The 288,358-nt window shown below is 38.0% G+C and overlaps 1 protein-coding gene and 1 pseudogene across 2 annotated transcripts; one reads left to right on the top strand and one right to left on the bottom strand.

The window, feature by feature from the left end:
* LOC100355601 (AP-1 complex subunit mu-2-like) overlaps window positions 1-85,300 on the top strand; it is a 127,544-nt pseudogene extending 42,244 nt beyond the window's left edge.
* Window positions 85,301-138,967: 53,667 nt separating this feature from the next.
* On the bottom strand, window positions 138,968-274,936 carry GRXCR1 (glutaredoxin and cysteine rich domain containing 1). Of its 2 annotated transcripts, none has more exons than XM_089327167.1 (4): window positions 210,691-210,850; window positions 202,570-202,812; window positions 157,466-157,531; window positions 138,968-139,325 (listed from the first exon to the last, which is right to left on the bottom strand). In XM_089327167.1, exons 1-4 carry the CDS (start codon window positions 210,736-210,738, stop codon window positions 139,146-139,148), a joined length of 537 nt encoding a protein of 178 aa, XP_089183293.1. In that variant the 5' UTR covers window positions 210,739-210,850; the 3' UTR covers window positions 138,968-139,145. The 2 variants fall into 2 exon arrangements, with proteins under 2 accessions (XP_089183293.1, XP_008246592.1); XM_008248370.5 differs by lacking the exon at window positions 210,691-210,850 and adding an exon at window positions 274,508-274,936 and having other exon boundaries at window positions 139,023-139,325.
* Between the last annotated feature and the right edge of the window lie 13,422 nt (window positions 274,937-288,358).

Here is a 288,358-nt window from a genome sequence, read left to right as displayed (position 1 = left end):
TATTTCTTTCCATTTAATTCAGGTGCAATCTAAGATCCTAACAAGGAAAAAGTGTGTGATCCATTTACTCTCTGCTTTGAGATGCTTTTGCTCCAAAGGTAACTTCAATGTTAATTATGGAGAAACGTTCTTAACTCTCATCCCTACTCACCAAAGACTTCTTTAGATACCTTGATACTTGTCATTTCAATATGATCTGCACTGTTCCTTTGTAGTATTTCCTAGAATAAGTTATTTTGTGTCAGTATTTAAGATATGTTATTCTGCCTCATGAGATTATAGCATCTGTGACACCAGGAACAATATACTGTGATTTTCATATTTCTAATGCCAAAAAAAATTTGGTATAATGAATGATAATGAAGGTTAAGACAATACTAGAAATAGATTTGTATGATAAATGGATTAAATGGATAAGAGATAGATGAACAAGAGGGATGAGAGAGGAAATACATATATATATACATAAACATAAAATTACAAAATTTTAGAATTACCATTCATTTCATATCAATTAATGCTCCTGTAAAAGCAAGTTTGAGACAAGGACTTACTTGCCTATAGTTCATTTGAGAGAAAATACAAATGAGACGTAAATCAAGGGACACAGGAGAGCAAGGTCAATGAAATGCCCATTAATGAATGAGCTGATTGCTTTGGGAAGCCTGTACTCAATCCCAGAGGGACACTCTGAGAAGTCTGTCTCTGACTCAGAACCATCTCATCACAACATGGAAACTGGAACATTCATCTACCAACTTCAATCTACTTCCCATTGGTTGAGGTTGGGAGTGGTGTGACAGTGAATTTTAGGTGTCAGCTTAATCATTTTAAGGAAGACTTAGATATCTGGTAAATACTTCTCTTATATCTGGTAAATTCTTCATTCTGGGTACATCTTATAGTGTGACTCCATAAAAGATTGACATGTGAAAGGGTGGACTAGGTGAGGAATATCTGTTTTTGGTCTGAGCTGGTATCATCTGATCAACTGGAGAGCTGGACAGAACAAAACAAACAAACAAACAAAAAAAAAAAACAGAGGAAAGATGAGTTTTCTCTTTGTCTCTTTGATCTGGGACACCTTTCTCCTTTTCTTGAATGTAAGAACTTCAGATTCTCAAGCCTTTGGACTCTAGTACTTGCACAAGTCTGCATTGATGTATCCCTCTCCTCCTCCTACCACTCCAAACCTGTTCTTAAACCTTAGCCTTCGACTGGGAGTGAAATCCTAAGCTTCCCTGGTTCTGAGACGTCCCAACTCAGACCGTTCTACTTTAACAGCTTCTCTGGTTCTCCTGCTCGAAGATGGTCAACTATGCCCCTCCTCAGCTTCTATAATCATGTGAGCCAATTCTAAGAATCTCTGATCATCCAAGTGTAACTCTCTATACATGTGAATATTATTGGTTTTGTCTCTCTGCAGAACCCTGATACAGAAAAAATGTTGATTTCCACCCTATCCCTTGTTGCTTGGAAACAAAATGCATGTGGTGGGGAATGTTATCTTATTGAAAGTCAGGTGATACTTCCCATTGGGTCTGGATTTATGAATGAACTCAAGTAGTCTGAGAATAAGATATTCGGCCACTAACATCTGCTATAGTGATAGGGTGAGAAATACAGTGTTGGAAAATTCTTATATTTGTAGAATATGATGAAGGTAGTACTATTAGTTCTCATTGAAGAAGTAGAGTAATATGACTGAATGCCAAGATTGGCTCTTGTGGCTCTCTTAATCAAAGAATTTTAGGCATCTGTTTTCTTTGTAAACCAAGTCTACAAGCTTGTGTCAAAAAAGAATTCAAGAAAGAATTCTTTGCAATTGACCGTGAACATTGGCTAATTTCATTAATAACTACTTACCTGAAAGACTTGCATGGGAATTCCAGTTTGAGCTGCAATGCTACTCAACCAAATGCTGAGAAATATCTAAGAAAGTCTAGAGAACTTGAAGAGTTCAACAATCTAGGATTTATTTGTACAAATAGTTCACTATCCTTCTGGGGTAGAACTCAGCCAGAAGAAAAGTTTCCAGGTATATGATCATATTATATATGTTATACAGTCAAATATATGTTCATAATATTGTCTGTTATCACAGTACCATAGATGCTATCCTGAGTCTTAGGAAAAAGATTTTATAATAAAGGAGGGAGTGAGATGAACCTGTAAAGTGGATGTTGACTGCATACTGACAGAAAAGGGAAGAAAGGCTACTTTAGATCCTTTGGATCCCATTGCTTCAGATAGTGACCACTTTGGCTGGGACAAAAGTCAGCATGTGTCAGTTTGTAGTAGCATCATAGCTGGATTAGCACATGTAACACATAGTTTATATTTAGAATATTGCAATAGCTCTTGTGACATTTTTTAAAAGATTTATCTATGTATTTATTCTGTTAGGTGTCAGATATGGGAGATAAATAAGACTAGTGATTGCAAAACATTTTGTGCAGCAGAAATCTTGCTTCTAGTAAAAGCTTTTGTGTTTGTCTAATATATATATAAATATTTTATATATATATATATATATATATATATATATAAACAGAACTGCTATAGTTAACCTGGGTGTAAGAGAAGAGGGAAGGCAGAGTGGGCAGAATCTCACGGCCCCATCCCTATATCTGTCCTTCCCAGCAACTATTAAAACACCTGGAGGAACCCTTGTGGCTCTTTGAGCATAGTTTAAAAATCACTGACCTAGATTATAATGACATATTATGCTCTTACCGTGTTTCAGAGCTCACAGGATGATTTAAAGCGTACTATCTGTGTCTCTCCTGCTTCAGCACTCAGATTCTATTTAAGCATATCAGTTGAAAGCACTTGATAACGATGCCTTCCATCAAGATTATTTTATTTATGTGAAAGGCAGAGTGACAGACCATGGGAAAGACTAGAGGTAGAGATTTTACATCCACTGGTTCATTCCATAAATTGCAGTAGAAGCTGGGTCTGGTCCAGGCCAAAGCCAGGAGCCAGGAACTCCATTCTGGTCTCCCACATGGGTGTCAGGGGCCCAAGTACTGGGGCTATCTTCCACTACCTTCCCAGGCACATTAGCAGGGAGCTGAATTGGAGGCAGAGCCTGGCACTGGGAACATTAGAAATTGGCTTAAACTGCTCCTCTTCCAATCCAGCTCTCTGCTCTGGCCTGGGAAAGCAGTGGAAGATGGCCTAAGTGCTTGGGCCCCTGCACCCACGTGGGAGACCCGGAAGAAGCTCCTGGCTCAGATTGGCACAGCTCCGGCCATTGTGGCCATTTGGGGAGTGAACCAATGGAAGGAAGACCTTTCTCTCTGTCTCTCCCTCTGTCTGTAACTCTACCTCTCAAATAAATAAATAAAATCTTCAAAAAAAGGTGAAGAAAATAAAAATGCTCTCTAAATTATACTGTACTGAAAAAAATTCAAAATTAAATTATGTTTTGTTTTCCTCATTATACCTAATGGAATTAGATTTAAGATTGTCCTTAACATCATTTCCAGGGACTGGAGTTATGGTGCAAGCTGGATTCACAACTCTCTGAAAATCAAGCAATACCTTCTGTTTCTCTTACCATATTCTAGTTCTCCTTTCTATTCAAAATATCTGCCCATGAATCAGCCTCTTCAGTTAAACCATGTGACTGTAAAGTCAGGTCATATCTCAAATCCATCAGCTTTCGCTTGCTGACTACCAGGAAGTCTGCATTTCCCCTTTGCTGCTTGCTTTCTAATTTCTAAACTCCCTGTCTATTCCTCATTCTAGCATGTTTCACAGCTTATGGAGGAGCAATGAGCGCATGTCAGAGTGTGCCTGAAAACGAATGCATGGCTTGTATGAGTGTGTAGGAATGCGTTTATGACTGTGCATGTGATTCTTACTAGACAGTGAAATTAGACAGTGAAATTTCCTTAACAAAATTATGTCTATCTTTGCATCCTTAACAGTACTTAAAGCTATGCCTTGGGCAAAGTGGACAATCAATAAATGCTTATTGAATTGAGGCTTTTTTTTTTTTTTCCTGAATTAAAGAGGAAAAGCCTCTAGGACTTTAGTATCAGGGGCAAAAATCGATTAGATATTTCCACTAAAAATAGAACTAAACATTAGTACATGTTGTTCTATTTATTATTTCATTAATCACCTTAAGTGATTAATAGGACCAGAATTGTGGCCCAATGTGTTAAGCCACTACCTGCAACTCCAGTATCCCACATGGGTGCCAATTCAAGTCTTGGCTGCTCCACTTCCTATTCAGCTCCCTGCTAATGTGCCTGGGAAAGCACAGGAAGATGGCACAAGTCATGGGGCCCCCACACCAGTGTAGGAGACATGGATGAAGCTCCTGGCTCCTGGCCTAACACTGGCCATTGTGGTCATTTGGGGGTGAACTAGCAGATGGAAGATCTCTCTCTCTCTCTCTCTCTCTCTATATATATATATATATATATATAACCCTCTCTCTCTTCCTCCCTGTAACTCCCTTTCAAATAAAAAAAAGGAAGATTTTTTTAAAAGATTTTATTTATTTGAAAGAGTCACAGAGAGGCAGAAATAGAGAGACACATTTTCCATCCACTGTTTCATTCCCCAAATAACTGCAATGGCTGGAGCTGGACCAATCCGAAGGCAGGAGCCAGGAGCTTCTTCCGAGTGGGTCTCCCACATGGGTACAGGGGCCCAAGCAGCTGGGCCATCATCTGCTGCTTTCCCAGGCACATCAGCAGGGAGGTGGATCAAAAGTGGAGCAGCCCAGACATGGGATGCACTAAAGCACTGGCCCCAGAATGATTTAAAAGATAGGAAAAAATATTACCTCCCTCATGATAAAATTTGTTATTTAGAAAAAAAACTAATAAATTTATTTTCCTTGGCAAGTATTTCCTAAGAAAAGATACAGCACAAATAAAGGATTCCATAAGTATAGAAATTTTTGAAATGCCAGTGAAACAAAGTTGAATGAATCTGTTTGCCAAGGGATCTCAATGTATTTTTAATGCCTTCTGAATATCAGAGACACTGTATAGATAGTTTCCTAAGCATGTTTTTCCACAGAAGCCTTTTCTGCCAGAGAATATTGGCACTGTGATAATGGTTAGTGAAGCTTTGGGGAGACAATCAGCATGACTATTAATCTATTTTAACATCAATATGAATCTATTGTAGAGACTACATCACTTCTGCAAGAGATAGAAAACTTAACTTCCAGCAAATTTAATAGTCTATCCATACTAAAATATCTCTGGAAAATTAAGAATTCAATAAAAATGAATTTACTAATGTAAGCCATGTTATAGTTCCATATTATATTATATTACATTATATCACATTGTAAAATATATATTATATTAGTTCACTAATATAATAGTGAACGATTTGTTGCCATATGCATCAAAATAATTAAATGCTTGATTAAAATAGTATATATGCACTTCTTCAGTTCAAAACACCAGCTAAACAATTTTCATAAATATGTGAGTCTAGGACATGAAATTTTGATTGTGTGAAAGTTAGCACTTAACATCTGAAGGAGTTCTTAAACAATCTTAAGTCATTTAATTTATAAGTACTTAATTTTTACCCATTAAAAACCCTTTCCTTTATACAGACACTAACTCTATTTATAAAAATATGTCTTGGTAAAGCTTGAATAATATTTTTATTTTTGTGAATTAGCTATATCAAAGTCAACCATATGATAAGAATGGATGACATTGAAAAGTAAAAATATAGCTAATAATTGCTAGTCCACCTACTGAATTATATGGAGATTTTTTGATTTGGTAATAATAGTTATTAAAACTTAATTTCCATTGTTTTAGGGTTAGCTGGTAGTCTTATTAATGTGTAATTACTCTAATCAACTTCTAATGTATAAAATACCCAAAGGAGAATTTATATTAATCTATAATTCCTTGAAAGTTTCTGTTTCTTAGCAGCACTAGAGTATTAACTATGATTATTATTTACTATTTCCCAATTTTTTAAAAAGATTTAATTATTTTTAAAGTCTGCATTACAGAGAGAGGATAAGACAGAGACCTTCCATCCACTGGTTCACTCCCCAGATGGTCACAATGGTCAGCTCTGCTCCAGGCTGAAGCCAGGAGCCAGGAACTTCATCCAGGCCTCCCATCTGGGTGGCAAGGGCCCAAACACCTGCGCCATCTCCTACTGCTTTTCCTATGCCATCAGCAGGGAGATGGATTGGAAGTGGAGCAGGCAAGACACAGACCGATACCAATATGAGATGCCAGCATTGCAGGTGGTGGCTTTACCCATTATGCCACCAGCCAGCCCCTCTCAATTTTCCAAAATTAATCTTTAAAAACATACATTGTTTTATTGTTTAGATATTATAAAATCAACAAAATAGTGATTTGAGACTAAAATCAGCCTATTCAACAAAAACTTAAGAAATGAACACTTTTTACCTAACTTCTTAGCCCACTAGCCATGATTATTTCAGTTGAAATCCTGTAGTCATGTTTACAAGTGGAGCATAAGATATGTAATAGAATATGAACCTGTTCTTTTCTTTTTAGCTGGGACATGGACAGGAGACTGAAAAGCAAACAGCAATTATCCAACCTCTACCAAATGTAACATATACCTTCACTAGATGAGGGAAGCCATGTTAATAGATTGGTCAAGACTGGAGAAAAGTTAAAAAGTTACTCTGGTGAGGGTGTAATGACACATCCCATTAAGGTATCCCTTGGCATGCCCATATTCTTGTGGGAATACTGGTTCAAATACCTGCTCCTCCATTTCTGATCCACATTCCTGCTAAGGTACCTGAGAAGGCAATGATGGCAGCCCAACTACTTGGGTCTCTGCTACCCCTGTGGGAAACCCAGACAGAGTTCTAGGTTCCTGGCTTCTGCCTAGCCCATCCTTGATTGTTGCAGGCATTCGTAGAGTAAACCAACAGATTAAAGATCTCTCTCTTGCTCGCTCTCGCTCTCTTTCTCTCTCTCCCTTCCTCCCCCACCCACCCAATTTCTCTGTCACTCTTTCAAGTAAAAAACAATTTTTAGAAAAAAACACTGTAGGATAGGGTGAATGGTGAGGTAAATAAATCAGCAGAAATAACTAACTGCATTTCAGTTTTGAGCCACTTAAGTTTTCTGATTTAAGAAAATAAAATCCCTCCATCTTTCTTAAGCTATTTCAAGTGAAAAATGAATTTATGCTATTTGCCATCTCAAAGTTTTAAATAGCACATTCATAGAATTAGCTTTAGCATAATTATCATTACAACATTCTTTTGCCAATATCTCCCAATCAAAAACCAGAATACATCAGCTGTCATTGAAGAAGTCGGTGTATTACACATTCCAGCAAGAGAGAATGCTCAGCCTGGGGAACTGTGGAGCATTGCTCTAGATGGTGTTAGAACACATTCATTATAGATTTTGGGTTTATGATAAAAGAGAGTCTATAAGTAGCAGGGTATTGCTCTGGGTTTGATCTATAAGGCATACTAATTGTCACATCTGCCTGAAAAACAAAGGATTCTTTTATTCATTTATTCTTCTACCACTGCCCTAATTAATTGGTTAAATATATTTTGGAAGAAACTGGTGTAATTATTACTATAATTATTAGCTATTTTTCTACTCACCTTTGAATGAATTTTTTGCAATCTCTTAAAAGAGTTCTTTCATCAATGGTGTTGAACCATGCTTTCTAAAATAAAATTGAATTTTTGAACTCAGACTTAATAGATGCAATTTGAAATGTAATAGGAAAATTTAAAGTGGAGGGAATAAGATTATATATTTCTGACCCCTTGCATATACTTTACCACATTCCTAGAACCAGTGAAATTAATGCAAGAAATTGCTATCATCTTTAACCTTCTACATTATCAATGAATAGCTGTCAGAAATTTGAGTGTGGTCAGAATCCTTTAAAGCAAAAACTGAAAGATAGTAATTTAATGGGATTCTATTATGTTGGTTGTTAGTTTTCTCTAACAACTGTTAGCACAGATACACCCACTGATCTACCAGTGATCTCAGACTTGCAGGAAAGAAATATCTCTGTGAGCACACTGCACATACAAGTATAAGTCTAAGGTAAATTTTATGACAATACAACAACTTGTGAGCTAGAAGAAATGATGCTCCCATGCTCTTTTTCATGAGCTCTCTTATGTGCCATCACACTTCTTCATGAACCAAAGAAAGTGCGCAGATGCCAACCATATTACGCACCTGCAAGGACAAAGTGCTGAGTCAGCCTCACCCCATGTTAACAAAGATGTACAGTAGGAAACATGAACAATGCTGAAACGAGAAGAACCAAGAGCCGAAGGTAGGAGGATATAAGGAAGAGGATATGAAAATCACTCAGGCCCCCAAAACTCAAGTCTCTCAATTCCCATGTCAGAATCTCAGAGAAGGAGACTCTAATTGTCCCAGCATAAAAGTTCAGGGGTTGCTTTAAAAATTATCAAAAGCTGTTTCCATGGCTATTTGAATGAAGAATCAATCCCCATTAAAAAAAATGAAGAAAAGGGAAAAACTAAAAGAATAACTAAAGAAAACATACTGGGTACCCTTAGAAGATTTCAATCAAGTTATTTCTCCAGGGTACGTTTTCAGGAGTACAGATGTTTGATATACCACGTCTTAGGGAGAACTGGCCACACTACCATTCCTTGTTCGAGCTGTCACTGGCCTGTGACTACAGCTCTGTGACCTGTAGTGAGTCCCACTCACCCAGGCATAACCTGCCCACACCTTTCATCTAACCACCCCTGTATATTCTTTATGTACTGCATTAATGGTTCTCTTTTGAGGATACAGGATGCTAAGGTGCTTTTCTGAACACTTGTAGATGGACCTGGAAGAGAAGGAAATTTAACACTCCACAAAACACATCTCTGTCTAGGGGAAGTTAGGCATCAGTGGAAACATTCTTGCCCTTTCACCCTCCCAAGAGATTTCCCTGAACCACATCCACATGACTTCTCTATAAACAATCCAACCACATCAAATAGATTCACGCACAGCTATCGGTTCAGTAGCACAGCCTCACATCGACTGTCTCTGCAAACCTACCTAACTTTCCTTGTCCCCCACGTCTGCTCCCTAGACGTCCTCTCCCTAATTAAGTGAAAACCGTAAGACTTTACCTAAGGCTTTGATTCATCTGGGGAAATCAGACTAAGCCAAAGAGAGAGGAGGTTCTTTAATTCATTGATCTGCTCATTGAACAAAACACACACACGGAGAACATGAGGAAGCTGATGCTTTCACATGCTTCATATAATGCTTCAAAGCGTTCATGGAGCCCATGCTAAATGTCAGCAACTGTACTTTTCAGTGGGGATACAGTGTGCATAATAAGCACTCGCTGGGTCCTCAAGAAGCTTACAGCCCCTTTGGAGAGACAGAAAGGCCAAGTCGATAAATAATAAGCATAAGTTGTGATAAGCAAGAAGACGGAAATAAGACAGCATTCTGAGGTAGAAAGTAGATTCGACTCAGATAGGATTGGATGCGAGGCGGCAGTGGGTGTGGTTTAGCAGACAGATTTCTTAGTTGGAACCAACAGAAGCTGATTCCAGCTGGTTACCAGAAACTAGTGCCAATAGATGGGATGCCTTACAAAATGATTGGAGGGGATGGAAGATCAGGCTGCGACACAAAGCCTACAGAACAAAAGCCAAAACCACACACAGAAGTGGCTTGAAAATTAGCTACTGTTGTTTCTGCTGATCCACCCTAGAGAAATTGCAACTATCCTCTACAGTCACTGTCAAGGTGACAGTCAAACACTGTGAAATTGCCACAGTTTCCACTGTTGTCACCGAAAGCCAGGCACCTCTGTTGCTTTCAGCGACAGCCAAAAAGAAACACCGCTTAGAACGTTGGGAAAACACATTCGGTTGGTGGGTCCTGCTCACCTATGTGCTGCTAATGCAAGGGATCACGAGATTTTTGAATCAAGTTTCTTAAGCTACTCAAGGGAAATCCATTATGAAAAGGATTCCCATAAATACGGGGTGGAAGCTTAAATGGAGAGGTATCCATTAGAGGACTGCACAAAGCCTTTGGGGAATAAAGGAATTACCATGTAAAAATCACAAGAAGGTTGTATTCCTATCTAGATAGGAACATAACAGGGTGAAGAAATGCTGTACCCAGAATACAAAAGACAAGGGCAAAAACTGAGTTTGGGTAAAATGATAAGGTTGAAAATGTTGACAAGGCTGAGTCATGCAGGACAGGATCTCACCATGTGCTGACTTTTAGTTATCTTCTGTCTAGACAGTCTAGATACTGTCTATGCTGTTTTTAGTAAGGAGAAAATTTGGAGTCTCTAAACCACAACTGTGAACTTGGAAACTCATTTTCTCTGCATTGTAAAGAGTTCAGGCACCCAATAAATATTCATGTGGAATGAATGGGTGACACAAAAAAAGAATTTCCATATAAAGGTTTTGGTCTTAAAATTATTTAATAAGAATTGAACATTTTCATTTGGATGCTAATATTCTGAAAATTGGAAGTATATGACTAATAATCATGTTCTCCAACTATTTATGATATTTTGAAGAATAGAACTAGAAAATATTTTATTGCTGTCTCTAAGTAAACCATAACCATGTGCATATTTTCTTTAAATCACAATATAAATCTCAAATAATTACTTATGTAATGGATAAATGTGTTACAGAGTTTCTGCATGCATTTATTTTTATATCACTAGGGATTAGGTTTTAAACATTTCTTTCAGAAGTTCAACCTTGAACAATATTTAAGGACAAATATTGTGTCACTTTAAAGCATTGAAAGTATTAATGTGTAGTGTGTAAAATATTTCTACAATGTGATATAAGCTATTTTACACAGCATATGTTAATATATCACATCATCTATTCACTATCTAAAATGATTCAGGATAGACATATATAAATCTTTTATATTGGGAGAGAAATATGTGCAGAAATAAATTCATTTTGAGCTATCTGACTACCTGTCACATGTTTTCTGAGTTGTGGACAGAGATTACTTATAATAACAATTAATAGATAGTATTAATGTAGCAATACTACACACCAGAATGGATATATGAGGTACTATATTTACTCCCCACATCATTAAATAGATTATTGTTTCCATCTTTACAGATAAGAAAATGGTGGTTTGCAGAGGCTTACTGACCTTCCAAATAGTGTCAGGCTGAGACCAAAAAGCAATGTCATGGCTATGTGGAACACATGAGGATACCAACCAGGTCCTTGATCAAATAATAAGATGATTTTTGTATCATTCCACAATATCACCAGTTTATGAACATTCCTCAATAAAAATCTCCACTAGTTTGGAAATAAAATAGAAAAATAACTTTAAATAAGTAATTTGTGATTGGTCACAGGAACAAGGACACTGAATCATCCAGATCTGAATCTAGAGCAAGTTGTTTTTCTCTTTTTCCATTTTCTTCACAAGTGATGGGGAAGGAACTACAGGGAGGAAAGGAGATAACTACCACTCAGTTATTTTCCTGGGCAAAAGACAAAAGACACCTCTAAGGTAGAGCTGCTTCCTAACCAGGAAACAAAGCACACCCCTAAGAAGCCCTTCCAGGCACAGGATACCACGCACTCTGACACATTTTCAGATGCCGTACATGGTGACTTGATATGCTTTTATGTGTCATTGATTCAAGTATACGAGGTTACCTCCAAAAGTTATTGGAAATATGGAATTACAAGACAAATTTGTTTTGGTGTAAAATTGCTTCAAATCTAGGAATAGTTTTTTTTCATAATATTAACTTTCCATGAACTTCTTGAAGACCCTGCATATGCAATAGCTTCTCCTTTCCAAAATAATGACAAAAGGCTCAACTCCAAAAGTATAAACCTCACTATGTATAGACCCTTCAAATGGAAGCAGGGACAGTATTCAGAGGAAAGACTGGTAATTAGGAAGCAATAGCATATCCATTGTGACATGAGACATCACATTTGCTCCTCATATCAGACAGTGTGGTTAAGATTTTATTCTAATATCTATATAGAAGAAGAAATATTCAGAAAAAGTGTACATGGAGATAGGGATATGTTAATGGGTGTTGCAAGCCTCATATGAAAGTATATCCAGGCATAACTGCTACCCTCAGGATCTGCCTTTCTCTGGAATATAACCTGCAACCAACTATGGGAAAATGTAGTTATGGGAGGCCCCAGAAAGTGTCTCTTGCATTCACAAATATGTTTTCTCTGCAGCTGTTAAAATAGTAATTTTTTTTTGTAACTCTTAGCTCCCTAAAACCACAAAGGTGTGGTGTTCCAGTGAGCAATACTTGCGGCAATCTTTTCATCAGTTAGTAACTTTTTGAAAATTTCTCAAAGCTTCACTGTGCAAATTGAGAAGAAAGCCTCTGGATTCATTTCTGAATTAAGATCTACCTTTCTTAATAGCTTCTAGCTCTAGTTCAATATCTAAATATACTGGTTTCCTCATACTAATGTTTGTGTTATATTTCTTAGAGTGATGGTAAAAGGCAAAATCCACACTTTTTTTTTCTGATGTTACCAGGATAGCTACTCCAACTTGGTCTTAAATTTTGTATGTCTGAAAATCTAATTTAGTTCACCCAAAGGACAGATTAATACCAACAAAATTAACAAATAGTACTTTCTAACTCAGATGCCAACATATTAAATTTTAAAAATATTTATTCTCTAGGGACATAAATATTAATGTATTTAGTGTACTGTGGCTGAAAATTTTTAGTCATTTTGATTTATGATTATGCATTCATCAATGTATTTTCTTAGTAATGAATTTTTAGGAAAGTTAGCTGTTCCTTCTTTATAGATAACAAAGGTAAATCACAAAGTAGTCTTCTTAAATCATTTAAGCCATGTACAGTGGGAAAATGCCAACTTGATTCTTACTCTACAAATGCAAATTTTTCAGATGTTTCCATTAAAATGATGGACTTGACTACAAAAAAAATGATTCTCTTCATTTGTGATCTTCCAGCAATTTTATCACAGAATCAATTTAAATGTTCAGGTACTTGAACTGCTCTCTTGTTGACCAGTATTCAAAATAATTTTTTTTAATTTTTTTTTATATTTAAAGGCATATTTACAGACAGACAGATAGACAAAGAGAGAAAGGTCTTTCATCCATTGACTCACTCCTCAAACAGCCACAACAGCTGAGCTGAGCCGATCCAAGGCCAGGATCCAGGAATATTTCTGGGTCTCTCATGTGAGTACAGGGGCCCAAGCACTTGGGCCATCTTCCACTGCTTTCCCGTACCGTAAGCAGAGAGCTGGATCAGAAGAAGAGCAGCCAGGACATGAACCAGCACCCATTTGGGATGCTGGCACCACAGGCAGAGGCTTAGCCTACCATGCCACAGTGCCAGCCCCAAATTATTATTATTTCTGTGAAATACAGGTCATACTTTGAATAAGAGAGAAAAAAATAAAAAATAAAAAAGGAGACAGTTCTGTTGTTTTTAGATTCCAATTTACCTTTTCCTACTTTCAATAAATAATTTTGTCTTTCATCTCAAAAAGAAATTACAACTGATACCATCTCATATATTTAATGCCAATATTTGTATCTTTAAAAATGTTAAATATCCTAAAAGTAAGTATGATATGATGGCTTATATTCACTTCATAATGTGGCTACTAGTCTCCATCAAAAGATTATTTAAAAGCAAGGGAAAGAATCATCCAAAACAGAAAATATCTCCCACAGCTGTTTTGGATCAGTTTTACATACAATTTTTACAGCTGTTGTTCTTTACTACCTTTTTTTCTCTTTACTACCTTTTCCATGGACATATTTTAAAGTACTTTTTATTCTCTAGTGTTGTGAATGGGGGACATGCATTTGGCAGATGTAGGGTAGCACAACATTTACAACCTGCACAATTACAATAGAGATTTGGCTATAACAGGGATTGAGATATAACTAATGGAAAAAATAAAACAAACATTAAAATATTTCTAAGATAAATGTAAATAATTTATATCCTCAGCTCACAATAAAAATTATTTGTATAAACAGTTCGTTCATCACTTAAATATTATAATCAATGGCAAATCTGAGTCTTTTTCCCATGTACACATCTGAAAATAGTTCAAAAAGAGCTGCAATTATTCCTTTCTCCATTTTATGAAATCTCTGCTATTACCCATTAAGTTGAATATCTTTAAGATGAGAAGCAGCGTATTGCCTACACAGAGAATTTTAACTGTGTCTTACAGGAAGATTGGTATGCCATTAACTGAACAAATTTTCTCATAAGTTACTTCTGAAATGTAAAGGATCAACTGTTTTGTGTAGGAAATTGGAGACTTCATATTGACAATTTAATTTAGTCTTCTTGAGTCCACATACTAGTGTGTCAGGATAGGATTTGGGCTTGTGGCATATAAAGAAAGTTGGAGCTTCCTGTGTTTTTTTTTTTTTTTTTCCATTTCTCTACAAAGGAATCATGTCTCAAATTAGGTCAGAAAATAACATTATATTAAGAAATTATCGACAAAGAATCACAAGTGTCATCTTTTTACTTGAGATGATAGTTTAGTTTAATAATAACTTTCCTTTTTAACTCTCTTCTGGCCCATATATTTGTGGATATTAATTGATTTGCATGTGTGTGGCTGTAACATCTATGTCTGTTTTATCCTGAAGCTCTGTGACCTTATTTTGCTCCTACTCCAGATGAAACATTTTTCAGCCATTTTTACTAATCTACCCAGGTCCAAGTGCTTAACTGCATGAAAAGTCCCAGAGAGGAGATAAAAAAAAAAACCAGAGGCTTCCTAATGCTTGCTACCTCAAATATTTAACCTGTTTAAATGCTACAAAGGCTGGGACAATGGTGGGTCAAGTATTATTCCCGAAGCTCTACAACTTGCATCTCTAGGTTTAGAGAGTTGGGTCTTTAATGGAGTCCATTAGTTCTACTATGCAATATTTTGCAACTAAATCTCAGAGATGTCACTTCAGGAAAAAATAGATCCTACAGTGTGGGCAGGGTTATTGTGGACATCTATTATAAGAAAATTATGTTAAAAATCTAGATATATATATATTTGTGGTTGTAGCATCAGACTTTTGAAACAAGCTACCTTTACATTTATTCTAACCATCACCTTTCTCATCATTATTCCCTGAAATGCATTGAATTCCAACTAGTGTTTTATCATGGGCATTCATTATATAAAGTGATCACAAATTTCAGAAGACTTCATTAAGAAGTTAGATTTTCCATATCTAGTTTCCAGTGGACTGATCATTAAGCACATTGCTATTGTTTAGCTCACTGTATAACTAGTATGAGGGTTTAAGTTTAAGCCTCCTTTGGGGAATCAACATAGTAGAAATTCTTTGGTCTTACTGTATGCATAAATGGCTAATTAGAGGAGTGGGACAGAGGAAATACAAGGTAAGTCAAGATAATCTCGTGGTGCCATGAAGTAAGGAAATACTAAAAAAAAAAAAAATGTAGAGGCCAGCACTGTGGCTTAGCAGGTAAAGCTGCCACCTGCAGTGCCAGCATCCCATATGGGTGCCAGTTCAAGTCCTGTCTGCTCCACTTCCAATCCAGCTCTCTGCTATGGCCTGGGGAAGCAGTAGAAGATGGCCCAAGTCCTTGGGCCCTTGCAACCATGTAGGAGGCCCAGAAGAAGCTCCTGGCTCCTGGCTCCTGGCTCCTGGCTTCGGATCAGCGTAGCTCCGGCTGTTGCAGCCAATTGGGAAGTGAACCAGCGGATGGAAGATTCTCTCTCTCTATTTCTCTCTCTCTGCCTCTCCTTCTCTCTCTGTGTAACTCTGACTTTCAAATAAATAAATATATTTTTTTAAAAAAAATAAAAAATTTATAGAGGCATACCCAAAGGACACAGGAATCAACTTGAATGAACTTCAGTGGCCAAATCTGGGACACTCAGAGGAGCAAAATAATAATGATAACAATATATTATAACTCATAGAATAAATTAAACATCCATGTGCTGTATAGACATAAATAATTGAATAAACAAATAAATGGAAACTCTTTCTTCTAACAAAATTCCAAATAATGAATTGAGAACGAATTTGTTGGAAATTAAAACTTCAACCTTTGCAATATCACACTATAACTGTATCAGGTAAGACTCAATAGATGTAAAAAATAATAAGCAAAATGTTGATGAGGCAGAATATTTACATAGTCTGTAGGTATATCCCTCAAAGTATATATTAAAAAGGACCAACACATAAAGAAGCCAAGGCAACACAGCAAGTAATTGAATGTGTGACTGTAGATTGATACCTAAGTCATATAAAGACATAAGTGAGACAGTTGACCAGATTTGAATAAGATATGCAGATTAGTTAATAATGTTGCATCAATGTTACTTTCCTGGTTTTATCATTGTACTGTGGTTATGTAAGATGAGAACATGTGGGAAATCTATTTGAAGAGTATAAAAGAATTCTCTGGGACCTTTTGCAAGACTAAAATTATTTCAAAAATAAAAAAATTTAAAAATGTTAAAAATCATTAAACGAATTTATGGACCGGCACCGCAGGTCACTAGGCTAATCCTCCGCCTGCAGCGCCGGGGTCTACTGCCAGTTGGGGTGCCGGATTCTGTTTGGGTTGCTCCTCTTCCAGTCCTGCTCTCTGCTCTGGCCTGGGAGTGCAGTGGAGGATGGCCCAAGTGCTTGGGTCCCTGCACCCGCATGGGAGACCAGGAGAAAGCAGCTGGCTCCTGGCTTCGGATCGGTGCAGCGTGCTGGCTGTAGCGGCCATTTGGGGGGTAAACCAAAGGAAGGAAGACCTTTCTCTCTCTCTCTCTCTCTCTCTCTCTCTCTCTATTGCTCTCACTGTCTAACTCTGCCTGCCAAAAAAAAAAAAAAAAAAAAAAAGAATTTATGACTCTCAAAACATTTGCATTTTTCTGAAATCTTTTCAGGAACAAATTTATGAAGGCAGCTCTTACTTGACATCAGCATACGCAAGAAACTTGAGCCACCATCATCTACCTTTGTATGTAGATGCCTTTTCCTGATAAAAGCAATCTCTAGTCCATACTATAGCTCAAAGGATCTTTTCATACCTATGTACAATCATGACACTTGCCTTCTATGACTAATTTCTCTCCAGGGTCATGAACCCTGAGTAAGAGGGTCTTCACAATGAGAGCTCTTATACTACAGTGTAGCTTTCTTTTCTTCTTTGGCTCATTAACTCTTCTAACCTTTTGAATTCTAGCTTAAGCCTTTCAATCCTTATTTACTTGGTCAAACGTCCCTCTCACAGATACCATAACACATGATTCTCTCTTTTTATCTTCTTTCAGTTGTAATTTTACATTTCCTATGGCTATTTTTGTGCTAGTATTGCTAGCTCAAAATGCTAATTTTTAGCATTCTTATTGAAGTATAAACTACAAGAGAACTCAATCAACATTATGTCTCCAACATTTAGAGCAAAATATAGCATTCAGTAAATATTTGGTGAATGAATGACAAACATAAGCCACATACAAAAGTATCTATACATGACTCTTCCAAATAATTGGAAGAAACTTTTCTAAAAGTAATAGATGAAATAAAAGTATATTCTTTGTTTTCACAAATAAACATGATTTTAAAATATTCATTTCTTTGACTTATCTTGCTACAAAACCTAAGTTTATATATGAAACACATTCTGGAATTTCATGAAGCAATATTTCTCCTGACATTATTAAGATAGAATATTGGAACATGTACTTAGTTTTTTTATTCTTTTCCAAGAGAATTTTAGTAGGTTACTTCAAGAATAGACATTCTTAAACAGAATAATATAAGAAGAAACAATATCAGAAAATGAAAACAGAAATGTTTCAGCAGAATAATCAACTTACTTGCTGTGATTAGGATCCCTTTTGCCTCAGGGCTTCTAGGCAGCAGAAGCAAAGGGAAAAGTCTTTACCGGAAAGAAGCAATTATACCATTTATTTAGACAGGTCTATATTTTCTTATTCTTGGCAACATTACATTTAGGTTTAATATCAAAGAATGGTAAAGTAGCAATGACCCCAGAGTGCTTATGATTCTTCCTCTAGCATGGTATCTCACAAAGCTAGATTTGAACCCTGTTTTTGTTAACTTATAAACTGCATATTTTTGCAATGGTTAAAAGAGAAGTGACTTTTAACTGAAGGTTTTGTAAGAATTTAATGTGATTATGCATGCACATATTTTGGTTATAGCGATCTGTGTATGTGTCTGTGTATTATCTTCTCTGTATTCATTTCCTATCATGAAACATGTTTCATTTCTACAAAATGTGCTGGTAGATACATGCTTTATGGTAGAGAAAGGGGGTTCTCAGAAGTGATTTTGGAAAACGACTCTTACAGATAAGATTGGCTGTTGTTTTCAACCTTCACATTCAGGATTTAAATTCTCCTGAAGAAGTAGGTCAAAGTGGGGAGCCGCATGTTTAGTTTATTATGCTGTGCTCAAGGCTTCCTTCTATTACTAGAAAAGATAGATGTTTATTGGGTTCCAACTCTCCTGCTACCAGGTATAGGAAAACTTAGAGAAATCTGTTTCTGAAGGCTGTGTTATCTTAGCTAGGGAACTCTTTGTTGGCCTCAAAGTCTTCAATAAAAAGTAGATAAAACTAATGGGTGGTATGTTCCTAAAGTTGTGTTTATGAAATGCATGAAGTTTGTATACTTTAAATAAAAGTTTTCTGGGAAAAAAAGAAAAAAAAAACAGATCAGACCATATCAATCCCACCTCCCAAAAAAGAAAGAAAAGCTAATGGGTATTAAGGAATAGGATGCATTACATGAATGCTATGGACTAAGTTATGTTCTCTATGAATTCATAGGTTGAAGCCCTGTCCCTCAAATTGACTGCATTTTGGAAATAAAAATTTATGGCATAAGGAAGATTAAATGAAGTTATTGGGGGGGGGGATCCTGATCCAATTGGATTAAAGTTCTTACAGGAAAAAACATATGAGAGCTCATATTCACTCTTGTCGCCATATGAGGACACAAAAAGACATTTGTCTACAAGCCAAAAAGCCCTTGCAAGGAGCGTTTAGCTTAGAGTTGGACTTCCTAGTCTCTTCAACTGTGAGATATGATTCCCATCCTTTAGATCGCAGAGCAAGTGGTATTTGGTTTTATGCCAGTCCTTATTGACTAGTATGATGAGGAAGGGAACTTGATTTCATTAGGTCAGTGGAAGCAAGTTCAGTAAAAAAATAAATAAATAAATAAATAAAAAATAAAATAAATGGTATGACATTTCCATGAGAAAATTAATTACTTGAACATGTGTTGTATAAAATATGTCAAATCATTTATTTGGATGTTGTAGATTGCATATTAGTTTTTAACCAGAGGAAATACATGGGAAATAAACATGAAATGCACACTCAAAAAAAAAAATAAATAAATAAATAAAAATGCATGAACGTTAAAATAACAATGAAGAAAACTGTCCTAATAAGATAAAGAACTCACTGTCCAAAATTCATGGTCCAGATTTAACCAGTTAACATGTTCATTATCAAAAAGTCTGACCTCTGCACTACTTACTGTGAATACTTTAAGCACTCTCTAGTTTCATTTCAGGGAATCTGCTTTTGCTATCACTAGATGAAAGTCAGAGAAAGTAAATTCCCCCTCATCTAATTAAAGGTACAGTTAATTTACCCTCCTTTTTACAACACAAATAACAAAGTTCTGATTAATCAGCTCTAGAGTAAAAGTAAACATTCCGCTTCACTTAATTAAAAATTAAATTTCTCTGGAGAGTTGATTACAGCAGCGAGACAGGATATGCCTCTGCTAAATATGTGTTGCTTGCAGGACAGTGTTAGAGAAAAACCTTGGGGACTTGTGCATTAGTATAAACAGGAATATTCTCAGACATTCAATTAGGTATCTCCATATTCTCACTCTCAAAATGGGAATGGGTGCAGGAAGAGAGGCCAGGAGAATGTTCAAGAATTTGGAAATTATTATGGCCTAAGATTACAGCTACAGTCATTCCCTAGGGAACAGACATTTGGACAATCCCCTTTAAAACAGCCAGGTGAGTTCTTTTCTACACATACAGCCACAATGTAAATGTAAGGGAGCTAACAGTCATGCTTTGATAACAGCCTACTTACCAAATATCACAAGACTAGCTTAATATAATACATCTAATTACACAAAACCATTACATCAGTACAGACATTGTATTGTCTATTCCTATGCTATGTGGAACTGTAAACTACTTATTTTTAAGAAGATACAATCTCAGCTAAGCGGAAGCTTAAGGTTTATTTTCTACAGCAGAAAAAAAAAATATAATTGATGCCAACATAGGCAGACAGCATAAAGGAGAAAACAATCTTTATAGGAAATATGTGGAGAGGCTGAAGCTGTATTCCACTGCAGAACTTCAATCCTCTTGGCTGAGGAGAGGCTGGAGCGTTAAGAGGGTCCTGGTGTCAGGTACCACCTTTGTACATCAGGCATGGAATACACATCTAACATGGTCTGATTATTCAAAGGAAAAGAAAAATCCAGATTTTGAGGTAGACTATTATAATGTTTACTTTAATAATGGTAAAACATACCTAGGTAGACAAAGCACCTTTGAGCACTTTATCCAGCCAGTGCTGGATAAAGCCTCCTACACTTGATCTTAGCCAAAAGGTCGAGAAGCGATGAGAAAGCCTCCTTTGCCTCCTGTCATTTATGATCTCTGCTTGAAGGACTAAGACTGAACAGTTTCTTCCTACTTTATACAGGCAGCCTGATGTGGTAAAAAATGGCAATAATCACAACACTCTGGAGACCTTGATTCCTGCACTGGCTTTTTCTTTGATGAGTAAACTGTCTACTAGATTCTAATGTACTACGTGAACCTTAGAGCCTCCATAACACTTGGTGGATTGGACAACATGAGTTAATTCGTACATATCGTCGATAACAACAATAGCATCTCAACAAGTCCGGGAAGAGAATTTAAAGGGCACATCATCCAGTTCCTTATCTAATCTACAAAGTGGGCTAGTTCAGTTATCCAGTGCATGGCGTTTTTATTATAGTGTAAGTCACATGGACTGAATGCATATGTCCCTCAAAATGCACATGTTGAAATCTTAATCATCAAAGTGGTATTACTTGAAGGTGTGGTCTTTGGAAGGTAATCAAGTCATAAGAACAGATTCCTTAGGATAGGGTTAGTGCCCACAGAGGAAGGGATACAAGAGAGCTTGCCTCCCCTCTCTGCTCTTTGCCGTGTGAGGCTACTAATAGGAGACATCCATCTGAAAACCAGAAGAGGACTCTTCCCAGACACCCAGCTATGCTGGCCCTGACTTGGACTTGTCCAACTGCAAGACAATGAGAAATGTTCTCTTCTTTGTTGTTTAACTCACTAATAGTGTGGTATTTTTGTTATAGAAGCTGCACTAACACAGCAGGTTTTGTGGTTATGAAACCTATACAGTCAGAGCTTTTATGTAGGTGGTTCTTGTGTTTGGTCTAATGCTCTGCACCCACTGTTTTAAAATTTTTAATCACACAGAATATGGCAGCTTTGCGTTTTCATACTGACTCCCATATATCATATAGCCACTCCTGAGAGTCATCTATGCTATGTTCTGTTAAATGCTGTTTATTCTATACCTGGCTTCATTCTTTGATTGAGTTTGTATTATTTTTTTGTCTTCTATCAATAGCTGTTTACTAATTCACACCAAAATATTTACTTCTCCAAATTCAATTGTGGACTTATAATATTAATGCCCTACTTAAACATGTGTCAGAATCAAATGAAATATGAAAAATTAAATGTCTACAAATTTCTTGGCAGATAGGAAATGTTAAAGAAGTGTTTTTCTGTCTTCCTTTCCTTTCTTTGAGATTAACAATCTTTTTATGAAATATCAGAAACCATCATTTCCTGAGCTAAATTGTTTGACAGTTAAAAAAAATATTGTGTGGCCGGTGCTGTGGCGTAGCAGGTAAAGCTGTGGCCTACAGTGCTGGCATCCCATATGGGTGCCGGTTCAAGGTCCAGCTGTTCCCCTTCTGGTCCAGCTCTCTGATATGGCCTGGGAAGGCAGTGGAAGATGGCCCTAGTCCTTGGGCATCTGCACCCACATGGGAGACCTGGAGAAAGCCCCTGGCTCCTGGCTTTGGATCGGCCCAGCTCTGGCATTGTGGCCATTTGGGGAGTGAACCAGAGGATGAAAATCCTCTCTCTGTGTCTCTGCCTCTGCTTCTGCCTCTGCCTTTGCCTCTCTGTAACTCTTTCAAATAAATAAATAAATCTTTTTAAAAAAGAAAACATGGCACCTAATTTTTCTATATTTGCCAACATGATGTAAGGTAGCTGAATTTATGAGGAAAAAAAGGAATAAGATATCTAATGACATCAGTTAAGAAGTTTATTTATAACTAGTTAAATAAAAGTTATATTTCTCAACATAATGAACTTCATTAAAATATGCACATAATTAAAATCACAATTTGCCATTTTATTTGAAGTTACTTTTGTTATGGAAAATTACTTAAAAAACAGAAATTCTTTCAACAAATATCAGTATATTCCTTGCCCTGATAAATGAACCTCAGATCTCTCATATCCACTAGAAAACACAGAAAGTTTGCGCTCTAATATTGTTGTGCTATTAGTTTGCTTCTGAAGAGTTGGAGAAATTACCAAGAAGGTAGTTAGATGTCTCAACAAAGTAGAATCCTATAGGCATTTTGGTAAAGGAATTTCTTTTTATAATCAAAGGTGTCATTAACATTTTGTTAGTCAACAACATTTCCTTTCATTTTCGAAGTATTCCTGAATTTGAAAACTTTCACAAATGAAGTTGAAAACTTACTAATGTACCACAAAACACTTATGGCAAGTATTGCTATTCCCCCCCCCCCAAGGAAAGTTTTTATTTAAGGAATACAGACTTCATGTAGAGACCTGGGAAACCTTTGAGTCATCTTTCTGTAATGATCATTTTCTTGTCACTCTAATCTCTTCTGGCTGCTCCACACCACTGAAGACATGACCACCGCCATAGCCTGCAAGGTGATGTCTATCACACCAGGCCATTCTCAACTTACTACAAACTTCTTGAAGAGGTCTTAATGTTAAGTTTACTAAAGTTATGATGATTCTGCATAGCAAATTCCATAATATGAGTATATCAGCAATATAAATATATTAATTTTTTTGATTCTCAAGCTGATAAGTCATCTGGGCATTTGGTCTACCTAAACTGATTTCACTGGTCGCAGCCATTACTCACAGTGAGGAGGTTGCCTGTCTTAACTTGGTTCAGTTGGTGGGTGACTGTATTTCACTCAGATTTCATCACCCTTCTGTAACCAGTAAGTATGCAAAGGTAGGCTTTTTCCATGGTGATAGAAAAAGTGCAATAGAGCAAATAGAAGAAAAAAGGACCTCTTGATTTCTTGGCTTAGAGCTGGCTGTCATCACATCCACCTCATTCCATTGGCCAAAAGGAATCAAATAGCTAAACTTTATTTTTTTTTTTTTGTTTTTTTTTTTTTTAAACTTTTATTTAATTCATATAAATTTCCAAAGTACGACTTATGGATTACAATGGCTTTCCCCCCATACCGTCCCTCCCACCCACAACCCTCCCCTTTCCCACTCCCTCTCCCCTTCCATTCACATCAAGATTCATTTTCGATTATCTTAATATACAGAAGATCAGCTTAGTATACATTAAGTATGGATTTCAACAGTTTGCTCCCACACAGAAACATAAAGTGAAAAATAATAGATGATTTTTTAAAATGATGATGAAATCAGAGCAGACCTATTGTCATGTTTAATCCCAGTGAGAGTCAAGTTGGGAATTGATAATTTCTTTCTTTTTTTTTTTTTTTTTTTTTTTTTTTTTTTTTTTTTTTTTTTACAGAGGATCCGTTTAGTATGCATTAAGTAAGGATTTCAACAGTTTGCACCCCCATAGAAACACAAAGTGAAATATATTGTTTGAGTACTCGTTATAGCATTAAATCTCAATGTACAGCACATTAAGGATAGAGATCCTACATGAGGAGTAAGTGCACAGTGACTCCTGTTGTTGACTTTAGCAATTGACACTCCTGTCTATGGCATCAGTAATCTCCCTATGCTCCAGTCATGAGTTTCCAAGGCTATGGAAGCCCTCTGAGTTCTCTGATTCTTATCTTGTTTAGACAAGCTCATAGTCAAAGTGGAGGTTCTCTCCTCCCTTCAGAGAAAGGTACCTCCTTCTTTGATGGCCTGTTCTTTCCACTGGGATCTCACTCGCAGAGATCTTTTGCCAGAGTGTCTTGGCTTTCCATGCCTGAAATACTCTCATGAGCTTTTCAGCCAGCTCCGAATGCCTTTAGGGCTGATTCTGAGGCCAGAGTGCTATTTAGGACATCTGCCATTCTATGAGTCTGCTGAGTATCTCACTTCCCATGTTGGATCACTCTCCCCTTTATTTACTCCATCGGTTAGCGTTAGCAGGTACTAGACTTGTCTATGTGCTCCCTTTGACTCCCAGTCCCTTCACCATGACCAACTGTGAACTGAAACTGATCACCTGGAACAGTGAGATGGCATTGGTACATGCCACCTCGATGGGATTGAATTGGAATCCCCTGGTATGCTTCCAACTCCACCACTTGGGGCAAGTCAGCCTGAGCATGTCCCAAATTATACATCTCTTCCCTCTCCCATTCCCACCACCATGTTCAACAGGGATCACATTTCAGTTAATTTTCAACACTTAAGAACTTTAAATCAGCAAGCAGAAAATAAAGCCCACAGCATGAAGCCATAGTAAAGACAATAGATGCAAAGAATGGTAAAGAATGAGGACCAACCTGCACCATGGCTCACTAGGCTAACCCTCCACCTGCAGCGCCGGCACACCGGGTTCTAGTCCCGGTCGGGGTACTGGGTTCTGTCCCTGTGGCTCCTCTTCCAGTCCAGCTCTCTGCTGTGGCCCGGGAAGGCAGTGGAGGATGGCCCAAGTGCTTGGGCCCTGCACCCATATGGGAGACCAGGCGGAAGCACCTAGCTCCTGGCTTCAGATCGGCACAGCGCACAGGCTGTGGCAGCCATTTGGGGGGTGAACCAACGGAAAAGGAAGACCTTTCTCTCTGTCTCTCTCTCTAACTCTGCCTGTCAAAAAAAAAAAAAAAAAAAAAGAATGAGGACCAGTAATGTAATCACCATAACATTTGTTTATATGTATGTATCCCTTGCCCTCCCAACCCTCATTACAGAAAAATACCAATTTTTTTCAAACAAAAATAGCATCACTGAAAGATATCAAGTCATAATATTTGTAATGCCTTAGTGATACAGTTTTATGTCCATTTTTTCACAAATAAAGTATAGGAGTTATGAAAATGACTTCAGAGCTCATTAGTCTATACTCACAAGCCATGGCAGCATGTGTGTCATTCTGCTACCTGAAAAACCAATCTTTTCATAAAGCTAGTTGTAATACAATGTGAACTTTTCTTAGAATATGAGCGAACATATTTTTGAATGTAAAGAGTATTCAAATTAATCTCATACTCTTAGAAATATCATTTCCTCTTGCTTTAAATGTTATTAAACAGTAATACGATATATCATTTTGACATCAGTTTCTTCAGGGACTCTATTTAAATTCTTGAACACTTAATTAAAATAATAAAATATATGAACACTTCCATGTTCCATATGATCATGAAGTTAAAATATATTTCTATTCCATTTTCCCTTGATATTATGCATTCTTCAAGCTATAAATTTCAGGACACAATTCTTCCTCAAATATTTCCTATTTTGATATGTGTTCTTAGAACTCTTATTGACCCATTTCTTTACTTACTTCCTTCCATTACATTTGGTCATGTTCTCTAAGTATAAAGGAAACTTTCTGCTAGAATTCAAGGGTAGAGAACATCCAGCTTATAGGCCTTAGAAGGTCTGCTAAATAATCAGGCCTGGTCCTTCCAAGGTTACTGCAAGCAGAATTCAAAACTCAATAAATCTGTAGCAGGAGCATTTTTAAGCTGATAATTTTGTGTGGCCCACAAATGAAGCTATAAATATCCAAATGGCTCTTAACAGAAAAAAGATTTCCCACTCTGAACCTGTAGCTTCTACCATAAATCAGAGGTATGAGCTTTTAAATTTGTTGCAAACTTTAACACAAGTGAAATGTGTTTGTATATGTATAAAACAATTAATAGCAGTAAAATGAACCTTAAGTTGTATCTTTATAACAACTTACAGCAAGTGTAGGATGTTAAAAATGATGTTTGCCTAAGTTCTGCAAAATAAGTACAGAGTAAATATTCTTTGGTTCAGCAATCAGTGTCCTCTTTTGTACAGTCATTATTGTTGAGTGGAGGGAAATGGAAAAGAGATTATGCTGAAGGAATATTGCCACCAGGATATTTTGGAAAAGATTAATTTAAAAATATATTTCTGCAAAAGATTGTTTTGTCATCTTCTTTATCATTCCTTCAAAGTAAAGCAACAGTAATTGTTTACCAGTAGTTGTTTCTACTGAAATTTTACACAAATAGTATTGAATATAAACAAATTATTTCACCTGAATAAACTAGAATAAATGACAAGATTGATTTTTTTGTTACTTATTCCAGAATGCTCTTATAGAACACAGTATTTCACTTCTAGTTTCAATGGTACATGAAATATATCAGTTTCCGGGTTAAGAGTCTATGATGTATATGGATACACATTTGGCATATATATGTACAGATTTATATAATTTTGAATTAGACAATATCTGAAAAATTTATGAGATGAGTCCAGCATAATTCCATTCCTGTGAGATTTCAGGGTGAAAAAAACAAGTCTAAGAGTGATATAATAGATTGAATTATGGATTGGAATTTAGAACACCCATGAGGAAACTATGAATGTATATAAGGTCCAAAGCTAATTTAATTTAATAAAATTCTTTTATTTTCCATCTTTTCCACTTGTTTTTTGTATGAAGTGGTCAATGAGGTAAGCACAGCAATGTGATAAAGTGAAAAAACAGGCATTCTTTCCCAGAGGTTTCAGCCCCATCACTCTACCTCTTCATGATATTTTGGGGAAGATTACACAAGATACATACCAATACCTTGGATAATACGCAACAAACAGTAAATGCTAAATAGCTATCTGTATTTTTAGAGATGAGTTCACTTAGCTTTAACGCTTCTGGTAATAAGAAATCGCTCAAGTCTTAATCTCTTAATCCAAGAATGTAATTTGACTTCATGAGCATTTAACCAGTGATATTGCATTTATGACAGAGTTGTTGAAAAAATGACTCATGATGCAATTGAATACAGAATATTATATCTTACATAGTGAGAAAAAGTTGAAAAAGTATCAATAGAATGAAATCAAATAAGAGTAGAAAAAACACTAGATAGACTTCTACCATGTCATATAAAGAAAATAAGGCATTTCAGAAGTTCCCACCATATGAAGCCAATAAGTTTCTTAGAAATGGTGCCATGAAACTGATTTTAAGGGGATGCCCCATTTGATTGCCTATAAATTGCCTTATTCAAAAAATAACTATAACAACAAATTGTTTCAAAACACACATGTTTACAAATTTAATAGACTTTTCATGTATACAAATTTAACATGCCTTATCCTTGTTGATTTAACTTGTATCTCTTTGATCACTGATGATTTTGAATATTTCTCATAGGTCCAAATATAGATGCATTCCCTTTATGGTAAAGTGTTTATTATAAAATGTTTACTATAAAATGTTTCCCTACTATAATAGACAAATATAATTTTTCCTATTATAAACCATATTGTGAAACCTTTTAATGACCAATTCATAAGGAAATTAACATAGGATTACATCCATTGAAGATCTCTAGGTTATGTGTGAATTGTTTCCACTCATTTTAAAGTTTCCTATCTATTCTGAAGGTCTCAAAAATCACACGTTATAGAACAATTAAAGAGCTTTCAAATCCATAATAGATTAGTGAACTTATGATATTTGGAAGTTTGTTTTTTTTAAAACTTTTATTTAATGAATATAAATTTCCAAAGTACAGCTTATAGATTACAATGGCTTCACCCCCCCATAACGTCCCTCCCACCCGCAACCCTCCCCTTTCCCTCTCCCTCCCCCCTTCCATTCACATCAAGATTCATTTTCAATTCTCTTTATATACAGAAGATCAGTTTAGCATATATTAAGTAAAGATTTCAACAGTTTGCACCCACATAGAAACACAAAGTGAAAAATACTGTTTGAGTACTAGTTATAGCATTAGATCTCAATGTACAGCACACTAAGGACAGAGATCCTACATGAGGAGTAAGTGCACAGTGACTCCTGTTGTTGACTTAACAAATTGACACTCTTGTTTATGGCATCAATAGGCTCTTGTCATGAGTCGCCAAGGCTATGGAAGCCTTTTGAGTTCACTGACTCTGATCATATTTAGACACGGTCATAGTCAAAGTGGAAGTTCTCTCCTCCCTTCAGAGAAAGGTACCTCCTTCTTTGATGACCCGTTCTTTCCATTGGGATCCCACTCGTGGAGATCTTTCATTTAGGTTTTTTTTTTTTTTTTTCCCCAGAGTGTCTTGGCTTTCCATGCCTGAAATACTCTCATGGGCTTTTCAGCCGGATCCACATGCCTTAAGGACTGATTCTGAGGCCAGAGTGCTGTTTAGGACATCTGCCATTCTATGGGTCTGCTGGAAGTTTGTTTTAATTCCCTCAAAATATCGATCAGTGAAGAATAAGTACCCCCTTTCAATGGTGGTGTATCTTATGTTCTAAAATCCTTCTCACTGGGATTCTACTACTGTACAGAGCAGACTGCAGACTTGAGTTGAAGAAGACATGGAACTTCAGTTTTCATTTTCCCTTGAATATAAAATAAAATTTCCACAGTTAAAGTATTTTGCTCCAGTCATGTACCTGAAAGCTCAGCTAAAAAAAAATAAATTTAACACCATCATGTTTTAATTTAGATATGATAAAAATAGAATGCAATATTTCAAAGTTATTAAAGATATTAGTATTGTTTGACACCTTCTTGAAATATATGGTTACTAATAGCCATCTGTGGGTAAGAAAAGAGGAAATTAGGGAAGAAAAATATAGCAAGAATTTGCTATCATGTATTAGATTTTCTGAATCTCTTATGGGGTTAGGTAAAATCTTCCGTGGCTTACACATATTTTAAGATTCTTTACTAGAAGGATAATAATAGGTAACACTTATTAAAGATTTATGTGTCAAGGACCTTTTCTAAATGTATGTGTATTTATTAGTTCAGTTATTCTTCACATAATCCTATCCTCACATTATTCAGAATTGAGTTACTAAGTGGAATCAAACAACTAGTTAGAATAGTTTTGAAAGATGCAGTATGATTCCAGAATCTTTGGTCTTAACTTCCTCATTGTTCCATTTCTAAGCTAATGTGACAAGACTAGTGTCTGCAAATACTAGCTGATAGAATAAAAAAGGGAGAGAATGATCCAACATGGGAAGCAAGATACACAGCAGACCCATAGAATGGCAGATGTCCTAAACAGCACTCTGGCCTCAGAATCAGCCCTTAAGGCACGCAGATCTGGCTGAAAAGCCCATGAGAGTATTTCAGGCATGGAAAGCCAAAACACTCTGGCAAAAAAAAAAGAAAAAAAAAACCTAAATGAAAGATCTCCGCGAGTGAGATCCCAATGGATAGAACGGGTCATCAAAGAAGGAGGTACCTTTCTCTGAAGGGAGGAGAGAACTTCCACTTTGACTATGACCGTGTCTAAATATGATCAGAGTCAGTGAACTCAAAAGGCTTCCATAGCCTTGGCGACTCATGACAAGAGCCTACTGATGCCATAAACAAGAGTGTCAATTTGTTAAGTCAACAACAGGAGTCACTGTGCACTTACTCCTCATGTAGGATCTCTGTCCTTAGTGTGCTGTACATTGAGATCTAATGCTATAACTAGTACTCAAACAGTATTTTTCACTTTGTGTTTCTATGTGGGTGCAAACTGTTGAAATCTTTACTTAATATATGCTAAACTGATCTTCTGTATATAAAGAGAATTGAAAATGAATCTTGATGTGAATGGAAGGGGGGAGGGAGAGGGAAAGGGGAGGGTTGCGGGGGGGAGGGACGTTATGGGGGGGTGAAGCCATTGTAATCCATAAGCTGTACTTTGGAAATTTATATTCATTAAATAAAAGTTAAAAAAAGAGCATGTCTAATAATACTTACTTTTTCTATACTTATTTAGAATATGAAATATTTAAAAGTAGAAATTTAAGAAATCTCTAACAAACTGAAACAATAATAGACTTTGTATTTAATGCTATTTCTACAATGATAAAACTCTTAAGACTGTGACATCTTGGCCGGCACCGCAACTCAATAGACTAATCCTCTGCCTGCACCGCTGGCACACTGGGTTCTAGTCCCGGTAGGGGCGCCGGATTCTGTCCCGGTTGCTCCTCTTCCAGTCCAGCTCTCTGCTGTGGCCCAGGAAGGCAGTGGAGGATGGCCCAAGTGCTTGGGCCCTGCACCCGCATGGGAGACAAGGAGAAGCACCTGTCTCCTGGCTTCGGATCAGCGCGGTGCGCCGGACACAGCAGCCATTGTGGGGTGAACCAACGGAAAAGGAAGACCTTTCTCTCTGTCTCTCTCTCTTTCTCACTGTCCACTCTGCCTGTCGGAAAAAAAAAAAAGACTGTGATTTTTTATAACCCTATCCATGTATAACCCTATCTATGTATAACCCTATCTCTTATCACTTTTCATATCACATTCAGTCTTCTTACAGTAATTTGATTTCTGTCTCTACATTTCTGTTGAAGTTGCTCTCTGAATAGTCATTAATCCTTTTATGCTTTATATTTATTGTTACAGCTGAGTGTTTTGTATTATTTGGAAAACTTCCACACCCCTCTTTTCATGTTTCTTTTCTTGGTTTTGATCCCTGTATTTTTTTTGTTATTCTTTCTGTGCTTTCTTGATTATGTACTCCTCTGCCTATTCCTTCAGCATAAGAATCCTCAATGATTGCACTCTTCTTTGTACTCTAAATGTTATCTTCAAATAAATGTGACAATGCTGAAGATTATAGCAGTGATACATATACTAATATGTTCAAAATCTGCAGGGAAAAATTTACCTCTGCCCTCAATTCAATTAAGCAACTGGTTGTCTGTTCTCAAGAAAACCCCCTGTATTACCTATCCCAGAAGCTGATGTGACAACCCAATAATTCAAGCATAGAATGTATTTGCTACCCACAGGATCTCCATGTCTCACACCTCTGCACCTAACCAATCAACACAACCTACATGTGTGGAATGCTCCCATGATGAGCTAACTGCTCTCATGGAGTACTGACCACCAGTAAGTTCCATTCTCCAAACTGCCTATAGAAAAAGATCATTCTAAAAACAAAAACTGGTCAAGACACTACTCTGTTGAAAAAGTTATTGACTTCCTGTTACCTAAAAGATGAGTTGCCCGAATTTTGCAGGCAAGGTCCTTTGTTACCTAGTGCTTGAATACTTCTCGTTTTACCAACTAAATGTTCCATCACCCAGGATGACAATTCACTTCTCATTATATGCTCAGCCATTACTATGTCTTCCCAAATTTTGTACATTCTGCTCTAGATGGCTTTCAAGTTTGTGTCTATATGGAAAGTGTATGCTAATATTGAAATAGATATTACCTCTTTCTCTGAATGCTATATACTTCTCTTTGGTACTTCTTTTGGGCAGCATGATGTTAACATACCATGCAGACAAACAATTATAGTTACTAGTGTACTGTTCTGTTACTTCAGCTTACTTCATAAGGCAGTGGTATTGTCACAATATATACCACAAAGTGACATTGAAAAAAAAATTTTATGAATCTGATTGATACATCATGATTTCTACAGACTTAGACTCCAATACAATAGTACTGGGGGACTTCAATACTCCACTCTCAGAAATAGACAGATCAACAGGACAGAAGATCAACAAGAAGACAGTAGATTTAAATGACACTATAGCCCAAATGGATTTAACAGATATCTACAGAACTTTCAATCCTACAGCTAAATATTTTACATTCTTCTCAGCAGTACATGGAACCTTCTCTAGGATTGACCACATACTAGGCCATAAAACAAGTCTCAGCACATTCAAAAGAATTAGAATCATACGACACAGCTTCTCTGACCATAGAAGAATTAAGTTGGAAATTAGCAACTCAGGAATCCCTAGAGCATACGCAAACACATGGAGATTGAACAACATGCTCCTGAATGAACAATGGGTCATAGAAGAAATTAAAGAGAAATCAAAAACTTTCTGGAAGTAAACGAAGATAACAACACAACATACCAAAACTTATGGGATTCAGCAAAAGCAGTGTTAAGAGGAAAGTTTATATCAATAGGTACCTACATCAAGAAATTGGAAAGGCACCAAATAAATGAGCTTTCAATTCATCTCAAGGATCTAGAAAAACTGCAGCAAACCAGACCCAAATCTAGTAGGAGAAGAGGAATAATTAAAATCAGAGAAGAAATCAATAGGATTGAATCTAAAAAAAATTACAAAAAATCAATAAAACAAGGAACTGGTTTTTCAAAAAAATAAACAAAATTGACACCCTATTGGCCCAACTAACTAAAAAAAGAAGAGAAAAGACCCAAATCAATAAAATCAGAGATGAAAAAGGAAACGTCACAACAGACACCGCAGAAATAAAAAGAATCATCAGAAATTACTACAAGGACTTGTATGCCAGCAAACAGGAAACCTATCAGAAATGGATAGATTCCTGGACACATGCAACCTACCTAAATTGAACCAGGAAGACATCGAAAACCTAAACAGACCCATAACTGAGACAGAAATTGAAACAGTAATAAAGGCCCTCCCAACAAAGAAAAGCCCAGGACCAGATGGATTCACTGCTGAATTCTACCAGACATTTAAAGAAGAACTAACTCCAATTCTCCTCAAACTATTCAGAACAATCGAAAAAGAAGGAATCCTCCCAAATTCTTTCTATGAAGCCAGCATCACCTTAATCCCTAAGCCAGAGAAAGATGCAGCATTGAAAGAGAATTACAGACCAATATCCCTGATGAACATAGATGCAAAAATCCTCAATAAAATTCTCGCCAATAGAATGCAACAACACATCAGAAAGATCATCCACCCAGACCAAGTGGGATATATCCCTGGTATGCAGGGATGGTTTAATGTGCGCAAAACAATCAATGTGATACACCACATTAACAGACTGCAGAAGAAAAACCATATGATTATCTCAATAGATGCCAAGAAAGCATTCGATAAAATCCAACACCCTTTCATGATGAAAACTCTAAGCAAATTGGGTTTGGAAGGAACATTCCTCAATACAATCAAAGCAATTTATGAAAAACACACGGCCAGCATCCTATTGAATGGGGAAAAGTTGGAAGCATTTCCACTGAGATCGGGCACCAGACAGGGATGCCCTCTCTCACCACTGCTATTAAATATGGTTATGGAAGTTCTAGCCAGAGCTAGTAGGCAAGAAAAAGAAATTAAAGGAATACAAATTGGGAAGGAAGAACCCAAACTATCCCTCTTTACAGACAATATGATTCTTTATTTAGGGGATCCAAAGAGCTCTACTAAGAGATTATTGGAACTCATAGAAGATTTTGGCAAAGTAGCAGGGTATAAAATCAATGCATAAAAATCAACAGCCTTTGTATACACAGGCAATGGCACGGCTGAGAAAGAACTGCTAAAATCAATCCTACTCACAATAGCTACAAAAACAATCAAAAACCTTGGAATAAACTTAACCAAGGACGTTAAAGATCTCTACGATGTGAATTACAAAATCTTAAAGAAAGAAATAGAAGAGAATACCAAAAAATGGAAAAATATTCCATGCTCATAGATTGGAGGAATCAACCTCATCAAAATGTCCATTTTCCCAAAAGCAATTTATAAATTCAATGCAATACCAATCAAGATACCAAAGACATTCTTCACAGATCTAGAAAAAATGATGTTGAAATTCATATGGAGACGCAAGAGACCTCGAATAGCTATAGCAATCTTGTACAACAAAAACAAAGCCGGAGGCATCACAATACCAGATTTCAGGACATGACATACTACAGGGCAGTTGTAATCAAAACAGCATGGTACTGGTACAGAAACAGATGGATAGACCAATGGAACAGAATGGAAACACCAGAAATCAACCCAAACATCTACACCCAACTTATATTTGATCAAGGATCTAAAACCAATTCCTGGAGCAATGACAGTCTATTCAATAAATGGTGCTGGGAAAACTGGATTTCCACATGCAGAAGTATGAAGCAAGACCCCTACCTTTCACCTTACTCAAAAATCCACTCAACATAGATTAAAGATCTAAATCTAGCACCCAACACCATCAAATTATTAGAGAACATTGAAGAAACACTACAAGATATCGGCACTGGCAAAGACTTCTTGGAAAAGACCTCAGAGGCACAGGCAGTCAAAGCCAAAATTAACTATTGGGAATGCATCAAATTGAGAAGTTTCTGTACTGCAAAAGAAACAGTCAGGAAAGTGAAGAGGCAACTGAAAGAATGGGAAAACATATTTGCAAACTATGCAACAGATAAAGGATTAATAACCAGAATCTACGAAGAGATCAAGAAACTCCACAACATCATAACAAACAACCCACTTAAGAGATGGGCCAAGGCCAGCGCCATGGCTCACTAGGCTAATCCTCGGCCTTGCGGCCCCAGCACACCGGTTCTAGTCCCGGTCAGGGTGCCGGATTCTGTTCCAGTTGCCCCTCTTCCAGTCCAGCTCTCTGCTGTGGCCAGGGAGTGCATTGGAGGATGGCCCAAGTACTTGGGCCCTGCACCCCATGGGAGACCAGGATAAGTACCTGGCTCCTGCCATCAATCAGTGCGGTGCACCAGCCACGGTGGCCATTGGAGAGTGAACCAACGGCGAAAGGAAGACCTTTATCTCTGTCTGTCTCTTTCACTGTCCACTCTGCCTGTCAAAAAAATAAATAAAAAAAAGAGAGATGGGCCAAGAACCTCAGTAGACATTTTTCAAAAGAGGAAATCCAAAGGGCCAACAGACACATGAAAAAATGTTCAAGATCACTAGCAATCAGGGAAATGCAAATCAAAACCACAATGAGGTTTCACCTCACCCCGGTTAGAATGGCTCACATACAGAAATCTACCAACAACAGATGCTGGCGTGGATGTGGGGAAAAAGGGACACTAACCCACTGTTGGTGGGAATGCAAATTGGTCAAGCCACTATGGAAGTCAGTCTGGAGATTCCTCAGAAACCTGAAGATAACCCTACCGTTCGACCCAGCCATCCCACTCCTTGGAATTTACCCAAAGGAAATGAAATTGGAAACAAGCTATCTGCACATTAATGTTTATTGCAGCTCAATTCACAATAGCTAAGACCTGGAACCAACCTAAATGCCCATCAATAGTAGACTGGATAAAGAAATTATTGGACATGTACTCTATAGAATACTATACAGCAGTCAAAAACAATGAAACCCGGTCATTTGCAACAAAATGGAGGAATTTGGAAAACATCATGCTGAGTGAATTAAGCCAGTCCCAAAGGGACAAATACCATATGTTCTCCCTGATGGGTGACAACTAACCAACCACAAAAAAGGAAACTTGTTGAAGTGAAATGAACACTATGAGAAACAATGACTTGATCAGCCCTTGTCCTGACTGTTGATGTACAGTTTAATACTTTATCCCTTTTAGTATTTTTTGTTGTTCTAGTTAATAATATTGGTTAAAATCTGTAATCAACACACATTTATTTTTAAGTGTTGAAATTTAACTGAAAAGTGATCCCTGTTAAATATAAGAGTGGGAATAAGAGAGGGAGGAGATGTACAATTTGGGACATGCTCAATCAGTCTTGCCCCGAATGGTGGAGTTAGAAATTTGCCAGGGGATTCCAATACAATCCCATGAAGATTGCATGTACCAATGCCATCTCACTAGTCCCAGTGATCAATTTCTGTTCACAATTGATCATAACGATAGGAATAAGAACCAAAGGGATCACAGAAACAAGAATAGTGTCTGCAAATATTAGCTGATAGAATCAAAAAGGGAGAGAATGATCCAACATGGGAAGTGAGATACACAGCAGACCCATAGAATGGCAGATGTCCTAAACAGCACTCTGGCCTCAGAATCAGCCCTTAAGGCATGCGGATCTGGCTGAAATGCCCATGAGAGTATTTCAGCCATGGAAAGCCAAGACACTCTGGGGGAAAAAAAAAAAAAAGAAAAACAAAACCCTAGATGAAAGTCCTCTGTGAGTGAGATCCCAGTAGAAAGAACGGACCATCAAAGAAGGAGGTACCTTTCTCTGAAGGGAGGAGAGAACTTCCACTTTGATTATGACCCTGTTGGAATTAGATCAAAGTCGGCAAACTCAAAAGGCTTCCATAGCCTTGGCAACTCATGACTAGAGCCTAAGGAGATTACTGACGCCATAAACAAGAGTGTCAAATTGTTAAGATTGTTAAGTCAACACAGGAGTCACTGTGTACTCACTCCTTATGTGGGATCTCTGTCTTTAATGTGTTGTCCAATGCGAAGTAATGCTATAACTAGTACTGAAACAGTATTTTACACTTTATGTTCTGTGTGGGTGCAAACTGATGAAATCTTTACTTAATATATACTAAATAGATCTCTGTGTATAAAGATAATTGAAAATGAATCTTGATGTGAATGGAATGGGAGAGGGAGCGGGAGATGTGAGGGGTGCAGGTGGGAGGGAAGTTGGGGGGAGCCATTGTAATCCATAAACTGTACTTTGGAAAATTATATTTACTAAATAAAAATTAAAAAAATAATTCTACAAATATGAAGCAAAAAAGAATGTTGCTTTTTGGTGATATAAACCAGTAGTAAAATCAGTAAAAATTATTATTGGAGTTAAGAAATAGAATTTATGAACGAAAGCACGGAGTTCATGCCAAGAATACTTAATTATTGAATTGGTTTCTCATGATAAAGTGTACATTTATTCTAATTGAAGAACTCTGTCATTCAGAGGCAAAACTTAATAGTCTTTTGATTTTTTGACATTCCATAGTTATTTTGGTACAGATTATGTAGACCTTGCATGCTGTACTTTCTTATACATGCAGCAAACACATGCTGAACAACTGGTATATTTTATTATACAATGTTTTAAGGTAATTATTAAAGATCTGTAGCTGTCAGGGTAACACTGAACTTCCTCTGTGTACCCAGAAGAGCATAGTGACATTCATCACCACATTGCAAGATGATGTTAGCTTGAATGTATTACGTTTAAAGTTTTAAATTTGCAATGTTTAATTTACCTTTGTTGACTTTAAAAATAGTTTGTACATAATCCTTTATCTTCAACTTGGACAACTAATTGCTTTTGAAAAATTGTACCACTCAATTTCATATTTCACTATGTGGTAAATGCTGATAAGTAACTCTCATTTATCAATGATATTCAGCCAGACATGAATTATGTTTTAAAACACAATACTCTGAGTAATAGCTGTCTTTGGTGTTGTTCAAGTTAGGTCTGGCAAGGAAACTGTATAAAGAATGAAACTAAAACTCAAAAATTAAGATTCAATGAGAATATGAAAATAATATATCTAAGTGTAATGTATGAAGTTGGGGTACATATGGAAATAAGATATTTATGATCTTTACTTAAAAGGTGAACTTCACTGTTTTAAAAACTTAAAGCAAGCTTAATTGTTTGTATTCCTGTTTTACTTCATTATAACATAACACTCTACTCTCCACATTTATTTTTTTAAATACAATCTTTCCCTTGAACAGATTTTTTAACCAGTATAAAACTGATTGATAAATAATGCTTATCCCCACCACCCCCCGAAAAAAAAGCAAAAATATTGTGAAGGTTTTCCAAGTGTTATCCAGTGGCAAATTAAAAGCATTGTTAAACCACACTCAGCCAGTCCACTTTGTTATTTTTAAAGCTTTGCTCATCTCAGAACTGATTCATAACAAAAGCCTTCTCTAACTTCCTAATACTAATTTCTTCAAGATGCATCTCATAATTGGTTGTTACTAGAATGGAGATATAAAAAGTGAACCTTTCCCCAACTTTTCTGCCTAAAATATTTGATGATTTTTCTTTTGTCAATAAAACAAAACTGAAATTCCTTTCATGGCACCCAGAGATCTTCAAGTATATCTCATCTACCTTTCCAGCCTTATCTCTGTCCCCACCTCAATCCCTAATAAACATACTGGGGCTCCTACACACTAAATTTTCTGAGCCTTTCTTCATTATTATATACTGTTTTAAAGATTATTTCTTTAAGCATCACCTAGAGAAAACTCACATTCATCCTTCAAAACCCCTCTCAAATAGTGGTTCCTTAGTGAAGCACTTGACAATATTTCCAGGCATATCATTAATACCTTTGTGTGCTGCCACACCATTTTTTTCAACTCTTAGTGTACTAATCTTCTCATGCTGTTATTAATTACTTGTCTGTTTTCTCTTATCCTTATAGTGTGAGCTCCACAAATACAGAGATCTGTACTTCTAGTGCCAAAGACAGGAGAGACTCAGGAAGGGCTCCTAGAATACACACATGAATAAATGAATACATGACTGGATACACATGCACATGTATAGATATATCTATGCAAAGAAACACATCTAAATGTATATATCATGCAGGCAAAGCATGATAACCAGAAGTATATTAACAAAAGGAAAATTTTCAAAAATGGACAGCCACAAGGTATATTACAATATTTCAAAGTAGTTACCAAATTCCTGCTATAGTTGACTCAACCAGAGAAAGAGAGGGAATAGTTACTGGATAAAAGAACAGAGTCATGTAGGTAGGTGCTTTGACAGCAGCCGGTGCTTTCAGTGGAGACACAGACAGCTGGAGATCACATGGGGAGGAATACTCTGCTTCTATTCCATTATTTCCCTCCAGTCTCTTATAGGCAACCATATTGGAAGACTTCAGCTGGGAGCCTAGCAATCTGATACCCTGTTAATGGAATCCAAAATATTCATACTCCAAAGAAAAGGATGGGACAAATGGAGATAGTCAACAGTGCACATACATAACGTCATGAGTTACACAAAATAATATCTAAGATGGAGCCCACATTACCCTTCCTCCACAGCCAGGTTCTAAATAAATTGACAAATAGCACTTATCCTTCAAAAAAAAAGTTGGAAAAGCTAACTATTCATTTTCTTTCTGGAAAAGGTAAGATTGAGGGATATAACTGCAAATCTGTTTTCTAAGTAAGTTTGCAAATAAATAAAAAAGATGTAGCCGTGTATTCTTCATGCAAATGTAAACCAAGATAGCTCTGGTGGGTAAGCATTATGTGCTATCCAAGGCTAATGGTTCCCTAGGGAAAAGACAGTTTTGAGCAAAAACTTATTTGAGCAAGAAATTATTCTTTCCACATATGCAAAATTAGTTATAGCAAAAGCTTTGATAATACACCTGTGAAAAACACAAACTCACTTGTAACAAGCATCAAGATTGGCTTTCCTCCTAATTCGAGACTCCCAAGTATCAAATGGTGATTAATAAAGTTCCTTAACTTCAGAACAGAGGATGTTTCAGAAGCCGAGTCCCATGTTTTCCAATTATGTTTTTGTTGCAATTACATTATACATGTAGTATTTTCTTAATGTTAAATATTTTTATTTATATAAGGTGAACAAATTTCATGTATTTCATGCTCTCAACCTCCTTGCTCCTTCATTTCTTATTCTTTCTTTTAATTTTTACAATAGCAGAATTTCAGCTTATTTTATAATCATAAGTTTAACCCTCCACCAAGTAAATAATTCACAAATGGTAAGAAGAAAAAAAAATGGGTCCTTAACAGTAGAGACAAGGGCTGTACACAATAATATCAAAATGTCAATTTTGCTCATATACGTTATATTATTATGGTCTATTAGTCACCACAGATCAGAGCAAACCTATGATATTTGTCTTTTGGGGACTGGCTTATTTCACTAAGTATAAGGGTTTCCAGTTGCTTACATTGTGTTGCAAAAGACAGGATTTCATTCATTTTTATGGCTGCGTAGTATTCTGTAGTGTATATTTACTACATGTTCTCTATCCAGTCATTGGTTGATGGACATTTGGGTTGATTTCATATCATAGCTATTGTAAATTAAGCTACAGTAAATAAACACAGGGTACAGATAACTCTTCCATTTACTGATTTCATTTTGTTTTGGTAAATTCCCAGAAGTGAGATGGCTGGATCATACAGTAGATACATTTTCACTTTCCGAGGAATCTCCATACTGTCTTCCACAATGGCCGTACTGGTTTACACAAACAGGGTACTAGGGTACCTCTTTCCCCACATCCTCACCAACAATTATTGTTTGGTGATTTCTGTATGATAGTCATTCTAACTGGGGTGAGGTGAAACCTCACTGTGGTTTTGGCTTGCATTTCCCCAATGGCTAGTGATCCTGAGTAATTTTTCTTGTATCTGTTGGCCATTTAGATTTCCTCTTTTGAAAAATGACTGCTCACATCCTTTGCCCATTTCTTAACTGAATTGTTTGTTTTGTTTTTACTCAGCTCTTGTGCTCCTTATAGATTTTGGATATTAATCATTTATTAGATGCATAGTTTACAGACATTTCTCCCATTCTGTTGGTTGCTTCTTCACTTCATTAATGATTTATTTTGTGTGGAGATGTTTCTAAGCATAATGCAATCCCACTTGTCTATTTTTTTCTTTAATTGGTTGTGCTTCTTTGTCTTATCCAAGAATCTTTGCCTAGGTCAATGTTTGGTAGTATTTCCTCTATGTTTTCCTTTAATATTTTGATGGCTTCAAGGCATATATTTAAATCTTTGATCTATAGTGAGTTGTTTTTGTATAGGCTATAAAGTAAGGATCTTTTATCCAACTTCTGCATATGGAAATCCAATTTTTCCAACACCATTTGTTGTTGAAGAGACTGTCCTTTTATTGATTTTAACTCTTTTTTCAAAGATTAGTTGGTTGTAAATGCATCGATTGACTTAAGGAGTTTCTGTTCTGTTCCACGTTCTATATTTCTATTTTTGTGTTTTTGTGCCAGTTCTAGGCTCTTTTGATTCTAACTGCCCTGTAGTATTTCTTGAAATCTGGTATTGTGATTCTTCAAGATTTTTTTTGTTGCTTAAGATTGTTTTAGCTATTCAGAGTTGCTTGTCATTCCACATAAATTGTAACATCTTATTTTTCTACATCTGAGAAGAATGTTGTTGGTATTTTGATTGGAATTGCATTGAATTGATAAATTGCTTTCAGTAGTATGGGCATTTTGATAATATTAATTCTTTCAATCAACACACATGGAAAATTTTTACATTATTTATGCCTTCTTCAATGTCTTTATTTAATGTTTTGTAATTATTATTGCAGATATCTTTTACCTCCTTGGTTAAATCTATTCCTAGGCATTTCAATTCTATGAAGCTATTGTGAAAGGGACTGATCTTAAAAGTTCTTTCTCAGCCATGGCATTGTCTCTGTATACAAAAGCTGCTATTGATTTTTATCTGTTGATGTTGCATCCTGAAACTTTACCAAACTCATTCTTATGAGTTCTAGTAGTCTCTCAGTGGTGTCTTCTGGTTCTACTACATATAGAAAGAATCATGTCATTTGCAAAGAGGGATAATTTGACTTCTTCCTTTCCAAATTGTATCTCTTTGATTTGTTATTCTTGCCTAACGTCTCTGGATAAACCTTCCAGAACTATACTGAATAGCAATGGTGAAAGTGGGCATCCTTGTATGGCTCCAGATCATAACAGAAATTCTTCCAAATTCTCCCATTCAATATGATGTTGATTGTGGCTGTGGGTTTGTCATATATTGCCTTGACTGTATTGAGGAATGTTCCTTATGTACCAAATTTTGCTAAGGCTTTTATCATGAAAGAATGTTGCATTTTATCAAATGATTTCTCTGCATCTACTGAGATAATCCTATAGTTTTTATTCTTTAGTTTATTAATGTTTTATATCACATTTATTGATTTGTGTATGTTGAACCATCCCTGTGTCCCTGGGACAAATCTCACTTGATCCGGGTGAATAATCTTTCTGATATGTTGTTGGATTTGATTAGCTAATATTTTTGTTGAGGATTTTTGCATCTATATTCATCAGGAATATTGTTCTATAGTTCTCTTTCTTTGTTGCATCTTTTTCTAGTTTTGGAATTAATATGACACTGGCATCATGGCAGGAGTTTGAGAGGATTCCCTCACAATTGTTTTGAATAGCTTGAGATGAATTATAATCCGTTATTCTTTAAAAGTCTGGTAGAATTCAGCATAAAGCCATCCAATCATGGGCTTTTCTTTGTTGGGAGGATCTTTATTATGGATTCAGTCACCAGCTTGGTTATTGATCTGTTTAAGTTTTCCATGTCTTCATGACTCAATTTTATTAGATTATATTTATCCAGGAATCTATTTCTTCTAGCTGTTTGTAATAATTCCTGATGATTCTTTTTTATTAATTAGTGTAATTATAATCTCACCTCCTCTCTTCCAGGGTGATACAGCCCCCACCCACGCAGGCACATGAACCACACAAAGAATCTGTGTGACCCTCAGTAAGCACAGAACCCTCTATAATGACCCACCCCAAGCTGTCAGTGTGCTCTGAGCCTCTGATACCAGACACAGTGATTTCCCAGTGACCACCTCATAATTGCAATGACATCTCAGGGGGAAAAAGATGACTCTTTATTCTTTATATTTCAAACTTATAAAAATCTGAATAACATCAATAAAATTGGACATAATTTCAAAAACAATTGATTCCCAATTCCCAGTTCCATATCCAAAGATTGTGCCAACCAAGGAGTCTGAGCTCAAAAGAACATAATTTGAACTGTATTCTCAATGGTCCTCACATTCATATTAACAGAACACATAATTGGGACTTTAAAAACCATGTTATGTTTAATCTGGAGTTAACGGTAGTGCCAAAAGCAAAACCAGATGCTAGTACATTAGTAAAATTTCCCTGGAAAAGGAATATACTGATAATCTCTAAGCACATCCATATATGCATTGTAAATCTTATACCTTTTCTAATATTCTGAACAGTCGGTGAAGTCAAATGGAAAGTAGAGCTTGGATTTTATGTTTCTGTGTGATATTGTGAATCCATCACTCCAGGTTTCTGATTAGCAGCAAAAAAAGAAGAGCCTGGTCTCCTTTTGCAAGGCCAGTGTGGCAGTCAGAAGGCTGCAGTCATTAGTAATGGATGGTCATCCTGAGCAGAGGGGTGACACAACAGCAGACAGCCTCTGCAAGACCGGCACCGAGACATCACATCTGGGCTCTGTGGCAGAGGAATGTGGGAGGCTTATTTCTGAGCACTCATGTGACAGCTATCTATGGGACTTACAAATAGCTGGAGGACATGTTGATATGCTGATTTCTGTCACTCAAGCACATAGAGACAATGCTTTGGTAATTTGGATATTTAGAGTTACTTGTGATGATGTGTGGCAATCATAAAGTGGTCAGGCCAGACAACATTTGGGTTACATAAGCCTCATTTGTTATGCAACACAAGCCATATGAACTTATTTTCTATTTTTATAATCCAGCACAGAGAGATGAAAACTCTGTTTTCACGATTTGTTTCTCCCTAAAGGGATCTTAGTTTTGGAAGAGGTTATAGAAACTGCCATTTAACAAAAAAATTTTCTTTTCCTAAAGAAGTTATTTGTACCCTAAATAAATTAGTTTAGCATGTGTATTGCCTATTCCTGTTTTATGAGCAATATCTCAGCTTGTGGATGTGCCAATCAATGCAGTGAAACATCAATTTAAAAAGAAAATAAAAGAAGAAATTGTTAGTCAATTCAGTGAGTAAATAAATTGATGTTTCTTCTTGAAATTTCCATAGAGAATAGTATAGTTGAATTATACCAGCCACAATATTGCTGATCTTACAAGCAAAGTCACAGGATATCTTGATTCCATGTATATTATTATTCTACTGGGACACAAAGTTCCTTATAACATAGTGTTGAATGTGGGGCATAGAGAGTAGGAATTGTAATGATAATTCTATTAATTGATAAGACATCCACAAAAAGTGTTTGTAATAGACAGGAAGCTTAAGTGAAATCATGGCACATGCTGTCACTGAGACCAAATCACCATGATGTCTCGGACCTCATTATCATGCATTTTGTTCTCTTGGTATTATTTCAGTCAAAGTAAGTTATTTTTCCAATATGCATTTAGAAAGTCAAGGTAGTTGTGAAATGCTGTGAATCAAGTTCAGACATATTCCATCTGTTATTTATTTTTCTAATTTTTACTTATATAAGGTGAAGAAATTTCATGTATTTCATATATACAGACTTAAGAGAATAATGATGCCCCATCTTACATTCCCTCCCACCCATGCTCTCCTAATACACTTGCTGGTGGGATTGTAAACTAGTACATCCATCTCTTATTTCAACTCCTGCTGAGTCATGGCCTGAGTCAAGCTGGTCATTGAGAATAGAATTAAAGCAGCCTGAAATTTAAGGCACCTTATTCTTTACCCCAGAGAATATGTTCAACATAGAATAGAACAAGAGATGCAGGTTTTTATTGGTATTAAGTACCTGAAAATATTCATTAATATCCATATTCACTGTTAGAAATAAAACAAGTGAGGAATAGCAGGGAAGGAAGGAAGGAAGGAAAGAAGGAAGGAAGGAAGGAAGGAAAGAAGGAAGGAAGGAAGGAAGGAAGGAAGGAAGGAAGGAAGGAAGGAAGGAGAGAATGATCAAGGAAGGAGGGAAAAAACAATAATAGAAAATAAAAGGAGCAAAATAGAGAAAGGGAGGAGACAGGGGAAGATAAGATGTTGGTTAGGAAATCAAGCCCAAGCCCTGGCTGTATCTCTTTTCTAAATGTTTCATTTACATTATCTGTACCAAGAGAGCCTGGGACCAGATGTTTCCTGGATCCATATCAATTCATATCACCCTAAAAGTCAGTTTGAAGGTGAGTTTGCAACAGTTCTACTCCCTGATTTACCTCTGCCTATGCAGTATTGCACTGCACAGTAATCATTACCATCTCAATAACAAATTCATCCCCCTCAGCTCCTCTTCACACCATCCCTTCTGTGATACTAGTTCCATTAGAAATACATGACCGTATAAACTCAGGTCTCTTCACAGATGCTCCAACTCCCTCTTTCCCCTACAAGAAACAGCCTAACCTTGAGAACCCATTCCTTGGAATTTTCTATGAAATTGGTCACTCTCCATATCTTTCATGGCACAGATTTGGGAGACATGGTCAGAATGTTTTGATTCCCAATTCCCAGTTCCATATCCAAACCACTACCTTAGCTTCCTTAGCAAAATCATGAATTCTGTTCTTTTTATTTTATATTTAATTGCCAAAAGAATTTGTTTAAATTGAAGGTTTATGATACAACAAATCAATATATATATACAGTAGGTATTGATAAAATAAGCCTATCTATCTCCTCAAATATTCATCAGGTCTGTCTGTTGGAAAAACTTCATCTCTTCTTTTCCAATTATTTTTAAATACATTATAAATTATTGTAGACTGTAGTCATCCTACAGGGCTATAGAACATCAGAAGTAATTCCTCCTAACTAACTGTATTCTGGTCCCCATCATCTAACCTCTGTCTACTCATCCTACCCTGCCTGTCTCTACTAAGCACTGTTTTTTCTTATTCTATGAATTGACTTTTTATCTTCTACAAATGAATCAGAACATGTGACATTTTAATTTTCCTGGACCTGACTTATGTCATTTCACATGAATCCTCTATTTCCATCCACATAGCTGCAAATGACAGGAATCATTCTTTTAATAACTGAATATTTTATTGTGTATATGTGCCATACTTTCTTTATCCATTTATCAGCCAACATATACATAGGTTGTGGATATTTAGCCAAAACGAAGAAAGTAGTAGAGTGAGGAGACAACTTGCAGAATGGGGAAAACTCCTGCCTTTTAGTTTTACATCATTGTCCTTCTCATAGCCAGTGTCTGCAATCCTTCAGCCACTCTTCCTGATTATCTCCACCAAATGCCATTAGTCCCTGCTCAGTGTGCTTAGGCTCAATCATCTCTGTAATTAGAAAATTTTTTTGAATGTCTATAGCCTCATTGGCCCTTGTTATTCATCATCTTTCCTCAATCAACATTTTTCAGCAAATTGAGTATTCTGATGCTACTTGTTTCTTTAAGCTAGAACAGTGTGATATCTGCCTCCATCATGTTGGCAGGAAGCTCCACTCATCTGCCAATGACTAGATGCAAAAAGACTGAGTAATACCTGTACTTGCCTTTCTGCAGTATTTGACATTATAAAATCTTGGACAGGCTCTACACTTAGCTTCTCATGACCTGCTAATCTGGCTTCTCTTCCATCTCATTACTTTATTTCAGTCTCTTTTCAGTTGACTGTAGATGTTTGGTGGTACTCAGAGAATATTTATTTATCACTTTTCCTTTCACCATATTCATTTTCTTTCTCTCTTTCAATAGGTAAATATCATTTATTAAATATTTTAATTTTATGACTGTGCCAAGCAGGTATGAGATGGCTACTATAGATTAATAATGAGGGATGAATATGAATAGGTACATAAGATATTTAATACCATGCCTGGCACATAAAACAAATTCATAAAATCATAGCCTTTGGTTCTAAGTGTTAAAAATTTTATATACTAAAAGTATATAAAATTGTTAAATGTGACTCCACTACAGTCTCTGTAGTAACCTTTAACAACAATATATAACTGTACATTGCACCTACATATCTGATTAATAACTGTAAGACATGTCCAAAAATAACATCTCATTTACTTTCCCATCCTACCTCTCTTTTCACTCTCATCAAAAAATCTGCTGTTCTTCTGTACATATTTACAATTTTCTGTTGAGGACAACTTTTTTCCAAAATCTGAGAAACAAGTCACTCTAAATTCATTCTGCTTCTAGATGACAGGCACTCTTCATCTCCCCACATTTCTTAGACTTAACCACTTGCTACCTACAGGGGATTCCATATAGTCAGCATCCAAGATCCACCTTACTCTCCATATGACCCTGTGCTTGTTCAGGTCCCTGTTGTCTCATCCTTGAATTTCCTTATTATTAGCCTTCCAGTCTTTCCCTTACTAGTCCAGAATCCGAACTGCCAAAAAGGCAGTATTTTGGCAAAGTAAGTATGTATTTTTTACTAAAGGTAATAAACCTTAATTCAATAATGTCTTATTTTAAAGTAATTATGGCAGCATACAAGGCTTTTTAAATTTCATGTCCCCTGCCTATCTTCACAGTATCTTTTGCCAATCTCACTTCTGAATTTATATCTAGTAATAGTAACTATTCAATACATTACCTACATATATTGCTGTCTCGTGTTCTTATGAACATCCTGTTCCTTCTGGTGGACAATGCCTTATTCTCATTCACTTGGAAACCATCCAACTTTTGTATCCTAAATCATTAGTCCTATAGTGTCCAATGTCTGTCATCTGAGAAAAATTCATATATGTTAGAGTCAAGTAACATGAAAGGATACAATAAAAATCTGATTTTTTACAGCCCTGTCTCTACTGTTGAGGAAAAGTGTTTTTTTTTTTCTTCTTACTATTTGTTGAACACATTACTTTATGTACGGTTAATCTTATGTACAACATGAACTGAAGGTAGATCACTGTAAAAATTAAGAGAGCGAATAAGAGAGGAATGAGACAGAAGGGTGGGAGTGTGGACAGGAGGGAGAATAGGGTAGGAGGTATCACTTTGTTCCTAAATCTGTATATATGAAATACATGATATTTGTTTACCATACAAAATTAAAAATAAAATAAAATTGAGCATGACAAAAAAACAAAGCAAAAAATAAAATCTGAGCTTGACATCTTTGTAGCTACATGATCTTAGTTAAGGCACTTAGTCTTACTGTCATTTTCCCAACCTGCAAATGGGGAGAGCAGGTACAAGATTAGCAGGTATGAATATCTGACCAAGAATAAGTTGTCAGTAAACTGTGGTTTTTCAGATACGCACATAATTACCTAATTCCTATTAGGTAGATTATTATCATCTTTTTTGTTATACCAACTATCTTTCCTAATAAATTATGAAATATTTGAAGAAAGAAACTGTACTATTTTGAATCCCTGTATAACAAGAATCTAATGGTTTGCCTAGCATTTATTAGCTACCTACCAAATATTTGTTGAAGCAACGTATAAGATAATGAATACCATTATCATAATAGAAATATTGGTGTGTCTACGACACGTTGTAATTAAACTCTCCACAGTGAAACATAAAGAAAAGATCCTAAAATGTGCAAGAGAGAAATGTCAGATTACTCTCAGAGGATCTCCAATCAGACTCACAGCTGACTTCTCATAAGAAACCCTACAAGCTAGGAGGGAATGGCGAGATAGAGCCCAGGTACTAAGAGAGAAAAACTGCCAGCCCAGAATATTATATCCTGCAAAGCTATCATTTGTGAATGAAGGTGAAATAAAGACTTTTCATAGCAAACAGAAACTGAAAGAATTTGTCACCACTCGTCCAGCCCTGCAAAAGATGCTTAAAGATGTGTTACACACAGAAACACAGAAACACGGTCATCAATATGAAAGAAAATAAAGGAAGGAAACCTCACAGCAAAAGATCACAGGGAATTCAAAGCATATATTAGAACTTACCTTTGGCAAATGGCAGGGCAAAGTTATCACTTTTCATTAGTCACATTGAACATTGATGGCCTGAACTGTCCAGTTAAAAGACACCGATTGGCTGACTGGCTTAAGGAACAAAACCCATCTATTTGCTGCTTGCAAGAAACACATCTTTCCAACAAAGATGCATACAGACTGAAAGTGAAAGGCTGGAAAAAGATATGCCATGCCAACAGAAATGAAAAAAGAGCAGGCGTAGCCATCTTAATATCGGACAAAATAAAGTTTACCACAAAAATGTTAAGAGAGACAAAGAGGGACACTATATAATGATTAAGGGATCAATTCAACAGGAAGATATAACAATTATCAATGTATATGCACCTAACTACAGGGCACCAGTTTATTTAAAAGATTTGTTAAGGGACTTAAAGGGAGACTTAGACCCCAATACAATAGTACTGGGGGACTTCAATACTCCACTCTCAGAAATAGACAGATCAACAGGACAGAAGATCAACAAGGATACAGTAGATTTAAATGACACTATAGCCCAAATGGATCTAACAGATATCTACAGAATTTTCAATCCTACAGTGAAAGATTTTATATTCTTCTCAGCAGTACATGGAACCTTCTCTAGGATTGACCACATACTAGGCCATAAAGCAAGTCTCAGCGCATTCAAAAGAATTAGAATCATACCATGCAGCTTCTCAGACCATAAAGGAATGAAGTTGGAAATTAGCAACTCAGGAATCCCTAGAGCATACGCAAACACATGGAGATTGAACAACATGCTCCTGAATGAACAATGGGTCATAGAAGAAATTGAAAGAGAATTCAAAAACTTTCTGGAAGTAAATGAAGATAACAACACAACATACCAAAACTTATGGGATTCAGCAAAAGCAGTGTTAAGAGGAAAGTTTATATCAATAGGTGCCTACATCAAGAAATTGGAAAGGCACCAAATAGATGAGCTTTCAATTCACCTCAAGGATCTAGAAAATCTACAGCAAACCAGACCCAAATCTAGTAGGAGAAGAGAAATAATTACAATCAGAAAAGAAATCAACAGGATTGAATCCAAAAAAAAAAAAATACAAAAAATCAGCCAAACAAGGAGCTGGTTTTTTGAAAAATAAACAAAATCGACACCCCATGGGCCCAACTAACTAAAAAAAGAAGAGAAAAGACCCAAATCATTAAAATCAGAGATGAAAAAGGAAATGTAACAATAGACACCATAGAAATAAAAAGAATCATCAGAAATTACTACAAGGGCTTGTATGCCAGAAAACAGGGAAACCTATCAGAAATGGATAGATTCCTGGACACATGCAACCTACCTAAATTGAACCAGGAAGACATCGAAAACCTAAACAGACCCATAACTGAGACAGAAATTGAAACAGTAATAAAGGCCCTCCCAACAAAGAAAAGCCCAGGACCAGATGGATTCACTGCTGAATTCTACCAGACATTTAAAGAAGAACTGACTCCAATTCTTCTCAAACTCTTCAGAACAATCGAAAAAGAAGGAATCCTCCCAAATTCTTTCTATGAAGCCAGCATCACCTTAATCCCTAAGCCAGAAAAAGATGCAGCATTGAAAGAGAATTACAGACCAATATCCCTGATGAACATAGATGCAAAAATCCTCAATAAAATTCTCGCCAATAGAATGCAACAACACATCAGAAAGATCATCTACCCAGACCAAGTGGGATTTATCCCTGGTATACAGGGATGGTTTAATGTGTGCAAAACAATCAATGTGATACACCACATTAACAGACTGCAGAAGAAAAACCATATGATTATCTCAATAGATGCCAAGAAAGCATTTGGTAAAATACAACACCCATTCATGATGAAAACTCTAAGCAAACTGGGTTTGGAAGGAACATTCCTCAATACAATCAAAGCAATCTATGAAAAACCCACAGCCAACATCCTATTGAATGGGGAAAAGTTGGAAGTATTTCCACTGAGATCTGGTACCAGACAGGGTTGCCCACTCTCACCGCTGCTATTAAATATAGTTCTGGAAGTTCTAGCCAGAGCTAGTAGGCAAGAAAAAGAAATTAAAGGGATACAAATTGGGAAGGAAGAACTCGAACTTTCCCTCTTTGCAGATGATATGATTCTTTATTTAGGGGACCCAAAGAACTCTACTAAGAGATTATTGGAAATCATAGAAGATTTTGGCAAAGTAGCAGGGTATAGAATCAATGCACAAAAATCAACAGCCTTTGTATACACAGGCAATGCCATGGCTGAGGAAGAACTTCTAAAATCAATCCCATTCACAATAGCTACAAAAACAATCAAATACCTAGGAATAAACTTAACCAAGGACGTTAAGGATCTCTATGATGAAAATTACAAAACCTTAAAGAAAGAAATAGAAGAGGATACCAAGAAATGGAAAAATTCTCCATGCTCATGGATTGGAGGAATCAACATCATCAAAATGTCCATTCTCCCAAAAGCAATTTATAAATTCAATGCAATACCAATCAAGATACCAAAGACCTTCTTCTCAGATCTGGAAAAAATGATGCTGAAATTCATATGGAGACACAGGAGACCTCGAATAGCTAAAGAAATCTTGTAGAACAAAAACAAAGCTGGAGGCATCACAATACCAGATTTCAGGACATACTACAGGGCAGTTGTAATCAAAACAGCATGGTACTGGTACAGAAACAGATGGATAGACCAATGGAACAGAATGGAAACACCAGAAATCAATCCAAACATGTACAGCCAGCTCATTTTTGATCAAGGATCCAAAACCAATCCCTGGAGTAAGGGCAGTCTATTCAATAGATGGTGCTGTGAAAATTGGATTTCCACGTGCAGAAGCATGAAGCAAGACCCCTACCTTTCACCTTACACAAAAATCCACTCAACATGGATTAAAGCCTTAAATCTACGACCTGACTCCATCAAATTATTAGAGAGCATTGGAAAAACCCTGCAAGATATAGGTACCGGCAATGACTTTTTTTTGTTCTAGTACCATTGGTTGAACTCTGTAATTAACACACAATTATTATTAGGTGTTTAAATTTTAACTGAAAAGTGATCCCTGTTAGGAATTTGGAAAACATTATGCTGAGTGAAATAAGCCAATCCCAATGGGAGAAATACCACTTGTTCTCCTTGACAGGTGACAACTAACTGAGCACCAAAAAGGAAACCTGTTAAAGTGAAATGAACACTATGAGAAATGGTGACTCGATCAGCCCTCACCCTGACTGTTAATGAGCAACTTAATATGTTATCCCTCTTAGTATTTTTTTTGTTTGTTCTACTTAATACTCTAATCAATACACAATTCTTCTTAAGTGCTGAAACTTAACTGAAAAGTGATCACTGTTAAATACAAGAGTGGGAATAAGAGAGGGAAGAGATGTGCAATTCGGGACATGCTCAAGCTGACTTACCTCAAATGGTACAGTTAGAAATATACCAGGGGATTCCAATTCAATCCCATCAAGGTGGCATGTACCAATGCCATCTCACTAGTCCCAGTGATCAATTTCTGTTCACAATTGATCATAACGATAGGAATAAGAACCAAAAGTATCACATAAACAAGAATAGTGTCTGCAAATACTAGCTGATAGAATCAAAAAGGGAGAGAATGATCCAACATGGGAAGTGAGATACACAGCAGACCCATAGAATGGCAGATGTCCTAAACAGCACTCTGGCCTCAGAATCAGCCCTTAAGGCATGCGGATCTGGCTGAAATGCCCATGAGACTATTTCAGGCATGGAAAGCCAAGACACTCTGGGGGAAAAAAACAAAAACTAAATGAAAGATCTCCGCGAGTGAGATCCCAGTGGAGAGAATGGGTCATCAAAGAAGGAGGTACCTTTCTCTGAAGGGAGGAGAGAACTTCCACTTTGACCATGGCCTTGTCTAAATATGATCAGAGTCAGTGAACTCAGGGGGCTTCCATAGTTTTGGCAGCTCATGACAAGAGCCTAGGGTGATTACTGATGCCATAAACAAGAGTGTCAATTTGTTAAGTCAAATACAGGAGTTACTGTGCACTTACTCCTCATGTAGGATCTCTGTCCTTAGTGTGCTGCACATTGAGATTTAATGCTATAACTAGTACTCAAACAGTATTTTTCACTTTATGTTTCTGTGTGGGAGCAAACTGTTAAAATCTTTACTTAATGTATGCTAAACTGATCTTCTGTATATAAAGAGAATCGAAAATGAATCTTGATGTGAATGGAAGGGGAGAGGGAGTGGGAAATTGGAGGGTTGGAGGTGGGAGGGACGTTATGGTGGGGAAGCTGTTGTAATCCATAAGCTGTACTTTGGAAATTTATATTCATTAAATAAAAGTTAAAAAAAAGAAACATTGGTGTGTGGCAAGTTATGAAAACTCAGCAGGCTCCTCACTACAGAGAATCCTTTATTTAAGGCCATTGGCTGATTCCCAGTTGCCATAACACATATTTCCAAGTTAACATTTTTGAGCATTACAAAATAACTGTGAAGGTCAGAGAGTAGGGTTTAATACAGACATATTTGTAAGGCTGTGACCAAATATACAAAGGTAAAGAAGTTTCCATTTTTGACCTCCTGATCGTCTCACCTCATAACACCTATCTCCCATTTCTATTTTCAGTGGTTTATGATTAGACTCTGAAGAAAAGATTTTCTCTTCCTTAGTGAACTGTGTACTGTTGTCTTCTGATAGTTGATTCTCCTGAGATTCTTTGATAACTTATGTTTGATATATCCCAGCTCCAGGTTCTAATTCATCATTATTCTTGGTAGTTGCTTGCACACATCTTCATGAAAGCAATATTTTTATATTATAGAGATACTGGCTATTACATTAGGTGAACAAGAAAAAAATAATAGTAACAAATATTTGGGGGTTTTTTGGTTTTCTTTTTGTTTTTAAATTTTATCTAGAGTATACAAACTTCATACATTTCATATATATAAATTTAGGAACATAGTGATTCTTCCCACCCTATAATCACTCCTGTCTGCACTCCCACCCTTCTTCCACCCTTCCCATTCCCATTCTTGTTTTTTACAAACAAGTTAGCAAGTTAAACAAGTTTTTACAAACTGGTTAACTTTATACTCATAATATTAACACTACACTGAGTAAAGAGTTCAACAAATAGTATGAATAAAAAGAGAAACAACACTGTTCCTCAACAGTCAAGGCAAGAGCTATTCAAAATCATTGCATCTCAGTGTATCAATTTCACTCCTACAGATTACATATTAGGTACTCTATTAGTTACCAAAGAAATTATGATATATATATATATATATCATATATATGGTATATGTATATAAAGAAAATATATGGTATATATAAATGGATCCAGTTTCCCCAGCACCATTTTATGTTGCAGGAATTGACTTTAGCTCCTCTGTCAAAGGTAAATTGGTTGTAAATGCATGCATTGCTTTCTGGAGTTTCTATTCTGTTCCAGTGGTCTACATGTCTATTTTTTTTTGTCCACACAAGGGTGTTTTGATTGTAACTTCCCTGTTGCGACTCTTGCTAGTCTCTGAGTGCCTCAACATCCTTTTCTGATTCCACTAACCATGCTCACAACTCCTCTTGTTCCTTTGCTTAATTTTTTAGAATAAGTTATTTGGAAAGAATTCTGTTCTCTTCTGAACTCTGCTACAGTGAGGTCATGCATGTGTATATATGTACATGTATAGTTTATATTCATTAAACATTTACATGTCTACTTTCATGGGTTAGGAAAGAAAGAGAAAAAATAGGTAGAGAGAGACAGAGAGAAAGAGAAATCAAACAATGTAAGCCAGTGATTTCTAACCAGAGACATCCCTGATAACAATGGCATGCTAAATTCAACATTTCAACAACAAAAAATTTGAAACTACTTTTACTTTAAACCTTACATGTTGTGCAAAACAATAAGTTTTGGTTTTGCTCTATTTGTTTCGTTTGGCTAAAAGGATGACAACATGGTATCACTAGTCAGCTTAGAGTAATCAGAAGTTTTTCTTGGTGATTTTATACACTGACTAATAAACATGTGACAATTATTTACACGTGATTAGTACAATGTGGTGAAGAACATCTGATCTTAGAGTCCAGGGGAAAAAAATCATGGAAAAGAAGTTCTTGGAGTTGGAAATATGGAAAGTTAATCTCATGACATCAGTAAAGAGTTCTCAACTCTGGGGACTCTCCCTAAAGACTCAGCCACATGGTCTCAAGGACACTTTGCAATACAGAAGAGTTACCCACACACAGATAGTCAGTCTTCAAAGGCCCCAAGAAATATACCACCACACCCTCCCATATTAAATAGACATCACTGTTTCAGTCCCATGTATTAGAGGCCTATATTATGGGAGACAAAAGGGGTAGGACTAAAAGAGCATTCCTACCAATCCTAAATTTGAGGTGCAGGTTTACAGACCAGCCCTGCTAACTGGCCCAACGCATCTAATTCTTTCTTATGTTCTCCCTAAGTGAACAATCTGCCATCCAGACCTGAATGCCATTAAATTCTCTATGAAGGTGCTACACTGTGCACTTTAGCTGTGAAATTAACTTCACCCTCCTAACAATTCTAAACTTCCATATTTAGCTTTTGATGAGTGACTTCTGCAGTTCAGTAGTGTTATAGATGGCATTTTACTCTCAGGTTCCTTGAGAACAATACTTGCTGTTGTTGATGTCAATAGAAGATACAGTTTCTCAAAACTACATTATTATCTTGATCACTTTTTTCCAGGGCTATTTTCCATGCAGTTCTTATTTTAGGTGTCTTGGGCACAGCCTGTGATTTCTAATTTGAGTATACTCCTCATATCAGGCAGAACTTTAATAACAGTCTCTCATTAGGTGGTTTTAATTTTATGTAACTAAGGCCTATTTATTGATTTAACTAGATAGATGTATTTATAGAAAAGATGTATGAGTATATTCAAAAAGTTTGTAGAAAAATAAAATTAAAATTTTTTGGGGGTGCACAGATTTTTGAAATCCATGCCAAAATATGTTCATATATAATTACAAAAGAAATCTCAATTTAGTACAGCATATTTTACTTATTTGCAATGCCTTTTCATGAGGGAAAAATTTCCTTCTTTTAATACATATATTACCAGTGCTACAAATATCTGAGAAAAATATTCACTCAACTTTAAAACCTACTAGCTCACTCAAAAACACTAATTTACAAGAAAACAGCAACTATAAAGCCTGGTCTTGGAGTAAGGAGACATAGGTCCTAGTGTTGGCCCATCTACCACCTGCCTTAGCAATTTTCACCATGCTTCATCATGAGAGCCCTTCTTTAACCATCCACTTTTACCCCCAATTCACCAACTGTACCCACAGCCTGCTGTACCCTTCATTGACTTTTCATATTTATAATTTTAACAATTTGCAATTAGCTGCTTGTTCCTATGCATCTACCTGTACTTCTGCCCCATGCCCTTACTTCAAATAGTAGGTACTCAGAAAATATGTGCTGAATGAATGAGTCAGATTATGTATGCATGTAATAGGTAAGAGTTGAGGTCCAAGCTGAACTGTTATTCAACATAATTGGTTTGCATTTATGAAGGCAATAGCAAAAATCACTGCATGCCAAACCCATAGACTGTTTAGTAAGAAAGGGTTTGGTTTCCTGATGGACATACTTGTCAAATGAAGTATAGACATTGTATGTCTCTAGTATACTTCAGTACCACAGAATCTTAATTCTTACTCACAGAGCTGAACTCAGCAGCCTCCTTCAGCAAACTCCCAGAACTCATTGTTAAAGCCAAAGACTCTTTATGGCTTTGAAAAGAGTACTAAATTTGGAATAATGGAGCCTGGATTTGAAATCCCTCTATCACTTGTAAGTTGAGTGATTGTGGGAAAAGAGCTGAATTAATACTTTAAATATGATACCTCATCTGTGAAAACCCAATGAATTCTGCCTATCTACCTCACACTATTTCTGTGAACCTTAAAGAAGATAACTCTACCAAAGCGCACAGCATGTATGAAATGCAATTGCATTTGAATATTTAGGCTCGCCTTTCAGAGAATTCATCTTGAGAAAATTTCAGCTTGCATTTTTTTCAAAGGTTTATATGACACATACAAAGATATGGTTATTGTATTTAATTTTAAAAAAGATTGAAATTATTAATTGGTAGCTTTGGGATCCACATGGAGGAAAGGCCTATACTTCCGGGAATGAAAAGTTCCTACCTGTACTTCTGGGGAAGAAAAGTCCTTGTCAAGGTCCCTGCAGGTGCTTAAAGGTCAACCAATGAGGATCAGACCCGCCTCAACCTTTAACCCCCATACCCTGAATCTATAAAAGGAGCTCTCCCAATCTCTGACACGTGACTTCCCCGGCCCCTGCTCTGTTGCTCTGTTGGGACCGGGGAACCTCGCCCGGGAGCGGAACCCCAATAAAAGCCTGTGAATTAATTGATTCGTCTGCCTGGGAAGATTTGTTATGCGCCAGAGAACTTGCATTAATAATAGGAATTATTTAAAATATTACAAAGATTTACAGTTACCTGAAGAGTTATAATAATTAATCAGTTAACATAATTTCATGTCAAGAAAGGATTACAACTTTGCCAAAAATTAAAATAGTATAGGAATTACATGATTTTAAAATAAGGCTGAAAAAGTGAAATTGCACCAACAGCTCTTAGTCAAAAATTGAATTCTGAGTATCAAAGTAATCCCAGTATAACAACAATCTAAGAATCCGGCGAATGAGCTAGAACCTACATCTTCAAGATACCAGAAATAACCATGACCATCATAACAATTGCAATACCAGCAGCAAACATTCATTCATTTATGGCCTACCATTCACCAGAACTGTATGTCCTTCTATTGTATCTCATTTAATCTCCTAAAGCTAGATTCTGCTAATAATCATATTTCATAAATGAAGGAACTAAGGCTCAGAGAGGTTGAGCAATTTGTCCAACTAACAATTATTGAATTCTGGAGCTGGATTAGGATATTAGGCAGTGATACTCCGCCAAAGTAGCACTAAAAGAGCACTCAAATGACTTAGCAATTAAATACAGCACTTCTGTATGGAAGCCTGTGTATCTTGCTTCAATTTGCCTGCACATCTGAGTAGTCATTTATTGGAACTACCTGGTTGCTGAACATTCAGGCATTAACTGCGAAGGTAACAAATGCCCAATCCAATAAAACTGCTGTTAGTTGGTGTTCCACTGCTGAGACACATATGGACAAACAGTATGTCCTGGGAAACTTTAACTCGTTTCAAACAGAACCAGGAATCAAACGAGCAGCCAGACCTGATTTACGAGGAAGGGCCTTTGCAGTCCCATCCAGCTCTACCCTCCCACCTTGCACGACACACACAGGCAGTCAGCCAGGTGCTTTTAGTTGATTTCCATATCCCCATTGGGATATTAACTTATTAGAAGAGCCACATAATTAAATGATTCGCAATTGTTTTCTCATTTCTTTTCAAGCAGTTATTTTAAAATCATAATGACCTAATTATGTGATTCGAAATTGCAGTCTCATTCTTTCTTTCATTAAAGTATTTCTACATAGTAATTAGATTTGCTGTCAATACTTTTATTCAGGAAACTTATTTTTTATTGACTCAAGTTTTATGGACCTCTTTGTTGTTAAGACAGTCCAAAAAATAAAATATGAATTAAGTAAACTTTTCACATTTAGTTAATAATTCTTTTTTTTTTTTTTTTTTTTTGACAGGCAGAGTGAACAGTGAGAGAGAGAGAGACAGAGAGAAAGGTCTTCCTTTTTGCCGTTGGTTCACCCTCTAATGGCTGCCGCTGCTGGCGCGCTGCGGCCGGTGCATCGCGCAGATCCGAAGTCAGGAGCCAGGTGCTTCTCCTGGTCTCCCATGGGGTGCAGGGCCCAAGCACTTGGGCCATCCTCCACTGCCTTCCCGGGCCACAGCAGAGAGCTGGCCTGGAAGAGGGGCAACCAGGACAGAATCCAGCACCCCAACCAGGACTAGAACCCGGTGTGCCAGCGCCGCAAGGCAGAGGATTAGCTTATTCAGCCACGGCACCGGCCTCTATTTTTGTATGTCAACCAGTCTAAGATGTCCAAGATAATGTGCTCACCTTATCATTTGAATACACATTTTTATTTGATGATAATTTAGAACTTTAAAGTATCTTAGAATTGTTGCTGTAAACATATAAACATGTAAAATAAACTTTATTTTTCTTTTTTATTTCATTATTAGCGAATTAAAGAGATGAAATGACCTTACCAAAGTCACATAGCTATGTAAAGATTACCAAAGCTAGAAGGTAAGCTTTATATTAATTAATCCAAGACCTATCTTCTGAAAATGTAAAACAGACTTCCAAATTGACATCATCAGAAAGCCTGACAGAAGGGCACAATCTTGGGCCACACACAGAAATATTGAATCAAAATCCATATAGCGAGAGATCCTTAGAAACTCACATCACATTGCAATTTGAGAAGCACTGTTCTAGAGCACGCAGCCAAGTTTCTTCTGTTTTTGCTGCTTCTAACATTTTTATGAAAGTTGTTAAAATATACAGAAAAGTTGAAAGAATTGTGCAATAAACAAAAATCCACCACCTGGATTTCATATTAACATTTTACTCTACTAACTTTTTCACATATCCTTTGCTAGATTCTTATTTTTGATGCATTCCAAAGTGCAGACTTAAGTAGTTTACCCCAAACATCTCAGCATAAATATTTTTAATTATACCTTTTTTCTCAAAATGTTATAATTTATTTTTTATGTAAATGCTCAAAATATTTTTTCTAACTTCTTTTTAAAGTACAACTCATTATCTATATTCACTCTACCATGCACTAAAATACCAAAAAGTCTTTCACCTATATAACTGTAATTTAGTACCCATTAATCAACCTTTCTCCATTCCCCCTCTTCTTTTTATTTTTTAGCTACTTCTTTGTAATTTATTATTTTTCTTTTTGATTTATTTATATAAAGGACAGATTTCATGTATTTAATACACAGTTTTAATAACATAAGGATGCTTCCCACATTCCCTCCCTCCTCATCCTTTCTTATTTTTCTTATAAATTTCACAAATACATATTTCAATTTACTTTATAATCACAAGCTTAACCTTCCACTAAATAAAAAATGCAACAAGTATTAAGTAAAAAGATCACTTTTCTTCCAGAGTACAGACTCATACACACTACATATTTTGTACTCTATGTACTAGTTGCCACAAATCACAGAAAACATATGATCTTTATCTTTTTGGGACTGGCTTATTTCACTAAGAATAACAGCCTCTTGTTAAGTACATTTTGTTGTAAAAGACAGAATTCAATTCCTTTTTTATGGCTGAGTAATAATCCAATGTGCGTATAAATCACAATTTCCTTATCCAGTCATCAGTTGATAGATATTTGGGTTGATTCCATATCTTAGTTAATATTAGTTAAGCTGCCGGCGCCGCGGCTCACTAGGCTAATCCTCCGCCTAGCGGCGCCGGCACACGGGGTTCTAGTCCTGGTCGGGGCGCCGGATTCTGTCCCGGTTGCCCCTCTTCCAGGCCAGCCCTCTGCTGTGGCCAGGGAGTGCAGTGGAGGATGGCCCAGGTGCTTGGGCCCTGCACCCCATGGGAGACCACGAAAAGCACCTGGCTCCTGGCTCCTGCCATCGGATCAGCGCGGTGCGCCGGCCGCAGCGCGCCGGCCGCGGCGGCCATTGGAGGGTGAACCAACGGCAAAGGAAGACCTTTCTCTCTGTCTCTCTCTCTCACTGTCCACTCTGCCTGTCAAAAAAAAAAAAAAAATATTAGTTAAGCTGCTATAAACATGAAATACAGATAACTGTTTCATATGTTGATTTAGTTGCATTTGAGTAAATTCCAAGGAGCAGAATGGCTGGGTCATATGCTAGATCTATTTTCACTTTTCTGAGGAATCTCCATACTGTTTTCCATAATGATTGTACTAGCTTACATTCCCACCAATGGTGTATTGGGGTACCATTTTCCCCATCTGCTTGCTAACACTGATTATTTTTTATTTTTAGATGATACCCATTCTAACTGGGTGAGGTGAAACCTCATTGTGGTGTTTTTTTTTTTTTTTTTTTTTTTGCATTTCCCTCATGGCTGGTGATCTTGAGAATCTTTTCATATGTCTACTAGATATTTGTATCTCAGCCTTTGAAAATGCCTGTTCAAATACTTAGCCTATGTCTTAATGGGATTGTTTGTTTTGTTGTCATTGGGTTTCTTGAGTTCCTTACATATTGTAAATATTAATTCTTTATCATATGTATAGTTTGTAAATATTTTCTCCTGTTCTGTCAGCTGCCTCTTCACTTTGTTGAGTGTTTCCTTGGCTGTGCAGAAGCTTCTAATTTATATTTTTATTGCCTGTGTTTCTGGGGTCTTCTCCAGAAGTCTTTCCCTAAGTCAAGGTCTTGCACACATTGACAGGTTTCTTAATTATCCACCTACAAAGTAATGTAGCCCTTATTAAGTGAATTAGTCTAAAACTTAAAAAGAAATATATTAAAACTGAGAAGTAAAAAACTTTTAACACTTATGTTGATTAATTTCAAATGCATCTTGGCTATTTGCCACTATTCTTTAGAAATAACTCATGACTATGTTTGTTAATTACAAATGAAAATTTTCATCCATATTTTCATGTGTTTAATATATATATATATATGTTACATATCTCAGATCTTTAATGTACTTAACATCTTTTCATCCTTACAACTCTAGAGAGAACAGTACATCTGTAAAACCAATCAAATCTCAATTTCTGCAATGCACTTCATTACCCATTAGAAGCATACCAGCGCCACCTGCTGAAACTGCCATGAAAAGCTTGCAAAGACTTTTTTTTTAATGTGGTAGAAATAATCTTTATTTCTGAATTTTCCCTAGAAGTAATATGGTCAGCATTTGAAAGACAGGTAAAGCTAGGATCTAAGATTCATTGAGTCTCAGCCATTCTTCTGATGAGTTTCTATGCCTTAACATCATTTACATCATCCTTATTATGTAGACGTGAAGTGAGAAGTGCATATAGTCTCTCCTTTCCCTTGATCTAAGAATGCTTCATCCCCTTTCTGTGATTGGGAGAGACTGCGTGGATACCAGTTCATCCATTACGCCAGGATCCTGAATTCCAGGGTATTTTTAATCAGGTGCACTGTATTCTAAGGGATTTTAATCTTTTGTGAGGAATGGCTTGAAAATTAAAACTCTTCCTATTGGTTTTCTCCATCTTGTACATATTTGTGGCACTCCTGGCTCAAGCAGAACTCCCTTCTCCTGCCACATGGAAGGCAGGAAAACACTATGTTTTTGCATCAGGCCCCACATTTACCTTTAATCTATTCATTCCTTTAGTGGCTCATGACCATTTTCCATCTATCCTCATTTTTATCAAATGAAGAATGATGTTCTAGTCTTCTATCTAGGTGTGTGATTATTATTATTATTACCACTATTAAAAACTACATAATTAAACCCTGGTTACTATTTTCTTTTTTATTAGATCATTTATCTTTATTGACACATAATAATTGTACATATTTATGGAGTACAATGTAACATTTCAAGAACATATAGATTTTGATGATAAATTAGGATATTTAGTATCCATCACTTCATATATTCAAGATTTCTTCGTAGTGAGACCTTCAAAAATCTTTCTTATAGCTTTTTTTTAATTTTAATTTTTATTTTTATTTTTGACAGGCAGAGTGGACAGTGAGAGAGAGAGATACAGAGAAAGGTCTTCCTTTGCTGTTGGTTCACCCTCCAATGGCCGCCGCTGCTGGCAAGCTGCGGCCTGCGCACCGCGCTGATCCAATGGCAGGAGCCAGGTACTTATCCTGGTCTCCCATGGGTTGCAGGGCCCAAAGACTTGGGCCATCCTCCACTGCACTTCCTTGGCCACAGCAGAGAGGTGTCCTGGAAGAGGGGCAACCGGGACAGAATCCGGCACCCCAACCGGGACTAGAACCCAGTGTGCCGGCGCTGCAAGGTGGAAGATTAGCCTAGTGAGCCGCGGAGCCGGCCTCTTATAGCTTTTTAGAAAAATGCAATATGTTTTTGTTAGCTATTTTTACCCTATTGTGCAATAGGATACCAGAAAGGTTATTTTTATAATAAGGAAAAAATATTTTTTATTCCATAAAAATAAACTTTTCTGAGATTTGATTCATATATCCAAGTTGTGCACTATTTGTTGTCTTCTATGGAGGAAGTTTCCTTATAATTTTATTATTTACCACCCATATTTTTCCTCAGTCCCTGATTTCTCTCCAATACTATGGCAATTACACCTAACATTTTTTGTCTTTGTGATGCCCTAACATAGTAACTAAATCTTAGCCCAACAGAAATAATGATAGCAAAAAATATTTCAAGATCAGCCTCAATATGTATAGTTTATATTACTATACTCTTTGCATGGATTTTTAATTTCCAGGACAATTATTCCAACTTATTATTTGAATATAGAAGTTCTCATCCCTAGTGAGTAGTATGGAAGGCTTCACTCCTGTGCTCAAAAACAAAACAAACAAACAAAAAAAATAACAGCAAAATCCACAGAACATGAAGGCCCATTAAAAGCAGGAAATTCTTCCCTCACTCTTCTTCCATGCCTTGTCTCTGTGTATTTGCACAAAGGTGGTGACCTTTTTATTCTGTCTTCAAGTCCAAGAAAGTTATTATCATTATACATAAGTATTTTTCCTATTTTGTGAAGGTAAATTTTCTTAAATGTCAATTTCATTTCTTTCTTCAGTTCTTATTAAGTCCAGAAAAATTACCATTCTCTTCATCATGATATTTTTTCAAAGCTGACCTCTAAAAGGAAACTATTAAGAAACCCCTGGAAATATTTTAAAGGCATCCTGAAGTATTTATCAAAATATACTCAGTTGAAAGTACCTTGAGGATCTTCAAATTTCTTCCAAAAAGTCTCACAATGTCCTCCAGTTAGCAAAGGTATTTTTTCTCACTTGTTTTTGTTGTTGTTGATGATGATGATGATTGATTATGGCATCTTCAAAGAGATCTTTTAAAGGAACGTAATTGCCTATGCCTAGTATATCAGCTCTGGAATATTCTGTGACATCTACTGAAAGGGAATTCTAAATGTCCTATATGTTAGAGGTGTATTAGAAAAATTCATGTATTTCACTTCTCTGCATCCTAAGCTTCCATGAAAAGAGAATGTTACTTCAAGATTTGTAAAATTTAGCGATATTATTTAAAAGGAAAATAAAGTTAATTCCTTGAAAAATATGTGCCTTCAAATCTTAAAGTGCCAGTTTGGTGTTTTAGTAAATGTCTAACCATAAAACTCTCAAAAGAAATGAAGGTAGCACAGAGATATTGATTTTAAGAGCTCCTCAGTTAAAAATTGGCATGAAATCACTTCCACTTTACTTTTCCTATTGGTTTTGGTTATAGCTTTTTTTTAAAAAAAAAAAGGTAAATATAATGGGTTTGATTTATTTCAAGAAAACTGACTTAGTTTGTTTTGCATTTTGAAGAAATGCAGACAGAGTTAAACAGGAAAGGAAAATTTTACTCAGGACTCTTGCACAAAAGGAGAGGATGGAACTCAACTCTGCTGAAACCAGAGGGCACAGGCCAACCAAGTATGGCAGGACGTTCGTGGGGTGGTTGGTCACTGTGAATATGCTATGCTTGCCAAGGAGTTAAACCTCTACCCTCCCACAGAGACTAAAAGAAATGATAATGATTTGGTTTTCTGCTTTGTTTTGTTTTCTTTTATTACTATAATTGGAAGCAATGGTTCCATCCTTTGGTTCACTCCCCAAATTCCAAAGAGAGCTGTGCCAGGCTAAATTCAGGATCCTGGAACTCAATCAAAGGCTCCCACATGGGTGGTGGGGACTCAAGTATATAAGCAAACACCTGCTGCCTCCCAGGATGCGCATCAACAGGCTGGAATGGGAAACGGGTCCAGGCCCTGCACCCAGGCACAGAGATTCAGGAAGCAGATGTCACAAGCTGCATCTTAACAGCAGCACAAAATATCCACCCTAAATGTACAGCTTTCAATTCTATTTTCCATGAACTTTTTGAAGTATCAACATATGTAAAGAGAATTGTCAGTTCAAGTCCTTTTCTAATTTTTTCATTTTTTGATACTGAGTTTATGAGCTCATTACTTATTTTGAATATTAATCTCTTATCATATTTGCAAATATTCTCCCCATTCTAAAGATTGTCTCTTCACATCATTGATTGTTTACTGTCCAGGAGCTTTTTAGTTTACTGTAGCCTCTATTATTTTTGCATTTGTAGTCCATCCTTTGGGTGCCATGTCTAAGAAGTCAAGAGCTTTTCTTCTCTGTTTTCTGAATACAGTATTAAGGGCCTTCAAAGAGTTAAAAATAGAACTCCACAATGATCCAGCAATTTTGGATAGATCAAACTATCAAAGATATATCCACATTTGCATGTTCATTATAGTTTATTGACAATAGCCAAGACAAGGAACCTACTAAATGTCCATCAACAGATGAATGAATAAGAAAGTGTGGCATATGTATACACTGGAATCTTATTTGGCCTTATAAAAGAAGGAAATCCCAGCATATGTGACAACATAGATGAACCCAGAGGACATTATGCTAAGTGATGTAAGCGAAGTACAAAAGGATAAATACTGCATGAGTCTACCTATATAAAGTAGGTAAAATAATCAAATTCTTTTTTAAAAAAGTTTATTTATTTATGTGAAAGGCAGAGTTAGAGAGAGAGAGATAGAGAGAGAGAGGAAGAGGGAGAGGGAAAGGGAGAGGGAGAGACAGATAAAGAATTTTCCATCTGCACGTTGACTTACCAAATGCCAGCAGTGGCCTGAACTGGGGCTGGCCAAAGCCAGGAATCAGGAGGTTCTTCCAGGTCTCCTACATGAGTGGCAGTGGCCTAAGGACTTGGGCCATTTTCTGTTGTTTTCCCAGGCTCATTAACAGGGAGCTGGATGAGAAGTGGAGAAGCCAGGATGTGAAATAGTACCCATATAAGATGGCAGCATCACAGGCAGTGGCTTTACCCATATGCCTAAATGCAAGCCTCAATAATCAAACTCGTAAGCAAAGTGTAGAATAATGTTGGTAAATGGATAGTGGTAGGAAAAATAGGAATTTACTGATCAATGGATATAATCCAATTATGCAATAAGAATAAATTCTGGAAATCTGCTTACAACATGGTACCCATAGTGAACAATGCTGTGCATTTAAAAATTTAGGGTGTAGATCTTACCACAAACAATTAAACAAAACAAAGGGAGCTGAGGAAATCTGTGAAGGCAATGATATGATTACTCTTTGGTGATAGTTTCTGTATATGAACAAATTCATCAATATTAAATTAATTAAATAGATGGTATTGTTACTTTTAAAATAACAATTATGCCCCAATAAAACTATTTAAAAAACTGGAAAAATTTTTAAAACAGTCTTGAGAAAAGGACAATAATCAGATAGGCCGAAGAATACTGCTCAACTTTCCCTATTTTCTGTTTGCATCACCAAGTAAGTGTCAAATGTGTTTTGACTTATTTTACACTCAAAATAAAATTAAAATTATTTTACACATAAAATAAAATTATGACCACAAAATCATTGCCTAAAATTCATGACACTTCCATGGCATACAATAAGGCATATTCATTTCTCTTGCTTTGCGCATTCAGTTGATCTGTGCCGGCCTTGCTAGAGTGACTCAACATTTTTCCACATTGTTTTCCTGAGATTAACAGTTAAGCCTAGGCATAGCCTTCTCAGAAGAATGGTCAAAACAGGGGACAAGCAGATAAATGTAAATTCTTTCTTGAAGAAATAGGCATTTCATTGCTTCTACCTAATGTTGAGCTGAGAAATTCACAAGGATAAGCCCCACCTTGGAGTGAGAAGGCATGACAAATTACATGCCAATGGGTGTGGATATAAAAGGGATGGAAAAATCTAAGATATTAATTCAATCACTACAGATTTCGTCATTAAATATTTACTGAAACTTGCTGCATCCAATAATCTTCCTTTTTGTCTCAGGGAATCTGCAGTCTAAAAGAAGTCTGAGTAAGTATAAAGGCTTCATAAGGAACAATTTACACTGAGTATTAAAGAACAGACACTATTTTTAAAATTTATTTATTTATTTGTAAGTCAGAGTTACACAGAGATAAGAGAAGGTGAGGCAGAGATAGAGAGGTCTTCCATCCAATGGTTCACTCCCCAGTTGGCCACAACAGCCAGAGCTGTGCCAATCCGAAGCCAGGAGCCAGGAGCTTCCTCCAGGTTTCCAAGTTGGGTGCAGGGGCCCAAGGACTTGGGCCATCTTCTACTGCTTTCCCAGGCCATAGCAGAGAGCTGAATTGGAAGTGGAGCAGCCGGGACTCAAACAAGCGGCCACATGGGATGCTGGCACTTCAGGCAACAGCTTTACCCGCTACGCCACGGTGCCAGCCCCAAGAACAGACACTATTTAATTGGGTGGAAACTAGTGGGGGGAAGCATTTCTAGTAGAAAGGGCATTGTAAACAGAAGTGTGTGATCGATAAAACACAAGAAATACTCAGAAAGGTTTGTTTTGAATGGAATAAGGAGTACATGGAAAGGAATAATTTAAAATGTCGTTGAGAGAAAATACAGACGCGATATCCTTTTCTAAGTCACCACGCTCACCCACTCCTTCAGTGTTGATGGCCTTCAGGATTTAGTCTTTCCTTCCTGTCCTCTCTGCTCTGCTGATGTGATTTCAACATCCAAACTTAAGGAAATGACTCATAACCATTCTCCTTACGTCTATCAGAAGTTTTCGTTCCAGCTAGTTTCTAAATATTTCTAATAATAAAGCCTAGAAATATAGAAATATAGCAGATACAATGTCTGTACAAAAGTTTCCCCAACTTTACCACCTTTATATTCCCCTTTGCAGTATGTATCTCAGTAATCAGCAACACCAGGTCCCCTGAGTTAAACACATAGCAGATTTCCTAAGGTCATCCCTTTCCCTAAATGGGCTACATCAAGACATTCATCAAGCCACATTAACCCTGCTCCATAAACATACCATAAATCTGCTCCCACCTTTCAATTTCCATGTTGTTCCCTTAGATAAGACCATCAACATTTCTTGCCTGAGGCACTAAAATTTTAAATCTGCCTCCCACCTGCAATCCTTTTATTGTCAGAATAACCCATCAACACTGATTCATTTGATCATATCATTACTCTCTTCAAAACACTTTAATTTTTTTTTTCTTTTTGTCACAAATATCTTACTTGTTTCTAGTTACTTGCTCATTCCAAAGTTACATCTTGGATGCTCACCATGTGTCAGGCCCTGTTACTGACAACAAGGGGACAAGAGTGAACAACACAGACAAGGTGCTGATCTCATGGAGCTGAAACTGTAATGAAACAAAAATAATAAACAACTAGAGAAAGTACATATACTGATATATTGAAGAGCATGACCAGCACTATAAAGAATGTAATAAAGGGTAATGGGCAATAGGATGAAGAGTAAACAGGTGTGAACTGTCTAGTTGACAGCCTATTGAGGAAAACAGTACTGCTGTCTATGATGACTTGGATTTATGCTCAGTAGTGAAGAGATGATCAAAACTAGAGTGCAATCCCACATTTGTGTAGAGGTAGAAATGACAGGTTTAAATTACCAATTTATCACCATTGAGAGATGAAGGACAAAGGAATCAAGAAAAGTTTCTTCCGTGAACAGAAAAATTGGATGGATGGTGGTGCCCTTAGCATAGCCGCAAAATATTCGGAAAGTAGCAGATTTCTAATTTTATCATGTTTTGCTTGAAATGCCAAAATAAACATGAAGTAACTTCTTTAAATGTAGAAAGTAAAATAGCTAATTGATAAATAACTCATATATAATTATGGAAACTTTTGAAACATGTTACTGTGCTTGCCTCTTGAATTTCCATACACAGGCCTTCTTGCTGGTGAGTCAGGTGGAAAACACTATTTTGTCATGACATCACTGAAAGTCCATTTATATTTTGACTAACAGAGCTTGAATCTTTAATTTAATCAGTAGTGTTTTTTTAAAGATTTATTTGAAGGTAGAGCCACAGAGAGGCAAAGGCAGTGAAAGAGAGAGAGACAGAGAGACAGAGAGACGGAGAGATGGAGAGAGAGAGAGAGAAAGAGAGAGAGAGAGAGAGAGAGGTCTTCCATTAGCTGGTTCACTCCCCAATTGGCCGCAATGGCCGGAGTTGCGCTGATCCGAAGCCAGGAGCCAGAAGCTTCTTCCAGATCTCCCAAGTGAGTGCAGGGATCCAAGGATGTGGACCATTCTCCACTGCTTTCCCAGGCCACAGCAGAGAGCTGGATTGGAAGCAGAGCAGCTGGGACTCCAACTGGCATCCACATGGGACAGCAGCACCTCAGGCGGTGGCGTTACCAGCTGCATCACAGCACTGGTCCCGAATCAGTAGTCTTTAAAGCCATTATGATAGTCCATTTATAATGAAGAATGATAAATGAGATTCTGCCTATTACTTCAATATTGAAATCAGATCATTTTTATGGATCCAAGCAATTACTTAGGAAATAGTTATTAAATACCTCATATGTCCCAGTTTCTATTGCTTTCTATAAAGTCTAGACTATAATTCTTGATAGGGAAAATATTAAATCTTCTTTTTCTATCCCAGAAACTGCATAAAATGCATTTCAGGCTGTACATTAAAGAATGTTCTTCATATGTGTATGGAAATGCAAAGAAAGAGCTAGAGCCTTGTCATTGCAGCACAGTAGGAGGGAAGAATGAAAAAGTCATTAGAAGAATGCCGACTTACGCTTTGTACCACATCCCATATGGCACGAGAGTGATTGATGGAATAAGAAAAAAAAGGTAAGTGAGTCTGTTCGTATCAGTTGCTTGGAGTGCTGAGTGAGAGACCTCAGAAAATCAAGCCAGTCCACAGATCAGAAGACTCCTGGTTCAGATCTGTCTCAACAGGGACTTCAAGATTGGAACCAAATGCCCAGAGCTGCAATGTCCAGCAGAGGTCCACTACATCAGTGGAGCTCAAACTATGACAGCTGTAACTCTCTTATTGACAGATTGGTTTTAAATTCGTTTTTCAAATCTTCGACTTTTATAATTTGTTTTTATAAAAGTTCATCTAGGGGGCTGGTACTGTGGTGTAGCAGGTAAAGCCGCCGCCTGCAGTCCAGCATCCCATATGGGCACTGGTTCTAGTCCCGGCTGCTTCAATTCCTGTCCAATTCTGCTATGGCCTGGGAAAGCAGTAGAAGATGGCCCAAGTCCTTGGGCCCATGCACCTGCATGGGAGACCTGGAGGACGCTCCTGGCCCCTGGCTTCAGATCAGCACAGCTCAGGCCATTGTGGCCAACTGGGGAGTGAACCAGTGGATGGAAGACCTCTCTCTCTCTCTCTCTCTCTCTCTGCCTCTCCTCTCTCTGTGTAACTCTTTCAAGTAAATAAATAAATCTTTTAAAAAAGGCTCATCTAACCAGGAATATTCTCGCATTCACAATACTCCTTCTTCACCTTGACAAGAAAGCTATAACCCTTTCTCTTCCAAATGAATATGTAGTTCAAAATATTCATTTAAAAATCACTTTTACAGAAGATCAGTTTAGTATGCATTAAGTAAAGATTTCAACAGTTTGCACCCCCATAGAAACACAAAGTGAAATACATTGTTTCAGTACTCATTATAGCATTAAATCTCAATGCACAGCACATTAAGGACAGAGATCCTACATGAGGAGTAAGTGCACAGTGACTCCTGTTGTTGACTTAACAAATTCACACTCTTGTTTATGGCATCAGTAATCTCCCTATGCTCCAGTCATGAGTTTCCAAGGCTATGGAAGCCCTCTGAGTTCTCCGACTCTTATCTTGTTTAGACAAGGTCATAGTCAAAGTGGAGCTTCTCTCCTCCCTTCAGAGAAAGGTACCTCCTTCTTTGATGACCTGTTCTTTCCACTGGGATCTCACTCACAGAGATCTTTTGCCAGAGTGTCTTGGCTTTCCATGCCTGAAATACTCTCATGGGCTTTTCAGCCAGATCCGAATGCCTTTAGGGCTGATTCTGAGGCCAGAGTGCTATTTAGGACATCTGCCATTCTATGAGTCTGCTGAGTATCTCACTTCCCATGTTGGATCACTCTCCCCTTTATTTATTCTATGGGTTAGTGTTAGCAGGTACTAGACTTGTTTATGTGCTCCCTTTGACTCTTAGTCCTTTCATTATGATCAATTGTGAACTGAAATTGATCACTTGGAATAGTGAGATGGCATTGGTACATGCCACATTGATGGGATTGAATTGGAATCCCCTGGTATGTTTCTAACTCTACCATTTGGGGCAAGTCAGCTTGAGCATGTCCCAAATTATACATCTCTTCCCTCTCTTATTCCCACTCTTATGTTTAACAGGGATCACATTTCAGTTAATTTTCAACACTTAAGAATAACTGTGTATTAATTACAGAATTAAACCAGTCATATTAAGTAGAACAGATAAAAAAACCACTAAGAGGGATAATGTGTTTCTATGGGGGTGCAAACTGTTGAAATCTTTACTTAATGCATACTAAACTGATCTTCTGTAAAAAAAAAAAAATTATCAATTCCCAACTTGACTCTCACTGGGATTAAACATGACAATAGGTCTGATCTGATTTCATCATCATTTAAAAAAAATCATCTATTATTTTTCACTTTATGTTTCTGTGTGGGAGCAAACTGTTGAAATCCTTACTTAATGTATACTAAGCTGATCTTCTGTATATTAAGATAATCGAAAATGAATCTTGATGTGAATGGAAGGGGAGAGGGAGTGGGAAAGGGGAGTGTTGTGGGTGGGAGGGATGGTATGGGGGGGAAGCCATTGTGATCCATAAGTCGTACTTTGGAAATTTATATTCATTAAATAAAAGTTAAAAAAATCACTTTTAAAATAATTTATTAAAATTCTATAAACATTCAAAATCTCTTTCCTTTTATATATATTTCAAAAAAAAAAAGAATGCATAGATTCCAGCATGCTGGCATAGCAGGTAAAGCTGCCAATTGCGACACTGACAACCCATATCAGAGTGCTGCTTTCAGTCACAGCTACTCCACTTCCCATCCAGCTTCCTGTGCTAATGTGCCTGGAAGGCAGCGTAAGATGGGCCAAGTACTAGGGTCCCTGACACCCATGTGGGAGACCAGGATGGAGCTCCTGGCTTCAGCCAGGCCCACATCTGGCAATTGTGGCTATTTGGAGAGTGACCCAGCAGATGGAAGCACTCTCTCGATCTCTCGCTCTCGGTCCCTCTCCCCCTCCTTCTCCCTCCTTTCCTCTCTCTTCATCATTCTGCCTTTAAAATAAATAAATAATCTTTGAAAAAAGAAGAAAATAAAAAGGACATATAATGTTAAGTTGTGGAGTTGGAATCTTGATTTCCAATACTGTTTGTGAGTGAGGCAGACTGGGCAATGGTAACTTTTGATGACAACTGTGTCTCTTCCATTCCAAACTATTGTGAAATCGGGTATAAAGAGTTTGAAGTAAATTTCCATATAAACAATGCAAAAAGAGCATTATGAATATATATATTGAATTCTAGAAATGAGCTGTTATCAGTAATTTGGTATATTGATTTTCAATACTCATGTCGTTTTTGTCATTAGATTAAAACAAAAAAAAGTTATCTTCAAACAGATGTTAGAGAAAACACTTGCTGTTTTTCAAAGGCAGCAAATAGACTACCATGGCTCTCTTTATACACTGAATAAAACACACAGGTAATAATTCATATAATGACTTTAAGACGTGATATTTTGAATTCATCATTATTAAAATCTGTCGTATCAAATAAGTTATGAAGCAGTCACTAATTTTATCTGTATTTATTTCATAAATATGTATCTGCTTCCCATTAAGGAAAAAATTAATGTAACTTATACATACATATGTATATTTAATAATGGCTGTCTTTATAGTTTAGAAACTTCTTGAAATGTAATAATAGCCTCCCTAAAGCCGGAATGATCTGACTCCAACATGTCATGGAGTAAGGCCTAAGTATCAATGCCTTTTGGCATAGGAAGAATTTAGCGGTTTGCTCCATCCTAAAATGACCCTATATTTGCAGAGAGACTCACCAGAAGATATGTACATGATCAGTAACCGAAAGTGCCAGAAAAAAAGCTGAGCCATGAAATTCTCAGCTACTGCTTCAATTTGGCTGTTGTTAATTTTCTGTAATCTCAAATAAATCAATGACTTGTAGCAAGTGTATGTAAATGTAATCTCTCTTCACCAATCTGTTATTCGATAAAATGTTATAAGATAGACAAAATAAAAGTAAAAAAACACATAACCACAACACAAAAATAAGATTAGGACCCCGTCCTTATTTAAACTTAATTACCCTTGTAAAGGCTCTGTTTCCAAATTGCAGTTACACTGGGAATTAAAACTTCAGAATAAGAATTTTGGGAGGAGGAACAATTTAGTTCATAACATATGGAATTTTAGCAGTAAGTAAAATAATCATAAAAGACAACAACTGCAAATACTTTATATCACTCACTATATCCCAGATATTTTGGAAGTTTAATATTTATCAATATATTCAGTCCTCACAAGAAGTCTTTGAGACGGCATGATAATCACCAGTATTGATAGAGATGACTTAAGCACAGACATATTAACTCGTCCAAGTTAACCTTGCTCCTAAGACAGGACATGTCTCCCGAGATCTGCTATTCAAACTCACACGAGGTCCATAGGCTATATTCAATAACCCTAGTAAAATCCTCACTCAATTTTAGCATGGATTACTTATCTCAAGCTGTTTCTCAGCTTTGTGAAGAGAAAGACAGTCAATACAAGTTACTGCTTTATACTGAGGCTCATTGGCTTTTATGTAAAAGCACTTTAATTCATCTGTTTGAATTGTAAAAAGCAAGTATGTCTGGAGGAAACTGTCAGCTGCAGGGTGCTTTGCATGACTGGCATTGATTTGCTAGTGTGCATATAGCACAGACATATTGCCCATTTGAACAACTTACTGTTATTCTCACAAGCGTGGTTTGCATCAGCATTCTGTGTGCAAGACCAAGTAACTGGAATAATAGAGAAACTAGACTTATTGGAGAACACCACTTTACTGAGCTGGCTTGGATCTTTGGTGCCTAAATAATGACTTGCTAATGAACTCATCTGAATAATACACTAAATATATTATGAACATTTTATTAAAGCATTTGAAATTTTTAAAAGTGGTCTACAAATGGAATAATATTGTATAAATGAAAATGAAAATGTTTTCCAAACCAGATGACAGCAGTTAATGAAAACTTTGCAAATTATTTTTCAGAACTTGGCCTATTCAGAAATTAAACAGATACAAAGTTGAAGCAGGATGGTAGCTTGACTAAGATGCTCTGGTAACCACCTCCCTACAATGACACTAATTTGAACAGCTGTGGATAAACCAAGTCCCCTTTACAAGAGTTACTGAAGGCAGATTTGGGGGTCAAAGTGCCTGGTTTTAGCACAATAAAAAGTTGTATTGAAGAAGGCAGAATGGAAAGCGTCGCGACATCATCGCTCCCCTAGTTCCACCTGGGTCAGCATGAAGAAGGACACCTTCCACTTGTAAGAGGGAGAGGAAATTGTCTAGTTCTTACACTTGAATCTCAGTGTAAGAACTCTGGCCCACTGTTAAAAAAAAAAAAAAAGAATTCAGAATTGAACAGAGCCCCCATAGTCCCTGTTCCCAGACCCATTCCTACAGACTGAGTGTTTGCAGGATCCATACCCAGGCAGCCTCCGACACCACTGTCCTACCTCTGGTAGAAAGCAGAGCAAATGCCTGTTGCTCAGTGGAGGGCAGAAGGAGCTTAAGACCTTGTCTTGCAATTGACAGCCAGGCCCACAGTCATGAGAACCAGCACCTGAAAAAGCCCAAAGACCTCTATACTCAGCCAATGCTCATGGACACACCTCTATGGACTTGCCCTAGAATCAAGGTAAGTCCTTCGTAGGGGTTCAGACTCACTTCAGCATGTATCACTGTCACCTTCAAGTGGGCCTGCCATGCATCGCTGATATCAGAGGGCCCGATGACTATGGAACTGGAGAGTGTTCCAGCTTAATGTCAGTCTGGGTAGCCAAAGGGCTTTCTCTATCACCCTCCACCAACTTTGGGTGGATAGAAAGACACCATAGGACTGTTTTTTGGGGCTAAATGCCAGATTGGTGGGCAGACCTTGATGACCCCCATGCATAGGCTTCTGGACTTATTCCTGTTTCAAGCAGAGACATAGCCCTAGTGGGATGGACTTGTTACAGCATGCATCACTGTTAATCCCACGTAAATCTGGCATGCAATTCAAGGTTATACAAGATCTGGTGACTGGGTGATACAGGTGTGACCCAAAAGTACCTGTCTGGGCATCTCAGGGGTTGCCTCTATCACTACACATCCAACCTTGGCCAAACAGCAAAAAACCACGTGTCTACATCTGGACTGCTTGCCATGCTGGAAAACCCTAACACTGAGCATATCCTAACAGCCTCTGTCCCCAGGCCAGTACCTGCAGATACAACTTCTGGACCTGCTTTCAAGCCATCTGAGATTCTGCCCCCTTATAATTGGTTTTACAACCCAGATAGCACAACCACTGATTGGTATGAACAGCTTTAGATTATGAGTCCACTTCAACAGCAGACAGACCAGAGTAGGCCTTGGTCTCAACTCCAGGAATTTGCAGGCTGGGAGTTGTGGTCTAATCTAGTATTGTGGCATTGGTGGCCACAAGGCTAAGTATATGAATCTACTACAGCCCCAGGAAGAGGCTCTTAGAGGGACATATTATCCCTTTTTAGAAACTTCCCCAGCCATTCTGAACAACACACCAACTATGTATTTGGAACAAATCTGAGCATGGGGCATAGTTCAGGACCAAAACAATGCAAACAAATGAACAGTGCGCTTGCAGGACACCTCAATTAGAGCACCATCTAGTGCTGGAATAACGAAAGTGCCCACAGTTTCAGAGAAAATAAAAGACCGCTTAGACTTTCTAGGGGAATAGACCCATATAAAGCCATATTATTATAAATAATCCTCAGTGTGTAGACGATGTCAAGCACCAAGAATGTTCAGGTAACCATGAACTCACCTAACAAGCAAAATAAGGTACCAGAAACCAACCAACTGGAAATTGCAATTTTCAAATGCTCAGACGTAGAGTTCAAAATAAGTTTCTAAGGAAACTCTGTGAACTTCAGGGGAACACTGGGAACTGATTTTAAATTCTCTCAAAGGGGCCGGCACTGTGTCATAGCGGCTAAGGTCACTGCCTGCAGTGCCGGCATCCCATATGGTTGCAGGTTCAAGCCCCAGATGCTCCACTTCCGATCCAGCTCTCTGATGTGGCCTGGGAAAGCAATAGAAGATGGCCCAAGTCCTTGGGCTTCTGCTCCCATGTGGGAGACATGGAAGAAGCTCCTGGCTCCTGGCTTTGAATTGGCACAGCTCCTGCCATTGCAATCATCTGGGGGAGTGAACCAGTGGATGGAAGACCTCTCTCTCTCTCTCTCTCTCTCTCTCTTTCTCTCTGCCTCTGCCTCTCTGTAAACTCTGCCTTTCAAATAATTAAGTAAATAAATCTTTAAAAAAATTCTAACAAGGAGAATTGATAGAGAAATGAAGTAATTAAAATAAATCAAACAGAAACACTTCTATTGACAAGTACACTAAGTAAGATTTAAAATGCTATAGAAGAGGAAGGAAATCGGCTTAATGGTTAAGACACCTGCTCCCCATATCAGAGTGCCCAAGTGTGAGTCCTAGCTTTGCTACCAATTTTGGCTTTCTGCTAATACAGATGCTAGAAGGCAGCAAGTAATGGCTCAAGCAGCTGGGACCCCTGCCACCTACATTGGAGACCTGGATGGAGATTCTGACTCCCAGCTTCAGATTGCCCCAACAAGGGTTGGTACAGACATTTGGAGAGTGAACCAGTGGATTGGAGATTTTTCTAACTTTGTCTCTCAAATAAACAAAGTTTTAAACGTTATAGAATGCATCCATAGCAGAATAGATCAAACAAAAGAAAGAATCAGTGATTTCAATGATAGATTATTTCAAAACATATAGTTGGAAGGGGAGGAAAGGGAAAAAATTAAGAATGAAGAAAGCTTATGGGAATATTGGAAGAGCATAAAAAGGAAAAATATCTGCGCTCAAGAGGGACTAGAGAATGTCAAATTGATAGAAAATCAAAGCAATAATAGCAGAAAACATCCTAACCCTGAAGAAAGTACAGTTATCCAAGCACAGGAAGGTCAACTATCACCAGTCAGGTTCAATCCAAATAAGTCCATCTCAAGATGTGCTATAATCAAGCTCTCTATGACTAAATCTAAAGCAAAGATTGGTAAAGCTGCAAGAAAAAAGAAACAACACATATGGTGTCCCAATTCTCTTAAATGCAGACTTTTCAACACAAACCTTACATTTGAGGTGGGAATGAGATGAGGTTTTGACAATATTGGAGGAAAAAATTTGTCACCCAAGCCTAATCTACCCAACAAGACTGTTCTTTGACGTGAAGGAGTCAGACATTCTCAGACAAGCTACAGCTGAGAAAATATCACCATCAGACTTGTCTAACTAGAGATGGTAAAGGAAGTTATTCCAGCTGAGAGAGATATTAAAGAGAAAAAAATCAGAATAACTGAAAGTGGAGACTTGGCTGCTATAAGCAACTGTACAGACACATTCAGGATGCTATAATATTGTAGACATGGTACATAAGTGATTAACACCTTTACTAGGGATAAAAATAATGATGACATTAAAATGTTGGGACAAACAACACACAAAGAGGTGAAATGGGACATCAAAATGTCAAAGTGTGGGGAGGAACAGAGGTCTTATTTAGTTTTTTTTTTACTTCTTTCTTTTTTATTTTATTTTGTTCATAATCAATATCAAGTCATTAACATTTTAAAATAGCTCATTATAATGAAAAGATGATTGTCATAAGATTTATAGTAAAAACCACAAGGAAAAAAATCTATAATAGATGTACCAAAAATAACAGAAAGGGACCAAAACATACAACTAAAAAAATTATTACTCACAGAGGAAGCTAGTAACAAAGGGAGGGAAAAAGAAATTATAATAAAAGTAGAAAACAAGAATCAAAATGGCAATAGTAAGACCTTACCTATCAAACATTACCTTAAATGCAAATGGATTAAGGTCTCCAAATTAAAGGCAGAGTGGCCATATGGATTAAAAATCAAGAGCTAGCTATATGCAACTTACAAAAAACTCACTTCATCTCTAAGGACATACATATTTAAAATCAAAGAATGGAATAAGATATCCATGAAAATAGGATCCAAAAGAAAGGAGAATTAGCCCCATTTTTTTTTTAGATAAGATAGGTTTTTAAAACCAAAAGCAATAAAGAGACAAGAAAGGTCACTACATAATGACAAAAGATTTAATCCAGCAAGAGAAAATAATACTTGTAAATATATGTATACCCAATATCAGAATACCCCAAAACATAAAGCAAATATTAACACACCTAAAGGGAGAGATAGACTTCTTTAGAGTAATAGTAGGTAAATTTAACACCTCACTTTCAGAAAGTTGAAAAAGAAATAGCAGACATGGGATGGCATTGCTGCCATTTGGGGAGTGAATCAGTAGATGGAAATTCAATTCTCTCTCTCTCTCTCTCTCTCCCTTTCGCATTTCTTTCTTTGTAACTCTGCCTTTCAAATTAATGCATCTCAAGGACTTAGAAAAACAAGAGCAAACCAAACCCCAAATTAGCAGAAGGCAAGGAATTAGAGCCAAAATAGACGAAATAGACGAAAAAAAAAAAGAAAAAATTCAAAAAGTCAGCAGGATGAAAAGTGTTTTAAAGAAGATAAAGAAATACACAAATTTTTAGCTAGAGTAACAAAGAAATAAAGAAAAGCCACAAATAAATAAAATTAGAAATTAAAAAGGAATCATTTCAACCAATACCACAGAATACAGCATCAAATTAAACTACTATGAACCCTTATAAGTTAACAAATTAAAAAAACCTCATAGTAATGTATAAACTCCTATCTACATACAACTTACAAGATTAAATCAAAAATACAATAGAAAATCTGAACAGATACATAAAAAGTAAGACTGAAACCATAATTATCTCTCATCAAAGAAAAGTCCAGGACTTTTCTACTGAATTATGCAAAAATATTTTAAAAAGTAACTCATTACTACTGAATTATGTAAAACATTTAAAGAAGAAGTAACTACAAAAATTTTCTAATCATTCCAAATTATTGAAAAGAATGGAACTTTCCCAATCTCTTTTCATGAGGCCAGAAACACCCTGTTACCAAAACCAAAGACACAGCACAAAAAGAAAACTACAGATCAATCTCCTTGATGAATGTAGATGCAAAAATGCTCAACATAATATTATCAAACTGAATCCAACACTATATCAAAAAGATCGTAAATCATGATAAATCATGATCGAGTGGGATTTATCCCAGAGATGCAAGGGTGGTTTAACATTCTCAAGTCAGTAAACATCATAAATCACATCAATAGAATGATGAGCAACAACATATGGTCATCTCAATATACACAAGAAAGCATTTGATAAGATTAAACATCCCTTGAAAATGAAAATCCTACAAAAACTAGGTATGGAGGGAACATTCCTCAAAATCATAAAGGTAATATATGACAAACCAACAGCCAATATCATACTAAATAGTATTTCCCCTCTAATCAAGATGAGGATGTCCACTTTCACCACTCTTAATTCAATAGTTTTGGGAGTATTCATAAGAGCAATACTAGAGGAGAAGGAAAAAAGGGAAACAAAATAGGAAAGGAGAAAGTCAAAATATTCATCTTTGTAGATGACATGATGTTATACATGGACAACTCTAAACATTCTACCAAAAAGCTGTTAGAACTGACAACTCAATTCAGTAAAGAAGCAGGTTGCAAAAATCAACATATGTGGGGCCGGTGCTGTGGCATAGCAGGTAAAGCTGCCGCCTGCAGTGCTGGCATCCCATTTGGGCACCAGTTGGAGTCCTGGCTGCTCCACTTCCGATCCAGCTCTCTGCTGTGGCCTGGGAAAGCAGTAGAAGATGGCCCAAGTCTTTGGACCCCTGCACCCACGTGGAAGACCCTGAAGAAGCTCCTGGCTCCTGGCTTCAGATCGGTGCAGATCCAAGCATTGTGGCCAAAATCTGCATATAAAAAAGAAGAGTATTTATACAGCAATAATAAACTACCAGAAGAGAAATCAAGAAAAAAAATCCCATTCACAATAGCCACACAAAAAAATCAAATATTTAAGAATAAATGTAGCCAAAGAACTAATCTCTACAATGACAATTATAAAACATTAATGATGAAAGAAATCATCAAGGACACAAAAAACTGAAAGGTATTTTTTGCTCATGGATTGGAAGCAGTAATATAATTAAAATGTCTATACTACCTGAAGCAATTGACATATTCAATGCAATTCCTATCAAAATACCAGTCACTTGTATCATTTTCTTTGGAAATTAATTACCAATATTATATCCTGAAAGAAAACCAATTTGACATCTTTAGTTCTTTTTAACTATCTGTGCCATTTGGGCATGATTTCCATTCAAACTAAAACATAGAATAATCCGTTGTTGTTTAAAAACCTTATTTTCATTTCAAACTAATCAATCAGAATATCCTGTCATTTTAAACTGAACATAGTCTTTTTCCCTTACTTTTCAATATATTCAAGGGAAAATTTTTTTACAAAATGTATTAAAATCAATAATACTTATATGCTATAGTTATTCTCTTTAATTTTGTAAATTTTATTTTATATTTTTGTTGTAATACTCTTTTCACAATTTCCTTCATTAATTAGTATTGCTAATACATTTGAGTTAAAAAGTTAATCTTGCCGGCGCCGTGGCTCAATAGGCTAATCTTCCACCTAGCGGTGCCAGCACACCGGGTTCTAGTTCCGGTCGGGGCGCCGGATTCTGTCCCGGTTGCCCCTCTTCCAGGCCAGCTCACTGCTGTGGCCCGGGAGTGCAGTGGAGGATGGCCCAAGTGCTTGGGCCCTGCATCCCATGGGAGACCAGGAGAAGCACCTGGCTCCTGCCATCGGATCAGCACGGTGCGCCGGCGCAGTGCGCCAGCCGCGGCGGCCATTAGAGGGTGAACCAACGGCAAAAAGGAAGACCTTTCTCTCTGTCTCTCTCTCTCACTATCCACTCTGCCTGTCAAAAAAAAAAAAAAAAAAGTTAATCTTCAGAACAAATATTTAGAAATATTTAGTGAACAACAGCAGAACATGTGTGCAGCAGAAGCCATGCAGTAGTTTATGAATGAGAAATAAAACCACTTTAGTATATGCTTTTAAAGTATATTTTTTACTCAATTGCAGCAAAAACTTATTTATAGCACTTGAAAATAAAAACATATGCAATAAATCTAACAACAAGGTTTCTTTTCCAGAAAAGTTTAGATTTCATTTAATAATCTTTCTTCTGATCACCTGCACAACTTATAACCTGCACATCAATTTTTATGTCAGCACAGTCATTTATCTATATTGCATATTCACTCATCTGTTTCGTATTTGCTTCTTCCTATTAGATTGTAAGGTGTTGTAATCAAGGATTATGTAGTGCAGGTGTTTTGCACCTAGATTTTAAGCTATTCATACAGAGTCATTCAATAAATATTTACCAGATAATTTAGCACTAGGTTATGTTATTAACTGTTTCCCTTAATTAACACATGACTGCACAAATTATAGACTGTAAAACTGTAAGATGAACATGTTCACACGAATGTGTATAAAATCAGAAGAAAATAAAAATTGGGAAAGTGAAATAAGACTGAGTATATATAATCCTAGAGCATATTATTATATGTTAATAAAATATACAATGTATCACAATATACATTTTAGATGGGTACATACACTTAATGAAAAGCACATTTCAAAATCAGGGCTAGAAACTGAGTTCTGAGATTCCTGACCATGAAAGTGAAAAAGATAATATGTCTAGACCCCTGGCACAAGCTTTTCATCTTTTGTAAAGAAACACTTGCAATTTCTTGGCAAAAACAAAGCTATTCCTAGAAAAAGGTTTCTAAACATTTTCTCATACTAATATCTAAATAAGGAATAGAAAGAACCTGGAAAACCCCCAGGTCTCTAGAATACGGTTTTCTTTCAGAGATCCTCAATTAAAGCTAAGGCCTTAAGTGTGGGATGCATCTAAGGGAACTTCTGATTTTAAGCGTTGTTGCTTGTTAGGTTGAATTGATTGAACAATCCATTTACCTGTTCTACACAGCTATTAAGACCCATATCAAAATGATAAACTAAAACCTATGCCAAAATGATAAACTTTATCTTATAGTAGCTACAATACAGTTTTCTATTGCTAGATATTAATCTTCATCTTTTTCTTCTAATTTATTGTTAAATGTATATCACAAGCATTTTCCTGCTTTTTCTCTATCAGAATAAATGTATCCAAATCATAAGGATGCAATCACTTTAAAAGAAAAAATATCTGGGACTTGAGAGGGCTACAATTCTATGCCATTCCACATAACGATAATCTCTGAGAACATCCTTCTCTGTTTTGGCCCTCACAGTGGGACTGAAATGCTGCACTTAGCAGCCAAGAGTAGAGGTTTGCTCATGCAAATTAACTCACATCTTTCCAGTCCATAGTTTGAAGGCTGAGAAACCATCAACAAAACTTATAATAATGTTATTCTTTTTTTTAAATTCTATTTAAGGAATACAAACTTCATGCATTTCATAGTGGTTCTTCTTCCCACCCTACCTCCCTACTGCCTGCACTCCCACACTGCTTCCTCCTCCCTCTCCCAATCCCATTCTTATTTTTTATGAAGATATATTTTCAGTTAACTTCATACTCATAAGATTAACTCTACACTGAATAGAGGGTTCAACAAATAGTATGAAGAAAAAACAAAAACAAACCTTAAAAGAAATCTCAATATATTAACAGAGATCAAAAGCAGAATAGCTTTCCTAAAACTCATTATTTAACACATTTACTCGAAACCTCACACCTAGCAATACTTAAAGAAGAAACAGACTTGAGGATTAGTCTGGCTATTTCACAATCTGACCTCAAATTCGAGGGGAGAAAAGGGTCTCGCCTTTAAATAAAAAAAAAACAAAAACAAAAACAAAAACAAAAACAAAAAAGAGCACTTAATTCAAGGTCTATCCAGGCAGGATTCCACTTATGGAGTTGATTAAAGGAAACAGCTGGTGGGATAGTGGAGCTAAGATAGGTGAACTATTGAATGTTCTGGCAGCAAAATGTCCTCCTTCATGATGGGATCACAGGCAGGAAAACAGGCGAAATCTCCGACACTTGTATCATTTACCTGCCTGTGAACCATGCCAGATTTTGTTTACAAATACATTTAGAAAGGTTTTATTCCTGCTTAAATTAGCACACCCTTTTTCACATAAGAGACATAAGCACAAACACATCATTTCTAAATTATGACACTCAATTCTCAAGAGAGGTTCATCTGTATGTTAGAGAGATATTTGCAGAATTCTGCAACTACCCCCTGAGGCAAGAAATACTGAAAGAGGCCTTATCTCAGTAAGCAGGAATTGCCTTATATACATAAACAAAGGATAATGTTTAAATAGGTGAAGACATAAAACACAAGGGAGCCACTTCATATCTTCTAGTGCCTAACCCTTTGCCCCTCTGGGCTTATTGTATTTGAGATATAAAATGAGATATAAAATCTATAAGTTAACATATTAGAAAAGTTAACATATTAGAACCAACATATGGGAGCATTCTGTCAACACAATCTTAGTCAAAATAAGAATAATAAACAGAATTGGATAAAATAGATATTAAGTCATCATCGTTATTGAGTTTAGCATGAAATACAACTTCGTGGTTGACTTGACCTAGGCCTAGGTCAGGAGTTTTTAAAAACACCTTTTACCACAACCTACTTCTGAAAAAAAAGCACTTAACGTGGCCCAGTGAGCAACATAAGCATGTGTATATCAGTTTGTCAGGGTTGTCATAACAAAATACCTCAGATGAGGTGTCTTGTACAACAGATTTATTCTCTACAGTTGTGGAGACTAGAAGTCAAGCACAGCTGTTCACAGGTCTGGTTTCTCCTGAGGTCTCTCCCCTTGGCTTGGTCACTTCTTGCTGGATCTTCACATGACCACTTTTCTGTGTTCTCACATCCCTGGTGTCTCTTCCTCAATTTATAAGGACACCTGTTCTACTGGATCAGGGCTTACACTTGTAAACTCATTTAACCTTCATTCCCTCTTTAAAGTTTCTGTCTCTTAATACAGTCACATTTGAAGGTACTTGGGATTAGAGCTAAAACATGTGAACATGGGTGAAACAAATTCAGTCCATAAGTGTGTACTACATGGCTAAATAAATTAAATTACTTACCCTTTCTGTTTGCTACATTATCTGATATTTTCTTTTACATTCTACTTACATTATTTGCTTAAACAAACCTAGGCTGCAACCCACAAAGTAGATTTCATGACCCTCCAATTGATTGCTGTCGCGAGCACCACTTGTCACACACCTCAACAAGGCTAATTTGACATGTTGGAGCATGGGGAAGAATCACACAGAATCGTGATATCCTTTTCAATATAATTTATTGTTCAATATCACTCTCTCTCTCTCTCTCTCTCTATATATATATATATATATTTAATGCACACATTTAAAGGTCAATGCCACTCAAAATGGCATTTGTCCACAGGTCATAACACACATTTAGGAGTAAGACAACTTCTGGAAACATCCAGCAATAGTAATAAGTATATCACATACAAAGCATAAAAGCATAACCAGTCTAAACACTCATGGCTAAGGATGCAATATGAATGTTGCATTCTCAAGGTTCGTATCACGAAAAAGTCAAAGTCTAGAGTCTAGTTACCGCTCAAAGAGACAGATCCCAGAACAGTCACTTACAGGCAGGAGTCATGGGATGGCTGCCCCAGAGGGGCAGAAGGCTCAAAGTTCCAAGATGGATGACAAGAAGAAGGGTTGGAGAGATCACCTTGGAGGTCAGCTCCGATGTCAGCTCTGGCAGCAGCTGGGACGTCCAGGTGAGGTCAGCTCCAGTAGAGTGGCGAGCAGAGCTTCAGTCAGTGAAAACTCAGGCAGAGTTTCACTTGCACTGAGCCATGGTCCCCCAAGGGATGAAGAGCAGTGGTGAGACTTGCCTTTCTATGCCCTCACTGGGGTAGGTGAGTGGAGAGTGTGTTCTAGGGTGTCACCAATCACAAGCTCATCTTTTTGTATGTCACCAACCAGCTGCTGGTGTTTGGGTGTAATCAATGGTGTATTGGGGGTCTTCCGGGTGTGGCCATCGTGGTGCAGTAGTGAGGGGGAAGTAATGCAGTAGCCAGCTGGTTGGCTTCTTCTTATGATATAATGTCCCCCAGTCCTTATCAGGCCTCAGCACCTGTGTCTGTTCTGACAGATGGTCTGGGCACTTCCTGGTGCTTAGTGTGGCCTTAGCCTAAATAACTCCATTTTGTTTTTCTCTTTCTTTTTGGGTTAGCAATGCTCCATAATTCTTTTGGGACTTCTGTGGGATTCCCCACAATCAGAAAATGTAGTTTTTTTTTTTTTTTGATGATTTATATTTTAATTTTAATTAAGAAATACAAATTTCATGCATACAGATTTAGGAACATAGTGATACTTCCCATCCTATCCTCCTTCCAGCCCTGCTCCCACCCTTCCTCCTCCTTCCTCTCTTTATGCTGGTTGTGCAGAAGTGATGTAGGCAGGCATACAGGATAAAACTGATCAGGTTTGTGAGCTGGATGACCATGCCTTCACCACGCCCCTGCGTGTCTCTATCTGACCACACCTGAGTGCCCACCAGCCAATCAGATTAATTAACCACTCTCCTTTGAAAGTGGATTAAAGGCCTGGGACAGCCTGGCACAGCCTTTCTTTGGCCTTTTGCTATTGTGGGCCGGTGCTGCCCTGAGCCTCCAGGGTGCATGGCCTTTGGGCCACCCACCCCATGCTTCCTGGCCTACATGCTGCTCCATGTGGCTGACTCCTGGAACTTGGTATGAATCCAGATTTCTCTCTCTTTTAGATAGGGCCCTCACTCTCCTATGCATTCCTCTCACTGAATAACAAGCTTAAAACTTATCATGCTGCCTCATTTATTTATGCCGGTATTCAGAAATTCTTCTCTATGTGGGCAAGAACCCACATAGGCTTAAAAATTGGGAATTTGCCGGCGCCATGGCTCAATAGGCTAATCCTCCACCTGCGGCGCCAGCACACCGGGTTCTAGTCCCGGTCGGGGTGCCGGATTCTATCCCAGTTGCCCCTCTTCCAGTCCAGCTCTCTGCTGTGGCCCGGGAGTGCAGTGGAGGATGGCCCAGGTCCTTGGGCCCTGCACCCGCATGGGAGACCAGGAGAAGCACCTGGCTCCTGGCTTCAGATCAGCACGGTGCGCTGGCCGCAGTGTACCGGCCACAGCGGCCATTGGAGGGCGAACCAATGGCAAAAGGAAGACCTTTCTCTCTGTCTCTCTCTCTCATTGTCTACTCTGCTTGTCAAAAAGAAAAAAAAAGAAATTGGAAATTTATTAATAAGCACATGGTGATATCGTACGGCACCCTGTATTCCAATATCAGAAGGACAGCATTCAGTGTTTCCTTTGTGTGGGTAAATCTTACAGTTGTATGCAGCAGACCAAATAACTATGTCAAATGTATCCTTTCCGCCTCATTCAAGTACAGAGGAATGATGCTCACCTTGGCAATTGTCAGAGCCTTTTTTCCTCTGTATCAATTCCATAGGCACAGGTGTTGTAGGAGTTCTCCACACAGAGAAAATTCAAAATATGGCATTGTCTTCAAGTATTTATAGGTTATGCATATTTTTCCTATTTCAACTGTAATTTACCAATAAAGAGGATTTAAACCATAAACAGTGTTGCCTCGTAATGTACTTGGCTTTTTTGTCTTTAGCAAGTTTTCAGAAAAGAACTAGCTAAAGATCAAATTCTTATCCAAAAGAAGTTTATCCATTTTCTGATTTATCATTATCTATGCCTGATAAACAGCAAATTGTCAAAAGATGAGGAAATGTCTAAACATGGGCTAATTAAAACTGGAAGCAGCTCATCTCTGCATCCATTCTATTTGATTCTGAGTGGAAAACATTTCCCTTCTCCCTCGGAGGATTCAATTACTTATTCAACATGTTGTTGAGTCCCACTTCTCCTGTCACCTGGAAGAAAGCTGTGGGTACTTGCTCTCATCTTCACAGAAGGAAGAATTCAGGTGTGAGACAGTGCAGTAGAAAGCAAAGTAGCAAGGTTTATTAGAGTAGGAATGGATGGGCACCTCTCTAGACAGAACCTGGGAAAGTACCTAGTTAACATTTGGGCTGAGGTTATTGAGAGGATGGGTCTTGCCTTCCCGCCTTTTCTCTTCTCCCCTTCTCCTTCACCTCCAGAACAAAGGACTTGTTGGGTGTAAATATGAAAAATTCCCTTCCAGCTTTACCACTGAGGTGGTCATACGGGGGAATCCTGACTGGCTTTGGCCAAGGGACTTCTCTCTAGGGGGCCGGCTGTAGAGGAAGGTTGTTTACCAGGCCAGGTCAGAGGGGCGGGGCCGTCTAGAAGGTTATCAGAGGCTGCACAGGACTTCGAAATGCAGCCACTGAACTGCACCTGGAAGGTCACCAGGGTGACTTTGAAATGCAGGTGCTGGACTGCTGTAGAAGTCAGTTTCCATAGGCTCTTCTCACATAGGCTAATTTCTAACTTCCTGCCTAACATTTCTGTCACATTCCCCTTCCTTTCTGCACTTCAGTTTTTTTCATTGATTCCATTCTATCTACTCTTTAAAAGCAGATTCTGGAGCTGGCACTGTGGCATGTTGGATGGGACTGACTCCTGCATTGCCACACCAGTTAGCGTCCTGGCTGCTCTACTTCTGATCCAGCTCCCTGCTGGTGGTCTGGGAAGGGCAGTGGAGGACGGCCCACCTGCTTGGACCTCTGCTACTTATTTGGGAGAACTGAAGAAGGCTCCTGGCTCCTGGCTTCAGTCTGGCCTCGCCCAGGCCATTGTGGCCATCTGGGGAGTGAACCAGTGGATAGAAGACCTTTCTCTCTGTCTCCCTCTCTCTCTGTAGCGCTGCCTTTCAAATAAATAAATAAACCTAAAAAAAAATTTATAGATTCTGCCTTTCAAAACAAACCAATGACCAAATATTTCTCTTACACTGAATGTCAGTTTCTGCTTCAGTATGTCTTAAGGGTGCATTGGTTGAACCAATGATATCAGAGAATTCTTGTCACCATCGAAGCACCACTATTCCATGCAGTAAAGGTGCAATACTGAGCAAGTTCAACATAGCCATGCTCTGAGGGACATACATTCTTGTGGCATAGGTAGGTAATAAAAATAGTGAATAGGGACAGGCTTTTGGGGCTGCAGTAAAGACATTGCTTGGAACGCCTTCATCCCACATAGGAGTGACAGAGTTTGAGCTCCTGCTCCATTCCCAGTTCTAGGTTCCTGCTAATGTGCTCCCTGAATACAACAGTAATGGCTCAAGTGCTTGGGTTCCTGATTGGGTTCCAGACTCCAGGCTTCTGCCTTGCACGCTGCAGGTCACTGTGAGCTTTGGAGAGTGAACCAGCTGATGAGAGTGCCCTCTATCATCTCTCTATCTCTCTCTCTCTCTCTCTCTCTCTCTCTATCTCTATCTCTCTCTACCTCTATCTCTCTCTACCTCTACCTCTATCATCTCTATCTCTATCATCATTTCTATCTCTATTTCTCTGTTTTCCTACTTTTCAACAAATAAATAAGTAACTAATTTAAAAACTAGGTAAGTGAGCATCATGCTGTATTTTCCTTTCTCTGCCTGGATTATTTCATGTAGCATATTATTCAGGTCCATCCACAATGTGACTTCTTCCTTTTATGGGTGAAGATGTGTGCATATACCACCTTTTCATTTATCCATACATCCAGTAATGGGCATTTTATCTATTCATCTTATGAGGACAGGTGAATTCCATACTTCAGCTACTCTGAGTACTGCTGCTATGAAGCTGGGAGTGTAGATATTCCTTTGATGAAATTAATTCTATATCCTTTGACTATTTATTGAGTAGTGTGATTGCTAGTTCATGCGGTAGTTATATTTTTAGTTTTTTGAGTAACCTCCATATTGCTTTCCAAAATGGCTAGTTTAAATTCCCACCAACAGTACATGAGGTTTCCTTCTTCCCCACAGCCTTGTGGTCATTTGTTATCATTTGTCTTTTAAGCAAAAACTACTCTAAAAAGTTTTAAATGATTTCTTGTCATGGTTTTAATTTACATTTACTTGATTGTTAGTGAAACTAAGCATGCACTCATACACCTGTTGGTTATTTGCATAACCTCTTTTAAGAAAATTTTATTCAACATTTTCTCTGTCTTCATTTTTAAAGATTTGTATACATAAATAAATTATATAATATATGTGAATAATATATAATTTACATATATATAAATCTTTTAAAAATAAAACTAGATTTCTTTATTTATTTGAAAGGCAGATTGACAGAGATGGAGAGACACAGAAGAAAGAGATCTTCCATCTGCTGGTTCATGCTTCAAATGGCTACAACAGCCAAGTCTGGGATAGCCTGAAGCCAGGAGACAGGAACTCCATCCTGGTCTCTCATATGGGTGGCATGAGTCCACTTGGACCCTCGTCTACTCTTTCATAGGTTCATTAGTAGGAAGATGGATCAGAATAGGAGCAGCCAGAACTCAAACTGGCACTCCAAGAAGGGATGCTGGAATCTCAAGGAGTGCATGAACCCACTGAATCACAATGCTAACTATTTTGCTCATTTTTAATATCACATTATTTACTTTATTGGTGTTCAGTTATTTTAATTTTTATAGTTTGGATTTTAAGTCCTTATTGGCTGTGTGATTTGCAAACATTTTCGATCAAATCATAGGCTCTCTGTTCACTATATAGATTTTTTTTTTCGCTGTCTAGAGCTTTTCAGTTTCATATAATTCCACTTGTCTTTATTTTATTTTGCTTTGACTTTTATTTCCTGTGTTCTGGGGTCATGTCTGACAAATACTTACCAAGGCCAGTGCCGTGGCTCAATTGGCTAATCCTCCTTCTGCGGCGCCGGCACCCTGGGTTCTAGTCCTGGTTGGGGCACCGGGTACAAGTCCCGGTTGCTCCTCTTCCCGTCCTGCTCTCTGCTGTGGCCCAGGAGGGCAGTGGAGGATCACCCAAGTGCTTTGGGTCCCTGCACCTGCATGGGAGAACAGGAGGAAGTACCCGGCTCCTGGCTTCAGATAGGCACAGCACCCGCCCATAGCAGCCACTTGGGAAGTGAACCAACGGAAGGAAGACCTTTCTCTCTGTCTCTCTCTCACTGTCTATAACTCTACCTGTCAAATAAAAAAGAAAAAGAAAAATACTTACCAAGACTAATTTAAAAAAGATTCTGCTGTTTTCTGCTAGTAGTTTTACAGTTTCAGGTCTTAAATTTTTAATACATTTTTAGTTGATTTTTATATATAAAGCAAGAAAAGGTCAAATTTCATTCCTATGCATTTGACTAACCAGTTTTTTTCAACACCATTTATTGTAAAGAGTGCCCTTCCTTCATTGTGTGTGTTTGTGTATGTGTGTGTATATTTAAGATTTAGTCCTTTTTTCTAAAGGGAGTGGATAATGAGAAAGAGAAAGAGAGTGCTAAAGACCTTTCATTCACTGGTTCACTCCCCTATTGCTGCAAGAGCCAGAGCTGAGCCAGGCCAAAACCAAGAGTTAGGAACTCTATCCAGATCACCCGCGTGTGTGGTAGGGACCCAAGTACTTGGGCCATAATCATCAGCTGGTTTCTCAGGTGCATTAGCAGGAAATGAGATCAGAAGCAGAGCAGTTGGCATTTCAACCAGCTCTCTGATACAGGATGCCAGCGTATCAAGTCGGGGCTAAAGCCACTGCACCACAATGGCAGCCTCTGATTGTGTTTTTTTGTTTTCTTAATCTTTGTAAAACATGATTTTAGCATTGATAATGGATTTATTTCAAGAAGATAGATATAAATATAGAGATAGATAGATGTCGCTCCCCTCTTCGCAGAGGAACGACACAGGACCCTGCGTTGTTCTTTTGTCTGCTCGGCCCTCCCCGGGTTTGCTGCTGGTTCTTCCCGGGTTGGCTACCGACCCTCCACCTCCGTGGAAGGGCGGTGCCCCCTGCCACTTTCCCCACTTCTGCGGGGGAGCGGCACCCCGCCGGCCGGCTCTCTCGGGGGCTGCTCAGGTGTTCCTTCAGATAGATGTTTCCCTTAGATGTTCCTGGTGCATGTTGTCTCTCTCCTCCTTTATAGTCCTCCTCTGCCAATCCCAACTCGGCTGCCCACATGCCGAGTACGCTGCTCTCCTCCAATCAGGAGCAGGTCCTACAGTTTATTGGTTGAACTGGAGGCAGCTGAGTAGAAGCTGTTTCCTCCTCTCCCAGCGCCATATTGTGGGAGAGCAGATGCATAGAATAAGTCTTAATTCGAGTAACAGTCTAGTCCGAGTTGCTCCCCATAGATAGATAGATAGATAGATATTCCATTGGCCTGTCATTCTGCAAGTCCCATGGTATTTTGATTATTGTAGCTTAGTAGTAGAGTTTGAGACCATGTAAATTGATGCCTCCAGATTTGTTCTTTTTGTTCAGAATGTGCTTTGGATTTGCTTTGGATTCTCAGGGTGTTTTGTGGTTAAAACCAATACCACAGAAATGCAAAGGATCTTAATGGAATGATACGAAAAATACTTTACCAACTATATTGATTAGCTTAGAAGAAACAGATAAAATAGTAGAACTACACAATCTATCAAGACTATATCATTAAGAAGTAGAAAAATTGTAACAGACAGATAACAGGGAAGGGGATTTTAGAAGTATTTAACAACCTCCTAACAAAGAAACACCATGACACAACAGCTCTGCTGCTAAATTCTACCAAAAGTTTGTTTTTAAAGTAATAGCATTTCTTCTCAGACTTTTGAAAAAAACCTAAAGAGGAAGAAATACTTTTAAACCGATCTTATGAGGCAGTATTACTGTGATGCAAAAGCCAGATACTCTAAGAAAAGAAAATTACAGCTCAATATCCCTGATAAATATAGATGCAAAAGGCCTTAACGAAAATACTAGTCAACAAAATTCAACAGCACACTGAAGGGATCAGGCACAATGATCAAATAGGATTTATCCCAGAATGAAAGGATGTTTCAACTCATGCAAATCAATAAATGTGGAATGAAGAACAAAATTCACATGACCGTCTCAATAGATGTAGAAAAAGCATTTGGCAAAATTCAACATCCTTGCACAATAAAATTCTAAATGGGATTCTTGCATCCCATATTGGAGTGCAGGTTGCAGGTTTGAGTCTAGGCTACTCTGCTTAGGATCCAGCTGGATCCATATTATCCTTTCTTCCATAAATATCTAAAGAAGCTCTGATCTTCAACATAATTTCAGTCCTTAGGATCCTCTACACCAAATTCTATTTATTTATTTATTTTATTTTTGACAGGCAGAGTGGACAGTGAGAGAGAGAGAGAAGAGAGAAAGGTCTTCCTTTACCATTGATTCACCCTCCAATGGCCACTGCAGCCAGCACACTGTGGCCAGCGCACCGCGCTGATCTGAAACTGGGAGCCAGGTGCTTCTCCTGGTCTCCCATGCGGGTGCAGGGCCCAAGCACTTGGGCCATCGTCCATTGCACTCCCAGGCCACAGCAAGAGAGCTGGCCTGGAAGAGGGGCAACCAGGATAGACTCCGGTGCCCCGACCAAGACTAGAACCCCGGCTGCCGGCGCCGCAAGGCGGAGGATTAGCCTATTGAGCCGCGGTGCCGGCTCTACACCAAATTCTAAAATAATATCAGATTATAAATTAAAATGATTATCAGATTGTCTTATTTCAGTAAGTATCCAGATGTGTCATACTTGTTAAGAAAATCTTCTGATCTTCACTTTCTTAAACTAATAATTGCACAGGAAAACACTGAAAGTCAGTGATGTTGAGAAGAAACACATATTCAGATAAGTGATCAGCAGGCTGCTGGGAGAAGAACAGGATAAAGAAAGTCTTTATTTTTCTACATGGGCTGAAAGTTATTCCACAATGGAGAAACAGAATGAAACTGGAATTTTAAAAAAATAAATAAATAATTTCAAAAAAAGCTTGAACAGAGAAGTTAATAAACCTGTATCAAAATAAAAGCTACCAAAGCATTTAGGAAATATGAGAATTAAGAGAGTTATGGCCTTTCACTGCCCAGCTAATGTCATGTGCCTTAATAGAGAAGAGTTGTGTGTGCTTTTGACCTGCTCAGCCCCCCTTTTGCAGTTGGCTGCTAATAGTTCATAGTTGTGTCTTTCTCTGGAGAATAGTATTAGGATCTACCTTACCAGCGAGATTATGCCTCCTTCCTTTCTGCTTTTTTTCACAATCCCAGTCTCAGCCTAAAGCCTAAAGCCAAGGATCAATTGATAGAGCAATTTAAAAGACTGCCCCTTGTTTGAAAGCTGACTGCCCCTTGTTTGAAGGCTGGACCAACTCTGTAATCCAATCTCCAGAACTTGAACTTGCTGTCAGACCATCCAGAGGCAAGAGCCCTGTTGACACCACATCATTCCTAAGCTGATTCCTCTGCCCTGCTCTGATTCTCTCATTCCTCTCAGAAAAACAAATCCATGTGAATCCCTGTATGAGGCTTTGTAGTTTAGAAACCACACATTGCACAAAAGTGAGACACTTTTTCTATCTGTAGAAATACATACTTTTGGCAATATGACAATTTCAGAGTCTACTTTCCATAGAAAATGTCCCATCTGGGTGTTCTCATGGTCCCTGGGTTGTAGCACAGTTTGGTGGTGGTATTGTACCTGAAGCAAGTCAGAAGCATCACACACTTGGAATGAGTCCTTTATTAGCAGGCTCATGCCTCCAGATTTCTTGACCACGCAATCGCATTTGGGGAGGAGCAAATGGGAAGAAGGTACAAGCGAAGTAGGCAGGGAAGGGAGAAAATGATGTTAACCAAAGAAATGAGTTAGCAGATAGAGCAGCTACACAGGAAAGTTTGGAAATGGTTCTTGTAACTCAATCTGTGGAAGTGGCTAAGGAACCTCACTATATGGAGCCTGAGAATGAATGCCCCAACAGCGAGGCTATACTAAAAATGCAAATGGATGGTGGATGCTAAATCAGAGAATTATGCTACCAATGGCCACTCAATGGAAAATTATTAAGTAGATACACAATTCCACCCACTTGGGAAGAGATGCCTTAGTACAACTGGTCTCCCGAGCTTTTGGAGGAAAGGGACTAAATATGGTCATAAAGGAAGTGACCCGCTCTTGGCCTCTATGTTTACAGAATAACCCTCACCATGCAAGGCCACCTCCCCTGTTGACTCCTGTGCAGAGGAGGGGAACATAAACAGGTGTAGATTGGCAGGTTGATTTTACCAATATGCTCTCAACAAGCAATTATAGGTACCTTCCAGTCTTTATTGTTACTTTTACAGGATGGATAGAGGCCTTTTTGACCCGAACGGAGAAAGCACACGAGGTACTTAAAGCCATGTTGAAAGACATCGTGCCATGCTTTGGACTCCCACGGTCACTCCAGAGTGAAAATGGACCTTCATTTATATCTAAAATAACCCTGAAGAACCCAGCAGCTTCTGAGAATAATGATGACCATGCAGGAGACACTGAGGATGGCGGTGACTGAAAGAGATCCAGCTCGTGAAGTGAACTCATTAGATGAGATAGGCAGAGACTTCCAGACCGAGAACAGGCAGGGTCTATGCTCCTAATCAGCAGGAAGTGGCTACAGAAGATGGTGACTCGATACCCATCAACATCCCCTTAAGATTAAGGTCTGGGGTCTCTGAGGGGGGAATGAAGTAGGCAGGCAAACAGGTTAAAATTGATTGGACTTGTGAACTGGAAGACCATGCCTTCGCCACGCCCCTGTGTGACCTCATGACCCTACCTGATGCCTTTGCCATGCCCCTGTGTGGCCTCATTCCCCTACCTGGCCATAACTGGGTGCCCACCAGCCAATCAGGTTAATTAACCACTCCCCTTTGGAAGTGGATTAAAAGCTGGGACACGGTGTAGCCCAGCCGGCTCTTTTTCCCTGGCTTCTTGCTAGGAAGGGGCTTGCTGTAGCCCTGCGCCTCCAGGGTGCATGGCCTTCGGGCCATGTGCTCTAGGCTTCCTGGCCTAGATGCTCTTCCACGTGGCTGGTTCCTGGTGCTCAGTATGAACCCCCATTCACTTCTCTCTCTTGAATATAGCTCTCACTCTCACTCTCCTATGCATCTTTCTCACTAAATGAAAGCTTAAAATGTACCATGCTGCCTCGTTTATCTGTACCGGTATTTAGAATTCTTCTCTAAATATTAGGCAAGAACCCTCTTGGGCTTATTAATATTGGGGATTTAGTAATAAGCCCATGGTTAAATCGTAAGGCACCCCAAATTCCAGTAGCAGATGTGGCACCCTGGATAGCATTTCTAGGGAACTTTAAGGGGCCACATTTCAGTATAAAATTTAGGGGGTCTTTTCCGATTTCACAAGGAGGTAACATTTGGCCATCATTGTCTTACAAAACAATTGCAAGTGCAATAAAGAACAGTTGCAGGTGCTAAATATGCTGCCAAACAGGATTCCTGGGTTTCTGAAAGTCCTGGAGTGGTCACATGACTGGGGGAAGGGTGGGAGATGCGGGGTTAGGGGTGAAAATGGAGCCATCAGGCAGTATAGAATCACTTCAGTTTCTCCTGCCACTTCAGTGGTAGCTTCTAATGTTCTAAATACATCATTTCATCCTTGGACCCCATAAATCCACTGCAATTTCTTTTTTTTTTTTTAAGATTTATTTATTTACAGAAAGAGGGGGAGAGAGAGAGAAAGATCTTTCATCCCTTTGTTCACTCCTCAAATGGCCACAATGGCTGGAGCCAGGCTGATCCAAATCCAGGAACCAGGAGCCTCCTCTGGGTCCTCCATGCTGGTGCAGCGGCCCAAGCACTTGGGCCATCTTCTACTGCTTTCCCAGGCCATAGCAGAGAGCTGGATCAGAAGAGGAGCAGCTGGGAGACTAACCAACATGCATATGGGATGCCAGGGCTTCAGGCAGAGGCTTAACCTACTGTGCCACACAGCACTAGCCCTGGACCCTACAATTTCTATAAATCACTGACAAGCCAGCCATTTCCTTCCTCAACCTCTGCTCTGCAACTGTTCTCCATTCTCTTTCAGTCCAAATTGTGTTTGAAATACTCTTGTAGTCCTCTAATTCAGGCTTTCAGCTCTTTTTGAGAATAAGTCTTTAAAGAAAAAAAAAACTAGGAGATTCTAAAACTGACAGCAAGAAGCATACAATGTCACACTCTAAATCATCGCCATCTGGGTAAGAGTCATGGCACGGATTTCCAAACTCTAGTTTGAGTAGCATTCCATCCCACTAAGTCCTAATACAAAAAGTTAGTATAAATCATAAACTCTTTATATGCCCCAAAGGTAGTGGTAGTTGCTGCCTTTTCCCTTTAGATAAACATATAAACAGGTGTGTTTGTGTACTCTTTTGGTTTATATGCCAACATACCCATATTCATATGTATCTATACAGATATAAGTATACTCACACATATATACATATAAATACATACATAGAAACATACACTTGTGTTCATTTTGTAAAGTATTTTATATATAAATATCTAAATTACATGCTAGTGGACGTCCACGCTGTACTGAAATAGGAAGCTATTTCTTTCACTTTTCTAAGTAGGCATCATGTAACATAACTTCAGTATCTTCTGAATTATTTGGAAAGGTTAAAAATAAATAACAGCATGAGCCAGCCCCATGGTATAGCAGGTAAAGCCACTTCCTTCAGGGCCAGAGTACCATATGGGTGCCAGTTTGAGTCCTGGCTGCTCTCCTTCTGATCCAGCTCCCTGCTAATGTGCCTGGGAAAGCAAGGGAAGATAGCCCAAGTCCCTGGGTCCTTGCACCCACATGGGAGACCTAGAAGAAGCTCCTGGCTTCAGATTTGCCCAGCTGTGGCTGTTGTGGCCATTTGAGTAATGAACCAGTTAATGGAAGATCTCTCTCCCTCTCTTTCCCCTTCTTCTTCTGCTTCTCTGTAACTCTGATTTTCAAATAAATAAATAACAAATCTAGTCCCTTTATTTCTCTTCTTGTTTCAGCAATTTAACTATTGTGTTAACAATGAAGACCTACTTTTTTTTCGAAAGGCAGAGCGAGAGAGAGAGAAAGAGAGAGATCTTCAATCTGCTGGTTCATTCCCCAAATACCCTCAATAGCTAAGCTGGTCCTGGCTGAAGTCAGTAGGCATGAACTCCACTTATGTCTTCCATGTGGGTAGAAAGGACCCAATCACTTGAGCCATCATCAGCTTCCTCTGAAGATGCACTTTAGCAGGAAGCTGGATTGCAGGTAGAGCCCAGATCTGAACCCCGGAAGTCTGATACGGTATGAGGGTGTGCCAAACAGTAGCTTAACTCACTGCACTACAACACACACACCCTACTCCACTTTATATTATTACATTCATTTCCCTAATGCTACAAAGGCAACCTAAGTAAAGCACTCTAGCAAAATTTCTTTAGTTTTTGATGAATAAAATCAGTCATGTTATACTGTCTAGTTCATCCCTGAGGTTGCTAATGAAGCTACAGAGTTTATTGAGACATAACAGCTAAGTTTTATAATGTCTTCATTCATAGCACAGGTGACTAAAAGCTTTCACTGTCCCACGTGAAAGTTTCAAGGCAATAACCTTGCATAATAAGAAAAGTAGCCATCATGTCATTTTCAGAAAAGTCAAACACATACAATGATGAAGCTGTTGAATGAAATATAAGTGAGTTATGGGTTGGCAAAGCAGGAAGCCATTAAAGGAAAAATGTCCTCCAAGTCATCCCTAGGGATCAGCAGATTTTATACTTGACAGCTTTTCTTTGCTTAACGGGGTTTCAATGGGAATTATAGTAGCACACTTTACATTAGATGATTCTTTATTTAGCATAATGAAATATGTCTCCCAGTTAGTGTAAGCTGTGCTGAAAGGTGTTGAATAAGGACCATAGAGGCTTTTATAAAATGGAGAATTAAATTCCCTTTAAAATTCAATAGCCAGGGTGACACTGTGGCTGTGGCATAGTGGGTAAAGCCACTACCTGCAGTGCTGGCCTCCCATATGGGCACCAGTTTGAGTTCCAGCTGCTCCAGTTCTGATCCAGCTCTCAGCTGCTGCCTGGGAAAGCAGTAGGAGATGGCCCAAGCCTGGGCTCCTGCATGCATGGGAGACACAGAAATAGCTCCAGGCTCCTGGCTTCGGATCAGCCATTTGGAGAGTGAACCAGCGGATAGAAGACCTTTCTCTCTGTCTCTCCCTCTCTCTCTCTCTGTAACTCTACCTCTCAAATAAATAAATACTTAGAAAAATAGGTTACCTGCATGATGATTCTAGAATTGAGCTTGAAGTTCATGATGATGCTTTAGGCATACAGCATCCCATATAGTAATGGGCAGTCATAAACAGTCATGTGCAATCATGCACAATCATGTATCAACCAACTGAATAGAATGTCATTGTCTCCATAGCTCTATACTGTTAGGTAGTAGGCATGGGTTCTTGGAGAGAAGAAGTTAAACCAGTCTGGCTGAACTGACATTACAAACCTCTTACATGAGGTAACAGGACAAGATAAGTCAATTTCTCTGGAAGATTAAAATTGCATAATTAGAGTCTAGAGAGATTCAGTATTGAAATGGAAAGTGAATTGAAAGATGAGAAGATGTGTTTGTGAGAGGCCATCCTGAACCTCATCTGTCACAGAAGTTAAGTAACTTGCGAAACTCTACCTGGCAGTAAACACTAGAGTTGGAGGTCAGGCTTAAGTAGTCTGAAATATAGCCCAAACATGAGAATTTTTCTGTTTATATATTAACTACTGAAAGGAGAAATCATGTTTTTGATAGCAGAAGCTTTTCTAAAGCAGAGTGGGCAAGCTAGCCCATGAGTGAATTCCAGCTGTCTGGGTGTTTTCAATAAAATTGTAATGAACATACCCATACTCATCCATTCCCATCTTTTCTGTGGCTGTGCCAACATTACAATGGCATGATTGAAGAGTTGTCATGGAGACTGTGTGGCCAAAGAAAGCTGAAATATTTAATGCTACCCTTTACATAAGATATTTGCTACACTGTCATCTGAAGGAATCAGTTTTCCTCTCAAGTTTCTTCTTTTCTCTCTTAATTCTGTAATGAGAAGCTGTCACAACAGCACATAACCTCAGCAATTCCACCCTTCCTAGAATTCAACACATGGTATTCTTTTTGCTGGTTTTTGTCACTTGAGTCAATTATTTTGTCTATTTCCTTTTACATGCATCATTTAATTTTTTCAAATCTATACTTTGTATTATTTTATTTTCATATATATATAGAAAAGCAGTATTATTATCTCCGTTTGACTCTCAGTCTCATTTCTTATTAAAGTATCTTCCATATCTTCCTTATTAACAGATGTCAGTGTATTACCTTCCTTTCCTCCTGTGTTGATCCCAGATCTGTCTGTTCTCAAATCCATTCCTTCCACTTCCTCTGCTTTGCGCACTGTCCCAGGGGACCTGATGCCTGCAGGTTCTTGCCAGCAGGCATCCAAATGGGTTCCACAAGGGGAGGCCTCTGGAAGATGCAGAGATGAGAGAAGCCAGGGTATTTCTTTCTGTCCCCATCTTTCCTCCATGGTGTCCTCGTTGGTGAGGCTGGGGACCTGGCCTTGGCCCTTGGATTCTAATAGCATCCTTTCCTCTCTCTGGAGGTGATCCAGGTCTCTGCTAACACTCATTCCTGGACTGCCTCACCACTAAATTTGACTCTGCCTTTAATTCCTTTGGGTTCTCGAAGTTTTTTCTTTATTTCAGTTTGACAGGCTGATAGAATTCTACTTTGTATTTAATAATAGACCATACTCCATACTCTTCACATTTTCTTCACTGTCAAATGTGATTTTAACCAAAAAAGGCCAACCTTGGTTAATCATCCAAATCTTTTACATGTGACTTAAGTTCCAAAAATATACTACTAGAAGAGCTGTGGTGTAAATTCATTCTCAAGGGACACACTCACACACACACACACACACAAGCTAAGACATTGCATTTACTTTGGACTACATACATATATAACTAGATGCCAAATTTCATAGCAAAAAAATGAACCCATGTCTAAATTGAACAGGAAATATTTAAAAATTTTAGTCTTTAGATTCAAACAAGAGTTACTAGAATAAAATATTGTGTGTGAGAATTAAAAGCCTCATTTGCCATTGCCTCATGTTTAAGCTTATGATTAGTAAGAACTCAGCATGAAGGCAATCTGAATATTTTCCCTTAAGATTCCTGATATTCCTGTGGACAGAAACCAAATATGGCTGGCAACGTGAAGTGAAGTAAAAATGAAATGACAGTCAATGGACACTTCTAGGTGTATGGGCCAGCACATGTTGTTCTGTGTAAAAAATGCTGTAGTATTTATATCATGTTTAATACTACCACAGTTTATACAACACTGTATGAAATGTGATGTTTTTCATCAAAATAAAAACTAAAAAATTTTGAGATAAAGACATTACATGACATAGAAATCCTCTTAAGAAATAGGTATATGAATATATGTTGCTTCATTTTTTATAAATACCATCAGTGTCAGAGAGAAAATGCTTTTTAATTTCTCTTCTCACCAAAAGTTGAATGATATTAAGGCTGTTTTTGGTTGGCTGAAGTTTCACTGAATCTCTCCGTCTTTCTTTCCTCTACTCTCATTTTTCCAAACTTTCTTTATCCTCTTTCCAATCACATTTTTTAATATCTGAAAGCAGCCTGTGTTTTTGGAGCTGAGAACATGCAGATTCAAATCCCAGAATCCCTGCTTCTGACATGGTACAGTCACTTCACTGAGGGTCCGTTCCCTCACATGCAAAATGTGTAGAACACTATGTCTTGCACAGACTTTGCTCAGAGAAAATGGCGTGAAGATGGTAACTTCCTTCAATTATGAGCACTCGGTGTACCTTATCCTTCACTTAACTCTGCTCCCCTTCTTCCCCGAAAAGCAGTACTTTACCTGAATCCACAAATGTCCACTCACCATTACCTGGGTTAATTTGTCCTCTTTTAAGTTCAAATTGCCTCTGACTAAATACACTCAAGTGAAGAATTAGAGGCAAACATAAAATAATATGCAAAATTGCATAGCTGTTTGATTCATTTATTATGTAATAACCATGTTACCTACCTCCGGTAAACCTCAAATTAAACAGCTCCTCAGAAAGGCTGAAGAAAACGTCCACATTTCTTTCTTTCCTCCAACCCATGGTAAACTCTCTGACCCCCGCCACCATCCACACAGTTTAGGAGGAAGCTCTGGTCAGACATGGGGAGAGAAAGAAACAGGAATGGATAAGGGAATGTCTAAGCATGGCTCGGAAGAATCATGGCTTTGCTCCCAAAGATCTGTAACGGCCAGAATGCCATTTAGCTGGAGCAAGTAATCAAATAAACCTAGCTGACTCCCTGGTAATCCAATTAGAACAAGATGCTCATTGTCAATTACAGCAAATTTCCTGGAGATACTGAAGCCTGAACATAAAAGATAGATTACACATTTTTCAACTACTAGAAGGAAGGTATGCCTCAGTAGACGAAAACCAACATTCAAAAATACATTTTCATCTTATTCAGTTTTTTTCACTTGGGATAGAAAAATCTGCACTAGGCTCATTACTCACTTAAGTCCCTGAACTTGAACAACGCCCAGGAAGCATACATTCATTTCTGTCTGCTGCAGCTGCCAAAGCTGTCAGTCTCCAAGTCAGTTCAGGAGAGAGTGGCTTAAGCCCTTTTCTGCTGGTATAATTGCGTAACTCCTCTTATTTTATTGTTCAGGCATAATTTAAAATTCTTTCTCTACCACTTAGATGTAGTTGGGTGCTTTCTAATAAATTTTTTAACTTTTGTGTTTTAAGTATGAGATTGAATATAGAGCCAGGCTCTTTAAAAAGTCTATAGTTTTATGATGAAGCAAGAAAAGACAGAGTGGAGGGGAGGGGTGAGGAGCAGAAAAGGAGTTTAAGACTATATCCTGTGCTTTCACTTCCTGGTAACAGGCATTGTTATTTTCATAATATAAGCTTTTCTTCTTGGCATATTCGGAGGTGTTGTTTGGATACAAAAGTTGGGAGTGTGTGAGGGGTATAAATGTTAAGATGCAGCTTGGGACCCCCACATCTCATGTCAAAGTGTCTGTGTTTGAGTCCTGGCTCCACTCCCAGTTCTACTAGTGCAGACCCTAGGAGGCAGAAAGTAATGGCCCAAGTAATTGGATCCCGTCACCCACATGGGAGACCTAGATTGTATACCTGGCTCATGGATAGCGTAGCCCAGGATAATGGGAGCTCTCTCTCTCTCTCTCTCTTTTTCAAATACATTCATAAAAACTAGTTTTTAAAAAATGTTCTTAGTTCTAGGAAAAAAAATTATGTTTCAGAAAATTGAAAACAAGTTATATTAACCCCAACAAGGTCTCAGTTTCTGCTGGTTTCACAAGGTGAGCAATTTGAATGGGTCATTATCCTTTGGGGGTGAGGATTTGAATGGAAGTGGCTGTGGAAGTACCTGCCAAGAGGGACTCTTAAGCTCTTGGCCCATGGGGGCCAAGGCCAGAACAGGCAGAGGAAATACAGGAATTTGCGTTGCTTCCTTCCTGGAATATGCAGTCCAAAAAGGAAACTTTGCTTCGCTCCGGAGCACCAGTTCTGTCCAGAATGGGGAGTATTGGATTAGCAGGTTTAAGATCCAATAGTATCAGGGCCAGCACTGAGGCATAGCAGGTAAGGTGATTGCCTGCAGTGCTGGCATCCCATACAGGCAACGGTTCTCTTCCTGGATGCTCCATTTCCGATCCAGCTCTCTGCTATGGCCTGGGAAAGCAGTGGATTGGGCCATCTTCCACTGGGAGACCCTGAAGAAGCTCCTGGCTCCTGGCTTCGGATCAGCGCAGCTCCGGCCGTCACTGCCAATTGGGGAGTGAACCAGTGGATGGAAGACCTCTCTCTCTCTCTCTCTCTCTGCCCTTCTCTTTGTATAACTCTGACTTTCAAATAAATAAATAAATCTTTAAAAAAATATCCAATAGTACCAAAGATACAAATAGCAGTGGTGGACAGAGGAATGTTAGGGTTTGTCCAGCTGGAAAGACAAATCACAAGAATCTTCCTTTTGAATTATCTTTGAGATCTTAATCATGCCAGAATGAGGAACCTCAAGAACGTGATATTAGTGCCCTGTCAATCACAAAGGTAAGGGAATCAAGTTGATTCTAGCTTATTGCAAAAATAAAAATGTCATTAATAATACCCTCAGTTTTGTGGGATATTGTTTACTCAATGATGTTAGTCAAACTCAAACACCATTAATTAGTTTTGTCCAGCTTTGTACTCCTTTGATCTTTGTAATCTTTTGATCCATAATTTCTCCTGTGCTGTCAAACTGTGTAGTGGTGTGGGAAGTACATTTTAATTACCACCCCTCCAAAATTGCCCTATTTTCTACCATGTAATATGTATCTCAGCTCTATTTTCTTCATATATCTCTGCAAAACTGCTTCAGATTTGTGACCAAACTGCCACATAATATCAGAGAAAAACCATGTGCTGTCATCATATTTATACAGTCTTCAATTATGCTTCAGTGTAACTTATTTCCTTGCTATCCAACCAGTGGGTAATCACGTTATCCAATTTGACAGAACCATTAGAGGTTAAAAAAAAAACAACCAAGAGTATACATAATCCATTTTACAAATTTGAATATATTTGTATATGTGTGTATACACTTTCCTGTCAAGTTTTTTTTTAATTTTTTAAATTTTTTTTAAAGGAGAGGCTTATTGTCAGGTACAGGAAACCCAACAGGCCAGAGGGAGAGAGCAACAACGGGGAGATGGGTGGAGAGAGAGGGATCAAAAGAGAGAAAGAGAGAGAGGATTGGTAAATAAACACATTAAAAGATGCTTAATGCCATTAGTATTAAGGAAATTTAAACTGAAAGCACAAAGAGACATTAATAAATAATTATTGAAATGTCTAAAATTAGGAAAACGGATCATGCCAGGTTTTGAAGCGGTTGTGCAGTTAAAGGAACTCTCACACACTGCTGGCGGACGTTAACATTGTTATATCATCACTCTGGAAAACAGATTAAAAAGTTAAACAAACATGATATTGCAATTTCACTCCTGGTATTCAAACAGGAGAAATGAAGCTATGTCCACAATGCTTTTGATCACTCCCAGATGTTAAAAGTTTGTCCAGCCATATTAATCACCAAAACAGTCTGTTTTTAATAAGTGAAATGTCCATTTTCATATAGTAGCTGAAACTCCAAATAACAGTCAAATGTAAACCTTTTCTCCTCAAGTTCTGCCCTGCTTAAAGTTGGCAGCCTGCGCAGGAAGAGGGCTGCATGCCTGGCTTCTTAGTTTCCCTCCTGACCTGAAATCTCTCACCCACACATCATTAGCTGAGGTTCTGTCTCTGCCGGGGGCTGACCCTGGAGAAAGAACAGATCAGGACCTACCGTGATAGAGTTGGGATAATCTGGCTTCACTGGCTAGGACGCACGTTCAATCTGACTTTGTCCCTTTTAAGAGGTTCTTTGTAGATTTTCTGGAGGCATTGCTCCCAAGCTATTTCTAGCTGCTAAAATGTCTCACTGCAGAGTCCTGAGGGGTGTTGCACTCTATCAGGAGGGCCACCCAGCCTCTCACCAGGACTCTGGGGCCTGATAATGAATGGCTGCAGACAAGATCTTTCTTCCATGTGGTTCACATCTGTCCACAGAAAGGACAACTACACAGTTTAGCATCAATAACTCTGAGAGTCCGGTTATTGCCAAAATAGCCACCTCTTCTCAGAATGATAGCCAATATCTCAAAGGATCAGATCAGAATAAATTTTCTGTAACCATTGAACTCCAATGGCACAATTCAAGGTTTCAAAAGCCTTGAGGTGAGTTGAGACCAGGACCTTTCATGCCTTTTTTAGATTTCTTGACTCTGAATATGAAGAAATACTCCTGGTTTCCAAACACCCACAACTGCAGCAACTACAATCCTGTTAAAAACTTAAAGTGCATGGAGGTCTACGCATAACAAAGCCAATTTGAGGACATGTCTTTAAAATCCTACTTCTTTGTACTCATACCTTAATTTGGAAATTGGGAGTGCTTCATATATGTTTTTATCTTAGAGAAATGTCCTTGGGAACATAAATGGAAATACATTCCTGAAGGAAGCCAGCTAGAGATACGGCTCTCAGCATAGTTACCTCTGTGCATCTGGGGCTAAGTGCACTAGAGCAGTGAGGGGGACTCTTCTTGAAAGAAAAATAAAGGATATAAAGAAGGAAGGAAGAAGGAAGGAAGAAGGAAGGAAGGAAGGAAGGAAGGAAGGAAGGAAGGAAGGAAGGAAGGAAGGAAGGAGAAAGAAGGAAAAGAGGGAGGGAGGAGAGAGAGAGCAAGCGAAGTATCATTATATTCTTAGAATTACATCTATGAACAACATTGAATCTGTTCAATTTTTGTAAAGCACATTAAAATGATAATTGAAATGTGCTTCAGTATTTATCATGCATTTGCTGTGACCCTGAGAATCTAATATATTAATAAATACCTTGAAATATATGAGTAGGAAAAATGCAAAAAACACAAATGAATCCAAAAGATCCAATATTGCTGTATTAATACCAACAAAGTGAATTTTAGAGCAAAGAACATTGCCATGGGTAAAATATACTATTCTTGATGATAATGATAAAGTGAACAATTCATCAATTCTGTATATTTAGGTGACTAATAAGAGTGTTCTGAATGACATGAAGAAAAAGGCAATAAAACAGAAAATATATAAAAGAAAATCTATAATTGTAGTTGGACATTTTAGCTTCCCCCGCCCCGGTGAATGTTAAAAATATGAAAAATTTAGGAGTGAAAGATAAGAGAACATTAACAAAAAAATTCTTCTAAAATGACATTTACAGAACCCAGTAACAGCAGAATCCACATAAAAATTGGAAACATTATTTTCAAATAAATTCGGAAAATTCACCAAAATAAAACATATTATGGACCATAAAATAAGAATCAATAAATTTACAAATAATTCAAGTAATATAAAATATAAAATGTCTTCTAGTGAAAGTAAGATATTAGAAGTCAAAAAACAGAAAGATCCCTGCATAATAACCAAAGATATTCTGAAGCTAAGTAACACACTTCTAAGTGATTCATGGGAACAAGTGTTTCAGCTAAGCTAGGACACCTGCATCCCACACTGACGTCCTGGATTTGACACCTGTTCCACCTCCTGATCCAGCTTCCTGACAATTCAGATGATGAATGAGGATATTGGGTACCTGTCATCTACATATGAGACCTGGATTGCATCCCAGTTCCTGGCTCTGGCCCCGCGCCAGCCATGACCTATGACCTTTGTGGCTTTGCGGGCATTTAAAAGAGTGAACCAGCAGATATGGGCTTTCTCTTCTCTCTTTCTCTCTCTCTCTCTCTCTCTCCCCTCCCCTCCCCACTTCCTATCACCTCCTCCAGTCTGTCTGCCAGCCAAATAAAAAATAAATAGAACTTTTTAAAAATACATAATCCATGAATCAAATAATATATAAAAATAAAAATTAGGAAGTACTTTGAAGTAGATGAAAATGAACATACAGCATACGAAAATTTGTAGAATGCTGTTAAATCAATATTTAGAGGGAAACTTTTATCACTAAATATCCGTGCCATATAAAAAATGTGTCTCATATCAGTGACCTCTGCTTCTTCATTAAGAAACTGAGAGGTTTAGGGGAAGGGGATTAAAATTTTTTAAAAAGTAACCTGGGAAAGAAGAACTTATGAAATGCAAAGTAGAAAAATCATAATAATATCAGAGTAGAAAATAATTTACTCTGTAACCACCAAATACTTAACAGCTTATTCATAAATATACTTAGTGTGAAAAAATTTAGTTTTATTTAGTGCCATGTTTTCCCACTTCCGTGTTTTTTCTTGATGTTTCCTTGTTTAAAATGACCTCTAAGCATGTGCTGAAGCTCTGCTAATATTCCTAAGTAGAACACTTAAAAGACCCTACAGAGAAAACTTGTGTAGCAGACAAGCATTTTTCAGACATGAGTTATGGTACCTTTGTCTGTGCATTCACTGTTCATAAATCAATAATACATGTTAAATAAGGTGTGTTTGAGCAGAAACACACATAAAACCAGGTTGCGTGTTGATTGATTGATGACAATGCTGTGACCAGAGGTTCATGGAACCCTAACCTTCTGTTTCATTGGTGTGCAATGGTTCAGTAACCGCTAATTCAGTGTTCACAGAGCCTTTACAAAACACGATCACTATGAATAGCAAAAACCAAATATAAATGATTAAATAAGTAAATAATAGCATATGAGAAAGGAAAGAATAAAGCTATTCTTAGCCACACAAACATTAATTCTACTTAGAAACTCCCATAGGATATACAAAAAGCTACAGATTGGATTAGGTTTCATATGATCTCCCTGATTTGTGTTAACATACACAGAGTACAAAAAAATGTAATGTATATGAGTGAAACTGACATTTTGAGATCTGATTTTTGTTTATAGTTTTGTCTATACTCTTGAGGAACAGTGGTTTTTCTACTTACTACTTGTTGAATTCTTTATTTAGTGAAGGGTTAAGCTTGTGATTAGAAAGTAAATTGAAAGTATGTCATTGTAAAAAAATAAAAGAAAAATAAGAAGATGGGAGAGGGAGGCAGGAAGCAAGGGAAGGAGGGTTGGGCAGGAAATATCTGTAAGCACTTAAAACTATTTTATAAAATATATATTTGTTCCTTTCATATAAATGAAATAATTCTTAATTTTTAAAATTTAAAATAGAAAACAAAAGAAATATAGTGGTCAAGAAGATAAGAAAAAGTTTCCAAAATAGGATATATGTACAAAAATCAATTGCATTTCCATATGAGAACTGCATAAATTCAAGTTGATGTTTTCAAAAAAACAACATTAATAATTCCAAAATGTTAATCATACTTATGGGTAATCTAACAAAAGAGATAAAAAATCTAACTATAAAGTAGTACTGAAAGAAATTAAAGACCTAAATAAATAGACATACTTTGTCTATGAAATATTATATTATTTCAATATTACTCAATATTATAAAGATGTCAAATATCCTCAGGCTTCTTTAAAGATTCTACAGTATCCAAAGCAAAATTCCATCAGGGTATTTTAAAGAATTGATTAGCTGACTCAAATTCACAAAGAAATTCCTAAGAATCCAAAATAATTTTTGAAAATCTGAATATCCATGCTAAGTACTTTTATTCTCTGCATCTCCTTTTTCTTATCCACTGAGTGGTACTCTGAAAGGGCTGTTAGATGAGGATTCTGTGAGAGATGTTATGCAAAATCAATTTTTCACAAAAAGCACTGCTCATATGTGATTAATGTTGCAACATTATTAGTCTACAATCTACAAAGGGGCTGCTGGTCTCTGATTGTAGAACATCTTTCTTTTAGTGCCAAAAAACCTTATCTTTTAGTTCCATTTTTTCCAAACTTCCTGAAGCAGTCATATGCTTAACTTTTGTAGATAATACTATAATTCAGTTTCTCAAAAATTGTTTAATGATTTTTTACCAATATAAATAGAATAGATTTCATGCAGTTCACTGGTAAAAGTCTAATATTAGAACACTATTTCCCTCCCGCCTTCCCCTTTCCTTCCTTCCTTCTTACCTTCCTTCCTTCCTTTCTTTGTTTCTCTGTCCTTCTTTTTTAATTTTTGCAATAACCTATTTTAATTTACTTTATAGTCATAGGCTTAATGCTCTGCAAAACAAGGAGTTCAACACTGTTCAGCAAGAATATAAATGAAAGTTATAAACAATAATCAAATCTCAAGATGTCAATTTAATTCGTATACAATGTTTTTGATACTATATATACTTAGAACATCCTTTAAATGTAAATGAAGACCTTTCTGACACCCAGGTGCTCATGCCATTTCCATTTTTAAGAAAACCATGAAATTTTTTTTTGAAGGAAAAAATTAAAAGGTGACTTTTACCTGTGCTTTGCTATGAGTAGCAAAGCATATTGTGACATTGAAACTTTAGAGTCATTTTAAGTACAGCCAGCAGAATGGACAAAAATAAGAAAAGAAATTGCTATCCTGTGAGGGAAAATGGGCTTGGGCAAATGTCTGCTGCTCTACCACACAGCCTTGCTGATTAGAAAGAATTAACATTCACGGAGATCCCATGAAACGGATTGAAGACTGGCTGATGCATAATCAACAAAGAGTAATGATGAATGACGGTGTGCTACCTCGGGGTGATGTGATTAATAGAATCTATAGAAACCCAGGCTGCCTTTTATTTGGCTTAATATTTTCCTGAATGGATTCAAGAAGGAGATATTTTTCAAGCACATCAATTTAAATGAATAAGTCATAGTGGAAGTGACAGATGTTTGAAACCCAGGGGAAGTCAACCAGAAGATAATGTGGCTTCTTTATGCTCTTATGGGGCTGTTTACAAAGGACTTCCACATTCTGTCAGTTAAGCATCCTCTCGATGCGATAAGGCAGATAGAGCAGGATTTAACATCCATTGTGCAGCATAATTCAGAAAGTTTGGATCATCTGCCCAGGGTCATATAGCTAGCAAATTTCACAGCTGGATCTATAGTGAACACCTGTTGTTTCTCGTGTGCATAGCATCTCTTATGTTTTCTGAAAATAATACCCTAATGTTGTTGAGAAAGTCACCATTCTCCCTCTCTTTCACCATGTAGTTTTGTTTTGTTTTGTTTGTTTGTTTGTTTTTGACAGGCAGTGTTAGAGAGAGAGAGAGAGAGAGAGAGAGAGAGAGAGAGAAAGGTCTTCCTTCCATTGGTTCACCCACCAAGTGGCTGCTATGGCCGGCGCGTTGCGGCCAGCAGGCTGCACTGATCCAAAGCCAGGAGCCAGGTGCTTCTCCTGATCTCCCATGCAGGTGCAGGGCCTAGAGACTTGGGCCATCCTCCACTGCCTTCCCAGGCCACAGCAGAGAGCTGGACTGGAAGAGGAGCAACCAGTACAGAATCCGGAACCCCAACCAGGACTAGAACCCAGGGTGCCAGCGGATTAGCCTATTGAGCCCGCGGCACCGGCCCACCATGTAGTTTTAATGCAGCCAATGGTAGTCAGTCACAGGTTCCAGCATGTGTTTGGGAACTCTTGCTAGCTTTGTCGCAGAAAAGACCATTTCTTCTACTGGGGCTGTATAAAAGTTGGTTAAATGGACACAGAGACCCACCCAAAGGTCACCACTTCAACAATCAATCCAAATTAAAGAGTGATGCCAAGAAAATAAGAAAGAACGGTGGTGGGGAGGAGAGTCTGAGATTGATTGATGTAGGAACATTATTTGTGCCCCAGAATGTAGCATCTAGCCATACACAATACCAGATTTCCCTTATTTTGAATGTTGTAGCAAATGTAGGTTAAAGCCATTGCTTGCGATGCCATCCCCTGTCAGACTGCCCATTCATGCCCCAGCTACATTGCTTCCAATCCAGCTTCCTGCTAATATGCTTAAGGAAGCACCAGGTGATGGCCCAAGTGCATAGGTCCCTGTCACTCATCTGGGAGACCCCAGTATAGTTCTTAACCCTTGGTTCTGGCTTGATCTAACACCAGCTGTCACCAGCATTTGGGAAGTGAGCCAGAAGATAGAAATCTCCCTCATTCTGTCACTCTTCCTTCAATTCTTAATAAGTAAAGACATCTTTTAAAAAATTTAGTTCTTCAGGCTAGTTTCCAGTATACATCATGTACCAGAATTCTTTCATCGGTAATAATAAAGAACAATGAAATTATAATAGCTTACATTCACTAACCATTTTTATGCCAGACACTTTTCCAAGCGTCTCACATATAATAGCTCTCTTAATCCTTACAATACCCCTATGAACTTGATTCCTTTATTGTCCACATTTTACTGATGAATACCCTGAGGCACAAAGAAAACTCATGAGAAGATAGAATTTGATCCTCCGGAGTCTGGCCACAGACCCAGCACCTTTCATTGTGGGCTATACTCATTACTTTTATAAACCCCAACCATTTTAGGAGATATACAAGTTTAATGATTGCACGAGTGTTATCTGTAGCCAAAAATGATTAGGACATTTGTAAAAGGAAGAGTGGCCTTGATCCACTATCAAGCTGTGGGTCCAAGCTGTGGGTCCAGTTCTGCTGGGTTAAAATCCTAGCAGGGGTGAAAATTGTCTGTTCTCTTTGCTTTGCCTTTTACTGAATTTTCTAACTCATTCATGAGAAGAGAGACACAGAAACTTTGATCAAGGTGGAAATCCATTTGGAGCAGGCATTCACATGGCAAGGATTATGGGCAGTGTTCCACCTCTGGATTCCTTACCCCTGCCAGACAGATTACACTCTTACTTAGGGGTATTATAGCCTCAACTAACACTCTTAAATAAAAATTTAAATGGAACTGAATGTGTTGCCATAGATTATTTTTTATTTGATACCCTCAATAGGTCTGTAAAGTAGGCCAGCCAATAAAATCTCCATCTGTGAAGATGGAAAATGAGATGGAATATTGATAGATAGAATATTGTGATGTCCAAGGTCACATGATAGTAAGAAAGTGAACGGAGACTGAAATCCAAGCCCTTGCATATTTTACTTTAAAATTTTGAAATTAATAATAATGGCACATATATATGGGCAGCAATGTGACATTTTAATACATGTACACAATATTTGCTGATCTAATCAGCTGACCAGCATTTCTCTTCTTTGGCATTACTTTGTGATTGGAGCCTTGGAGTGCCTTTTCTCCACTTACTCATAAAATATATAATAGATAACTTCCAACTCTTGTCACTCCACTATTCTGTATAACATTGGAAACTCTGATTTAGCTTCTTTATTCAACGTTCTTTCGACCACACCATTCTACTTTTTATTACTGTCCTAGGTGAATTCTGTATGCTTTTTCAATCCAATTATAAAATGGACCCATTTATATCTTCTTAGATATGTTAAACCCCAAGCTCACGATCCCCATCTCTAAACAATTCCTTGGTATCCTTGTGTTATCTGCAATATTTGCCTCTCAGACAGTTCCCCATCCAGTTTAGTGACTTCTTCACTGGAACTGACCTCCATCTCTACTTTTAAAGTACTACCTTGTGGACAGATTTGAGCATCTCTAAGTCATGATCCATTTTGGGGATCTTATACTTAATTTGACCCCTGCCAGTCTTCCTCCTGACGCTCGGTGCCACTCAGACTTCCTTCTACCATCCTTGAAACCCTCCATCATTCACTCCTATCCTTCTCAAACTTCACACCTTAACCCTGCAGGAAAGTAATTTGTTCACAGATGCTCAGAACTCCTAACCCACCTTTTTATTCAGCTGATGATCTTTTCAATCTATCATGAAAAAGTAGAACATACATACATAGAAGTCTGAGGCTTCAGTTAATATTCAATGCAGAAAATAAAGACAGAAAGATGTATTTAACCAAATTTCATCATGCTCTAACCTGATCCAAAATTCAAAATCAATTTTTATTTTTTACTCCCCAAGGGAATGTACATACCAGGTATTCCCAAGGATGGAATTCTAGAGTTGTGTAACTGAATTCTTCTACGTTTTTCTCCACCATCAAGTCCTTCAACTGTGTATTAGTAGGTGAGATTTTTGTCTGTTCTACGGTCTGATTTAGGAGAATGGATCCTACACCTTTATGCATCCTAGTGCAGGAATCATGACCATCCAAAGCCCTGAGAACCCAAATTGTAAGAAGGAATGGTGAAATGAACAAGAAAATACATCTCTCTCTGCAGACATAGAAATGAGGGGCACCTTTGCACCACAGTGCTGAAGTTATCAACTATTCCATGACTAAAGTTCGTAAAATAGGCTGATTTTAGAAATAATAGCAGGGAACAGTGAGAAATATTTGGTGTATTTTTGGAAATGAATGACTCAGAAACAGTGGGGCAATTTATTGTATTTTGACATAGCTACTGAATCTGCTTCCTCAGGGGAGAGACTTTAGGACCATTGTATTTTTAAGGTTAATCTTCTTTCATAATCAGTAGTAAATAGCATGTTGCTTGCATATCAGAGCCTACCAAAGGTTCTTATAAGCAGATGAGAGTGAAGTAGACTTGAAAAAAAACTTTGAGAAGGCATGGGGCAAACTGATAAAGATGAAAAAAATTGATGCTTACTATATGCTGAGTACTCCTCTAAGTACTTTATATGGATTCTCACATTTAATTTAATGATCGAGTATTTTAGCAAGTAACTACAAATTAAAAAAGAGAAAACTATAAACTCATCACTTTTATTTAGGAGTAACAACAAACCATTTCTAATATGTCAGCCTTATTATCTCACAAATATTTACATGATAAGTTGGTAAATATTTCAGTAATACCCTACATCAATAAAATAATATGAATTATATTGTATATAGTGAACAAATCCTGAATCTCAGTAAATTTTATTTAAATATTTAGAAACATTAAGCAATGCAAACAGGGACATTTATAGATGATGCTCAAAATCCAAAAGAATAAAAGCCATTTTTTTCTTTTATTCTGGCACAAAATATTTAAATACAATACTTCTTTCTTTTCTAGTTAATTATTCTCAGTGACATTTCAAGATCAGAATCAGCATATAATTATTCTTTCTCTAAAACCCCTGAAATTAAAGTTGAGCTCACAAAAGAATATTTAAGTCTAAGAACTTTTGAATAATTACCTCTAAGTGAGTCACCTAGAACTAATTTTATTTTATTAAGACTTTTATACTTTAAGAAAATCTTTCATTCCTCAAGGTGAACAAGAGGTCTCTGATTGTGAAAAATGAATTATAAGATGGTACAGGAAAAACCTGTTGCTGTAACAAGGAAAGTCATGTTTTCTAGAACGTTGAAAACTAAAGGAAACTTAAGGTTCAGATCCCTTCCAGATCCTTAAAAGCACAGATATTTGCCCCCACAGAGATTTCCCATAAGTCTGCTTAGAAAGTTAATTACAGGGGTGGGAACTGTAGTACAGTAGGTTAAGCTACCACTTGCAATGCCAGTATCCCTTATGGGCACCAGTTTATTCCACTTATGATCCAGTTTGGAACCTAATGCAACTGGGAAAGTAGTGGAAGATAGCCCAAGTCTTTGGGCCCATGCACCCATGTGGGAGACCCAGATGAAGCGCCTGGCCCCTGCTATTGTAGCCATTTGAGCAGTGAAACAGCTGATAGAAAGATCTCTGTCTCTGCCTCTCTCTCTCTCTCTCTAACTCTGCCTTTCAAATAAATAAATAAATCTTAAAGAAAAAAATTAGAAAGAAAGAAAGAAAGAAAGAAAGAAAGAAAGAAAAAGAAAATTAAAGAAAAGTTCCATTGCAGTCCATCCCCAATTCTATAACTGATGAATTTTTCTTCTGATTATTTTTCAAGTCTCAGTTTAAAAGGCACTTCCTCAGACAAATATTCCAGACCTCAAGCTTACTTACCACTCCCTGATAGATGCTCTGATTCAACCATAGATTATCACCAAATATAATTATAATTATATTTTTGGTTGTCTCTTTTATAAAATTATGAACTTTACTCCACAAATATAAGAGCTAAGATTCTCTTGTTTCCCATTACGTTTCCAATGAACATCCATAATGTCTGAAATAAACATAATGTCTGATGAAAAAAAAATGAAAAGGATAACAGGGATCTTTCAAGAAAAAGTCAAAAAACTTATTATTAATAAAATGACAGAAAATATTTTATTTCCCATAGTCTTATATAAAAAATATCAAATGGAAGTATATAAAAAAGGATACCAATTCCAGATATGTATTGTTGTGTTATAAATTATCCCAAAATTTAAGGGAAAGAACAATTCGTTCTGTTCCTTCTCATGTTTCTGTGGATCAGCAATCTGAACTGAGCAAAAAGGGAACGGCTGGTCTCTGCTCTCTGTGTTGCCCAAGAGCATTATTTGGATTGATTAGAGGTTCTGAGGACTAGAATAGGTTAGCAAAAATCCTGTGTGTGTGTGTGTGTGTGTGTGTGTGTGTGTGTGTGTGTGTCTTTCTCTTTTTCACCCTCTCCAGGTCACTAAGTTGGGCATCCTAAGAATATGGTTACTGTAGTAGGATTTCTATATGAGTTTCAGGACTTCAAGTGAAAATGTTTTAAGAGACAGGGAGAGGACATTGCCAGTTTCTTCCGACCTGGACCTTTTGTCAAAGTGGAACTAAATAGGATGCATTCTTTATTTTTTTAAATTTATGTTAAAGGTTACATATTTATTTGAAAGGCAGAGTTGACAGAGAGAGAAACAGAAATATTGATCTAACATCTGGGGTTGGACCATGCTGAAGTCAGGAACCTAGAACTTCATCCAAGTCTCCCACATGGGTGCAGAGATCCAAGCACTTGGACCAGCTTCCACTGCTTTCCAAGGCACATTAACAGGAAACTGGATCAGAAGAAGAGCAGCCAAGACCCAAACTGGCACCCATGTGAGATGTCAGCATTGCAAGAGGCAGTTTAATCTGTTGCATCACAGTGCCAGCCCCAAGGTGTATATTTTAAATGCCTATCTTATATCCTGAAAGAAGTACTGTCATACATGCTCTGACCATCATCAACACACCGTAGCATCTAACTCAGGCCTCTGGTGTTAGACAGAGACTGTGGAGGGCAGGAAATCTCTGCAGACACCTAAAACAAACATGATTAGGATGATGAAACAGAGGAAGAGTAGGAGAGGGCTTTCAAGCAGAGGTTACTACACACTAAGTCAAGAGATACCTAATCCTTAAGAGCATGTCTCTAAGACTCTTGGAAGTACGTCTAATATCGCATGCCAATCTCTGTAAAAAGCAACATTCATTACTATGAAAATTGATTCAATGCTGGTCATTCCACTGGCTTTGGTGACAGCTCTGTGCAAGTGCGCTCTATGTGTGATGTAGCAACCGGAATTTCCACTCTCAGTTTATTCAGTATAAACTGGGCTATGGTTTCCATCAGAAGCAGGCCCTGAGGCAAGGACTGAAGCACAACTAGTTTACTTAGGAGGCAATCCAAGGAAGCACCCACCATGTGTAGTTAGCAAACCAGCGACGTGAAGGGAGCCAAAGGGAGCCGAAAAGAAGCAGTATTAATCCAGTTACCTCTGAATTACTCCCCTGAGGAAGTAGACAGGCAAACTAACTGCAGAGTTATACAAGAAGCAAGGAAACTAGAATATCCATTCCCGAGTCAGTAAATTTCTAGCACTTTCAGCTCACCTTCCTCCAGAACCAAGAGTATTCAGGAAGCTTAGGCAGTGCCCTCAAACCAAGTTACAAAGGTGTTCACAGTTAGCAGCGTTCTCTGTGTGTGGAGTGGAGGTGGAAGTAAGACTGAGAGGCTAAGGAAAGGACCCTGGCAGTGTCTGTGATCATGGTAGAAGGATTAAAAATGAAATCCATATTAATTAGAAGCTGGCAAATGTTCAAAGAGAGCAAGGGCAAATCAAAATGTAAAATGAGACTGAATAAAAATGAGACTGAAAAAAAAATTCTCCTCCCATCCCTTTTCTCCAAACATTTACTTTTAGAACACTTGTGACTCTCAGTGCTTTCGCCTCTTTGAAGCAAATATAAAGTGCTTTGAAAGCTAGCTAGGTCTTTTGTCAGTGTGAAGATTTGGGAAACTCTTCCTTGGAGGACCTGGGAGGTAGCTCTTCAAAACCTAAGTGTCAGGGAGACAGCACCCCAGTCCCTGTGTGAGGGTGAGAGCCTGACATCTCTGGGGTCCTTGCTCTGTCATAAAGAAAGGACAAGATGGTTCTTCCTCCAGGGAAAAGCCATGCTCGAAGGGAGATGGTCACCACCATATGACCAGGCAAACTTAGTAGGAACTATTTGTGGCATGAGCCTCTTACTATGGCATTGCCAAGATGCTTACTTGAGCACTAGTTACCCTGTACCTTGAAAACATGTACACAATGGGTTGTTTCGGGTGGTTCTCATAAGGGTGAGATCTTTTTCTGTCTTAGAGTCAACTTACTGTATTTCCTGTGATACTCATCACATTCTAGTTTACTGCTTATTCGAAATTAACAAAACTGTTTCTTTTTTCTGCTGCCCTTATGGGGAGGATTTATGGATTGGGAGTCTATTTTTCTTTTTATCATACAATGAGTCTTCAGAAAGCTCATGGAAAACAAATTAAGAGATTATGTGCATTTTCCATGGACTTTGGGAAGTAGCTGCCTATTTCCCCAATATATAATGTATTCAAAAAGCATCTGGAGATGTCAAGCCATTTATTTCTCTTCACTCTTCCATTTCCCCAAATATAATCTTATCCCTGTGATGGCGAAGCTGAAAATCACACATGCTTCTCTTTTGCTGGGCATGACTTCAGTGGTAAGCGTGTGTCATCATGGGCCACGATGCAGTACAAACCTACCAATGAGACATGGGGAATCTCCAGAGATGGGAAAACTGCTGGTGGTTTCCGATAAGAACCAATACAAACAAGCAGGTCTTGTGCAGTAGCAGCCCCTCACCGTCAAAGGCCTAAACAGATTGTTCATAGGAAAATCAGAAAAAGCTGCAACTGTTTATTCACACTCAGAAAACTATGAAAGACATCTTACAGCCTAAAAAAATATTTTTTTTGCCAAGAAACAATCCAAATCCCAAAAGATAGATAAATAAATGGAAAAACAATAAGGATTTAAATAATATGAAAGAAACTCTTTCAGTGATAAAACATCTTTCAATATTTCCTAGTTTATTAGGACATATTACTAAGGGGAAATGGGTTTGTGTTCTTTCCATGTAGAAAAATATTCTGACACAATCAACAGTGGAGGAATAGTGATTCCTTCCTCAGCAATAGCTGTTTGTAAAGGATTAAGCAGTTCTGACTTCAAAATAATAGGCAAAACAGGTCTATGTATATGATTCTTAAACCACCCTAATAAAAAGGTAATGTCCAATTCAATCTCTGTCATTTGTTTTCTGCCTTTAAGAAAAATCCTTCATAGACTCCTGGTTTCAATTATTTCATCTCTTACATTAAAGGACATTTTCCTCTAGTGTTTTGCAAGAGCATCATAATTAATTTAACTTCTATTCATCTGTTGGAAAATATTTATTGAATTCTTAGAAAACACAATGCCTATAGCTTAATTCTGAGGATTCTAAAGCTCTGGTATTGAAAAGATAGGAACATATTGTCAATTGCTTCAATAATTAATGAGGTAATTAAAAGTAAATAAGGCATCACAGTACAGTGAAATAAGAACTTTAATATGAGGTAGTTACTGATCCAACTAAATAAACATGAATAAAGCAACTTCTATGTGCCAAGCAATGCATTAGACACTGATGGATATATTCCATAAACTAGCAGAATTTCTGCTATATAATCTGACACCAACATAAGGCATTATTCAGTTATGATTCAAAAATATGCTCAAGTTGTAGACAGATACCCAGCAATAGCTCACAGGTAGCCACAATAACACCAATTGCTCTTCACACACCATGAAACTAATGAAATTGTATCTTTATGCAATGTGTATATCACGAATTTCTCTTCAATAATTATTATTAATGCTTTCTAGGCTGTTACAAGACTTTGATTCAATTTGGCTTAGTAACATGGCCTTAATTTGAAAAAGCTCTTGCTGTTTATAGTTATGACATTTTACTGACTTTGCAAGCTATATATAATTGGCTTGTTTTTAGAAAAGAACATTCGCATTCCTATACTTTAGAGTGGTAAATGGAAGATATAATTTGGTACCCTATAACAGGCTTCATGAGGTAGACATAAACTTCTCTTTAAGAGTTTCTTCCAGGATATCGTTAGATCATTTCTTTAGTTGGTCACACTCTTCTAAACCTTTTTAGTTACTTTGTAGTTTAACTCTTACTTCTGCCCCCAGAATAACAGCATATAGTAAGTAATTCATCCTAAAATAAAGTGTCTATTCTTTTTACTAATCTCCAGAACATATTATCATGGATCCTTAAATGCCCCTATATATGGTAATTAATTATAAATAATTATTTGAAATTAACTACTAATTTGATAATTACAAGGTGAAAATATTCACCTTTGGTATTTTGGTAATAAATTCAAACAATATCAATCGATTATTAATGGGTGCTATAGACATTGTTATATCTCCTAACATCTATGGTCAAGATATGCATTGTGACAAAAAACAATTAAATGCCATAAATATATGTGATTACATATTCTGCTTTAATAAGAGTCCATTATTGATCTGCTATTAGTATGACAGAAAGGCACAAATGAATAGATGATTGAAATCACAGACTATTGGTTTCCATATGCAGAATAGGTAAAAGTAACTCTGGCTAAGATTCAGACAGTCCACACACCAGTGGTCAAGTAAGCCACACGGCCCATAGGTGACTCCTAATTCCTCAAAGATTCACTGCACTATGGGATTAAAAAAATTACTATCAGACCCTTGTATCTGGCAAAAGTCAGTGAATTTTAACCATCAGAGAAATAATCATTAAAGAAAAAAAAGTTTTGACTGAAGGAGAGATGATCTAAAATTGAATCAGATACAGGTAATGTGTTCTTGAATTAATAGCAACATATTAAAAATATTGGGCTCAAAAACTAACATGAGGTGAATCTATGGGCAAATAACTCAATTTAGTATTCTTTAATTCAATCTTGATATAATTAATTTCTTTGATGTTAAGTAAGGCATAAAAATGAATTTTACACTAAAACATTTGCTATTGGGTAGGTGCTTGTCTTAGTGTTGAGTTCAAATTTCTCAATCAATGCACAAGGCACAGTTGTGGATGCAAAAGTAGAGGTTTATTTGTTACCAGCCAGCTGGGAGCCCTTACTGGCACAAAGCCCTTTAGCAGTGCACAGGCAAAAGGCCCTCTCGTTTGCATAAGAGAGGTTTTTATAGCCTCACACTTACAAGGGTGCTCGTCATCTCCTGCATAGGTTATCTTCTTATTCTCTATATGGCAAGGTATTAGGACCTAACATGTTCATTGGTTCATTTAAACATAAAGATTATATACGTTATGTGGTGGGAAGGCCAAACAAAGGAGATGGCATGGGGAGGAACTGGCAGAAAGCACTGGGCCATAAATTCCAGGGGAGCTGGTGGGGGGCAGAGGTCATAAAATCCAGGGGAGCTTCCTTTCTTTGTTCTCAAGGACCCGGCCTACCTCCTTCCAGGTCCAGAATGAGGCCTGTCATGGCCTTACAGCTGGCAAGCAAGCAAGCAAGAGTACAGAAGAGAAACTGTCATTTAGCAAGCTAGGAACTCCAACTCCTACATTAGAAGTCAAGTTACCTGCATCCCACATAACCCCAACTCCTTATTCCAGCTCCTCACCAGTACAGATGCTGGGAAGCAACAGCTAATGGCTGAAGTAAGTAGCTCTCTGCCACCCAAAGTGGGAGACTTTGAGTTCATGGGTCCTGACTCCAGTCTGGGCCCAGCCATGGTTTTTGTGGGTATTTGAGGCATGAATAAATGATTGGGCTCTATCTATCTATCTGTCTGTCTATCTATCTATCTATCTATCTGTCATCTATCTACCATCTATTTATCTATCATCTATCATCTATCTCCCTCAATTTGCAAGAAAATCAGCATTTACTACTTTCTGTACTATTGATTAGGCCCAAACCATCCATCCTGAGAACTATGCAAGAGTTTATACAATAGAATCTACCCTTGAAGCATATGCCAAATATTTGCTTAATGAAAGATAAACTACATTATTCTTGGACACAATATGCCTTGTACTTACGAAAATATCCAAAAGAGAAGTAATGTGAAGTATGAAGCTTAATGTATGAACTTGCCATTTCTTTTACTTCTGAAATTTCATTCTCTGATTAAGAGAGGGAAGATTTTAAAAAGGTGGTAAAAATCAGGAGCTAACTGAAGGCAGATTCCAAAAGGAAGAAGACGCTAAATGTGAAGTCCAAGGATGGAGGAAGATTCAGGGGTTGGAAGGTTGATGACAGTCTGTTACCCAGTTACTTACAGAATGTGGCAGATTTCAGAGTCAGATCCTGGTGAAACAACAGTCTAACACTCTTACCCTTTTCTGAGGCCCAAGACACCCATGTTCTGACCATGATGTAACCGCAAAAACTAGGGCACAATCAAGACAACATTGTGTTCTGGATAGAAGCCCTTGGATTATAGATGAGGGATAGCAACTATGATGGAATCTACTTGATAATAATTCTCTGTGATCCAGTCTATTTTGGCAGTCTTCATACAAAGGAATGCTCATAATTTCCTATGGAAAACAACTTTACACCTCTTTTGTTGCCACACCATAGCATTTTGGGGGATTTGGCTTCAGCAGAAAGTTTTTCTTGGCTGCAGGTGTCAGTGGAGGGAGGGACACATGACTTACTCAGTGAATCACAAGGTAGCATGACTAGGAATCCGAGAAAGAAGGACCCCACCACTTCCTGTTGGCTTCAAGTTTGACTGAATTAGCTTGTTCCTACTATAACTGACTTACCCCTCATGGAGTCAGAGAAAGATGACAACATGCTCAGAGCAGAGCTGAGCCATGAAATAGAGAAAACATATCATGGATCGAGATTTTAGTTTGATGTCATGGGCTGATCAGGCTGCAGCTGAAACTGGACTATCAAATATATGAACCAAGAAATTCTCATTTAATTAAGCCAATTTGAATAATGCTAACTGATGCATGGGCTGCGCTCAAAATATGGAGGCTGTCTAGCACAGTAGAAGGCATTTAGAGTCCAGGACATATGAATGATTACATAGGCTAACCTCTTTGCTGTTACTTTTCTTACTGTAATATACCAATAAGAAGTTCTAAATAAATCGGGACCGGCAGTAGCATAGAGGGTAAAACCACTGCCTAGAGTGCCAGCATCCCATATGGGTTCTGGTTCAAGTCCCAGCTGCTCCTCCTCCGATCCTTCTCTCTACTATGGCCTGGGAAAGCAGCAGAAGATGGCCTAAGTTTTTAGGCCCCTGCACCTACATAGGAGACCCAGAAGAATCTCCTGGTTCCTGGTTCCAGGCTTTGGGTCAGCCCAGCTCTGGCCATTGCAGCCATCTGGGGAGTGAACCAGAGGATGGAAGACTTCTCTCTCTCTCTCTGCCTCTGCCTCTCTGTAACACTGCCTTTCAAGTAAATAAATAAGTACTTAAAAAGCAATTAAAAATAACAAAATAAAAATACATAGTTACAGATAAGAGAAGGCATTTCTTTTAGATATAATGATGGCAACCAATAAATGTAAAATATAAAATAGATTGGGAAAAATACATTTTGGCATAGTAATTTAGTCAAGACATATCAGGTGATACTAAATTTGAGTAGATAATTTGATGAGAAATGAAATTTACATAGTCTCAAAGTACCTCCATACCAAATATTATTAATCACAAAAGGACATATGAGTAATTTTTCTGTGGATAGGCATAGCAGCTGCCACCTTCATCAGATGATCAAAGTCAATGTGACCAGTGTGATAAGTTTTTTTATTATTTATTATTTATTTGAGAGATAGAGTTACAGACAGTGAGAGGGAGAAACAGATAGAAAGGTCTTCTGTCCATTAGTTCACCCCCCAAATGGCCGCTACAGCCTGCGCCTTGCTGATCCGAAGCCAGGAGCCAGGTGCTTCCTCCTGGTCTCCCATGTGGGTGCAGGGGCCCAAGGACTTAGGCCATCTTCTACTGCTTTTCCAGGCCACAGCAGAGAGCTGGATTGGAAGAGGAACATCTGGGACTAGAACCCAGTGCCCATATGGGATGCCAGCGCCGCAGGCGGATGATTGACCTACTGCACCACAGCACCGGCCCCAGTGATAAATTTAAATTGTGTATCACCTACTAGGATATAATGAAAAGAATACAACATCACTTTTCTGATGCTCTTGCCAAAATGCATAACTGAATATATTAAAAATAAAACTTTAGACACATTAAACTCAACATTTTTTTGAAAATCAAAAAATATATTATTTTTAAGGAACGAAAAAAATGTTCAAGAGATTTTAACTGGGCAAGGAACAATCTGTGAATCCAACAACATTTAGAACCAGAGTACATTCAGTTCCACTTTATGGTTGCCACTTTGCAGTTGGATTTCCTTTATAGACAAAAAAAAGATCTAAAAAAAAACAAGACAGCTAGGTTGGTTTGCCTCACTGCAATGTGGTTTGAAAAGCTGTCTACCGAGTCAGTTGCGGTGATTGGCTGAGACTGAGATACTTATTCTAAGAGTAGGCTTAGTAAGAGATGTCTGTTAACATCTCAAATTGTGTTACATTTCACTCTGTAAGAGAAACCTTTAAGTTACACTTTACATATGCACAAAAGCCAATTTAGACCAATTTAATGAAATCTCACAAATGTAATCATGAAAAAAATCAGGTAAATCTCAACTGAGGGAAAATCTGCCAGATAATTGGTTATAATCTTCAAAAATATTAAAATCAGCAAAGGAAAGAAAATGCTGAAGAACTCTTTCTGATTGTGCAACAAAGAGATTGCAACAGCAATTCTGGTTTGAATTCTGGGGATATCTTGAAAAATCTAAGAGAGGAATTTATAGGTTTGGCCTATCAGTTAAAAGGGCAATTGAGATGTCCATGACATGTGTCAGAGTGCCTGTGATTGAGTTCTGGCTCTGCTGAGGAATCCAGATTCCTGCTAATGCACATACTGGTAGGTAACAGATGATGGTTCAGGTTCTTAGGTCCTTGATACCCAAGTGGAAGACCCAGATTGAGTTCCTGGCTCCCGTCTTCAGCCTGGCCCACGCCACTACTGTAGGCATCTATCTTTTTCAGTCTGTCTGTCACTGAAATAAACAAACAAAAGTTTCAAGGTAATTTTTTCAATTTTTGGAAAAAATTATAAATCTATACATAGTTTCTTCACAGTATACATTTTCCATGAACTTTTTGAAAACCCCTTATTTTCTTCTTTTGTACGGGAAGGTCCTTGTTTATAAGTTTTATACATCAAAGTATTTGGGCAGATGATATATCATCTTGTCAACTGATCCTTAAATAATTAAGAGAAAAATCTAATCTTTTTCTTGTTCTTGTAACTTTTTCTCACCTTAAGTTTGGAATTAGTTCAAAATTAAAATAATCTTATTATAAAATATCACGAAAGCTAGAAACAGTGGAAATTTTCACCAAAACATGAACAGCCAAATTGTAGTGTAATCATAGAACATAATGCAACTTGGAAACTAAATGGAACAAACTACTGATGCGTACAATCACATCGATGAATCTCAAAGGCCTTATGTTTAATGAAATAATACAGACACAAAAATAATTACTGTGTAATTTTGTGGTAAGAAATTCTAGAACAAACACAGTGTATCCATAATAAGAGAAATTAGACCTGTACATACCTGGCTTGGCAGGATAAGAGTCAAAGCAGACTGGTTGCAAAATGGTACAGGGGAAATTTTGGGGATGATGGAGATGTGCTGTATGCACTGGGTTGACTGCTAGGCAGGTGCATACTCCTGTCTACCCTTTTAAAACATGTGACTTGGGGCCAGCACTGTGGTGTAGCCTGTAAAGCTGCCTCCTGCAGTGCCAGTATCCCATATAGGCGCTGGTTCATGTCCCAGCTGCTCCACTTCCGATCCAGCTCTCTGCTATAGCCTGGGAAAGCAGTAGAAGATGGTCCAAGCCCTTGGGCTCCTGCACACATGTGGAAGACCCAGAGGAAACTCCTGGCTCCTGGCTTCGAAGCTCCAGCCATTGCACTCAATTGGATAGTGACCCAACAGATGGAAGACCTCTCTCTCTCTGCCTCTCCTTCTCTCTCTGTATAACTCTGACTTTCAAGTAAAATAAATAAATCTTTTAAAAAAAGTGAATTTAGCTTATGTAAATTATAGCTGCTAAACTGATTTTAAAATAAAACATCACTGGTAATAGAAAAAAGTGGAAATGAAGGAAATACAGAGCGAGAAAATTATCACAAAAAACATTTTTTAAAAAAGATTGTAACTGTGGAACTGTTCTCTCTGGAAGTATTTCTTTTTCCTTTTTTTTTTTTTTTTTTTTTTTTTGACAGGCAGAGTGGACAGTGAGAGAGAGACAGAGATAAAGGTCTTCCATTTCCATTGGTTCACCTTCCAATGGCCGCTGCTGCTGGCGTGCTGCGGCTGGTACACTGTGCTGATCTGAAGCCAGGAGCCAGGTGCTTCTGGTCTCCCATGCAGGTGCAAGGCCCAAGCACTTGGGCCATCCTCCACTGTACTCCCGGGCCACAGCAGAGAGCTGGACTGGAAGAGGAGCCACAGGGACAGGATCCCGTGCCCCAACCAGGACTAGAACCCAGGGTGTCGGCATCACAGGTGGAGGATTAGCCTAGTGAGCCGCGGTGCCGGCCTTTCTGAAAGTATTTCTAATAAGGAGTCATGAAATGGTAAAATATCAGTTTACTGAAACTTAATCAGCTCACAACTGTAATAGGCTTATAAGCATTTAATTTACTTATCTCTTATTTTTAATTTTATGTATTTAATAAAATCTTATTATAAAAATATCTTAACCAAACCACTTTATTATGTAAATTTGCTGATTTAATGTGTTCTTTATCCTCATAGCTTAAACTTATCTTAATTATATTTTGTTAAAATAGTGTTGTTTGTTTTCAAACCAAACAATTCAATTAGCATAACTATGCTAGCAAATATCCTCATTAGCTTGGCCAATCAGAAGAACACCATGACTTCACTACCCACATATCCACTAGAATATTTTAAATGTTTAATACCAAAAGTATTGTGATGGATAGTTTACCTGCACACACTGTATCTTATTCTTCTAAAACTGAGAGCATTTTGCATTACTACAGGGGTAGTGTGTTTTAAGAGCAATATACCTAATATTCTTGGGAACAATGGTTCATCTTTACAAAAGAAATATATGGTTCCTAAAACAGGAAAATGATTTATGTTTCCTGAGCTGTGCAGGAAAAGCACAGCAAGGGCTCATTACACCTGGGCCTCATCCTGGAGTATCATCTTTGCTCTTTGCAGAGCACTCATTCCAAAGAACACCGATGAGCTGCAAGAACTGATACATAATCCATTTCTTTTAAAACAATTCTTTTTCAGACTCATTATGCTGGAATAAAAGAGAAAAGTCCTCTAAGATTTAAATATCAAAGATTATGCACCATAATTTTCCTCTTCTGTTCATGGGTGGATTATTCAGTGCCCTTAAGTGCCATCTCTAAATTATTTAAAGGAAACTAAGCAATCTAAATTCTTCTGCTGCCTGAATTATTTAGGTCATAAATGTTTCCTATTGAATGCTTTTGTGGTCACATTTTGTGTCTTGGCCTAAGTGAATAAAATTAATGCAATAATACGAAACAATAGCTAGAAATAATACATGGAGTGACTGCCATTGTTTTATACTTATGAAATTCATGGAGTAGATATTGGCAATAATATGCTTTTTTTTTTAGTAAAGCATTGCACCAATAAAAAAATTATTCTCTGTGTGTGTGTATGTGTATGTTTCTTGTATCTTGCTTAAAAGCCAATTTCAATAAATGTTCCTCTGCCAATTTTTAAAGGTACTTCTAAATCTACTGTTACTAGCTCAGGTTTCCATACCTATTACAATATTTTCTGTTGGCAATAATATACTTACTGATGTGGCTGATTACCATGCTGAAGAAAAGGTGACAATCTGTCATTTGATGGGAAATCCAGAGGGCTCTCTCTGGAGCATACCTGTGATTACATTGCTAAAAGATAATATTGTGCTTCATTTCCCCCCCTGGTTAGGAGCAGACTACTTTGAAGTCTTCCTAGAACCCTTTTTGTGATTACATATATTTTCTTGTTGATTGGTGCTTTAATTCCATGACATATGATTTGAATTTCAGATTTTATTTCTCTTGGCATGTTCATGTCAGTTTGAGAAGTGGGAGATAGGAGGAGGGGGGCAGTTAAAAGTTCCAAAATCACAGGGCCAGAAGAAAAATAAGCTTGTTGACTAAATGATTCAGAAAGAGAAAAATAAACAACGGGAATATTTTGTTCAAGAGACATTATATTGAATATATGGGATTACTCAGAATTGAATACTATTTTAATGTAATGCGATCCTTTTCAGAGCTTTATGGTTGCAAATAATCGAAGCTAACTCAAGAGGCAGAGAGTCCCTAACTTATGATGGGTTCACTTTTTGACTTCATGGTGGAGAGAAAGTGAACACTTTCAAATTGTACTTTGAATTCTGAAATTGGATCTTTTCCCAGCACTAGTAATATGCAGTGCCATCCTCAGGCAGGATGCTGGGGAGCTGCTGTAGCTACAGCTCCCAATCAGTGAGGCATTCCCATGGAAAGCAAAGGACACGCAACAGTGTGCTGTGTTGCTCAACCAGGCTCTGTGGAGGTGAGGTGGAGCAAATGCATTTTTGAGATGTGTTTCAGTAGTTCTCACAAATCCCCTGGGGGATATTTTCAAAGACTCCCAGTGAATGCCGGAAATCACAAATAATACCAAATTCTAGCCATGAGGGTACTTAAAAACTTTATAGAAGATGCATATTAGTACTTTCAAAGATTTTATTTATTTATTTATTTATGAGAGTGGCAGAGAGAGAAAGAAATGAAACTTCCATCCACTTGCTCACTCCCCATATGGCTGGCTGAAGTCAGCAGCCAGGAGCTTCATCTCTGTCTCCCACGTAGGCTGCAGGGACCTAGTATTTGCACCATCTTCCACTGCTTTTCCTAGGCCATTAGCAGGGAGCTGAATTGGAAGTGGAGCAGTGGGACTTGAACCAGCACCTATATGCAATATCAGCATTTCAGGCAGCTTTACCCACTAAGCTACAGTGCAGGCTCCTCATACTATCTTATCACATTCTAATTAACTTTTTGAAGTATCCTCAGGTACTGTTTTTTTACCTATATCATATGGTAAAATAGAACAATTACAACAACATACAATAATAAAAGTTATGTAAATATGGTCTCTCGCAATATCTTAATTTCTTATGGCACTTTAGTAATATTTTCAGACTATGGTTGATCAAGGGTAACTGAAACCATGGAAAGCAAAACCATAGATGAAGTGGGGTTACTGTATTTTCTTTTCTTTTTTTTTTAAAGATGTGTTTATTTTATTTGAAAGGCAGAGTTACAAAGAGGCAAAGAGAGAGAGAGAGAGAGAGAGAGAGAGAGAGGTCCCCCATCTGCTGGTTCACTCCCCAGATGGCCACAACGGCCAGAGCTGCGCGGATCCAAAGCCAGGAGCCAGGAGCCTCTTCCAGGTCTCCCACGCGGGCACAGGGGCCCAAAAATGAGTCATCTTCTACTGCTTTCCCCGGCCATAGCAGAGAGCTGGATTGAAGTGGAGTAGCCGGGACTCACCGGCACTGCTGGTGGCAGCTTTACCCGCTACGCCACAGTGCCAGCCCCAGGGCTACTGTATTTTCATCACATGATGAGTTTATCAGCTCATAACTCCATTGAGAGTCAATGAGCATCTATCTGCACTTTAAGGAAAATATAAATAAAAATCTTAGAAGTGCTGTAGAGATAGAATTTACTAGATAGACAAAGCACTACTTCATACAACAAGAGGGTAAGAATTCCATGTCCCCAAAGATGGAGAGTTGGAAAGCTGTACCTCTCCCACTAGGTCTCCTAAGTCTGATTCTCTCTGTACTTTTGTTATCATTTGCCTTTCTCAGTAGACTGGCTTCAGTTCACACAGCATGCAGAACTTGGTTGACTGTTGTCTATGGAAAGATTTTTAATAAACAGTCATACAGTGGTACGTTACCTGTTTATTAACTGAAACTTAATCAATTAGCAAATGCAATATGCTTATAAATCTTTAATTCACTTATCTTTCTTAATATTAATGTCATGTGCTTTTCATAAGCTATAATATATACCTGTTCAGGGCCAGCATTGTGGCACAGTGGGTTAAGCCACTGCCTTTACACCGGCATCCCATATGGATGTGATTCGAGACCTGGCTGCTTCACTTGCAATCCAGCTCCTTGCAAATGTGCCTGGAAAAGCAGTGGAAGGTGGCTCAAGTATTTGGCCTCTACATCCACATAGGAGACCTGGAAAAAGCTCCTGGATCCTGGCTTCAGCCTGGCCCAGTCCTGGCCTTGCAACCTTGGGGAGCGAAAACAGCAGTTAGAAAACTTCTCCTCCCTCTCCCTCCCCCCCGCCCTTCCCCCTTCCTCCTCCCCTTCCCTCTTTCTCTTTCCCTTTCCCTCCTCTCCCTTGATGCTGGCTTCAAATAAATTTAGAAAGCTTTAAAAATTAAAAATGTGTCATTTTCCAGAGTCTACACACTTAATCACCCTGAAATTAAGTGAAGGTTCTCTCATTTTCATTTTTATCTCAGTGTTTCTGCTTCTATGACATGGAATCTGAGCACTTCACATACAGTGACATCAAACTTTTAAAAGGCATTAAGACTCAGAATTCTCACAATTCTTCATATTTTTGAAGAGTATAACATCATATATATGTATATACTTACAATAATTTATCCTTAAAATATTCAGAATCCTTGCAGAATAAAATTTAGCCAAAGCTATAACAAAGACTGAGAGTTTAGCCATTATCAAACAGCTGCTTTCAAAACTGCTGCCTTTGGAGTTGGGTTTTCTGATGTAGTGAGTTAAGCCTCTGCTTGGGACTCCTGCATCTCCTATCAGAGTGCCTGAGGTCAAGTCCCACCCCCTCTTCTAACACACCTTCCGGCCAATGCACCTGAGAGGCAGCAGATGGTGGCTCAAGTATTTGGATTCCCCCTTCCCACATGGGAGACCCAGATGGAGTTCCTGTCTCCTGGCTTCTCTTGGCTTGGTGTTCCTGGCTCCTGGCTTAGTCCTGGCTGTTATAGGCATTTGTGTAATAAGCTACCAAATGAAAGATTTCTTTCTCTCCTCACTCTCCCTTTCAAGTAAATTAATAAATAAATATTTCTTAAAAGCTACTACCTTTCTCTTTTATATGCCACTTTGGAGATGACTGCAACCAGTTGTGTTCTCTAGAAGTTTCAGAAGCAAACTATTTTCCCTTCGTAATTCCTTCAAAACCCTCATTGATCCTGCTGATCGGGTCTTTAGAGTCTACAATGTGACTCATCTTCTCATACTTTCCTGGAAACTACCTATTTGTTTTTATTAAAACCAATTTTGTCTTCTGGATTTGCCTTAGATATTGAATTCGTATTAGGTTCACATCAGAGCACTGGGAGAAATAGAAACAGTATAAATAAATCAAATCAAATGAATAAAGCATTAGTTGGGCTGTGCAATGGAACAGAAGTGTTTGTGTGTTTGCAGGAAACTCAATATGAGATGAATGGCTTTGGTGACCATGTTCACAGCTAGTAGAGGTACCAAATGAGCAGACCAAAGGCAATAAGTCTTTCATACACACTTCAGTGGCTCATCCAACTCAGATTTGCATGGTCTTTGCAACTCAGCTGTTGAATTCTTGTTTCACTTTGAAACCAAAGGCTTTGACTGTAATTTTACATGTTAAAATGATCCTGTCTTAGAATGGGAATTTGTCCTGTCAGTCAAGATGCAGGTTAAGATTCCACCTTATATTTAAATATCTGAGTTCAATACCTGGCCCTGGCTCCAGAATCCAACTTCCTGCCAATGCAGACCCCTGGGAGATGGTGGTGGTGGTTTAAGTAATTGAGTTCCTGCCAATGTGAGACCTGGGTTGAGTTCCTGGCACCTGCTTTTTGTCTCCAGTCCAGCATTTGGAAAGGGAACCAGTGGATGGGAGGTCTCTCCATCTGTCTCTCTGCCTCTCAAATAAATTAAAAACTAAAAAAAAATTTAAATGTTGATGAATAATTTGCTATTGATTTGGATAGAGTTCGTGAAAGTAATGCGATACACTTTATAGTTAACTATAAGATGTTAGGGAGGGTAGATTCATAATTATCAAAGACTCAGTATGTGAAAGTCAGCAGAATTTTACACCCAGCAGTTGGTAGTTACAGTTCTGTAATTTCAAGAGAATTTTTTTCAGAATGGTAGTAATTTATATAAAGAAAATGTGGTATATATACATAATTTGTTTTCTTTTCACAAAGCAATGTCTATATTAAAATAATGCAGACTTTCAGGATGTGACATGTTAAGCAGTGAAAAGTGGTAGCACATATTTCACCAGCAGCCACCAGAACTCTTTGAGGCCATGAAAAATGTCACTACATTTCACCCAGATCTGCTAGGTTAGCAAGAGTTTGAAAAAATGTCAGTAAGGCTGAAAAACAAAGACGGACAGTGCTATTTCAGTAACATTCAATTTTCAATGTGTTGATTAACCTCACTGTTCACTGCTTTGAAAAATAAAGTTATGAACCTAATTATATGTTTTTATTTTAATCACTTTTTTCCAGTAACTCCAGTAGATTATACTATAAATTCTAAGGTATTCTTACTTATCAAAGTTCAGATTTTAACTTTTTAGAAATCTTATTTATTTCTTAAATGACTAGGGAATATTTAAGACATTTTAAAAGTATTTTCAAACATCATCCAACTCTATTACTTGGATTTCCTTATGAAAAAAGTTTGAGAAGGTAGAAAAATTGAAGGAAAAATCTAACAAAACAATGGATGATGATCTCAGGAGGTTGTTAACTGTTCAGAAATAATTAAATAAAAGTGAAAATCCTTTAAAGAAGAGTTAGAATATCTTATCCCTCAGGCTTTATACAATCTCTGAACATAAGAAACAATAAGATTTTAAAAAAGTCTACATTAAATCTCTGAGAAAAAGACCTTTCAAAAAACTTGACATCAGTTTTGATGGTAAAATCATCTAAATCCTGAAAATTATCTATATTGCAGCACTACCACCACCACAAAACAAAAAATATGGGGATAACACAGATTTTGTTAAAACTTCATATGCAAGAGAGAATTGGGTGAATTATTTGGAGAAGTTGATACAAATGCAGTCAGGGTGGAAGCAGTTGTTAATAATAATTGTTCAGGTTAATTTTACCCTCTTTATTAATTGGATTATTATAATCATATCCTTTTTAACCCATAAAAATTGCATAATTCAGGAATTGGCATTGTGGTACATTGGGGTGAGCCGCTGCTTGCACTGCCAACATCCCATATCAGAATCCTTGTTAAAGTCACAGTTGCTTTGTTTCCTTTTTTTTTTTTTTTTTTTTTTTTTTTGACAGGCAGAGTGGACAGTGCGAGAGAGAGACAGAGAGAAAGGTCTTCCTTTTGCCATTGGTTCACCCTCCAATGGCAGCCGCGGCCAGCACGCTGCGGCCGGCGCACCACACTGATCCGATGGCAGGAGCCAGGTACTTCTCCTGGTCTCCCATGGGGTGCAGGGCCCAAGCACTTGGGCCATCCTCCACTGCCTTCCCTGGCCACAGCAGAGAGCTGGCCTGGAAGAGGGGCAACCGGGACAGAATCTGGTGCCCCGACCAGGACTAGAACCCAATATGCCGGCGCTGCAAGGCGGAGGATTAGCCTAGTGAGCCGTGGCACCGGCTTGCTTTGTTTCTAATATAGCTTCTAGCTAAAGCACCAAGGAAGGCAGTGGAAGCTGGCCCAAGTTGTTGGGCTCATGCCACCCATGTGGGAGACCTAAACAAAGATTCTGGCTCCTGGTGTGGACCTGTTCCAGATCTGGCTGTTGCAGGCATGTGGAGAGTGTATCAGTGGATGGAAGATCTATCTCTCTCTCCCTCTCTCTCTGTCTCTCTCCCTATCGATCTGCCTTTCGAATAAATACATAAATCATTTAAAATAATTATGTGATTCAACTTTAAATACTTTTTTAGTTGTCTAGCTTCACCAAATCAGATATTAACACTAATACCATCTACAATTAATGCCTAAATCTCCTGTTGTTAGGTAGGAAGTGAGATATGAGCTTATGTGTGTGTGACAAAGGCCTAAGAAGACATCTATGTCCAGCATATGCAACTCAAAGTCATCCTGATAACATTTCAGGGACAGCTTAGTATTTGCATCCTGCCTTGCCCCTTCTACCCAATAACCTGCCAGGTGGGGGTCCCCACCCCTTCTGCCTGATAATCTTCAGGTGCAGTCCAGCATCTACATTTCAAATATCTTGCTCCGGATCCTGATCCTCCAGGGGGTCCTGCCCATCCTTCCTCTAACTGGGGCGATGCCAGCCAGGCTTCCTCCTGTCTGATAACTTCAGGGGGGAAAACTCAGGAATTTTTTGTATTTACATCCAAAAAGTCCCTGTTCCAGGAGGAGCAGAGGTGGGGAGGCAAGACCCATCCCCTTAAAAACCCCCAGCCTCAACTGGACTGCACGTTCAGCCCTCTGCCTCTATGCTGAGCCACCCACCTGATCTGGCCAGATGTACTCCCTCCACTCAAACATGTAACCCTGCTCTTCCCCAGTCTGAGCAACTGGGCTCTCTCTCTCAGGTTCTGTCTGGAGAGATGCCCATCCGTTCTTACAGATGTCCCTGTTCTAATAAACCTTGCTATTTGCTTTCCATTTACTCTCTGTCTCACACCTGAATTCTTTCTTGCACAAAGACAAGGACCCTGCCATTCTCCGGTAACACTGTCACTTTATTAAGCACAATTAGATATTAGAAGAAATTAAAGTGATAACATTATAGTTCTTTTTAAGATTTTTCTATTTAGTTCAAATAGTGATTAGTATATTTTATATTATTTGCATTATCTCTCTGGATTATAGATTAGAAGATTCCTGGTATTAGACAAATATCAAAGGTACTAGTGAGAAAAGTGTTAGCAAACTTAGGCAACAATAAACTCCAAAAATAATTCAGATATTGTATGATTCCATTTTGCTGTCAATACATGTTTATGGCATGCAGATTTTGAGCCTTCCAGGAAGTTCTAGCTCTACTGAGCAGCACTGACATTCCCAGTATCAGAGGAGTGCAGGAATTGGGGTTTAATTTTTATTCCAGGCCGTTGCCACTCATGAAGAAGGGAATTCCTAATGCTGGCATATACAAACTGAATGTTATCCAGAAGGTCAGGGAGTGAACACACACATAGACACACACATGCACACAGGGAGGAAATGGGCAAGAAGGGGAAAAGGGCTGAAGGAGGGGAGGTAGAGGGATGGACAGCACCTCAGTGCCTCCTCCACTGCTGGTCTCCGATGAAAGAAAAAAAAAGCTCTTTCATTGTCAGCCTCTTTTACGAGGTTAGATGGGGAGTGGCTATTCCCAGGGCACCTCCCCCACCAGTGAAGTAGTTTGATGGACAAATAGGAAGATAGAATTTAAGGGGATGGGGGCGTGTGGGTGTGACTTCCAGCTCCATAGTCCCAACCTAGCTTCCTGCCTTAGTCCATATATTCTGGAGATAAAAATGAATACATAGAATATTGTTCAGTAACTGGATTATAAAGAAAGTAGCCTCCAGTATCTGAAATTGCATGTCACAATCATACTTATGTTGCTATTTAAAAAATACTATACAAAAGTTTTTTGTTTGTTTTTAATTTGAGAGGCGGAGAGAGAGACAGACAAGTAGACAGAAAGCTCTCAAACACTGGGATAGTTAAGGGACCTCTCCTGGATGACGTAACATTTGGGCCAAACTTATTGATTCGAATATTCTGAAAATTAATTATATTTTTCTTTCCTCATAGTAAGGCATGCTACAATGTTTCTTAGCCAGAAAACAAAAAAAAATGACAGAAAATATATTGATAATTTTGTCTCTGGGTAAAATCTAAGCATACAGAGGAAACAAAAACTCAAAGCAAACATGTGAACTTCACAGCAATAACATGACATCTGGTCTTCCAGGAAAACACCTTAACTTTTATACTGTGCTCCTTCTAGAATCTTTAGTCATCAGATGCACACTAATATGCACAACATAAATCAAAACAACCAGCAATTCATAAGCAAAAAAATTTGAAATTATTTTCCAGTAGTCTTAACATCTTTCATTCATTTTGATAAATCATTGCACCATACCATAATTTATTATTATTATGCAAGCATTTTGCTTCCTAACTGATTAGCATGCCTCTATTTTGGATATGTAGATATCATTTATACTGATAATCTTCTAACAAGGTGGCCAGGTGACAAAAATATAGAGAATAAAGGTTAATGACTTAAAGGCACAGTGTGCTAAATGAGGCTTGTGCCATGCAGCCAATCCATATGCATTTTCTTCTGGATATCAATAAATATTAACACTAGGCTCCAATTCTAACACAAATAAGCAATGCTTTGCAAGCATCATATATTCTCCTGTGAAAGTTATATTCCTGTGCAAAGTCACCTTGCTACCAAATTGTGCATTTTGAACTTCCCAGTGTGTTCTCTGCTAGGTTTAATGAGAGAATTCAGAAAGTACAGAATAGGGCCAAGCCAGCCCAAACATTCTCATCAGAAGGAGTGTTCTTACTTTTCCTAGAGGAATTGCATTGTGAGACATGGATACTTTGCTACAGTCAATAAAATTTTTCTCCTGAGCGAGTAGAATTACAATAGCTTCTCAAAGAATTCCCAAGGAGGCCAGTGGTCCTCTGAAGAGCAGTGCTTCGTGATAGAAATCCATTACAATCATTTTTGCAGTAAAGCAAAAGTCTGCTGCAACAGTCTGTTCAGTGAGACTGTCTTTCTAAATGAGGAAGCTATGGGACTGTTTCACCTTTGCAAAGAGCAGCATATTTTCCAAAGTAATTTATTGCCCAAACATGGCCTGTGTAAGAAATGCTAGTACCTAAGCAATACTGGCTGCTGACGAGCCTGAAGGCTGGTGAAGGTGATGACGAATAACCTTGAGCATATTGGGAACAATGCCCCCGGTGACTGTCACAGCCACAGAAGTTAGCTAATGCTTCTCAGCCAACGTTCACTTCACATGCGTTCAAGGTTGGCAGATGCGCCCTATTCCCTCTGTCATTCTTCCTGATGCCTCCTGCCTCCTGAATGCTTGCAACCCGGAGAACCACCCCTTTCCTACCTGCACACTTCTGCTACCAGCAAATAAACAGACACTCTAAGAGTGGTGCTCTTTCTTCCCCAATCCATTAACATACAACTGCACTTATAAGTATACTTATCTAAATAACGTATTCATTATAATGAAATACAATAGCTTTTGATGCCTAAATATTATGTAGATGAATTCAATATAAAAGTAAAGGGAAAGGAAGCTATTTATTCTATGAAACCAAGTTCAATGCCTTGAAAATCATTTTAGAAGTCAAGTACCATGAAAAACTTACCATCAAATTAATTGTGAACGAAGCAACTACTATTGTTCAGGAGAAATGACCACAAAATCTAAAACTGTGTCACATTCAGATCACTTGTTGAAAGGGTCTTTAAGTTTTCATTTCACTTTGAAGAAGCTAGATTGGCATCTCTACTTTGTGTCTTTTGTACAAAACACTAGGCAATAATTCTCAGAGACCTGAGAATGACAAAAATATTAGAAAATATTCCTCCACAGATGGAGGAATAGCCTAGTGAGCCTTGGCACCGGCCTGCATTGTAGTTTTCAATGTTTAAATATTACCAAATCTTGTAAAAGTGTATTACGTTTTCACATTTTCTGATATTATTGCAATTATATTACTTTATTTTCTAATTGTCACTTGCATATTACGTCTATAATTCTAGTAGAATGACTTTGAATCTAACAATTTTGCTAGCTTTGTTTCCTAGTTCAGTAGTTTATAGATTCCTTTAGATTTTCTACATCCTAACAACATTATTTACAAATAATGAGCTTAATTTTTTCTAATTTATTAATAGAAATTAATAGAAATAATGAAATTGAGGGACCAGTGCCGTGGCTCACTTGGTTAATCCTCCACCTGCAGTGCCAGCATCCCATATGGGCACCAGGTTCTAGTCCCGGTTACTCCTCTTCCAGTCCAGCTCTCTGCTGTGGCTGGGGAGGGCAGTGGAGGATGGCCCAAGTTCTTGGGCTCCTGTACCCGCATGGGAGACCAGGAGGCTCCGGGCTTCAGATCAGTGCAGCACTAGCCATGGCGGCCATTTGAGGGGTGAACCAACGGAAAGAAGACCTTTCTCTCTGTCTCTCTCTCTCACTGTTTAACTCTATTTGTCAAATAAATAAATTAAAAAAAAAAGAAATAATGAAATTGAACATTCATTTATTGTTCTTGATAGTATTGGAAAGTATTCAATATTTTTTCATTAACTATAATGTTTTATATTCAAAGAATGCCTTTCTATTTCTAATCTGAATGTTCATTTCTGTTCTAGCAGTTCAATACTAATAGATAGGAAACCACGGATTGATTTTCAGCATTCTAAGGGAAAGTTTGCTTTGTTTAATTTCTCTTAGAGCTAACATGTAGACTTTATTATTTGGTCTTACTCTAACGAAGGGACCCTTTGAGATTCCAAGGAAACTGCAAACTCTGCCTTCACACTATGGGCATCGCTGAAATCTCTAATTAACTCTTTGGCCTCTTGGGCACATCCTTCCTGAGCATAGATAGGTTGGGAGTCAATCGCACAACTTTTCTGTGACCTCAGGCTTCTATACATGCTATTCTTTCAGGGGTGGGGAATGTGCAGCTCACCAGACGTAAAGGGTCTGTGAAATCATCTGGTTGGGCCCCACCAAGGCAATTTCAGGTGGTATTCAAATTCAAGAAATCTACAGGGGGCTCTTTTAAGTTGATAATTTTATATGGTCCATGAATGATGTTATAAATATGCAAATGGTCCTTGGTAGAAAGAAGTTTCCCCAGCCCTGCTACTTAAAGCACTACCCCTTGCTCTTTGACTAACTGGTTTTCAAATACCCTTCATGTCTCAGGTTAAATATCAGTTGCTCATCAAAGTCTTTTCTAACCATTTTCTAACTCATGTCAGTTGGTTCCTGATCTGCATTCCCATGGCTTACTGTGCAGCTCTTGTGGTGTAGATAGGGCATATCTGCTGATATTAATTTGTTGAATGCATTGCTAGTGTTACCCACCATGTGTTCAAACTACAGAGTCCTTGTGTCCTGTGCAGGAGTATAATGAAGACTCACCTTTCTGAAAGCACTTATAGTGACAAAGGCAAAAAGCAAATATTTAATAAATAACTCCAAGCAAGTCTCTGGCAGCATTTGTGTTACCCCCTCTCCAGAAGAAAAAAATTGATTTGATAGCATTAATGATTGATCATTAAGATCAATTTCAAGACTGTTCTGCAGCTTTAAAATAAGTCCTGAGGCTTGTAAGTATAATTATGATCATTGTTTTCCCCCAGAGAGCTCTCCCCATCCCTACAGCTGAACCACATAGACATGGGTTATGCATCCAAAGAACTGCATTAATTCACTCTTGATCATGGGGTGGCATTATAAAAGGTATATTTTGTCTTTTCTTTAGAAAATCAAACACACTTAGGAAATCAGACTTTGTATATCTTTGGGTGGTATTTGGATACTCACTTCAAATTGCAAATCAGGGTCTAGCACAGGGCTTGGCACATAATAATTGTTAAGTCAACATTTATTTAATATATCAGTGAAAACGGTCACAGCAAAAATTCAAAATAAAAATCATTATAATAAACAAAGTTTATTGTTTAAAACATAAACATGATTTAAAAAAAACATATAAACCAAGTTATTGCCTTTGGTTAATAAAAACAGAGATTTCTTGGTAAAAACTAACCAGCACAGTTCTTACAACGCTGAAGGCCATTCTCATTGCAAGCTGTACACTTCAGGGCTTTGAAAGAGTCGGTAAAGCAGTTTCGAAACACTGACATCTTGCTCCCATGGCACATGGAGCAGGGAAGGAAACCAAAGCCTCCACAAGTGGGACACTCGTGTGGATGCTGCACTCTCTGTGTGGGGCGGCAGGGGAACAAGAGAGAGAGAAAAGGCGTCAGCACGAACAGCTCCATCAGTCTTGCCGTCTTTCTGTACAGTGAGCGAGCATAAAGAAATACTGACATGATATGGCTACTCACTTGAAATCTCCTGCCATCGATATGCATCAGATCCAGGGGGAAAAAGAGGTAAGGTTCTCCCTCACTGCACTACTTAGGGCCATCTGCAGCACCAGCTTGGGATGTAAAGCCTGGTAAATCTTAGGCCAAAAAGCAAATATCTTGAAGAAAATCTTTGACATGAAAACACATATTTTTAAAGCAAATAATTCAGGAGTTAGTTATTTACATTAAAGGGAAGCAATTTAACTTTTCCTTTAGTATCTTTTAGCAGTGTTATGTCTTTGTTTACAGAATAGTCTCACTAATAGCGAGCCAGTAAAGCCAGAAAACTAAAAGCAGAAATGTGGAGGAGCCACTATGAATTGAAGATCCATTGTTATATTGTGAACTTAAATAATACTTAATGGTTTCTAAGATTTTTAAATGCATTATCAGGTAGAATCTTCCACCATTTCACAGTTCCACACATACAGGCGTCTTTTTCAATGAAGACATAATTCAAGCAACATTATTCTCATTATGCATTTAGGAAAACAGGCATAGAAATCTTGAGACATCTACAGAAATCCATAATCTTCCCACAGAAGCTATCAACCTTTCTGTCTTGAATAAATATAAAGTAACTCTAATAGTAGATTGAAAATAACTAGGCAGTTTCTTAAGAATCAGGTTTAGAAAATCAGTTATCCACATTTCTATTTGCTTTTTTGAGCATGTAACCTTTGCTGGAGCCCAGTAGTGCCATCTATCGGGCTAAGGGAGACCTGGAGCCATTTACAGAATGAACAAAAAGAGAAAAGGAGTGACTACATCAAGCCAGCTTAAATGGCAGCAATCTTCGGAAAGAATAATTCTAAAATAAGGTCAGGAAATGTGCTCTATATACACATAAATTTAAATACACACATACACAGTAGAACAGTGAAATACACTCTCAGACAAAGACAATTAATATACTTCCACATCCACCTATAAGGCTTTGCTCTGGAGATGCAAAGATTTCCAAAAATGTATAATTGAAAAGAACTGGATGAAGAGGATTTAACCCACCATTTCCCTAACACATGAGAACTTTTCTCCTGGAAATAAATATAATTCTCTAGTAACTGGAAACTTATGGAATATACTTTGGGAAACAAATATTAAGGACATGATTGCTTTAAAATGTATATATTTCCAAACCACTTTCAGATAGGAAAAAATTAAGTGGAAACATACCCTGTGGTGAAAAATGTATACTTCAACAGTACAGTATAAAAATAATTCAGTAATGTTCTGATAAATTTTAGAAAACAATATGATAGGCCAGCGCCGTGGCTCAGTAGGCTAATCTTCCACCTTGCGGCGCCGGCACACCGGGTTCTAGTCCTGGTCGGGGCGCCGGATTCTGTCCTGGTTGCCCCTCTTCCAGGCCAGCTCTCTGCTGTGGCCAGGGAAGGCAGTGGAGGATGGCCCAAGTGTTTGGGCCCTGCACCCCATGGGAGACCAGGATAAACACCTGGCTCCTGCCATCGGATCAGCGTGGTGCGCTGGCCGCAGCACGCCAGCCGCGGCAGCCATTGGAGGGTGAACCAATGGCAAAGGAAGACCTTTCTCTCTGTCTCTCTCTCTCTCACTGTCCACTCTGTCAAAAAAAAAAAAAACAATATGATAATATAAATAGATCCTTGACATTCACCATAGCTATGTCAGAAGGTTGTATTAACACATTTAATGACTTAGATAACAAGTACACCAACTGGTCAGAAAAGATTTTGGGCTGGCCTAGAAGCTAGAGCAAAGACCTGCAGAGCCCCTGAATGCAGGGCTTCATTTGTTAGTGGTGAATTGTGAATAGATCTGTGTACTTAGTATATTAGGTTTATCAACTTTTTTTTTGCAAATAAAAATAAAGGTTGGTCATCTAAATTTGAATTTAAGATAGATCGCAGATATTTTCTGTGTAAATGTGTGCCAAATACTGCATGAGGCACACTTAAACTTGTAAAGTTATTTGCAATTTATTTGAAATATAAATGCAAGTAGACATCCTATATTTCATCTGGCAAACCTAGAGAGTAGAAACTGTCAGAAGAGAGGAGAGGTCTGTGGTCATCTTGCGATGACAGCTATTTACCAATCAGTATAATTTTTCTATATCTTAAAAGCCAGAAAAACATGTACCAATAATTTTAATAATCAGTACAACTGTACCAGTGCACACTGGATGAAAATCAACTCCTGGTTCTTAGGTTCCTTCTGCGTCTATTTCACACTAGACAGCAGGCTGTTCACACACAGAATTTAAAATGGTACTCAAACAATTGAAGAACATATTTTTCATGATGTGCCTACAATATGACTTGTAAGATTGTTTTCCAAAGGCCAAAATACCAAATAGTAAATCCACTAATAGCCAGAGTTTACTGTTTCTTCGTAGTTTATCTGAAAGTCAGAAATTTATTTTCTCAAATAAAAATAATATACAAAGAACTGAGTTCTCATAATCCATGCAATGGGATGATGAGATCTGTCTTTTCTCAAAGGCTTGTTGAGAGAATGCTCAACAACAGTGAATTAGTTCTTGTAAAACGAATAGGACATTACCTGGCACACAGCAGGAAGTTAATGTCAGTCTTTATTTCATTAATAAATTTCTAGCTGAAGGTGTTTCTCTTAGCTGCTACCTTAAGGGAAATTGCTTGTGGTCACATGATACAATCATTTTCTAATGTTTTCAAAGTAATGTTATTTAAACACATATTCTATATTTAGCCTTCTGGTTCACATTCTTACCACTGTGAGAAAGGGAAAGTAAATACGTTTCAACTCATGTGCTAAGTTTGACATCCTGGGCCACAATGTTGGAAAAATCCTGAGGTCAGTTTGATTTTGCAGAAAAACTAGCTATTTCAATCACAGACGCCGGAAAGGAGAGGGATGACTTCTGTAGCATATGCTGTCCATTCCTATGCATGCATGGTTTACAATGAGGAAACAAAGCCTCTTAATGCTTTTTCTGCCACAATAGTAGTTTTCAACTTTTATTTGCATTCATTTTTTTTTTCCTAAATGATACATTTATGGGATTCCCAAGCATAGAATAATTAGCATAGAATAATTAAAAGGATAAATTAAATAATAATTTATTTTATGTTATTAATTTAAATTATTTATTTAAATAATTAAAAGGATAAAAGCCAAAGTGAAAATCACTTCAGATGGGATGGTTCTGGAGGACATCCATCAAAGCTTTCCTGTGCCACACCAATTTTCAGGAATCCCATAGCACAATTCATGACATTTGTTCTTCTAATAAAAACACATAATCCGATCATTCCTATCCACCTCCTTCAGAGATCACTTTTGTTATACTGTAACTATGGTTTTGACTTATCATGTTCCTTGTTTTTTTTAATTAATTAAATAATTTAATTATTTATTTTTTGACAGGCAGAGTAGATAGTGAGAGAGAGAGAGACAGAGAGAAAGGTCTTCCTTTTGCCGTTGGTTCACCTTCCAATGGCCGCCGCAGCTAGCATGCTGCGGCCGGCACACCGCGCTGATCCGATGGCAGGAGCCAGGTACTTATCCTGGTCTCCCATGGGGTGCAGGGCCCAAGCACTTGGGCCATCCTCCACTGCACTCCCTGGCCACAGCAGAGAGCTGGCCTGGAAGAGGGGCAACCGGGACAGAATCCGGCGCCCCGACCGGGACTAGAACCCGGTGTGCCAGCGCCACAAGGCAGAGGATTAGCCTAGTGAGCCGCGGTGCCGGCCTTCTCCTGGTCTCCCATGGGTGCAGGGCCCAAGCAGTTGGGCCATCCTCCACTGCACTCCCAGGCCATAGCAGAGAGCTGGCCTGGAAGAGGGACAACTGGACAGAATCCGGCACCCCAACCGGGACTAGAACCCGGTGTGCCGGCGCTGCAGGTGGAGGATTAGCCTATTGAGCCGTGGCGCCGGCCTTATCATGTTCCTTGTAAAGAGAACAAGCTGCTGTATAAGAAATTATCCTGAGTCCTAAGAAGTCCAGCACTTTAGTAAATAGTTTTGCCATTATGGTATGGTGGAAAAACAGCTACGAAATTACCCAAAGAACTCTGACAACATTTCAGACGGAAGGAAGGAGGAATAAATGAGGTTGACAGTAATTCATTTCTTTTATCAACAAAAGACTTCTGCTTTCAGTCAAATGTCTGACAACATAAACTTTGGCTTTCAAGCAAGTAAGGGATTTGGGTAGCTTTTCAGGGACCTGGTTGCCACCAAAATGAGAGCATATGCAAGACTTGTTCAAGAAAACACATAGTAGTAAATCTATAGACTGTTCATATGTGAATGGTGGCTTCAGTTGACACAAGCCCCTGAATTAGGGTGGAATTAAACAAAAAAGAAGTGAGAAATCATCTACCCTTTAAACTCTTTCTGATCATATATTCTTGGTGAGGTACTTTTTAAAAAATAGGAGGTGATACCTTTTCATTTATTTATTCTTTCTACAAATACTCATGAATGTCAATTAGCTTAGCACCATGCAAGGCACTAAAGATACAACAGGAAATTGGACTCATTCTTGTTCTTCTGATAGTAGCTGTCAGCCCCATCCTTATGTTTATGAATATGCCCATTCCACACTGCAATCATCTAAATTAAAGTATACAAACAAGGACTCCTGAAGTTTCAAAATAAAGATCAACAGAACAAAGATACAAAATATTCTGAGGACAGAGTTGATAAGTGATTGTCAAATAGAATTTCTTTGTAACACACATTATATTTAAATTGTAACACAAACTCAAATTTCAGGAATTTATAACATTTATCCCAGATTATCTAATATAGAAACATGAGGCTAAGATAAAGTGTCTTTGTGTGTTTTACAAGATCAAGAAATGAAGCACTTATTATTGTGAGGCTCAGACAATCTAATCCTATTCTGGTACAGCTTCAAAGTCTCCTAAATAACGTACTAACAGAAGTAATCTACTGGAGTCTCTGAGAATATAAACCTTATCCACACTGTCTATGATAGAGAGGTCTCCACATTAACAAACTGTCAAAGGGCACACACTTGGCATATGATCCATCTCTGAATGATTCACCTCTTCCTGTGTATTTTGTTTTAAACTAGATTTAACAGTTTAATTCAGAAAATGCTCGTCAAATGCCTGCTAACCACCTCTCTGCCTGATCAAGCTGCTATGAAAATAAACAGAATCTTTTCTGATCTTCAGAACATTTCCAACATCATCCTCAATTTGCAGAGCTGGAAAAGAAACCACCAAACAAAATACAGACACAGAAAAAATATGCAGTTAATAATCTTGAAGTTGCATGCCTGAATGCAGGAGTCTGATGCATGACATACATGGGGTGGACTAACATAAATACTTAAATAAATATGTATTTCTCAGAGAGGCAGATGACACCACTCGACTTGCAAGTGAGTAGGAGGTGATCAACTGTAGCAGCTTCTTAACATGTGTGTCCACTCCCACTTGAAGGGCCCATTGCCCACCACTGAGAGGTTCAGGACAGACTTGGACAGCTCCAATTCCTTGAACAGACAGCCTGTGCCATTGCCAGCACCCTCAGTGCGTTGTTGGGAATCATTCCTCTGTTCTTTAGTTATAACAAATAAGTGTTCATCAGGAGAGAATCAGACTAAATATATCTCATGTACTTTCAAGAAAAGAGAGAGCAAATGGATACTATATTGGCAATTTCTATAGAAATGATAACAAAACTATTTGCTTATATTTTTTAAAAATGCCAGGAAAATATTATTAAACTCTCCTCTGCAATCCAAAATCTTTAATCCAGGGTATGGTAGGACCAGTGGAATGTTAATACCACTCAGTATTTCCCTGGCTCTCTCCATGTGGACACCGACAGGGTCAACTACCTGTCTTGGCTGTCACCTTTGGGGCATCATTAGATGCCTCTTTGCTTCTATTCTCTAACTTGTTGATTAAGATAAACAAACACATAAATGTATAAATAAAGACATTTTACTAAAAAGTGTTTTTATTCATTCATTTCACTACACAAAGTAGTGATTTTTTCTTCCTTTTCATCGCTTAACTGCTTAACTCCTCCAAAATACCTTGTTTCAAAGATGATTCATTTATCTGTCCACTCAATATTCAAGGGCCTATTGTATGCCAATCCATATTCTATGAACTAGAGAGATAAATAATAAAATAGATGAGAACCTGCCTTCACATAGAGCTTATATTTTAGGAGGATAACTTGTAACTATAATTTTTGGAACAGAAATACCATTGGTATGGCTGGCCCTTGCCACCATAATAACTAAACCCTTCACTTGCTTATACAGCCTTTAGTCAGTTTCTCATGTTTGAAACCACTGAAAATATTCATCAACAAGTCAGACCCATTCATCTTCCCAAAACAATTTTTATTTGGGCAGGACATACACTATGATTTTTGAGCCAGAAAATTTGAAATTATTTGTTGAATCCATGTTTGTCGGCCCAATCACAAATATTAAGCCTCTTTTCTCACCATCACTTTGGATAACTGCTAAAAACTGGGACCTGAATTACAAAGACCAGGGTAGGTCACAGACCGCCTTGTAATATTCAAGGAACCACAAACTAAACTTAATAGGATCTATCTTGTTTCTCTCGAAAGTTATTACCTTTTGCCCATCTTCTAGGACGCCCCTCTAGTAATAAAATCTGACCTATTCCCTGAACCTAATGCTCTGAATACTTTCAATAAACTTCTCATCCAGGCCTTGAATCCTGTAGCAATACAGCTGTAATTCCCAGATACCTACATGCCATTTAATATAACAGTCATGGCCTCATAGGTGCATGGATAACACTGTGGCCTTTTAAGTCAAGCTGATTAGAATCATGAATTAAATACTAAAATATATAAGATCTTATTTTAGAAATATTTATTTATTATTTGAAAGGCAGAGGCAGCAGAGAGAGAGATGCTGGTTCACTCCTCAATTGGCCGCAATGGCCAGAGCTGCGCCAATCCAAAGCCAGGAGCTTCTTCTGGGTCTCCCAAGCAGGTGCAGGGGCCCAAACACTTGAGCCATGTTCTACTGTTTCCCAGGTCATAGCATATATCTGGATCAGAAGTAGAGCATCCAGGACTTGAACCAGTACTCATATGGAATGTCAGCACTGCATTGTCTTGCCCTCTATGCCACAGTGCCAGACCCCTATACGGTCTTGAATAAATAAGTTAATCTCTTGGTGCCTCCATTCCATTGTTGGTAAAATGTGGTTGGATAACAATAGAACCTTTACCCACTTTGTTTTGTTCTCTCAGTGCTTCTCCAGAGCCAGTATGTTTACCTGGTTAGTTATTCTGAAGCTTAAGCCTTTCCCAGGCAGAGGTCTGGGCTGTCTTGGATGGCTGCTGAGTCTCTGCCAGTTTATTATATGGGCAAAGCAGTACAACAGAGTTATAGCACCTGAGAGCCTCTGTAACAGTAGAAACCACTACCACACACTGCTTTTGAACATTGGAAATAGCCTTTATGTCATCTATACGATTGAAACAAACCTAATGAAGAGAAAAATGTCTTTCTGAGGTTTATTGAGCTGAAGAAGAGAAAGAGGTTATGTTAAGCATGGTGGTGTTAATGAAATTGCAGGATTAAAGAGTTATAAACTCAAAAGAATAAAAGCCTAAAATGGCTAAGTCAATCACCAATCCATAAAAAGAAAAGTAAGGACAGACATTCACACTATAAGATTCTAAAAGAGGCTTTTAGACGTTAGAAATAAATGCAGCACAATATTGATGCAACAAGGAAAATCTAGATCAATGAAACTAACTGGAAAGCTTAAAGAAAGACCCAAGTATGCATGAGCTTTTATTATAATGTAAAATTGGCACAATAAAAATAGTAGATTAGTTATTAGATGTGGTGAAGAACTAGCTCCCTCTATTTCCGAAAGCAGAAGAACACCTACAGATTAAAGACCGGGATGTAAAAAATTACAAAGCTAAGGGCTGGCGCCGTGGCTTACTCCGCCTGCGGTACCGGCATCCCATATGGGCGCCGGGTTCTAGTCCCAGCTGTTTCTCTTCCAGTCCAGCTCTCTGCTGTGGCCTGGGAGGGCAGTGGAGGATGGTCTAAGTGCTTGGGCGCCTGCACCCACATGGGAGACCAGGAGGAAGTACCTGGCTCCTGGCTTCAGATCGGCACAGTGCCAGCTGTGGCAGCCATTTGGGGAGTGAACAAATGGAAGGAAGACCTTTCTCTGTCTCTCTCTCTCACTGTCTATAACTCTACCTGTCAAATAAAAAAAATTACAAAGCTAAAAGAAAACATAGGATAATATCTTTAAGATCTGAAGATAGGAGGGTAGTCCATAAGTAAAAGTTCAAAAGCACAACAAAATGAAAAAAAAAAAAAATCATGGCTTTGATTACATAATAATAGTTGGTTTCTGTTAGATGAAGTCCACTATGAAAGAAATTAAAAGTGGAAAAGTAAGTATAGAAAATAATTAAACACACTAGAAATTAACTTGAAAAATAGAATGATTGAATGGGCAATTCCTAATTTCTAATGTTCAAGTTTGAGAATAACCAATTTACAGAAGAGGAAATCTATAGCTCCTAACTAGTATAATATCAGGTGGCCAAACTCAGTGGTAATCAGAAAAAAATCCAAATTAAAATAATAAAGTGGTATATTTTAATTCCTACTACTCTGGGGAAAAATTAGAAAAAATTAGAGAACAGGACAAAGTAGCTACTGTCAGGAATATGGAAGTATAAGAAACATGGTGCTTCAAGACAGTTGACCTAGAAAACTAGGTATATGTCTAAGCTATGATACCGCAATTTCTAGTCTCAGAGAACTCCACTAGAGACAGCACTGATGGCTGTTCCTTGCAGCACTGAGAGAGTTATCATACACAACAGTGCCCATCAGTGGGAAAAGAGGTAGACAAGGAAGAGTGAGCACTCTATAGCTGCCCTGCCCTAAACAGGAACGACCAGCCACATGTGACTATTTAAATTTAAATAAAGCTTAAAATTGGGTCCTCAACCACACTTAAAGGCATATTTAACATTCTCAATAATCATAAGCAGCCAATGGCTACTACTTTGCAGAGTACATATATAAAACATTTCCATTATCAAAGTCCTAATGGACAGTGTGGCCATAAGATGTATGCAGCAGTTAGAAGAATGGATTAAATGTTTGAAAAGCAAAACAGATGGTTCATAAAAACATATGCCAAGTGAAAACATTTCAAAACAAAATTATATTACATAACACAATTTATAAAATATTAAAATGTTGGCAGAAAATAACACTAACAAGCAAGATAATTGTTTAAATACAAGGATGTCATTCACCTAAATTAATGGTTCATGGGGTTGTGGTAGCCTATAGAAACAAAAGGAGGAGGTTTCCAAGATGGCAGAATAGGGAGGGAGCTTAGTGCTCTAGGTTGTGGAAGATAGTTTAAAAAAAGTGGACAGAGTGCAATCATAGGGAAGAGTTAGGGATAAAACTGCAGTGGAAATTCCACAGAAGGAAGAGGGGCACTGTGCCTGTGTGAAGAATGTTGACTCACAGCATGAGCACAGGCACAACACAGGACCCCAGCAGCTAAGAACCTCAGCACCAGCTTGGGAGAGTGAGGTGAAACCAGACTGCAGCTGCCCAAGGCACTGGCAATAGAACTGTGGGGAAAGCCTGGCATAAGTCTGGCCTAGAGCCCTGTGGGGCAGGGTACCTGCCAATCAAGAGGAAAAAGGGGGCATGTTTCTCTCTCCCTGTCCTCCCAGATACAGCACCTTGCAACTGGCTGAGAGAGGATGGGTGCCATTTTGGAGATGCGCAACAGCTGTGCCACCTTGTGGATACGTGTCCAGCAACCAGCTGAGAGGAGACACCTGAATCTGGTTTTGAGGACTGATAGGAGGCTGGGCACCCACATAGAACTGTGAGGTGCCCCCAGCCTTCCAACACATCATAGGCTCCAGGGCTCAGGATGCCTGGGCGAGCACCCAGAGGCAGTTGGATATGGGAGCGTCTTTGCATCTCTGGGATGGGATTGGACTTGTGGGGCGGAGTAGATCCTCTACGCCCCATGACTGTGGCAGTGTTCTATGCTGGAACTGTGGAAATATTGTGGCTGTCGGGGGAGGGTGTGAAGTGTGTGGCTGGGTCTGTGAGATGTCACTGTGGGTGGCTCTGCACACTTGGGGCTCCCTTAGTGCAGCAGGATCTGTGCCCACACTGAGGACTAGATGAGTCTTTTGTGTGGTTCCTTTGGCAGCACAGATGAGTACTGCACCAATTGTGGGCTAGCATCTGAGCACTGACTGCCTTGGAAGAGAGGAAGCGAGGGTGTGACTAAGCCAAGACAGATGATCAAACCCTCCCCACTGATAAAAAGAAAAAAAGGAGATCTATCACATGCAACTTGGGTGTCACACTAGATACTTGCCCCAAACTGCAGCACTGATTTTAGCTCCCTGTCCACACCCAGCACATGCCTCAGGGTGTTCACTGAAAGAGCAGACACTCTATCAAACCACAGAGCCATAGTACAAAGATAAAAGCCATCAGAGGAAAAAAAAAAAAAAAGCAACAAGAATTTCCACAAATGCCTAAAATAAATCCAGAAATTCTAGAACAAGAGTAAGGAAGATAACATGATACCCCCAAAGGAACACAACAAAACTTGAATATTAGAATGTGAAGATGAAGAGATTGATGAAATGCTGGAAAAAGAATTCAAAAGATTACTCATAGGATTACTCAGAAGAAATCAGAAACAAATCTACAAATTAAAGAAATCCACACATGACATGAATGAAAATTCCCATGAAACTGAGATTTTAAAGAGAAATCATAATGAAAGATTAGAAATGAAAAATTCAATAGATCAAATAAAAAAAGGTGGTAGAAAGCCTTAACAACAGATTGGTGAGCCAGAAGAAAGAATATCTGAGCTAGAGGACAAATCTCTGGAAATTTTACAGTCAGACCAAAAACAAGAAGATGGAGGAGGAGAAATTAGAAAACTAGGGCCGGCGCCGCGGCTCACTAGGCTAATCCTCCGCCTAGCGGCGCCGGCACACCAGGTTCTAGTCCCGGTTGGGGCGCCGGATTCTGTCCCGGTTGCCCTTCTTCCAAGCCAGCCCTCTGCTATGGCCCAGGAGTGCAGTGGAGGATGGCCCAGGTGCTTGGGCCCTGCACCCCATGGGAGACCAGGAAAAGCACCTGGCTCCTGGCTCCTGCCATCGGATCAGTGCGGTGCGCCGGCCGCGGCGGCCATTGGAGGGTGAACCAACGGCAAAGGAAGACCTTTCTCTCTGTCTCTCTCTCTCACTGTCCACTCTGTCTGTCAAAAAAAAAAAGAAAAAGAAAACTAATAGTATTGGAGTTCTATGGGAAACTATCAAACAACCCAACATATGGGTCTTAGGAGTTCCTGAAGGCATGGGAAGAGAGAATAGATTAGAAGACATTTTTAGTGAAGTAATTACAGTAAACTTCCCTAATTGGGAGAAAGGGACACTCAAGTACAAGAAGCACATAGAACTCCTAATAGATGTGACCAGAAAAGATCGTCAACATGACAGGTTGTAGTCAAACTCTCCACAGTAAAACACAAGGAAAAGATTCTAAAATGTGCACAAAAGAAATATTTGATTACTTTCAGAGGATCTCCAATTAGACTCACAGGTGATCTCTTATCAAAACCCTACAGACTAGGAGAGAATTGAGAGACATAGTCCAAGTCTGAAGAGAAAAAAACCTGTCAACCCAGAACACTATACTGAATGAAAGTAAAACAAATGTCTTCCATAACAAACAGCAATTGAAAGACTTTGTCATCACTCATCCAGCCTTACAAAAGATGCTTGAGGATGTGCTACACACAGACACACAGAAACATAGTCATCACTATGAAAGAAGGTAGAGGCAGAAAATCTCCCAGTAAAAGCACAAAAGAAATCCAAAGTAGACAATAAGAATAATTATGGAACAATGGCAGGGCCAAGTAGTTATTTATCAATAGTCACCTTGAATTTAAATGATCTCAACTCTCCAGTTAAAAGATACAGGATGACTGAATGGATTAAAAACCAAGACCCATCTAGTTGCTGTTGACTACAAGAAACACATCTCACCAACAAAGACACCTATAGACTGAAAGCGAAAGAATAGAAAAAGATATTCTATGCTAACAGAAACCAAAAAAGGACAGAAGTAACCATTTTAATATCAGACAAAACAGACTTTAACACAAAAACTGATAAAAGAGACAAAGAAAGTCACTATGTAATGATTAAGGGTTCAATTTAATAGGAAGATGTAATTATAATAAATACATACACACTGAAATACAAACCACTTGGCTATTTAAAAGAAATGTTAATGGATCTAAATAGAGATAGAGATGCCAAAGAAATAGTAATGGGGGACTTCAACACCCCACTTTTGCAATGGACAGATCATTAGACAATCAGCGAATAAACAAAGGGATCTAACTGATATTTACAGAACTTTACATCCCACAGTTGCAGAATACACATTCTATTCACCAATGCATGTAACTCTTTTCTAGACCACATGCTTGGCCATAATGTAAGTTTCAGTAATGCAAGTCTCAGGAAATTAAAAAAAATGAAATCATATCAAGCATATTCTTTGACCACAAAAAAAATGAAGCTGGAAATCAGCAACTCAAGAATCTCTAGAACATATGTAAATGCTTAGAGACTGTTCTTATATAAGCATTGTGTCCTATAAGAAATCAAAATTGAAAAAAAAATTTCTGGAGACGAATGAAGATGACAATATAACAATCAAAACTTATGTAATACAGAAAGACTAGTATTAAGTGGGAAGTTTATAGCAATTGGTGCTTACAAAAGAAATTGGAACAGTTACAAATAAATGAGCTGCTTATGTATCTAAGGACTTAGAAAAACAACAACAAACCAAAACCCAAATTAGTAGGAGGAAAGGAATAATTAAATTTACAGAAGAAATAAACAAAATTGAAGCAAAAAAATACAAAACATCAGTGAAATGAAGAGATGGCTTTTTGAGACAATTTTTAAAAAATGATATACCATTGTATTAACTAACCGAAAAAAGGAGAAGATTCAAATCAATAAAATCAGAGATGAAAAAGGAACTGTAACAACAGATGCCACAGAAATAAAAAGAATCATCAGAGATTACTACAAAGAGCTATATGCCAACAAACTAGGAAATATAGAAGAAATGGATAGATTCCTGGTTGTATGTATAATCTACCAAAACTGAGCCATGAAGAAATAGAAAACCTAAACAGACCAATAATCAAGAGAAAGATTGAATCAGTAATAAGGACTCTCCCAACAAAGAAAAGTCCGGGATCAGATGGTTTCACTGCTGAATTCTACCAGACATATAAAGAACTAGTTCCAATTCTTCTTAAGCTATCCATTTGAAAGGGAGGGAATCCTCCCATACAACTTCTATGAAGCCAGCATCACCTTAATTCCTAAACCAGAAAAAGATTCAACACAGAAAGATAAGTATAGACCAATATCCTTGATGAACATAGGTAAAATACCCCTCAACAAAATACTAAACATTCAAATCTAACAATGTATCAGAAATATCATTCACCTGGATGAAGTGAGATTCATCCTGATATGTAGAGGTGGCTCAACATTCACAAATCAATAAATGTGATACATCACATTAACAAATTGAAGAACAAAAATGATTACTCAATAATACAGAGATTAGCTCAACAGAATGATTATCTCAATGGTACAGAGAAAGCATTTGATAAAATACAACATCCTTTTATGATGAAAACCTTAAGCAAATTGGATTTAGAAGGAACATTCCTCAACACAATCAAGGAAATTTATGACAAACGCATGACCAGCATCTAATTGAATGAGGAAAGGTTGAAAGCATTCCCACTAAGATCCAGAAGCAGACAAAGATTCCCACTCTCAATATTACTATTCAGTATAATCCTGGAATTTTTAGCCAGAAATATTAGGCAAGAAAAAGAAATCAAAGGGATACAAATTTAGAAGGAGGAAGTCAACCTCTCCCTATTTGCAGATGACATGATTCTATATATAGGCATCCAAAAGATTCCACTAAGGATTATTGGAATTCATGAAAGAGATTGGTAAAGTAACAGGATATAAAATTAACACACTAAAATCAACAGCCTTTGTATACACAGACAACACCATGGTCAAGAAAGAACTTCTAAGAGCAATCGCATTCACAATAGCTACAAAAAGAATTAAATGTTTTGGAATAAATTTAACCAGGACATCAAAATCTCTGATAAAAATTACAAAATATTAAAGAAAGAAATAGAAGAAGACATAAAAAAGTAGAAAAATCTTCCGTGTTTATGGATTGGAAGAAAGAATATCATCAAAATGTCCATACTAATGTAAGCAATCTACAGATTTAATGTGATTCCAATCAAATTAGTAAGGATGTTCTTCTAAGATCTAAAAAAATCAATGCTGAAATGCATATAAAAACACATGAGACCCTAAATAGCTAACTCATTCGGGTTTTTTTTAAAAGATTTATTTTATTTATTTGAAAGAGTTACACAGAGAGAGGAGAAGCAGAGAGAGAAAGAAGTCTTCCATCTGATGGTTCACTCCCCAATTGTCTGCAACGGCCAGAGCTGAGCTGATCTGAAGCCAGGAGGCAGAAGCTTCTTTTGAGTCTCCCACAAGGGTGCAGGGGCCCAATGACTTTGGGCCATCTTCTACTACTTTCCCAGGCCATAGCAAAGAGCTGGATCAGATGTGAAGCAGCCAGGTATCGAACCGGTGCCCCTGTGGGATGCCGGCACTTCAGGCCTGGGCATTAACCTCCTGCACCACAGTGTCTGCCCCACTAACTCATTCTTATACAATTAAAAAAAAAAAAGCCAGAGGTATCATAATACCAGATTTCAAGACATACTACAGGGCAGTTATAATCAAAGTAGCCTGGTACTCGCAAAAAACACCTGACGTCTAGAACAATGACATAGAATAGAGACTTAAGAAATCATTCCACACATCTACCTACTTATCTTTGACAAAGGAGCTAAAATTAATCCCTGGAGCAAGAACAGTCTCTTCAACAAATGGTGCTGGGAACATTGGATCTCCACATGCAGAAGTATGAAGCAAGAAAGCAAGACCCCTACCTTTTTTTTTTTTTTTTTTTTTTTTTTTTTTTTTGACAGGCAGAGTTAGTGTGTGAGAGAGAGAGACAGAGATAAAGGTCTTCCTTCCATTGGTTCAATCCCAAGTGGCCACTAAGGCCGGCATGTTGTGGCCGATCCGAAGCCAGGAGCCAGGTGCTTACTCCAAGAACCTGGGCCATCCTCCACTGCCTTCCCGGGCCACATCAGAGAGCTGGACTGGAAGAGGAGCAACAGGGACAGAATCTGGCACCCCAACCAGGACTAGAACCCCGGGGTGCCGGTGCCACAGGCAGAGGATTATCCTAATGAGCCGCAGCACCAGCCAAGACCCCTATCTTTCACCTTACACAAAAATCCACTCAAAGTAGCTCATGTACTTAAATCAAATTGCTGATAGAAACATGAAAAAATTCTCAGTATCACTAACCATCAAGGAAATGCTGATCAAAACCACAGAGGTTTCACCTCATTGAAGTTAGAATGGCTCTCATACAGAAATCAACAAATAATAAATGCTGTAATGATGTGGGGAGAAAGATACCCCAATCCACTGTTGGTAGGAATGTAAACTGGTATAGCCACTGTGGAAGACAATATGAAGATTTTACATCAGAAATCTAAATATAGACCTACCATGTGACTACTCCTGGGAATTTACCCAATGGAAATGAAATCAGCATATGAAAATATTATCTGTACCCCCATGTATGTTGCAGCTCAATTTACAATATCTAAGATATGGAATCAACCCAAGTGTCTATCAACAGAAGATTAGAAACAGAAATTATGATATATGTACATCATGGAATACTACACAGCAGTAAAAATAATCCTGTCTTTTGCAACAAAATGGATACAACTGGAAACCATTATAATTAGTTAAATTAGACAGCTCCAAAAATACAAATACCTTACTAATGGTAACTAATAGAGCACCTAAAATATAGTATATAGAAGAAAAATTGACACTTTGAGATGCCATGATTTTTAGCAGCCCTTGTCTCAACTGTTGAGGAACACTTCTTTTCACACTATTTGTAGAACTCTTTACTTAGTGTAGGGTTAATTTTATGAGTATAAAGTTAATCACAAATAGATCTTTATAATAATTTTGAATAGGAATAGGAGAGGAAGGGGAAAGAATGGTAGGAGTGCGGGCATCAAGGAGTGTAGGGTGGGAAGAATCACTATGTTCCAAAATTTGTATAAATAAAAAGTTTCTAGGTTAAAAAAAAAAAAAACAAATAGAAGACAAGAAATCTATCCATACCAACATTTTAGGTGAGAGGAGTTTCACCCTATCAAGAACACATCCTCATTTCATAGATGTAGAGATCAAGACCCTGAGAAGTGAAAGAATAGATTAAAAACCACTGAATCATAAATGGAGCTGAGGATAGAGCTAAAGTCTCTGGGTCTACACATACTTCAGAAATGATCAATCGGGGAAACCAAGAGAATGCAAACAACTCTTTCACAACAGATTGTCTCTCTCAGTATTTCCTATGGCTTTCGAATTCAGCAATCCAATCATGGTAAGTTCATTTGATAAAGCTCAGACAACTTTCATCATAATCACTTTCTCTATGGGCATGGGCCTCATTGGATCACTGTGTCTAAACATAGCACTATTATTTGTATTATGACAGAAACTAACACAAAACTTTTTGAGTTGCTCTGTGCAAGCAGTACTTTAAGAGGTTACTATTTTCTTCCTTAGCAAGATGCTAAGCAGTAGATATTCAAAAATACTGTTGAATGAATGCATTGTGTTTTCCATTTAGGCAAGATCACAACATTAATAGTAAAATAAAATTTTACAGTGGAGGACCATGTTGATCATTTCAGACATGAGTCAAATTCCCAAAGGAAGATAACGCAAGGAAGATTTTGATAAGTGCCCCCCAAAAAGAAGGCTACAGGAATTCAAATGTGAAGCAATCACATTTTTTGATTTTTGAAAGAAGTGATAACAGTAGATGGGCATAGAAGTTGGTATAGGGAAAAGAGGAATTTGAACGATGGCATTTGAAGCAGACAGAATAGCTTGCAAGAATGAAAGTAGTAAGAAAGCACAAGAAACCTCATGGCTCTTTCTTTTGAGTGAAGTGAAAGGCATCATAGAGTCAGAAATAGGTTAGAAAAGAAGATAACTAGAGCAAGAGGAACTGGCTGGCACAAAGGCACCAGGTGAACATATGGCTGAGTTTATCTGATAAAGTCCTGTTCCAGTTTTGTTGTCCTTGAATAATTACTAATGCAGACTTTTCACTCTCAACGTGTACCAGTCTGGGAAATAAGGTATTCGATCTCCTCACTTGTAGGGAGAAGCAAGATGAGACAGTAATGTAACAGAGGGGTGTTGGACTTCCTTGTTTCATATAATCTGATACATGATTTATTTTCAAGTACATTTCTCTGATTCTGTAGTTACAAATATAGGAACAAAGATTAAAATGTGCTTTATTAGAGAAAGGGCCTTTTCTGTTAACTTTAGAAAAGATGAGCTGGTTCATGGAAAAATGAAGTCGTTTTAATGAAAACTTTTTAATTGGTTTCAAGACAGTTGCCAGACTTGTAACATCTCAGCAACACCTCTATTACAGAGAATTAGGCCCAAATAAAGATGGCCAGAATTTTTACCTCATAGTATGAGGTTGTTACAAGCCAATATGAGAACCATTCCAGCTGGAGCAAATCTTACAGCAGGCAATAGCCAATAAAAGCCATCACATGTATACTTATAAGAACATAGGATGGGCAGGTTCAGTTAGAAAACTTGAATACAATGTAAATGTGTTTAACATTTTGCTGAATAAAAGTAACTAAAAAGCACAATTACCTCAATTTTGGTTAAGAGGTCTTGCAGTTCTCCTGATTCATTCATTGACAAAATTTTCTCAGCACCCTAGGAACAAGAAAACTATATTGTTAGTATTTGAGAAAACAAAATTTTCTCCACTAAAGTTTAACTGACAATGCACTGAACATGATTTTTCCCTTTAGATCTAAGTAAACTTACAATCAGTAGGGCAACAAAGAGAAATGTCTCTTTAGTGCCACATATCCTCCCATCCAATAAGACTCACCGCAGGCAAGGCCAAGGCTATCAGCAGGAGATGAGCTTTGTGAAGCCTACAGCTGTTACATTAAGCCCCGACTTGGAAGAATCCATCTCACCCTTCAGAGTTGTCCAAGGAGCCAAGTAACAGCTCTACTGTCTGGAAAAGGAGGCTTTGAGGCAATTTACCAGTCTGCATTGTCTCTGTCCAACTCCAAGTAGTCCTGGACATGGCCCCCAATAGAGTTATACATGGAAATATAGCAACAGCTAATAATAATAATAATAACAGTAATCATCATAACAACCAATACTAAGATCATGTTGTGTGTGGGCCACTACACAGCATACCATTTGATGAAGTAGATGTTATTATTAGCACAAATTGAGCTTCAGTGAGATTGAACAAAAGTCCTATGACTATCCAGAGTGGAAGAAAAAAGAGAACATGAACACAAACATGGGATGGACTCCAGAGCTGGTGTTTTAACTTCTAAAACTTCACCATGAAAGCGAGATATGGGGCGATACGTGCACTTTCCAGTAAACTCATCATGCTACTTCAAACTATCCCTTCTTTCTCTGCCTTACCACCCCTTCTTGTCCTATTCTGCTTCCCAACATGTAATCATAGACAGGGAAAAAGGAAAGATTGAAGTAATTATTTCTAATAACAGGCAGAGATGGCATCTGCCTTGTTCATATCATGCTCCCAGTGCTTAGTCCAGAGCATGGCTCAGACTATGGATTGAATCCATTTTTTTTTATTTTTTTTATTTTTTGACAGGCAGAGTGGACAGTGAGAGAGAGAGACAGAGAGAAAGGTCTTCCTTTTGCCGTTGGTTCACCCTCCAATGGCCGCCGCGGCCAGCGTGCTGCAGCCGGCGCACCACGCTGATCCGAAGGCAGGAGCCAGGTGCTTCTCCTGGTCTCCCATGGGGTGCAGGGCCCAAGCACTTGGGCCATCCTCCACTGCACTCCCGGGCCACAGCAGAGAGCTGGCCTGGAAGAGGGGCAACCTGGACAGAATCCGGCGCCCTGACCAGGACTAGAACCCGGTGTGCCAGCGCCGCAAGGTGGAGGATTAGCCTAGTGAGCCGCGGCGCCGGCCGGATTGAATCCATTTTAATGTACAAAACAGGGAGAAATATCATTACACAATAAATATTATTTTAATTTCTTTTGTGCTAAGCAGGGTGGAAAACACAAACACGCATTTAAAAAAAGTCTTAGTTCTTAGAAGAGTTACAACATATTTTTGTGTGAACATACACAGAAAAAAAAACTAATCCACAATGCAGCATGAAATATAAATACTAGATGAGAGATTTGGGGTGAGGAAAGACAGGATAGAAAAATTACAGCAGTAGAGAAGAAAGTTCTGTTTATTCAAATTGATACAGGCAGGCAGATAGGATAAAACTGATTAGATTTGTAAGCTAGAGACCACACCCTCTGTGTGATCTCATGTCTCTACCTGATCTCACCTGGGTGCCCACCTGCCAAACAGACTATGTAACTACTCCCTTTTGGGAGTAGAGAAAAGGCTTTTGGAAAATGCATGGATTGGCTTCTTTTTTGCTATTTCTTACTTTGAGAATGTGCTGTTAGTGCTAATGGAATTCAAGCAGAGAGCCTTGGGTGATCACGGATGTCATACATAAGAGTGTTGTTAAATTAACAACAGGAGTCACTGTGTGCTAACTTCCTATGCAGGGCCCCTGTCCTCCAAGATTTACAGCATTAGAATTAATGGTAAAACTTGTTCCCAAAGATTTACTTTGTTCTAATGTGTTATATTATTATGTGTCATAAGTTCCAGCTGTGTCTAAATGTCAAACTCCATTGCCTGTATTCTTAGGTGCTCATTTAAAGTTAACTAAGTGTCTCAAACATGGACCCTTGGATCTATGTCTCCCTGCAATATTCCTATCTTGTATGGTTTAAGGTCAAATACAGAGTACATAATGGTTCAAAGCCTCAGGGCTATTATGAGACAGTTACTTCAATAATCTGGGAAAGTGAAGATACAGAATTTCACCAGCCAAAGCTTAGGTTCTACACAAGAGATAGATTACCTGAGGTATGTTCTAACTCCAGGAAACCATGCCCTTTCATCAGTCAAGAGAAAGGAAGCCATTCAATGTATAAGGTAACCAAAAAACCTAAAAAGCAGATAAAGACATTTCTGGGAATGGCAGGGTTCCATGAAATATGGATTCCAGGATTCGGGGCCCAGGCTTTTGTATGAAGCTTTAAAAGGCACCCACACCCACACACACACACACACACACACACACACTGTACTGGACAGGGTAGCTACAAAAGTTGTTCCAAAGAATTGAGAAGCTTTTAACAGAAGCTCCAACATTGGGATTCCCAGATGGCAGGACTCTATGGGATTTGGATTCCAATCCTTTATATGGAGCTTTAAAAGGCCCTGATACAAACACACTGTGCTGGACAGGGAAGCTACAAAAGGTGTTCCAAAGAATTGAAGAGCTTTTAACAGAAGTCCCTACATTAGGAACTCCTGAGCAAGCCATTCCTAGAAAGATCCTCTTCAGACCAGTTGCAGCTCAAATGGAAGTGACCTTACCAGGTGCTACTGAGCGTGACTACCTCAGTGAAATTAGGATTAAACTTCTATCTCTTAAGTTTCACAGGTGAATGCAAAAGACATGCCTGCTTACTTCTGTGAGCCAACTGAAGATCTTAGGTCCTCTTCAAAAAAAAAAAGTTAAGTGTTTACTTTCATCACATCAAGACTGCTGGACGTTAAGGCAGACGTGTTGTACCTGCTTCCTCTTTTGATTCTCTCTGAGAGCTGTTGTTGGCAATAAACTCCTTAATGGGTTCTTCTATTATAATTCTCTATGCTCAAGCTAAATGGTCTTATAATCTATATAAGGGTAGCCTATCACCACCATCTGGGAGTCTAAGATAAGTCCTTTCCATCTTCAGGGGCATACAACTTGCAATTGGTTTTGTTCTGTTTTTGCCTATGCTAAATAATAAACTTGTATGTTTCAGAACTCAATGACTTCTAAGAATAACTGACCATGCAGGGGACACAGCCATTGGTGGTGACTGAAAATTCTCTAGCTCATAAAGTATATTTGTTAGATGAGATAGGCAGAGACCAGACAGGCAGGGCCTGGCAACGCCCCTAAGAAGCAGGAAGCAGCTACAGAAGATATGATGATTCTATGTCCTTAAGCATCCCTTAAGATTAAGGTGGAGTCCCTGAGAAAGGAATGATGGAGGCAGGCAGATAGGATAAAGTTGATTAGATTTGTCAGCTGGAGGCCACACCCCTCTGTGTGATCTCATGCCCCTGAATGATCTCACCTGGATGCCCAGGGAGTAGATAAAGGGCCTGGAACATGGCAGGCTCTTCCCTTGTATAGCCTCCGTCCTGCCTGCGCTTTCCTGCCTGCATGCTTACTCCTCATGGCTCACTCCTGGTCTGCCCTCTGCCTGTTACGGATCCAACTTAGCTTCCAGACTTCTTTCTCCCATAATTAAAGCACTCACTTTCCTGTGCATTTCTCTCACTGAAGAAAATCCTTAGAAACTTACCATGTTGTCTGTCTATTTGAGCCAATATTCAAAATTCTTCTCTGAATAGATGGCAAGAACCCACAGGATTATTAATACCTGAAATTATTAATAAGGCTAGACAATATTAAAAACAGAGAAGACTTTCTGGGGTTGGTGGCATTGGATGGGGACCTTGAGACCGGATGAATTTTCCAAGAAAAGGTAGGCTTTTTGTAGGAAAGTGTAGGGGCCACTAGACCTTGGTTTCATTTTGCTTCAATATATCTTCTGTAACTCATATCATCTTAATTGCCATCAGAAATGTCAACCTGGTAGATTAAAATTCACTATGCATGAAAGCCCAGGGCTACAAACAATATACCTCTCTCTAGGAGACAGGTTATATTATTTGATTTTTTTAGCAGTTTTTCTGCTCTTCACACACCTAAAGTAAGAACAAAGATAATGAAAATACCATGGCAAAACATTATAACATAAAACTTGGCAACAAATGGTAATATTTTAGTTTTGCTACATCCTATTTCTTTTAAGAGTTAGCTGAACTAACTTGGGAAAAGTCTCTGGGGAATTTGGCACATGGATAGAAAATATAAGCCTCACTTTTCCCAAATGAAATAAAATGTGCCACAGTGACTCCAAACAAAATGAACATACCAGAAAAGCTATCACATGTCTGCTTCCCAGCTCTTTTCTTATCACAGCATTATGCTTGAATCAGTTCAGAATCCAGTGCTTATGCCAAGAAAAGGACCTACCTCATTATCTTTAAATATGTAAAATGTTCTCGGCCTCAGGCAAATCGTTCCAGCAGCACTACTACTACGGAAGTAGATCGTGCAATACAGGAGCAATGCCGGCTTTGATCACAGCAAGCAACGGACCTAAAGGCATAATGTACACTGATTTTCTTGTCAGTGGTGCTAGGGGTGTATCAAGTGCTTAAGGTTGGAAAAAGTTTGCTCAGAAACAGAGAACAGGCAGCTGAACAGTTCTTTCCCTCTCTGCTGCGGGTACTGGACACGGCCTCCACATTTCTACCTGGCTGGGCCCCAGACGGTTTACTTGAAGAAGCCTGCTGGTCCCTGTGCCTCATGTGGAGCAGTAAAAGTAGTCAAAGCTTCCTGTTCCCCACAAAGTCCCATGTCTCTGTCCTCTACCTGTCATTGCGCAATCTAACTGTGTAGGATCCTACAGGATACAAGGAAATCAAATGATCCTAATAACTGCAGCTGCAACAAAATAGGGATTTTTCAGCCCAACTGGCAAATCTTGGAAAAATTACAGCTCCCTCTGTCCTGAGGTTTGCAGCTCTCAATCTGCCCCATCCTTCACTGTATTTGCATATCCAAAAATCTCTTTCACTTTTTTCATCAAAGGTATTCCAAAAATCACTTGGCTATGAAGAAACCCTACCACACAAGGAGGTTATTTCCTTAATCATTGACATTATTAGGGGACAATCTTTTTTTTTTTTTTTCCTTGTTGGCATTTGGCTAAGAATATTACCATGAGGTTTTGTTTTGTTTTGTTTACTTTTTATGTATAAATCCACAATTCTGTTCCATGCCAGTGGAACAGCTTATCAAGATTTCTAGATTACCTTGGAAATTTTCATGGTATATATTTATATATTGTAACTGAGTCAGAATCCATTTTTTCTAAAAAAATTAATATAATCCTGAAAATAATTATAATAATGTGTTTTAGAAACATGGGATCTTTTAATCTCTGATCCAAAGTAAGCATCATTTTTGTTTTTAAAATAAAAGCATGAAAGTGAGAAGGGAATAAGAATTTGCCCAATCTTTCAGTAAATCAATTCAACCAGATTTGAATTCAGGAGGAGTTGATTTCAAAACCCACATTCTTTTCACTGTGCCACACATGCTTTATGCCCACTTATATAAAATAACCTCATTAATGAGACAAATAGTCCAGATAACTCTCAATATATGGTATATGATGGACTATGATCAGGACTCACTGTTGAGCAAGTACCCAAGAAATTCAAGTGAATGGAGTTTTTCATGGCACTAAATCCACAACCAGACTAAATTGTCAGTGAAACATTAAAAGTTTCAGTTATTTTTTTAATAATAGCACTATGTCTTATTCAGTTATTTAGGATACGTGTGTATGCCATGATAGGACCTACACACCCACATATGTGTGTAGGTCTATATATATGCATGTAGGCATATATGTATATCTATGTATGTATATATACACATATATCTACATATCTGTTGTTTTATTATGTTTTTACTTTCATTTATTCATATACCAACTCTATCTTGCTAAGAAAGTAACTTATAGTTAAGGATCCAAGCCATGGTATAATAAAATAAAAATTGAATAGGAATTAAGAACATAAATAATGCTCATGATGATAGATATGATTGGGCTTGAAATTTTACTCTGAGCCAACTTCTCAGATGAAACACAGCTTTTCTTGGCAGTAGTCTAAACAATAATTACGTAACATTTTAGATACACTGGCTAATTGAACAAATAATATCCATGCTTCTTCATCAGCCATAAAAGTTTTGTCTCCAAGTAAATGCTATTAGAGAAGTGGCCCTTGAGGGGGTGGCATTGTGGCATAGCAGGAAAAGCTGCCAGCTCTGATGTGGCATTCCATGTGGGTACAAGTTCAAGTCCTGGCTGCTCCACCTCCAATCCAGCTCCCTACTAATGCAGCTGGAAAGGGAGCAGAAGATGGCCCAAATACGTGGGCCCCTGCATCCACGTGGGAGATGCAGAAGAAGCTTCTGGCTCTTGGCTCCTGTCTTCAGTCTGGCACAGCCATGGTTGTTGTGGCCATCTGAAGAGTGAACCAGCTGATAGAAGATTTCTCTCTGGGTGTATCTCCTTCTCTCTCTGCAACTCTGCCCTTCAGTAAGTAAATAAATCTTAAAAACAAAAGAAATGGCTCTTGAATCTAACCAGTGCAAGTTTCCCCTCTCATTTAACTACCTCTCTGCCATTTATTTCTCTATTTTTATATTGTACATGCCACCCTGCTTGCTTTCATGTCTTCTAGCAACGAAGGTAAAACCCAAGCTCCTTAGCTTGACCTACAAATACAAATTCTTTCACTGCTGGTTGCATCAGTCTTTCCAGCCCTGTCTTTTGAAACCATAAGTTCCTGATACCCTAAATTTCTCTGTCCTCTTCCTGGACATCTCATGTCCTTTCACAAGATTTTATGCTTTTGCACATGCCCTATGCTTTGCCTGAAATCCCTTGTATTCCTCTCCCCCACCATCTCTTGGGGAACTCTGATCTATCCTTCCAAACCCACCTGACATGTGTTCTTGTCAGGACTGCTCCCTTGATTTCCCCAGACAGAAATCAACCATTCCTTTCACTGTTGTCTCAGACCACATTTCACCCCACTGCACAGCAAGCCCCATTGCAATTGCATGGACTATGATCTCAAGTACACAGGTGTGTGTGGTACACCATAGACAATCCACACATATTCAAGTATTCGCTATTTTAATATTTCATCATTTCTGGAGTAAATACAGCATTGATGTTTGATGGCTGTTTCTTATGACTGCTAATATATAAAGAGAAGACTAAATTATGGTGCATCTATTTAAATGATAGAATTCCAGATAACCTAGAGGAGAACAGGGATGAAAATGTGCAAATACTTTCCTTGAACTAACGCTTCTCCCAGCTGAGCACTTGACGGGGATTAGGCAGTAAACCCCTGAAGGGTGCATTTTCTGGTTACACTTCTAGATTCCTGGGAGCTAGGAATCTCTAGTACTGGCTGATAAAGCATACTTGTGTTATGTAATCAAGAGAACAGATGGCAGGGTTGGCATTGAAGGAGCTCAACCAGAACCTAGCATGATGCCTGCCAAAGATGTGCCCAGTAAATGTTCGTTGCCGTGATTCCCATATCCACTGGAAATAGCGACCATATCACCCCTGCCTAGAGATAGACCACTCAAGTCCTGTTGAGAAAATCAGAGTTCACTTCAGGAATCAGCTCTGGATCTTCTCCACTGCAAAGGAACATTCCACTGAGTCCCTGGAGCTCTATGCCAAACAACCCTGGAAAACATTCAAAGCAGGAGTAGCAGTATCCCACCAGGCTCTTCAAACACAGTAAAGTTTCCCATGGATAATCTGATTCAAAAGAACATGGTTTTCCTTGTTGCTGGAAGGAAGAATTAACTACAAAATTAACTATACTAGTTGATTTATTTTATGTAATTATATGTTACTGACTATTGAACGTCAGAAAATTGCATGCAAAAGACAGTGATTTTAGCTTTATGGAATTAGCACTGAGCCACTTTTTGTACAGTGTAGTTCTAAACAACAATTTTCATAGAGGTCAATCCTAACACTCAAAAAAATATAAATCTATATCATAAAAAAAGTGATCATGGGGATGCACACTTACTTGCCTAAAGCAAAAGACTATCTCTATAATTCCTTTTAAAATATATAAAATTATACAAAAATATCAGAAAACTAAATTTTAGAAAATGTAAGATTGGAGGTGAAGTTAGAAGGAGCCAGAATACTGTTTAATATATTTAAGATTATTTTCTGCCATGTCCCCAAATTCTCTTTGTATAAACTGATATTTTAAGAACACAGAGGTTAAGTTCACCAAGGTTCTTTAAATGATAAGACACAGGCTCTGGGCCAGCACTGTGTCATGGTGAAAAGCTGCTGACTGTGGTGCCAGCATCCTGTATAGTCCTGGTTTGATTTCTGGCTGCTCCATTTCCAAACCAGCTCTCTGCTAATGTGCCTGGGAGAGCAGTGGAAGATGGCTCGAGTGTTGGTCCTCTGCACACATGTAGGAGACCTGAAGGAGGCTCTGGGTTCCTGCTTTGGCCTGGCCCAGCTGTGTCACTGCAGCCATTTGAGGAGTGAACCAACTGATGGAAGTCTTTCTATCTCTCCCTCTCTTCCCTCTTGCCCTTTTCTATACCTCTGCCTTTCAAATAAATAAATAAATCTTCAAAAAATCCTTTTTTAAAAAAAGAAGACGACACAGGCTTAATTCTAGCTTCTCTATTTACAGGTTAAATTACCTTGGACATATAACTGAAATTTTCTAAGACTCATTTGTAAAACAGATGTATATAATGCCTAAAGGGTTATTATAAGGATTATATGAGATGATATATAAGAATTGAGAAAATTGCATGACTGACAATAAGATTTCAATGAGCAAGTTATTTATTATTAGCAGTAAATCCCTTAAGAACATTTATAACTAAAAATCAATTTTGAGCCCACAAAAAATCATAGTCTACAAGCATTTCCTGTCTAGAATCAAATAAAAGATTAATGGAAACCAACAAGAGCCTTACATTGCTTTAGGATTATGTTACCATAAATTGAAACTATAATAGATAAAAACAGAAATGTAGTGGTTAGGTTCAATTCCTCATGAAGAGGAAGTAGTTGCTAATTACTCATATAAGACACTGTGAAGAAAAATTCAATTTTTCTGACCTATCAAAATGAAAAGGTGGCATTACATTTAAGGATTTTTTCAGCTAATGTATAGAAATGGCTAAAGTGTTCTTTATAATGGGAGATTTTCTAGATTTAAGCTATGGCTCTCTAAAGAGCCAAAAGACTGGGGACATTTAATGAACAATGTTGCTTAAAAATTGAGTTCATTATTTTTCTTGGACAATCTGGATATTTAATGTCAGCAGGAAAAATATTTGAGGACAATTCACATTGTGCGAATAATTGGTGAAAAATTTTACTTAATCAAAATTAAGTAAATTGATTAAAATTCCATTCATAGGAAGGTGTTCCAACTTGAATGGGCTATCATCCCAGATAGAACCCAAGGATGTTTAATATGGATAGGCTATTAAAGATCCATTACGTGGCATATGCATCCAATAAAAATTTCCTTATTATTCATATTACTATCTTAGTTAAATGACCAAAGGAATGAAGACATCACCCCCAGCTGCCAATAAGAAAAACTTCACTACAGTAACAACCTAGTTGGTTTTCAGGATATTAGCAGGAATCACAAAGTAAGCCCAACAAATTTTATTAAAAATTGTTGAATGAAGGGCCCACTACAGAAGTGTGGACAAGGTCAATTAAACTAACAGACTTGATGAAGTACCCAGGGTCTATCATAATGGTTAGCTGTCACCACTCTTAGTTCATGGGAAAGGACTGGCGCTACAAAACCAGAGATGTAGCCATGGAAAAGGGGTAGGAGGAATTCAGCAACAGCCATAGTATACCCCTGGATGAAGGGAAGAGAGGATCTAAACACCCAGCCTCTCTATTCTTCATTCAGATTTCCTGCTTCAGCCTCCCTCTTAACTAGAAGTCAGAGGGCAAAGACACCTGTGTAAAATGGTCTTTGCCTTCCTGAGACTCAGAGAAAGCTAGAAAAGAGGGTAAAGGGAAAAAAATAATGTTACCATCAGCAATGGCTCCTGTGGTTTCAGTTTACATGGCTAATCCCTTTTTGAGTCTATTTATTATTGCTGTCAAAATGAGAGAATAAGAGTGGTGAGAACCTTCCTGTGATCATGGGGTAAAGGAAAGCAAATCGTACATGCAACAGGATATGTTAGGAAGGCTGTAACACTGAGTTAAACCTATGTACTCTGCTACAAATTAAATCCTCTCTCTTCTATTTATTGGCTGTGTGAGCTTGGGCAGTTGCTTAGTCCTTTAAACTCTTAGTTTTCAAAGAGAAAAATATTTCTAGCATGAAGGGTTAGGAGGAAGAATGAGATAACGCATGTTGAGTGCTTATCACAGTACCTGAAACACACAGAGTCTTAGTATCAAGAAAAAACTGGATTGCACTTGTTTCAGAAGATAAACATAAGTAATGAATTTTCTATTGAGCTGAATTCCAAAGAAACTTTCTGAAAAATTTATTGTGATCTTCTTCCTGTTTAAAAATCAAATGCAGTGATCTTTTGTTTTTAGAACTGAGCTCCTTCTATTAATAATGAGAACAGGATAATAATTATCAACACTCCCCCGACACACACACACACACACACACACACAGAGTCACTATCCATCCTTTGTTTTAGTTAGCGAATCTCTTGCCATTTATAACCTCGCAAGTGTGGTTGGGTATAGTCACATGACTAAGTATTTGCCAGTGAGATGTGAACAGAAATAATGCATTCAGCTTCCACGCCATTCCTAAAGTAAGCTACTCATCCTTAACTTCTTTATACCCATTAATAATGTGGAAAAAGTGTGATGTTGCTGAGCCGTATTCACTGTGAATGAGGGTTCACCCTAAACAAAGGTGAAACAAGATAAAAAAAAAATCACTTATGGAACAGAGAAATCTATACTGGACCACTACCAATTCAAGGTTACTCGCAAAACAAATAATTATACGTATTTACACTTGTCTGAACCAATAGCCTATGAATCATATTGATAATAAATACATGCAGAGATAAACAGATACTCATATAAATCTTTGATTAATTGATATATCTGGAGAAAGAAAGAGATTGTTATAGACTGAACGTTCAGATAAAGCTTTGGGAAGTAATTGGGTTGTGAAGACAGAGCCTCATGAATGGAGTTAATACTCTTACCAAAGAAATTCCAAAGAATTCCCTTGCTCCTTCATCACATAAGGGTACCAGAAGGTGACTACTTGTGAACTGGGCAGTGAGCCCTCACCAAATTTGATCTTGGACTTCCCAGCCTCCAGTCTCAGAACTATGAGAAATCTCTGTTTTTGGCTACTTAGTTTATGATATGTTAAGACATAGCCATCTATCTGTACATGTATGCATCCAAATTAATTTACACACAGGTAGGAATACATTCATAGAGAGAGATAGGATAGGAATGGCATTAAAGTTGGAGCCATCATGAAATCTTGGGTATCAAGTGTTTTTTTTTTTTTAATCTATAAGGTTTAGTAAAATAGGGTGGCAATAATAACCTTGTCTGAAAAAAATTTTTGTTGGCAATAATATACTCTTCATTTCTCCAGGAATTCTACATGTCAGAAGTAGGACTAAACTTAAATTTCTAAATCTGGCTTGAGATTAAAGCCTGGTCCTCTTTTGCAATCTCCTTTAGTCTTGTCCTTTGTAGTCTCCATAGAAAGCAAGTTTTGGATTTTCTGAATGTTACAAAGCTTCTGTGATTTCTCTCTCCAGGTCCTCCAGTGTTTCAATTATAAGACAATATCAGGAGGATTTCTTAAGTAGTGGGCGAGGGGCATTGGGATAATGACATAGCAGACTCATAGGAGAGGCTTCCGATAGTTAGATAAGATGTTCTACAAGCATCACTTATTTAATCTTCAATGTATCCTTTTAAGTTGTGTTTTAAAATCATCAGTCTTAAAAATAAAGAAACTGAGACACTTTTACAAAAGATTATAAAAGTACAAATGTTACAATAGTACTTGTTCAAGATCACACAGTTTACTATTGTAGAGTCATAACTCAAACAGGTCTACCTGCCTATAATGTCTTTGCTTTTCTTTATTTAAATTTATGGTTTTCATTAATATATTTGGAATAATGTCTTCCTCTTAGGAATAGTATGAGAATAAGCATGATATTAATATGTGTCAAACCACAGCCTAATATAAAAGAACATAGTAAGTGCTTGATGAAGAGTATCTATTACTATTACTTACTATTGTTATTATAGTCACTCACCATGATAGTACTATAAATTCTGTCAAATGTACAGTAAAAGTCAATAATAAGAATACAGATTTGAGATCTTGGCATTTCTTGTGCTTCATAGAGTCTTTCCATGTTTTCTTTAGGCCACCAGTGAAGGCCAACAGGCTATAGAAAAGTTCTGAACTGTTGCTTTCCTATTGCCCATGAACCATAGAAACAAATGGATGGAAATAGAGATTGGTTGCTAAAGCATGTAGGCAGGTCTGTATCAGGGCTACCCATAGGGTAAAGATACATGCTTCTTATGTAGAAGATGGGCCCGCAGAAAGGTATTTTTATCTTACCAGTGATTTAATAAGAGAAAGCATAGCAACAGTTAGAAGATGCTATGCCATATTACAAAACAAAGATTAAAAAAACAAAAGAAATAAAAACATGCTTGAAGCAGCAGAAAGATAAAATTAAAAGGCAGATTTTAAGAATAAAATGAAATTTTATATAAGTAATGAAAACTAGATTAAATGAAGTAAATAAAAGGCAGGGAAACATATTAATGAAATAAGGTATAATAACCAAAGCTATAACAGACTAAGAAAAATAAGATAAAAAGAGCTTCAGAAACATTTTAAAATTAAAATAAAGTGACCATAATATTTGACAATATAAAGTTAATCAGTTAATATATTACAAAGCATAAAAGTAAAAGTCAAAGACTTTTATTTGGATGTATAAATGAGGCAGTCTCTAAGATTTGAAACATACATGCTCATATGGAAATGATTTGGACTGCTGAAGCTAAGGCACATAGTTGCAAATTATAAATAGCAACGCAGTGCTTCTACTTACACGAATCAGCATTCTAACAGTTGGCCATGACTTCTTACTTTTAATCACCACACATCAATCCATCAATAACTTTTGCTGATTCACTTGCATCTTGTACTTAGAATGCATTCATTTCTCCATCACCTCAACTGCAAACACCCTGAATTCCTCAGGAGTTCAGACAGGGCTATAAACAATAATCAAATCTCAAAATGCTGATTCTACTTACAACTTACTGAATTTTGAATTCTTATTTAGTGGAGGGTTAAACTGGTGATCATAAAGTAAATTCAAAGTATGTCATTGTAAAAAGAAAAAGAAAAATAAGAAAAGATGGAGGATAGAGAGTGGGAATAAGGGAGGGAGGGATGGTCGGGTGCAAAGTTTCAATACACTCTTAAAAATGTATCTATGAGGGCCAGGGCCATGGCTCACTTAATTAATCCTCCGCCTGTGGCACAGGCATCCCATATGGGTGCCAGGTTCTAGTCCCGGTTGCTTTTCTCCCAGTCCAGCTCTCTGCTGTGGCCCGGGAAGGCAGTGGAGGATGGCCCAAGTGCTTGGGCCTGCACCCGCATGGGAGACCAGATGGAAGCACCTGACTCCTGGCTTTGGATCAGTGAAGTGCCAGCCGTAGCGGCCATTTGGGGAGTGAACCAATGAAGGAAGACCTTTCTCTCTGTCTCTCTCTCTCTCTCTCTCCCTCTCTCACTGTCTAACTTATCCGTCAAATAAATTTAAAAAGTATATATGAAATACATAAAATTGTTACCTTTATATAAATTTTTAAAAAGTTTCTAAAAAAGACTACCCTTTCCCTGGTTTTATTCTTGTTTGCTTCTGTCTCTTCCTCAAGCAGAGGCCAGATGATCTGTTGATAAACTTATAACTGATACTTCACTTGCTATTCTCCTGATAGAAAACACTGAATACCTTTGCTTTTCACTTCTATCAGAACCAAATATGTCTACAGAATCCCATGTGGCATGGCCCTAGGTTTCTAACCCCACTTCACAGCATCCTCTCTGTCACATTCTCATGAACTTCTCACCAGGCTTGCTTTCCACGTCTTTTAGTTTTATGCCCAGCTCTTTGCTGCCTGAGAGCACTGTCCAAAATTTCTACAGTCAGAATGCCTGGATCCCCCGTTCTCTTTGGATGCTCTCATTGTGATGCTTCAAATCTTGCCTTCAAGTCTCAGTTCCTCATAAAACCTTTTCTTACCGCCAAATTAATTAATATATCTTCCTAATTGTTCTCAATCTTAGATGGGTTTACCTAACTTCATTGCAGTCTTCAATCTGAAACTGAGCACCTATTTGCTTGTTTCTCCGCTGCCCTCCGTCAGCACCAGAATGTAAGCTTCATGACAGCATAAACAACATCTATTTAATTTAACACTGAATATAACTCCACCTAGCACAGGATTGGACTCATCAGTTTCTCTAAATATTTGATGAGCGAAATAACAGGCTATAGGTTTGGCTTCCCCAACAGACAAGAATGTTTAGGAGTCAGCCCTAAGGAATAGACACTGGAAGCTGGGTCTCCCTGTCCTTCACCAACATCCAGCCCCCCCACTCAGGTAATCTGTCTACCTTATAACCCAGTAAAGCGAGTACAGTCTGTCTGCTGGCCCCTTGATAGCTATAGTCTGCAATCTGGTCACAGTCTCCCTTGCTGCAGTAGCACTTTGTTCTTGAACAACATAAGGCTGAACAATATGGCATTGCTATCATTGTCAAAGATGATCAAGCATCAGCAATTTGTTATAATTAAACTTATAAATACACATCAGTTGAGAAAAAATAAAGCTAAAAATGTGCTAAAAATAATAATAATAAAACATAACCAGCCTCTCAAAGGCTACTTCAACATACAGTGATAGTTTGACATTAAAATGGAAAACACCTTAGAAACTAAACTCTGGTTCAATACAAGTCTTTCTATATCAGGACTTTTACTACTTCCTTTGTCTATGATTCCAAAATCAAGTATCATCCCTTTCCTACTGGGTCAGGAAGCAGGAAAAAGCATGTAATTTGGATATCCAGTTCAGAATTCAGGCATAAACCAACTGAAATACAGGGAAAATATCACACACACATCTAACCACAGCAAGACAATTGAAAAATTATATGTATATACATACATAAACACACACACATATATATGTCTATATATATACTGCTGAGAATGTATTTTTAGATATTATTTTATTATTTGAAAGTCAGAGTTATAGAAACAGTGAGTGAGGGAGGGAGAGAGAGAGATAGAGATAATCTTCCATCTGCTGGGTCACTCCCTAAACAGCCACAATGGCCAGTGCTGGGCCAGGAGCCAGGAGCTTCATCCAAGTCTCCCACATGGGTGAAGGGTCCAAGCATTTGGGCCATCTTCCACTGCTTTTCCTGGGCCATTAGCAGGGTACTGGATTAGAAGTAGAGAAACCGGGTCTTGAACTAGCATCCATATGTGATGCTGGCATTGCAGGCGGCAACTTAACCTGCTATGCTTACAACCCATCCCCACAGACTTACATTAAGAGTACAAATAAAAACATTATTCCTCCAGGAAAATACCACATAAATTCAGATAGTGTTCCTCACAATGGAGAAATATATAGCTGTTACTGATTCAGCATTTTAAATTGGATATTTCCCAATAATTAAAAACTCAAGAGAGCAAACTTGACCCTTTGCAAAGTCTAGTATCAAGCTGAATGTCAAGTTGCCACCTACCGAGGTTTAACAGGTTTTAGGGACTACTCAAGGTGATTTAGCAAATAATAATACAACCATATTTAAGATAAGCAAAAAAAAAGTAGAGACAACTGAAAACAAATTTTGCTGTAAACATAGCCAACTAATTTTAACCAGGGGTGGAAAATGTAGCTGTAGTTAAAAAGCATTCAATAATTTCTTAGAAAGAGGAAGAAGTTTAATTGAATGAACAGGAAAGTCCATTAGCTATACATATAGTACAAGTTTATGATAAAAAGATGATGAACTGGTAACACAGTCCTCACTACTCCTCCCCATATGACTTAGTAATAATAAAAATAAAGTAGGTTTATATAAGAGCACTTTAAAAGCTAATCACAAAATGGACTTAAAGAACAAGTTTATTTTGTGCAAAAGAAATTTCAAATGCATAGTTTTTTATGACATGGATTTTCCATGAATTTTTTAACCTCTCTTATTTATCACAAAGGATAGCAAGTGTCACATTAAATAGAAACTAAGTCAGGAAAGTGAAGAGGCAACCAACAGAATGGGAAAAAATATTAGCAAACTATGCAAGCGATAAAGGGTTAATAACTAGAATCTACAAAGAGATCAAGAAACTCCACAACAACAAAACCAACAACCCACTTAAGAGATGGGCCAAGGACCTCAATAGACATTTTTTAAAAGAGGAAATCCAAATGGCCAACAGACACATGAAAAAATGTGCTGGATCACTAGCCATCAGGGAAATGCAAATCAAAACCACAATGAGGTTCCACCTCACCCTGGTTAGAATGGCTCACATACAGAAATCAACTAACAATAGATGATGGCAAGGATGTGGGGAAAAAGGGACACTAATCCTCTGTTGGTAGGAATGCAAACTGGTAAAGCCACTATGGAAGACAGTTTGGAGAGTCCTCAGAAACCTGAATATAGCCCTACCAAATGACCCAACCATCCCACAGTTGGAATTTACCCAGTGGAAATTAATTGGCAAATAAAAGAGCTCTGTGCACCTCAATGTTTATTGCAGCTCAATTCACAATAGCTAAGACATGGAATCAACCTAAATGCCCATCAACAGAAGACTGGATAAAGAAATTATGGGATATGTACTGTATAGAATACTATATAGCAATAAAAAAATGAAACCCGGTCATCTGTAACAAAATGGAGGAATCTGGAACACATCATGCTGAGTGAAATAAGCCAGTCGCAAAGGGACAAATATCATATATTCTCCCTGATCTGTGACAACCAACTGTGCGCCTAAAAGGAAACCTGTTGAAGTGAAATGGACACTATGAGAACAATGTCTTGATCAGCCCTTGTCGAGGAATAACTTACTACTTTATTCCTTTTAGTATTTTTTTATTTTACTTAATACCATTGGTTGAACACTTTAATTAACACACAATTATTCTTAGGTGTTTACATTTAACTGAAAAGTGATCTCTGTTAAATATAAGGGTGGGAATAAGAGAGGGAAGAGATGTACAGTTTGGCACATGCTCACTCGGACTTACCCTTATTGGTAGAGCTAGAAACCTGCCGGGGATTCCAATTCAATCCCATCAACATGGCATGTACCAATGCCATCTCACTAGTCCAAGTGATCAGTTTCAGTTCATAATTGATCATAATGATAGGATTAAGAGTCAAAGGGATCACATAAACAAGACTAGTGTCTGCTAATAATAACTGATAGAATTAAGAAGGGGAGAATGATCCAACATGGGAAGTAGGATACACAGCAGACTCATAGAATGGCAGATGCCCTAAACAGCACTCTGGCCTCAGAATCAGCCCTTAAGGCATTCAGATCTGGCTGAAGAGCCCATGAGAGTATTTCAGGCATGGAAAGCCAAAACACTCTGGAAAAAAAAAAAAAAACTAAATGAAAGATCTCCATGAGTGAGATCCCAGGTGAAAGAACGGTCCATCAAAGACAGAGGTACCTTTCTCTGAAGGGAGGAGAGAACTTTCACCTTGACTATGATCTCGTTTAAATAAGTTAGGAGTTGGCGAACTCAAAATGCTTCCATAGCTTTGGCAACTCATGACAAGAGTCTAGGGTGATTACTGATGCCATAAACAAGAGTGTGAATTTGCTAAGTCCACAACAGGAGTCACTGTGCACTTACTCCACATGTAGGATCTCTGTCCTTAATGTGTTGTACAATGTGAATTAATGCTATAACTAGTACTCAAACAGTATTTTACACTTTGTGTTCCAGTGTGGGTACAAAATGTTAAAATCTTTACTTAATATATACTAAATCAATCTTCTGTATATAAAGATAACTGAAAATGAATCTTGATGTGAATGGAATGGGAGAGGGAGCGGGAGATGGGAGGGTGGGAGGGAAGTTATTGGGGGGGACCACTATAATCTAAAAGTTGTACTTTGGAAATTTATATTTATTAAATAAATGTTGAAAAAAAAGAAACTAAACTCCAGCAACCATCTGAAAAGGAACCTTCTTAATAATTTAATGGGCTTATTGTCTGCTTACTGATGCATATAAACAATTCAGACAACGACATTTTTTAGGGTGCTTTGGTTTGTCTACTTTTTAGGAGTTCTTAGTAAATTAAAGCTGTTTTCTTTATTCCTTAAGACAGTACATGATAAACTTTAAATTATTTTTTAAAAACCCTAAATAGTTGCCCCAGACAAAATATCTTTAATGGAAAACCTACTTGAGGGTAATGCCCTTATTTGGGGGAAGAGTGAGCCCAAGGTTGGGAGAGAGTTAGGAACCCAAAGACCTCAAAGGAGAATGGCCTCAAGGCTCTATAGAAGACCAAAATATTCCTTGCTTTTTCTTCCAAAGAAAGGGCGTAGGCAGTAGAGGCTGGTGGGTCAAAGAGGGTGAGAGAGTGATGACACAACCTGAGAAGCTGTGTATCCCAGAGGACTCTGAAGCACATCGTGTCTTATCAGAAGTTGTTCCTGTTAACACAGTGCAAGTCTGCCCTCACACATGCCTTCAGGTCTCAAGTAAAGTAAATTCCAATCACAGGTGCTTTGTAGGTTTCATGTACAGAGAAAAACTGCACAAACAAGAAATAGACCCAGGTAGAAATGACCCTATGAATGCAAGTCTTGTGACCCTCATCATCTCTTCCTCTCAAGAATTTATGAAAATCTTGGTAAGGATTTTGGACATGAAGCAAGAATGCAGTTTGAAGGCTCAGTTTAATGTTGCCCATATCCTCAAGAGTCACATGCCCCAGCTATCACCTACATTGTTCTCCTATTAAGTCAGTTATTCCTAATTTATGGTTATTTAAAATAGTTTTTTTGAGAGTCAAGAATGTAGATACCACAAATCAGTTCAATAACATGAGCTGTATTTCATATTGAGAAAGTCAAATCTACTAGTAATTATCATTTTTAAACCAGTTATAAAAATTTATTTATGACATAGAAAATTTCAACAAATAATTATAGTCAAAAAGAAAGATGAAAAAGTGAAAAACACTTCTTTTGTTTAACTTTCCATTTTCAGAGGTCATTGCTCCTTAAAACAAGAGCCTCTGCTTTACTGGGAAGTCAGACACATCAAATGTGTGGACAGATGATTCCCTCTTGGGAAATGCTACAAATGTGAAATTCAAGCTTGTCTGCCCTAAGGCAAATCCTGCTATTTTCTACTTGTCTTATCAGGAGCCACGAACAACAGTCTTTTCTCCCTTTATTTGATCATTACAGTTTTTCAATTTATCACTCACTTGTTTTTTAGTAACATTGTCTTTAGAAATTATGATCTCCATATTTTTCAGTTTTTGCAGATTGTTGAGATTCTGAAAGATGTACTTAATTACATGTAAATAGAGCATACTGTTATATGTAGGGATGCCAAAAAGCATGAAAAATGGAATTCAAAAAACAATTTTTTTAGTGAAAAACAATTTTGAAATCCATGCATAGTTTTTGCATATTGCTTATTTTCCATGAATTTTTGAGCTGCCCTCATAAAATAAAGATGTGAAACTCCCTACTTATGGGATAGGAGCTTCAGGTTTATTTTTATACTATGAAAACAACCAGCCAGCAGATGAGAAGTACGAATGGCAATGAAGGGGATGAATTTGCTAACTTCAGGTGGAGTACAGCCATGTACTAGGAAGGCTATTCAAGCTTGGCAACTGAGAGTAGAGACTTAAGCTCAGAGAACTCTGTTCTAAATTTGCTCAGGCACTTCCTGGCTGTGGAAATAGGAGAATCCTCAACCTGTCATAACCGCCATCCCTTTATTGAAAAACAGAATCAGAAATTACTGACCTTCTAAAGCTAAGAGGACTTAGTTGAGACTCGACTTCTGGAGAACTTTAAGAGGTCACATTCTGATACAATTTTAGTGGTCAAATTCCAATATCAGTTCTAGGAATTAGCTAACCTTGGGATGGGCAGTTCTCTAGTGTTGAAAGGCTCCCATGTGAAAGCATCAGAACACACAGAAAATTTTAAAAGACATGATTAATAAGTATCCAGCTACACATTTTTATTTTTCTCTCTGACACAGATTTGAACATTTGAACATTAGCCAGTACACCACCTATGTAAATAGACACATAATATTTCTGCTCATTAAAATCATAATTTGCCAATCTATTCTGTGATCAATAATAACCTCAAATGAATATTTGAAATTTCTCACTGATGGTAAAATTAAAATGGAAAATAAAGCATATAGATAATCCAAATTTCAATTTTAAATGAGCCATTTGAAGACATTAGCTACCCAAAACATATCATACCTATTGGTAATAATCTCCTGTTAACATAGAATATCAATGTAGTATACAAACATACCAACTATAATATCTGTAAGTGATGTAGAAAGACATGAATTCATTTGTTCAACAAGTTATCAAAATGGCTACAACAAACATGCCACAAAACAATTTCAAATTAAGTTAGTGGAGATTAAGGGAAAAGGAACAAAAGTAAACAATACTCAAAGTACCATATAAAGTACTTGGTGACAAAGGGGATTATAACCAAGGGTGCCTTTTCCATTATGAGGGATGAGACACATAGGAATGTGCAGACATATTTTAAGCTATTTTATTTGATTAATATGTTTGTTTTATTGACATAAAATATTAATCTAATGATTTACAGTATTTATGAGTTTGTATGCTTATCCTGTAATTTTTACCATATTTTATAGTTGCAATTTTGAAGTTACATGAGTGTCACCTTCAAACCACGATCATTAAAGATGAAACTCTATAATAAATCTCAACTTGCAAGATTTCTGCTATTGTTGTATAAATTCATTCTGAAATAAAACTTGGTCTCAGGCAAATCTATTGTTTTACTTGAATTACATAATACATCTTCAAAGTGATTTTTAGTCAAGATTCTTCATTGTGTAAATGAAAACTTTCAAATCTCAAAAAGCACAATTTGGTTAAATGGGATGATGTATTCCCTATGTAACTTTAGGTCAAAATTAAAGATGACTTATTAGGGTCATAAAATAGCACTGGGTGCAGTAAATTTTGTCATTGCTCTGTTCCCTGTCATTTTGTAACCAAATCTATTGCTACCCTGCCATGATGTGTATTTTTAATCAGACAGTATTAGCCATAGCAGAACAAACCACAAGTCACAAGGGCAAATGACTGCAGCTCTATTTATGTTTGAGATAGATTCCTATGGAACTACATAGAAAGAAGGATTTGTCAAATTAAATTTTGACTTCACTCACATAATTTTGCTTCTAATAAAATCGTGTTGATGACTAAATTTCATCTTTAAATCATACTGAAAAATATTTTTTCTGCATGGTTCTACAGTAACAAATCTGAAAAAAAAATCACTCTACTGATTAAATGCTACCTATGATGCCATACAGTAACGGAGTCTGAAAGCATGAGGATGTTTCTATGTGAGTTGTTCTCTGTGAAGACGCATGGTAGTGGGTAGAAAGCCAGCCCTTTGCCTGACACTAGACCTGAGAAAGTACACCACTGTTTTTGCTTTTTAAAAATTTCTAAGACCTCAGACTCAGTGAGACCTTCTACTGAGTTATGTGGGCTTGCAATTCTTCAGAGATGGTGCTCTGATGATGTGTTATGGTAAAGGTAATCCACACGAATGTGACATATTGTTCATTCCTTAAAAAGGAAGAAGCATTAAAAATTTTAAATGTCAATGTCTAATTTACAAATTCATTTTATTGACATAAAGAATGGCACATATATTCTCCATGTTCAAGAAGGCAGCAAATATGTTGGCATTTTAATAAGCTTCCAACACATGTGGCTTTCTGCAACACCAACCAATTCAACTATGTGCAAAGGCATAAGCTCCCTGCTGCGAGGATGTGGGAAACTAGTGACTCCTAGTGGTTGATGTGTAAGTGTGCAAATATCTATTTCCAGCAAAGTCCAAAAGAATGGGAAGAAAAACATAATATACTGTTTTTTCCTTTCCAAATAAGAGTAATTTCCCCTAGAAATGTTTTTAAATTGACCACTCCCACACATCAAATGAAAACACATGCATAAACAAACAGGTTTAAAACTATAATAAGCAAGTACATTGTAGATTGTCCAAAGCAAAAATTCTAAAATGCATTGATGAATATTGCTAAAATATAACCATGGCATCATACTTACCTTTCTGGGATTTTGTTCTTGGAACACAACTAAACAGGAAAAAAATATCTATACACAAAATTATTTATAAAGCAAACCCATCTCTGGAAACATTTATTAATTTCCAAAAAATGAAAATGATTTAACAAATTCAAAAGAGTCACCATGATGATACATAATAAAAAATTCTTCAGTTTAATTGTAACTACTAACGAGAAATGTTTTGATAAGATATTAGGTTGAACAAATCAGAATAAAATCTGTCCATTTATTGTGAATGCCACACATTCAATGAGATAATTCACTTGCACAACTTCCTTTCCTGTTACAGAGGCTGAAGCAGAACAAGCCATGTGTGGTCCTTCATTCCATTTCAAAGAGTTGGTGTTTCTATAAAAGAAGGAAGAGGTACCAGGTCCAGAGGAGAATGCAGAAGGAAGATGGCCATTTTCAAATCAAGGAGAGAGGCCTCGGGGGAAACCCAAACTTCTGACACCTGCATCTGCAGGTGCGGTTTAAGCCGCCCAGTCTATAGAGGCTGGTTATAGCATCCCTATATGACAAACACATAACATACAAAAAAGTAGAGATGAGTTCAGCTAAATCAAAGAGCCAAGATAAGGCAGAGAACAGCGACAGTTCAAGTCCTCATTACACAACAGCGTTCATGCTCTCCTCCCCATCTGGACTGCATGAAGATGCCTGTGCTCTTGACTTCAAGTATCTCACCTGAAAATTCCTGCAAAAATGCAGTCTAACAATACAGAAATTGCATTCACAAAAAGTTTATTGCAACATTTTCTAAAACAATGGCCTTAAACTCTTTAAAGAGTGGTGAAAAAACATGGTGCATATCCCCCCCCCCCAAAATTATAGAATCATTATAAATATTTTACTCTTAGGGTGACCCTAAAATCCTCTTAGGGCAATTGATAGCGTTGGTGGGAAAAACAAGTAATGTTTTCTGATGTTTTTCCACTGCAGTCTGACTTAGGAAACCCATAAGCCAAGCCGACCAGCTTCATGTACAAGAGCAGAGCCTATGATTGTTGACTGTTCCCCAGTTGCAGATGCGAAAGCTGACGTAAAGGGGGCTTAACTAACATTCTACAGATCACAGTCAGAAAATCAGATTTATGGAGAGGTGGAAGTGGAAAGAATGAATTCTACTACCTACAAGAAGCCTTTCCTGATAATTTCATCAATCATTGATTTCCTTTCTCCTTGAATAATACCACATAATATCTGAAAAAAAACTATATCGCACACTGACAAACCACATATATATATATGTGTCTCATCTCCCCGGTTTAGTGCATGGTTCTGGTGGTAAAGAGCACAGCTTATATGGCCCAGGCAGCACAGCCCAAAACAGGCTTTCCTTCATCAATAACTTCAAAGATATTAAAATATCCAATGGCGAGAAGTTCAGCAAAATGTACCAAGATTTCTTCTACACAAGAAAGATGCGTTTGTAACTAAACATTTAATTCTATTTTGAATCCTGAACTAATAATTTCTTATGGCACTAATTGAGTGCATTTTCAAATATGTTTTTTGAATCTAGTAAGAAGAGTGACCTTGAAAAATTATTTATTGTAAACAACCACCCTTGGTACAGTGATCTGTACTGCCCAAAGAGAAAGAGCACGCTGAACGTGGCAGTCTTCAGGGCAGATCACATTTTTATTTTTATTGCACCTTTTGCCTTAGAAATGACTGTGATTTGGGGTCATTCTGCCTCAATGCTCTCAGCCAGTGACAGAAGGGAATTTATTTATTTCTCATTTTGACTTGTAAAACTCTCAAAATGTAGGTCTTGCCCTATTTTCCCCAGAGACAACACACACACACAGTAGACAGGGAGGAGGCAGGATTCTCAGCAATCATCTCTCAGACCTCCAGGTCACCTCCTCATATCCTTTCTCTCTTTCTTTATGAACAGCTTTATATAAGCATAAATCACATATCGTGCAATTCACCCGTCTAAAGTATGCAATTCAACAGTTCTCAGCGCAATCACAGAGTTGTGCAACCATCACCACAGCTGATTTCAGAACATTATCACATATTTTTAAAATTAGTCACCATTCCCTTTTTACCCTTCTTCACTCATATTTTCTTTCCCTCTCTCCCATTGACTACTTGTCTACTTTATCTCTCTATGGGTCTGCCTATTCTGAACAATGTATGTACAACCTTGCTTGAATCACTAAAGGAAAAAAAAGATTAAAGCTCAAGTATAGGCAATCACCAGCTCCAGTATGCGGTGCCCCTCAGGAAGTGTATGACCCAGGAGAGCCCCAGTGAAGAGACCAGGGAGGGACTCCCCTGTCCCGTCTGCTCTAACGCCTCTGAGCCTTTGATTCAGCAGCCACAAGGAAAGGCAGATAGCAAGTATTGGTCACAATCAGTTGAGCTATAGACCAGGAAAACCTTTTACAATTTTGTCTTTTGGCACTCATATCTTGTAGAGATCTGAAAATTCTCCAGGAAAATCCCATTGAGTCCCTAGAGTTCTTCTCTCTTCTAATTCATCACCTGTCCTAGATCCTTCCCAAAACTGAACTGGATCATACCACATTAGAGAGAATCAAAAATCTTTACAAGTCTATTATAGCTTAGAAACATACCAGGGGATTCCAATTCAATCCCAGCAAGGTGGCATGTACCAATGCCATCTCACTAGTCCAAGTGATCAGTTTCAGTTCATAATTGATCATAATGATAGGATTAAGAGTCAAAGGGATCACCTAAACAAGACTAGTGTCTGCTAATACTAACTGATAGAATTAAGAAGGGGAGAATGATCCAACATGGGAAGTAGGATACACAGCAGACTCATAGAATGGCAGATGCCCTAAACAGCACTCTGGCCTCAGAATCAGTCCTTGAGGCCTTTGGATCTGGCTGAAAAGCCCATGAGAGTATTTCAGGCATGGAAAGCCAAGACACTCTGGCAAAATAAATAAATAAATAAATAAAATTACTTAAATGAAAGATCTCTGTGAGTGAGATCCCAGTGGAAAGAACAGGTCATCAAAGAAGGAGGTACCTTTCTCTGAAGGGAGGAGAGAACCTCCACTTTGACTATGACCTTGTCTAAATATGATCAGAGTTGGCAAACTCTAAATGCTTCCATAGCCTTGGCAAATCATGACAAGAGCCTAGGGTAATTACTGACACCATAAACAAGAGTGTCAATTTGTTAAGTCAACAACAGGAGTCACTGTGCACTTACTCCTCATGTAGGATCTCTGTCCTTAATGTGCTGTACATTGAGATTTAATGCTATAACTAGTACTCAAACAGTATTTTTCACTTTGTGTTTCTGTGTGGGTGCAAACTGTTGAAATCTTTACTTAATCTATACTAAACTGATCTACTGTATATAAAGAGAATTGAAAATGAATCTTGATGTGAATGGAAGGGGAGAGAGCAGGGGGTGGGAGGGACATTATGAGGGGGAAGCCATTGTAATCCATAAGCTGTACTTTGGAAATTATATTCATTAAATAAAAGTCAAAAAATAAAATAAAATAAAAAAACAAGTCTATTATAGCAAAGATTTGTTTCATATTTGTGTTTTGCAAGGCACAGCTCACACGCCACTTTCTTGTTAGAATTCACTTTCATTGCTCTAGCCAAAGTATGTTTTTCTCCCCTCCTCCTTCTAAATTTTTTTTTAAATATTTATTTATCTGTTTGAAAGACCTAGTTACAGAGAATGGTAGACACACACACACACACACACACACACACACAGAGAGTGAGAAAGAGAGAGAGGTCTTCCATTCGCCGGTTCACTCCACAAATGGCCACAACAGCTGCAGCTGGGCCGATCTGAATCCAGGAGCCAGGAGATTCTTCTGGGTCTCCCATGTGGGTACAGAGGCCCAAAAACTTGGGTCATCTTCTGTTGCTCTCCCAAGCCATAGCAGAGAGCTGGATTGGAAGTGGAGCAGCTGGGACTCAAACCAGTGTCCATATGGGATGCTGGCACCACAGGCAGCGGCTTTACCTGCTATGCCACAGCACAGGCTGCTAAATAATTCTTTTACCATTAATTTAGCCCACAGTACAACTAGCACAGCACAGAGTGAGGTAATGGGTGCGTACACTGAAAGTCCCTCAGAGCTAGTGCACACACACACACACACACACATATACTTTAAGATTTGAGCCGATATGGAAGGGACTGTGTGTTTAAAATATTTGACTCTCCAAAATGTTGCAGTATTTTTATAAGCAGAGAGTGCTCAATGTTTGCCCAATAACCCGTCAGTTAGTTCCTTCTCGGCTTTTCAAGGTAACTCATTTTACAACAGCCCCTAAGCTGGGCACAGTCATATTGAGACTTGCCCCGCCTGATAGCAGATCACCACTCCCCACACCAGATTAGGGTATGGTCCAATTTCCATGGAGACCCAAATGAAATAAAATTATGAAAGGAACTTTAGACATCTATCTTTTAGTGCTTCCCAAATCGTTCAGCTGAATTTTTCTGTTTATTGTAACTCTTCTAAGGGAAGTCATGTGGGACACAATAAAGTGAGTAGCATCACATGCATTCAGAGGAGAGGTTCAAATTCCACTCATCACCCACAAGGTGGCCTCAAAGAAAGGTCAAAGGGCAGCACTGAGATTAATCTGAAAACTGCATATTCTAACCCAGACTCCTCCATGCTTCAGACAGGCAACAAGAGTCAGAGAGAGGTGCTGCAAGTTGAAACAAATGGAAGAGAACTTAGCATTTCAGGGCTCGCTGCTGGGCAGGTGGTTTGCTCCATTTTATTCATTATACTCATTCTTTGAATCTAACCCAGAGAATAAACACCATCAGGACCAAACATATGGTCAGGTCTGCAGCTTAATTTTTGTTTTTGGAGAGAGAGGCTCCTTGGGCTGAGCTCAACCAAACTGGGAGTCTGAGGAGTGATTAAAAACAGAACAAAACCACAGCACAATGTATCATAATACTACCTTGGCATAAGGAAGCCTACAGCTTGGCTCAGAGGCTATCTACTCTGTGAAATCCCTGTGTGAGATGTCTGCTCAGTTGTAATCATATGGAACATTACTGTAACAAACTAGATGTTATGGAAAATAGGTCCTAGGGAACAGAAGCCCTAGGAGAAAATATATGCACTTTTCTTTGCTTCTTTTCCATTTAAAAGGTAAATTAATAGTATAAATGTTTGATTCAGATTCTGAACTATAAAATGTTTATTATTATATTTGTGTCAAGTTTTTGAAGAATCAATTTAAAATGGTTTCTGCTCATTTATTTTTTTCCTTAAAAGTAAATTCAGATTTGAAATTTTTTTATAATTGATATATTCAAGATATTTAACTGTAATTGAGTTCTAAAGAAAGGCACATCACAAATGATTTCTCTTTACATTCTGAGAGCCCTCTGGTGGTTGAAAAGACACAAAATCTCCATGCTCCTAAGAACAGAAAGGGTTCATTACCAACCAAAACTCTACTCTTCTTACCAAGATACTGACTTCATACTGACTTGACAATTGATATTTAGTAAAGCTTAGTAACTTTCACATTATTTATTTGGATGTATTACTTATTTTGTTTACTTTCTATGATTTAAAAAAAGTCATCTTTCATATTTTTTTCAGTCCTAATAAGGAAACACTGGCTATTTAGAAACACATCTTCTCTTCAGCCAGATTGAGAAGGGCTACCCTCACATTTAATTGAAAAATAGGTAAACAGGCTCCTTGAGACTTTGTTGGCACTGTGCCCTATGTCCTTTCAGCCAACTTGCAAAATGATTGTGAAAAATCATTATAAAATATACTATCCAGACACTTTACAAGTATCATGCTATACAGAGATTTGTAGCAAGCAAAACTAAGAATAGCAAAATGACAATGGATTTAAATCTGTGAAATGATAAAGATAGAAAATACACTAATGAAAGACTGTGGGTGAGGCTTTTCCCGGGACATATAATTTAGGAATATTTCATTGCTGCATGCCTCAAAAGTCCTCTCTCTTCAATTGGTTCTAAGTTTTTGGAGTGAAAATTGATTTGTGTGTTGATAGGTTTTAAAGTACTTACTGCTATATAATTATCCATATAACTGAATTAGCTGCAGTGTGGTGCAGGCATTTGGTGTAGTGGTTAAGATATACTTGGGATGTCCACATCCCAAATCCAAGTGCCTGGGGTCAAGTCCCAGCACCACTCACCATGCCAGGTTTCTGTTCCTACTTCCTGGGAGGAAGTAGATGATGGCCCAAGTAGTGGGGTCCCTGCCACCCATGTTGAGCCCTGAATTGGCTTCCTAACTCTCGGCTTCAGTCCCAGCTGTTGCAAGCATTTGGAGAGTAAACTTGAGATATTGCTCTCTGTCTCTCTCTCTCTTTCTCTCTCCCTCTCCCCTCCGCCCACATCTCTCTGCCTTTCAAATAATCTTTTAAATTTAAAAGGAACTATAGCACTCAAAATACAAGAGAAAAATTATAATTATAGTATTCTGTGTTGTATCTATGTGAAGACTTGAGGACAAGACTTGAGTGACAAATATGGAGCTGCTGGTGAAGATGTGTTCAGTGAAATCAAGAATATAACAGGATACTGCTCGGTGTGCTGTAGGATTACTGAAGAAATAAAAAGATAGTGCATGACAGTGGAAATTTTAGAGGTATTTGGTGCTTTTATTTAGTTCCACACTGCTGTGGTTTGAAAGTCAAAGTGTGTCACAAATTGGTGCACACGAGTTGTCAAAAAATAATTTGGGGCCAGTGCTGTGGCTCAGTAGGTTAATCCTCTTCTTGTGGTACCAGCATACCATATGGGAGCCTATTCTATTCCTGGCTGCTCTTCTTCCCATCCATCTGCTATAGCCTGGGAAAGCAGTGGAAGATGGCCCATGTTCTTGGACCCCTGCACCCGCGTGTGAACCCAGAAGAAGCTCCTGGCTCCTGACTCCTGGCTCCTGGCTTCGGATTGGCCTAGCACCAGCCATTGCAGCCATTTGGGGAGTGAACCAGCAGATGGAAGACCTTTCTCTCTGTCTCTCCCTTTCACTCTCTATAAATATACCTGTCAAATAAATAAATAAATGATAAATAAAATAAAAAGTAATTTAAAAAATTCAATGTCTTTAGTTAATCAAATTCTACAATAAGCTATATACCACTGCCACTGGCCATTGCTGGCATACACTTCTGCATCTATGCAACTCACTCCCAGCTGGGAAACATCTTGCCAAGATAAGGTAGGAAGAAAGTGCCTCAGCTCCTGTCACCAGCAGCTTTAACTGAGGGAGAGTTCCACAGTCCCCAGTGACTTCAAGTAGAGCCTGGGGAGTTGACAGGGGTCTGAACTGATACTTCTCTCTAACAACAGAAGCACATTGCCACTCCTGGCCCCTCACCAAAGCACCAGTCTCAGTTTGCTGTGGTTGAGTCACTACAGGACTCTGCTCTGACTTGAGGAACCACAAGCAGTCCTGCTGCTGCCAGAGGCCTCTGGAGCCACGGCACTGTACAGGACAGAGAGTAGACCACGTAAATCCTGTGACTGTGAGAGCTCTGGGCATAAGCCAGGTTCCCATGTACACACCTGACCTGAATGGGGAGACTTGGCACTCACCGCACACTGAGGATGGATCTCACAGTAGGAGAGGGGACACAGAGCAGAGTGAGCTAGTGCACTGGATAATGCATATTCCTGGGTGGGCTGTGCTGACATCATGGGCTCACTATGGGCTGAGGCAGCTGGTTCACCGTGGCACAAAGAAAGGTGGGGTTGTGGGCACACCAGTCAGTTCCAACATCCTTTCCCTATACTCATTGTAACCAGAGGTGCTCCATCACACCCATCTTAGAAATATCTCTGCACTCTAGCCCCACCCACAAATGGTGGCCTGAGCTCCCTGGCCCCACCCTCTATACAGCCCTGGAGCTAAAGTGTAATTCCTAGGCACACCACCAAGCCCTAGAGGCACATCTCCAGGAATAAAGCCTTCAATTAAAAAAAAATCCTCCAAAAGAGATAGACACAAGAGGTTCACCAGGTGTGCAGAAATCAACACAGAAACACAAGAAACATGAACAAGGAAGGCAATATTACTCCCTGAAAGGAACACTGTAACACATTAATGTTGTACTATGAACAAAGGAAGATTGGCGAAATGCCTGAATCAGATTTCAAAAGAATGATTTATGGCTCACTAGGCTAATCCTCTGCCTGCAGCGCTGGCACACCAGGTTCTAGTCCCAGTCAGAGCGCCAGATTCTGTCCCAGTTGCTCCTCTTCCAGTCCAGCTCTCTGCTGTGGCCCAGAAGTGCAGTGGAGGATGGCCCAGGTGCTTGGGCACTGCACCCGCATGGGAGACCAGGAGGAAGCACCTGGCTCCTGGCTTCCGATAGGCGCAGCGCGCAGGCCGTGGCGGCCACTTGGAGGGTGAACCAACAGAAGGAAGACCTTTCTGTCTGTCTCTCTTTCTCACTGTCTAACTCTGCCTGTCCAAAAAAAAAAATGATTTAAGTTTACTCAAAAATACAGAGAAACAGTTAAGTGAAATTAGGAAATCAGCATAAGACATGGATGAGAAACTCAACAAAGAGATAGAGATATTGAAAAAGAACCAAACAGAAATATCAGAAATGGAGTATTAAATAAGTCAAATAAAAATACAGTGGAAAGTCTAAACAATAAACTTGGTAAATAAGAAGAAAAAATATGATTTCGAAGAGAGGTATTTTGAAATATTGCAATCAGACAAAAAAAGAAAAATTAAAAAGAGTGAAAATAGTGTTCAGGATTTATGGGATACCATCAAAAAAAACAAATGTACAAGTCTTAGAAGTTCTGAAAGGAAGAGAAGGACAAGGGCTAATCAAGACATTGTTTCTCATAGTGTCCATTTCACTTCAACAGGTTTCCTTTTAGGTGCTCAGTTAGTTGTCACCGATCAGGGAGAACATATGATATTTGTCTCTGGGACTGGCTTATTTCACTCAGCAAGTTTTCCAGATTCCTCCATTTTGTTGCAAATGACTGGATTTAATTTTTTATTGCTGTATAGTATTCTATAGAGTACATATCCCATAATTTATTTATCCAGTCTTCTGTTGATGGGCATTTAGGTTGATTCCATGTCTTAGCTATTGTGAATTGAGCTGCAATAAAAATTGAGGTGTAGACAGCTCTTTTATTTGCCAATTTAATTTCCTTTGGGTAAATTCCTTTGGGTAAATTCCAAGGAGTGGGATGGCTTCCATAGCCTTGGCAGCTCATGACTAGAGCCTCGAGTGATTACTGATGGCATAAATAAGAGTGTCAATTGTTAAATCAACAACAGAAGTCATGGTGCACTTACTCCTCATGTAGGATCTCTGTCCTTAATGTGTTGTACTATGTGAATTAACTGTAAAACTACTACTCAAACAGTGCTCTATACTTTGTGTGTCTTTGTGGGTGCAGTCTGTTGAAATCTTTACTTAGTATATACTAAGTTGATCTTCTGTAAATAAAGATAATTGAAAATGAATCTTGATGAAGAATAGGATGGGAGAGGGAGTGGTATTTGGGATGGTTGTGGGTGGGAGGGAGGTTATGGGGGCAAAAGCCACTATAATTCAAAAGTTATACTTTGAAAATTTGTATTTATTAAATAAAAGTTGAAAAAATCCCAAAATGAGGTATCACCTCACTCCAGTTAGAATGGCTATTAAATAGCTATTATAAAAATAAAAAAAATCATAAATGCTTGTGAGATTGTGGAGAAAAAGCCACACTAATACACTGTTGGTGAGAATGTAAACTGGTATAACCATATGGAAAATACTGATGGAATTATTCTTAAGTGTTGAAACTTAACTGAAAAGTGATCCCTGTTAAACATAAGAGTGGGAATAAGAAAAGGAAGAGATGTAAAATTTGGGACATGCTCAATTGGACTTGCCCCAAACGGTAGAGTTAGAAATGTGCAATGGGATTCCAATTCAGTCACATCAAGGTGTATCTACCAATGCCATCTCACTGGTCCAAGTGATCAATTTCTGTTCATAACTGATCATAATGATAGGACTAAGAGTCAAAGGGATCACATAAACAAGACTAGTGTCTGCTAATACTAACTGATAGAATAAAAAAGGGAGAGAATGATCCAACATGGGAAGCGGGATACACAGCAGACTCATAGAATGACAGATGTCCTAAACAGCACTCTGGCCTCAAAATCAGCCCTTGAGGCATGTGGATCCGGCTGAAAAGCCCATGAGAGTATTTCAAGCATGGAAAGCCAAGACACTCTGACAAAAAAAAAAAAAAAATTACCTAAATGAAAGATCTCTGCAAGTGAGATCCCAGTGAAAAGAACAGGCCATCAAAGGAGGTACCTCCCCTTTCTCTGAAGAGAGGAGAGAACTTCCACATTGACTATGACCTAGTCTAAATAAGATCAGAGTTGGCAAACTCTAAATGTTTCCATAGCCTTGACAACTCATGACAAGAGCCTAGGGTGATTACTGATGCCATAAACAAGAATGTCAATTTGTTAAGTCAACAACAGGAGTCACTGTGCACTTACTCCTCATGTAGGATCTCTGTCCTTAATGTGCTGTACATTGTTATTTAATGCTATAACTAGTACTCAAACAGTATTTTTCACTTTGTGTTTCTGTGTGGGTGCAAACTCTTGAAAGCTTTACTTAAAAAAAAAAAAAAAAAAAAAAAAAGAGCTGCACCGCGGCTCACTAGGCTAATCCTCCACCTTGCAGCGCCGGCACACCGGGTTCTAGTCCCGGTCAGGGCGCCGGGTTCTGTCCCGGTTGCCCCTCTTCCAGGCCAGCTCTCTGCTGTGGCCAGGAGTGCAGTGGAGGATGGCCCAAGTGCTTGGGCCCTGCACCCCATGGGAGACCAGGATAAGTACCTGGCTCCTGCCATCGGATCAGCGTGGTGCGCCGGCGGCACCACGCTGGCCGCGGTGGCCATTGGAGGGTGAACCAATGGCAAAGGAAGACCTTTCTCTCTGTCTCTCTCTCTCACTGTCCACTCTGCCTGTCAAAAAATAAAAAAAAATTAAAAAAATAAAAAAAATAAATCTTTACTTAACATATGCTAAATTGATCTTCTGTATATAAAGATAATTGAAAATGAATCTTGATGTTTATGGAAGGGGAGAGGGAGCGGCAGAGGGGAGGGTTGCAGGTGGGAGGGAAGTTATGGGGGGGGGAAGCCATTGTAATCCATAAACTGTACTATGGAAATTTATATTCATTAAATAAAAGTTAAAAAAAAAAGAAAGAAAATACTGATGCAGATTCCTCAGAAAACTAAAAATAGATCTATCCTAAAATTCAGCTAACCCTCTCCTGGGAACATATTCCAAAGGAAATGAAATCATCATAAGAGGTATCTGAACTCCCACATTTATAACAAACAACTTACTATAGCTAAGATATGGAATCAACTGATAAGTTCATTAACTGATGACTGGAAAAAAATGTTGTATATATACACAATGGAATATTACTCAACTGTAAAAGAGTGAAATCCTGACATTTGCAACCAAATGGATAAAACTGGAAATCATTTTGCTGGGATAAGCCAAATCGAGAAAGACAAATACCATTTCTTTTTCTTATTTGTAGAAGTTAATATACAGCCAGCGCCGCGGCTCACTAGGCTAATCCTCCGCCTTGCGGCGCTGGCACACCGGGTTCTAGTCCCGGTCGGGGCGCCGGGTTCTGTCCCGGTTGCCCCTCTTCCAGGCCAGCTCTCTGCTGTGGCCTGGGAGTACAGTGGAGGATGGCCCAAGTGCTTGGGCCCTGCACCCCATGGGAGACCAGGAGAAGCACCTGGCTCCTGCCTTCGGATCAGCGCGGTGCGCCGGCCGCAGCGCGCCGGCCGCGGTGGCCATTGGAGAGTGAACCAACGGCAAAAGGAAGACCTTTCTCTCTGTCTCTCTCTCTCACTGTCCACTCTGCCTGTCAAAAAAAAAAAAAAAAAGAAGTTAATATACAAAGTATAAAAAATATGTAGATGTCTTATCATTTGGCATTTAGTTATAAATATTGCTTCTGAATTATCATATAAGTGACAATGCACTCTTCTTTCATCATATTATTATCATTCTCATAAATCCCTCATCCTATAATATTAAGCTTTTATTTTCCAGAAAAAATAGTTTGTATATATATACACATGTGTATATATACGTGTGTGTATGTATATAAGTCTACATTTGAAGTAAATGTGATAAAATGCTTAAAATTATAATTTGAAAAATTAAAAAGAAAAAAATTAATTTTAAAAATTCTAATTTTTCCTAAGAAAAATATATCAATCATCCCACATGAAAATGCTATAGATCAGTGAGCCCATTTAACTCAAGTAAAAAGTAATGATTCAATGAGTTGAAAGTTCTACACTTTGCTAGATTATTTCAGGCATCAATAACCCATGTGTGTATTGTTGTATACCCACCCCTAGAGCATGATATCACTGGTTCTCTCATCAAGAGTGTGGAGTGTGTTTCTCTCCAAGTTGAATCTGGATCTGATCATGTGACTTCTAGTCAAGGGGACAAAAGCAAATGTGATACAATCATAGGCTAAAAAATCTGGGCATTGAGGCTTACCATGTTTTGCTACCATAAACCCCTTTGCCATATTTAAAGTGTGCCAGAAAGCTTGCTATAGAAGCATTGGAAGAACTCTGAGGAGCCAATCAGCACATATGTCTCTGAGGTCATCCTGTATCAGCTCTTGTTAAGACCCCAGAATACCATAAAGAACAGCCAAGCTCTGACAACACTGCAATCTATTAAATAATTGTTGTTTTAAGCCACTAAACCTTGTGGTGGTGGTGGGGAGAGCTTGTCATATAGAAAAAGTTAGCTGATATAGCTACTTCCAGCATAAACCTCAAACTTTGACTAGGTTTGTTCAAGTTCATGGCAACCTTTCCTTGGAGATGGAAGTTTGAGACATCTAATATATTTTTTATTTCTTGAGGGATGATTCTAGCACCAGATTAGACTGCTTACAGAAAGAGTTACAGTCTGTATTTCACATGCAAAAAAAATTATTAATTTGAAGTCTTAATTAATGCTCAGTAACCAATGAAGTAAGATCCTAGTAAAATGGATCGAAAATCAAGGCGATAAAGAATTTAACTCAAAAAATAGTTTGTGTGAACATTACATGAGAACTTCACCTGGTCTTCAATCCATTATGATATAGATGTTTACAGTAAATATATGCTCCATTATTAGAGGAATGGAGGTGCTCTTCAGACAGATTGGCTCTGGAGTCTGCATGGCCTAAGGAAAATGATTAGAATATAGAGGTCCAGAAAGCCGCAACATAAGATTTAAGAAAATCATGAAGAAGCATGCCAACGTTTTTGTATATGCAGTTTTAGTTCTAAGAATGAGGGAACAGCTTTTCACTTGTATTTCTCCAAGCAGAACAAATAATATTAATGCGTAGAGGAAGTTAGAGATTTTTTTTTTCTCAATTTAAGACAGGCCTCTCCAATATTAAAAGGGGTATGGCAATAAAATGGTTTAAACAGTAGTGAAATAGGTGCAACTAGATATGTTCAAAGATTGTTCATCCACGGCCAGGAATGTGGTAGAAAGGATTCATGTTCCTAGAGGAATGTTATAAAAGACTACATCTAAGGTTGAAAGGCAAAATTGGAATCACTGGGAAAGAAAAGCATCAAGATTTTAAATTATAAGGAAAATTGGTCAATGTGTAGTTTCTTATAATTAAGTCTGCTATTTCATGTTAAAAGAAAATATGTATTTTTGTCAATTATTTTAAAATTTCATTTGTTATAAGCTCTCATTAATACATGTTAGCATTATTAACTGAAATATTAATAATGTGTCTAGCATTTAAATGAAAAAGTAAAACCCTATTAAAATAATCTGGTTTAATATTCATGGCAAATTAGCAAGATTGGAGATACAGTATCTCTAATAATCCATATATCAGCTCACATAAAACTGAATGAAATTTTACCTACATTACTGCTTGATACTAAGATTACTACCATCACCCAGAAGCTAAGATGCTGCACATCATTCTGCCCCAGAAATAGATCACATGGACATTAGGGGTTAAAGGTGGGCTCAAAATCCTACTCTATACCTTTTATGCTCTCTTGACTCATTGATGCAGCCCCTCCTAATTCTCTTTATACTCTCCATCTCTTTCTATCCAAAAACCCTTACAAGCAAGCTAGATTTAGCTGTATCTTTATACCAACAAAAGTTTACTGAGTAGATGCTGTGAGTTTTTATACTTCATATTTAATTTGCAAAGTATCCAATGTCATATGAATTATATTATTCTCCTCTAGAGAAATTAAACTTCTTCAGTGACTATAACCAGTAAGAGAAAGAAAACCCTTGAACTGAGACCTGTCTGCCTCCACTTCACTTACAGTCACACACTTAGCTGGTCTATTATTAGATAAGATCAATACTCTAGAGGTAGATTTGAATGTTCAGAGTACCCTCCTCCCACCCGGACCTCTGATCAAATTGCTAATGATCAAGGAAATAATCAAAAAAGAACAAAGATAATGTTCAAAGAAGAAAAGAAGAAAGGAGAAAAATCTAAAGTTTATAAAATCCATAATTAAATGCAGAAAATTCAAAATTAGCTATGATAGTACTTATGATGAAGTAGGTCACAATACTGGATGAAATCTTCAAAGACAACTAAGTGGGAGTAACTACATTAGAAATATCTCCAAAGTAAGCTTTTTAATGGGAGAGAGTTATCTAGGGATAAACTTTTAGAACATTCTGATATTTAATGAAATATACATATATATGATGAAATGGCCTATTCCTTTTATCAGATTTTCAAACCATATGACCCCAAAACTTCAAAATCACTTCTTGGCATGTAAGTAATACATATTTTTAAGATATTTAAAATAATAGTTTCAAAATCTAAAAAAAATTAACTTTTATTATTTATGTAAACTCTAGCCTTTTGGTCTCCCTGACTCTCATATCTAGCTCCTCAACTCATGGAGTCTATCAGCCTCTGCTCGGGTTCCATTTTGGAGTAGGCAGCTTGGAAAAGTTTTCATGACAATAGGCATGGGTACCCACAGAGCACACCTTATCTCTCCCTTGCCTCACAGAGGTTATAATTCACTGTTGTCTATTACTATGGAAACACTTATTTAAAAATGATTGTTAATCAAGGTGAAATACAACTGGTCTAACTTTCAAGCAGGAGGCCAAGATGGCTGGAGATCATAGAGCAGGGTACAAGAGAGGAAAGAGCTTCAGAGATAACTCATAGAGCTAAGCAGACGGCTAAGCATGGACACTCGGCAGAACACTGATGAGTACATTCATGTGAGAAAGCTACTCCAGACCAAGAAAATAACTACCCGAACGGATTAAAAAGGACAGTATCTGAAGAGGGCCTGAAATTGTGCCTGTCTGCACCAACAAGACTTGAAACATTTATAATTATTGGGGTACTGGATAAAGTGCTCCCAAGTTCTTGATACTGAACTGAAAAGCAACTAGCATTAAACTAAACATTGCTCTGGCACTGTTTATAATATCTTAAAACCTGTGGGCCAGTGCCGCGGCTCACTAGGCTAATCCTCCACCTTGCGGCGCTGGCACACCAGGTTCTAGTCCCGGTCAGGGTGCCGGATTCTGTCCCGGTTGCCCCTCTTCCAGGCCAGCTCTCTGCTGTGGCCAGGGAGTGCAGTGGAGGATGGCCCAAGTGCTTGGGCCCTGCACCCCATGGGAGACCAGGGTAAGTACCCGGCTCCTGCCTTCGGAACAGCACGGTGCACCAGCTGCATCACACCCGCCGCGGCGGCCATTGGAGGGTGAACCAATGGCAAAGGAAGACCTTTCTCTCTGTCTCTCTCTCTCACTGTCCACTCTGCCTGTCAAAAATTTTAAAAAATTAAAAAAAAAAAACAGATCAAACTGTTTCAAGATAATTTTATCTAATCAAAAGTCAAAAGAATACCTACAGGACTACAAAAATAACCAACAAGTGAGTTTGATTACAACGTGTCGTGGTGAGGATCTCTTTTGGTCATGTTTACTAGGGGTTCTATGAGCTTCCTGTACTAGGATGTCTCTGTCCTTCTCCAAACCCGGGAAGTTCTTTGCTAGTATCTCACTAACAAGGCCTTCTAATCCTTTCTCTCTCCCATGCCTTCAGGAACTCCTAGAACCCAAACGTTGGGTTTTTTAATAGTATCCTATAGATTCCCAACAATATTTTTTAAATTTCTTATTTCCTCTTCTCTTCTTTGGTTTGACTGTATCCTTTCCTGTGCTCTGTCTTCTAAGTCCGATATTCTCTCTTCTGCTTCACTGACTCTGTTTTTAAGGCTCTCTAATGTGTTTGTCATTTGATCTATTGAGTTCTTCACTTCAGTTTCTCTTCACTATCACACTTTTCTGTTCTACTAGTTTCTGCGTTTCATTTTGATTCCTCCTTAAGATTTCATTTTCACGAGAGAGATTTTCTATCCTATCCAGTAAGGATTTCCATAGCTCAAGCATTTGTTTTTGAAAACTTCTAAATGTTCTTATCATAAATTTTTTGAAATCCATATCTTGCATTTCTCCCATCTCATCATCCTCATAATCGTGGCTTGGGGTGTCTTGTTCATTTGGGGGCATCATAATGTCTTCCTTGTTCTTGTTTCCTCGGTTTCTGTGTTTGTTGCTTGGCATTGTGGAGATATTCTTTGGATTCTTCTTCCCTCGCTGTGGTGTTTCTTGATATAATATGACTGTATTAAGTGGACTGTCTGCTTTTGATGGCACCTTAGAAGCTTGAGATGGGTGTGGCCAGAGAGCTCTGTTTGGTTCCTCAGGGTTAAGGGTAACATTTTTTCCCAAAAAGGTAAAATTTTAAACAGTAGCAACCAATAAAAAAATTGCCAAGTAAGTAATAAAAATAGAAAAATATGACTCATAATTATGAAGAAAAACCAATGAATTAAAACTAACCTACAACTGACACAGACATTAGAACTGTCAGTTAAGGACATAAAAACAGTTGTTATGCCAGCATCATTCCGATGTTCAGAATGCAAGAATATCTGATAAAAGACTACTAACCAAAATACACAAAGAACTTTTAAAATTTAACAATAATACAAACAACTCCCCTCTAAAATTTAGACCAAAGCCCTTAAAAGACATCTCATCAAATAGGATACACACATGGCAAATAAGCACATGAAAAGATGCTCTGTATTGTATGCTATTAGGGAAATGTGAATTAAAACAACAAAGAGAAACCACCACACATCTATGAGGATGATGAAAATCCAGCACACTGACAACATCATACATCACTAGGGATGTGGAACAACAGGAAATCTCATTCATTGCAGGAACTTTGGGAGAAAGTTTATCAGTTGCTTGTAACATTAAACACAGGCTTCCAAAATTGATTAAAAACTGTAGACCGACTGATCCAAGAACTTCAATGAACACTAAGCACAAGAAACAAAAAGAACTAAACCAAGACTTAAGATAATCCAATCCAGTAATAAAGAGAAAATTATTAAAAGCAAGTCAACGGGGCATATATAAGAGACATTGTATACAGTAGGACAAAGATAAAGATGAGGGCAGGGGTCTGAGCTGTGGTGTAGTGGGTGAGGCCAGCATCTGCAGTGCCAGTGTTCCATGTGGGCACCAATTCCATCCCGGCTGCTCCACCTGAGATCCAACTCTCTGCTGTGGCCTGGGAGGGCAGTGAGGAAATCCCAGGTCCTTTGGCCTCTGCACCTGTATGGGAGTTCCAGAGGAGGTTCCTGGCTCCTGGCTTCAGATTGGCCCAACTCTAGCCTATTATGGCCATTTGGGGAGTAAACCAGAAGATGGAAGACCTCTCTCTCTTTTCTGCCTCTCTGAAACTATGCCTTTCAAATAAATAATTAAATCTTTAATAAAAAAAAATGACAGCAGATTTTTCACCAGAAATAATGCAAGAAAGAAGACAGAAGAGTAGCTCTAAATTATTGAAAGGAAAAAACTTTCAACATAACATTCTATACCCATCAAAAATATATTTTAAAAAAATGAAGTAAAACAATTTTCAGAAATAGAAGATGAGAGAATTCATGTACAGCAAACTTATACTGCAAAATAAAGTATAAGAAGACTTTCAGATGAAAGAAAAATAATATAGACATAGAGATATAAACCAAGGAATAAAGACCTCCAGAAATTAAAATTCCAGAGGATATAATACTTCCAAACTCATTGTATGAAGTAAAAATCAGCCTTCTACCAAAATCAGACCAAAAAGTACAAGAATAGAAAACTGTAGTAGCAGAAAGATCAACGGTTGGGACTTGGGATAGAGAAAGTGGCTAACTGCCAAATGGCTGAGCATCTTTTAGAGGTTATGGAAATTCCAAATGTGTTGAATGTGCTGATGTTTTCATGACTGTCAAATCTCATTCAATAGTATCATTCAAATGAGTACAATTATACCTTGATTGAAGAAAAAAATAAAAAGAGCATATCCCACGGTTACTGTAATTGGGCTCAGACAATCAGCAATCCAATTTCCTTCCAGAATGTTTTCCTGTACTGTAAATGCTACACAATGAAAAAGTCCATTTTCCACACTTCCCCATGGTTAAAGTAATAACTCATCATAGACGCTCACTTGAGATGTTACTTAGGAACAGAATTAAGGTGAAAGAAGGGCCAAGGACAGAGGATGCTGCCTGATGGTATGAACACAGACAGCAGCGAGTCTGGAGTCACCTGCTTCATGGTTGTGACAGAAGCTCCCCTGTGGGCCCATTTCTGCTGGGAAGTTTTGTGAGCAGAACTTAGAGATGTGCGTAACGTCTGTATTTCTATAAGCTAACTGAGCTCAATAATAAAAGGACAATACAGTACTTTAAATAGATATTGAATTGTCAACCAGTTTTACCTCCATACAAGCTAGTCAGCTAGTTTGAGTCCACCCAGATCTACGGTCCTTCTAATTCTCTCTCTTTGTGAGAGACTCCATTTAGATTCCTTCCATGTTTCATAGCTCAAGTCCAATGTGGTTTGTGGAGTCCCACTGTAGAGTTTTATGGTTGGTGTAGATAAATTATATTTCTAACCTATTTCCTATTATAATTTCTAAAATCATTCATGTCCAAATTATTAAAACACAATATTTCTGAATAAAAATTTTGAAGTCAAAAGAACAGTTGCCTTCATTAAGTCCCACGCTGAATTTTATCTTTTTCCCACCTAATGGAACATCTCAGGGTAACATAGAATTGCCTTCTCAAGTAAGTTCTTTCCATTGACTGTTTCATTGCTTCCATCTTCAGTCTTTCGCATGGTTGGAGAAGGATATTATGAAGAAACAGAGCATCATCTCCTTCTCAATTCTTCTGTCTTGCCAGTTAAACTCTATTTCACTTAAATGAAGACAACTGAATTCTTCCAGCTGGTGCCTGCCCTATATCCTTGTCTCCCCCAGTCTGCCTCCATATGCCTCTCTTTCTGTCTCCATCCACTGTATTTTCTAGCAATTCTGTTTCTCTATTCCTCTGTCTCCCTCTTAAAGAAAGCTGTATTTCACAGATGATTTGTGTATCTTGATTTGTTTCTCACCCATCTAAATTTAAACTAAATCTATCGCTTTCATGCAACTGTTTTAAAATACCACAGATGTTAAGGAAATTATCCACATCAGCTTCTTTCCTGCCTTAAAAAATTGTTTCACCATGTGCCAAAACCCAGCAGAGGGCATCCTTCCATTTCAGATGCATGAATAGTTCATGAAAAAGGCTCTACAATTCCCACAATGTATTCCATTTATAATTGTGGATTGGAATTTAAATAAAGGAGCTATTGTAGTGGGAGAGGAATTTGTTACATAAGTTGTTCTGGAGTGTTTGCCATTTTCAATTACAGATTCAGAAGTAACTCTCATTCTATAAGAAAAAAAGAGAAGGGAAAATTCTTTTTTCTGGATTCTCTCCAAGTTTGGAGCATTACCTTCAAATTACAGAAGCAGCAAGGCAGCACCTGTGCAATGCTTCCTTCCCTAAGCTACCATTTCTAAGCTACCAAGAAAGTGATCACAGAGAAGAAGCAATTGAGAAAGAAGCATGCCTCCTACTTCATTTATCTGTTGTCCTCTCTTTCTATCCCTCCAACTGAAAGACAAATAATAGGACAGGTATCATAGCCTGTTGTATTGTCTCAGAAGTAGGAAGAAGATAAGCAGTTTGGCTTACGGATGGGGAAAAGCATGGTTAAAAGAAATGTGTCATGTGGTGCTAACCGTATACCTCTGTGAGCAAGCAATGGCCCAATAATTTTAATTGTCAGTTTCACAGAAATTGGTAGTTCACAATGGGAAATATCTCACATTGTTAGAATTTTCTCCAAATTAAAAACTAAATGTGCATGGTCATTCAAGTCATGTTCTCCTTAATGTAGTTGACTTTCACAGATCCTTTCTTTAGAAAGAGAGGGACAAAGAAGATGAAGCAATACAGCATAACTCATATATCCAGTCAATGCATATTTATTTGAGCACATTCTTTGTCCCAAGCCCTGTTCTTAATGCAAAGACTGCATCAGCAAACAGTAAAAGATCTCTCCCTTCAAGATGATGTGCCAGAAAACAAGGGTCAGGGGTGTCGGAACAGACATAACTTTGACTCCTGCCTCTGTAATAGCCAGTTTTGTCACTTGGAGCAAAGAAATGAAAGTTTCTGTTTTGAAATACAGAGATAATAATTGCTACTATTTATTAAAAAAAGACTTGTTCCAGGCACAGGAACATGTATTATTATGTAAAATCCTCACAGTTAGCCTATGAGCTAAGTTCCAGTCTCATTCTTATTTTACAAATAAGGAAACCAAGTCATAGAGGCACATGACAATTACCAGAGTAGGGGGTTGAAACAAGGCCACCTGACTCCAGTGCTTGCCTCAACTGGTATGCCCTACAAGAGTTGATGTCTATGGGTATTCTGAGTGTAGGATGAGACATCAAGTGTAAAGCTAAGAGCACACTACAGTAGTACTACAATTATTATTGTTATCTCTATTAATACTGTCGTTGTGGTCCTTTTCTGAGAACCAAGAGTATTTAAGTAGATCTTTTGAGAGAGAGACAGAAAAAACAAAGAAACAAAAAGAACAAGCCCATCTACTGATTCACTCGCTAATGCCAGCAATGGTCTGGGCTGGGCATGGACAACGAAGGGGGCTCGGAATTCAATCCAAGTCCCCCATGTCAGTGGCAGGAACCCAATTACTCAAGCCATCACCAATCCCTCCCAGAATCTGCACAAGCAAGAAGCTTCAATTAGGAGATGGAACTTGTGGTGGAACCCAGGCACCCTGATGTGAGATGCAGAGTATATGTTGAACTATACTGTAAAAAGAGGATCAATATTTGCAAATTTCTTTACTTCAGGATGTAGTCTTATGCCCAACTCTGGCAAAATGTAAGATTGCATAACAACATAGATACTGAATTTACAGCTTCTCCACATTTATCTTTCCATGAGATGACAGGCTTCCTCTAATAGCTATGGCTGTAGATATGATATTAGAACACAGATCCCCTGAAAGAAAACATGAGAATCTCATGCTATGGATTTTTCTAACATCCCCTGAAAGCTGACGGTTAAGGCCAAGGTTAAACAAAACAATTCCAAGTATCTATCTGCTGTTTGACAGCCTCTTTGTTCTGTGGCAAGTGATCAAGCGGGCAGCTCCAGAGATCAACAGGTTGAGGGGACCCCTTGGCTCCTGTCTCTCACCCTTTCCAAGTGTACTCTCCAGAGCCCTCTCCTTGGGCTTTTTTCCCAAGCATGTGCATAGATCAATGGGGGTTAATTACACCAAAAGTATCATTCAAAGAGACATGAAACAGGCATGCTTTGTTGCTGTTCTGGGGTTTCTCTCTGCTTACTCTGGCCTGAATTTATGTCTCATACTGCTGCATTACCAAAATCAAGAAAACTTTTCAACAACAGATAGATAAAATGCTGGCTCCAGGTCCCATGTCTTATTGATTTCATTTCAAGACTGTCATCTTAGGTTCATTAGGTAGGAAACAAACTGTTCGATAATGGGCTATAAAAGAATTCGCAAATGTATGTCTTATAAATATTCCATTTTTCTTCCTTGTACTAAAAAGAGCAGTTTTTATTCTGTGTGTCAAGCTTCACTAGGCAAAACTCAAGTCAACTGAACATGTTTAAAAGGGATTCGTATTTGAAAAGGAGTTTCATGCCAATATGCTCCACTGCACTTCAGCAAGGATGAGGCCTACGGAAGGGCATTGTTTGGGATAAGAATCAATGCTTCATTCTCTTTAATTTGGCCTCCAAAAATAGTGTCTCAGTAGTTATGGTACAAGTTACCACATCATAACGGCTTATAGATTTATGCCAGCAACGGTTAGGTTTCACGAAAGAGGAGGCCGTCCACAGCAGAGTACTCACCCCGAGATAATGGCCATCAATGAACACAACAGGGAGAGAAGGAGCTTCAGAGACTCGACGGCATCGCTCATCTAACTCTTTTCCATATTCACCATTCAGAGCAATGTTTTTCTCTTCAAATTTTACCCGATGGTTTTGGAAGATCTTTCTAACAAGTTCACATCTTTCGAAGGTTGTCCTTACCACACGCAGGCAAGTGGTATAAATCACTACACGGTCAAACTCTAGGTCAGCCGAAGGTTGCTGAAAAGAAAACATTGTAGTGTTAATACATTTGCTTTTACCTTTTTACTCATTATTTTAAGGCAACTAATGAGTTTTAGCAAATGTCATATATTAAATGCATGCAATGAAAGTTGAATGAGCACTTCATTTATCAATTCTAATATGTGTCTTTTTAAAGTTAAAACATCTGCAATTGGGATAAGGCTAACAGTCAGTATAATTGAAATGGCATTTTTTTCCCTTCACAGTAGCATATCAAATAATGGTATATCTTTAAATCAATGATGTCTCAAATGGGACGCCATGTGGTAAAATAATGAATGTTTGAAATATTTTCTTTGATTTTGTGGACATTGTTCAGTTACTGTATCTGCCTCTTAAACACAAAGTAAAATAAGCTGTACAATAGTAAAGGTGAGTATTTAACCAGTTGAAAATTCTTCTACTTATAAGTTTAGCAAATAATATGTCTTCAGAGCCACAGTTTCCCAGGAATAGCAAACTCTAGAGCATAGGATTTTTCTGAGCTCTAGATAGCACAACGTATATTGTTGAATGACAGAGATCCAGCATACCCTGAGTAGGTTCTGCCACAAGGAATAAAAGGTGGAATGTCCTAGAATGGCAGTTCATGGAAGCCAACATCCAAGTGAGCATAAAAAGGAAACAAGAAATCAGACACTGGGGAAGTGTCAAAACCAAGGTGAAAGTGGTGAGAATCTTTTCCTATGTTTTCTGCTAAATCCAAAATCAGTCGCTGGTTTCCTGGAAAGTCCTGGCCAACACTACAGGTGTGCATGAAAGACCACACCAGACAGGTCCTGACATCCACAGGAAAGCTCCTCTTCTTCCTTATCCCAGTCTTACCTGAAGGAGATTGAACGGGACACAACAATACCATAAGACAAAGCTCTTCAAAGGGTTGTAGAAGTTAAAAACACAACCACACAATTTTTAAATTCCCTGTGACATCAAACCCTGATTGGAAACCATTCCAGGCAAGTAAATGTTAAAAACAGTGAGTAGGGCACTAAGCTTCATTGCTTTATATTGAAATCAGCCCATTGTGTTGCAAGCCAAATAGATAGAGAGAAATACATACACCATGAACATGTCAAGAGCATGGCCTCCTCTCCAAAGAGAGGGTGATTGTTCCTTGATAAAATAAGAAACAGTTGGAAGAATCATTCTTCCTTCAACACAGTGTAAAGGTTGATTTTTGAAAACAAGAGGCCTAGAATGACCAAGAGGTACAAAAAATGTTAAGGCAGGTCAGGAGTAAAGGAGATATTGGGAAAGGCAACAAAAGTAGCATCTCTGAGAGGAAAGCCTCACAGAGCTTTAGGCAATGGTTGGCTTGCAGGCATATGACTCCACTGTTGTCAGACATGATTATTTTATGTAGCAGACTAAGATCTGTATTTTTATAGGTGAGTTTCTGATTTCTATATGGTAGCACCTCATTATAAATGTTTTAAAAGAGTGGACCAATGTGTCCTGAAAGCTAATTATAACATAAACTTGCAAATTTACCACCACTAAAATAGAGAGAAGCTGGGCTTGGATATCAGATATATCCGGCCTCTGCCAGGGCCACATGTGGTGTCTTTGGAAAGTTAATAAGCTACTAAACTTCAGTTTTCTCATCTGTAAAAGGTGATAATAATAGCTACCTTATGGTGTACTGAGGACATTAAGCAAGAGTGAATGTGAAAACAGTTAGTGTACGACTGACAACATAATACTATTCTAACTTACACAGAGAAAAATATTACACTTTACATCATGGAATTTTTTAAGATAAAACTACAAATATAAGTCAGAAAAATTGGGGTAATTAATGACAGAAGAGAGAATTTTTACTGTGCTTTAGATTCATAAGAATTCATCTTTAGAGGAATAACCACATTTGCAGGAGTCTGGCTCTTCTTCATGTTCACAGCAAGGCATAGCAACTCACTGCAGATGTGACAGCTTTTGGAAGAGTGCCAGAGTTCTCCTTTCTCTAATCATATTATCTGTGTAATTATGTATAGTTCCTTTGGCTGCAAAAGCTGTTTTAGCCATAGTTAGTTCTACCAGAATGTTCTACTTCTTTCAACAGCTACATTTACTTTTGAAATATTTGATAAAAATACTTCTTCCCCATTGCATAGAAATAGGAAAGTTTTATTGGACTAGTCTGTTGCCACATTAACCACCTCACTTGGGATTCTCTCTGATCACAGAACAACCCTATCACCACTTCCCTAAGTCTATAAGCCATATGCATTTAAAGCATAGTAATAAGATACACTCCTATCAGGTGGCCCAGCTGGATGCCATCTCAGGTATCATAACAAAGACATCCCTTTATCTGTTCTTGAAGAGGAGCTTTACCTGGAATGAGCTGATCTCTGAGAATGCTGCGCATTAAAATATATTCGAGAGCCTTTGAAAATTCCCAAATTCCATGGCAAGGGTTTACCAATTAAATGAGAATCAGCAGAGGTAGGACCTCAGAATTAGGATTTTTTTTTTAAAAGCTCCTATGTTGATTCTATTGTGCAGCGTTGTGCTACTGATTGGAAATGCAAAATCCTAGGCCTCATCAGATTCACTGATGCAGAATTCGCATTTTAACAAGTTTATCAAATTCCCTCAGGAATTTGGATACACACTATATATTTTTAATTATATATATTTAAGGTATACAATATAATGTTTTCATTTACATATATTTAGTAAAATGATTACTACAGTGAAGCAAATTAACATATTCATTTCACACAGCTAATATTTTTGTAATAAAAGCATCTAAAACCTACTTGTTAGCAAATTTCTAGTATGCAACACAATATTATTAATTTAAACCTCATGCTGTGCATTAGATATCTGAATATATTCATCCTATATAGCTGTAACTTTACACCCTTTGACCAAGATCTCCCTATCCCCGCCAACAACCACTCTTGCCACTGGAAACCACCATTCTACTTTATTTCTGTATATTCAAGTTTTTTTATATTCCACATATGAGATCATACCATATTTTTATTTGCATTTCCAATTATTTTAGTTAGCATGATGCCCTCTAACTTCATTCATGTTATAACAAGTAGTGTTTTTAGGCTACTTTCCTTTTTAGGGATGAGTAATATTCTATTTTATATACCATAATGTCTTTCCCATTTATGTGTCAACGGACACTTAGGTTGCATCCTTATCTTGGCTATGTGAATAATGCTTAATAAATATACAGATGCAGATTTGTTTAAAAAATGGTTATTTCATTTCCTTTGGGTATTTCCCAGAAGAGTGATTATTAAATCATGGCTGTTCAATTTTTCAAGACTTTAGAGACATACATACTGTTTTCCATAAAGGCTGCACCAATCTACAATCCTAGAAACTGTGCATAAGCATTCCCTTTTCTTCACATCCTTGCTGATCTGCTATCTTTCATCTTTTTAAAAAATATTTATTTGAAAGTCAGGATTACAGAAAAAGAAGGAGACACAAGAAGAGATATTTTCCATCTGCTGGTTCACTCCCCAAATGGCCACAATGGCTGGAGCTGGGCCAGGATGAAGCCAGGAGCAAGGTGCAGTGGCCTAAGCACTTGGGTAGTATTCTGCTGCTTTCCCAGGTACATCAGAAGGGAGCTGGATGAGAAGTGGAGCAACCAGGACTGAAGCCGGTGCTCACATGGGATGCCGGCGCTGCAGATGACAGCTTAACCATAGCACTTTACCATAGCACTGCCCCAATTGTTCATTTTTTTGATAGTAGAGATTCTAGCATGTTTATGATCTCACTATGGTTTTGATATTCATTTCCCTGATAATTAGTGATTTTAGTGTTATTTTGTATACCTATTCATATGTCTTCTTTGGAGAAATGTCCATTCAGGTTCTTTGACCATTTTTCAATTGGGTTATTCAAATTTCTTTGCCATTGATTTATGAGAGCTCTTTATGTACTTAGGATATTAACCCTTCATCCAATATATGATTCATAAATATTTTCTCCCAATACACTGACTGCTTCTACATTTTGTTGATTGTTTCTTTTTCTGTGCAAAAGCTTTTTAGTTTGGTATAACCCAGTTTTTTGAATTTTCCTTTTGTTGGCTGACCTTTCAGTGAGTTATCCAAAAATTCCTTGTTAAGCAAGGTCAATATCAAGGACATTCCCCCTATATTTTTTTCTAGAAGTTTTACAATTTCTTGGGGCGGTGCCTCAGCTCACTAGGCTAATCCTCCGCCTGCGGCTCCGGCACCCCAGGTTCTAGTCCCGGTCGGGGTGTCAGATTCTGTCCCAGTTGCTCCTTTTCCAGTCCAGCTCTCTGCTGTGGCCCGGGAAGGCAGTGGAGGATGGCCCAAGTGCTTGGGCCCCGCACCCACATGGGAGACCAAGAAGAAGCACCTGGCTCCTGGCTTCCGATAGGCGCAGTGCGCCAACTGTAGTGGCCATTTGGAGGGTGAACCAATGGAAGGAAGACCTTTCTCTCTGTCTCTCTCTCTCACTGTCTAACTCTGCCTGGCAAAAAAAAAAAAAAAAGTTTTACAATTTCTGGTGTTCAATTTAGGCTTTATCCCATTTTCCCTTTTTTTTTTTTTTTTTTTTTTTTTTTTTTTGCCAGGCAGAGTTAGACAGTGAGAGAGACAGAGAGAGTTATAGACAGTGAGAGAGAGACAGAGAGAAAGGTCTGGCCGCTATGGCCAGCACTGTGCCAATCCGAAGCCAGGAGCCGGGTACTTCCTCCCAGTCTCCCATGCGGGTGCAGGGACCCAAGCACTTGGGCCATCCTCCACTGCCCTCCTAGACCACAGCAGAGAGCTGGACTAGAAGAGGAGCAAATGGGACTAGTATCCGGCGCCCCAACTGGGACTAGAACCCCGGGTTCCGGCGCTCAGGCGGAGGATTAGCCTAGTGAACCATGGTGCTGGCCCCCCATTTTCATTTGGTTATTGCATATTAATAAGATAAGGGTCCAATCATTTTATGAAGACTACTATTCTCTTTTGTGTCTTCTCAGTGTCCTTGTCAAAAATAAAGCAGCCACATATGGTTCTATATAGGATTTCTTTGTCTTTACTCTCTATTCTATTCTGTTGGCCTGTGTGTCTGTTCTTATACCAGTACCACACTGTTTTGATCAGTACTGTTTTCTGATACAATTTGAAATAATAATGAAGTGCAATGTTTCCAAATAGGTTTTGTTTTTCCAAAGGTTGTTTTGGCTGCTCACAGTCTGTTGTGGTGCCACTTGAATGTTTTAGAATGTTTTTCTATTTCTGTGAAAATTGTCATTGGAATTTTGATAGAGATATCTATATATAGCTTTGGGTAATGAGAACATTTTAATAATAATGATTCTTCCTTTGCACAAACATGGCATATCTTCCTATTTATTTGTAAGTTTAATTTATTTCATCAATGTTTTATAGTTTTTCATCTGAAGATTTTTCATATCTTTAGTTAAATTATTCCTAAGAATTCTGAGGGTTTTTTGATGCTATAATAAATGAAATTGCTTTCTTGATTTCTTTTACTGATCAACCATTATTAACATAATGAAATACAATCAATTTTTGTTGTTGATTGTATATGTTGTCATTGTAATGAATACGTTTTTTAGTTGTTATGTTTTAGTGATGTGTTTAGAGTTTTGTACATATAAGATTATGTAATCTACAAACAGGGATAATTTTATTTCTTCCTTTACAAGTAGGATACCTTTTATTTTTCATTCTCATATATTTTCCTGGCTAAGATTTCCAATACTGTGTTATATTAAAAGTTGTAACAGTGGACAACTTATACCAGTTATGATATTAGCTGTGGGCTTTTCATGAATGGCCTTTATTATTCTTAAGAAATTTCCTTTGGTATTGTATCTTGTAAAGATTTTTATATGAAAGGATGTTGTACTGTATGCACACTATATTTTGAAAAACTCCATTGTAATCGCATAGACAGCTTGAAAGATAAACAGGGTTTATATTTTTTTCAAAATAAGTGCTAGTCATTCATTCAGTCATTAGAATGTTTGCCAAACACAACACAAGGCAATAGGACTATAATAATGTATAAACAATACAATTCTCTATCAACATGGAGCTTATAGCTTGAAGTAATAAAAAACAAAATATTTGAATAAGGATAGCATTACTAACTGTTAGGTATTATGAAGAAATGTACAAGTAGTTAGGAGAACATGTTTAAGAGGAATCTTTTCTTCTTGTCTTAGAAGTCAAGAAAGAATTTTCTGAAATTAGAGTTCAATTTAAAAGGATAAGCAGGAGTTAATAAAAAATTAACTAGGTAGAGAAAGATGATAGAAGTATTACATGTAAGTGCCACGACCTTGAGATGGGAGGAAGAGGGCATGTTTGAAAATCTTTGAAGGTCATTTCCTCAAATACTAAGAGGGAAAAATAGAATAGTACTAAATTATTCTGGACAGGTATGCAGGGTTGATACATGTTGCATTTTATAGCCACTTCAAAGATCTAGGGCCTTTAACCTAAGAGCAATGGGAAATCTCTCAAGGCTTTTAAGGAGGATGAGAGGAGTTTTACTGAATCAGTTTTGCACTTTAAAAAAATGGGTGGCGAAAGGCCAGTTCACATACTTGTCCAAGATGTACACTGTACAAGCCTAAGGAGTGCCATTAGTAGTACAGTCTAAATAAATGGTTCCCCCAGGGTTATGTAGTTCATATTTTGAGCAATAATACTCCGAATCATTGCCAGCTTCCTTGGTCTGAGGCCTGAGATTTCACTGAGGGCAAATTTAGAATGAGAAATATGGTTATATATTAGAATAAGCTATTAAGTAAAATATTCTTTAAAAATAGATGTGATTGCACAATTTTTTGCTATGGTTTGGAAGTAGGTCTTCCTAGAGGTACTGATAGGCAGGATTATTTTCCAAGGGGTTTTCCAGTTTTATACTATGAATGCTAAATTGTATTACCCTTGGCAAAAAAAAAAAAAAATTCTACATTTGCTTCATTTATTTCTTTCAACAGATTTGTTAAAGCATCCAGCCAGAAATCTAAAAATAGACTCTCAGTCTCACTGTCCCTCTTCTCCCTTCCTGTGGGTTACCATGGGGATAACGTCATGAAGGATGGAAGCATCGCAGATAGCCCAGAGAAGCCACTGGGATCTGTTGCTCGCTGGTCCTATGTGCTGGCCTTGATAGTAATAAGGCTATTTTTCCTCTCTGAGCACTAACAGGTACATCTTAGGGATGCCTGGAAGGCTCATAACAGCCTGCGGCAAATGCAAATGCTCTTGAAAGGGATGGGAGTGGCTGTAAAGGAGACTAGCAGGTCAACAAAGAGCCAACCTGTGTCCCGGCTGGCCCTGCAGTGAAACAGTAAGCACTTGAGTCACCTGCTCATCTTGGGACAATTCTGGAGCCTGTGCAGCCACTGGAACTATTCCTGGAATTAGGCCAAAAACTGGTCCCCTCACGGGGTCAGCACGGCGCAGGCTTAGTCGCTTGAGCAGGAGCAAAGCCAGTGAGTTACTCAGCTTCCATTCGAGCCCTTCATTGTTCAGCCTGGCGCTGGTTTGACAGAGGCTCCTCAAATGGTGCCCTGGCCCAGGTGTATTCCTAAATCATCAGGAACCAAATAACTCCAGGAATCCCTGTTTTAAGCAAAAATTTTAGTGAAATAAATAAAAAGAAACACTTTTAACTGTCCATAGTAGACATACTGCTGCATAATAGTTTACATTCATTTAATTGTCACATAGCTTCCATGATATTCCTGCTGTATGTACAGACAGGGAAACCAGGCTCCAAGAGAATCAGGGCCATCAACAAGATGACAGAGCTGAAATTCAACAAAGCTAGAAAACAAGAGCCCAGGAGCACACCCTTCCGGTCTACCCTCACCTTAGCCAAGCTGAGACTCTGAAGCACAATGTTGTCTTGCCGCGCCATCCCCAGGATCAAGTTGTTGGTAAATCACAAAGAACCACAGACCACACTCACTGCCGCTGAGACAGCGCTGTGATTTCAGAAGCTTGCCTCTTTACCAAGTTACACTCCCACACTTAGCAATAAGCTGCCTCACACAAGGGCCACTTTACACTTTATTTTTTTTTAGTCTAAAAAAGATTCTTTTGGGGTGGGCAAGATATAGAGATTCTTTCACTTGTCCCAAAAGGCAGAAACAAAGCAATTGGCTCCAAGTCAGGAGACACACTGGGGCAAGGCCCAGATTACTGGATGATTAAGCAACAGGCCGACCTGGCTCGAGGAACAGTGATTTTAATTGCAGGCACAAGCCAGCAGAAGCAGGGCTGTGGGCCTTTGCAGAGCACAGGCGTCTGCCTTGGTCTCAGATCACCTCTTGAATTCTCATTCTTGCACTGTATCCATCCCAGCTTTCTTCTTTAGCTTATTTCCCTTCTATTTCCATTCTAATCACACACTACACCTCTTTTTGGTCCTGAAGGTGAATGGTGATTCTCCATGAGCAGTTTCCTTCTCACACTTTGACCACAAAACATTGTTTGTTTCAACCTGAAAGTGTGGAACTTTGAGGGGAATTTCTCCATTCCTTCCATAAAACCAAATGATCAAAATAATTATAATGTTTATTGAATGATTACTGCATACTTATATGCAGCTCTAGGGACTAAAAACAACTTTCATTATCATTGCCAATAAGAATCACTATCTAGATTTTAAAGATGAGGAAATCATGGCTTGAATATAAACTTAAGGTGCTCAAATAACTCTGGAAAACTGAGTAACAGTAGAACCTGAATGTGGTCCTGCCTAACTCTATGCTCTTTCCCCAGGAAGATATTGTATAACCCTCTTAGATACAAACAACCAAGGCCCACATTGTTCTGGAACTGAGCAGTGTGTCCCTTCATGAAAGGAGCTGTCACATGGACAATTCTAGAAACTCCATTGCTCACCCCTCTGCTGCTTTCTTATCTCTGATTAAACGTCACCCACTCCCCTCTGCAGACCTTCCAGCATTACCCCTGTAAAACAGTTTCCCAACCCTCTCACCCGAGTCTTTCCTGTTCAGTATCTGGTACTGCTGGACATTAAATTATGTTTACTGATTCACTGTCTAACCCTATCAATAAAATATAACCCCACTAAAGCAGAGGCTTAGTTTACGTCACTCAGTCTAAGAACCCAGAATACAACTTAACATGTAATAGGTACTCAATTAAAATTATTAAAATTGTCTGGCCCTTTCCCCCCATACATTTGATTAGAACCTTGTTTGAATTGCCCTATTAGTGACTGAATAGTCTTGAACCAGTTACTTAACCTCTGTAAGTTTTAATTCTTATCTGTAAAATAGGAACACTAATGCCTACGTCATGGGAATTCACAAAAATTAAATGATTTAATGAATGGAAACACCTTAACATGTACTGATGAACAAGTAACATTCAGGGAATGGTATTTTTTATTTGGAACATATTTATCATTGTCAATGGTTATTGATACGTGGTACCAACACCACTATTATTACTAGGAAAATGTCCCGATCCATACCTGTCATCACTCATAAACTTGAATGAAAAAGTTTAACCTCACAAATATCATAAAGGAAATCTCTTTTGAAATGAATTGCCATTTATCTTTGTTTGGTATACACACCAATTCTGAGAGTAAAAACAATAGTTGCTCCCTTTGTGGCATGAAAACAAAATGCATGATCATCACCTTCGCGTGCAAGGATTTCTGCAGAGAGAGCTTTAATCTCAGTTATTTATTTAGGGGTTACCTATTTGTCCAAATTAGTTATGAATTGGCCTAGACATAAACTGAAACATCAATGAACCTAATGAATCTTCCACACCAAAAACAAGTTTGCTTTTTCCTTAATAAAATTAACTTGAGACAATGATGCTTTTATGTACACCTGAGTTAGCAGAAGTTAATCTGTCTCCTCTCACCATGCAGACCATAGAAGGGGGTATTAGTTCTGCCAGTTCAGCATTATGTAATTACAGGAAGACTTTACATGAAAAAATCTAGATTTTCATCTTCTTTTCAACAGCAAGAAATCTAGCAAAACTAATTTTTTTTCATGCCTCAAAGAACCAACAATTAGAGCCTGGTAGCTCTGAGTGGCACAAGGCTCTTGATGCCACATTTCATTCACCAACACCATCTGCATCATTTATTAGATTCATGTTTGTGATGTGGCATATAGACTGGTGTGCCCATGTCAACACATTATAGGGGAAAAAACTGAGATCCACAGAGTTTAATTATTTGAATTAAACTTTTCTCTAGGAAACAACATAGTCAATGGAAAGAAAAATCCAGCTTGAGCCATTGCTTTAACACTTAGTTACTAGGATGGTTAATTTTATTTGTCAATTTGGGCCAAGGGATGCCCAGGTAATCTGATTGAACATTATTTCTGGGTGTGTCTGGGAAGATCTTTCTAGAAGACAATAGCATTTGAATTGAAATTTACATTTGAGAGCAGATAGCCCACCCTAGTTCAAGGAGGACCACCCAGTCTGGTGGTGATGGGGACTGGGGAGGAGGGGTGGGTGTTGAATAGAATAAAGGGCAGAAGAAGTTTGGATTGACCCTCTCTCTGCAAGACTCCTTGAGCAAAGACATTGCTCTCCTGACTTCAGTGCTTCTGGTTCTCAGGCCCTTAGGCCTGGACTTGAATCTACAGCATCAGCTTTCCAGCCTTACCTTCTTCCAACTACACCACTGCCTTGCTGCACTTCTAGCTTTCAAAGTACAGATCATGGTGGGACTTCTCAGTCTCCATCAACCCAGGGGCCAATATCATACAAGAGATCTCTTCCTGGATATAGATCTCTCTCTCAGTTGAGCGATGCAGATATAGATATAGTATTGTTGCCATTTCTCTGAGAAACTCACAGACCCAGAAACTGCATGCATGTATGGAAATCAGGTTGCTTTTATGGGAACATATTTTCTCCTCTTTAATGAGGGAATGGTTATACCACATCTTGTCAGTTGGAAAATGGAAAGGCTTTACATCTTCTTGGCTTAGTCACACATGCCAGCTATGATTATTGACCAAAGTCACATGGCTGGGAGAATCAGGACAAGGCTCAGAGTTAGAAATCACTTCTGGAAACTGCCTTCCCACCAAACAAGTGACTCTCTGCCAATAGGAATGCCTTGGTTTTCATAGAAATTGCCACAGGCATTATTTATTTACAAGTTAGATTCCATTCATCTTTGCAAATAAAACTGATATTGAGGTGAATGCTACCAACAGCATACTCTGGAGCATCCATTCCCAAAGTGATGGGTTTACAATATTGAAAAGCCAGGCACCAAATGAAATCAGGAAAATCTTGCAAATGGAAATATTTAAAATATATATATGTTTTTTCATCTCATCCTGTGAAATATTCAGAAGAAAGGAGCTAAAACACTGAAAGTAGCATCAGAATAATAAGTGGTTAGATAGCACTGCATTAGCCATTTTTGTAATACCCTTCATCTTTCTGCTTCACAAAAACCCTGGTGCTCCTTCTTAAAGGAAAAGTGCCCTTTCTCTTCCCCTCTCCCAAATGTATACATATCATGAATAAATATCAAACAATAAAAGACTACAACTGTCCTTGATTTTCTACATCAAGGAAAACGCCTGAATAATCAGCTAACTGAAGCCAGTCCCTTTGGGTAGATTTGGATGTGATAAAAATCTACTTTATGGGCTGAAATATCCATTTCTCATTTCAGCTTGGTGCTTTCATAAACTTCAGTGTGATGAAGAGAAGTGATCTCAGTCCCTGTGGGATTCCCAGAATAGAATTGATACCACAGGAACAAAACCATGAAAAGTCAGAAGTTGAGAAAATTGGACCTAGCCTCAGGCAAATTCCTTATGCCTGTCTCTTTCTCAAACTGCAGGTAATCTTATCTCCCTCTGAATAGACTATTGATCATGGTTCCTTGACAGCTTAAACATGCTCTTCCCCAGATTCTAAACAGAGCAGTCAGGAGAAGTAACTTCGGGAGAGCATTTATGGGATGCTTGGACTGGACGTTGGGGTAAGAAGCTAAGATGTTTTTGGTGAGTGGTGAGCACTTTAATTCTATAAGAGAGGTATTGTGACTTTATTAACTTTACAAATGAAAAAACTGACACAAAAATATGTGACAATACTGAAGACTGACAACTCGCAAATGATGGGATGATGGAGCTAGTACTCACATTTAATTTTAGTATATTACAGAACTCCAATCTTTATATGACTTTATTAGTCATGTCCTGACTCTACCTCACTTGGGAAAGTACAAGGTTACACACACTGATGCAGGATTTCTGAATCCTAAAGTTTTATAAATATAAAGAAATTCTAAATAAATTTCTAAATAAAAGCAAATTTACAAAAATTTGGCAGCTTAAAACAATACAAATTTATTCTAGTAATTCTGGAGGTCAAAGTCCCAAAAGAGGTTCAGTGGGCAGCAATCGAAGTGCACTTAGGGCCAGACTGCCGATCAAGGCTCAGGAAAGATTCCATTCCCTGGCTTGCTCAGCTTCCGGAGGTTACCTACATTCCTTGGATGATGGTCGCTCTGCTTTCAAAGCTCACAGTTCTAATCCCTGCCTGCCTCCCTTTCACAATGAACCTTGTGACTACATTGGACTCATCCAATAGTCCAGAATAATTTTCCCATCTCAAGATCCTGAATTTAATTACATCTACAAAGTCCTTTTTACTGAGGTAAACAACTCAAGGGCTCCCAGGCTTAGGAGATTTTGTCTGCTTTCATCTGTTTCATTCAATTTTATTTTTTATTTTATTTGTTTGAAAGGCACAGAAACAGAGACAGAGACAAACACACAGAGATCTCCCATTTGCTGGTTCATTCTGCAAATGCCTATAATAGGCAGGGTTGGGTCAAGCCAAAGCCAGCTGCCAGGAACTCAGTCCAGGTCTCTCATTTGGGTGGCAGGCACCTAACCACATGAGCCAATACCTAATGCCTTCAAGGGTAGGTAATAACAGGAAGCTGAAATCTGGACCAGAATGAGGACTCAGACTTGCATTCTGATATGGGACGCCGGCATCCCAAGCAGCTTGTTAACTAATTTGCCGAAGCTTGCCCCAAAATTGACAGCTTGGGACAGTGGGGCAGGTTGTGAGGGGTAGGAGGCTGGCTAGTATTCAGCAGCCCAGTAAAGAGACAGATAGATTTAAAGGACTGGATTATAGGCATAGGAAAAAAAGGACATCAAGTCACAGAGTCTTAAGACAGAAAGGACACTTGGGTATCATCCATTACAACTCGAACAGACACATGGCAACTTGCTTATCAGACTAGATCTTCAGTGTGCTTACCAGGTTGTTCCAGAAAGACAACCTGAGGGCAGTGCTAGTAAGGTAAGCATGAAGCACATTGCTCTTCCAATGTCCTTCCTGTCATTTCTTGTGCGGAGGACTTTTCTCTAAGTTGCTACTCACGAAATGGAAAGATTTTAAGAGGAAGAAGTGCATTAGAGGGAAAGGATTTGCCTGTTCTCAATCATTTTTGGTATGTCTCATTTCCCTTTTCCTCTCTTTTTATCTCTCATTTCCCTTTTCCTCTCTTTTTATCTCTGATGTTACAATGTGCTTTGCCTCCAATGCTCCAATAAACCTTAGAAATTTATGAGAAAACCTGTTACTAAGCATGACCAAATGAGGGAGGCATTTACATTAAACGTAAAGAAAAACAAGAATGAAATGGTTGCAATTTCTGCACAAAGTCAGAAGTTGAATTTGTCTATGTTTCCCACAAGGAAATCTAAGTAATTTTTTAGCTCAGCTTTAAGAAAAAACAAATAACTGTAGGATTTTCAAAGGAGGAAAATGTTGCCTTTCCATCTCTTCTGAAATTTCCCCCAAATTAGGTTTTTTTTTTAAAAAAAAAAAGATTTATTTATTTGAACAGCAGAAGGAAAGAGAGAGAGAATTTCATCCATAGGTTCACTCCCCAAATAGCTGAAATGGCTAGGGCTCAGCCAGGCACAAGTCAGAACCTTAGAATTCCATCCATGTCTTCCACATGAGCAACAGGGATCCAAGTAGTTAGCCCATCTTGTGTTGCTTTCCCAGGCACATTAGCAGGAATTTGGGCCAGAAGCAGAGCAGTTGGGACTCAGACTGGCATTCCAAGCTGTGACTGTACCCAGTGAGCCACAACATTGGTCCCTAGCTAGATTGCTTTAATGAAGACACCAAAGTTATAAGGTACATGAAGCTTTTCCATGCAGATGTGCAGAATAATGGTCAAAACAGTAAAAGTTGTATTTTTAATAAAATTGTATCATTTACTGTTTAACACTTACTATTGATCATATATTCAAATAGAAAAGGAAGGTAAATGTTTTCAAACAAGATTGATCACAGTATCATTGCCAAACAGAAGAAAACAAAATTATTGGACAACTTGATTTGTTGTCAGAACTTCTTATTGGAGCTGATTATTAGATTCTGGACAGTCAGGGATTAAGAAAGGGATCTAACTAATTATTGAGTGAAATAGTAAGACTCATTACGTGGCAGGTGGATTAACAATTCTATTAATAATTTAATCAACAATGGAAAAATAGGGAATAGCCATTGAATGAATCATATATCACAGGCATTAAAAAATTGAATGTATTTATTGTTGTTATCCTCACAATAACATACAAGAGGCCTTCATAAAGTTCATGAAAATATGTTATGAAAAAGCTATGCAGTTAAATAAATTAATTTAGTAATTTAATTCCAATTTTCCGTAAACATTTTAAAATCTGTTCATACTCAAAGCCAAAGATATTATAACTATGCCTTCTCCACTGATACAGAAAATGAATCACAGGGAGCTATCCATCCCCTCAGGTAGCCTCTCCCACCCCTCCCTTCAGTGGAGATGTACTGCCCATCTTCCACTCCGTACTCTGCACCACTGTGAACATTCTGTGACCAAATACCTCTGTTACTTATTTTTGCATCTTCTAGACTTGATACAATATCTATAATATGATCACACACATTGTTTTCTCCTTAGTGTGTCCCCTGCAGAATTAACAGGCAGAAACCTAATCCACAATGCAACTGCAGTAAAAGGTGATTAGATGATGAGGAGTAAGTAGCATGGGTTGGATCTGTGCCCTTATGAAAAAAGACAGAGGGAGTTGGTATGTCCCTTCCACCGTGAGAGAATACAGCACAAAGGCATCATCTATGAGAAACAAGCCTTCTCTAGACACCAAATTTGCTGTCACCTTAAACCTGGACTTTCTAACCACAGAACTGTGAAAAATAAATTACTGTTGTTTATAAATGATTCAGTTGAAAGCATTTTGATATAGCAGCCTGATGCACTAAGACAGACACTAGGCCAGTGTTTACTGAAGGAAGAACAAACCAAAATTTGAATCTGAGTTTGCCTGATCCCAAAGGTTATACGTGTTCCACCACAGTATAAAACACAATATGGCATGGTGTCATGAAAATTCAAGAAAAAAGGAAAAATTCTCAACATGTTTTTTTATCCAATAATACCTCACAAGTGTAACATGAAGTAAAGATCACTTAAGGAAACATTTGCTGTAGGTATTTCTCTCTTCCTCTCTCATTAATAAAATGTTCGTAGAACTTTGCTCTGAGAAAAATACCTGAGAAGCACATGCAGCCGGTGCTGTGCCCTGGCTATTCAGCAGGTGTACAGTGCTCTGAACATGATGATTTTGTGGGACTACATTACCAGATAGAACGCTGCAGGCTGAGTATTGCTTGGTAGCCAACTGCTTACCCCGGATAACACGGTGCATTCAAATAGACTTCAAAAGGGATTCTACCTCGGCTTCAGTTTACCACTTTTAATAATACAAAGAGAATAAAAAGGCCAAAAGACATTTTGACAATTAAAATGAAATCTGTATTGTTATTCAAGTCAATGAGTTTAGAAATACTACAGAGTAAGACTGCAGTGATGCTCACAAATGTGTATCTGTGAGCAGGATAAGCAGGGATAGCAACAGGCTAGCCACCTCTCCAGCAGAATGGGGAGCCTTTATTCTCCAATAAAGTGTGCTTAATGCTCATGCAGATGTTCACCATGCCTCAGGAAATCCTAGCTTGGTGTCCTTTCTCATCATCACCCATCTGGTGGCACCTGCTGTAATGGTACATAAAAAGTCTCTGAGAAAATAAGTACTCTCTGTAGAGGTCAATTTATAATCCAGACCCGTTTGCCACAGTCACCTCTCAAGCCAGCCCTAGGAGGGAGAAAGCATCTTTTCCTCTGGTTCCAAAGCTATGAGAGTGTAAGCATACAAAATGCCAGACGGCGTTCTTACCACCCACAAAAGTGAAGAAGGAAGAAAGAGGCAAAGACAATAGTGAAAAGGGATCTTGACATTACTCCTACACTCATTCAACTTCTTCCTTTCCATGACCATGACTTATTTACAAGCATTGATGAACAAATTCCTTTTCATGCTTTGTTTGTTTTCCCTATTTATGTTATGAGCAACTGTTTCAGATTTTTGGCCCAATATAACAAAATACCATAGACTGGGTAGCTCGTGACAACAGAAATTTATTTCTTATGGTCTTGGAGGCTGGGAAGTCCAAGATCAAACCACTGATGGATTCTGTGTCTGGTGGGGGCCACACCTCACAGCTGGCACCTTCTTGCTATGTCTTCACAGGTGGAAGTTGCCACTGGCCTCTTTTGAAAATACACTAATCTCATTCATGAGGGCAGAGTGGAGGTGACATACTCACCTACTGAAGATTCCCAACTCCTAATGCAGTTTCATGGGAATTAGTTTTCAACAAATGAATTTTGAAGGGATACACATATTCAGACCATGGTGTTAACCAAGACTGATACAATACTCAGCACTCCAGAAAATTCTGTGAACTTTACTGCTTAAGTTCTTGTTTTCCAAAAATAAAAACCTTTCCAGAAACAGCCTGGAGGGAAAGAGGTAGCTATTTTCACTTGTCTGGACCCATGCCTATCTCTGTACTCACATATCACCTGGGCTTAACTACAATTAGTAGGGATATCACAGATGACTGGCTGCTCTCCTCCCTCTTGACTTCTGCCGCTCATGATATTAAGAATTCTAACTCAGAGGGAGGCAACCTAAGCTGTGAATTCCATTTCTGGTTCTCTGTAGTAAGACGGCTTTATTTATAACCAACTAATTCCCAAATGCATAAAATAAGTAAAACCTACCTCTACAGCCATGTTACCCTGCCCCTAAATAAGTGGATGACATGAATATATTTTTTGTAAAGGTATATATGTGTTTTTCTTAATGATTACCATTCCCAAGGCTTGATCTTTGAGCTTTCAATATTTTTTCTATGAATTTACTCCCCAGAAATACATATCTACTTGATTGCCTAAACTAATCTTGCTCCTGGCTTCCCGGTTGTCATTGACAAAAGTTTTCTAGGAGGCTCTATTTGTGCCACGTCAAGAGTAAACAAGTCTGGTACAGGAAGTTTGCCTATTTGTGTGTCAAGGGATGACTGTCACCTTCATTTAATATTTTCTTATTATTAAGAAAAAAGTTCCTATTTAAAATCTCCGACCAACCTGAAAGGGAGTCAGGTTTGGGCATTTGTATTGTCTTTTTGCCTTTCTTGATCCTGTGAAGGAAATACATTGAAATCTTATTTTAAAAATCCAATTCATCTTTAAAACAGAAATTCATTTTTAATAACTTCACTTCCACATCTTTTCTAGCTGCAAATGCCTCACCTTGCATTCAGTTTACCACAGTTCTAGTATTAAAATTCATCACATCATTTCTTTCCCTCTTATTATATGTAGAAATTATTTCATTGGCGTTACCATGCCTACTACCAGAATAGTATCCTATTACAATGCTCGAGTCCCACACAACTGATTTTAGTCTAAATCCTTCTCTTCAAGACAGCAGAAGAACAAGCTGTGAAATGAAACCCTCCTGAAAAGATTTCGAAATTATATTCTCAAGTTGTTTAGTTATGAGTACATATCAAGTTAATAAGGAAAAACCTCTTACTAATTTCCTAATTTGACCCATTTATATTATTTTTAAAACGAGAGAGGTAGATATTCCACATACCTCAGTATGTTTGTTGTGTTTTCACAACAGGATAGTTGTCCTCAAGGGTTTACAGGTTGTCACCAATGACACCAATGACGATTGGTCAATGATGATTTACAGGCTATCACCAATGACAATTGGTCAATTTTAGGCCCTTGGGTCTGTTTTTATTAAAGGAAACCTGATTTAAGCAAGTCCAGCTAAAGCAGACACCATGGTGTAATGGGGATACTGTTGGCCCAGGAATCGGAAGTCCCAGGTCTTACTTCTTGTTTGGTCACAACTTTGGTCATCTACATAACCCCTCTGGTACTCATGTGCCTCTTTACTAAATGAGAGGAGTGGATCTTTCAGGAGCTAAGCAGAGAAAGCAAAGGTAGGAAGCAAAATGAGAATAGAATTCAACAGAGTAATGGAGACTACAAGAAACTGGATTTGAGGCCTTTTAAAAGGATTGGAATTAAAAATAATCTTAAAACATGATTATAACCAAAGTCAAATTCAGCCTTCAGGCTATTTATTATTCCCAAATTAATACCTTACCAAGTACCTTCTAGTTTTGAACATTTATTTTTCTCAAATAGCAAAATAGTACTAATTAAAACCACCAAAGGTAACAATAAATAAGAATAATGGTTAATTTATTTAATACTTACTATATGCTGGCCTCTGATCTAGAGGTTTGCTTGCAGTAATTCATTTTAATCCTTACAACAACTCACTGAGATATGTTTGCTGTAGTAATTCCTCTTTCTCAGAGGAAAAATTGAGCATAGACAATTTAATAATTGTCCAGACATTTAAATTTCTGTGCATATAAGAGCTGTAATTAGGGACTGGCATCATAGTGTAGTGGGTAAACCACCACCTGTAGTGCTGGCATCCCACATGGGTGCCAGTTTGAATCTCAGTGGCTCCTATTTCAATCCAGCTCCCTGCTAATGGCCTAGGAAAGAAGCTTGGGGCCCTGCACCCATATGGGAGACTCAGATGAAGCTCTTGGCTCCTGCCTTCATTCTGGCCCAGACCCGGCAATGGTGGCCATTTGGGGAGTAAACCAGAAGACGGAAGACTTCTCTGTCTCTGCCTCTGTCTCTTCCTCTCTGCAACCCTACCCCTCAAATAAATAAACAAATCTTTGTAAAAAATTAAAATTAAAATACACAATTCCATTATTGATTATATATTCATAATATAAACATTAATCAAAAATTTAATGCGAGATAATAGTAATACTGAAAAGTTAATAAATATTTTATATAACAACATTATCTCATGTTCTACATTGACAGTTATAAATAATAAAAGTTACTTCGATGTCTTCATATAACTGAGGGAGTGTTGAATGCTTAGAGGATTGCAATAATAGTGAGGTTTATACATTTTATAGTTAATTGTCCAAAAGTTGATAGTTTTTTAAATTTAAAAGTATCAGAGTGTCATTAATGTCATTTGAATGCTAATATAGTATAGAATCAGAATAATAAAACCAGAAGAGGTTACTAGAAGTCAATTACTACCATTCCTTGATCCATTGATTGGAATACAGTAGAGTTGCAATCTAATCATAGAAATTGACAACTGTTTTTATCCAAAATATCAAAAGAACCCACAATCATTAACATTTAATTGTCTGGATTTGCACCTTCAGCTCCAACATGAAAGAGTTTGGGAGTGTTGCTCCCATCCTCACTAGAAAAGCAGGACCAAACAGAAACATAAAGCTTTCCTGGAGACCATGAAAACACTGAGGCTGCAGAGTAAATTGCCACCCTAAAATCCACAGAGTTGTTTTCAGAGAGATGCCCCTGAGAACTGCCTATGTGTAGCAGAAGTCACTGAAGCCAGAAACAGCTAGTAACACTTAAGCAGCAATTTTGAAAAATTACTGGAAGTCAAACCTCAGCATCAGATGGAGAAACTACAAGCGGTAAGTGTCTTAGAAGGTTCTCCACGTTTTCATAAGTTCTAGCTGCAGAAATCTCAGCAGATTCTCACAGTGAAAACCAGGAAGACTCCTCCTGTGGCTCTGGCAGGGGAAGGGGTTGAGTAACTACCGTGCAATGCACTGGAAGCCTGCTCTCAGGCCGGGGGAAAAACTGTCAGAGCTCTAGTCCCATGAAAGAAAGCACACTGCACCTGCTGCAGGCATTCTAATATTTCTGCCTTGTCTGAGTGGGTATAATAGTCAAGAGGACTTCGAGAGCTGGATTGGGAACACCACAAGCAGAGAATGTTTTATTTTAGACTCCACAAAAGTATGAAGATCCCCCAATGGATTCTGTCCTAAATGACACTTTAGAACATTCTGGAATAATTAAATAGATATTACATAAATCATGACCTTGATTAATAATAATGTATAAATATCGGCTCATTAACTAACTGTGACAAACACACCACACTAATTTTACTATCTTAGTAAAAGGGAATATTGACTGCTTGAAAGGGGACTCCTTGTATCATCATTACAATTTTTCTGTAACTCTGAAACTGTTCTAAAATAAAACATTTACTTTTTAAAAGCAAATGGCCAATAAACGTGACAAAGTCCAATACTATTTGAAAATTTCAAAAATTAATATAAAAATCTCAATAGAGTTATGTAACTCAGATAATTTTAATTAAATTTAGAGAATTAGAGGTTGTTTTTTCATGAAGGACAAATTTTTCAATTTGCTACATGGGCTCCAATATCAGCAAATTAAGGTCTGATGTAACATTTATTCAACTGATATTTAAAGTTACATGAATATCTTATTTTTTGACTTTACTGTCATTTGAGAAAGAAATGAAGTCACTTCAAGGAAGGATAATTCTCACCTGTTCCTCTACCTTGGCTAAATTAAGATTGGTCAGGTCTGCAAACTCCAAGAAGAACGGGTAAATATCTGGTAGGGTATTTCCCACATTGAATTTCATAAAATGTCATATGCTAATGAGTATTTCACAGAGGGAGAAAGTAGGATGGGGACTCTTTTATAAAATATCTCATTTGCATTCCCCCTTGAAGGACTTTAGTGTAGCAGATTGCGACATCCTAGAGTAAAGAGAAGTGATCATACTTTTTATGACTACTATGCAATATTTCACAAGGCACATACTAACGTCTAAAGGAACACCAGGAACATAGTGCATTCAGATCATTAGAAGAAGAACTTCAATGTAAATAATTTAAAATGTACATCTTCACTGTGCTAGATACTTCTTCCTCTATTACACAATCTATTGATCCTTTGTGACATTGCCCAGCCCACATTTCGGACGACTTCACCATGAACCTCCATGCTTACAACATTTCTCTCTACATATTTGGATCTCGCTTTCATTTCTGAGACTTACTTAAAACTTTGTGCCTATCAGACCATTCGACATTCTTTCTATCCTCCCTCCTCTCCAAATCTCACCTATCTTTCTAATTGTTGCATGAACCATATCTATTACACCAAGCCTTCCTTGGTATCTCCTGACCATAATTCTCTCACCTACTTGTAGTTCTGTTTATGATACTTACTTGAAAAACTTTGCTCAATATTTTTCAAATTGTACTCCATGACCACTCAGCTTTTATTTGGTTTTGTTTTTCCTGACCTTCTTTTAGTAGTAGAACTCAAGGTATTTCAGTGGGAAACCTAATAATTTTTCATTGTTTGCATCTCTCAGTGAATGCCTGTGAGGATCTTTTCCTCTTTGTCTATAATTTTTTGAAAGCAGAAAATCTTTCACTTGATGTTTAACATATGGTACTTGCTTAAACTTGTTGCTATGAAATTATCCTGAGCAATCAGGATTTCAGGCATTCTGAAAATAATCTGGTTATTCAAGAAAATTATTTAAGAATCATTCTCTCTTCATCAGAATCCAGGACTTATTGAGGGCCTCACTGAAGACTCCATCCAAAAATCCCACTCCCAGACTAAAAACCCGGGGAAAAAAAGTTCTCTGAGCTCACTAATGTGGTCTTATTCTCACCAATCAGCTGTGATTAAGTCCCTGCTTGTGGACAAATTTGTATGAGGCATAATTTTAGCTGTTATATATGTGGCCCTTATTATTAAAAAGTCTATTCACACATCAGATTTAAACAAACATGGGGAACAGAAAAGTGAAAATATATTGTAAAAAGTAAAATAGAAGTCAAATTAAAACAAAAAGAACCATCGCAAAACAGAGCAAGGACAAGAAAGGAAAAGCATTTAGTATCCTGTTAGCTAAGATGTACAAAGAGTTTGTTCCTTTATATGCAATCCAAAATCTTTTCTATAGATAATTGGCATCCTCATGAAATTATATTAACTCTATGAAAAGAAGTGCTAGACCATGTGTTCAGAAATTAAAGAGACTGAGTCTTGTATGTGGTGGCGAGGGTGTAGAGGCTTTAAACTGAATTTTCATTTTCTCATTGTAAAATTTTTCAGTGAATCTATTCTGCAGTTTTTTATTTCTTATTTGTGTCTGTAATTCAAACAGCACTTTGTATATGCTAAACTGTCTCCTATATCACTACCCTCAACAGCCTGGCATATAAGGGTGGGGACTACCTCCTCCCTGCCTGTTTACACTAAGAACTGAACATTGGTTGTGTCTGGGCTTCCTCTGTGCCTAGTAATTTCCCAATAGGCCATCTCACCCTGATGCTTTCTTCCTATGTTTTAATGATATATTGACAAATCCACAGATTCTCTCTTGCAGTGCAATCCAATGGTTGAGTACAGCTTTCTTTATGCTCTCCTTTGCATCTCTGTAGAATCATAGATGATTCTCTCACCACTTTCTGCATTGCCCCTTACTTACCTCCTTAAAATAGGAAAGAGCAGTACCAAATCCTCTATGCCCTCTCTATCTCAGTGGACAGGATGTTGATCAGTAAGTCCATTCTCCCAATAAAATCTTGGTGAGTGGTTAGCTCCAACCACTGTGAACTCTGCTAAACTCAGAAACATTCATCTCCTTTTATACTTAGCCTTGATCTTGTCTGTAATTCCAAGGGAAAAAAAGAAGTGCATTTTCTTTCAATAAACAAGCTATAAACACTATGAGGACAGAGATGTTTCATATTTTTTGAGGACTTGCTGGGCACCAGGTTCTATATAGGTTGCCGTTCTGCCATTCTATCACGGATCTGTAATATAATGCAGCCCAGTATTTGCCATCATGAGGATTCTCACCTACTGAAAATGTCAATAAACTTTCCGTATATGCTTTTTAGGCCAGTGAGTTATTTTTGGACCATGTTTAAATTCGCATTATGAATTTTGTCCTTAACCACATTTAGTGATACAGAATCAGGAAGGATGTTGATCACCAGGCCCTAGGATTTGCTAATGAGTTTCCAAAAAGGAATAGAGAGTAAGAATAGTTAGAATAGAATCCTGTGTAGATGTCTCAAACACAAAGGTACCCCTACCTTCCAGAAGATTTGCTGACTCAGAATATGTATGCAGTAAAATTTATCTGACAGACTGATAATGTAACTTAACAAGAAACTAAAACCCAATACAGTAACCTACTTATAAGGGTTTCCTTATCCTTGTCCCTCCCACCATTTGACATTTGACAGGACATTGAGATAGGAATTTTTCTGTCTTAGTTTTGACTGTAACTTAAAGGTGAAAATAAATGAATAGGTGCTGAAGGACCTCATGTCCTAAAAGGATGTTCTCTAGTGTGATGCGTGAACCAGCAACAAGAGCATCTTGTGAGGGCTTGTTAGAAACGATCGTTTTCACACCACAGCACACACCGACTGAATCAGATCTTGCATGTTAACAGCATCCCTGAGAGGTTTGCATGCATAGCATATGCAAAAGGGGGAGAGCTAGCTTCATCACTAACCACTACAGCCTGAAATGCATAATAGGTTAAAGCCAGAAAGGAAAAGAGGGAATTTCTCTGCAATGTGTTGTCGGAGAGAAATGTTTTCCAGTTCTTCACCTAGTTAGAGACAAGACAGAAGCTGTAAAAGAAACACTAAGAGAGAGTTTGGCCTGAATTATTTCTTTTGTAATTTATGAAAAAGTCCACAGAAAAGAGGCTGGCTAAGAGAACATGGCTGCAAAATAAAGAAATGGCATTGGAGAGCAAACCGCACATCAGCCAATTCTGGGGGGATAATGTATTTTCTCTCTGGGCACCAAATGTGACCCATGAGGCAAGGAGACGCCACACGATGCTGTGAATCCTGTCCAAGGTGCCGCTTTAGCAAAACACACTCAAGGCAAGGGCCAAAGACGGAGTCTGCAGAGGCCTGGCAGGAAGACCAGCATTCCACACACCGAGAAGACAGCCGCTGATGGTGGCGGAAGGATATCGGAGCTCCAGATGGGAGCAACAAGTCCACGTCACCCACTGCACGTTACAGTGACTGTAGTTAGTGACGGTGTGATGAATTCTTAAAAATTGTTAGAATAGATTTTGTGTTCTCATCACACAAAAAGTGATTAAAAAAAACTTGTTGATTGAACATATTTAGCTTTTTTTTAATGTATACATATTTCTAAACAACATGTTTACTACATATATATACATATACAATTTTAACTTGTCAATTAAAAATATATTTAAAAAAAAAAAAAAGAGGACAGCAGACAAAAAGACCCCAATGAAGTTTCAAAGACAAACTCACAAATGTGTCCTAAGGGAAGAAGAACTGGTCTTGGGAAGGTGAAAGTCCCAGAAAACACCATCACAAGACTATCTTTGACTAGCCATGAGAGACTTGTGCTCTTGAATAACAAAAATCCCAAAGCAGACAGAGGGAATCTAATGGGGGAAGAAGAACAAGATGGGGAAATAGAAAGGAAAACCCTCACATTTCATTCCCCACTTCAGGCCTTCCAAACTGGAGAGACCCCCAGTGGGGGATAGAAGAAATTAACTGAAGTTCAAGTTTTTATTATATTGGATAATACATTTTATTGTTTGGCTTGGACCTAAACAAAAGCATTTTTATTTTCTAAAAGGTTATAAGCAGTATAACCTGCCTGAAAATGTTTCTAAGTTTCAGAAGAAACAATCCATAAATTTGAAAAATAGCAGAGAAAAGGAGTATGGATTTTCTGACTCACGTTATAACAAGTGCAGCTCATTCAATTCATTTGTTACATAGACAAGGAGAGTGCTGAGGAAAAGAAATCAGACATCATCTCATTTTCACCTTTCCCGAGCTGCTGTCTGCAAGTCTTAACTTTGCCTAGAAGCTAAAAAGAAAGAAACAGAATGAGGCCTTCCTGATGCTTCCCCTGTCTCTCGAGTATTCCAGGCCATTATGGACACAATAATGGATTCAAAGATTTGTAGTTTAAAGTTCCCCGGAACATTGCCTGCACATTGGTGAGAGTGTTAATTGCAGTCTCCAAGAGCATACTGAAGTATCTTTGGAAAAAAATCCATATTTATACTCTATTGGATTCAAAAACATCCTCAAGGATAAGGGATGGTGCTGGAAAATTAAGTCATGAATTTTCCTAGCCTAGAAAACCAACCTTCCACCAGCTCTGTCAAGTACTCATTGCATTTAAAAATAATAGTTAAGAGTACTGGGATTCAAGCTTCATTTCTAAAAAAATTTTAAAAAGTTTGTCTTTCAGAAATATTGGTAAACATGCAATTTTATCCTTGTCTATATGCTCTCAAATGAAACACTTGTCACTGTTTCTGTTGACCGTTTACCTGAAGCTTTATACCTGACAAACTTTACATCTTCCATTCATGAATACTGCTGTCCTAATCAACCTCTAATTATTGCTGTGATAAAAGAAAAGAAATGGAAGAATGGAAGGGAAGAATTAACATTCTGGGATGCTTTTCCATGTGCCATGGGCCGTGTTAGACATTTCCCCATATATTTTCTGATTCCTATGTCCAATGTAGAGGGAGGGGTCTGTGGTCCAGAGAAGTAATAAATCACTTATCTGGCCAATACATGGAAGAACTGGAATTTTAACTTAGACTTCACTGACTCCATTATATTTCAATTAGAGAAAACTGACTATGAAACACATGGATCTCTATTTTAGCCACTAGGTTCCGTGTTTAATCAGTGAGAATCAATATTAGCACTATGACCTGCATGTAATCACAGGCTACACAATTCTAAAGATAGGTAAGAGCAGAGGAAAGATGGGAAACACAAAGAATTTGAATATAATGTAATGAGACTACCTCAAAATCAACATGCCTGAATTAAACTTCTGGCTATGTAAAGATGGGTCCACTGCTTGATTTGGAGTAGAAGTTAGGAGCTAATCTGTTACAAGGAAGAATCTAGAGAAAGAAAGAGGGGGAAAGAACTTGACTCAGGGAAATAGTCTAGAGAAATTCCCTGTGATGGAAAGCTGCTGATGGATTTTAGTGCAGTGGTATCTAATATAAGTCTTGAATTGGTGCTTCCACATTGCTACATTAGCATGGAAACACCTTCCCCAGTTCTCCTACACATAACGGCATATGATGCTAATGGCATCTGTAAGGGTAATGGCCGACATGAGGAACAGCAAACAGATGAACAGAAGTTACTCTAGAATGGACAGAGAGAGCAACTGGAAGCCAAAAATCAGAGCACAGAGGTTCTGGCTGCAGAGATTTATTGGGTTCATATCTCAGTCCCACCATCTACAAACACTAATGTCTTAGAAGAGTACTTGACCTCTTTATACTTTAGTTCTTGGCCTCTAAAATGAAAATAGTAATAGAACTGGCTTGAGAGATTCATTGTGAGATTTATAGGATAATAGATGTAGAGAGCTTACAAAAATGCATGGAACCTTTTTGTTGTTAGTGGTGCTTTTTCATGATTATTATATTGAGGATTATTTTTGAGAAATACTGGGTCTCCCACAGTTCACTGGATGTGGATTTGAGTCATACTATTTGAATATTACATGAAAACATAGCCTACATGATACTCTAAAAATAGTATTTCTCTGCCTTTTACCTTGTGACACCTACCTAATACCTCCCCCCAGCAAACCAAAATACAAATCCTTCAAATCCTCACAAAACTAATTTAAATTTGAGAAGGGAACTCACCCTTCTAAGAACTCACAAATGCTAGTGAAAACTATTTTCTCTGTAACTGCTCTGAATATGCTTCATTTCTCCTCTCTTCTTTCCTCTCTGTCTCTCCTATCTGCTGTCAGGGTTTCTATTGAGAAACCTCCAAGAGATTACTGTTACCAAAGGCCCTGATGCTGAAACTCACTGATGCCAAAGGAAACTGCTCTTCTCTTTCGTGATCTCTGTCTTCCCTGTCCCCTACACATGGTTGTAGGCTACTGTGAAAATCTGTGAAGGTGTTGGCTGCTGGGGTGGATTCTTGTCAGGCCTTACCATCCAGGAGATAAACAGTGGCTCTTGCTCACAGATGGGTGGCAAGGTGAATACCTATGCATGATAAATGTAATTGCTTGCATAAAGGTTGTATTGAGCCCCTGCACACCAGGTCCTCAGTCGAGGGAGAGAGAAGACCATCACTGCTCATATGTTCACATCTCTCCAGAGAAAATGAAGACAGAAGGATCTGCTCTTGCTCAACACCCCCAGGCTTAATGTCTTCTGGGGCCATCTGTTGAGTGTGCATCCTTTCCATGTGTTATAGTGAACTCTAACTTCTTATAAATTCAATGTCATACTGCATTTATGCCAAACTTGGAGGCTTCTATAGGTTGCTTCTCCTTACCCACGCATGCTTTCCACAAGTAGGAGCTGCTTGTATCCCACTGGTGTCCAGAGTTACAGGATGTGCTGTGATCCTATTGCAACTGCACCTGGAGCTCTCTTTCTTCACACCGGGAAGTTCTTGGGGAGCAAGCTCCAGCCAAATGAGAGTTGGAGGTAAAATGTCAAATATTAGGTCCTTTGTCCCTCAGAAATGTATGCTAAACTGTAGGACAGCACCTTGCCCAACAGCCCCCTCTGCTGGTTTCCTTCCCCTCTGCCTAACCCTGCTTTCCTACTGTGGCTTCCTTGGATCAGTTCCCAAACACTCAAGTCTGTCCCAGGAACCCAACCTAATTTATCCTTAGTGAGGAAAATTTCCATCCCCACCTCCCAACTCTACATTTCTAGTGTATTTTCTATTTATTCAATTTCAAAGTAAGGTTATCTTAGAACTCCACAGCTTTCCAAAGATCTTAGTAGAATTGCTCTTTCTTTGTTTGCTAGCATCTTTTCTTCTTTGAGTCCTGACATTTAAACCAACTTTGCTATTGCCATGTTTCACATGTATTTATCTGTCTTTCCCAGGTGAAGAATTTGGAAGAAGCAATTTGATGCATTCAGTGTTTTGGTATTCATTTTTCAAAGATTTATTTACTTATTTGAAAGTCAGTTACAGGGAAAGAGGGTGAGACAGAGAAAGATGAGAGATCTTCATCTGCTGACTCATTCCTTAAATGGCTACAATGGTCAGTGCTGGGCCAGGCTGAAGCCATGAGCTTCTTCCATGTCTCCCACATGGGTTACAGGGGCCCTAGCACTTGGTGATCTGTTTCTTTTCCCAGGCCATCAGTGAGGATTTGGACAGGAAGTGGAGTAGCTGAGACCTGAATTGGTGCCCATTATCAGATGCTGGCATCACAGGCGATGGCTTTACCTGCAATATCAACACCAGCCCCTATTTATTCAATTTTTTTCTTAATCTGAGAGGTAGAACAACAAAGTTAGAGGGAGGGAAAGAGGGAGAGAGAGAGTGAGAGACACAGAGAAATAGAAGGAGACATCTTCCACATTCTAGTTTACTCTCCAAATACCTACAACAGCCAGGGCTCAATCAGGCCAAAACCAGGAGCCAGGAACTCAACCCATGTCTCCAATGTGGATGGCAGGGACTCAAGCACTTCAGCCATCATCTGCTGCCTCCTAAGCATATTAGCAGGAAGCTGAAATGGAGGCAAAGACAGGATTGGGACACAGGCATTCCCATAGATAATTAAGGGATCCCAAGTAGTAGTTTATCCCTCTGTGCCACAAAGCCTGCCTCTAGAACTGAGTTTTAAATATCTTCCTACCTCCATGAAATACTTTGCATAGTATTTAGCATATAAAATTCAGTATCTTTATACAAATGTTTAGCGAATTCTTATGTGCAAATTAATACTCTCAAGAGGTAACCTCAGAGATATTTGCAGAAGCCCAGGTCTAGGAAGAGATTTAGAATTCTTTGTCCTCAAATTTGGCCCCAAGATCTTGGTGCCATTATGGCTTTGTCTTGGTTATCTTAGTGTTGGTACTCAGATCACAGCAAAAAAAAATCCCCAAAATATACCACAGTGTATTTACTACAAAACCTAGGCAACTGCACAGAGTTCTGATATGAAACTACTGACTAGACTACCCCTACCCTGCAAATTAAAATTGGCCTTTCCTGGAACTAATGAATACTCTTTAAGAAGTCCCATTCCATGCCAGGGTATGGTCAACAGAACACAAATAAAGAAAAAAAAATCATAGAATACTAATAGTAATTTGAAGAATGGTTTTTCTTTTCTGTCTCCCATGAACTACATTCCAGTCCACTGCACTTTTACACTGGCAGCCATGATGGCTGTGAGGCAAAACTTAGCAGGTTTGAATAATAATAATAAGCATGAGTTGAATTTATGAAAACACTTCTCTCAAAGAGATTTGAAATGCTCAAAGAGTTTATACCTTGGTGGTATTTACCGAAGTCTTTAATGAATCAGAAGACCTCAAACTCTTCCTACCCACTGAAATTCTTGCTCATTTACTTCCAGGAGGTGTTGAACTAAGCTTTAGGGTCTGACTTTCAGAGGAGGTGAAAATGGTGGGTGGGACTCAGTGAATCAGCTATTTCTCAGTCCCTGCTCCTCTACATCTGGGCCCTATCCGTGTCAGCACTTTCTCTCCACTCTGCTTTTTTCTCTACCCCTGCAAAGATAGTGGAAGGCCATAAATCTAAGTCATTCCACATCATTTATTTATTTTTTTTTATTTTTATATTTTATTTAGTAAATATAAATTTCCAAAGTACAGTTTATGGATTACAATGGCTTTCCCCCCATAATTTCCCTCCCACTCACACCCCTCCCGTCTCCCACTCCCTCTCCCATTCCATTCACATCAAGATTCATTTTCAATTCTCTTTATATACATAAGATCAATTTAGTATATATTAAGTAAAGATTTCATCAGTTTGCACCCACACAGAAACACAAAGTGTAAAATACTGTTTCAGTACTAGTTATAGCATTACTTCACATTGGACAACACACTAAGGACAGATCCCACATGAGGAGTAAGTACACGGTGACTCCTGTTGTTGACTTAGCAATTTGACACTCTTGTTTATGGCATCAGTAATCTCCCTAGGCTCTAGTCATGAGTTGCCAAGGACATAGAAGCCTTTTGAGTTCGCCGACTTCGACCTTATTCCGACAGAGTCATAGTCAAGTGGAAGTTCTCTCCTCCCTTCAGAGAAAGGTACCTCCTTCTTTGATGGCCCCATTCTTTTCACTGGGATCTCACAGAGATCTTTCATTTAGGTCTTCTTTTTTTTTTTTTTTCCAGAGAGTCTTGGCTTTCCATGCCTAAATACTCTCATGGGCTCTTCAGCCATATCCGAATGCCTTAAGAGCTGATTCTGAGGCCAGAGTGCTATTTAGGACATCTGCCATTCTATGAGTCTGCTGTGTATCCCGCTTCCCATGACGGATTGTTCTCTCCCTTTTTGATTCTATCAGTTAGTATTAGCAGACACTAGTCTTGTTTGTGTGATCCCTTTGACTCTTAGACCTATCAGTGTGATGAATTGTGAACTGAAATTGATCCCTTGGACTAGTGTGATGGCATTGGTACATGCCACCTTGATGGGATTGTATTAGAATCCCCTGGCACATTTCTTTCCACATCATTTATAACTGCAAAGGATAAAATATACTACAAATGCTTTACCTACACAGAGTCAGCATATTTTTAAAGACAGTTTTCACTGAGAATGTCTTTCTGAGAAGTTTATGAAGGGAATTGAGTAAATAAATCACAATGATAACTAAACTACTGGAAAAATAACAGGCTTTTAAATTAGGAAAATCCCATTACTTGGTCTATTGCAATTTATTCTTTTTTATTTTTTTCATGTTAATGTAATTCTAATGCAAAGAGAACAGATTCAACATAGTTTGTAGATACAATTCTAAGGATGCAGCCTCTGACTCAAGGTTTTCATGTACTTTGTAAAGAACCTGGACATTTTATTTACATCAAGAATTGAATTATTCTAAGATTTTTAGAGCTCTAGGTAAAACAAAGTTGAGGGTTCTTCCATTTGGGGATTTGTGAGTTTCACATTCTGGGACCACTAGCAATGTTTCTACTAATCCCCCTGATATGTTCTCTTCAGCTGATTTTGTCCCTCCTTCTAAAACATGTCATCTTTGTCCTGGTTAAGGCATAATTCAACTAAATATTGGTTCTGTACCTACTTGAAACATATGGACTTAAAATTTTCTTTAAATATACTCAAACATCTTCTGATTTTTTTTAAATATCTCACAATCTCCCCCACCCCAAATACGGATACTCAGAGATAGTGTGTACATTGCAATATAACAAAGACATAGCTTTAAACAAATTACAGAAAACTGCTAAGGGTTTCTGTTAACTAATTTCTGTTAATTATTTAGACAGCAATGGTAGATCCTGGATACTTCAGTAAAGCTGCCAATGCCTTGGGAATCACATCAGTTTTTTGATTTCCCTGACCCCCATAGCTAAAATAGCATCTTGCCTTTACTCCTTCCAATCATCCCATCCCTCATTCTCAATCTACTTCCTTTTTGTGGGGAGCAATCCGGACTAGACTAAGTTGCTCGAATTAGGACTTATTCTATGCATCTGCTCTCCCACAATATGGCGCTGGGAGAGAAGTAAACAGCTTCCGCACAGCTGCCTCCAGTTCAACCAATTAACTGTAGGACTTGCTCCTGATTGGAGAGCAGCGTACTCAGCCGAGTTGGGATTGGCGGAGGAGGACTATAAAGGAGGAGAGAGACGGCATGCACCAGGAACATCTATGGGGAACATCTAAGGGAACCCGTGCAGCCCCGAGAGAACCGGCCGGCGGTGTGCCGCTCCCCTGCGGAAGTGGGGAATGCGGCCAGGGGGAACTGCCCTTCCACGGAGGTGGAAGGGATAGTAGCCAACCCGGGAAGAACCAGCAGCAAACCCGGGGAGGGCCGAGCAGACGAAAGAACAGCGCAGGGTCCTGTGTCGTTCCTCCACGAAGAGGGGGAGCGACACTTTTTTGAAAATTTCCTTCACAAATTTTTTTCACTACCCGACAGTTTGTTATGTATTTAGGTAGTTACACATCTGCTTGCTTGCTACTACCTATTCAAATAGAATACAAGCTCTAGCAAGACAGGAACTTTGAAATTTTCCAACTGTGTAGATAGCACCTAGAAACATACCAGAGATATAACATGTGTACTGGCCATGTTTGTTAAGTAAAGAAAAGAAATAAAGAAAAAACAGAGAGCAAGAAATAGTGGTTAGGAAAACTAATGTTAGAGTTAGGTTTTGACTTACAACAGCCTCATTGATTCTTGAGTGTATAAATTTGGGCAGATTATGTCAATTCTCTGATCCTCTGTTTCCTTTTCTAGAATCAGAATTACTGTTACCTCTCTTTCAGAATGGTTCTGAATATGAAAAATGATAATATTGGTTAAATTATCAGTCATCATTCCTGGTATATTATGCATACTTCCATAATCATACAAACACACACACATGCTTATTATACAATTCTTCATTTCACATAAATACTTTTGTAAATATGATAAATATGTAAAGACACAGTAGTTAACAAGTGCCTATTGCATTTTAAAGTGAATTATAGGGCTTGGTCTGGGGCCACTACCATTTAGAGTCCCTCTTAGGGGACTGTCAGGAGTCAGATCCTTTCTGCTCACTGCAGTAGCCTGCTGTCTTGTTTCTGCCACTTTAGTTCATAAAGGGAATTTCTTGTCAATTTCAGCATCACAGTCTGTGCAATCTGTGGCCTGTAATTCTTCACTGATAACAGCAATGATGTTTTTGAGTTGCTTACCTTTTAATAGAAACTAGAGGGAACTCAAGGTTATCCCTTTAATCTCTTCATGCTCACTCACATTCACGCTCACAGGCATGAGAGAGAAAGGTGTGAAGGGGCCACACTGGAATCTGTGTATCACTTTCAGTGTGGCAAAAAAAATAATGTATGTATGGCAAGTGAACCTCTGTCTGAAGAAAAGGAAACACACACATGGAAGCATTTTTAGATTATTGAGGACTTGTTTGTGAGAATAGTGTGTGTGCATGCTTCCTTGTCTTGTGACAGATGGAAGCATAGAAATATGGGGCGAGGCTAGGAAGGGAAGGGAATAAATTCGTAACTTGCATGTTTAAGCCAAAGCACATTTTAAAGCCAAATTGCAAGTATGCTATTTGTATAACTGTGAAGTAAAAGAAAAATTTCTGTCCACAAAAGCAAAAGTCAAGGTAAATATTTGGCTAAATAGTTTAATTTATTGGCAAATTTACCTATTCTAGTAGGAGAGAGATTTTTGTTTGCATGCTTATTGTGATATTAAGAAATTTTCTTACTGACTTTAGAATGGATTACTGAGACTGTATGCTAAGAACATAGGAGCATAAATTACCTAATAATTGTGGACCAACAGCCTCCCACCCCCATCAGGTCTACTAGGAAATGAGATCAGTTTTCTTCCGACCACCTGCCCACTCTACTGCCAATCCTTACTTCACATCATTGAAGATAGAGGCACAGATGGCCATTGGGGTAGGCAGCTGTTAGCCCACAAGGGGGGAGCTAGACTTTGTCTATTCCTTTTGCTCCTAATGAAGAGGTGAGGAAGGTCAAGTCAAGCGAGCAGAGGTTCAAGAGAATCCTTCACCAGGATTGAGAGGTACTTAAGAGAAAGCAGACTAGCAGCTGGTTTGGGATTGGGTATCCACTTAGGCAACTGATGAGCTGATCTGACTTCAGTGACCCTTTCAGACAAGTTGAAAACTAACGTGGGTGAAGGATGGGTGGAGTAAAGCAGCCTGATCTCCTCCTTTTTAGCTCTGGGGGAACCATGGGGGCATCTCACAAATGAAGTGAACATCACACAGATATCTTGGTGATACCACTTCTCAGAGTACTTGTCTTCACATGAGAGAATTCCGGCAGTCAGGGCCCATGATGAGACTTCCCTAGCACAGATATTAAGCATGATAATAAAACAGCAAGGTAGAATGGATTCCTCACAGTCAGAAGCCATTTAGTGGGATCTCAAGAACTCACTTTTACCAGTAGTACTGTCCCTCACAACTGAGCACAAGGGGCTGCTGCTCTTACCCTTCTCTCTGGAGGAGCCACTTCTTACCCTCCAACAGCCATGCCTGTCACTGTCCCTACCAAGACAAGTGGACATGTCCATTGAAGCATGCTTGTTTTTCTAGATAATTCTTTGTCCTCAGTACCCCAGAATTCTCTGTCCACATGGCCCCAATCTGCTTCCACAGTCTACATGGGCTTCTTCCCTGGATGCATTCTCCTGAAGAGCACAACTTTCAGGACCAAAGAGTGGCCAAAGAGTAGCTGTTGGCAGCAAGTGGCAGTAAGTAAAAAAAGGTTTGAACCTATTGGCTGGGATGACTATACACTGGTGTAGGATGCCACCAGAGTGAGACAGATCCAGGACTGGACGTATAGAAGTAGGCCTTGAATCCCCAGTGAGGAAGAAGGCAGGGCAGACAGTTCATCTCATACCACTGTGTTAACATACAAAGTTCCCAGGAGTTCAAGAATTCTAAATTCCAACCTGACCTTGCAGGTCATGACAAGCATGTATCCAACCAGATTAGGGTGGAGAATATCTCTTATTTAATACTTTCTTAGCTTGGTATGTAACTTCTTCATGTTTAAACATATGGAAGCTAAGCCTCTTTTTTACTCAGGGCCTAGGTATTAGGACTAAGCAATGGAAAGGCATCTGCACAGTTGTCAATCCATGTCAGCTGAGAGAGGACTATGCCAATCTGAAGCCAGGAGCCAGGTGCTTCCTCCCAGTCTCCCATGCGGGTGCATGGGCCCAAGCACTTGGGCCATCCTCCACTGCCCTCCAGGGCCACAACAGAGAGCTGGACTGGAAGAGGAGCAACCGGGACTAGAACCTGGCACCCATGTGGGATGCCAGCACCGCAGGCAGAGGATTAACCAAGTAAGCCACGGTGCCAGCCCCCAGAATAAGGATTTAACCAGGGCTCATGTCATGTCTGTGGGAAATGAGAGGAGAGGAAACATATTGGACTTATGTAAAATTATTTTCAAGAAATTGTATAAAAAGAAATAAAAGGAATGAAGGAATGGAGGGCAGGAAAGCTTATACCCTGCAGGGTTTATCCCTGAGATGGGAGAAGGGACCCTTGGCATGTACTGCACAGGTCTAGGATCTATGGAAGGACCTCTGCACCTGCTCAGAGTTGCTCTGCACATAACACATCAACACATTTCTCCAAGCTTGCCCCTCCTCTTGGCATATTTATCACAGATTATGGTATTACCTGATCTTTCTGCATGATACCTGTCCCAACATATATATCATAACATTCATATTTGGCTTTGAACACCGCTTTTCCTGATGTGTGCATTAGATATAGTAGCAGGGGTAGCAAATTATAGCTCATGTTGGTTCATCATAATCGGTGAGATAAAAGCCTTCTTGACTAAATGAGCAGGCACATCACTGAAAATGTTAAAATGTTCTCTTTAGTAGAGGTAATTGCTCACTGATACAGACTCACTGCCTGTTCTCAGAGCTGCTCCTCCTCTCCCCTTTCACCTAGACAAACGCTGACTCCAAATGAGGCAGCCAGTTGTAGAAGCCATTGGTCAGTATGGCCCTTGCCCTTTAATAAACCTTGTCTGCCAGAGATGCTGAAGAAGCACAAAGCAGGAAAGCTCTGCAAAGGACAGTCAGCAATGTCAAATCCCCTGCCTGCTCCTGAGACAGCAGCATAACTTACTGCTCCCCTCCTGGAGATCTGGGGCCTATCACCATAAACCAAAAAGGCCCCGATGCTTTACACAGTGCAAACCCTCCACAGGCACGCAGAAAACACACACAACAAATCTACATATTCCATTTTTCCCAGTAAACCACAAAGGAAGATGCACTGGACACTGAGAGACAATAGAAATTGATAGATTTTCAAATAAATACTATAAATGGAGAAGACCATGACAAAAATCTACCTCTCTAGAAATTAAGATTTTCATCTCTAGATGTAAAATAAAGAATGAATACAGGAATTGATATTTTTCCCCAACATGTAACATGTTGTTGGAAATGGCATTGTTCCTACTGACCCACTGGAAGACATTGCATTCTAATGTATACAGCAAGAACAACTAAGAAAATTTGCCTCGGTGTGTTTCTCTATCATCCAAACATATTCCTTCCATGTTCTGTTGAGCTCTCAACTATGAAGTCACTGAACTGAAAGACTTCAGACTATCAGTTTGAAATCACAACACCCTAGATTTATCCTGGAAGGAATTAAATGTTATAGCACACTACTATAAAGTGAAAAACAAAGCAAATGTCACACTTTAAAAATACCACATCCAGGAAGGTAGATATCCCATGGCCTCACAGTCAAATGCCAACAGGAGATAAACAATCAACTGATGCAGGAGAAAAGTAGGCCAGGCATAAGAAAATAAAATATATATATGTGAGAATAATCACCATGGATCCTTAGACTTGGAGTTAGGGAAACCACAAAAGGGTAGGGCCAGTGGTGGTGGAACCCCGTTTGATGGGCCAGCCCATATGCAGATCCAGTTGGTATCGTACGAGGAAAGGCAGCCCCAACTTCTCATGCTAGCTAATTTTTTCAAGAGATGCCACTAACCCAGATTCTATGTAAGATTTCTTGATTTTAAAATATTCACAATATATTCTGGTTTCTCTTCAGATCATATAAATATTTTACCTTAAAATAAATACTGGCTAAATTTAACCCAACCTATTATTAAATTGTTTTGCCAGCTATTATTAAAATGAAAGCTAGCCTAAATTTGTATTATGAAATGCATGAAGTTTATATACTTTAAGTAAAAAGTTTCTGGGGGGAAAAAGACAATGTAAAAAAAAAATAATAAAATGACAGCTGCGAGAACTCTCAGTTTGGGCCTAAGATGATTTCACACTAAGAATTAGCAAGTATGGAAAAACACAGGGATTCTTCTAGAGCTTTATTCTTGTGAGTAGGTCCAGTCACTTATTTGGAAAGAACTCATGTATTAAAAAGGAAATGGTCAAAGCACAAGAATGTGTTACAAAGATAATGGAGGGCAGCAGAGATGGAAGCAAATATTTCTGGTGTTGTCACTGCTCCTTCAAAGCAAAGCACAAGGAGCCTCAGCATGGAATACATGGCCACCTGCAAGGACAGCACATTAAGCAGCAGTAGTGGGTGTTCAGCAGGATTTGCATCAGCCACAGTGGGAGGCAGAATACGGAGGTGGAACAGAGAGGAGAAAATGAAGGAATGCCATGAAACTAAGTGCTATGGTTTTAATATTTATCCCCTCCAAAACTCTTGTGTTGAAAACTTCGTCACCAGTGCAGCAGTGTTGAGATGCAGCATCTAATGAGACCTCATGAATAGCTTTGGGCAGAGAGTTCTCTCTCTTCTGCTCTTCTGCCATGTGAAAAATAACGTTCCTGTCTTCTGAAGGGTGCATCGTCCAAGGTGCCACCTTGGAAACACAGATCAGGCCCTCACCAGGCACCAAAACTACCTGCGCCTTGTTCACGGGCATCCCAGCCTCTGGACCTGTGAGGATAGATTCCGACTGTTAATTATCCTGTCTCAGATATTCTGCTATGGCAGCTCAAATTGGACTATAATCTCAAAGGAGCTGTCTAGTCCTCACAAGCAGTGCTTCTCAAACTTTTATTTGCAGAGTAATTACTCAGGGACCTTGTAAAATGCAGATTCTAACTCAGTAGGTCCAAGTGGAGTCAATATTTTCTATTGCTAACGAGCTCTCTGGTGATGCTGATCCTGTGACTTGCTGAGAAGCAAGGCCCTGCCTCATTCTAGGAATTCTGCTCCAGGGGAAAATCAAAACTTTGCTAGAACTAGAATTGTTGTATACTCATTAGGAATAAAACTCAAGAAATACATGAGTGTGATCCTTCCTGAAGTGTAGCAAGGACAGCATCCACCAGGGTAAGCTTTGAGAAGTATTATGTGCATATAATAGTGAGTACCTCAGCTACAGTAGGTACTGCTGTTGAGGAATCTTAAAATGCCTGTCCACCAGTAAGGCTCTGTGTTAAACCTCATGATACTGAGAAATGAAAGAGTGGGGTGAATATTTCAAGGGCTTCCCTCCTGTCACATTAAGTGTCTAAGATTCATCTTGTTTCCCAATCAATGAACTATGGTTTATTCTTAATAATTCCAGTTGGTCCTATTCCACTCAAAAACGCTAAAGTTCCTTCTTTTTGCACTGAAATTTATTCACTCAAAGAAACCTTCGTCTAACGGTGCCTCCATCCTGACTGGCCACCTGTTTCAGAGACTACTTAATTAAAACCAGGATCAGTGGCTCCATTTGTCACCCTCCCTGTGTAAGGGAGAGTAATCATGAAGTCATGAGCTGCCGCCAGTTTAGCCCTCGCGGCTGAGTCTCAGCTGAGCTGCAGATATACAACGTTTACATTCGCAGTTTTTCCAAGCTTTCATCTGGGATTAATTACCCGGCAGGAGCAGTCTGCCTAGCACGACAAAACAATTTTCATTCATCAGCTGTGAGTGTGAGATTAATGAAAGCCACAATTTCATTGGAATGAAACACTAGCTCTCATTTATGCTTGCAATACTGGAAAAAATGGGACACTTTTTTTGCTTCCATATATTTCTGCTTTCAGCAATAAATTCAGATTAGATTTCCATTTCTGCCAAGGACTGAACATTTGGAGATACATGACTGCAAGTGTATTGGGAAAACATCAGTAACCTCTGAAGATGATGAATAAAAGCAAATTACAGATGCCATCCTTCCAATCAGCCTTCCTTCAGGGGGACTGTTCTTGGTTGTTTCCTCTCAGATTGCCTCTTTACACCTAAAGCAACCACATGCTATTAGAATGAAATATTGATGGGAGAGAGGACATAAATTTCTATTATCAAATATTTCATCAATGCATACATTAATTACTTTAAAATCACCATTTAAATTTTAACTCTCCTGGAGAGGGTAGCCTGGATAAAGAAGACAGCAGAAGGCCTGGGATCTCAGAGGTACTGGTCAGCTGTAGAGTAGTGGTGGCTTCTGAATCTAGATCATTCTAAATAAGCATAAGATCAACAATGAGCAGAGGAAAAAAACACATATGTCCAGCTCCCTGTACCACCATCATTAGCTTTGTACACTGCAAAGACCCACAAGTAATGCTACTCCCCAGTGATGAGTAAGCCTTTCATGCAGAATTTGGGTTTCTAATATCATTCCACACTTGGAGAAAGGTACAGTTGCTGGGATGCACAGGAAATAAGCAAAGTAGTCTCAAAAGTATAGATGTGATTTTCAAGACTGATGGGAAGGGAGTGTTTGTCCTAGCAATTATGATACCCACATCACACAATAGAACACATGCATTCAACTTTCAGCTCAGGTTCCTGATTCCAACATACTGATGATGTAGACCCTAGGAGGCAATGCCTTAAGTAATTGTGTCCCCACTCCCATGTGGGAGACCTGCATTGTATCCCAATTTTGGCCAAGTCCCAGCCATTGCATGCACTTGGGGAGTCAATCAGCTCACTCGCTCGCTCTCGCTCTCTCTTGCTCTTTCTCCCTCTCTCTCTCAGTGCCCCTCTCTCTTAAATGAATAAATAATTTTTCAAAACTGATGTTGACATGTCAGAAAGTTACCAGAGCCAGTCTCACGATTCTTGAGTTCCATATCCTATCTTCTGGTTTGTTACTTTCTGTGTTGCAAAAGTACACAGAGGCATAAACTTTCAGTGTTACAAAAGTACATGCAGGCATAATTTTTTTTCTCCTGAAATGATGTGATTTCTCTTGGATCTTGGCCCATATGGAAAGTTTTGATCTTTTATGCATATACTTGACTAGTAGTTTGGGTAGGAGTAGAATTAACCATACAATGTCACTTTTCCAAGAGATGTCCAGTTAAATGCCATTGCAACTTTAATGTAATAAAGTTAATTTATAAATTAAACTTTATAAATTAATTTTATAAAGTTAATGTAACAAACTTAATTTCCAAGTCTGTTGTACATGTGAAAGATGAAAATATAAGAGTAAAATCTTAAAAAAATAAAAATATGGAAGCAGGCATTTGCCCACACTTGGGATGCCAGCAGGTTGAGCCAATACTTGAGATGCCAGCATCTCACACCAGTGACTGGGTTGGAATCCTGCTTCCAGATTTCAGATAATCCATGAACTGGGAGGCAGCAGGTAATGACTCAAGTAATCAAGTTCCTGCCATCTGCATGAGAGATCTGGATTGAGTTCCTGGTTCCTTGCTTCAGCCTGACCCAGCCCTGGATTTTGTGGGAATCTGAGAGTAAAAAAAAAAAATAGGGTATGGGGGAGTTATCCCTCTCTCTTATTCTCTCTCTCTCTCTCCCCTTCTCAAATAAATAAAGCATTTTTGTATTTTTACAAAAAATCAAAGTATGATATTTAAGCCAAGGACAAGAAATGGAATGGAAACAAAATAGTAGGCAAGGATGAAGCCACATTGCTCCCACCGCAATGGACTGAAGCCAGACTCATTGTTTAAAATGCAAGTAGGCTAGAACTCCTCAAATTATTACAGAAACAAAGAAAATAAACTCAGTGGCTACTGAAAAAAAAATACAGCTTACATGAGATGTGTTAAGATACAGAATCTTTTAAACAGGACCTGAGCCAAGCTTTTCAGATGCTTGTAATTGGATCTAAAACATACCCAATATTACCACAGAAGGAAACTCTTAAGTCACCATTTAACATTTGGCTCCAGACAGAGTGGAGACCCTGAAAGCTACTAAACAGGAGGTAAAGAGAGAGAGGGTGGCAGGTGTTTCAACTAGCAATTAAAATACCATGTTCCACATCACAGTACTTGTGTAAAATTCCCAGCTCCAGCTCCTTGTTCCAGCTTCCTTCTTATGCAGACCTGGGGAGGCAATGGTGATGGCTCAAATGGTTGAGATCTGTCACCCATGTGAGAGTCTTGGGTTGAGCTTCCAGCTCCAGGCTTTAGCCCCAGCTCAGTGTCAACCACTGCAAGCATTTGGGGTAGTGAATGCATGGATGAGGGCTCTCTCTTCCTCTCTACCTCTCAAATACATTTTTAAAAAGAGAAAGAGAGAAATCTCCTTCCATTCAAGACAACCCTGCACATTCTAAGTATAAATATATGAGGAAAATAAATTCCAATAGAAATAGTACAAGTGAAACAAAAAAGCTAGCACAATCTAAAGAAGACTGAATCAGACACCTTCCCATACCACTTCACATCCTCATAGCCTCAAATCATTTTTTAAGATTTATTTTATTTATTTATAAGTCAGAATTACAGAGAAAGAGAAAGAGAGGGAAAGTCAGGAGCTTCTTCCAAGTCTCCCACATGGATGCAGGGACCCAAGCACTTGGGCCATCCTCCTCTGCTTTCCCAGGATCATTAGCAAGGAGCTGGATCAGAAGTGGAGCAGCCAGGATTCAAACTGGCACCCATATTGGATGCCAGTGCTGCAGAAGGGGGCTTAACCTGCTGTGCCACAGTGCTGGACCCCTCAAATCATTTTTTAATCTAAGTTATATCACATGTAATAGCCATGCTCTATGCCAAATGATGTAACCTTCCTATGTGTATTAACTAATTTCCTCACAATCAGAGCCAGTGCCATGGCCTACAACGCAGAAATCTATATTGGAGAGCTGGTTCAAGTTCCAGCTGTTCTGCTTCTGATCCAGCTCCTTGCTAATGTGCCTGGAAAGGCAGCAAAAATTGGTCCAGGTTCTTAGGCCTTTGTCACCCATGTGGGAGACCCAGATGGAGTTCCTGGCTTCTGTTTTATACCAGAACCAGCCCCAGCCATTGTAGCCAGTTGGGGGAATGAACCACAGGACAGAAGATATCTCTTTACGTCTCCTTCTCCCTTTCCCTTTCTGTCATTCTGCTTTTCACATAAATAAATAAATCTCTGAAAAATAAATTAAATCCCCACAATAACCACATGAATTAGGTATCTGTACTATCTCCAACTCATAGATGAGGCAAATACAATTTAACCAGTTTTTCACAGTCAATGGATGACATATAACATAGAAATTTGAACTTTGGAGTTTTTTTCAGTCACTGCTGTAAGTTACTATATGCGCTGCTTAATTCAGATGGTACCTAATGCTCAGAAACCTCCAGACCTTTAAAAAATATTTATTTATCTACTTAAAAGACAGTTACACAGAGAGAGGAGAGACAGACAGATCTTCCATCCATTGGTTCATTCCCCAAATGGCCACAGTGACCAAGGCTGGGCCAGGCCAAGGCCAAGAGCTTCTTCAGGGTCTCCCACATGGGTGCAGGGACCCAAGGACTTGGTCATCCCCTGCTGCTTTCCCAATTGCATTAGCAGGAATCTGGAAATGAAGCAGCTAGGACTTGAACTGGTTCCCATATGGGATGCCAGCACCCAAATAGAATGCCAGCCAAGGCTTAACCTTCTAAGCCACAGTGCCAGCCCCACATTGAGTCCTCTTATCCTCAGAAGATCTCAGAACCTCTGATAACACAGTAAACACAACAAACACAGCTTCTGCTCATTATTTCCTTGTTCTCCCATACTATCTTGTAATTTTTTATAAATTGGTCTGTTTCCCCCTCTTTTATTATTATTGATCATCATTTTATGTTAATATCTTTCTATCTAATGTTAGCAGGAGTCCTTTGTTAATATCAATTTTGCTTGATTTTCTTACCCATCTGTTATTATTGGTTTGTTGATTACATGTATCATAAGTATATTTGAACATCTAGCAGTCTTTCAAAATATATCTGTGCTTCAATTGCTTTGAAATGGCCTTAAATTAAACTGGATTTCTTTTGACAGTATACTTAGCCATCCATTGTGGTATCAAATTTATAGATTCATTTGTTCTACAGGTATATATAGAACATTCATTAGGTAGTCAAGCACTAAGCTAGGCACTAAGGATATAGAAAGAAAAAATAAATAAAACACCTCTACCATACATGAGAAGGCTGGGTAGTAAACAGATTTATGTGTTAGAGTCACAGACTATTGTAACAAGGGCTTTAGGAGAGCCCCAATATGGGTATTATAGGAGCTAGGGAGACATTGAACACTAAACATGACAAGCCATGGACTCTTGCAGCTGAGTCATTTCTGAGATTACTGTAAAAGATTGAATTAACTTTAAAAGAGTAAATTTCAAGAAAAGATATCCATATGTAAAAAGATTTTTTTAAAAAACTAAACAAGCTATATACAATGGCTTTGTAAGGTTGGGATGGTTGTGTGGGTACATGCAGGCTGTAAGGGGGACTTTTCTAGAGATGAGACTGAAGGGATCAGAATGGAAAAACCAGGGGAACTTTATACGCTGTGTGTGTGTGTGTGTGTTTGTATGTGTGTGTGTTTGTGTGTGTGCTGTCTTTTTTGTTCCACATCACACCTTCCAGGCTTTATGTTGTATTCCAGCCCCAATTTCAATGAAGTCTCATGTGAGCTTCAAATCACCTGGAACTGACAGAAACTCCCTGAGAGCTTGTGCCCAGTGTCATTTGCTTTCTGCCCTAGGCTTTCTCCAACTCCTTGATGTGGGCACTGCTGGAAGCCCGCTCAGCCTAGAGGTATATGTAGCAGAGAAAAGCAGCAGATTTAGATCTGTTGGGGTGACTCTCAAGAAAATTGAAGAAAAAGTCCATAAATGCTGCCCCTTGGTATTTCTGGTGGTACATGTTTTATAGGCATTCTATATACTTCCAGAAGGCCCCAGTGGGATCCAGGATCAGACCTTAGCTGTCTGTAACAGTCATCAGTGCACCTTTGTATTGGTTTTTCCTCCTCTCCGCCACATTCCTCCATCATGCCCTCCTACCCCAGGTAACCTCCCGGATCCAATACCTATTCACGAGTCCTTATTTCACACTCTGCTTTTGAGAAGAACTCAGGCTAATACTCCAGAGTGTGAAGTTTGGATTTATATGTAAATGCTACAGAGAAATCTTGGTTTGTTTTCAGCAGAGAAATAATATTAGATTTTCAATTGTATGAGAAATAGGTCAAAGGCAAGGCTATAGGTTAGAGAAGGAAATCAGAAGTTTTCCCTTATCTACTGCAACAGAATCATAAAGTTACTAACCAAACCCAAGGGGTAAATGGATTTCTTAATGAGAAAATACCAGTGATGATTCTAAAACTTGGCTATTCAGATGGTACTTTCTGATTGCATTTTAGGAAAAGGCACCAGCTCTAGACCTAGGATAAAAGATAAGGTAGAGTTTGTTCAAGTTTTGTTTTCTTTATTTGCTGGGTTTTTAATATCATTTGTTTTGTCACCTCTTCCTGTTTTGACATTCTCTTCAGAAATTTGTTGGTAGCCTCAATTCCAGAGGAATTATAATAAAACACTATCCTGTGAAAGTAAACTACTCTTAGAGAAATATTCCCTAATTTATAGCACTTACACATGTCAATGGAATGTCATTGCCACATGGCCAATTTCAAACTGCCAAGGGTTTAATAAAGGAATATGTAACAGTGTCTCTCCAGCACACCACTGCCTCCTCCCAAGTAAATGTCCCTGGGTACTCAGAACTGCTGGTAATCAATATTCTCCTCTCCTTTATATCAAAATGCACCTGCCTTTCACCACTTCTCAAAGCAATGTGCTAATGAGGGATCCTGGTGTCCTGAATGGTGATCTCTTCTCCACTTGCCATCCCTCCTCCCTTGTCTCCATATAATGTAATTTTATGTTCACAGTGGGTCTTGGTTTGATGGGGCGAGTTCCTCACCTCTTCCCTTCACCAGGCTGATGCACCACCCCCAGCTGTTGTGTTAGCTGCTAAACATCCTCCGGTGGCCCTTACCCCCACACAGGTACTGGCTTCCTCCAATAAATGAGAGTCACTTCATCCTGGAGATTAGAGTAGAGGAGGGGCAGTGAGTAACTGACAACCACCAGCACCTCACATTGGTCCTCTAAGACTAATATCATCATCATAATAAAACCGGATCTGCCACTTGAGAGAACTTTAGAGTAACATCCTTAAGGTAAAGCTGATAATTCTGTGTGGAGATGATAACCTGTGAGAAGGGAGCATCATTCTTCGGATGCTGCCGACATGGAGCTATGTTGCCAATAGCTAGAATTCATATGTACAGGAACGAGTGGGAAGATGTATGAATGGCCCATCCACCATAACTTGCAGTCTTCCAGTTGGACAATTTTTTTTTGACAGGCAGAGTGGACAGTGAGAGAGAGAGAGACAGAGAGAAAGGTCTTCCTTTTTCCATTGGTTCACCCCCCCAATGGCCGCTGCAGCTGGCACACCGCACTGATCCGAAGCCAGAAGCCAAGTGCTTCCTCCTGGTCTCCCATGCGGGTGCAGGGCCCAAGCACCTGCGCCATCCTCCACTGCACTCCTGGGCCACAGCAGAGAGCAGGAATGGAAGAGGCGCAACCGGGACAGAATCCAGCGCCCTGACCGGGACTAGAACCCTGGGTGCCGGCGCCACAGGCAGAGGATTAGCCTATTGAGCCACGGCACCAGCCAGCAATCTTAATCATTATTAGTCTAAGTCCTTGATACCAGAAAAGAGCTCTTCCCAGGAACTCAATAAGAGTCCCCATAGAGAGAATGATCCAACATGGAAAGTGAGATACACAGCAGACCCATAGAATGGCAAATGTCCTAACAGCACTCTGGCCTCAGAATCAGCCCTTAAGGCATGTGGATCTGGCTGAAATGCCCATGAGAGTATTTCAGGCATGGAAAGCCAAGACACTCTGGGGAAAAAAAAAAACCTAAATGAAAGATCTCCACGAGTGAGATCCCAGTGGAAAGAATGGGTCATCAAAGAAGGAGGTACCTTTCTCTGAAGGGAGGAGAGAACTTCCACTTTGACCATGGCCTGGTCTAAATATGATCAGAGTCAGTGAACTCAGGGGGCTTCCATAGCCTTGGCAGCTCATGACAAGAGCCTAGGGTGATTACTGATGCCATAAACAAGAGTGTCAATTTGTTAAGTCAACAACAGGAGTCACTGTGCACTTACTCCTCATGTAGGATCTTTGTCCTTAGTGTGCTGTACATTGAGATTTAATGCTATAACTAGTACTCAAACAGTATTTTTCACTTTGTGTTTCTGTGCAGGAGCAAACTGTTGAAATCTTTACTTCATGTATGCTAAACTGATCTTCTGTATATAAAGAGAATCGAAAGTGAATCTTGATGTGAATGGAAGGGGAGAGGGAGTGGATAAGGGGAGGGTTGCGGGTTGGAGGGACGTTATGGGGGGGAAGCCACTGTAATCAATATTCTGTACTTTGGAAATTTATATTCATTAAATAAAAGTTAAAAAAAAAAGAGTCCCCATAAACTTACTTACAGCCATTGTTGACACCTGGTCATTTTGGACTCATCATGATAATAATCTAGTTATTGGAGTTACCATACTGGCAGGGGTAATTGATTCTGGTTGTCTGAAAGAGGTAGAACTGCCCCTCCAAAATAGTGCAGAGAGAAATATATTTGGAGCTCAGGTGTTTCCCTAGGTGCTCAGAGGAGTGTAACTGTAAATGGACACATATAGTAACCACTGTCTGATAAGGATATGGTGAGCAGAGCTCAAATTCTGCAGAATCTGAGGAGATTGGTTTCCCAATCATATGTATAAACCATGTAGATGAGCAGAAGTGCTAGCTCAAAGGAGGGAGGTCTAAAATGGGTAATAAAAAAGGAAGAAAATAAGCAACAGTTACCACGTTAAAGCCAGCTTCAGTGTAGGAACTGTACTTTATTTTGATAACTCTTTTACCAACTGACAAGGCTGAGCTGGATGGGATGGACTTAATGGAAGGAAGCCAGTAAATCTGAACAGCACGAGCAGGCAACTTCAGTGGACCCTGTCCCCTTCGGTGGACATCGGCTGCTAAAAGCTCCCGGCCAGTGGCCAATGACAGCCTGGCATAGCCCCTTGCCTCAGGGGAGACCAAATCTGGGTGCAGCTTGTATTCCCGCACATCCTAAGTGCGGGACTGACAGTGGCTTCTGCAACATGACCACCTCATTTAGCAGTCCTCGCTGTCCTGACCTGCTGCCTTCACCCCTTTTTTTCTGAGTGCTCCCTTAATAAATCACTTTTCTCAAGAATCCAGTCTGTTTTTGATTCTAAGGAACTCAATTCAAGGTAAAGGAGTTCTCTGTAATGGAGAAGTAGGGAAAACCATAACAAGAATTTTAGGTGGCAGAACAAAACAAAGGCCAAAATATTGGGGGACAAACATCTTTTCATTCTCTTTTAACTTACTTTGACATGTTGTCAGCATATTCCATATAAAGTGAATTAATATGCACTTTGAAAATTTACTGTGTGGATTAAAGGAACAAAACCATAAAGGATGTACTAATTTCCATCACAAGTAGAGATTCCATAAAGGATTGCTTTTTTTACTAACACTAAGCAATTAGGAATTTTAAGCAATTGGGAAGTAAAAACAAGTTTGCTTATGCCTAGCGGAACCAGGAAAGCCAGGCGGCATTGCTCAAGGGCTTGCTGAGAGGGAGTGTGCCCTGCTCTGCACACGGAGAGCTATTCCATCATCCTGCTCCTCAAATGTGAAATGAGTGAGTTCCAGCCGGCTGACTGCAGAGCCCCTATGGTGACTGGCTCCTGAGGCAGAGGAAGAGTAAGGATGAGCTATGGGAATGATCGCTGTGACTCTACAGTCATTTCATTTTGTATTTTATTTTCCTTTTGATTTATTATAGGCAAGCAGGGGGAGGATAAAGCCATGTGTGCTGTTTTGAGGAAGTTCCTTTCTGTTTTATATTACTCAGCTTGGGTAGAATGTGTTGTGTGCCTTTTTAAAACTGCACCATTAACCCCCTACAATACCTAGACGAGATGGCTAATATAGTAAAAGATAAATAGAACCAAAGCTATCAATAGAATAGATAACCATTATCTAACACCTTCACTGCTGTTTGTTCATTTAAAAATTGTTGAAGTTGTAGTGTTAGAATAATTAAGGCCATCAGAATAAAAGCTCTGTGCCGGGGGAAAAATGGTGGAAACCAGATATCAAAATAAATACTGCAAAAATTTTAAGAAGAAATGAAAAGATAGCCAAAGGGGGGGGCAAAGAAATACACACAGCTTGTAAAACAAGATCACTATTAAAATTATTTTGTAGCTCAAGTAACATTATCCCCCTTTGAACCAAATTAAGTCATTACTAAGTCATTGATTAATAATGTGGCAGGCACTGGAACTTGCCTATCCAACAACTATTTCCAACTGCACCCTTCCATGCTATCTTCTACCAAAGAGGTAATACCACATACACATGTTTCTGACTTCTTATTTTAATAAGCAGTGGCCATATAAAGTATAGGAGAATGCTGCTGGGAAGATTCTGGAACTATCACTACTTTTTGATAGAAGAGACATATCCATAAGGCATGTTTTCTGGAACCGTTCCTCCCTTCCTGTGTTTGACTATGGTCTGTCATAAAGCTATAGCAGCCATTTTGAATTCAAGAGGGGACATCACCAACAAGCTAAAGAAGGTATTGGAGAAGTCTGGGTCTTTTTTCACATCATCAAGCCACCAATCTCAGCAACTGCCTTCTCAGAACTTCTTCTTAAATGATATAGTATATAACTGTGTATTTTAAGCCATGCCAATTAGTCCACCCCATGACTTGTAGCAGAACACATCCCACACTGACAAATAATTCCCAGGACTGGTATTGAAAAGCTTGATAATCAACCCAGGCCAATACTAAAGAAGATATTAAGATGGCCTCTGCTCAGAAACAGCAGGCAAGGCTTTCGGGATTACTGATGTTAGGGACACTCAGACACAAAGACAGGTGGTGGCTGGCTGAGCTTACGGGTATGCAGCCGGGTTAAGAGAGCTAGGCTGGTGAATATTTGGCCAAGTGGACATGGGAGGTTAAAATAGGTGAATTCCAGAGAAAGGCTCACATAGGAGCTGGAGCCAAGAAAGGATTTCCAACAGAGAGAGTGACCTCAGGAAAACGGGTTTGTGTGCCAAGGCCTGAGCCAAGTTTAGAAGCAGCAGTTGAGATGTACTAAAGTGAAGTGAGTGCTTGCAGGAAGCTTACTGTATCACAATTATCACAATGCCTTCCAAGGAGTGGCTCAAGACACCGCAGCAGTTTTAGATCTAAATGACAATATTTGAGAACAAAACCTCTTTAAGATTTCCAGAATTGAGTTAGATACCCTTCATCTTTTCCCAATAAGCTCCTGAATATGTACCATATTTTATATGTTTTGCATAAGAATTTTCTAAGTACAGAAATCATAATACATTTGCCTTTATATCCTCATTGCCTAATGGAGTACTTAGTAGTAGGACTCACAATTTGCTTGGGAGATGGATAATGAAAACAATAACAGTATTTACTAAGTATGTACAATGTGCCAGGCACTGGGCAAAATGCTCAATAAAGAGCACATTTATTTCATAGGAGATATTCACTGTCATTATTGCCTCTTTACTAATGAAGAAAATGAGGTTTGCAGAATTAAATTTATTTTCCTGGCATACACAACTAGGAAAGAGCACACTAAATTTGAAACCAGGCCATCTCTTCCCAGAGAATAGATCTTTCACCCAACAATGGAGGGAAGGTGAGCACACTATTTAAGACACTACTAAAGAAAAACTGTATTTTTCTCTTCCTTCTCTCACAAAGAAAGTGGGGCTTTGATTCCAAGAATTGGGTCTTCTGGTGCTCCTTGTAATCATTGATACAGCCTTGAAGATACTTCAAAAAGTTCACAGAAAAACAAAACTAAAAATAAATGTATTTGGGGGGCTGGTTTTGTGGCAGAACAGGTAAAGCCACCGCCTGCAACACCAGCATCCATATGGATGCCAGTTCATGTTCCAGCTGTTCTACTTCCAGTTCAGGTCCCTGTTAATGGCCTAGAAAAAGCAGCAGAGGAAGACCCAAGTGTTCATGGGAAGCCCCGAAGAAAATCTTTGGGTCCTGGCTTTGGCCTGGCCCAGCCCTGGACATTGTAGCCACCTGGAAAGTGAATCAGTAGATGAAAGATCTCGTCTCTCTGTCTCTCCCTCTCTCTTTGTAAATCTGACTTTCAAATAAATAAATTAAAAAAATTTAAAATAAATGAAATAAATGCATTTTGGTTCAAAAAATCTTTAAATTTTTGTACATTTTTTTCATAATACATGTTCAAACTTTTTGAAGACCCTCATATGAATGGATGTCAAATATCTTTGGAACCAAAACAAACTTACCTTTTAATTCCATTTCCCATGAATTTTTGAAATACCCTCATTTGTGGAAATAAAGGTAATAGAGTTGGATAGTCTCAAGAGGTGTACGAAGCAAAAGCCAGGCATCCTGGGAGAGGGCTAAGATGATGGGTCTCAGGGGTTGCCTGCAGCATCGGTGCTGCCGCATGGAGCTGAAAAGCAGGGATGAAGATGTATCCACGGACCAAGACCGCCCATAGATTTTTCTGGCTCTCTCTTACCTGTGTATCTTGCTGTTAGCAATGAGTAGGTAAATGATCATGAAAGCTGACTAAAACAGACTTTCCAGGCCACTCTGAATTAGGAGACAAAAGCCACTTCTAATCTTCCTTAGAAAATCAAGTCAAATGATATTTCCTGCAGTAGTTGGATGGAGGTCACATTAGCACCTCCAACACAAAGAGGAAAAAGATAAGGATTCTGATTCAGGCTGAGTAGGCAGCTATCTAATGTCCAACACAGGTTCCAGGTCTGTTCTCAGAAGCTCCCACCACAACATCATTTGTTGAGGGGTATAATTTCATCTCCAGAAATCCATCATATAAAACAAAAATCACTACCTGAGAAAATCAACTTGTAACTAAGTTACTGAGGCAGAAATCATTGTCCTTGGTAAATACTGAAGTAAGCGTCAATTTAGAGTAAAATACATACACGTGTGTGTGTATATGTATACAAGAAGACATCAAGAATTTCATATAAAGGGAATTAAAAGATGAATTTGAAAATATAAACTTTATTTCTCAACATAGCACTATCAAGTTCAAGATAATTTTGTGATACCTGCCATTCATTCTGCCTCTTCCGAACAGAGGGTCCAAGGAATCTAACCATGTTAGTGCAGCCTGTTGTATTTTATTAGCTGAAGAAAAACTTTTTGAGCATAAACACTGCTACCATGGCTTTTGCTCTTGAACAATCTTTTGCTCTCCCTGGACCACTTCTACCTCTTGGTTGCCATTGTTTTGATTGTGTTTTGTCTTCATGATCATATTGGTAAAGTCATGTTCCATCTCCTGCTCCAATTCCTGGAAGAAATGCCTAGGGATGTTGATCCTACTTCCTATGCATTTCCATTGAAAGCTTTGCTCTTGCCTGTAGCTGATGTGGATGAAACCGTTTTGGCACCCATCAGGAAGAAAGTTTGCTCCATTTTTATTTTTTGGCCAGAATTGTGTAAGCTGAACCATTGAGATGTCTATGGTGTTGGTTATTGTTTCCAATGTTAATTGTTGATCCTTTTCAATTAGAGGATGTACAAGATCAACTTTTTCCTTGAAAATGGTTTGGGATGGCCTTCTATTGCAAACAACATCTTAAACAGCATCTCAACCTCTCTTAAAACAAATTATCCATTTTTAAATTGCTTATTTCATTGGAGGCATAGTTATCATAACATTTCATAATTCATCAATGATTGTATCATTCTTCCACTGAAGATTCACCACAAATTGGATGTTTGCTCTTGCTTCAATTTTGGCAGAATTCATGTTGCTCTGATAGGGCCTCTTTTTAAACTGGTATCTTAAATTCTGAATTCCTCAAACTATATCCTGTTCAGACATAGCAAGTTTATAGAATGAATTTATCCTGGTGCAAAAACATATAAGAAAACCATATATTTTTTCATAATATATATTTTTCATAAATTTTTGGATATATATGTATGTATGTAATCAGTGTAGGAATCTAAAAAGTCATGATTAACTAGGAGAATCTATGAAGCTGTATCCTAAATTTCCTTGGATGGTTTTTAGTATAGTTAGAAAGAGAAATGGTATCCTCAGGAAAGGAAATTGGTTTATATTTGCTATCCTTGCAGGTTTTACAATACTCCATTTAATTAAAAAATGTGTACAGCTATATTTCTATACCTGAATTACCAGGCACTCTGTGAGACAAATCTTGTAGCCATCAAGTGCCTGCAGTTTCCTTTGAATTGAAAATGAAATTGCATGAGTTCTAAAAGCATAATACTGTTATCGACAATTAACACATCTGTGTCATGAGAACAAGAGAAGTACTTCACAAAGATCTTGTAACTGACCTCATATTATAGAAATTGGCGCCATTTTAGTCCAGAGACTGGAAAATTTATAACAGAAAGAAGTTGTGGAGCTGGGAATTCCAAGACTGGATGAGTACATCTGGTGAGGATCTCATACAGTGACTTAATATTGGAGAAGTCAGATAGGAAGAGAGTATGTGTATATAAGAGAGGAAGAGAAGTCACTCTTTTGCAATAAAGGCATTGCTCCAACTATGAGGGCTCTACTTCCACAATCCAAATAAATCCCACTGAGCCCCACCTCACGATGCTACACGTTGAGTAATTAGTATTCCTACACATGAACTTTTAGGGGATACAGTTTCTGGGGGACATAGCATGCTACACAAGACTCATAATTCATGTTCTTATTAAAATGTATAATACATCCATTCTCTCCCAATAATCCCAAAGTCTTAACTCATTCTAACATCAACTCAAAGGCTTAAAGACCAAAGTCTCACCTGAGACTCAAGACACATTCCTTCCAGCAGTGAGCCTGAAAATCAAAACAATTTATCCACTCCCAAAATACAATAGTAGTACTAGCACAGGACACATAGTCATGTTCCAAAAGGTGGAGAAAGACAAAAATTAAGGGAGTAATAAGTCCCAAGCAAGTCTTAAATCCAAGGGGGCAGGCATTAAGTCTTAAAGCTGGAGGATAATCTTTCACTCCACGTCTGCCTCCAGAACACAGCAGGGCAACCACACTCTTGTGGCTTTGCTGGGCTCAACTGATGCTCTCTCAGATGGGGGTTGCACCCAGCAGGATTCCCAGGTGGGCACTGAATGCTGCTGCAGGATCTACTGTTCTGGGGTCTCAGGGACAATGGTCCCACTATAGTGGCTCCAGTTGGCATTGGCCTGCCAGGGACCATCTGTGGTTATTCTGCCTCTGTGGCAGGCTTCTACCTGAATCCACAACATCTGTGACATCTTTTGAAATCCCATGGAAAAAGGAATTCTTCCATAGCTGTTGCATTCTATATATCTATAGTATGACCACCATACGGCCATGCCCTGCTATGGCTTGTGCCCTCCAAACTGGCAACCAAAGCCACACCTGGGACCACCTGAGCCATGGCCAATGACAAGCAATGTTGCACTGGAATGTAGGGAACAGAGTCAAAGGCAGTCCTGAGTTCATGGAATGTCCCCTGAAAGCATTCTGCCCTCCAAGAGCTCTGGAGCTGTGAGAGAGAGGGATACCCTGGAAGATCTCTGAAATACCTCAGTGCCGTTTTCCCATTGCCTTGGTGACTAGCACCTGGCTCTCTTCCATTCATGTTTCTATTACTTAGCCACACCCTTGTTTTGTTTTCTCAAAGGTGCTTTTTTCCCTTACAAGGCTTCACTGTGCCTTTTCCAAAATTGTGCTCTCTGCTTCCCCTTTAATTGATTCAGTCTTCAATTAGTTCCTTTCCTTTCTTGTTTTGCAGTTCAAAGTAATGAAGCAGCTCCTTGACTGCTTTACTGCACAGATACTCCTTCTGCCAGCTATGCTGTTTTGTCCTTCTCTAGTTTGGTCTTTCCTAAAGCCCTCAGGCACAGACACAGTTCTGCAAAACCACTGGCATCTTTAAGATGAAAATGGCCCTTATTCCACTTAGTTCCCATCAGATTTTCCTCATTCCCATCTAAGATCACATCAGAATGACCTTTATTCTTCAATTTCCATTAATGCTCTGATCATGACCACTGAAGCAATCTCTAAAAGTTCCAGATTAGCCCTAGTCTTTTTGTCTTTTTCTGAGCCCACACCAGAATTGCCATTAATTCTCAATTTATGGCATTCTAGGCTTTTTTCCAGCATTTACTTCAAATTGTCCCAGTCTTTACTCATAAGCTAGTCCAAATCCACTTCCACATCTTCAGGTATTGGTATAGCAATAATCCCTCTTCTCCGGATCAATTTTCTGCCTAATTTCATTTTCTGTCATTATAATTAAATACCTGAGTATGGGTCATTTAGAAAGGAAAGAAATCTCCACCAAAAGCTTAATAAGACCTTGACAGAGATATTGTAGAGAAGAATGAAACACATGAAGAGTGGTGGCTATTAGTCACTTAGTGGATGGGAATTAAACTTTTAAACAAATGCATGGAAGGTTATGTCACTTACCATCTATGTAATTTTGGGAGCTTATACCTACCTGCTTCTGCTGCTTAACAAGCAAACACCACAAACTAAGTAAGAATACAACATTAAGCCCTTCTTGCACACACAAGAATCAGATTGGGGCTGGCGCCGTGGCTCACTTGTTTAATCCTCCGCCTGCGGCACCAGCATCCCATAAGGGTGCCAGGTTCTAGTCCCGGTTGCTCCTCTTTCAGTCCAGCTGTCTGCTGTGGCCCGGGAAGGCAGTGGAAAACAGCCCGAGTGCTTGGGCCCCTGCACCGTGTGGGAGACCAGGAGGAAGCATCTGGCTTCTGGCTTTGGATCGGCGCAGCGCCGGCCGTAGCAGCTATTTGGGGGGTGAACCAACGGAAGGAAGACCTTTCTCTCTGTCTCTCTCTCTCTCACTGTCTAACTCTGTCAAAAAAAAAAAAAAAAAAGAATCAGATTGTCAGCTGGCATTTGGCTTATCTGGTCTATGTTATGTGGGGCTTGGTTTAAAACTCTTTGGTTCATAATCTATTCTTTGGGTCTCTCATGCTTCTAGAACTCAGGGTCCTCAGGTAGCATGTCCTTCTCATGGTGATAAAAGGAGTGTATGAGGGTTGGCTCAGCCAGGTATGCAAATTTCAAGCCACAGCTTGTGAAATGCCTATTACAATTCCATTGCGCAGAGGAAGGCATGATGCCAAGACTATAGTCAATGGATGTAGAAATACACTCTCCCCTCAGGTGGCCATGGCAGAGGCATGCGAAAGCATTATAGTACTACCGGGGAATAGGGAAAAACATGGAGTCTATAATGTAATCTGCCACTGAGGCTTAGTCTTCCAATAGACAAAATAAGTTTAATATCAAGTATTGTAGGAAGAACAACAGCTATCCCAAAAAGTTCATCTTATACTCCCCATATGAATGTGTTACTTTACACAGTAGAAAGGAGTTCACAGACATGATTGCTTTCCAATCTCAAGATAGGAAGACCAGCCTGGGTTATTTGGGTCCAATATAATGACAAAAAATGTAATGAGAAAAGAAAAAAATAACTAGAGAGAATTAAAGAAGAAATAATGGAAGCAGATGTGAGAGTGATACAGGGCCATAAGCCAAGGAATGTGGACAAACTAGCAACTAGAAATTGCAAGGAGTAAATTCCCCCCTAAAGCTTCCAGAGGGAAATCAGCCAAGCCAGAACATTGATTTTAGCCCATTACATTCATCTCAGGCTTCTGATTTCCAGAACCATAAAAAATTTGTTTTGCTTTAAGCCACTAAGTTGGTGGTAATTTTTCTCAACAGCAACAGAAAATGAATATACCAGATGAGTAGTAATCATTGTCTACACCCTCCTAAAGAGATTGTGGGCTTTATTTTTCACAGGAACAGCCTGAATAATCTGAATGCCAAAGCCTGTGTTCTTTATTCAGGGAAAGTTAATGAGACCTGTACCACAAGAAAAGGAGGTGTTTACTTGGGACGGTTTGGAAAGAATTCAGCAGGACCTTATGCTGTAGGAAGGAAGAACTCTGCCAGATGATACACAACCATTACTCTGATGGCACTTGCTCCATGCTGCACCTGCGGAAACCCAGGAAGCCCCTCCCCCCAATCTCAGCACCCACCATGTTCCTTCCCCTAAGGAAATAGCCTATCCAACTCTTTTCTCATCCAAACTAAGATGACACTTGAGGAGTCTGCACCAGTTTGGTACTCTTTAATCCCTATTCTTATTTCCATTCCATTAGTTATACACAAGTTATAGAAAAAAAGCAACCTAATTCTTTTCATGTTCTAACTTTTTTTTGTGTGAATCAATAAAACAACAAATACTCCAAACATGTACTTTATTAAATGTTAGGGAGTATTGTAAAATGAAACTATAATCTATTTTTCCCCTTGATAATTTGTCATCAATTAGGTGATATAATGAATTATTTAAAAATCAGAGATTTAAATCATAATTACGTATTTGAACACGTAAATAAAATTCTCTTAATTGAAAATTTCTGGATGACATTTTATTTGGTTTATAATTTTATATATCCTTTACAGACAATACTGATTGAGAAATTGATGTATTTATATAATGTGTCAGTTTATAGACTATTAAATGTTTACATTACAGGATTTCAGAAAAAATATTAGAAACTCTACCAGCATAAGCAAGTCTCCAAAAGAAGACAGGTCTTATCCTGTTGTTATATTGCTTTTTTAAGGTTTGGAAACAGATGTCCACTCTTCAAGCTCATAGAATCTTTCTTTTCCTTAACCAAGTATTCCACCATAGTGTTCCATTGAATATCTCATTTCAGCTATTGTATTTTTGATCTCCAGAATTCTTATTTGAATTTTTTTTAATTCTATTTCTTTGTCAAACTTTTCGTGCTGTCCAAGAATTGACTTCCAAATTTCATTTAATTTTCTATCCATATGTTCTTGTAATTCCTTAACTTTCTTTAAGAGAATTATTCTAAATTCTTTGTCAGTCATCTCATAGATCTTTTCTTCTGAGTCCATCATTGGATTTCTATTATTTTCCTTTGCTGATGATGTATTTCTCTGATTTTTCATAATTCTTGTATCCTTAAGTTGACGCATGCCCATTTGATGAGATGGTGACCTCTTCCGATATTTGCAGGTGTTCTTTGGTGGTGACAGACCTCTACTATTTAGTCTAGTCTGAGACTCTGGACAGGCTGGCTGCTTACAACCCCACATTTGAAATAATAAAAAAGAAAGAAAAAGATTGTAGAAAACTTATGGGATTTACGGGATAGCATCAAAACAGAAATTTACATGTCATTATTAGCACTTAAGAGGAAGTAGAAAAATAAAAAAAGGTAGAAACTTTATTTAAAGAAATAATAGCAGAAAACTTTTCTGGAGAAAGACACAAATATATAGCTAGAGGAAAGCCAAAGACATTAATCATGCTTTAAAAATATAAAAATTGTCTTAAACCATATTATAATAAAATTGTTAAATATCAAAAAAACTAAGAAAGGATGCTGAAAGTGGAATGTGAAAATAAGCAAAGAACATATGAATGAGTTTCAATACAGCCAGCAACAGGCGTCTCCACAGTAACCTTTACAAGTAAAGAGGGAACAAGATGGTACTTTCAAAGTGCTGAAGGAAAAAATAAAACTCCCATCAAGAATACCATACCCACACCAGCAAAGCTGTTCTTCGGCAATGAAGGAAATAGAAAACTTTCCCCAACAAACCAGACCTGTGTTACGGGAATCAGTAAATGCAGGTTTTCAAAACAGAAAAAGATGCTAATGAGTAACATAAAAACCTGAGAGCATAAACTTCACTGGTAAACATAAACACACAAACTGAATTTTCTAATATTGTAATGGTGTTGTGTAGAACATATTATCTGTAGTATGGAGGTTAAAATCAAAACTATTAAAAATAAGATAATTTGTTAAGGGATATGTAATTTTAAAAGTTATGAAATTGTGATATCAAAAATTCAAAATGTGGGAGAAGCAGTGGAGTACAGTGTAAAGTGTGTGTGTGAGATCAAAAGTAGGCTGTTATCAGCATAAAATATCCTGTTTTGACTGTGTTTTCTGTCTCAGTAACATCAAAGCAAAAGCTATTGCAGATACATTAATAATAAAACATAAGTCATTAAGATATACCAAAAGAGAAAATCATTTAATCACAAGACAGCAAGAATACAATGAACAAAATGGCAGTAGCAAGTCCTTACTTATAGGTAATTCTCATGAATACAAATAGATTAATTTCTATAGTCAAAAGGCCTGGAGCAGCTGAATGGGTAGAAAAAGTAAGACAGAACTATTTACTGTGTGCCATAGTTTCACTTCACAGATAAGGATATACATAGTCTGAAAGGTAAGGGATGAAAAAATGCAAAGCAAAAGAGAGAAGGAATAAGCAACTTAGATAAAACAATTTTAAGTCAAAAACTCTAGAAAGAGACCAAAGGGTTATTGTATAAGGATAATAAGGATCAATTTGGCAAAAGGATGTAGCAATTGTAAATATATATGGATGTAACATCAGAGCACCTAAGTATCTAAAGTAGCTATTAATAATCTGAAGGAGTAATAGAATACAATACATAATAGTAGAGAATTTCAAGACCCCACTTTCAGCAATGGACATATCACCTAGATAGAAAAGCAACAAGGAAACATCAAACTTATAAACATTCCATCCAACAGACACAGAATACACATTTTTCCCAATTACATTCACATGGAACATTCCCCAGATGAAGAAATATCTACATTCCCATGTTCATTACAGCAGTATTCACATTAATGAAAACATGGAATCAACATGAGTATCTATCAAGGGATGTATATATAAAGAATATGTGGTATATAGATACAATGAATAATACAGACACAAAAATGTATGAAATGCTATCATTTGTGACAACATGGATATGTATGGAAAAGATTATATTAGGTGAAATAAGTGAGGCAAAGAAAGACAAACACAAGGTAATCTGATTTACATGCAGAGTATGGAAAACTTAATCTCATAGAAAGAAAGGATAGAATGGTGATTACCAGAGGTTTAAGTTGTTTGGAAGGTGGAGAGAATGGGAAAACAGTTAAAAGATATTTAATTAGAGTTAGATAGAAGGAATTATTTCAACGTGCAAAATAGGAAAATATGAAGAGATAGGAGGTTGATAAGTGATTTCCTGGGGCCACAGGCCCTGTGGGTAGAAGGTAGGTGGTGAAAGGGGAGAGAAACAGCGAATGACTACAAATGATTATGGAGTTTCTTTTTTGGATGATCAAATGTTCTTACATTAATTTTGGAGATTTTTTCACAACTCTGAAAAATGTTAAGTATCATTGGATTGTGAACTTTCAATGAGTGAATTGTATATAAATAAAAACTGCTTTTTAAATAAATAAATAAGGTTTGGAAACATCAGGTACCTTCTCTCAAATTATGTGGTAAGCATGAGCTGTCTGAGAGTTTAGTGAGCAGTTTCATGTCATTTTGTGGAATCCCTGGATTTTCTCAGCATATTCTTCTGAAGTCAATAGTTCAGATAGATTAATCTCAGGTAATTAAAACCAGGGTTGCACAAATTAAAATGGCATGATTATACAAGAGTTATGATGCATAAAGAAGAATAACAGCTGGACAGCTGGTCCATCTTATTTATATTACTCGCGTATTCATCGAATTAAACATAGGAAGTTTTAATAGGATTTCTAGTCAGTCCTGACAAGGACCCTGAATCCTTTGTCCTGAGAAATCTCCATCAAAGATTAGATAAGACCTTGGCAGAAAAACTGTAGAGAACAGGAATATGAGGAATTACAGATACTAGTTGTTTTGTGGATAGGAGCTCAATCTTTGAAGACAAACGAATGGATAGTTTCACGACTTACCGATTGGCTACCACTGGGTAAGTTACTCAATATCTGGAAACTTGTACCAGTTTTCTTTTGATGCTTAGTAAACACCACAAACTGAATAGAATACAACATTAAGCATTTATTGCACACACATGAATCTGAGGGTCAGCTGGCATTCAACAGATCTGGGCTGAGCCAGGCAGGGCTTGGTTTAAACTCATAGCTTCATCTATATCTGTTCTTTGTGTCTCTCATTCTTCTGGGACCCGTGGGCCTGATGCTGCATCCTTCTCATGGTGATAGAGGAGTGTATGAGGGCAAGCGCAGTTATGCACACACATTTCAGCCTCTGTATTGCTGAATCTATTGTCACTTCATTGGCCACAGGGGAAGTCATAAGACTTCTATAAGGACTCTATAAGTATACACTTCCCTAAGGTGGCCATGGCAAAAGCACATCAATGTATTGTACTACCATAAGGGAGCACAAAAAGTCATGGAGGTAATAATTTATCTGTCATACAGCCCTAGTCTTATGGACAGAATCAACTTAATATCAAGTATGGTAGATAGAATAATAGTTATTTCAAAATGTCCAGATCCTAATACACACAACTTGTGAATGTGTCACTTTATATAGTGTAAGGGACTTTGCAGACATGCACTCCTTTCTCAAGATAGGAAGATTATCCTTGCTTATTTGGGTAAATTCAGTGTAATGACAAAGATCTTTAAAAGGGAAATAGGGAGAGAGTTAGAGAAGGAGTAATAATGGAAGCAGAGGTGAGAGTGATGCAGGGTCATAAGCCAAGGTATGTGGACAACCCTAGAAGTTAAAAATTGCAAGGAGTAAGTTCTCCCCCCAAAAGCTCCAGAGGGAAACCAGTGCTGCCAAAACCTTGGTTTTAACCTCATTATACTCATTTCAGGTTTCTGACCTGTATAACTATTAAGAAATACTGATATATGGTGTTGATATACAGTGTTGCTTTAAACCACTAAAGTTGGTGGCAATTTATGTTCACAGCAATAGAAAATGAATATACCAAGTAAGTAGTAATCATTGTTCACTCCCTCCTAAATATAGGGTCGGTTAGATTTTTTCACAGGAACAGCATGAATGATCTGAATGTCAAACACTGTGATCTTTACTCAGCGGATAAATAATGAAACCTGGGCAACTAGAAAGGGAAGAGTCTACTTGGGACAGGTTGGAAGAAATTTAGCAAGATCACAGGACATGGGAAGGCAGCACATCGGCCAGATGCTCCACAAGCATTATTCTGACAGCTGTCAAAGTAAGACACCCATGAGATAGTCATGAGAGTACATAAACATGTTTTCCCACCAAAGGTAAAATCTAAGAACAGCTGCTCTGAGTTGTGACGGTCCCATTCTGAGGCACTCATGAGCAGGAGGGCTGACTAGCACTCTGCATGCTGCCCCTGGCTGCCTCTGATGTAATCATTGAAGCCTCTCCCCAGCGACCTCCAGATGCACCAACTTCCCCTGAGGTCATAATCCATCCACCTTCTTTCCCTTAATTAATGTGGCATTCATATAGTCCCTTCCAGTTTGATACTCTGACTCTATCTCTATTCTCTTTCCACTGAACTTAATTCCCAAGAGGTTTAACTTCTTTAAAAAACTCTCTTGCAAGCCAAAACCTTGTCTTTTATTGCAGTACTCCCTTTGTGGACAGGTCAAGTTTGTATCGAATTCTCATATAGAAAAGATCTTCAATCCGTGCCATCAATTACATTAAAGATACAAAAAAAAAAAAAAAACTTAGTTTTTATGTCCTAACTTTGCTGTTTATGACAACAAAAATAAGGCATACTTCTATTATTTACTTTATTAACAGTTTTGGAGAGTTACAAAGAACAAAATGTACATCTCCTTTTTCCATATTGATCAAGTGTTCTAAGGCATATTTTGTCAGCAAAACGGTGAATCAAATCAAACAAAAAAAATGTTAAAGCTGAGTTGAGTATATTTGAACACATGAATGAAAACTCCTTAATTGAAAAGTTTTGAGTGATATTTTTTGGTTTATAATTTTATATTTCCTTTATAGGCAACAGTGATTGAAAAATTGATATATTTGTATAGCGTATCAGTTTATAGACTATTGAATGTTTATATTACTGGATTTCAGAGAAAATAACAAAAACTATACAAACATAAGCAAGCCACTAAAGGAATTTTGGTCTGGTGCTGCTGTTACGTTGTTTTTTAAAGTTTGGAAACAAAAGTCCAATCTTCAAGTTCACAAATTCTTTCTTCTGCTGTACCAAGTCTTCCATTAAAGCATTCTATTGATCTTTTAATTTCGGTTATTGCACTCTTGAGATCTAGGATTCTTATTTGAACTTTTTTAATTTCTATTTGTTCTTCGAATTTCTCATGTTTTCCATAAATTGTTTTCCAGATTTCATTTAACTTTCTATCTGTGTTTTCTTGTAATTCCTTGAACTTCTTTAAGAGAATTATTCTAAATTCATTTTCAGTCATTTCATATATTTTCATTTCTTCTGAGTCCATAACTGTAGCTTTATTAGATTCTTTTGATGATGTCATATTTCTCTGATTTTTCAGAATCCTTTGGTCCTTATGTTGATACCTGTACATTTGACGAGATGGAGATTTCTTCTGATACTTGCAGGTGTTCTTTGGTGTTGATAGACCTTTACTATTTAGTCTAGCCTGTGATTCTGGATGGGTCGGCTGTTTACAACCCCAAACATTTGGGATTATCCAATCAGAGGAGATAAAGGAAAAAAGAAAGAAAAAGAATGAAGAAACTTCATCAGATTTAAGAGACAGCATCAAAACAGCTACTATATAAATCATTATTAGCACTTAAGAGTGAATAGAGAAAGAAAAAGATAGAGAAAGCTTATTTAAAGGAATAATGGCAGAAAAATTCTGAAACATGGAGAAAGATACAAATGTCCTGTATAGAAAAGTCAAAGGCCATAAATCATACTTAAAATACAAAAAAAAAAAAATACCCTATGTCACATTACAATACAACTGTTAATGATCTAACACTAAGGGAGAATCCTGAAAGCAGAAAGAAAATAAGCAAATAACATATAAGAGAATTTCAATACATTTAGCAACAGACTTCTTAGCAGAAACTTATAGACCATAAGGGAGTGTGAAGATATATTCAATGTGCTGAAGAAGATATAAAACTCTCATCAAAATTACTGTACAACAGAAAAGCTATCCTTCAGCAATGAAGGAAAGATAAAATTTGTTCAGATAAACAAAGCTGATGAAATTATTTACCACCAAATCTGTTTCACAGTAAATTGTTAAGATAGGTCTTCAAAAATAATAGACTACTAATAAGTAATATGAAAATATAGAAGTATAAAATTCAGTGGATTAAAATGGTGATTTGTGAGTCACTTATGTATCTAATATGAAGGTCAAAATCCAAAGCTATTATAAATAACTGCAATAATTTCTAAAGCAATATATCACATTAAAAGTTTAAATTGTCACATCAACAATTTGAAATGTGGAGGAAGCAGTGGAGTGAAAGAATAAAGTACTGTGTGTGTGCGCATGTGTGTGTGTTCGTAACTATTATCAGCTTAAAATAATTAGTTTCAACCATAAGATGTTTTTTGAAAGTCTCATAGTAATATCAAGATAAAACCTATTATGGATCAACCTATTATAAATCAAAAAGCAAAACATGAAATAAACTGTGATAGAAAACCACTTACAGTAGGATAGGAAGAAAGAAAATATCAAAACAACTAGAATGCAATGAAAAACATGGTATTAGTTAGTCCTTACCTATAAATAATTATATTGAATGTAAATGTATTAAAGTATCCAATCAAAAGACAAGGAGTGGCTGAATGGGTGGAAAAAAGCAAGACAGACTATTTTCTGAGTATGATAGACTCACTTGACAAGTAAAGATACATAGACTTAAAGTTCAGGAATGGAAAAAGATAGTACAGGCAAATAGAAAGCAAAAGGGAGCAGGAACAATCATAATTAGATAATAACTTTAAGTAAAACACTAAAAAGAAGCTAAATATATGTATATATATAATGAAAGGGTTAATACAGTAAAAAGGATGCAGCAATTGTAAATATATATAGACCAAATACCAGAGTACCTATGTATACAAATCAAGTATTAAGAAATCTGCAAGGAGAGATAAGATAAAATAGAATACTAACAGGGGATTTCAATACCTCCTACTGAACATTCTTCAAAGAAAGGTCTATACTCCCATGTTTATTAGGTACTATTCACAGTAGCCACAAACGTGGAATCAGTATAATCACCCCATCATGGGATGTATGCATAAAGAATATGTGTTATCTATATAGAAAATGGAATACTATTCAGGCATTAAAAAGTAGGAAATCCTGTCATTTATGACAACATGGATAATTATGGAGAACATTATATTAACTGAAGTGAGCCAAGCACAGAAAGACAAATACCATGTGATCTCACTCACATGCAAAATACGGAAAACTTGATTTCACAGGAGAGAGAAAAATGCTGGTTTCCAGAGACTTAAGTTGCTTGAAAAGAAGGTAGAATGGGAAAATGTTAGTCAAAAGATATATGCATACAATTAGGATGATTTTTTAATGTGCAAACTAGGAAAATATGTGGAGACAGAAGATTAATAAGTGATTGCCTAGGGCCAAGAGTCTTGTGGGGAGAAGATAGGTGGTGAGACGGGAGACAAACAGGAAATGGTTATAAATGGTTATGGCATTTCTTTTTTGGATGATAAAATGTTCTTTTGCACAATTCTGCAAACATATTAACTATCATTGGTTTGTACACTTTCAATGAGTGAATTGTATGTTGTGAATTGCATCTCAATAAAACTGTTCATTTTTACATTAACTACTTGAAGTTTGGAAACATAAGGTACTAATTACCTAAGTATACATTAACTATGGGCTGTCTATAACAATTTATCAGGCAATTTCATATAAACTTGAATTTCCATTAATTTTCTCAGCATGTTGTCCTGAAGACAAAGTTCAGACAGATTAAGTTCAGGCAATCAAAACCAAGTTTACACAAATTAAAATGTTGTGATGATATATGTGTAGAGGACAGTGAAAGTCCATCTTACTTGTATTACTTATATATTTGTTGAATTAGAGAGAAAAGAAGTTTTAATAAGATTCATTGAACTTGGATAAGTCAGTTCATGATGAGAGTTACTATAATTCACTTCTGGGGACTTGAAGGATGAAGAGACGTGTAATTAATTATACAGATTATTTTCAGTTTTTGGTTCTTGAGACAGAACTAATTAGAAAGAAAGCAAGTGAGAACTGAAGAAAATGATACAATAACAATGATCTAATAAGAGAAAGATAAAAGGGAGAAAAGCACTGGAGAAGTGAAGAATGAGTAGTAAAGCCTATTGGACAATAAGGAGAGGGAGAGAGAGAGAGAGAGAGAGAGAGCTCTCTGGAAATAGGAAGTAAAGTCAAGTTTGTATCCCAATTATTCAAGGAATCGCTCTACATGATCACTCCCATACATCACTGAAATTTCTATGAGTGCAGGAGGTGGGTCTTATTCCTCATACTGTCTAATATAGCATCCACTCCATAGTACATATGCCATAAATGGCTGATGAAGATTGAAGTAGTATTGAAGATGAACCACAAGAGAAAGAATGAAATGGAATGAACCCAGAACACTTCACCATGCAAACTCTAGTCCTATGCAACATGAGAAATCTTCAGATCCAAAAGAGAAAGAAATGGAATAAAATAAACACTACCTAAGGAATTTCACTTAATTCATTAATTCTGATAAAGAACATATATCAAGGACCTACTCGGTATTGGTGTCTAATGCTGTGACAAAGAGTAGCTAAGGAATGGTGTGTAGAAGGAGGTCAAAGGACTCTAAAATTCTTTCATTATACATAAATAATATAGCTGTAGACCCAAACACAACTTTGTGATTTTCTTTCCTAACTTTTGGAGGTCAAGCATCTAATTTTTTAAGAGTAGTTTCTTGGCCAGCGCCACGGCTCACTAGGCTAATCCTCCACCTGCGGCGCCAGCACAGCAGGTTCTAGTCCTGGTCGGGGCGCCAGATTCTGTCCCCATCGCTCCTCTTCCAGTCCAGCTCTCTGCTGTGGCGCAGGAAGGCAGTGGAGATGGCCCAAGTGCTTGAGCCCTGCACCCACATGGGAGACCAGGAGAAGCACCTGGCTCTTGGCTTTGGATCAGTGCAGTGTGCCGGTCGCAGCGGCCATTGGAGGGTGAACCAACAGAAAAGGGCGACCTTTCTCTCTGTCTCTCTCACTGTCCACTCTGCCTGTCCAAAAAAAAAAAAAAAAAAGAGAGAGAGAGAGTAGTTTTCTGCATCATTTACAATTGTATCAAAAATCCTAGAGTTACTTGCCTGCTTTCTAGTAAGTAAAACAGAAATGTGTCTATTAATAGATGCTTCTTTTGCTATAAAACTATATAAAAACTTCTGTGGATAATTTATATTTAAAAATTCTATAACTTAATGTTTCTTACACAAATAAGGAGCTCAAATTATTAATAATGACATTGCAACAATGCACAAAAATAATGTGAACAGTGCCTGCCTGACATTCAGTAAGTACTCAATCAGTGCTAACTATTTCTGTTCTCATTGTATTTCCAGAGTGGTCCAAATAAACCATCAGGACCAAAGAGTCACTGAGAATATTGTCTTGTTTTCTTGGAATATTATTCTGTTACCAGCGCTAGATTCAATGAACTAGAGATGGATAAGAAATACTGCCAGAAACTTCTGATAATAACATCTATCCTGAGTTAGTGAGCAATGCTGAGCAGGAGTCTTACTTGTGGTAACCAAGCTTTCCTCTTTCAGTATCAGCCCTTTGAATCTCTTGAAAGTTAATCAGGGGCCAGCGCTGTGGCACAGTGGGTTAATGCCCTGACCTGAAGTGCTGGCATCCCATATGGGCGCCGGTTCGAGACCTGGCTGCTCCACTTCCAATCCGGCTCTCTGCTATAGCCTGGGAAGATGGCCCAAGTCCTTGGGCCCCTGCACCTGCGTGGGAGTTCCAGAAGAGGTTCCTGGCTCCTGGCTTCGGATCAGCACAGCTCCAGCTGTTGCAGCCAACTGGGGAGTGGACCACCGGATGGAGGACCTCTCTCTCTCTCTACCTCTCCTATCTCTGTCTCTGTGTATCTCAGACTTTCAAATAAATAAATAAACCTTAAAAAAAATAAAGTTAATCAAATGATGTTATGGAAATAATGGGTTTTGATAAATTTGCAAAGCACTGCTTAAAACTGAGTGAAAGCTACTTAACTGATGAAAAATCTTCTCTAGATGAAGACGAATGTTAAATGGCATTTTATAACTTGCCAATTAAATACCGAAGCTTCAAAAATAAGATTATATCCAACATGATATAAGTAGTATCATAAATATTCATATTTGTCACTTTAACATTCTATAAGGTAAATCTGGGATTTTTGTCTTTGATGTTATACCTTTGAAAATTAAAAAGTCAAGTAGCAAAATGGAGAGTTCTTGTATTATTAGCTAGTCACTTGATTTCTCTGATCATTATAAAAGCAGATATTATAACAATAATTTTCACAAAACTTTGGGTACAATTAAGTAAAGTAATATATGTGAAAGCCCTGAGCAAAATGCAACTTTTATGCAAGCAAATTATTTATTTTAATTTACAAATAGCACACTAACCAGAGATATTCATGTGCATACATACACAGGGTTTATATGTTTGAGTTCTGAAAAGAAGCTGCCAAATTATGATATATGGTGTACTTATTTTCCTTCTTTGCATCTATTTTTCTCTAATACCACGTTTTTCACTTTGGAGGAGAGGGAATTAAAATTATGGAAGATTATAACATTGTACTCACACAGTTTGAGGATGAATTCAGGAAAATATTTCTATCTGAAACTTAATCCCATAAAAATAAATTAACAAAAATGAATGCCCTTTATTATCTGCAACACTGATCCACCCTGAGACTTTAGAAATATATTGCTGCTAAGGTATATCCCAAACCCTACCATGTAAACTGAGTAATGATAGCTACAAGTTATCTAATGGTTTTATAATTCGTTTTGCAGAAAGAACAGCGGTTAATTTTTAAAAGAAAATAAAAATATTGTTTTCTAAAAATTTCTAGTAATTAGGAATCAAACTATTTATCTAAATAGAAATAATAAATAAAATTTCTGGTCCTTCCTGTTCCCAAATAAACTAATTAATAAATGAGGCCATCAATAGGAAACATGTCAGGATAATCTCTACTCATCATTAACTTGGGAAAAATCCTTATATAACTTGATCAAAAGAACAAATCATCTGTCAGTGCACATCTTTCTCATTTTCTTCATTAACTGCTTGAGGACATAAGAAATTAAGGAATGTTTTCGTTTATCCTATAGAGCTGGATGATTTTCACATATAAATTGTAAATCAATGATTTTCAAACCTTGGTGCTTCTAGGAATAACCGAAAAAGCTTGTAGTAAATACATATGTCTAGGCTATGACTAGATTCTAGGTTTTCATAATTCCAAACTGGCCTCTCTTTAGCATTGTATTCTTGTTATCTTTGGGAGAGATAGGAAATTCAACCTAAATGTGAAAAGTCATAATCTATACCAGTTGGAGATCCTTGAGTGATTCATCAATGAGTCGCCCTTTTGGTCACTAAATCAGCCAGATGAACTTTATTTGCTTCCTGGTCACATTACCACTCTTAAGGACCTTGATTAATATCACATATCCTCAATTATCCAGAATTATCCAGGATAAATTGTTATATGATATAGAAATCAGTTCTAATGTTCCTTTGAAAACTTTCCAAATAAATACTGCTAAGTAAAAATGTGTTAAAGCAAATCATCTCAATGACTATTCTCTATGCAATGGCAACACATCTGTGACTGTTTTGTGAGACAGGAATGGCAGAGTAGAAAATTAATAAAGAGGAAGCAAAATAATTTAGGAGCCTTTCAAATTGTTTATATTTCATGTTGTTTATATTTAAAATTTCCTCTCAAGATCCAAAGTGAGTGCTTCAAGATTTTATAACTTAAAACAGGAAGAGAAATCTTACTGTTTCTTCATTCACTGTTCCTTGTTCAGTAAGATTGGCCAAGCATTGGAACCTTCATCAGATATCTGGGATACTGAAAGCTCACTCTCTCCTCCTTGAGAAAAACTGCTAAGTTACCATTATTTCCAGGTAAGTTTGCTGCTTACTTTTCAAGCAATATGGAAAATATGTGGAGATCCAGGGAAAAAGTCATGTCTGGTCATGGGTATAGGAGAAATTGAATGGCAAATTCTTAGCTTGGCCCTTCTCTGCTACTGCATTGTGGGATACCTGTGGGAACCTACTCAGTTATCCTGAGACGTATGCCTAAGACATGTGTCACCCCATATGATACTTTCTGAGTAAGGGGCAAGCACCTAAATCAGGTCTCTGTGAGATGTTGCACAGACTATAGGACACAAACCAGGGGTTCTTTTCACACAACGATGTCAATATGTGACTGGCAGGCCTGCTCCAAGAGCAGGAGCTCCTGTAACTAAAGGTTTCCCCTGGAGAGATCAGAGAGCATTCACTTGATGTTCATGATGATGATGAAACTTAAGATGATAGCCAGAAGTTGAAATTCCCTACCATATGCAAACTACATTACTTAGATTAACAAGAAGGAAGAATGAGATGGTAAATAAGTAACTAAATATCAAAAACTTTGAGGCCCCTCTGCTAGTAACATCATTTTCCTTTTAAAGCTGAGAATAAACTGAATGAGTTTAAATTACTAGAAAAAGACAGTTTTGCTAGACTTTTTCTCCAAAAAGGTGGTGGAATTACGTGTAGAAAACATGTTAGTAAGGACTATAACCTAATCTGGTATAAAAGGCTGGCTTTGAATTGTTTTTTTATTTTGTGTCTCTGAGCTTATAGCACTGTCAGGGTAAAGACATAAGAAGGAGAATAGTTTTTCTCTTGTCGATTTCAAAGATTTAAGATATTTGCTCATGCATGATACTTTTTTGGAATATTTAAGTAAACAAGTGCAAATCAGAGTACCAAAATAAGTATATCAGTTTTGCACACAACTCTCCAAATTGCAATGCAATTCAAATAATGACAAGCAAAGTTAACCACAATAAATGCCAGCATTTAAGAACTTAATTGTTACAATAAGTCGGGGGCTACACCTTAGCAGTAATTTCTGCACTGGGAAAACTCCAAGACCACTAAGATTTTCTTAACCTAATAGTCACAGCTCTAGAAATCTATGCATGCCTCTTTCCAATCTAAATAATATAGACTCATCAGTTTCTGACTTTGGGTTTTTATCTCTACTCCTAATCTTTAATTACTTCATAGGTAAATTCTGTATGTGAACATAATCTTAACTAATTTGTTTTTCTTTAACAAAAACTAAAATTATTTTTCAGTCTCATGATGTGATCTTTTTCAACTATTTCCTCTGGAATAAAAAAACATTAAGTAATTTTATTGAAGTTCTTTCTGTCCACAATTCTCATTTTCTCATATTATGAAAAACATTGAATAATTTATCAAATGTGCCATTGTAGTTAAATATTGAGGATAATAGAAAATGAAATTATATAGAAAACTATTTGTCTGCTACCTTAAAGGTAATGATTATGAATTACATTCCTGAGATAATGATATCTAGATGCAAAAAAAAATCATTTTACCACTGATTCCAGGCAGTTTCAAAAACTTCTCTTGACATTAGATCTTCTGTCTAAGGCATCTGAATATGAATAATGCATACATACCTATATTATGTAATTTGGCACACTTTACAGGATAATTTTTTACTCTAAAATCTGGATCTTGGTCTATATATTCATAGAGTAATAATTTTTCAAGTGCTGCTCTAGAGTGATTATGGGCAAATTAATGGAGAAATGGACCTCAGATGAAACCTCTTCAGGATTGGGAGGAAGTCAAAGTCAGCCTTTATAGTTTGATAACATTCCAAACGATTCCAGCTTCACTGAGCGTAAGCACTCAACCTTTGCTGTTTGAAATTACGTACACAAGTGATGATGAACGTTAAACTGGTGTTTGAGGATAATAAAGAGGGAACAAATTAACTTCTGTTTTGCTCAGATGCTTTGATCACAACAGTCTGTCTCCCTTCTGAGCTAAGAAATAGATTCGGAGCTGTCATTATCACATGGGAAGGAAAGTCCACGTACATGGTAGTAATACGGCTTTGAGAAGTTACACTGATTTGTCAAGAATAATGACCCTGTATTTCGTCAACAGCTGTGGAGACAATATCTTAGATAGTGGAGTGTCTTGTGAGGTATATAGGAGTCATGATTAAAAGAGGCTTGCTTTAAATTGAGAATTGAGATGTGCTCAGAAATGGAATTAGGAACAAAGCTTAGGAGGAAGAGGGTATAATGACTTACCTGTAGTACTTTGGTCAAATTGTTAAACAGGGCTTGCCCAGCACTCACTTTGTATTTGACGCCTCTCACTGTGCCATTTTTACTTAAAATGTTGACTCTTCTTGTACCAAAGCCCTTCTCACTGGCAGCCCTTGCTAACACCAGCAAGTTATCCTGGTCATTCTCATGCTCATCACCTTCGGATCCTATGTGGCCATTTTGATGTCCATCAGAATCACTCAGTCCATCTATCCCACAGATACTGGCACATTCCGAATCCAGGGAGCCTGAGGGTTGTCCATCTTCATACACTTCCTTCAGAACTCGCCCACTGTGAGATGATGCGATCCGAAACCGGACTCTCCGCGGTCTGTCATTTTCCGGCTTCATCTCCCTTTTTAGCATGGTCCCCTCCACCCATACGAGCAGTTTACAGCATTCTGGATCGGTTGTCACTGCACTGGTCCACTTGCCCTATAACAATATCAAAGCTTACTACTTCTTACTTCTGCTGACAGCAGCACTCCTATGAAACTAATGTTGAAAGGAAAGAAGATTCCCAAGAACTCACAGTGCATCTCTGCAATTAATAATGAATGTGTGTGTGTGTGCTATGGTTACCTTTAAACTAAAACCTGCAAAATGATCCAGGCCTTTAAATATTAAATGGCCATGGTGGACGCTTTAACAGGACAAATGCAAGAAAGTGGCATGCAATGAAACAGAAAGTAAGTATGGGATAAGGAAATGAAAAATCAAACTTTGAAGCCAATGATGAGTGCTGCAAAGAATCTTTGCAGCAGCAAAGTCTCTACAATACATTGTACAGGGTTGAAGTCAGAGAAACAATGTGGACTCCAACTATGCAATGGGTCATAGCCTTCCCCCAACAGTTTTTAATTCTTTCATTTTTATAGGGAGATTTCTCATGAGAGCAGTGAACATACTAAATGTTTGCACAAAGCTAACAATGTTAGTTCCTACTAAATCTTCACTTACATTTGATCTACACAGTATAAAATGAATATTCAACCTCTGTCTTCATGTTGTCATTTACTAAAAATTTGCTTTTTAAGAGACTTCAAAAAGAGAACTTTTCTTCATTGTAGTTTCATTTCAGCTCACAGAAATGATTGTTCTCTTTGATATAGGGAAAGCCTTGGAAGGGAAACATGGAACAGTGAGGTAAGAATGGAAAAATCCTCCCAGTGAGCCAGATCAGCCAAAGCAATCCAGGAGATAGTGTTAGCAAATATTACATCCAAATCACCCATGCATAGAGAAGGATTGTCAGGCTGGCCTTGGTGTATTTCCTATCACTTTGGTGAGGAACCTCTTTAATTAAAAGATTATACAGAAACCTATACTACAGGAGTGCCCCAAGATGTCTGCATTTCTAGAGGAAGGATAAGCAGCCGGCCTATACACTGATATTTAAATTCATATTTATAATTTTGATCTGATTATGAAATTAATTTATATTTAGTTCAAAAAATTCTAAAAATACTCAGCAGCACAAAATGGAAAACGGTAGTGATAGATCATCACACCAAAGATGTTAATAATGTTGTATATTTTCTTCCATGATATATGGCAGAGGGGCTCCCATGTTCACAATAATGCATAGTCCCATCTCTTCCTTTAAGGAGACAAGAAACAGGTGCCTATCTTTTGCCCATGGGATGTGAACAAAAGTGATGCATCATTTATGGACCAAGGCAGTTTACAGACAGTGAACTGTCCACACTCTCTCTCTTCTTCTTCTTCTGCTAGCTGAACGACCCCAGAGCAATCCCGAAGACCTGGAAGAGTCTGGAAGAGTCTCAGAGAAATTCATAACCACCACCACTCAGAATTGTATTATGTCATGAGCAAGAACCGATCCTTCATTGTGTTAAGCAATGGAGATTAGAATTTAGAGTTGTTTGTTAGAGCAGTAATGATTAACTGAACCTGACTAATATGCTCTCATACAGAAAAGCACATTACATTTATTTAGGATCTTACTTTTTCATTCAACATTATATAGCAAGTCACTTCCTATATCATTATTGCTGAAAATTATGAACATTGTATATTAGAACTCCTCCTACTAGTCATGCCATATTTTATTTTATTTTTTTCTGGATTGCTAGAAGTTCTGCTAGAAGTTTAAGTTAGTTACAATATTTAGTAAAATAATACTATACTAAATTTCTTGCTCAAAAAAGTGTACATGCATCTGATTATTTATTTAAAAAGTATACAATTATTTGAAAAGCAGAGTTACAAAGTGTGATGAAAGGAGAAGGGGAGAGGGAGAGAGAGAAAAAAAGAGAGAGAGAGAGAGAATGAATGAATGTTCCAACTGCTGATTCACTACTCAAATGGCCATAACGGCTAAGGCTGGACTAGACTGAAGCCAGGAGGCTAGACCACCTCCATCCAGGTCTCCCACATGGATTGCAGGGGCCAAAGGACTTGGCCATCTTCTAATGTTTTCTCACATGCATTGATTAGCAGGAAGCTGGATTGAAAGTGGAGCAGCCAGAACTCCAACTGGTGCTCATATGGCATGCCAACCTTGCAGATTGTGGCTTAACCCACTGAACCACAACGTTGGCCCCTTGATTGGTTCTTTAGCATAAATTCTTTTGCTAAAATTAATGATGTGTTTTTATTACGATTGTATTATATCTTTAAATTGACTTTGATAATATGGACATTTATGATTATATAATTTTTCCAGTTCACACACATGGAAGGTTTTGTCATATCTTTGTGTGTGTTCTTTTGATTCTTTCATTAATGTTTTACAATTTTTATTGTAGAGATCTTCCCCATCTTGGATAAATTGATCCCAAAGTATTAAACTTTTCTGTAGCTATTGTGAATGGGACTGATGTTAAAAATCATTTTTCATCCAGAGAATTGTTGGTGTATAAGAATGCTGTTGCTTTTTATGCATTAATTTTATATCCTGCAAACTTGCTGAGTTTCCTTATGATTTCCAATAGTCTCTTTTTAAAGATTTATTTATTTATTTATTTATTTTAAAGGCAAAGCTTACAGAGAAGCAGAGGCAGCGGCAGAGAGAGAGAGAGAGGTCTTCCATCTGCTGGTTCACTCCCCAAATGGCTGCAGTGGCCAGAGTTGAGCTGATCTGAAGCCAGAAGCCTCGAGCTTCTTCCAGGTCTCACATGTGGGTGCAAGGACCCAAGCACTTGGGACATCTTCAGAGCTTTCCCAGGCCATAGCAGAGAACTGGATCACAAGTGGAAAAGCCAAGAATTGAACTGGTACCCATATGGCATGCCTGCATTGCAGGCGGCAGCTTTATCCACTACACCATGGTGTGGGCTCTCCAATAGTCTCTTAGTGGAGTTATTTCGTTCCCCTCTATAAAGTACCATGTCATCTGCAAACAGGGATAATTTGACCTCCTCTTTTCCAATAGATCTCTCTTTGAATTATTTTTCTTCCCTAATAGCTCTGGCTAAAACCTCCAGAACTATATTGAATGGTAGTGGTGACAAAAGTCTGCATCTGGCTCTTGATGGAAATTTCTCCAGCTTTTACCCATTCAATATGATGCCAACTGTGGATTTGTCATATATTGCCTTGACTGTATTGAGTTATGTTCCTTCTATACCCAATTTTAAGGTTTTTTTTTATCATATAAGGATGTTGTATTTTATCAAATGTTTTCTTTTTTACTTTTGAGATAACCATATGATTTTATCCTTCATTTTGTTGATATGATATATATTTATTAATTTGCATATATCAAACCATCCTTGTGTCCCTGGACAAATCCCTCTTGGTCCATGTGGATGATCTTCTTGATGTGTTGTTGTATTCTATTTGCTAGCATTTTGTTGAGGATTTTTGCATCTATTTTTATCAGGGATATTCGTCTATAGTTCTCTTTTTTGTTATGTCTTTCTTTGATTCTGGAATTATGGTACTGCTAGCCTCACAGAATTATTTTGGAAGGTTCCCTCCCTTTCAATTATTTTGAATAACTTAAGTAGAATTTGGATTAGCTCTTACGGAAAAAGGTTGGTAGAATTCAGCAATCAAGCAGTTTGGTCCTGGGCTTTTCTTCATTGGGAGACTCTTTATTACTGATTTGATCTCATTCTTGGTTATTGGACCATTCAAGTGTTCTATGTCTTCATACTTCAATTTTGATAAATTACACATGGCCAGAAATCTATTAATTTCTTCTATATTTTCCAATTTGTTGGCATATAGCTGTTTGTAATCATTCTTAATGATTTATATATCTGTGGTATCAGTTGTAACATCCCCTTTTTATCTCTGATTTTGTCAATTTGGGTTTTCTACCGTTTTTTTTTTTTTGGTTAGTTGGGCCAATGATTTATCAATTTGTTTATTTTTTTCAATAAAAAATCTTTCTACATCATAGATATTTTGTATAGTTTTTCAATTTCTATTTTGATTATTTTTTATAATTTTTATTGCTTCTATCATCCTACTAATTTTGGGTTTAGTTTATTCTTCTTTTTCTAAGTCTTTAGATGAGATACGTTTTATATCATTTATATACTACCTTTCAAATTTTGGGGGGTTGGCACTTACTACTATAAGCTTACCACCTAAACTAGTCCATAAATTTTGATACGTTGTGTTTTCACTTTAATTCATTTCAAGGAGTTTTTTACTTACCTTTTTAATACTTCACAGACAGAAAAAACACAAAAGATAATAAATAGCCAAAGCAATCTTAATAAAAACAAAGCCAAATGCATCACAATATCAGATTTCAAAACATACTACAGGGCTATTATAATCAATAAGGCCTAGTACTGGCATAAAAATAGACATGGAATCCAAATGGAGCAGAATAGAATTTACAGAAATTAAACCACACATCTACAACAAGTCTTTGACAAATAAGCTAAAATTTCTCCCTGAAAAAAAGGTCAACATTCTTCAACAAATGGTGTTGGGAAAACTGGCTTTTCACATGGAAAAGTTTGAAATTAGACCCCTTCCTTAAATGCTATACAAGTATCAACTCACAGTAGATCAAGGATCTAAACATAAAATCATCATATTATTAGAGGAAAATACCAGAAATACTGCAAGAAATTGGCCTAGACAGACTTCTTGGATAAGATCCCAGAAGCATAGGCATTAAAGCAAAAAAACAGACCATTGGAATTACATCAGGTTAAGAAGCTTCTGCACAGCAAAGGAAACAATCAACAAAGTAAAGAGGCAACCTACAGATTGGGAGAAAATATGTCCAAACTTGAATCCAATAAAGGATTAACATTCACAATAAATAAGAAGCTCAAGAAATTCAACAACAATAAAACAAAAAACCCAGTTAAGAAATTGAAAAATCATATGAACATTTTTCAAAGGAACAAATATAAATGTACAACATACATGAAAAATACTTAGGATCACAAGCATCAGGGAAATGCAGATAAAATCTACAATGAAGTTTTGCTTCACCCCAGTTAGAATGGCTATCATCCGAAACCCAAAATAATAACAAATGCTGGTAAGGACATGGACAAAAACACACCCTGATACACTGTTGGTGGGAATGCAAACCAGTACAGCATTAATGAAAACAATATGGAGATTCCTCAGAAAACTAAAAATAGATCTGCCATATAACCCAGCTATCCCCCTCTTGGAAATATATTCAAAAGGATTGATAGCAGCATATGAAAGTTACCTGCACTCTCATGTTTACAGTATCTCAATTTACTATAGCTAAGATATGGAACTAATCTTGATATCCATCAATTGATGACTGCGTAAAGAAAATGTAATATGTATGTGTGTGTGTGTGTGTGTGTGTGTGATGGGATAATACCCAACCATAAAAATTAATGAAATCCTGACATTTACAAAAAAATGGATACAACTGCAGATCATTATGCTAAGTGAAATAAGCCAGACCTAAGAAGAAAAATGTCACGTGTTTCTTTTAATTGTGATAGTTACTATATAAAGAGAAAATAAAAATAGTGTGGATAGTCAGATCATTTGATATGTAATTATAAATATTGCTTTCCTGAATTTTATCATTTAATGACAAAAAAGAAATAGGGGCAAATAGGATTCATGGTGCTAGTAATGCTTTCTTCTTAATTTGGTTGTTGTTTATAAGGGTGATCAGATGACAAAAAACCTGACTGATCTCTACACTTCTACATTTCTTGGAATGTATACTGCATACTGTATTGTAACAAAATGTTTTTTAAAAATACTGCATTTTCTGTACAAAAAAAAATTGGTGATATAAGGATTTTTAAAAATGTAAATCTTCTGATACAAATTACCATTTTTTCAGAGAAGTTGTGTAACCCAAATTTCTACTAGTATGTGTGAGTGCCTATTTTACTGTACTCTTTCCAGTGCCACAATGAATATTATCAATTTTTAAAATTTTTTACATTGCCAAAGTTAGTTTTCCCAACTGTGAATATGACTTTCAATCTGAATATTTTCTTCATATATAACACACATTGAAGAAAACAATGGAGAAAGAAGAGGACCTCTCCCTCAAAGTTAATCAAAATGGGAAATCAAATAATAGAGAATGCTATGTAATGTCCAGAGAAGCAGAGGCAGAAGTAGAGGAGCAAAGCAGAGAGAGGAGGGGAAAAGAGGGAAGAGGTCAGGATGATAGTTGAGAAGGGAAAGTAGGGGATTAGATGGGAGAGACAGATTGATTTATCACCAAGGGATATATATATCCAAATATATCTAAATCTAAGTGACAATATAAAGTGGCTTTAACTCAGTGAAGTAAAGAGTCAGTACGTATCAAGAGAGTTTAATTGAGGCCATTGTATTTGGGACAGATTAAAAGTAATGTAATTTTATATCCAAATTTCCAGGTCTTTCTGAATACATAGCCTCAAGGGAGAATGGCATGGATATTAGCCTAATCAAAATGACTTCCATTCTACGTAGCTCATCAAAAAAGAATACAAGACCAATAAGACATTTCCTTCCTAACTTTATCTTTAATTTATATAACCCCTCAAAACATGAAACAGAAAACCAGTAAGTCATGTTAGTGACACAGAAATATTTCAAATATTCATAGCTTTAACACCAGTGAGCACCTATTTTATTTAAGATACTAAATTAAAGATTCCAGAAAATTTCTAGAGTGTAGAGTAGTACTAATAAAATTAGGACTACATTTTAAAATACTACATATCATTAATTCAAAGATTAAATAATTTAAAAATATACTTTCTTCAATTTCCAGTAGAAACAGTAATCTAACAGCTTCAACTTTGGCCTTACTATCCTTATTGGTATCATTTTTATCTACCATCTGATTACTCCCTTATTTGTAGAAAAGAGAAATATAATTACTCTTTTATTCATCCTGTCTCCAAAGTGTTATCCCAGTGCTTTTCTCTGTGTGATCATGACTGCATGGTGAAAAAGAATTTTAACCTTCCTGGCTTTGGAGCATAATTTTTCAAAACCCATGAATCATAATAAATGCATGTAACATGACACTATTTATTGCTACTTTATAGATTTCACATCCAGTGTTTTATTTTTGCTCTTGAAAAACAGTGAAAATTAATCATTGAAAGTGATGCAGAAACTTTTCCAGTCAACAAAGTAATTGTTTTTTCCCCAGCATCACTTGTCACTGGAGAAACAATAAACTTTGACTCAGTACCCAAGTGCTACTCTCAGGTTTTCTATCTGGCTGGAGAGAATCTATCAATTTTTATTTCTAATGACACTGGTGATTGCAGTGTGGAATAAGATTTGCTCACCATCAGAATTGGGAAAATCATTTATCATTGAAACTTTTTGACTGATAGAATATTGAAATTTTCTCTTGTTTTACTTTTAAAATTTATATAAAGTGAACAAATTTTATGTATTGCATGTACATACCATTTTAAGAGCATAATAATACTTCCCACCCTTTCTTAAACAACATGAATTCATACACTGAAACTGACAAGCTCAATTGTTGATTTGAAGTGCAGAGACTTTCTAAACAGAAGAGAAAAGACGTGCACTCAAGAACGTATTCTTTTGAAACAAACCTTTGTCATATAACTTTTTTTAAAAAGAGTGATTTCTTCACCTCTACATCCAAGGTAAAGATTGGAGACTGCTCATGGACATAATTCTGGGTATGAATCTTTGATTTGCATCCTCAGAATAACTTTGACCAAATTCCAAATTGCCTATCCCTCGCAGGGCGTCATCTTCCTCATCTGTCCTATAATAGTTCCTACCACATTGTGTTTGGAAGGACTACATAGAATGATGAATATAAGATGCTTAATATGAGTTTAGAGCTATACTTCCTATCAATTACTAAAACTAGCTAAATATGGGATGGAGTTATGTGAACATGACTAACTCTGACAGTAAATAAGGCAATCCCATCTGATTTCTGGTCTTATTCTAGAACTTTAAGGTTGATCCAATCTGTCATCTCTCTGAACCCAGAAAACGGCTCTCATTGGCAGCAGCCTCACCCATGCTACACACCTCTGCACCCTCTGCACTGAGTGTTTACTCTATGAAGAGCTGTACTGGGGTGGGGAATAATATGTTGTCACTGTAGATCCCGAGTGGGCACAGACTGTCTCAGGCTCCACAGATGGCTCAACTGTGGGCTCAAACAAATAGCATTTCCATTAGATAATTATGTAAATTCTCAAAAAATGCACACAACCACAGGTGAGGAAGGATCAATAAATAGTCCCCTGAAAGACAGCTTCACAAAACAAACGTGTACAACTCAATTTTTACCTTTAATCCCACATAGTATTTTGTAGAATGTTTTACATAAGAGCAGTGCTGAGAGAAATGCTTGGTGAATTAAAATGAGCCAAGTTTGATTATAACATCAGAATCAAACTGACTTCACATCTAGGAGGAAGAAAAATAATTACATTAGTTTCTCCCTTGCACCAAGTCCATATAGAACTTGAATAATAATGTTTCTTTACTTGGAATGCAAAAACTCTGAGTCATATAATTCTCTTGGCCTTAATAAAGGCACTACCTACACTACATAGAAACTGCTGAATGCCAGAAAGCAAATGGTGCACTCTGCTCATACATCCAACTCCCAGAGGAAATAAAAAAGCAAAAAGTCAAGTTTACCTTGAGTGAATCAAATATCTAATACTCTTAGCACCAAGTAACTATAAGCCTAGGCATAGTTCTCAAGCATCAAATAAGAATTTTGCTATTTTCCCCTTGAATAGATAGTTTCTAAGGCATTTAGTGGCTAAGATTCTTCAAACTGGAGGAGAAAGTGATTATTTTTATGCACTTCAATCAGATTATCACCATATAGATTATGTATAAATGTATTATTATAAAAGATTTTTAGGTAACTATATTATTTCTGTAGGATATTAGTGTATGGATCCAATGTATCATAGTTACAAATAAAGATATTATCAATGGATAAAGTTACAGACGTGTTTATCCTCCACATGGGAAGTTTATCTCTTTAAAGTCTGTACTTTACCTAAAGCAAATCCAGTTGCCGTGGGGTGGCAAAAAGGAAAAAATGAATTAACAAAGCCTTAAAAAAAATCAGGATTGCATTTAGCACTTAGCCCAGTGGTTAAAACACCTGTTCCTTGCACTAGAGTACCTGAATTCAATTCCCAGCTTTGGCTTCTGACTCCAGCTTCCTGTCAATGCAGATCCTGAGAAGCCGTAGTGGTAGCTCAAATAATTCAAACTGTGCAACACATGTGGGAGACCTGGACTATAATTCGAGCTCTGGTCCAGCATGGACTGTTGCTGGCATTTGGGGGGTAAGCCTGCAGATAAGAGATTTCCTTTCCCTCTTCTTTCTCCTCCTCCACCATATCCTCTGTTTCTCAAATTAAAAAAAAAAAAATTAATGAAAAAAGCACCCAAACACGGAGTCAGATCCAGAGATATTCAAAATTATCCTACTGTATATCATGAAGCCCTGGGTTTATCTTTGAGATTTTTGTAGAATCAGTATACAAACAAAAGAACAGGGAAGTAGAATCATAGTATTAGAAATCCCAGGAATGTGAAAGCAGCATTGCAGCTGAGCAGCAGATTTCAGAGAATATCAGTGCCAGACGTGAAACTTGGGAATTTGTCTTTCTATGGCATGAATGTGCTTGTAAAAAGTATAAGAGACTCAAGAATGTTCCAGTCTATTGAAATAACATGGCAATACCCTCAGAAACTACTCTGCTAACAAATTTCATTTACTCATTACTTTTAAATTGATGAAAAACAATGATGAAAGAAACATGCAAAGCTGAGTGAAGAATACATATTAGATAAATCTTTACCCTAAGAGAGGCTGCTCATCTTACGAGTATTGTTATGGTTAATTTTTTTAAATATTGAAAGTTTCACATACATTATCTATTACCAATAAATGCCATAAATTTAAAATTAGTGGATACTGTGCCTTTAAAGTATTATAACTTCTATTTCATAATGGTGTTGTTTATCTTTTCTTCCAAGAGAATGATGCTAGAATGGCGCCCCAGGACATTCTAATTCTATTATCCTATCATCATTGCCAAGGTAACAAGGGACTGATGATTCTGCTGTCTGAGATGGAGTTTGTGTAATGCTGAGTAGAGGAGAGAAAACAGGCACCTAGCAAGCCAGAGAAAACCTGTGTTCATTTGGAAATCTACAGATGCTGTTCTTTTTCTGCTGTGACTGTAGTTTCAAGTCCACAAATAAACTAGGAAGTTTTTTTTTTTAATTGAGCATAGAAAAGGCCAATGAGAGGAAAATTTCCCCGACCAGAAGGAGCGATGGAATATGGATCCTAAGCTCTGCGGCTGGAAGAACACTAGACCCAGGAGATCACGTAGCTCAACCAGCTCGCCCCGAGTCTCCACCACGTACTGAAAAGGGCACTTCTGCAGGACACTAACATAACATATTGGTGCCCTGCAGTATCTCTTGAAAAATGAGTTCATGCCATTTCCAAAGCTTTTGCACATGTAAACTTGGAGCTCCAAAATAATCTGGCTGACTTGGTTTTGATGTCTGTTTACAAACAGAACTGTTTCTGGGATGAATATAACAGAGACTAACATTTAATGGAAAATATTCACAAAGTATGAAGACAGTTATTATTCAAGAAGTTTATAATCTTAAATTTGCTATGAATGAAGTAAAAGATCATTCCTGTTGGACTAAACTTGGCCTGATAGGATTCCAGATCAATACATCTCAGTGCTGCCTCTTGATTTTTCACAAATGTTATGCACAGATATAACTCTTGGTTCCTATATAAAAGAAGTATTTTATTAATTTTTAAATTTATTTTTAATTGAAAGGCAAAGACACATGCACACACACACACACACACACACACGGTGGGGGGAGAATCTTCCGTTAGTTCACTGCCCCAAATGTGCACATCAGCCAGCATTATGAAGGGAGGGCAGAAACAGCATTATTTATTATAAAAGGGTACTTCAAGTTCATGAAAATTAGAATTAAAAAATAAATTTATTCTGAAGCCTATCATATATTTTCATAATATACGTTTTCTATTCACATATTGAAGACTCTTTGTATTTTTGTAAGGGAAGCCATGGGAGACTTTAGATGGAAGATGCAGCAGACTAATGAAGATGATTTCTTAGCATCTGTCTTCCTCTCAGAATGTTGAAATGGGTTAAGGCCCTTAGATTGCATGAGTGACAGAGGAAGCTGGGAGTCTCTTATAAGATACTACGTACCCTGGAATAAGTTTGCTGCTTTGCAGACCAGAGATAATATGGGACAAGAAGTTGGAGACCAGTGTCCTCACTCCTGCAGGGAAACTTCTACATGTATGACTCTCTAGAGATAAGCAATTCTTGAAACATTAAAAGGCAATACCATCTGCAAGGGCACTGAATGGATACACCTGGTAGGCAAGGACAAGGGGCAGTGGCAGCAGCTACATCCACAGCTAGGTAGCTTCAGTTACAGTGGGTATTGATAAGTATGAGACAAAGAGGGAAAGCATGCCACGTGGGGTGGAGCTCACAGATCGATGTGTGATTATTCATGAGACTTACAGCATTCCCCTTCCCTGAAATAATTATGAACGTTTTGGAGTTGGGGGACCTGAGGGCCTGCATCCACCAGTTGAAGCTTAAGAGTCATTATAAAATTTTTTAGATAGAGAGAAAGCTCCTATCCACTGGCTTGCAAACAAATGCACATGATAGTCAAGACTGAAGCCAGGAGCTGGGAATATAGCCAAGGTCTCTACATGGGTGGCAAGCACTCAAATACTTGAGCCATCATCTGCTTCCTAGCCAGGGAAAGAAACCAGGTATTTCAGTATGGGAATTGGGCACCTTAACAGCTGAGCTAAAATATCTCTCCTGAGACATGTTGTGCTTTAGAGATCATTTGTTTCCCCAGGCTATGAAAGCCTGCAACATATGTGCCCCAGTGCATAATGTAAAAGACAACTTAGTTTGCTGTATGTAGTAAAAGGGGAAGTCTGAGAATCTGAGCATTGTTGAGCATTAATCACCAACTTTTGTCAATTCTAAGGCACACATTTTTTTCCATACTTTAATAGCAGTGAAATTAGTGTGCATCTGACCCTCAGGTTAGCTAGCGACAGTCATGACAGTTATCATTGCCTGCAATAATGCATCAAAACTTGCAGATTGGGTGTCATTGTCTTGCAAGAAATTTCCAAAGATGATACAAAGCACAGAAAAGAGGCAGCATCAACATCCTTGACTGCAGGAAGGACCAACTACATCATATGAAAACACACATCAGTAACTGAGCAGCAAAATAATTGAGGAAACACAGGCTCTGGGTAGGAATACATTTAGGAATACTGACAATTTATTTTACATCTATTTGACTCTATAGTTATGCTCAAGAATGATTGAGGAGAGAAATATATGCATAAATCTATCTATAAAAGCTTTTTCCATATATTTAAAATTTAACTTTGAGTGACAATAAAATGTTGTTTTGTGGGTAAATTAACAGGGCTGTTTTCTTCTTTCTTGGTGGTTTATAAAATAAGGATGCATCTTCTAGTCCACAGCATCTTAGATAGAATGGACTATGGGCATAGGCCACAATAGTTACATACACACTGCCTGTATTTAATACCATGCAGCATCCAGAGGGACAGGTAGGAAGATCTTCATTACTATAAAGGGCACATTCCTACCAGCCATAAGTTGAGAACACACTGGGATCCAGAGGATGGGCCATTTGTGTCTTTGCTATCTCCACAGGGCCACCTTTCCTTCTAATAAAGTCAGCCTGGGAGAGGCATCCAGGATTTTCTTCCCCTCACACCCATCTCCATGCTACCCTTATACTGTTTTTCTACTTCTCTACCCGTCCCCTGGAGGCCTCAGTTCCATTTGGCTGTCGCTTTGTGGGGTCAAGACACTGAGTCAAGCTACTCTCACTCCTGTAAAGGACGTAACTCAGATCTTGGAGATATTTCAAAATGGAACATATTTGCCACCATCAGGATGTCCACTTGCCAATACTGATCATATCTCACAGCATAAATGCAATGTTTTGTTATCAGATGTTTTATTATCCCCACCAGAAAGGGGAAAATTATCCTATGAGGGAAGGAATGAGTGGATAGAACAGAGAACATTGCTGTCACTTTATTAAACTCATATCATGGCTGAGAATAGGAGGTTGTGAAACACCCATCTTACAAATAGTTAAGCTATGACTAACTGGTTGAGTTATGCACTAACTCTTAAATGTACAAATAAAATGAGATGCCATAGGAGCACATTAGCTATGACTTACATAGGAAAGAAATAACATTATATTTTACTTAATAACGAGCAGAGTGAGTAATAACAGCAATCCCTCGCAGAT

Source organism: Oryctolagus cuniculus, chromosome 2 (assembly GCF_051225735.1).
Source record: "Oryctolagus cuniculus isolate XC-2025 breed Fujian yellow rabbit chromosome 2, ASM5122573v1, whole genome shotgun sequence".
Lineage (NCBI taxonomy): Eukaryota > Metazoa > Chordata > Mammalia > Lagomorpha > Leporidae > Oryctolagus > Oryctolagus cuniculus.
The sequence above is the reverse complement of the archived record's forward strand: the minus strand, read 5'-3'. Positions and strand labels throughout refer to the sequence as shown.

What these genes read in the sequence shown, in the direction of transcription:
- GRXCR1 (XM_008248370.5), bottom strand. Translation starts at nt 274,891, where the DNA reads ATGCTAAAAAGGGAGATGAAGCCGGAAAATGACAGACCGCGGAGAGTC. An exon ending in ATTTGACCAAAGTACTACAG is followed by an intron (nt 202,813 to 274,507) that starts GTAAGTCATTAT and finishes TTTTCTTTTCAG; the next exon opens with CAACCTTCGGCTGACCTAGA. An exon ending in TTGATGGCCATTATCTCGGG is followed by an intron (nt 157,532 to 202,569) that starts GTGAGTACTCTG and finishes TCTTGTTCCTAG; the next exon opens with GGTGCTGAGAAAATTTTGTC.